The following is a 288,358-nucleotide window of genomic DNA, read 5'->3' as shown; positions in this document are numbered from 1 at the left end:
ACTTACATATAACAGCTGGCCAACAATCAGGGGAGACGAGGGACTAACTGGCTTCCTTTTTGTTTCTGTTTCTTTAGTAACCACCATTATCTCATATTTCATTGCTAAAGTAACCTGATTCAGAGAAGTCTCTTTCTATGCAGATGTTTAATAGAGAATTTTCTAACTTTTAACTTATTGAATTGCATAGTGTTTTTTCTGTTTTCATCTCTCCTATATGCTTTCAGAAATTTATTCACTTCTTTTCTCAGAGAGGCTTTGTTTCCTAAGACTAAAGAGTTGTTTCTTTCTTCCTCCCCGGAGGATGTTCTAGAGCAGTGATATTTTCTGTCATCCTTTTATGTGTCTGGTGCATCAAATCTTTCCATCACTTTGTCATTGGATTTCTCACACAGTGTCTAAAGGTCAAAGTGTTGCCTTTTATAGATCTGATGCCTTTGTTCTGTATACTGTGTACTTTGCTTTCTTTTCAGCATTTGTACCTACACTGTGCTCTTTTGTTCTGAATGAGGGCCAGGACTTCATCTCTATTCTTCGTTCCCATGACTGGTATCTTTTCTTTTGTTGTAGGTGGCTAGTTCTTACCTTCTAGCTATACTTCTTTGACTTCCCCAAAGCAGCTCCCTTCCTCCATGAGCCATTCTGTACTCTCACTGAAATTGGTTTATAGGTCCCAAGACAACTTCTTCCATTTATCTTGCAGCAGATTTAAAGTTCAGAAAAATTATTTTCTGTTCTCAGTGTATGGAATCTTCACTTTTTCCTTATTTTGATCCCAAGTTGCATGTTTTTTTTTCTTGACCAAGAGATGAATTGCCATTTCTCTTATACTAAATAAGATTTACCATCACTTCTATCTATTATTCATCAGTTTCATATTTCACATTTTCGATTCCTCCTTATAACTTGAGGCTATTTCATGTACCCTGCTGTGGTTAACAGTTTCTAAGCATTTCACCTCTTCTTCTACCTTATAAAACTTCTTTTTGTATTTAGCACATCAGGCAGAATTCATTGTATCCTCCCATTCAAACAACCAGTAGTCACTTTGCTATTCACTATCATCTTGGCAGTGTAACTCTCTTTCTTCTTCTATTAACAGTGACATTATGTTTTACTGAAGGTAAATCTGCATAGGTATAAGTTTTCTCACACATAGTCTCCATGTTTTTAATGCATGTTTTGACCACTAAAGCATAAATGAATCACAATTTTAACATGGTCTGAGAACTCACATTTAATGATTATATTTTGTTGTTTCTTTTATTATTTATTTTTCTTTTGTCACAAATATCTGTTCTCTATATTATTTTTCTTCCTTTTCAGTATATTTTACTATTTATTTTTTCTTGTCATAAGTATCTGTTTTCTATATCATTTTTCTTCCTTTTTTAGTATATTCCCATTTTATTGAGATTATTTTTATCCAATTAATTTGTGCCATATGGATTCAACAACAAATATTCTAATTTATGCACAGTATTTTACTAAATGTTGAGATAAGAAAAAAATGAAATACATACTATTTGCCCTCAAGAAGGATCACAATCTAGTTTATTATTTATTTACTTATTTATTTGGCAGCATTGGGGTTTGAACTCAGGGCCTCATGCTTGGTAGGCCAGTGCTCTACACCTTGAGCCATCCCACCAGTCCCAAAGGATTCTAATCTGGAAGAGGAGAAATATGTTTATGCTAATCATTAAGTTCCAGTTTGATATGCACAGCAGTAAAAATATTAAGGGAACAGAAGAGGGAATAGTTTACTCTGAATTTACAAGGGATGTTTCACAGAGGCATACAACTCTGAGCAACACCGTTAGGGCACATAGTAGGTCATTGTACAGAGAGATTATTGACTGGTGAAATGTTATATGCAAAGTAGTGAGACACGGGCACAAGTTCTGGGGGGCTTACAAATAATTCAGCCTTGTTGAAGCACATTCTGGTGAGCAGAGTTGGGGGTGGAAAGGAATATTGGAGGAAATCATGAAACACCTTGCCTGGCGCTATGGTTAGAAATGTTGACTTTTTCTATAAGAGAGAAGAAAACATTAAAGAAGACTGAGCAAGGGGAACAAAAGACTTGGTCATTACAAAGATGAGTTTTGAAGATGGCAAGAGAGAAGGTAACAAGGCTAGTTATGAAGCTATTATCCAGGAAAGAAATGTGGAGGGGCGGAACAGTAGCAGCGACAGTCATGATGGAAAAGAGAAGGCTTGTTCCTGAGCACACGTAGACCTGAGCAAGAGAAAAGAGGCTGAGAGAATGAACACATTTCTGGCCTTGGGGATGATCTACCATTCAAGACAGCTGACCTTGTAGGAAGAGCAGTGCATTCTCCATGGCAACCTTATTTGTTCTTTGTACTGGAAATGCAGAGTTCTGTTCTTTTAGAAAGCCTGATCTTAAGCTTCCTGTTTCTCTAAGCCATTCCTTTGCAGTTTTGTACCTCAACACAGTATCTTCCATGTAAAAGACATGGGCTTCTATTCCACAGAGGCAGCTGGGAACAGTCCCAGGGATGTTGCAAGTGTTGAGTCTCAGAACTGCAGTAACTGCAAATCAGAGCATGCTTCCTATAGATACAGTCTCTTTACTGCAAATCAGAGCATGCTTCCTATAGATACAGTCTCTTTACACAGAGACTGATCCACAGAATCAAAAGATTGGTTACCTAAGATAAACCAATTTATTACATGTATGCCTCCAAAGCTAAACCAATGCTATTTTATATTAAACAACTTTGCTAACAATCTAGGTAAGTGATTGGTTCTGTGTTTCAGATATTCATACTATATAAGAGTAAGATAAATGTTAAACTAGAAATATTCCATGAAAAACAAACATGAATACTTAGGCATAAATTATATATTTTTCTCTATTTAAACCTCATAGATAGTATATTTAAAAGAATAGATACTAAGTATTGCATCTTTGAAGAGCCAGATAATATTCATATTTAGTTGGGATGCAATATTTGCTTACTCTCATAGCTCAATTGTCCCCTTCACTAAATCCCATGGATGGTATCTTTTCTACCTAATCATTGGAAGTACTTTTAGATTTTTTGTCACAAAGGATGCTTTGCACATTCTTTCAATGCATTCTAGAATCTTATTTTGGGGTTTTCTTTTCTCACCCTTGGCAGGCATTTCTCTCCTTTTTTTTCCTAATTTTCTCATCTCTCCTTCTATGTGTTCAAAACACTTAGCTGGGATGGAGCTCCTGTTATACAGTTGTCACCAGTGCACAGTGCATATCAGCTTTACCTCTCCTTATAATTATTATTTCCACCATTCACATATTCCTTAAGGAGTCATTTGTGCTAATGCTTCCCTAACAAGTGTTTACATTTCTGTCAATGAGCACAAAGTTCCTTTCCCCCAGTCAGACTCAAGAATATTTACTGTTCCTTCACTGTTCCCAGGAGTACCATCCTTGCTCACAGCACTTATCAGCAGCCTCACTTCCTCCACCTCATCCTTCACCCACCTCCTGCCCCACCACACACTTCTCTGTGGATTCCAGATGCACCTTTCCTTTCCCCCATATGCTTCATCTGTTCCCAGTGTGATCCAGATGCCTTCCATTTCCTTCCAAGGAAACACAGCTTCTTCATAAGCCATCCCTCCCGAGTCATCTTTCTGTCTTTTTGCCCAAGTCTATTGTATTTTTTCCTAATGTACCACAGGTGCATATGGCTCTTCTTCTTCCCAGCACAGATGTATGTTTTCACCTTCTGTTCTCCTATCATTGCTGTTTTGCGTGCCCCTGGCACACCTCACCCTCTCTGCTGCTGGGCTGTGTTATCTTTTCTCATTGCAACATCTATCAATACCACTTACTTTAGGAGAACAAAAGACATTTCTGTTTCTCCTAGGTCAGGGAAATTTGACTTTTTTTTAATGCACATAATTGAGTTTTACTTTTGGGTACTGTGTTTCTCATGACCTCCACACTTCAATAGGAATATGTAATGTTGCACTTTTCTTCTGAAACGTAGTCTGGGTCATCATTTTCTTTTTCATTCATATTCATTGTTGCATTAAGAAAACACTAGTTCAGAGTTTGTTGGAAGCAGGGCCTGGAGCTAAGTCTTATGCTTCTCAAAGCGAAGAAGACATAGGACTAGGTACAGTGGCTAATACCTTCAATCTTAGCTACTCAGGAGATAGAGATCAGGAGGATCAATGTTCAAGGGCAACTTGGTTAAAAAGTTAGCAATACTCCCATCTCAATCAATAAGCCAGAAGTGATCGTTCATGCCTGTGATCCCAGATATGTGAGAAACCTAAGGTAGGAGGATCACAGTCTCAGGCTGGCTTGGGCAAAAAGTGTGAGACCTTGCCTGAAAAATAACTGAAGCAAAAAAGCACTGGGGATATGGCTCAGGTAATAGAACACCTGCCTGGAAAGTGCAAGGTCCTGAGCTCAAATACCAATATTATAAAAAAAATGAAGATGACATAGAGAGTGTGCTGTTGCATACAGTATAATGCCACTTGTGTGTTTTTGGAGAAACGGAAAAATTTCTTATCTCACAATTCGCATCTATCAGAACACATAAGATAGAATGCTATACTATCCTTATCTCAACCAGCAAAAACCCTTGTTCCTTCCTATTATTGCTTATACTCTCTCTACAACAAAATTAGAAATAAGGGCAAAATAGTTTCTGCTGGGTATTGAGGGGGTGGGGGGGAGAGGGAGGGGGCGGAGTGGGTGGTAAGGGAGGGGGTGGGGGCAGGGGGGAGAAATGACCCAAGCCTTGTATGCACATATGAATAATAAAAGAAAAAAAAAGATAGAATGCTATAAATCTGTAATTTACTCATAGTAGGAAGTTATCATCATCATAAAGTAGCTATTCTAATTTTTTCTTGCAGAACTGAGTTTTCTCCCTTCCCCTGCACCACGATGATCTTGGCCAAATTCAACATGTTCAGCTGATAGTGTAACAATGCCATAGTGATGTCAAGACTCTCACCTTTGCTGGGTATATTTGTTTGGTCTTTTTGGGGTCTTGCTTACAGTTGTTCTTTAAATAATCAACATGCTTGCTTTTCATCCTCCTTGATGTGCCTTATACATTATTGTCTGCATTAAAATTATAAAATACAAATTATATCCATTAACTTTTCTCTCTCCCAGTCAAGTCTTCTACCAGTGATTCCATTCATATTAATTATTCCTGGGAGCATGACAACTTTTCTCCTCTGGAGCAGAAAATATCTCCCAACAGTTGCCATCATCGCTTTTAGTGGTTCAAGGGGAGCTTATTTTCTCCTTAAATAACATTTTTATGGAATCTGGCTCACATATCAGTTATTATCTGTTTATTTGGGTTTGAGCTAACTTAAACAATGAAATGGCTAATTTATCTTTATTCTACCAAGTGCTTAATTTTCCTTTGTTCTTCAGAGCATGAAACCTTCAGTCTTTTTCCATTTGAAGACTAAACTAGTACATTGTTCATCTTTAAGAATATACATTCTCCAAATATTTACTGAGCACACACTGTGTTCCAGGAAATCTTCCTAGCTTGATAATATAGAAATGAACAAAAATTATTACCTTCACAAAACTTGCATTGTAAACAAGGAGAGAGAAAATAAATTAATAAGCAAGGTACAGTTAATGATGTGGAGAGTTGTAAGTAAAATTCAGAAAAAAATAGTGATAGGAAATTTGTAGATGTGTATACTAGGTGTCCATGTGGAGTAAGGGAGAGATGTGGCAACGGAGATAAATATCTAAGAAGCCTCATTGAAAGGGAGAGTGGAGGGGTGCTCAGCCTTGTTGGTGTCTGAAGGAAGAAGCTCTGGGTGGGGGGAGGAAATAGGAACTCCCATGCCCTAATTTGGGAGTGTGAACTGATGTGATCAGGGAACATGGAGGAAGTCCACAAAGCACAGTCAGTGCGGAGGAGTGTGTTAGGAGGTGAGGGTGACAACAGGGAAGTTCATACCAAGGAAACCCTTGTAAGGCATTTCAAGTTTCACAAATCCATATTGTGAGGCCTTTCCCCAAATGCCATTGTCATTCCTCTTGGGTCTCAAAAGTATTCCCTCTTCTTTTTCTTTTTTTAACTTAATTTTATTTTTATGATCATATTATTGTTGTACTGGGGGTACATTGTGACATTTACAAAAGTGCTTACAAAATATTTTAGTTAAATTCATCCCCTCCATCATTTTCCTTTATCCCTTCCTGCCCCCATTGTTAGACTAGTTTTGACAGGTCTCATTTTTCCATATTCATACACGAATACATAATATTCACCCTCTTTCACCCTTTCCTTATATCCTTCCCCTTTCACTGGTACTAACCTCCACACAGGACCTGTTTTACTTTCCTAAACTTTGTTTTTGAGAAACGACATTTATGTTTGTTTAAGATAGCTCTACAGGGAGTTTCATTGTAACATTTCCATGCATATATGTATTATACCCCAAATTCATTAATTTCCTTCATTTTTCTCCTTTCTACCTTAGTCCCCTTCTAATGGTGATCACAAAAGGTTTAAATAGTCTATATTCATTCTTGTACAGAAAGTACATCAACCATATTCACCTTCTTCCTTCTTTTACCCTCCCCTCCTGAAAATTACCTCCCCTTAGCATGACTTGTTTTTCATTCTTATCCTTCATTATATAGGTGTCTGTTAGTTGTTCAGTGGGATTTTTTTGCATTAGTATTCTACCTGTTAATGCATTGTGCCTAAGTCAATGGAACCACCCCCCTTCACTGTACTTCCTCACCCTTTTACCCCATCCTGTGTTATTTAGTAGTTTTCTGTGTGTTTTGTTGGCTTGTTCTACATTATTATTTGCTATCTTTCTTTCCTCCTCCTTTGGTCTCCTTTACCAGTCTCATTTTTGTATACATGCTCTGTATATATTTCTATGTATATACAATATTGTTTGTATTTGTATTGAGCCTGTATTCCACATATGAGAGAACATGTGATTTTGGCCTTCTGATCCTGGTTAACTTCACTTAAGATGATGTTCTCCAGTTCAAACCATTTACCTGCAAATGACAAAATCTCATTATTCTTTATGGCTGACAGAATTCTGTTTTATATAAATACCACTATTCCTTAATCCATTAATCAGTTGTGGGGCATCTTGACTGTTTTCATAGCTTGGCTACTGTGAATAAAGCTGCAATAAACATGGATGTGCAGGTGTCATTATTGTAACTTAACTTACATTCCTTCAGGCATAGCTCTAGGAATGGTATTGCTGAATCATATGGAAGTTCTATTTTTAGTTTTTTGAGGAGCTTCCACACTGTTTTCCATAGTGGTTGTACTAATTTACATTCTCATTGCTGACTTTTCCCCAATGGTCTATGTCTGACTCCTTGATTTCCTTATTTTCCTTCCCTCTCACCTTTTTTTCTGTTTCCTTTTCTTTTTTCCCCATGATAGTCCTGTTTCTTTTTCACAATTTGTCCCAAAAAACATGGCCTCCTACCCTCATTTACAAACATCTTCTTCCAGCTGTTAAGAATGGGTCTTATGATCTCTGAGAACCCAGGATGTCAAGTTTTCCAGGACTCTGAGTCACTTGAGAACATGGACACTAATGTTTGCCATAGAATGACTGGAAGGAGGCTGTTCTCCCCATGTGCTTCAGAGCCGTGTGCCGATCACCAGCTCTTTCCTCTCTTCCTTAGCTCTTTTCCTGCTTTAGGCGCACAGCATACATCAGACTCTGTTTATCCATTTAAAAAATGTTGGCTTCTCCAGAGAAGTATACCTTTTGCTCACTTTCTCAGGAGAGAAAACTGTATCTGAAATTGCCAGAGGAGCTCATCTTTGCTTGCTCACTACCTTAGTGTAAACTTTGTTTCCCTCTGGTATTCCTTTCACCTCAGGGACACTACAAATTACACAGTTTGGCTCTACATCCTTGATCTTTCTTTTTTAAATTTCTTTTTCCCTTTATTGTTGTGCTGGGTGGGGGTACATGGTGATATTTACAAAGGTTCTTACATGTATCAAATATGTCATACTTGAATTCACTCCATCCACTGCTCCCCTTTATCCCTCCCTTCCCCTGACTCCTGAAATAGTTTCAGCAAGTATTGTTTTTGCACATACATACATGTGTACACATTTTTTGCACTGTATTTATGTCCCTACCCCTTTCCTCGCCATCTCCTCCTTCCCACTGGTACCAACCACCTTCCCTACACAGGACCTACTCCACTCTCCTGCTCTCCAATTTTGTAGAAGAAAAAAGATAAAAGATAAGAAAAACATGTTGCTTGTTTGAGATAAAGATAGCTAATGGGGAGTTTCCTTGTGATATTTCCATGTGTGTACGTATTATAACCCCAACTGGTTTATCACCTCTAATTTTCTTCATTCTACCTTACTCCCTTTCTTACAGGGTTTCAGCCAATTAAGATTTCTAAATTCATTCTTGTATAAAGAGTACAGTTGATGTTTATTTCTGTTATCTTAACAGAATCCAAGGTGAGTGAGGATTTCTGGATTTCTGGAGCTGGGAAGTAGTCTATGGAGTGTACTATTATTCAAAGCGTGCAGAAATAGTGCTTTCCTCTTTGCCTCCTTCACAAAAAGTTGGTTTTGCTGTCATTCTTCTCATGTGTATTTGCTTTTGGTGGTTTATTCCTTTATAGAAAAGGATTAGTGGTGTGTTAGGTGCCTTTCCCATCTTCCATTATCCCCAAATACTCAGAATTCTGCTTTCTCTGTGGATATTTTCTGGATAACCCCAGTACTTCACTATTTTGCTCTGCTCTGATCAGCTTTTTGTCTGATCAACATCAGTAGTGGGTGTTATATGACATTAACTCAATACTGTCTAGTACATAATACTTATATTTGTTTGTTTATATTTATATTTTATCATTTCTTCTGATAAAATATAGGGACAGAATCTACCTTCCTCTCTTTCTCTCTTTCTTGTACCTACTACAATACTTACAGCAGTGCTTTTCTAAAAGAAAACACTCAATAGTATGTTATTAAAATGTTCACATAGCAATCATTTTAACCAACTTTAAAATTCTTCCATGACTCCCCCTGTGCACTGGAAGTCACAATGTGTCATCTTTTTGCCCAGTTTAGCATCAGCTCTTTTCCCTTCCTTTCTTTTTTTTGGAGGGGTGGAGGTGATATTCATCATTATTGGCCCAGAAAATGAACTTTGTTCTCATTTCATTTTTCATGTATTTACTTTTCTTGACATGTTACCCAGGTAGTTGTTTGTCTTCATAACCAAATTAAGCCAATTAGTTTTTTCAATAACTTTCCTTTCTCTAAGTTACCTTTTCCTACTGTTACACAAACTCAAAGACAGATTTTGTAACTTATTCTCATATACATTTAATAATTATTCAACCTGAACCACAATGGTTATTATTTAATAGCACTGCTCATGTCTAATACAAAAGTTATACAGATTTCTTGGTAACAATTTAAAAAATATCACCCCCTAAAATATTCTGAAATACATATAATTCCTAGTGTGTGTGTGTGTGTGTGTGTGTGTGTGTGGTATAGTTCTGTTCATAAATATATAAGATTTGTATTGTTTTCTATTTATTTTTTCATGAAATAATTGTCTTCTACAATGTCATTTTACTACATTGTCCATTATGTTACTGAGGTAATGTTTACTTATTGGATTATTTAGAAATATGTATACATATATGATAAAATAAGGAAAACTGTAAGCAAATGCTCATCATGAGCACTGTTGATATTTTCAGCTATGAAATATGTTGTGAGATACGTTTCAAAGCATCATGCATTTCCAATTATTTCATTTTAGTATCTGAACAATAGTTTAAAAAAATCACTCCATATACATAAGATAAATTGGCAAATATTAGCTTTCAGTGTTTTCTCTTACAGTCCCTGAAATTAGCCTCATTAAAGAAATTTTGTTTTACATATTTTGATTTTTCACTCAAGATAAATTCCTATCATGAATTGAATTTGGTGTTATGATGTGGTTTTCAAATTGTCATCCAGAAGCAACTTATCCATTTGCATGCACTCAGTGGTACTTGTGAGAGTCCATTTGAAAGTGTTTTTCATGATTTTTAAAAGTTTTTCCAAATTAACAGTTATTACAGGCTATCATATTATTTTGTAAGATTATATTTCCTGAAATAAAAATGTAGTTGAGATTTTAAAAAGGGTTTTAAGCTGTTTGTGTTCTTTCTTTAGTGAATTTCCTGCTCACATTGATTCAAGTATTTTATCTTATTTATTTTGGAGAGATGTCTCTACATTAAAATTGACAATATTTTGTCATATACATCATAAAAGTTTTACTAGTGGGCTATAAATTTTGCTTTTGTATTTATTTCCTCATGATGATTTTTGAAATACAAACATTTTATTTAGTCATTTTATAGAATATTTTTGCACATATGACCAGGAACGGAGTTCTATATCTGAAAGCAGAGAGTCACTATACTGTCTTTTAATTATAATTTTTTATACTAAAATATTCACCACATTTTGCAATGAGTGAATTGGGTATTTGATGTGAGATAGAGAAAGTTCTATTTTTCCCCACATGGTCAAAATTGTATTTTTACTATCTTCACAGATCTGAAGTTTATTTTGTAGATATGCTTATAAGTACAATATACTTCTTTCAAGTTTATGCAGCTTTACTGCTTTTTTCATTTTTTTTTTTGCTTATTTAATTCAACTTTCTCCTATCCAAGATTCACATATTTTATGCTTTTTCTATCTTTTTTTTTTTTTTTTGGTGCTGGAAATCAAACCCAGGGCCCTGCATGTGCTAGACAAGCCCTCTGCCATTGAACTACACCCTCAACCCTATTTTTGGCATTTGTTCAGAGAAATGTTCTATTTCCTGTCAGCCCTTTGCCTTTTGATCCTTGTTACAGAGAGGTATTGTTCCTGACTGAACTTTGAATATATCTTGATTTTTCCAACCTGGTAATGTGTGAGGATTTCTTCATTTCATATGACTTTGTTCATTTCAGCCTACCCGTAAATGTCAAAAGATTATTTTTTTTAAATTAATTTTGCTCCAGCTGCATCACCTTCCAACTTCCCTTATAACTTTGAAACATTATTTCAGCTTCTGTGAATCTCAAATTTTTGCTTTGCTTTTACCTTGGCTATTTTGCTTTCCTCTGCCTATGCTGTGGTGTCACTTCACTGTCCTGGTGTTTAAGATACCTCCCCTTTCTAGGATCCTCATGCAGGGTTAAGGTCATTCTTTGCTCATGTTAGATATCTGATGATCTCTTCCTTGATTCCATAGGAATAATCATTTCTTTGACATGCATGTCATAGTAACTTAATTCTCATTTTGGGTAGTATGCCTGCTATAATGTTGTCAGTAGTTGATTTATTCCCTTCCTATCTTGTTTATTTTGTTAATCTTTTACTTTGATGCTCCTCAACCTTATTTCAAATCCCCTTTATGTATCTCAGTTGCTTTCCTTTACTTCAGCTTCTACCCTGCATATGTCAGTAATATTCTTATTTCTTTGTCCTGGGTAGCTTACCAGATTTAAAACACTTACCTTTTGTCTTTCTTCCGGTGAGTTTCCTTTTATTATTTATACTCTTAAGATGTATGAATGTTTTTTTTTTTGGTACCATTCTCCTTATTTCCAACCTTATTTATCAGTAAGTAATGTGTTTCTGTCTTTACTTTCTTGATTTTTTATTTCTTACTTTTAATTTGTTTTATGAACACGCATTTCACTCTTCAATTTTCTTTTCATTCCATGTCTCTTGCCACGATCTGAGGACCATTATGTTGTTCTGCAGTCTTCACTTGTTGCTTTACCAGAGTTAAATAATCTTTACTTTTAACAAACATGATTTACTTCCTCTTTGAGAACTTCAGTAAACACTGTTTTTATATTTAGTTTTTAAAGTGGTGGTTTGCTCTTCTTTTGGTACTCTATAACCTTTTATTTTGATTCAATTTTAGTTTCATGGATCTGTTATCCTTTGCTTTCTTCTTTTCTCTTTTAAGTATTTGAAATGCCTTCAGATAGGTTCTGAATATATTATTACTCCTTAGATACTAAATTCTCTTGGCAAATTAAAAAGATCATTTATTCCACAAATATTTTCAGAAAATTTATTATTGATTGATATACCAAACAGTAAGAGGGATACACAGAAACTGTTGGGTAAAGATCAGTCTGGATTAGATCAGACAAAAAATTGGAGGAACTAAGATTTAATCAATGAAGTAAGCTTTAAAGGATTGGTAGTCTTTGGATTGTTTAAGAAGGTGAGAAAAAGCCAAGCACCATGATCTTTCTCTTCTGGTTTAAACAGAACAATTTAGTTTGGGCACAATTCAAACCAATGAGCATCAAAGACAGTCATACTCTCTAGCAGTCACTAGCATATCACATTGCATTTGTTTCTATATTGAGAAAAAAAAAAAAGGAAAAGGGACTGAAAATGGCCCCAATCCTTCAAAAGAGGAGAACCCCTATGGAGGACTTCAGCAAGACATCCCAAAATGCTTAGAAAGCTACATCTTCCCTTCTATTATCATCATTCACCATAACTGTTTTTGTCACCATGTCTTCACTTTTATCTATTATGTTCAACTCACCACCACTCCATGGTTCTCCAATGGTTCGAGTTCACTAAAATGGTGTGCAGCAGAGCAAAGAGTTACATATATATTTGAATGTATTCCCCAAAAGTTATATGTTGAAGACACAATCCCCTAAATTATATGCTGATATCATTTGGAGGTGGGATCTGCGTGAGGTAAGTAGGATAAGATGAGAGCCTGAGAGTGGGGTGCTATGTTGGCATGGATGACTTTAAAGGAAGAGGACGAAAGGGCTGACTTGTCCAGTCACATGGTACAGTCTGCCATGTGATCATACAGCAGGATGGAAATCACCAGCCATGACACATAATCTTGCACTCACCACACTCCAGAACCATGAATTACCCTTTATGTGGAGTTCAGTTATAGCAACACAAAACATGAAAATACTCGTACAGAAGCAAATAACTGAACTTCTCATTTTGAGGGGGGTATAAGTAAAACTGAAGTGATAAAATATATGATGCAACTCTAAAGTTGTATGAACTCAGGAAATATAAAAGTAAGTGATAGTGGAATTAGTAGAGAAAATTGTTATGTAGGTACAAAAATATACATGGAACAAACTCACATGTAAAAATGTTTGTAATAATGGAACACCTCTAGGAACTCGAGGAAAGAATTTCAGGAAAAGAGGATAATGCAGCATCAGTAATATCATAAAACATAATGTCTGAGAAGGGAGAGGATATAAGGATATGCACTGAAAGTTGTTGAAAAAGGGGGTGTGCGGGATAAGGGAGAGTAATGGAAGGGGTATGGACCAAAATAACTTATACCTACAGTGGGGAAAAATGGAGAAACCCCTTTTAACATGAACTTAAACATTAATATGAAAGACAAGACTGTAAAATAGGTACAGTAGGTATGCGTGTGGGGTACTAGTAGGAGGGAAGAGGGTGAACAAAGGAGATGAGGTGAGTGTATGTGGTTAATGGACTTCATATGTTTATATGCGATAGGGCAAAGAAACCTCTTACAAATGCTTTAAGTGGGGTGGGGAAGGGGTAGAGTAGAGAGAGGATGGGGGAGATCCAACCAACATACAATATAAGACTAACTGGAACTGTCATTATCCATCCCCCCTGTATAATGAACACATCCTATTAAAAAATTTTATAATAAAAATATATATACATGGACCTTGAGAGGTACAGATAAGTAGATGAGACTAGGAAAATATCTAAGGATAGCTCTCTGTGGATAAATAATCTAAAGGTGATTATTTGTGTTAGCTAATGAAATCAGTGACTAATATTATACACATATCTGTTCACTTTTTAATTTAGCTATCAAATATTGAGTATGCACCACATGACAGATTGAAGGCTTTTAAGCACTGACATACAGTGGTAAACAAGACAGCTAATATCTTTGCACAAATGGAGAGTAGGTTTTCTGGCTAGAGTCAGTCAATAAAGGAATCAAAAGGTAAACAAAGGAGTTGATATTAAATAATGTAAGTGCTGTGAAGAAATTAGCATGATGTGACACAGGGCTGAGGAAGGAAGTCAATTAGCTTGGGTAGTCAAGAGTTGCATGTAAGTGATGAGGCAAAGTCAGTTTCATGATGGTCTGGAGGACAACATATTCCAAACATGGCAGAACCACGAAGACAGAGCTCAGGGAAGTCATGAGCTTGTCTTTATTCTAAGAATGGACAAAAGGCTCATGGGTGAGATGAGAGTAGTAGGAATTCCCAGAGGAAGAGGTGAGCAAGCCATGCAGAGTTTCTCTGGCTATGATACAGTGCTTACTAATCATTGGATATGATACTTTGTGATCAATTGTTTTGCATGTTTTTTGTAAGCATGTTCTTCTTATTATCATCCTATTTGAGATTTATATAACTTCTTAAATATGAGTCTGGGTATCTTTTATCATTATATACAAATTTTTAGGTAGGTTTTTTTGAATACTGCTTCTGTCCACTTAAATATTTTCTCTCATTCAGAACTATTATTACATGTATGTTAGATTTAGTCATCCTATGTACCTGTGTCTTAAGCACTTTTCTGGATTTTTCCACCTTCTTATTTCTGTGCTTTAACCTATTTGTATGAAAATTTTAGTTTAGTTTTTTCTCCTTTTATTTTATCATTTTTACATTTACTTACATGTGTATAGATTGTGTGTGCCACCTCCCCCTTACCCCCCACCCCCCCAACCAAATCCTATATCCTTTCTGCTAATTTATTGACTGTTTTTTCAGTTGTATGATTTTTTTTCCTTTATTGTTGTGCTAGGTGTGGGTACATTGTGGCATTCACAGGTTCTTACAATGTATCAAATATATCATTTGTGAATTCATCCCCTCTACTATTGTCCTTTGTCCTCTTCTGCTCTGATTCCTGGAGTAGTTTCAACAAGTATTGGTTTTGCATTTACTTACATGATTTGACTATTTTTGTTATAGCTTATAATTCTCCAGTAAACTTTAATCCTTCCACATTTTATAGACCATATCGAATAACTTCTTAAAATCTGTCTTCCTAAACATATTATGTAGTTATATTAAGCTCCAAGTCTGTTAACTTCAGTATCTGTGAGTCTATGTATATTTTTGGTTTATTTTCCCAAGTTGGAGTTACTTAGCCCACTTGTGGGTATGTTTGTAATTTTTTATTGAATGGTGGACATGGTGTGTTGACAGTTTTTTTGTTTTGTTATCCTTGTCAGTTTTGTATAGAGCAAAATTCTACTTGACACTTTCAGATTTGGCAGATTTTGGGACATCAGAAGACATTCCCTTGGAATGGATGTTGACACTTTATGATGGGCACCCAAAGAAAATTTTTGCCAGCTACTCATCCAACAAGGGTCTAATATCCAGAATCTACAGGGAACTCAAAAAACTCAGTCCCCAAAGAATCAACACGGAAGAGGTACAAATGGCCAGTAAATACATGAAAAAGTGCTCAGCCCCCACGCCTCCCCCGCGGCGCGCCCGGCCGCTCCCCCGCTTCGCCCCCGTTGCCCCTCCTTGTCCCCTCTCCTTCCCTCCCCTCTCCCCTCCCATCTCCCCTGCTCTCGGTTTCCTCCCCCATCCCCTTGACTTTCCCCTCCCAGCCCTCGCCCTCAGCGCGGCCCCCGCCATGACGGAGGCGGTGCCGGTGCCGTTGCTGCTGCTGCCGTGGCAGGGGGGGAGTCGGGTTCCCAGAAAGTAGCTTGATGAGTGTCCAAAGTAGCAGTGGAAGTTTGGAGGGGCCGCCGTCTTGGTCCCAGCTCTCCACGTCTCCACCCCGGGGCTCGGCGGCGGTGGCGGCCAGGTCCCTGCTGAATCACACGCCGCCATCCGGGAGGCCCAGGGAAGGTGCAATGGATGAGCTTCATGGTCTGGATCCAAGAAGGCAAGAGTTACTGGAAGCCAGGTTTACAGGAGTTGCAAGTGGTAGCACTGGGAGCACTGGTAGTTGCAGCGTTGGAGTTAAAGCCTCAACAAATAACGAAAGTTCTAATCACAGTTTTGGAAGCTTGGGATCTTTGAGTGACAAAGAATCAGAGACACCAGAGAAGAAACAATCTGAATCATCCAGGGGAAGAAAAAGAAAAGCAGAAAACCACAATGAAAGTAGTCAGGGAAAACGTACTGGGGGACGTGGCCACAAAATTAGCGACTATTTTGAATACCAAGGTGGAAATGGCTCAAGTCCAGTAAGAGGCATACCTCCTGCAATTCGTTCTCCTCAAAACTCACATTCACATTCCACTCCTTCCTCATCTGTTCCACCGAATAGCCCTTCTCCTACTGCATTAGCTTTTGGGGACCACCTTGTTGTACAACCAAAGCAGTTATCCTTTAAAATTACTCAGACTGATCTCACAATGCTGAAATTAGCAGCATTAGTAATAAAAACCAGGACCTGGAAAAGAAGGAAGATCGTGTAGATGGTTTGCTCAGGGCTAACTGTGATCTTAGACGGCAAATAGATGATCAACAAAAATTACTTGAAAAGTACAAAGAACGATTAAATAAGTGCATATCAGTGAGCAAGAAACTTCTTGTTGAAAAGAGTACGCAAGAAAAACTGTCAAGCAGAGAGAAGAGTATGCAAGATAGATTGCGCCTTGGGCACTTTACAACAGTTAGACATGGCGCTTCATTTACTGAACAATGGACAGATGGCTTTGCATTTCAGAATCTTGTGAAGCAACAAGAATGGGTGAATCAGCAAAGGGAAGATATTGAAAGACAAAGGAAACTTCTAGCCAAATGCAAACCTCCCACAGCTAATAACTCTCAGGCACCTTCTACCAATTCTGAACCAAAACAAAGAAAAAGCTGTCAATGGGGCAGAAAATGATCCCTTTGTTAGACCAAATTTACCACAACTGTTGACTTTGGCAGAATATCATGAACAGGAAGAAATTTTCAAACTTAGATTAGGACATCTCAAAAAGGAAGAGGCAGAAATCCAAGCAGAACTTGAACATTTGGAAAGAGTCAGAAATCTTCACATACGTGAGCTCAAAAGAATAAATAATGATGATAATTCACAGTTCAAAGATCACCCAACATTAAATGAGAGATATTTATTACTTCTTCTTCTTGGAAGAGGTGGCTTTAGTGAAGTGTATAAGGCTTTTGATCTGTATGAACAAAGATACGCTGCTGTGAAGATCCATCAGCTTAATAAAAGCTGGAGAGATGAGAAAAAAGAAAACTACCACAAGCATGCCTTCCGGGAGTATAGCATACACAAAGAACTGGATCACCCCAGAATAGTTAAACTCTATGATTATTTTTCCTTGGATACAGATACTTTTTGTACAGTGTTAGAATACTGTGAAGGCAATGACCTGGATTTCTATCTGAAGCAACACAAATTAATGTCAGAGAAAGAAGCTAGGTCTATTGTAATGCAGATTGTAAATGCACTAAGATATCTCAATGAGATCAAACCTCCTATTATACATTATGATCTTAAACCAGGAAACATCCTTCTGGTAGATGGAACAGCATATGGAGAAATCAAAATCACTGATTTTGGTCTGTCCAAGATTATGGATGATGATAGTTATGGTGTAGACGGAATGGATCTAACTTCCTAAGGGACAGGCACTTACTGGTATTTACCTCCTGAGTGTTTTGTAGTTGGAAAAGAGCCACCAAAAATTTCCAACAAGGTTGATGTGTGGTCAGTTGGAGTCATCTTCTTTCAGTGTCTTTATGGTAGAAAGCCATTTGGTCACAATCATTCTCAACAAGATATTCTTCAAGAAAATACAATATTAAAAGCCACAGAAGTCCAGTTCCCTGTAAAACCAGTTGTAAGCAGTGAAGCCAAGGCCTTTATAAGACGTTGTTTGGCATATCGAAAAGAAGATCAATTTGATGTGCACCAATTGGCAAATGAACCATACCTTCTCCCACACATGAGAAGATCAAATTCTTCAGGAAACTTACACATGGCTGGGCTGGCAGCATCCCCCACCCCCCCTTCTTCAAGCATAATTTCTTACTGACGTTCCTCCAAGATTGGCATGATGTCTTTGAATTGCTTCCAGATGCACACTTGAGTTTGAGAGCCTTTGAGTGTTTTGTTTTCTTTTTTTACGCAGGACATGGTTGAGAACTGTTTGTGAACTGAACTTCCACGTTTTTGTATGAGAGTGGATCATGGACAGTGAATAAGTGCACACTTCTCACGCTAACCTTGAGCAGTGAAGGATGACTGCCTATTGCACAAAAACAGGAATACCATGTTAAGATAGAAGAAAAATGGGGAAGTTTTGTTTATTTAGGGGAACACTAAATAACGTTTATAATACTTAAATATATTGATTGTTACTAGAGAGTTCTAATATGAAGGGTAGTTTTTCATTATTTAAAAACACATGGAAAAAATATGAAACATATTTCTAACACAAGAACTACAGTGCCTGGATACATCTTCAGCATTCGGCAGTTAATCTGCTAAAACCAAAGTAAGAACTGAATGACAGTGCCCGTTGTTTTTATAATAATAGAATGTGAGAGTTAAGAGTTTTTGGACAAAGTTAGGCTTTGTCATTTGCCTATTCTGGCTTTTACCAAGTTGTACCTCGAAATCACTTGTCTGTTTTTTTCACTGGTTCTATTAAAGGAAGAGCTGTTATTCTTAGATACTTTACACCTTTGACAAAAAGAGCTGCTTGTTTTGAAATCAGTTGAATTCACTCAGTTGTTATATCCAGTGCTTTCAACATGCTAGAATTGTTAACAGGTATTTTTGTTTTGCTACCAGGCCTTGTTCACTGAAAAAAGAGAGATAGTATGTAACCAAAAGCAGACCTATGCTGCAGGATAATGATAAATTCCCTTCTAGCTCTACTGTAAATTGTTGTACAGATGTTATATTTCAATTACTAAGTTTCAGCAGCTTATTCTTGTACAAATGTTTAAAAATATGGCTTTTCTAATTGGATATTGTATTTTTTTAAGTCTTCTTGAAGGCGCTTTAATTGCTGCTAAATGATGTAGCTTCTTTGCTAAAAAAAAAAAAAAAATAGAATGACCTCCGTGAAGGTGCAAGTTAACTGTACATCATACAGAGATTAAAAGCAGGCATTTGTTAACAATCAAGTAATGTAAAAGTGATCCATGTTGGGATCACATGTTGGGCATATTGAGTTCTTTGAATCAGTTCCTGGGTTCTAGGGCTGTGGAGTACATAGATACTAGATTTATAAATTGTTAATGGTTATTCTACATTTCTAGAATGTTCTTATCATAGTGGGATGATGGTCCCATACGTAAGTTTCTTGTGGTTTGTACAGATTTGTTAAAATGTGAACATTTTCTAACTGGCTTGTATGGTAGAAACCAATGTTTTTTCAGGATGTTGTATTTCATTCCTGTAAAGATTTTTTTTCTTGCAGGGGGGAGAAATGAACCAAGCCTTGTATGCACATATGAATAATAAAAGAAAAATGAAAAAAAAAAGATTTTTTTCTTTATTGTCACATTCATAATGCTGATACTTACATGTGTAAGTTGTCCATGTTGCAGAAAACAGAGGCTATACCTACCACAGATTCCCGTTAATATTGTACAGTGAAAACTATGGCTCTTATTTCTGATGTTGCAAGCCATTTTGTTTTTTCATTGTACATAGACACATCGTCTCTTTAAGATGCTGCTGAAATTGTAGAGAATGTAGCCAAAAACCGTAATAAACAATGACAGTTAAAATGTAAAAAAAAAAAAAAAAAAGAAGTGCTCAAATTCCTTGGTTATAAAAGAGATGCAAATCAAAACAACACTTAGACTTCATCTCACCCAGTTAGAATGGCCAGAATCAAGGGTAATAACAACAACAAATGCTGGTGAGGATGTGGCAAAACAGGAATCCCTATACACTGCTGGTGGGAATGCAAATTAGTACAACCACTATGGAGATTCCTCAAAAAACTAGAGATAGAATGACCATTTGATCCAGTGATACCATTCCTGGGCATCTACCCAAAAGAACATAAAACAGATACAGTAGAGACACCTATACACCGATGTTCATCACAGCACTATTCACAATAGCTAAGCTCTGGAAACAACCCAGATGCCCTACAACTGATGAATGGATCATGAAATTGTGGCATATATACACAATTTCTAAAAGAAAATACTGAGGCAAATGGGGGAGAAGCAATAATCAATTAAATAGTGGCTCAGGTTTCCTGAACTTCAGATGGATCGTAAGATCAAAGGAGCTCACCAAGTATGAGATCAACTTAATGAATATTGGCCCATATTTAATACTTTAGAGTTTCAGATTTTAAGAGAAAAATGTGAAAATCACTGAGGATAAAGAAAGTATGTAATCAACAAAAGAATAATAATCACATGGTTGTAGACTTCTCCACAATATTAAGGGTTTGAAAACTGCAGCAGCAGCTACAGAATTTTTTGGGCAATATTTAAACCCGAAGTCTTTATAAACAAGTTTCATACAGGTAAGAAATGCACAAAAATAGACAATGCAATACATAATGCAAAAGAAGTCCCATTAAACAGTGAAGTCATTAAAAGGTAATGTCCAAGAAACTGCTTTGAACTGGGGTTTTGAAACATATTACTTAAATATTCAACTTGAAAATGTATAAAAAATATAAATTGTTACCTGATTAATTCCTAAGATATTTGAAAGACAAGTTAGGAAGAACAAAGGAAGAAAGAGGGGGAGGAATAAATCAGCTAAATTTTAAACCTTCCATTAGTAGGTAGATAAATAATGGACTAGAATTATTAACCATAATAGACTTTCTCGTCTTCTCCATCCTTCACATGAGCACATTACCTTCCTCACCAGGTTTCACCCTGCTCTATTTAACTGTCAAACTATTTTCTGTGTTTTGATGACATGTGAAGGAAAAGTACACAGAGAAGAACACGGCCAGAAATATGGAAATGAGAGAGCCAGGAGTGGTTAAAAGTTGTTCTCTTTTCAGAGACGTAGTTAGATGAATTTAAGTTTTTCCCCTCTTGGGGTTTGTGTTGATGAGTAAGAAGCTCTGGAGAATGAGGGAGATTAGAAAACTGGAGAGTTAAGTTTTCCTTAACTCCTTTCCAGGATGTGTTCTTGGGGTTTATGCACTTGAACCTCTACATCCTTTTAAAGATGAAAACAGAAGATGGAATTCTTTTTTAAACACTCAGCTGAGTCTTAAAACACAGGTAACATTCTGATAAACTTTGCTTTCATGAAGCCATGCAAAGAATGAGTGTGAGTCTACTCTTCAGAATAAACCTGAGGACTTGTCTACTATTATGGACTGAAAAAGCAACATTCAGTTGAAATTTAGAATAAAGTCATTGCTTTGGTGTTGACAGTTTTAGAATCTTCAGATAGCACTCTTCTCTTCTGGAAAGGATTTGACTTATTTGTCAGGCACATGGAAAACATTCAGCTCACATCAGTCAAGCCAAGGCCCTCGTGAGCTTGCCTTTTTCTTAGGATCTTCGGTGCTCGGGATCTTACCTGAATGTCTAGTGTATCTACATTGGCTCCTCTTCATTAGTGCTTTTGGACTTCATATCCCAAACTGGAAAGTTTCTACTTTTTCTCAATTGGTCTCTTAAAGTTGTTTTCTGCTTGATTTCTTGTAAACCACTCTTGTATATGTGCTATTTAAGAAATGATAAATGTGTCTTGAGGCCATTTCACAGTGATTGTTGGTTTCATTTATTTGTGATTCTCTTTCTCCAACAGTTTAAATTCTCAAATTCTCTCCTTTATAGCCCTCTATTAATCTTTTTCCATCAGGTCAGTGATATGGTTTCACATTGTAGATATATACTTTTTGGTATGTCCATATGGCCAGCACTTCAAAGTAACAAGTGCTTGAAAGGATAAAATCTGTGGGGAAATCTGACTTATCTCTATGAATTTTACTTTTCTTGGCAATTTGGACTATCTTTTGATATTCTTTGATGTCTTCAAACAGCTGTTTTTAATTTTTAGTTTTGGTGCTGGTTTAGTATGATAGGGTATATCCCATCATAACTGGAAGCAGAATAATCTTTCTCTTTTAAAATAATCCAAAAAAATTTTTTTTAAAATCCATTATCTACACTAGTGAAGAGTTTTATATATTTGGTATTAGATCCTGAAAGTACTTTAGTTACAGATACATATTTTTGTGACCAAGGGAGGAGCTTATAACAGTGAATACTCTAAGAAGAGGAGAAGATCTGTCCTAATGACAAGTCCAGCTTTCCCTTTGGACTGAGAAGAAAGTCATGGGGGCAATCATTTTATTTATATACCAGCCATAATATATTGACAGATGTTTAAGGTAATTATTTGAGCAGATGGTTGTGCATTAAACTTGTTATTTAATGACAGGGAATAATCATATGTATCCATTTTCAAATTTTTATTTCACTGGATAGGATGATGTAAAAAGCAGATTGTCCAATATAATACTGGACACCTGGCACTCCCAGAAAGAAACAGCATAGAAAATGGCCTGGGGTAGGAGCACCTTTGAGATTTATAGCACCCAGAGAAATCCTGTATGACTGAGGAACAGATACTGAAAGAAGATGCAGGATCAGTGAATACAGCTCCAGGCTTTGGAAACCAATGTGAAGAGGTTGGACTTTGACATAAAGCCAATGGGAGGCCATTTAAAAATATTTTAAAGAAGATATAAATTTTAAAAAGATTACTGTGTTTCTATATGATAAATGTATTAGAAGAAAGAATAAAAGGAGATAATTTAGGAGGCTGTAATAGTTGTGTGGTGTATAATGACATTAGCATAGAGAGTGAAAAATGACTTATTCAAAACCTCTTCAGGAGGCATAAAGGACTTGGTCATTGACAGTGGGATGAGCAAGGTGGATGACAGCCATGTTGTAGCCTGGGCCACAAAGGTTGGCAAGGTACAAGACAGTACAGTAAGAGCAAGTTTTGAAGAGACAACTAAGATTTCAACATATTTTGGACAACTCTGAGATATTCAAGTGAGTATGTTCAGCAATTCGATATATATTTTGGTGGTTAGTAGAAAGATCTGAACTATGGGTAGACATATAGACTCATCATCATGTAGATGCTACCTGAAGCATATATAGGAGTGTTTTGGAGCAGATATCAAAGACATGAGACAATGTAGGGGACTCAGCTACCATGGCATGAATCAACTTCATGAGTAAAAAGCAGAGAATAGTAAGGTGGTGGCAAGACTGCAGCATAATGGAGACTGAGGGTGGAGAGCCTCAGGATGAAATGTGTCCTGTTTCCAAATATGAACTCTGTTAGGAATTTTGAACAGTGTGAGATTTTTACCTTATTCAAAAGTTAACAAGTTTGAAGACCACAATTTCAAGAGTTCTGACAGAAGTCTTGGGACTCGTGAAGCACAGCCGGAGAACTGTGATAGTTTGTGGCTGAGTAGGTCCATGTGACACAGGAGTGGCGAAGAGTGGGCCTGTGAGTTTTCATCACAACTTTGGTTCTCAGAACTCAGGAAACCCCAATCGTTGTTGGTAGTCTTCAACCAAAGTTGTTCAGTTTCCTAGGAAGGAGACACTATCTTCATTATACTGAGCATCAAATGTCTTCTTTCTTGAAGGAGTCTCTATGGTCTCTATGTTCCAAGACGATATCATTTACAAAAATCCCTGAAAAGATATTCCAGAAGAAAAGGTTATCAGTGTCTCTGTTCTCATGATGTACACAAATGCAAAGAACTGCTTCTCAACAAAGAGAGGAATAAAAAGGATTGTAAGCCAAGCTAACATTTATCTGGCATATATTTTGTGCTAAGTACAATTTTTCTAATTTACTAGTAAAAGCAACTTTACTACGTAAGTTCCTTTATCATCTTCATTTTCTACCACAAAATCAGATGCTAAAGGATTAACAAACTTGTCCATAGCCACATAGCTAGCAAGTGTGAAATCTTGCTTTGAACTCAGGCACTCTGACTTTGAAGCCCTACCATGTCCTATGTCATTGTTCAAGCAAAAGGGATGTAATGTTTTCAGTGGCTGCAGCAATAGTGCTCCTGGAGCCCTCTTTGAAAGTCATTTTAGTGAGTAAGAGGGGCAGAATCCAGACAGGAGTAAACTGAAAAATTACTGGGAGGAGTATAACAGCGGTAGTGAGCATAAAGAACTCATTGAAGACATGATTATAAAGAGATGATAGGAACAAAAGATTCAAGAAAGGACTTAAAAAATATTCAGAGAGATTTTTGCCTGCTTCTGTGTGAGGAAGTGCCAAAAGAAAAAAGAAAAAAAGAAATAACATGGGGAGAAGGCAGGAGAGAACAGTTGACAGTATTACAAGAAGAGTGCACACACACGTGTGGACCTGCAGGGGGTGAGTGGCTCCTGTTTGATGGCTTGGCTGTGATCTTGGGGTGGAAGGTGAGATCCCCTGCTGAGATTAAAGTGCTGGTGACTGAAGAGAGAGAGTGGCAAGACATTTAATGCTAGTTCCCTTAGCAGAACTCAGGTACTGTTCTACTGATTTGTGAGGAGAAAAATAGGGAAAGTAAGGACACTGGAGAAAAGTGTGGTTGATGGGATGGGTCATAAAATCTAAGCTGGATAGGAAAAGAAATGGAGACAGTGGGAAGCAGGTTGGCAAGAAGAAAGAAACGGCATGGGCTGTTGATTTAGAATCCTGATAAGATGAACATTGGGTGGTAAGGTAATTGTGCCAGCAAATTCAAGTACCAGTCTTGGACAGTTCTGGTCCATGGATAGTACTGGTAGTCCAGTACTGTTCTCTTGTACTAAACACATACAACACACACACACACACACACACACACACACACACACACACACACACACACAAATACCCCTAAACATGCCAGATACCAGACACTCCTTCCCGGCAGGGCTGTTCCCACACATCTTCTTCCATTTGAATATTCTCCCAATTGTGATCAAATACTAAAATCAGGGTACTCAAACTCTCTCAATTCATGGCATCTTTAATGACTTAGTAATTTTGTTTTGCTGTGCTTATAGTTGTTAATACATATTTATGGTAGAGAGAGACAGAGAAAGAGAGGGAGAGAAAAAACATTCTCATTCTCTTTCTGCCATTTAAAAAGGTAATCTACTTAACACTGAGAAAGCAGTAATATTTTATATTTCTTTCTCAAAAATCATTATTACATATTAGTAGAGTATGTGCATCTGTCGGGTATTATATAACTTCTCAAATTTCAGCATTGGATTAACCTTTGCCCTCCCTCATTTTCCATTCCACGTTGATTTTTGCATGCCAATTACTTTTTATCAAGAAACCACAGAAAAACTCTGCTGCACAAAAATACTACATCATCAAGAGAATATACTAAGAGCTAATGTTAAAGCCATGAACTACCCTGAGGAAGCAGTTTGCATGATATCTGAGATTGCTCTGTTTTCCTAGCAATTTAAAAATATCCCATAATTCTGCAGTTTCTTTGTTGCAGTGGCCTAGGGTGTTTTGATACATTGATTGGGAACAAAGGTACTTAAAACAGGAAGGCATGATGGTGCATATCTGTAATCCCACCTGCTTCAGTGGCAGAGATTGAGAGGATCATGTTTGATGTCAATGCAGGCAACTAGTTAGTGAGACCCTCACCTCAATAAACAATCTAGGTGTGGTAGTGCATGCCTGTAATTCTAGTAGGCAGGAGGCATAAGTAGGAAGATTGAGGTCTGAAACATGAGACTCTATCCAAGAAATAACCAAAGCAAAAAGGGCTGGGAGTATGGCTCAAATGGTAGAGCATCTGCTTAGCAAGTGAGAGCCCCTGAGTTTAAGACCCAGTATTACCAAAGAAAAAGAGAATACAACAAAAAAGAAAATAGTGCTATAAAAATTTATTCTTTCATTAAAAATTGTACTGATTGTTATGTTCTAGGCATAATAATTGTTAAGTCAATGCAAGCTAAGAGTCTACAATCCTTTTCTTAGACTTCACTGTAATCTAATAATTTCTGCATTAAACATTTAAGTGTAAAGGGTGGACTGTGTATGTTGAATTAGTAGATACATTTGAAAGTAAGATTAAAAATACAAAGAAAGGGAATCCTCCCTCATCCAATACTAGCACTGTAAGAAATGTGGAAGTGCCCCACAGAAGGCCTCTTCATGTTAGGGGCAGTCATGCATCAGATGTTGAGGTTATTGACTGTTTAAGGAGCCTGAGAATGCACTAAGTCAAACTGACCTGTTTTGCACAGGCTTGTGTCCTCTGACAGCTCATGCACAAAAGCCTGGGTCACTTGGTTAGATTTGGATGGTTCTGAGTGGTGTTGCTTCCCCAGATCTCCCTACAGGACAGGCTTAGAACTCTACTGAACCATATCATAGTTTTCTCTCATCATTCTGCCCCTGTTTGCTCACAGACTTTGATGTCAAGAATGCCCTCCAATGGAATTGGAGAACATCATTCTGAGTGAGGTTAGCCTGGCCTAAAAGACCAAAAATCGTATGTTCTCCCTCATATGTGGACATTAGATCAAGGGCAAACACAACAAGGGGATTGGACTTTGATCACATGATAAAAGTGAGAGCACACAAGGGAGGGGTGAGGATAGGTAAGACACCTAAAAAACTAGATAGCATTTGTTGCCCTTCACGCAGAGAAACTAAAGCAGATACCTTAAAAGCAACTGAGGCCAATAGGAGAAGGGGACCAGGAACTAGAGAAAAGGTTAGATCAAAAAGAATTAACCTAGAAGATAACACACATGCACAGGAAATTAATGTGAGTCAATGCCCTGTATAGCTATCCTTATCTCAACTAGCAAAAACCCTTGGTCCTTCCTTTTATTGCTTATACTCTCTCTTCAACAAAATTAGAGATAAGGGCAAAATAGTTTCTGCTGGGTAGCAAGGGGGTGGGGGGGCAAAGGGGGGGGGAGAGGGGAGAAATGACCCAAACGTTGTATGCACATATGAATAAAATAAAAATTAAAAAAAAGAATGCCCTCCAATAAATTTGTTGCACACATTTCCATTTTAGGGTGGTGTCAGTGAACTTAATCTGCAAGTTCTTATGATCATATGAAATGTCTTTTAATCAGATGCCATTTTCCTTATAGGTATACTCTGTGAAGCTGTTATGAATTTATTTATTTGATTTGCACTATTCAATTAATAAGTCATGATATATTAAGCAAAAGTCTTAGGACGTTTAAGTTAAACTATGTCTTATTTCCCCATTAATTTTCCAAAAATTCTTGACAAATAGTGTGTGTGTGTGAGAAAGAAAGAGAGAGAGAGAAAGAGAGAGAGAGAGAGAGAGAGGGAGAGAGAAGAGAGAGAGAGAGAGAGAGAGAGAGAGAGACAGAGACTCCCAATTCAAATTAACACATAGATTCTAAAATAAGGGAAGATTTTATGGACATGTAAACAATTACACATTTAGTATCTATACTCTTTTAGTATTGTAAAATAATAAGTCAAAAGTTCCAAGTGTTTCTAGTGAACAAATAATGTTCAACATATTTTGTTAGATGCAAACATAACACACATTAATAACAGCATAAGAGGTTACTCCCCCATGTCCAGTGACATGAAACCGTGATCTAAATTTTTGTAACTCATTCTTCTTACAAGTTGAATAAATATAAATTCAGGAATTTTTGTACGTTGAATATTCAAATGTTAAACAGACAAGAGTATGGCAATGTATTGGCCTCCACAGCCTCTGACACAGTGTAGAAAGGGTCTGACATGAAGCCTGGCAATGTTTTATACCAAGGAGAAAGGCAGAGGGCTGAAGCCCAGTAATCAGAACCCAGTGATTCTGGGCTGGGGAACATCAGTAGCCAGGGAGCATCCTTGGGTCATTTTGTGATCAGGTCTAAGCTCATGGATCTCAGTGAGTTTGTGTTCCTCTGCAAGTTTGGAACTTTGAGATAGGTACATACTATGAGCAGAAAGATAAGAGTGCTCTAGATTCACAAAACATTATTAAGCCACATCTTGGCTGTTTAGAGTTTAAAGCTATTGTGCAAAAGAATAAATAAGTTGCTTGGTTCATTCTTTCATGTGTCAGTTTTTAAAAGAAATTTTGGCAATGCAACTCTTAATTTAATCTGTATTTGGGTCAATTGTAGAATGACCATACACAAGATAAGAATTGAGAGATGACCATTATAAAACCTTTAAATCCATAAGTCATTTTTGCCAAGAGATGGTGCTCATGTATCTGTTAAGACTATTTAGGGAGATGTGAAGAGGGGAAAAAATTCTCACTAAATCTGAACACAGGAGAGCAAAGAGTGTGGAATAAAAACAATGTGCTTGTATTTTAATATATTGCACTTGAAATGTAAACAACTTCATTTAAAAAATGCTTTCTCACAAGAGTTAACACACCAAATTAAAACACTTGTAAAAGAAATGTAGGATTCAGCAACCATTTCATTATCTTCTCTTCCAACAACAAAGCTGGAATGCATGTCTGAGAATGACAAGAAGAAAACAGGAAAATAATCAAAGGCACATCTTACGTGCTCCTTTAAAGCTCAGGATTTCATTATTTTGACATGCAAAGATTAAGATTGGGCTTCCTGCACCTGCCTAAAATGTATCATTTGGCATCTGCACTATCCATTATTGAACATCTACTGTATACTATACTCTGATAGTTTTTTTTCCCCGCTGTGCTTGGGGTAAAGCCTAGGGCCTTGTGCATGCTAAACAGGTACTCAGCCCTTATTTTTGGACATAGGGTCTCCCTATATAGCCCAGACTAACCTCAAACTCATTCTCCTCCTACCCCTACCTTCCAAGTGCTGGGATTACAGGTATGTGCTAACACACCTTGACAAGTATTCAGGATTTTACTTAACTCTTACCACAGCTTTAGGAAGTGGGTAATTCTCTCATCAAATCCATCTTATAGAGGAAGAAGTAGAGCTAGTTCAGTGATAGCAAACATTTGCAGCCATATTTGATTCCAAACAATTCTAAACTTCGGGGTCTTAGCCACTGTGCTGTAAGTATTTTGTTTAAAATTTGAGTCTCAGGCTTGTACCAAATATGATATATGTAATTACTCTTGTATGTGGTTAGTTATTTTTCATGAACACATTTGAAAATGGTAGGTACATGTTTAAGAGCCCTGCATCTTTGGACAGGGTGCCAGTGACTCTATCCACTAAGAGTGTTGTCTTGGGAAAGTTTTTCACCTTGAAAACAGGGCTAATAGAGTAGACAGTAGGACTTACTTCAACAACTGTTCTGTGGTGCAGAAATAGTAGACAGGTAGTGTTTATATCCAGTAACATTTGGAATACAGGAATAATTATTTTCAAACAAAATCTAACAAAATGTGCCTTCATTCTATAGGTACACTAAATGATCAGTGAGAAAAGTCCTATGTAGAAAATCACTAAGGCAAACATTCATCCTTTGGGTAATATTGGAGGCTGTATTTCTGGTATGTTCAGCTCCAAAATATTCATTAAGTATATAGCCTTAGAATTATCCATATAAAGATGATTTTAAGTTGCAAAATAATTCTTTACTAAGAGACTCATAAAATGAAACATTTTGAAGTTACAATTTGTTTTACTGCACTCATAATGTGATACATCTGATATTTTTTGTAAATTATATATATAGAGAGATGAAAGTTAAAGCTGTTATTTCAAATCATCAAATCCTAGTACTTTTATTACCAAATCAAGATTATGTCAAACTATGTGGTATTAATTATTTTGCATATTTCTTTTACCCATAACATTCTAGATTAGTTTATCTCTTGGGAAATCCTGTGATAGATCTGGATAATATCAAAATCTTACTGAACTTGAAGAATTATCCTGGAAATTATGAGTATGCAATGAACTTGTTAAGTGAGGGCTACATGCACAATTAAGGTAAGCAGGTTTCTCTATACATTTTTCATTTCAACTAATATTATATTTAATTTAAACTCACATATGTATTTCAAGATACCTAATTGCAGTTATGTCCACTGTATTTTAGACTATAATTCTCTGGTATAATTTAAATTTGAATGTTCCCCAAAGTCATCATACAAATGTATGTTTTAAAACTCCTTAGTCCCTTGATGAATTTATTTTAACACATCACCTCCTGAATTTCATTACATGGATTAGTCTTTAAAAATGGAGAACAGCTGGCCTGTGCCTGCTGTATAACATCTCCCATGCTTTTCTCCGGGCTAAATAACCCCAATTCCCTTAGCCTCTCATCCTAAATCCTATTTTCTAACATTTAAATCACTCTGCTGATCAACCTGGCCCTCTTCAAATTTACTCACCTCTCTGTTATGCTAAGCAGTCATAATTCATTAGCCAGTTTTCAATCAGTAATAAAGCAGCTGCCACTCACTCTGCTCCCTGTTGTATAGGAAATAGCCCACGCAGAACAGCTACTGACACACACAAATGGACTGTTTTTCTAACTATTCTTTGGACCCACATATTTGTTTATAATCTTTTATTTAATTTACGGAGCATGCACTCTGTGCCAAGTCTACTTCATTCTTTCATCCCACTTTTGTGTGTCTCTGCAGTGCTCCTGGCTGGTGCTACTGATGCAGGGATGAACATGGACCTGTCTACCTGGTGCTTATCTCCTACAATGGTAGGCATATAGTAAGTGAGTAGAAATAAATGGTAAATTTTATGAAAGGATAAAGTAAATGTGAGTAGAAAAACAAAGTGCTAACAAACAAAGAATGTTTAGGCATAGGGCAATAAGATAGTTAAGCTCAGTTGTATCTTTATTGGTTGAGAGATCATTATCTCAATCTATAATAATATCATACCAATGCTGATAAAAGTTAGTATTTATTGAGTGTTTACTAGGTAATCATGCATTACACCAGGCAGTATATATATTATCTCATTTAACCATTGCACAAATTTTGCAACAAAGTTAATATTTCTAGTCCTGTTTTCCTAATACAACGACTGAGGCTTAAAAAGTTTGTTATCTTTCTAAAGTCATTCATTGACTAAGTAGAAAGGCCTGAAGCAAAATCAGATCTTTATACCTCTTTCTCTTAATTTCTTAACTCCCATATGGTGAATTAGGATAACACTGTATATTCATAATATAAATATATATAAAATACATACATTTAGTTGTTCCAGTCATGCAAATATTGCAGTATTCTCTGAGAAAGGTCAATAATCTGGTGTTCTGTCAAATTAATATTCTAAAATACTGGTGTGACATATATTTTGGAGATAGCTAAAGGGTGTTAGGATCGGAGTAGGAAAGCAATTTCTCTGTTTTTGAGAAACAAGTTCTGTAAAATAAAAGCTATTGTTTTAGGACAAAGCTTTCACGTCACAGAAGGACATTTGATGACTATCTTTCATTACACAAGTGTTTATTTGGGGGTCTCCTCCCATAACCTCACTTCAAATAGCTTTACAAAATACTTCTTCCAATCTTGTTAGTATTCTCCTTGAGATGACTAAACAAGACTTTCTTGCTCAGGAATTGTATCAGCTCAATATTGTTTTGTTTACTTTTTAATAACAGCAGTTGACATGAGTAATTTGATTGGCTATTCTTTTCCTTAATCCAGCTGTTTCAGGAACCAGTGTTGAGCTTCAATATAAGGGCAGGAACAAAGATTTAGCATCTCGAATCTGATAAGATTTCTATCTACTCAAGGCATATGAATTTCCCAAGATAGACTCCAATGCTTTAGAGAGTTGGGAAAGAACATGGAGAAAATCCATGTTTTAGTGTCTAGGTTGCTGAAGTTCTACTTAAACAATATGTGCACTAAAAGCAATGCTTTTCACAAGTGTGGTTTAACTGAATGATCTAGCTAATTTCTTCACAACCTCAGTATGTTTGGCAGAAGGCTTTTGTGAAGAAATAGGTTGTAAAGGACAACTGTAAGGTAGTCTCCCCATTGGCCATTGATGACTGTATTTAATCATGGAAAATGGCAAGAGTAACTTCAAGGCTAGGTCTGTCATAATCCCTGCCTCCTGTTGTTTCCCATCAGAAAGCACTGACTTTACTTACCTTTCACTTGTATCTCTCTTGCCTATTAACTGCCTTTACTGAAAGCATCGCCTTGTTCATGCCATCCCTTCTGCCATCTCTCTTATTTCTCTTCCCCATCCACTCTTGCCTCCCACCTCCTCATTCACACACTTCCACCCTCAGCTGCAGAGATTTGAGGAAAAGAAACAGTGATACTTCTATTTTGCATAAAAGTCTTTCATTGAAAACCTGCCCCACTCTTTCTCTGCAACTATTTCTGTTCCTACTCTTGCTCCTTTTCCCAACAGTGATGTCCATCTTTGGGCATTTTGCATTCTTAGATTGGGCTTGGGTTGTTTAGTATTAGTGGCCCTCTTCTGGCTAAATTTATCCTATTCTGCTCTCTTTCTTTAGGAGATAGAGCCAGACTCATTATGTTGAAATAATGTTTTCAGCTTAAAAGTTCTCGACTAGAACCTTGAGCTCTTGAAGGAAAAGATGCTGTATAAATCCAATGAGGAATTAATGCATAAATAATAAGAGGCTGGTCAATGCTAAATATAGTGAGAAGACTTTATTTTTGCTGCTATGTAAGAAATACTATAAATTATAAATTTTCAAAAGGGTGGCAGTCTTACTAAAAGAAGATTATCAGATGTTTTCCCTCTTTCCTGAGGATAAAAAACAAATGGGTTTAAATTGTAGAAGAATACAGCTTGTATATCTAAGACTATTATATTTACCTAGATCTGGTCAGTGTGCCAGGATCATTAAACATGGATTGGTGATGCTGGGTGTGGTGGTAGGTAATTTTAATCCTAGCACTCTGGAGACTAAGGCAAGAGGCATGAATTGGAGACCAGTCTGGGTTACACAGTGAGACTTCTTTATGTGTTGCATGGCCCTATATGTGGGAGAAAGACCAATATTTGAACTGAGAGTTCTTTTCCTGACTTAAGAGATATAGACATTGTACTATATACACACGCTTGTGGATCAGAAAAAAAAGTTTATTCTAAGCTCCATTTAAGTTTATGAGCTTGGGCAACTTATTTATCCTCACGGAAACCTTATCTTTCTCAGCTTGAATTTGGGTATGTGAACTCCTACCTGTTATGATTATTAAGCAACTTAAAAGACAATATAGGGTAAAGTGTGTGGCATAGTGACATAGAACAATCAATTCTCAATAACTGTAAGTTAAGTCAAGGCTGTTGTCTCATAGTTCAATGTCTCTTTATCTGGAATAAGTTACCAAGAACAGCTACTGCCTTTCCTACTCCTCATTTTTTTTTTACCAGAAATGAGTATCATATTCCACATTAGGTACTCTAAACAAAGCTGAGGAATGCAGAGCCTGATAAGAGGGTGGGGCAAACATATAAAAGAATGTCTTCAATGACAGATTCATAAAGTAGTGTACTAATTTGCCATCCTGAAGAACTAATAGACCAAGGCATAGTAGAGTAAGTGCATGTACTGTTAGTTTTGGAACTACAGCTCCTTAAAATCTTTTCTCTGTGCTTTAAATAAAGTTTAGCTATCAGTAAGATTTCCCAAGGGCACTTGCCATCATCTTCCATATTTTTATGTTATTTTAGGGTTTCTAGGTTCCCCTTTTTTTTGGTAGAAAATGTGTTGTAGCTGGGTGCTAATGGCTCATGTTTATAATCCTAGCTACTTGGGGGGCTGAGATTGGGAGAATCAAGTTTCCAATTCAGGCAAATAGTTCTATAGACCCTATCTCCAAAATAATCAGAGCAAAATGGAATGGAGGTGTGGCTCAAGTGGTAGAGTACCTGCTTTGCCAGAGCAAAGCCCTGAGTTCAAACCTCAGTCCCACTGAAAAAAGAAAGAAATAAAGAAAGAAAAAAGAAAAGAAAACGTGTTTTATTTATAGGCAAACAATTTCTGATTTGGCATTTCCCTATATTTCCCCTTAAAAACATTCAAAATAAAGAAACAAAAAGGCTGGAATACACTAAGACAAAAGAATGACAAAGAGATTAACAAAAGAAGTCAACTTTCTAGAAACTGAAAAGCAGATGAAGCAAGATGACTGATTCAACAGACAGGAAATATCTACATTTCTGCTGTAGTGGTTGGGTAAACCAGAAACAAGTGAATGCCTGAGGTGTAAAACTATAGAAAGGCTCTGAAATTTGAGTAACCATTTACCTGAGTAAGCAAGGGTAAAAGTTTGGGCTGTAACTGGCATTGGTGGTATGTTTTAAAACTTTCTATATCCCCTTCCCAATTTCAATTGACTCTGTCTTCCCACTGGAAGAAGAATTGAATTTTGCTTTCTGTAGAGATAAGGTTGACTAGGGATATTCAGGTGTGTGTGTGTGTGTGTGTGTGTGTGTGTGTGTGTGTGTGTGTGTGCTATTAAAAGCAGAAGGTTTAGTAAGAGTTTACTCACATGAAAAAAAACACTTCACCCTACACCATCCTATTGCTTCTTTCCTCCCATTCTTTGCATGTGGATAGTTCATCTTATTGGTATCCTTGTTCCTGCCTTACCTCACTCCCCAATCCAAGAAGATTTTAAAGATTCCATCATTAAATAATCAGCTCAAGATAATACTGAGGGCTCTTCCAGAATCATATTAGAGTGATTTCAATGTTGCCTGCATTTAGAATCTCCTGGAGGAGATTTTAAGTGTTCTGAAACATGTGTCTCACCTTACAGTAATCGAGTCAAAACTTATGGGGAATTGAATAAACTTTCTGCACAATAACTTTCTGGCAATAATGTGCATCTATTTTGTGATTTATTACTTTACTATAGAGGTTAAAATCACAGTTAAAGGACCAGATGAATCTTGGCTTGCCATTTATGGTATTTGAATTCTGTGCATTCTCTTCTGTGCATTCTTGAGCAAGTCATTTCCTTTTTCTGAGCATCCATTCTTCATTTCTATATGAGGCTACAAATAATAATGTGTACATTATTATTTATTGGGCACAAAATTCAGATACTGTATACATTGCTTGGTGCATAGTAAGGATGCTGATTATTCAATCCCATCTAAAAATCAGGTTCTGGGGCTTTTCCATGCAGCTTTGGTGATCTGCCATTCTGGGAAGTGATCCATTCTCTTCATTTTCATTTGTTCAGTTGTTCATTTTGTGAAGGGAAATGTTGATATGCTGCTCAGACAGTCTTAGGATAACTTATAGTTTGCTAATGATGGAGGGAACTCTCCAGCTTCTACTGGAAGATCAGGTCCTCAGCTGTTTGTTCCAAAGGTCTTGTCCAGTTTCCACTCAGATGCCTGGTGTTGAATGTGGAAATCATTCTGCAATTCTGAAGCTCACCATCCTTCTTAGTTTGTTGTATCCTCATCTGGACCTCTTCTCTCTGTGCTCCTGGGATTACACACTACACCCACAGTCTCACTTTTTCCCACCTGGAGTAGAAAAAAACAATTTGAAGCTATCTTTACCCTGTCTATTCTCTTCTCAATCTATTGTGTGGGAAAATCCAATCACTTCTCCTCACCACCTTTCTTTTTTTTTTTCTCTGCAGTCTATTAAAAAAACAAACAGCAGCAACAATAACAACAAACTTCTGTTATTTCTTTCTCTTTATAATCTTAACATAAATCTAAATTCTTCTGGAAACAGGTAGATGGAAATGTTAGCATAATAATTACTGTTTCAGAAGAACATTTCTCATGCTGTACACTCAAACTGGTTATGATTATAGATTTTGTTTACTATAAATTCCTGCCTTTGCTCCAAATCCCCACCAGAACATAATCTAGGCAGTGACTATACCTTAAACATTTTTGTTCTACTAGTTTTTTTTTTTAACCTTAGACACTGTGCCTGGCACTGTTTTGTGAATGAAGATATTTCCAAATACTATAAAAGTCATTTGGAAAAAGAGGATACCCCATTGTTCTTTTTTTTTTTTTTTTTTTTTATTTTTAAATTTTTATTCTGAGTTTATTTGTTATTATTGTTGTACTGGAGTACATTGTGACATTTACAAAAGTTATTATAATATATCATAGTTGAATTCACTCCCTCAACCATTCTCCTTTATCCTCCCTCCCCCCATTCTTGGAATAGTTTCAACAGGTCTCATTTTTTCATTTTTTGGAGTTTAAGTCCTGCCAATTCAGAGACTTGGCAAATGCTCCTGACTTTTTTTTTTTTTTTTTTTTTCATTCTTTTTTTTTTTTTATTCATATGTGCATACAAGGCTTGGTTCATTTCTCCCCCCTGCCCCCACCCCCTCCCTTACCACCCACTCCACCCCCTCCCACTCCCCCCCCTCAATACCCAGCAGAAAGTATTTTGCCCTTATCTCTAATTTTGTTGTAGAGAGAGTATAAGCAATAATAGGAAGGAACAAGGGGTTTTGCTGGTTGAGATAAGGACAGCTATACAGGGCATTGACTCACATTGATTTCCTGTGCGTGGCTGTTACCTTCTAGGTTAATTCTTTTTGATCTAACCTTTTCTCTAGTTCCTGGTCCCCTTTTCCTATTGGCCTCAGTTGCTTTAAGGTATCTGCTTTAGTTTCTCTGCATTAAGGGCAACAAATGCTAGCTAGTTTTTTAGGTGTCTTACCTAAAAAAAATTATTTTGTTCATGTCTATATTATCATAAAAATAAATTTAAAGGTGCAAGTTTGGCAATATCAATTTTTTTAAATTAACGCAATGATTTTGATATAATGATTTTCTTTCAACTTAAAAATTTGGCTACAGAAGTTCTTAGACTTGATATTGAGACTTCAGATTATGAAGTCTGATAACATGCATGTGGAGTTGTATGCTAAGACAGAGCATCTTTAGTGAGACTCTGAGCCACCCAGAGATCTCGTTAAAGTGCAGGTTCTCCTCCAGTGGGCCTGAGAGTCTGCATCCCCAGGAAGCTGCCAGATTACGCTGATCCTACCATATTATGCACCGTATTTTGAAGAAGGCTATAGACTTTAAAAAGAAATGCCTAATGGAATATGGAAATAATGAAATGGATTACAAATTATAGAATATGCTGCCAGCATAGAAAAATAAAAATCATAATGGCAAGTAAATAACACTTTATATCTTTCAATAACATTTCCTGGCACTGTATGTAAATAATCACAATGGGCTGCAAGATAACTTTATTCCTTGATGATTGCTGAAATGCTGGATGGTAGTTTTTTAATTTCTTCAGGTGTTATCGCAAAGCTTTCACAACTTGCTTGTTTTCTAGCATAATTATTGGCAATCTGTATTTTTGATTGCCATGGAAATTCTACTTTATTACAAATGACAATTATTTAATTATAATGAAGAAACATCAAGTTCTGAAGAATCTGGCATTTGCCTAAATTATGACTCATTTACAGTTAAACTACCATATGTAGACTTATTTTTAATTCTAGTAATGAGAAATGCTAACATCTCTAGTTTTACAAGATTAAATTTTTACTTCTAGAGAAAAATTTCGTCATCGATTAGTTCCTCTTAGGAAAATTCAAACTATCCAAAATCAGGCACAAAGTCTTATTAGTCAATGTTTTCAAAGTTCTCTGCAAACAACAAATGGTTTTGAACATGGTCTATCACGATTTTTATTTGTAATATGCAGCAGTGAAAATCACAATGTGTTAGACGATAGAGTAGCATTTCGTATGTATTACAAAACATCTGAGTGTTTTGCTGCTTAAAATCTGAATTGATTTCATAGGAATTAAGAAAACTTAATCAGCTTAAATGCCTCATAGAAATTGTTCAAGCGATCATGAAGCAAATGTCTCCTCTGATGTAAAAAGATAATTTCCAATGATGTTTAATGAATTGAAGAAAAAGTATGTTGCTTTTTCCAGAAAGGATACTGCTAAATGTCTAGGCTTCCAGGCTTGTACTCTCCCTCAGCACTTCCCACGTCTGTTCCCCTGCACTAACTTCTGTCTCAGGAAGGCAGCAGCAGGCTTGCTTGATTCTACATGTGTACTTGCCACTTGAGCGCATGTATGAGTGCAGACACACAGTTACTGTCAAAGACTACAAACAAAATTAAATTTGGGTTAGAAAATGCAAGGCTTTAAAAGAGTTACATTCATTGCTTCAAGTTCTAGGAATTTACATTTTTGCTAAGTAGTTTTGTTTGGAATTTTGGCTAGTTTTTAAGCATTTATTGATCTTTCTTTCTTTGTATTTTATTTTTTGTGGTGCTGAGAATTGAACTCAGGACCTTGACAGACAAGTGTTCTCACAGTCTCACCAAGTTTGCCCAGCCTGGCCTTTAACTGCAATCTTCCTACCTTGATCTCCTGAGTAGCTGGGATTACAGATGTGCACCATGACTAGAGATTTTTCTTTCTTTCTCTTTATTATTGCCTTATATTTTAAACCTCAGGTTCTCAATATCCACATGTAGTCTTCACTCCTGTGAAGGACTTTTCTCATTCAGAATAGACTTTAGAGACTTGAGGTTGAAGGACAATAATTTTTTCTTTGTTAATTCTTAGAAAGCCAAAACGCAAGTCATAATGTCATGTAATTTACTTTTCAGAACATCCTCTTAGCTTTCACTTCAAAGTCTACTTGTTTAGGAGTACTTTTAATGACTTCAATTTCCTGGCTTTGAAGTGCAAGTACAAAAGTGGCAGATTTGAGGAATGTTTGGAGTGAGCAATATCCTAAGAACAGGCCCACTGAATATAAGAAAAGAAAGGTGTAACTCATAATACAGACAGTGAAATAAAGGCAAAAGTAATTGTACAAAAATTCAAGAAATCATGACCCCTCCTTTCAATAAACCGCTAAAACACCTTTTTGATAACCTTTGTAAATACTCAAAGACAGGTACAATAAAGTTCCATATATGCTGATTAAGAAGACACTATGATTATAATTTAGAAATAAAAAATATTTCTAATTGTTTCAAGTATCAGGGAAATGTTTTCACCTGGAACAAATTGTCTTCCAAAAGTCAGACTACTAAAATGGTCCTGTGCTACTATGACTAAAGCTTGGGAGACCTATAGTTATGTGACACAGTCCTCGGAGTACCCTTAGTCAGGTGGGGCATGTGCAGAATAATAGTGTGACAAATGCTACCATAAATACACACAAATATGGCTTTAACACTGAGAAAAGAATGATTGAGCTAGTTGAAGGAATGGAAACATTATTAAAAAGTGTCTTGAAGGAAAGAATAGATACAAGTAAAAGAACATAAATATAAAACATAAAGTTTAATAAAGCTTTATATAAATTTCCCTCATTGAATTAATTTTTTCTTATTCATCACCTCAGGGAGAATTAAGACTATTGCAGCAGACGGAAGGAGAACAGTGATTATCTTATAAATTGTTGTTCATACACACATCCATCCATATAGTAATCTAGCAATATGTCTATCCATGCATTCCTCCAACCATTGACCCACCTATGAACTTGTTATTATGTGCCTACAATCACATGCAGGTAGATTCACACACATTGCTGAGATGGGGAGCTGGGAGAGAGATCTATGAGGGTATATTTCTGGAAAAGACAGAACATGTCCAAAATGATGGACTAACCTATAGGCAAAAGGTGAAGAGGTATGTACTCAATTAGAACAGACCGCAAATTTTCACCTGAACTCACTCCATTGTCCTTCTCCAAATAGTATCAAACCAGTACCTATAAGTTATCAACCATGCAAGCTGAGCAATGTTTATGACATTATTTTGCCACCATGAAAATCCATCTTGGTCATTCTTCTGAAGCATATTTTCCCTATTGTATCCTGAGACTTTGCCAAATTCCAAATGAAATCCCTTCTTTGAAGGATCCAGACCACTAACTAAGGCCACTAATTAGGAACTAGGCTCCCATCAACCTAGAAGTGTGGATGGCAGTCTAAATGGAAAAGAACCCTTCACCTGTATTTGAAATGAAGATTTTTCTTCAATTGAGATCATAAAAAATGCAGAACTCCACTTAATAGATTCTAATTATTCTTTAAAACTTAAAAATATTTGGATATCTTCAGTGCTCCCTCCATCACCTTTAGAGAATGTGACCTCTGGGCTCCCATAGTACTTTTTATATGCTCTTATTAAAATTTGATTATATTGTAAAATAACTATTTATAACAAGATCATGTATTACTTGACTTTAGATTCTCAGCACCTAGCCCAGAACTGGGCATCAGTAAACTTTAAATACATCATTGTGGAATCACTAAAGGCATGTAATTAGGATAAGTTGTACAAAGGAAGGATGGAGTAAACAGCCCAGTACTGACACAGAGCTGCACTAGTGGGCATTTGCTGGAAAGGAGATTCTGAGTAGGACAACAACAGGAAATAATGTCAGAGAACAATCAAGGGCCAGGACATGAAAGTACATTAAACTTCTTTCTTAAATGAGTTATAAAATGTTTTTAGCTATCAAGTGACTTGAATATGTTGACCATTTAAGAAAATAACTGGCAGCACTACAAATGATGTGTCCAAGAGGGATGAATCTGAGACTGAGTGATGCACAGAGGCTGTACTAAAGCAGTGCAAGCAGGAATGGATAAGAAACTCTACAAAGTACAGTTAGCAGCAAAGATGTGATGAGTCTGACCTGACCCATCCGTGGAATTGAATCCTCAGTAGAGCTATTGTTGTGGTAAGGAAAATATCAAAACATCACAGAAGTATGTAAGTGGGATGTGGCATACATTTGGAAATATGGTAAACCCTCTAGTGCTGTCATGGACCTTTCACTAGCCAAATACTGCACAATACATATAACCTTCAAATCTGAGCTCTTCTTCTTGGTGGATTCTTTTTTAAAAATTCCATGTGGCCTGCAATAACCATAACTCTTCTGGTGTAATTCTGGTTGTAATTAAGGAAACCATCAGACAGTTGAGTCTACTTACTTGCATCATTAAACTTGTGTTTTACACTTGCATTGTATACTGCATGTTTAATAGATGAAGTGAAAGCAAAGAGAACTTAACCTTGGTCTTAGTGGATAGTCTCAGTCTGTGGCTGGCTGCTGAGCTCACTGGTAATTACACAGAAATGGTGCAGATGATAGAAGACTTGATAATAGCTCTCATATTCCTGGTATAAATGACTTGTAGCTCTCTCAGTTAGAATAAAGTGGGAGTGTAGGAAAAGAAACAGTTTATTGAGATATTAATGAGTTCTGCTTTGGATGTGTTAATAGTGATGAACTCTGGGGTAGCTAGAAGAAAACCTTCAGTTTAAAACCCTGATTAGTGGAGAGTGCTGAAAGTTCCAATCAGACAGTTTTGTTTGTTTCTGTGCATGGGAGCTCATCTGAGTATAAGTTTAAATTCTTATTCATTTCAAAAATGCTTTCTATCTTTCTCTCTTTGTCCCATTTTTATCGAGATTCAAATTAAGCTGGGTGGCATATTGTCATTACAGTTCTGATCAGACCTTAAATTTGCTGACAGAGACTTTCTCCCAGGATGCATAAGAGACAGGGATAGTTGTAGTCGAAAATACATCTGCTTGCAGAAAACTGAAACTAGATCCATGTTTATCACCCCTTACTAGTATCAACTCAGAATGGATCAAGGGCCTTAACATCAAACACAAATCTCAAAGTTAGTACAGGAAAGAGCAGAGACTGTTCTGGAAGCAGGTACAGGCAGGTATAGGTGCTGGGGTTCTTCCTCAATAGAAACCCAGCAGTTCAGCAACTAAGAGAAAGGATGGACAAATGGGACTTCATAAAATTGAACAGCTTCTGTACAACAAAAAAAATGGTCTCTAAACTGAAGAGGCCACCCACAGAGTGGGAGAAAATATTTTCTAGCTATACATCAGACAAAGGACTCATAACCAGAATATACAGAGAGCCCAAAAAACTAAACTCCTTCAAAATCAATGAACCAATAAAGAAATGGGCAACTGAACTAAATAGAACTTTTCCAAAAGAAGAAATTCGAATTGCCAAAAAACACATGAAAAAATGCTCACCATCTCTGGCCATAAAGGAAATACAAATCAAAACCACACAAAGATTCCACCTCAACCCTGTTAGAATAGCTATCATCAAAAACACCAACAACAACAATTGTTAGCGAGGATGTGGGGAAAAGGAATCCTTGTACACTGCTGGTGGGAATGCAAGCTAGTGCAAACACTCTGGAAAACAATATGGAGGCTTCTTAAAAAACTAACCATAGATCTGCCATACGATCCAGCAATCCCACTCCTGGGGATATACCCACAAGAATGCAACACAGGTTACTCCAGAGGCACCTGCACACACCCATGTTTACTGCAGTCTAGTCACAATAGCCAAGTTATGGAAACAGCCAAGATGCCCCACTACTGGTGAATGGATTAGGAAATATGGTATTTATACACAATGGAATTTTACTCAGCTATGAAGAAGAATGAAATCTTATCACTTGCAAGTAAATGGATGGAACTGGAGAACATTATCTTAAGCGAAGTTAGCCAGGATCAGAAAGCCAAAAATCGTGTTTTCCCTCATATACAGATTTTAGATCTAAAACAAAAGCAGTAATTATTATTAGACATGGATCACACACATACAGGAGGACTAAGAAAAGGTAGGAAACCCAAAACTTGAACGTGTTAGATGTGCCCACTGCAGAGGAGCTAAATATAGTAACTTTAAAATGACAAAGATCAATATGGGAAGGTGACTGGGAAGTAGTGAAGAGGTCTGGTAGAGATGAATCAATTCGGGCTGTAATACACATGTGCATGGAAGCAACGCTAGGACTCTCTCTGTGTAGCTATCCTTATCTCAACTAGCAAAAACGCTATGTCTTTCTTATTATTGCTTATGTCTTCTCTTCAACAAAATTGGAGAAGAAGGCAGAACAGGTTCTGCTTGAAAGGAAGAAGGGTGAGAGGGAAGGTGGGAGAGAGGGCAGGGGGGAGGAATGGCCCAAACAATGTATGCACATATGAATAAATGAATAAAGAAACAACTGAAGGGAAACCTGAGATAATAATTGAGGTCTAGATACTAATGTGCTAGCTTAGAAGGTTGTTTGTACCAGGTTGTCTCTAATGCAGTGTGGGATGAAGAATTTTTAATGGAAGGCTGCATAAGCATCTTTCTCTCTAGATCTGAAGAAGAGTTGTTATTCCTGCCTGAAATCTGCTGTTACAGTTGTGTTGCTAAGGAAGATATTTTCAAGTCTTTTCATACTGGAATAAATAAAGACATATGATTTGTTTTTCTTATTTGGACCTTGGCTCTCATGCCTCACCCAAAGATAGTAGGAAACTGATGCAGCAGCTGGTCAGAGCCCATGATAGAATAGTGCTTCTTAAGTCATTTGCAGCATACACTCAAGCAACCTATACTTGGCAAAGAACCAGAGCTTCTGATGTTTGACTCACTGAGCCTGCAATGTGGGTGCTGGTTTCCATGTTGCTAGATTACAGGTGGTTTAACTCTAGCGCTTACAATAAAAATCATTCTCTCTAAAACAAGTGGGTGCTGTTAATTAGAGGTTTGTTATTGTATCTAAAATTAGGGAGAGTAGACTCTTTGGTTGGTTACTAAAGACAGACAACAACTGATTTTATCTAGCTCCTAAAAGGCATAAGAGGTATGAGTTATATAGTCAATGGTAAAAGTATTTTCCCTTTCATAATCTGTTCTTGATGAGCAGATGTTCTGGGAAAACTGAAGACAGAATTTAAACAAGAGATAAAACATTATTTAGAGACCGCTGAGCTCTTGTCCATACTTTAAAATATTTATGTGTCTCTACCACCCACAATCATATCTAACAAATAGTATATGCTCAGTAAATCTTAGCTATTCCAAATTAAACATACCATACCTTTTAATTTGTTTGTATATCCAATTGGTCCCTAAAATTTTTATTAGGCACTAAATTGGCACCTGCATGCTTTTACTTAAAGTAGACATTGTGTGTAAACACTTTTTGAATTTGACTGATATGTAGGAGTCAAAGAAAAAAAACTCTTATTGGACAATTTAAGAAATACACTCTCAGATCTATAAAGACACTGTGATTAACAGAATAAATGTTTATGTTCCGTTATTACAGAAATGAGTAATAAATAAAATAGAAATATTAGCTTACATGGGAAGCGATAATGGAGAAAATCAAGATGAATGGAATTGGGGAGAAAGGGACTATTATACCATTTTAAACATAGTCAGTAGCACACATGCACAGGAAATCAATGAGAGTCAACTCCTTGTATAGCTATTCTCCTCTCAACTAGTAAAAACCCTTGTTCCTTCCTATTATTGCTTATACTCTCTCTACAACAAAATTAGAGATAAGGGCAAAATAGTTTCTGCCAGGTAGTGAGGGGATAAGGGGTGTAGTGAGGGGAGGGGGGGTGGGTAAGGGAGGGGGTGAGGGGAGGGGGGAGAAATGACCCAAACATTATATGCACATTTGAATAAAAATAAATAAATTAAAAAATAAATATAAATAAACATAGTCATCAGGGAAGCCCATACTGAGAAAACGGCATTTGAATCAAGGTTGTTTAAGAATCTAAAAGAAGCCAAGTCCCCCAGGTCAAGGCGACAGCAAGTGTAATGTTCATGAGACAAGACCTGGCCTTTTGAATTCCATGAGTAGCCAGTATAGTCAGGAGTGAAGAAGGAGATGGATAGTGGAAGATGAAATGGGAGCTGGTAATTTGGACGCATGCAAGATGCAGAGCGGCAAGGTCCCTCTGGGCCATTCCAAATGCTTTAAAGATACTGGTTTCTCCTTTTAGTGGCTTGGGAGCTTCTGGCCAGAGAATGTGGAGGTTGAGGAAGAATACCATATAACAGACATTTTAATAATGCCATTGTGGCTGCTGTGTTGACAATAGTCTGAAGAGACACCAGGCAGAGGCAGAAAAACTAATCAAGAAACTACTATAACCATCCTGGCAAAAGACATTCATTCTCTTGAAGAAGGCTGGAGGCAGTGGAAGTGGTGATGGATTTTGATGGTAGAGCTGTTTGCTAGGGGATTAGAGGTAAACTATAAGTAAAAAAGAAAGTAATAAGTGCCAGTTTCATGGCCTGGGTAACTAAAAAAAGTGAACAAAATAAATAGCAATCAAGTGCAATGCTGCTCCATAACAGTGATTTCTCATAATTGGCTGATCATCTTTTCTTTTCTTTATTGTTGCTGGTGTGGGTACATTATGGTATTTGCAAAGGTTCTCAGAATGTATTGACTATATCATACTTGAATTCACCCCTTCTACCACTCTCTTTTATCCTCCTCTCCCCCTATGCATGGAACAGCTTCAGCATGTACCATTTTGCATTTACATGCATGTGTACACATTTTTTGCACTGTATTCACTCTCCTACCCCCATTCCTCCCCATCTTCCCCTTCCCACTGGTGCCAACCCTTCCTCTGTGGGCAGGACCTCTCCTGCTCTCCTGTTCTTGGATTTTGCAGAAGAGAAAAGATAAAAAGAAAAAAATATGACATTTTTGCTAGTTTGAGATAAAAATAGCTTACACAGGGAGTTTCCTTGTGACATTTTCATGTATATGTGTATTATAACCCCAGTTGGTTTACCTCATCTAATTATCTAGATTCTTTCTTAGTCCCTTTCTTATGGTGGTTTCAGCGGGTTAAGATTTCTATATTTATTCTTGTATAGAGAGTATATTACTCATATTCAAGTCTTAGTTTCCTTCTTTTACCCTTCCCCTCCCATGCATGACCTCCCCTTAGTGTACCAGTGTTTCATAATATTGCTGTGTTTGTATTGGGTCTACATTCCACATATGAAAGAGAACATGTGATTTTTTGCCTTCTGAGTCTGGCTAACTTCACTTAAGATGACATTCTCCAGTTTCAAGCATTTACCTGTAAATGACAGAATTTCATTCTTCTTTGAGCAAAATTCCACTGTATATAAATACCACATTTTCTTAATCCATTAGTCAGTAGTGGGGCATCTTTGTTGTTTCCATAACTTGGCTATTGTGAATAGTGCTGCAATAAACATGGGTGTGCAGGTGTCTCTGGAGTAACCTGACTCACATTCCTTCAGGAATATCCCTAGGAGTGGTGTTGCTGGATCATATGGCAGATCTATTTTTAGTTTTTAAAGGAGCCTCCATACTGTTTTTCATAGTGGTTGTACTAGCTTACATTTCCACTAGCTGTTGACTCATTATCTTCTGTGAGCAAAACAATTTTTTTTCTACATTCTTGCAGTGGAAGGCAAGGGTGTGTCACACCAATATGGACTCCCAGAACTTATAAAGGTAGCCATGTATTTTGAGGTTAATTTCTCAAAAAATAAGAAAACTTTTCACATATTTTTGATTTCATATAATAAGAAACTTTGTTGGTTACTAACTTTAGTTACATATTATACCCTGTAATATTATACATATAGTTCTTTTAGGCCTATGTAACAGAATATTTTATTGCTTTAAGTTCAACAATCAATTATTTTATACTTGCTTATTAATTTTATATTTCCAAACATATCCTCAGTATTGTTTTTGTGATTTGTTGTTTGTATGAAACCTCACTTTTCTTTTTTAAAAGAGCCAGTGGAGAGATAGTATCAAAAAAAAATGAAGTATGTTGAGATAGTGCAAAAGACATAGAGAACAAAGAACAAACAAACAACAAAAGACTCAGCATTCCATGTGAGAATGTATTCAGAGCTTAGAAAATTTTCTCATTACCTAAAAATTTGACAATGTAATTATCTCCAAAGAGAGTTTAGATGTGTAGTTTTTTTTCCCTTTCATTATCTATATAAAATACTATCCTGGATAAATGCCAGGACAAATGGCAGACTGAAGAGGTACTAGCAATCAAAAGACAACTAATTGACTAATGCACTGAAGAGCTTTTGTAATGAAAATATTCCATGCCTGGTGACTGTTGTGAAGCAAATTTAGATTTATTTTAATTCTTAAAAGACTATACATATCATTGCTATGTAAGTGTTGACTATGGTTAAATCATGGGATTCAAACTTTATGAACCTGAATCTGTTTTGTTCTAAAAAATGAAAAAGAATCTCCATTAGACTTCTTGTAAATCAAAGCTATAGCTTGTAATGGAAGATAAACATAAATTCAACCTCTTCAGAAAGGGAAACAGTGATGTATTTTTAAAGGTGTGAAAGCATGTATTGCAGTCTGGGAGAAGCTGAACCATAAACAGATTCTATCTTCCTTAAAATACTGGCCTAATATTTCTTAGAATGGAATTTTAAGTAGCAATAAAATAAACCATGAAAGGTCCATAAACTACAAAGCACAGGTCACAGAACTGTGAACCCCATTCATATGACTTATGCAAGGAAACTTTCTTACAATTTGTCTCTACAACATGAATTCCTTAATTTTCCCTACTTAACATATTTTACTGCTACAAGTACCTAAAAGTTATCAATTAATTTATTTTACGGTCTTTTAGAAGACTGTTCGAGATCCAGTGGGAATATTTATGATGCTCCTGTTGTTGCTGCAGAGACCAGACAGCATTTTGTTTGTTTGTTTTGTTTTCAGCATGTTGAAAATTAGCTGTTTTATGGTTCCCACACTTAACAAGGAATTACTCAGTCTATTTTAGTTATTAATGATCTTTATCTGTTGATGCCAACACAACAGATGGAAAAATGTCAATTGCTATTTTGGATTATTTCACTTGATATGCCTTATTGTTTCAATGTCCAGTACATCTCTTAAAGGTCATTTTTCAAGCATTCACTGATAAACTCTGTGTCTTCTTTAGCCTCTAGAGCATGTGTTAATTTTTAATATATCTTGGACCCTTTTGCCATTCTCCTAAAGGCAATAAATTCTTTTTCAGTATGTTTTTAAATGTGTAAGATAAAACATGTAAGATTAGGTAGAACTTGCTTTTGCCATTAGAATTGAGGGGGGAAGATCTCAATAGACAAAAAGCCTTTATTTCTGCTTCTAGGTTTATGTTCTGAGCTGAGAATAACCAATCCTGATACTAGTTTTGTGCAAGTTCAAGAGGAGATTTTAGTGTTTCTATGTATACTTAGGAATGGAAAAATGGTGGGGAATGTCAACAAGAGTTTAATTTTTATTTGTGAGATAATCACTTGAATTCTTTTAAAAAAATTTTTTCCCTTTATTGTGCTGGATGGGGGTACGTTGTGGCATTTACACAGTTTCTTACAATGTATCAAATATATCATAAATGAATTCACCTCTTCTACCATTCTCCTTTATCCCCCCCTTTCAGTCTACTTAAACTCTTTTTTTTTTTTTTTAAATTTGCAACCCTTATCAACATCTTGATTGCAACCTTGTAAGATGCAGGGAATCAGAAACAACTAGAGAGCTTGATCTTGAATTCATAACCCCCCCAAAACTGTGTGATTATAAATGTGTGCGTGTGTGGAGTTTCACTACCAAGTTTTGGGGCATTTTTTTTTTTTATCACAGTGTATTAGTTGAACAAAGGGGTTTCTTTTTTTTTTTCTTTTATTATTCATATGTGCATACAGGCTTGGGTCATTTCTACCCCTGCCTCCACTCCCTCCCTTACCACCCACTCCGCCCCCTCCCTCTCCCCCCCACCCTCTCAATGCCCAGCAGAAACTATTTTGCCCTTATTTCTACTTTTGTTGTAGAGAGAGTATAAGCTATAATAGGAAGGAACAAGGGTTTTTGCTGGTTGAGATAAGGATAGCTATACAGGGAGTTGACTTGCATTGATTTCCTGTGCGTGTGTGTTACCTTCTAGGTTAATTCTTTTTGATCTCACCTTTTCTCTAGTTCCTGGTCCCCTTTTCCTATTGGCCTCAGTTGCTTTTAAGGTATCTGCTTTAGTTTCTCTGCATTAAGGGCAACAAGTACTAGCTAGTTTTTTAGGTGTCTTTATCTATCCTCACCCCTCCCTTGTGTGCTCTCGCTTTTATCATGTGCTCAAAGTCCAATCCCATTGTTGTGTTTGCCCTTAATCTAATGTTTACATATGAGGGAGAACATACGATTTTTGGTCTTTTGGGCCAGGCTAACCTCACTCAGAATGATGTTCTCCAATTCCATCCATTCACCAGCGATGATAACATTTCATTCTTCTTCATGGCTGCATAAAATTCCATTGTGTATAGGTTCCACATTTTCTTAATCCATTCATCAGTGGTGGGGCATCTTGGTTGTTTCCATAACTTGGCTATTGTGAATAGTGCCGCAATAAACATGGGTGTGGAGGTGCCTCTGGAGTAACCTGTGTCACAGTCTTTTGGGTATATCCCCAAGAGTGGTATTGCTGGATCAAATGGTAGATCAATGTCTAGCTTTTTAAGTAGCTTTCAAATTTTTTTCCAGAGTGGTTGTACTAGTTTACATTCCCACCAACAGTGTAAGAGGGTTCCTTTTTCCCCGCATCCTCGCCAACACCTGTTGTTGGTGGTGTTGCTGATGATGGCTATTCTAACAGGGGTGAGGTGGAATCTTAGTGTGGTTTTAATTTGCATTTCCTTTATTGCTAGAGATGGTGAGCATTTTTTCATGTGTTTTTTGGCCATTTGAATTTCTCCTTTTCAGAAAGTTCTGTTTAGTTCACTTGCCTATTTCTTTATTGGTTCATTAGTTTTGGGAGAACTTAGTTTTTTAAGTTCCCTGTATATTCTGGTTATCAGTCCTTTGTCTGATGTATAGTTGGCAAATATTTTCTCCCACTCTGTGGGTGTTCTCTTCAGTTTAGAGACCATTTCCTTTGATGAACAGAAGCTTTTTAGTTTTATGAGGTCCCATTTATCTATGCTATCTCTTAGTTGCTGTGCTGCTGGGGTTTCATTGAGAAAGTTCTTACCTATACGTACTAACTCCAGAGTATTTCCTACTCTTTCCTGTATCAACTTAAGAGTTTGTGGTCTGATATTAAGATCCTTGATCCATTTTGAGTTAATCTTGGTATAGGGTGATATACATGGATCTAGTTTCAGTTTTTTGCAGACTGCTAACCAGTTTTCCCAACAGTTTTTGTTGAAGAGGCTGCTATTTCTCCATCGTATATTTTTAGCTCATTTGTCAAAGACATGTTGTTTATAGTTTTGTGGCTTCATATCTGGGTCCTCTATTCTGTTCCACTGGTCTTCATGTCTGTTTTTGTGCCAGTACCATGCTGTTTTTATTGTTATTGCTTTGTAATATAGTTTGAAGTCAGGTATTGTGATACCTCCAGCATTGTTCTTTTGACTGAGTATTGCCTTGGCTATTTGTGGCTTCCTGTGTTTCCATATAAATTTCACAGTAGATTTTTCAATCTCTTTAATGAATGTCATTGGAATTTTGATGGGAATTGCATTAAACATGTAGATTACTTTAGGGAGTATCGACATTTTTACTATGTTGATTCTACCAATCCATGAGCATGGGAGATCTCTCCACTTTCTATAGTTTTCCTCAGTCTCTTTCTTCAGAAGTGTATAGTTTTCCTTGTAGAGGTCTTTCACATCTTTTGTTAGGTTTACACCTAGGTATTTGATTTTTTTGAGGCTATTGTAAATGGAATTATTTTCATGTATTCTTTTTCAGTTTGCTCATTTTTAGTGTATAGAAATGCTAATGATTTTTCATGTTGATTTTATATCCTGCTACCTTGCTATAGCTATTGATGTGTAGAAGCTTCTGAGTAGAGTTTTTTTGGTCTTTAAGGTATAGGATCATGTCATCTGCAAATAGGGATATTTTGACAGTTTCTTTACCTATTTGTATTCCTTTTATTCCTTCTTCTTGCCTAATTGCTCTGGATAGGAATTCCAGTACTATGTTGAATAGGAGTGGAGATAGTGGGCATCCTTGTCTGGTTCATGATTTTAGAAGGAATGGTTTCAGTTTTTCTCCATTAAGTATAATGCTGGCTGTAGGTTTGTCATATATAGCTTTTATAATGTTGAGGTACTTTCCTTCTATTCCTAGTTTTCTTAGAACTTTTATCATGAAATGGTGTTGGATCTTATCAAAGGCTTTTTCTGCATCTATTGAGATGATCAAGTGGTTTTTGTCTTTGCTTCTGTTAATGTGGTTTAGTACATTTATTGATTTTCGTATGTTGAACCACCTCTGCATCCCTGGGATGAAGCCTACTTGGTCGTGGTGAATAATCTTTTTGATATGTTGTTGTATTTGGTTTGCCATTATCTTGTTGAGGATTTTTGCGTCAATGTGCATTAAGGAGATTGGCCTATAGTTCTCCTTTTTGGAGGTGTCTTTGCCTGGGTTTGGGATAAGTGTAATACTGGCTTCATAAAATGTGTTTGGCAGTTTTCCTTCCCTTTCTATTTCATGGAACAGTTTAAGGAGGGTTGGTATCAGTTCTTCTTTAAAGGTCTGATAGAATTCAGCAGAGAATCCATCAGGTCCTGGACTTTTCTTTTTGGAGAGACTCTTGATTGCTGCTTCAATTTCATTTTGTGTTATAGGTCTACTCCGGTGATTAATGTCCTCTTGGTTCAGTTTTGGATGATCATATGTATCTAGAAATCTGTCCATTTCATTAAAATTTTCAAATTTATTTGAATAAAGGTTCTCAAAGTAGTCTCTGATGATTTCCTGGACTTCCATGGTGTTTGTTGTTATCTCCCCTTTTGCATTCCTGATTCTACTAATTTGGATTTTTTCTCTCCTCATTTTAGTCAGGTTTGCCAGGGTTCTCAATCTTGTTTATTTTTTCAAAGAACCAACTTTTTGTTTCATTAATTCTTTGTATGGTTTTTTTGGTTTCTATTTCATTGATTTCAGCTCTTATTTTTATTATTTCTCTCCTTCTATTTGTTTTGGGATTTGCTTGTTCTTGTTTTTCTAGGAGTTTGAGATGTATCATTAGGTCATTGATTTGGGATCTTTCAGTCTTTTTAATATATGCACTCATGGCTATAAACTTTCCTCTCAGGACTGCCTTAGTCCCATAGGTTCTGGTAGATTGTGTTTTCATTTTCATTGACTTCTAGGAACTTTTTAATTTCCTCTTTTATTGCATCGATGATCCATTCTTCATTAAGTAATGAGTTATTTAGTTTCCAGCTGTTTGCATGTTTTTTGTCTTTACTTTTGTTGTTGAGTTCTACTTTTACTGCATTGTGGTCAGATAGCATGCACGGTATTATTTCTATTTTCTTATATTTGCTGAGGCTTGCTTTGTGCCCTAGGATACGATCTATTTTGGAGAAGGTTCCATGGGCTGCTGAGAAGAATGTATATTGTGTAGAGGTTGGATGAAATGTTCTGTAGACATCTATTAGGTCCATTTGATCTATTGCATATTTTAGATCTTGGATTTCTTTATTGATTTTTTGTTTGGATGACCTATCTATTAATGATAATGGGGTGTTAAAGTCTCCCACAACCACTGTGTTGGCGTTTATATATGCTTTTAGGTCTTTCAGGGTATGTTTGATGAAATTGGGTGCATTGACATTGGGTGCATACAGGTTGATGATTATTATTTCCTTTTGGTCTATTTCCCCTTTTATTAGTATGGAATGTCCTTCTTTATCTCATTTGATCAATGTAGGTTTGAAGTCTTCTTTGTCAGAGATAATATTGCTACTCCTGCATGTGTTCTGGGCCATTAGCTTGGTAAATCTTCTTCCAGCCTTTCATCCTTAGCCTCTGCTTATTTCTGTCGGTGAGATGGGTCTCTTGTAAGCAACAAATTGTTGGATCTTCCTTTTTAATCCATTTCATTAAGCGGTGCCTTTTGATGGGTGAATTAAGTCCATTAACATTAAGCGTTAGTACTGATAGGTATGTGGTGATTCCTGTCATTTAGTTGTCTTAGTTGTTTGAAGATTTGATTGTGTGTATCTAAGTTGAGGTTACTCTCTACTTTCTTGCTTTTTCTTTTCCTGTGGTTTGGTGCTGCCTGTCTTTTCATGGTTAAGTTGGGTTTCACTTTCTGTGTGCAGAATCCCTTGAAGAATCCTTTGTAGTTCTGGCTTTGTGGTCACATATTGTTTTAGTTTCTGCTTATCATGGAAGACTTTTATTGCTCCATCTATTTTGAATGATAGTTTTGCTGGGTAGAGTATCCTGGGGTTGAAGTTATTTTCATTCAGTGCCCGGAAGATCTCACCCCACGCTCTTCTTGTTTTAATGTTTCTGTTGAGAAGTCTGCTGTGATTTTGATGGGTTTACCTTTGTATGTTACTTGTTTTTTCTCTCTTACAGCCTTCAATATTCTTTCCTTAGTTTCTGAACTTGTTGTTTTAACGATGATATGTCGTGGGGTAGTTCTATTTTGATCTGGTCTGTTTGGTGTCCTGGAGGCCTTTTGCATCTGTATGGGAATATCTTTCTCTAGATTTGGGAAATTTTCCATTATTATTTTGTTGAATATATTACGCATTCCCTTCGCTTGCACCTCTTCTCCTTCTTCGATGCCCATGATTCTCAAGTTTGGTCTTTTGATGGAGTCAGTGAGTTCTTGCATTTTCTTTTCACAGGTCTTGAGTTGTTTAATTAATAGTTCTTCAGTTTTTCCTTTAATTACCATTTCATCTTCAAGTTCTGAGATTCTGTCTTCTGTTTGTTCTATTCTGCTGGATTGGCCTTCCGTTTTGTTTTGCAGTTCTGTTTCGTTCTTTTTTCTGAGGTTTTCCATATCCTGGCTGCTTTCCTCTTTTATGTTGTTATTTTTGTCCTGAGTTCATTTATCTGTTTATTCATCGTGTTCTCTCTTTCACTTTGGTGTTTATACAGTGCTTCTATGGTTTCCTTTATTTCTTCTTTTGTTTTTTCAAATTCTCTATTTTTGTTGTCTTGGAATTTCTTGAGTGTCTCCTGTACATTTTGGTTGACCCTATCCAGCATCATCTCTATAAAATTCTCATTGAGTACCTGTAGTATGTCTTCTTTTAAATTATTCTTGTGGGCTTCATTGGGTCCTTTGGCATAGTTTATCTTCATTTTGTTGGAGTCTGGATCTGAGTTTCTGTTTTCTTCATTCCCCTCTGGTTCCTGTACTAATTTTTTGCTGTGGGGAAACTGGTTTCCCTGTTTTTTCTGTCTTCCTGTCATTGTCTTTGGTGTTGTTACTGTCCCTGTACTGTGTGCAATTAAGTATTTTCTAGCTTGTAATAGTAACAATGGTAATATTTAGAATGGAAGGGTGAGCTGAGATGGAAAGCAAGAAGTTAAAGAAATGGGAAAAACAAATACACAGACTGGAGGGAGAAAACAACAAGGTGTCAAACAAGAAGATTTCAAAGGTATAAACAGGGAGCTTTCGTGTACTAATTGACAGTAAGCTGAACAGACATTAAAGAGACAGAGAGAGGATTGAAAATCAAAAATAAAAAAAAAGGTAAGAATAAAAATAAAAAATAAGTAAATGAAAGAAAAATCTATTTATAAAAATGTATTAAAATAAAATGAATAAATAGAAAATTTAAAAAAACCAAAAAACCAAAAAACCTCCAAGTTCAAATGCAGTTAAGTCTCAGTCTCCAATCCTGGAGATGGTGCCTCAGATGTTCTGTAGTTTTCTCATCAAAGGGGATGCATAAAGAAGAACAAAACTACACACACATGCACAAAAATGACCCCACCAAGTGTCCCAAATTCAAATGCAATACAATTTCAGTAAGTTTTTCAGCTTGCAGGTGTAATTCAGTTGTTCTCTCATCAAAGGTAGGGAGACAAAGAAAAAAAAAAAAAGAGTCTGGGGACAGTTCTAAGAATGGTTTCTGCAACTGTGGCTTGCCTGCCAGCTGTTTTCAGCCTGCTGTTGCTGGAGGCGTTATTTATGCTGATCTCTGGGGTGAGCTTAGCACTCACCTGGACCTGCAGGCTTTGTTGCTCAGATTTCTCCTGTGCGTGAGCCTCTGCTACAAGCTTTCCCCTTTCCAAGCACTGGGAATAGTGACACTGCACCTGCGTTGTCAGGCCTGCATGTTTATTTACAGTTCATGTGGGAGGTGGGTCTTTTCCCCTCTCCTGTGGAGTTTTCCTCCCACCGCCACTTTTACAAGCTTTGCCGCTCCTGGTTACTGGATGGTGCTGCTGCTCCTGCCAGCCGCCATATTTGTTTACAGCTCATGTGGGTCTTCCCTCCTCTCCTGTGGAGTTTTCCTCCATCCGCCACTCTCACCAGCTTTCCTGCTCCTGGCTGCTGGGCGTGCACCCCCGCTTCCACCAGAGGCTCTCCAGCCCGCCCGACTTGTTTATTTACAGTCCCAGGAAGGATTCCCTTCCCCCAATCTTCGGCACTTAGTGTGCCCCACCCTCTTTCCTGCGTGTCTTTATTGTTCTTATTGCTTATTACTCAGTTTCTCTTTTTTCCTGGGTTGGGGGCCGTTCTGTCCAGGGGCTATGCTGCTCTGGCCCAGGCTTGTCTGTGGGAGTACCACGGTTCCGTGAAGCTCACCTGGTCTGCGTCTTTCCAAGCCGTCTGGGTGCCAGCGACTGGCGGCCTGGGGGCCCTCCTTCTTTCTCCATTTAACATGACGTGGAGATTCTCTGCACCAGCAGGAGGTGTGGAGAGGTCAAAGTTATGCCTTTTCTCAGTGATTATGCCTGCAAAGTGTGTCTCCGGCGTCTCTCCAAGATTTCACTATAGGAGGCTCGCTTTCTGCTTCCTCCCTCTAGCTGCCATCTTGGAATTCCTACTTAAACTCTTGAAGACAAAACATGTTGCCTCCTGCATCTTTGCTAACTTTTTTATCCACCCATTGGAAGTTTTTTCACACAGTCTAATGCCCCAAAATTTATTTTACAAGTACTAACACTGGGGAAAGTGGATGTTTTATCTTCCTACTCTATACATGCTCAGGATCTTCAGTTGCTAAGTCAGTTTAATCATTGGTGCTTGAAACAGTATTATTTCTGGGGCTATACAACATTTGAATCTATTCAATTCATGACTATCCAGAATGGAGTGCTATTGTCAGTGTATATAGCATTATGTATTTATGCTACCAACATTGAAAATACTCCAAGCTTGTTGTTCTCCTCTTTTGAAATGAGATATGTACATTAACCTTTAATTTGGTTCCTTTCCTGGACTTTATTTTTTGATTCTCTCCACAACCTTCTCATTTTGGTATGGATCTTTCATCCTCTTTACATGAACTCCCAAATGGTGCTAACAGAGTTTTAGAGTCTAATCATCCTCTTATTAACTATGATATCCCTTAAGTACTAACCTAAGCTATCTCTGGTCTCATTTTCTAATGAATAAGAGGTTACAAAAGTTCTTGTACACCATCACATAGAAATTACAAACAGAAGTTGTAAATCTGGTTACATGATATAACACTCATCAAATAAAAAGTCCAACCAAAATTTTATTCCTTATAATTTTTGTTTTTGGAAAAATAATCAGGGAAAAATTTTTAAAAATGAATAGTTCTCACTGATTTGTTCTCTGTACAAATCATTTTTCAAGGAAAAAGCAAGTTTGATTGTACATCCTGGAGGCTAGATCACTCATTCAGACATTTGCTGGCTTCTGTCTCAGTTATACTGGCACATCACAATACAGATGGGCAAAATAATGATGACAGATGGTCATGAGAACAAACACGCCAACACTCCAGCCTGCACAGCACATTTGAATAGCTAATAAAAATTTTCTTTTTTGCTCAAGAACCTCCATGTGACAATGTTGGACAATAGCCTGTATGTTTGAGTTGACCTAGCCCAGTAAAGTTAAAAACAATACTAAATTATAAAATATGGACATACAAATATAATAATCTACATCTTCTAGGCAGATAATAGCTTCAGGATAATCTTAAATAATTGAAGAGTCATTCAATGAGGCCACAAATGCAACAATTATAACTTCCATTTGATGAAGATTTTCAAGTTGTGCCTAAGTGATTCCATGGTCTAGATTTATGTTTTGTCAACTAGATCAAAGAGAAGCAGATATAAGGCTGAATCCCACTGTGAGAAACAATGGAAAAGATGATGATTTATTATTTTTTCCCTCTGGGTTATCTATCAGGAATCAAAAGAAATTTTTATAATACACACACCCATGGATCATTGCTGGGATTTACATATTATTTATATAGATGATTCCATTATGAAAGTTGTCTTCATTTTTTAGTGAACTTGTGTTTCCAGTATAATTAAACAGACAAAATCTGAAAAATCGAAACACAGAACATAAGTGCAGATAGTTGAAAAAAACATTGCTTTGGTTTAAAAAAAATCAATCAAAAGAATCTTAAAAAAATTAACTTGCAAAACATGTGTTCCATGACAATGGATAACTTAGCTCTAGGTAAAAATGATTATTGTTTTTCTGAAGATGGAGAATTGTAACATTTGCTGTTCTTTTAACCATAAATGAATTTTTATGCCTGCCTGATTTTGTAATCAGATGCTGTCAGGATTCTATTTGCATGTACCATCATTTGCAAAAGCAGAAACACATTCAGGGCATCAAAGTTGATAATACATAAAGCATAGGCCCTTGCTGCTTTACTGAAACTTTGTTATTTAAGTGCAATACTGAGTAAGATGAATTGTGCTACTCAAAAGTTAGGTTAGTTCACGCACAATTGGGCAACTTTCAATTATAGAATTCTTGAGGCTTCCCTTGAATAGGACTAGTTATTAACATTGGCCTCATGCTGAGATAAAACTACATTTTATAATCTTAAAATACTCACAGTGTATAAAGCACCACTGCTGTTAAAGCTTTTCCAGTTTCCCACTGCTTGGTTCTCACTTTGTCAGTAACATGAGAAATCTAGTCTTTGTAAATGCTCAGTTTACAGCATTAGGAGAATATAGAAGAAATGCCAGCTTTTTACATGGGTAGTGCATATTTAATTTACTCCCCATCATTATCATTCCCATGCTTCCAAAATGCGAGTGTCTTTTATTAGGATAAAGCTTGCTATTATTTTTGTGCAAGAAGACTCATTTCTTCCTAAGAGATGGGAAGAGAGATAAAGAAAGCTTAAATGATCATAATGGAGATTTAGGGAAGCAATTGTAAATAGAAGAACTACTCTTGAGCTGCTTCTCTGACTCAAAAATTGATCATCTATCAATTCAATAACAAGAATTCATTAGTGTTACTGTGAGCTAAAATGTGATGTAAAGTTACTGTTCCTCAAATGGGAAATCTCTATCCTTTGTTTTCATTTGCTCAAAAATAAAGGGAAGCAGAGAATAAGCCTGCCATGTAGAATGAAGGCATACAAAAATTAGGCAAGATAAAAGCACTTTTAGGTTTTCACACTTTCTTGGTTATGCCACAAGAAAATGTTCCTTTATTTCTAATAAAGCATTTTTAATTCTGTAGGACTCAAGGAATAGTCATTTGTAAGTGTGTGTTTTGAAGGTGAACATCAGGTTGAACATTAGAAAGATAAGGGGATCTTTCATTACTACAAAGTGATTCAGAGACAAGGTGAAGTAAAGGAAACACATCATAGATGGAAACTGCATGCACATAACCAAGGGCTCCACAACCACATTAACTGAGGCCTTTTGTATTAAGGAAGCATTGAAAAAAGAGATTTTTTAGAAAGCAGGTAGAACTTGGAGATCAGATGCCTCTAATTGTTACTAAATCCAGGAGATAAGGAATCAGGGAGTTGGAATTTACTGGGATTTCCATGACCTGTGTGGGAGAGAATGAGCTTATTAGAATGTGCTTAAAGCACTGACCCCAGATTTCATTTGGGGTGGTTTTTTTTTTTTTTTTGCATTCCATTTGATATTTTAGATTCCCATGGGCAAGTTAAAAGAAAGTACAAAGAAAGATAGAAAGATGGAAGCTTTGAGATAAAGTTTTAGATCAATAGTCAAATGTTCCTACCTCTATCTCAAGTTCAAATGTCATGTTTTTCATTTTCCCTTTTTTCTCCTATAAAATCAGAGAACAGGAAGCCAGAACAAGTCCTGCCCAGGGAGGAGGGCTGGCACAAGTGGCAGGGGCAGGTGTTGGGGAAAGGGGTAGGAGGTGAACACAGTGCAATAGAATGTGTACATGTAAATAAATGCAGAAATGATACTAGCCGAAACTACTCCCGGAACTGGAGGAGGGGAAGATGAAGGAGAATGGTTGAGGAGGTGAATTCATGTATGATACATTTTATATGTTGTAGGAACCTGTGTAAATGCCACAATGTACCCCCACCCATCACAACAATAAAGGAAAAAAATAGTCAAATGTACATTATCTTGCTAAAAAAAGGAAAAGCCAATACATGACAATTTTCCCTTAAAATTTGCAATGCTACATTCTTTTGAAGAAAGAATATTGGGTTTTATTTGCTAGCTTCACTAACACCATACTTTGGCCTGGATTATAATATGCATAAAGCTTTTGATTTTCTTTTATTTTTTCATATAGCTTCACACTAGGAAATAGAACAGAACAGGACAAAGAATGATTCTGCTAAGTGTAGGATAATATATTTCATTATAAAACTTTAAAGACTGTCATTTTTGCTTTATAAATAAGTCTTTGAGGTATTAGTTTGGTGAGAAACTGAAACTGAGTCAACTAAGCTCCTAGCATAATAAATAAATAGGAACTTAGACCAATCATGAATGTAAAATGGAACCACTCACCAAAGCCTAATTTGGGACTGAAGATATGCTTTGCTGTAAACTTGGTAGATTCTAAGGTTGTGAAATGTCACCACATTTCCCACAGTCCAGAGGAAGAATATTTTTTGTTTGACATAGTTTTATTCCTTTTGTCCCAACAGGACACTAGGGACCATGCTGTTGGAAAGAATGATCAGTTGAATATCATCTTCTCAGAAAGGATGGTAAATTTGTTATGCTGCTGGTATTAACTTGAAAAAATAAGATCTATTCTCTCTTTCTCTCTCTCTCTCTCTCTCTCTCTCTCTATCTATATCTGTTTTGAAACTATTTCCATTCAGCTCCTCTCTACTGTTAAATACAACCAGCAGAAATTTTTAGAGGCTGCAGTTTTCATTTTAGTACTGCTATCTGGTTCCTTTTTATATTTTTAATTTATCTTTTCAGATTTCCCATCTTTTCATTTACTATGGTTATAACATTTTCTTTTCTTATTCTTATTTTTTTGAAACAAGTTCTTATTATTTAGCCCATATTAGCCTCTAACTCATGATCCTACTACCTATGGCTCTTGAGTACTGGGATTACAGGTGGGACCCACCATACACTGCAGAGCTGTAACACCACTGGCTAGAGATATAAAAACTGCTTCAAATTCTTTGTACTAATAACAATGTCTGGTTCTTCTCAGTGTTGGTCTAAATTTATCATGATTTCTCTTTAAAATGAATAAAATATTCCTGGTTTATATCATGAATATGATTACTGGGAGGTTGTGGAGGCCCTGAAATCTGTTATATTCCTCTGAGGATTCTTGATTTTTGTTTTAGTGAGCATTTGATATTGTTGGATTTAAACAGCTAAATTTGGCAGTCAAAATCAAGTACAGGTCTCTTATCCTGGAGGATCCAAGATGGCGACTAGGGTGCAGAAACAGAAAGCATGAGCTCTGTGATTCCAAAACCTTTCTGAGGTGCTGGAGCCACACTTGGAGGAAATAAAGTACCAAGGAGAATCAAAACTTCAACACCCTGAACTCCTAGCCTGTAGAAAGCTTTTCCACACCACATTACACTGAGAAAAAGGGTGGGCTGCTGCTGCTGCCACCGTTGCCACAGCCACTGCCAGCTCCAAACTTCCTGGGAGACATTCAGCAGACTGAACAGGACAAATGGTGGACTACAGAACTGATCTCCTGAACCTGAGGACAGCAGGCAAACTTAAACTGCCACACCTCACTGAGGAAGGAGCTGACCAAGTAGCTACTGCTGAAAGACAGGAGGAAAAAAAACACTACCTACAAGCCAACCACCTGGCAAGACTACAACAGAGCTTCTGCTTAAATACCAACACCAATACTGGATGCTGGAAGAGTAATACCAGAACTTAAACTAAGACTGAAATTCTATTGTTCCTGAACCTGGAGTTCTTTTTGTTTGTTTGTTTTGTTTCTTGTCTGTTTGTTAATCTCTCCCTGTTGATTTCTTTGGGGTTTGTTTTTGTTGTTAGTTTTATTATTGTGGGTTTTCTTTTTTTCTTTTTACTCCTAATATCTTTTTTTCTTTTCTCTTTCTATACTATTAACTTAACACAATCATCCTCTCATCCCTACTCTTACTCCCTTCACTCTCCATCCTTCTCTTGTGCTAAAAGATATTGCTCCCCTCTCCAACAGCTCATTCTTCCCCCTCTCAGGCACTCTCTTCCCCCAGCCCTCACCTTCCCCTCCCACTCTCCACTAACCTGTCAGCAGGCTACCCCTCCTTCCTTCACACTCATCACCCACTGAACAACCTACTATACCAACTTCATGGAATCCCAAACTCCTGCAGTCCCTAATACAAACACCTTCTTCTATAACCGAAATACACCCCAAAACACACAAGGACCACAAAAATAGCAGCCCCCATACTGCTTCCCCAACTCACCCACCCCACTTCTCATCTCCACCTTTACTGCCACCCTATCCAATTCTACAAATTTCTATAGCTAGCATTACAAACATTAATCCCCCAACTCCCACTGCTTATAGATATTAAGGGGATCTTTTATATAACACATAAACTACTGGTTGGGTATTAAACCTGTGAATTAGTCAATACTAAATTACACCCAGACCAGGGACAGAAATAGTACATACACATTTAGCTAAAAACCCAAGACAGCCACAAAACAAAAATTAAATCAAAGGAAAGAAAGCATGTGACTGAAACCACCAACTAGCATATCAAGAACATAGTTGCACAGAACCAAGTGGAGCAATGGGAAGAAGAAAAAGGGTTGGAAAACATTCTCCCCCCCAAAAAAATAATTTACACAGGATTCAGAGGGAAAAGAAGAAAATAGATACCCAGCTCTGGACTCCAACAAAACAAGGCTAATGACATCAAGGAACCAACAATGTCCACAAGAACAACCTCAAAGAAGAAATGCTGCAAGTAATCACTGAAAATTTAATGGTGATGATACTAGACATGGTTAACCAAAATGTACAAGAGGCACTCAAGAAATTTCAAGATACCAAAAATAAAGACTAGGAAAAGACACAGAAACAAATAAATGAACTCATAAGAACCCTAAATAAACACCAAAGTGAAACAGACAACACTATATAAACAGAGAGATAAATGAATTAAAGATGAAAATAGACAATATTAAAGAGGAAGTGACCTATGATATGGGAAACCTCAAAAAAAAGAATGAAACAGAAACATAAAACACAGTGGAAGGCCACTTCAGCAGACTAGAATAAGCAGAAGACATAATCTCAGAACTTGAAGATAAAATGGAAATTAAAGGAAAAACTGAAGAGCTATTAGTCAAACAACTCAAGTCCTATGAAAGGAATATGCAAGAACTCACCAACTCCATCAAAAGACCAAATCTGAAATTCATGAGCATTGAAGAATGAGAAGAGGTCCAAGCAAAAGGGATACATAATATATTCAATAAAGTAACAGAAAAATTCCCAAGTCTAGAGAAAATTTTACCTATTCAGGTACAGGAAGCCACCAGGACACCAAACAGACTTGACCAAAATAGAACTTCTCCATGACATATTATCAGTAAAACAACAAGCACAGAGAACAGAGAAAGAATATTGAAGGCTGTAGGAGAGAAAACACAAATAACATACAAAGGTAAACCCATGAAAATCACAGCAGATTTCTCAACAGAAACCTTAAAAGCAAGAAGGGCATGGAGCAAGGTATTCCGGGCACTGAATGAAAATTAACTTCACCATAGGATGTTCTATCCAGAAAAACTATCATTCTAAATAGATGGAGCAATAAAAGTCTTCCATGATAAGCAGAAACTAAAACAATATATGACCACCAAACCACCACTACAAAAGATTCTTCAAGGAATTCTGCACATAAAAAATAAAAGCAAACAAAACCATGAGAGGACAGGCAGTACCAAACCACAGGAGAAGAAAACACAAGGAATCAGAGAGTAACATTGATTCAGCTGCACACAATCAAACCCTTAAACAACAAAAATGACTAAATGACAGGAATCACCACATACCTATCAATACTAACACTGAATGTTAATGAACTTAATTCCCCATCAAAAGCCACCATTTGGCAAACTGGATAAAAAAGGAAGATCCAACAATCTGTTGTTTACAGGAGACCCATCTTATTGACAGAAACAAGTACTGCCTTAGGATGAAAGGCTAGATGAAGATTTATCAAGCCAGTGGCCCTGAAAACAGGCAGGAGTAGCAATACTTATCTCAGACAAAGTAGACTTCAAACTTACATTGATCAGACAAGATAAAGAAGGACATTCCATACATTCCATACTAATAAAAGGGGAAATACAGAAAAAGGAAATAATAATTATCAACCTATATGCACCCAAAGTCAGGGCACTCAATTTCATCAAACATACTCTGAAGGACCTAAAAGCATATAGTAACTCCAACACAGTGGTAGTGGGAGAATTTAATACCCCCCGATTACCAATAGATAGGTCATCCAAACAAAAATCGGTAAAGAAATTCTAGAACTAAATCACATCATAGATCAAATGGACCTAGTTGATGCCTACAGAATATTTCATCCAACTTCTGCACAATACACATTCTTCTCAGTAGCCCATAGAACCTTCTCCAAAATTGATCATATCTTAGGGCACAAAGCAAGCCTCAGCAAATAGAAGAAAACAGAAAAAATCCCATGCATTCCATCTGACCACAATGCATTAAGACTAGAACTCAACAACAAAAACAGCAGCAGAAAGTATGCAAACAACTGGAAGCTGAACAACACTGCTCAATGATCAGTGGGTCATTGATGAAATAAAAGAGGAAATTAAAACATTCCTGAAAGTTAACGAAAATGAAAACACGACCTACTGGAACCTATGGGACACAGCAAAGGCAGTCTTAAGAGGAAAGTTTATAGCCATGAGTAGATATATTAAAAGGACAGAAAGATCTCAAATCAATGACCTAATGTTACATCTCAAACTCTTAGAAAAACAAGAACAAGCAAAACCCAAAACAAGCAGAAAGAGAGAAATAATAAAAATAAGGGCCAAAATTAATGAAATAGAAACAAACAAACAAACAAACAAAAAAACCATACAAAGAACCAACAAAGCAAAAGCCTAGTTCTTTGAAAAATAAACAAGATTGACACACCCCTGGCAAATCTGACTAAAATGAGGAGAGAAAAAAACCCAAATCAGTAAAATCAGAAATGCAAAAGGTCAGATAACAACAAATACCATGGAAACCCAGGGAATCATCAGAGACTATTTTGATAACCTATATTCCAATAAATTTGAAAATCTTGAAGAAATGGACAAATTTCTAGATACTTATGACCATCCAAAATTTAACCAAGAGGATATTAACCACATGAATAGATCTATAACACAAAATGAAATTGAAACAGCAATTGTCTCTTGGAAAAGGAAATTGCAGGACCTGATAGATTCTCTGCTGAATTCTATCAGACCTTTGGAGAAGAACTAATACCAACTCTCCTTAAACTTTTCCATGAAATAGAAAGAGAAGGAACACTGCCTAACTCATTCATGAAGCCAGTATTACATTCATTCCAAAACCAGATAAAGACACCTCCAAAAAGGAGAACTATAGGTCAATCTCTTTAATGAACATTGATGCAAAAATCCTCAATAAAATAATGCCAAACTGAATCCAACAACATATCAGAAAGCTTATTCACCACGACCAAGTTGACTTCATCCCAGAGATGTAGGAGTGGTTCAAAATATGCAAATTCATAAGTGTAATATAGCACATTAATCCTCACTCCTACTCAACATAGTCTCAGAATTCCTATCCAGAGCAATACAGCAAGAAGAAGAAATAAAAAGAATACAAATAGGCAAAGAAACTGTTAAAATATCCCTATTTGCAGATGACATGATCCTATAACTTAAAGACCTAAAAAACTCTACCCAAAAACTCCTTGGCACCATAAACAACTTCAGTAAGGTGGCAGGAAACAAAATCAACTTACAAAAATCATTTGCTTTTCTATACACTAACAATGAGCATATTGAGAAAGAATATATGGAAACAATTTCCTTTACAATAGCCTCAAAAAAATCAAATACCTAGGAGTAAATTTAACAAAGGATGTGAATGACTTCTACAAGTAGAACTACAAACCCCTGAAGAAAGAGATCAAGGAAGACTTCAGAAGGTGGAAAAATCTCCCGTGCTAATGGATTGGTAGAATCAACATAGTAAAAACGGCTATAGTACCAAAAGCAATCTACATGTTTAATGCAGTTCCCATGAAAATCCCAAGACATTCATCATAAAGATTGAAAAATCCACCCCAAAGTTCATTTAGAAACACAAGAGACCACAAATAGCCAAGGCAATACTCAGCAAAAAAAGCAATGCTGGAGGTATCACAATACCTGACTTCAAATTATATTACAAAGCCATAGCAATAAAAACAGTATGGTACTGGCACAAAAATAGATATGAAGACCAGTGGAACAAAATAGAAGATCGAGATATGAATCCACACAATTATACCCACCTCATTTTTGAGAAAGGTGTCAAAAACATACGATGGAGAAAAGATAGCCTCTTCAACAAATGTTGCTGGAAAAAGTGGTTATCTGCCTGCATAAAACTGAATCTAGATCCATGTTTATCACTCTGCACTAGTATCAACTCAAAATGGATTAAACACCTTAATATCAGACCTGAAACTCTGAAGTTAGTACAGGAAAGAGCAGGGAATACTCTGGAAGCATTAGGTATAGGCAAAGACTTCCTCAATAGAACCCCAGCAGCCCAACAACTGAGAGAAAGGATGGACAAATGGAACTTCATAAAACTAGAAAGCTTCTGCACAACAAAAGAAATGGTCTCTAAACTGAAGAGACCACCCACAGATTGGGAGAAAATTTTTGCTAGCTATATATCAGACAAAGGACTGATAACCAGAATACATAGAGAGGTCAAAAAACTAAACTCCCCCAAAATCAATGAACCAATAAATTAATGGGCAACCGAACTAAATAGAACTTTTTCAAAAGAAGAAATTCAAATGGCCAAAATATACATGAAAAAATGCTCACCGTCTCTGGCCATAAAAGAAATACAAAGCAAAACCACACTAAGATTCCACCTCACCACCAACAACTGGTGTTGGTGAGGATGTGGGGAAAAAGAAACCCTCATACACTTCTGGTGGGAATGCAAGCTAGTGTAACCACTCTAGAAAATATGGAGGCTTCTTAAAAAACTAAACATACATCTACCATATGATCCAGCAATCCCACTTCTAGGGATATACCCAATGAATGTGACTCAGGTTACCCCAGAGACACCTACACACCCATGTTTATTGCAGCGCTATTCACAAGCCAAGTTATGGAAACAGCCAAGATGCTCCACTACTGGTGAATGGATTAAGAAAATGTATTTATACATGAATGAATTTTACTCAGCCATGAAGAAGAATGAAATCTTATCATTTCCAAGTAAATGGATGGAATTGGAGAATGTCATCTTATGTGAAGTTAGCCAGGCTCAGGAGACCAAAAATTGTATGTTCTCCCTCATATGCAGACTTTAGATCTAAAACAAATGCAGTAATATTATTAGAGTTGGGTCACATGCTAAGGGGAGAACACATACAGGAGGAATAGGGAAAGGTAGGAAACCCAAAACTTGAAAGTATTTGATGTGCCCACTAGAAGAGCTAATACAGTAACCTTGAAATGACAGAGGTCAGTATGGGAAGGTGACTGGGAAGTAGTGAAGAGATCTGGTAGAGATGAATCAATTCGGGTTGTAATATACTTGTGTATGGAAGCAATGACAGGAATATCTCTGTATAGCTATCCTTTATCTCAACTAGCAAAAATGCTATGTCTTTCTTATTATTGCTTAAGTATTCTTCAACAAAATTGGAAAAGAAGGCAGAACATGTTCTGCCTGCAAGCGAGGGGGTTGGGGGGAGAGGAAGGGGCTGAGGGCAAGGGGGAGAAATGGCCCAAACAATGTATGCACAAATGAATAAATGAATAAAGACAAAAAACCAGAAACATACACACACACACACACACACACAGAGAGAGACACAAAAGCATTTGTAAACAGGTCCTGCCCTGGGGGAGGATGTTAGTATTAGTTGGAGGGGGAGATGGCAGAGAAAGGAGGAGAGGGTGAATATGGTGCAAAAATGTGCACACATGTATGTAAATGCAAAAATGATACCTGTTGAAACTGTTCAAGAATCAGGAGAGGAGGGATAAAAGAGAGCAGAGGAAAGGGTGAATTCAAGTATGATATATTTGATACATTGTATGAACTTTTGTAAGTGCCACAAGGTACCCCCACCCAGCACAATAAAAGAAAATTAAAAAAAAATCTTTTATCCTTAACTGGTCTGCTTTGAATTTACATATACATGTAGTTCTTATGGTCAGTCAAAGATACTGGAAAATTTTGTAAGCATAGTTTTGGATGTCTCCCTCTTGAGTCTCTGAGCTAAGATGCCCTCAGACTTTTAAGTGATGATGGTCAACTGTATTCCATTATCTAGTTCTTAAAGACAGAAAGTGAAGATTTGCTGTGTTAGAGAGCTGCAGTTTGAATGCTTGTCTCATCCGAACACAAATGTAAGTTTAATTGCTATGGACGGTATGAGAAAGAGAGAATTTTAAGAGCTGACTATGTCACAAGGGTTCCCCCTTCATGAATGGACTAACACCATTTTTGTGGGAATGGGTTCACCTCTATTGTGTGTTCTCTCTCTCTCTCTCTTTGTCTCCCTCCCTCTCTTCCATCTTTTGCCCTTCTGTCATGTCCTTGCTGATGATGTTCCCTTGATCGTAGACTTTCTGACCTCCAGAATTGTGAACCATTATAAACTACCTAGTCCACGATATTCTGTTATGGTAGCACAAAAATGAACTAAGATTAGTTCATTTAGCTGCCCTGTTTGGTATGAACTACCTTCATCCCTCAGGTTATAATTCTAACTTTCATAAACAATCTTTATTGACAACTCCACATAGAGCCTACAAACCATAGCTAATGAGTTCATTTAGAATACTGAATTTGTAGGAACCATGATTTTTCAAAGGAACAGTAGTAAAATATAAAAATGCAACTCAGATAGTTGTGTAAACTCATGAGAAGTCTAATATGGGTTGATTTAATTTGAATAGTGAATTTAAAAATGACTCATGGAATAACTTGCTAATAGTTAAATATTGGCCAATATCCAGCAGTATTACTGAATGATGATAAAAGCAAAAAAAATGGATAGGTAACTACAAGAATAATTTCTCCTACCTCTCAATTCTGAAAGCAAGATTTAAAACTTAGATTCGATGAGATATTCCCCTTTGTTTTTAGCTGTATGCCATCATTTGTACCTGGAAGTGCCTAGCAACAACACTGATCTTGATTTGAATTCTAGGTGTTGAAAAATCTAGGTGTTGAAAAAATCTAAGTGTTGAAAAAATCTCTGACCCTCAGTTTCCTCAAGAGCAAAGTGAACACCAGCCTTTACTTGGCAGCTTTTTAAAATAATTGGGCCTAATATATAGTGACTACTATGGTGCTTGTCAATCACCAATTATTTGTGTACTTACTGCTGGCTCTGGATAGGGGTTAATACAAGAATAGTTTAGGTACTCTACTGAACAAATGAATGAAAGTGTTTCAGATTTTATATCATACTCAATATGTTCTGTATCTTCAGAAGTGGACAATTTCTTTTCTAAATTTCTTTCTTTTTTATTGTTGTGCTGGTTGGAGTTCATAGTGGCATTTACATAAGTTTTTATAATATATAAAATATATCATACTTGAATTCACTCCCTCCACCATTCTCCTTTATCTACCCCTCCCCCATTCCTGGAATAATTTCAACAGGTATAATTTTTTCCGATGACATATATGTGTATGCAGAATTTGCACTATTTTCACCCCCCTTATTCTTTCCCCACATTCTGCCCCCTCCCACTGATACTCCCCACACAGACAGGACCTTTTCTACCCTCCCATTCTCCAATTTTGTAAAAGAAAAGAGTGACATTTTTGTTTGTTTAAAGGAGTTTCCTTGGGACATTTATATGTATATATGTATTATAACCCAAATTGCTTCATGTCCTCTATTTTTCTTCTTTCTACCTTTGTCCCCTTCTTATGGTGGTTTCAACAGGTTTAAAAATTCTGTATTCATTCTTGTGTAGAGCGTACATCGACCATGTTCACCTTCTTAACTTCCTTCTTTTACCTTCCTCCACAGTATGTGACCTCTCCTTAGTGTGACCTGCTTTTCATAATATTGCTGTATTTATATTAGATCTATATTCCACATATGAGTAAAAACATGTGGGTTTTGACATTCTGAACCTGATTAACTTCACTTAAGATGATGTTCTCCAGTTCTATTCATTTACCTGCAAATGACAATATTTTATTCTTTTTTGTGGCAGAATAGAATTCCATTGTGTATAAATACCACATTTTCTTAATCCATTCATAGGTAGTGGGGCATCTTGGCTGTTTCCATGGCTTAGCTATTGTGAATAGTGCTGCAAAAACATGGGTGTGCAGGTGCCTTTATTGTAACTTGAATTACATTCCTTCAGGTATAGCTGTAAGAGTGAAATTGCTGGATCATATGGCAGTTCTATTTTTAGTTTTTTAGGGAGCCTCAATTAAAAGTAGTATTTCTTTGGCATCTATCCTCAGTTCAGATTTATGTCTCCAGTTTCAGGTATTAGTAATTTTTTTCTTAGTAACATGTGGTAGCTCTTAAAACTCCCTGACCAATATGAACTACAAATTAGCATCTTAGTGATATAAATTAATATTTAGTTTAATTTAGTTATGTGTAATTCTAAAAATAAAATTTAAATACAGCAACAGATTTTTCATCAGTGAAAAGATATCATTTCTTCATGTAATATTTGTCTTTTTCTGCACTAACATTCTTTGAACAGATTTATTGAAGTATAATCAATACTCCAAACCCTTCGGGTCTTTAATATATGCACTGCAATTGGATCACACTAGTGTAGACATCCTGAACTGTCACTGAGAATCAAGGTAACATCATCAATGAGAATCAAGGTAACATCATCACTGAGAATCAAGTTAACATCATCATCACTGAGAATCAAGTTAACATCATTACTTCTAAAACTTTCCTTGTGCTTCTTTGTTTTTTCTAAAACAAAAAAGTGAGAACCCTGAGCAGGGGTCTACCTTTAGGTGCACAATGCAGTGTTATAAAAACACAGTATTTAACTCAGTTGGGGAGCTGATGTTTGTTGGGTAGTACTGGAACTTTTTGTCGGTTGAACAACGTCTCCCCATTTCCCCCACCCACAGCTTTTGGAAACTACCTATCTAGCTAGTCTTTGCTTCTATGAAATAAAGGCATAGGACCTGATACTGCTAAACTTAGAATAAAACACACAGGGAAAGCTGTTTCACACTGATATTTTTAGTTATTTCTTAATGTGACACTAAAATCATGGTATCAAATCAGAAATGGACAAGTAGAACTACATGAAAACTAAAAACTTCTGCACGGCAATGAAAACCATCCACAAAAGGAAAGGAAAAACCTATGGAATAAGATAAAATATTTAGGTAACATATATATGGTAAGTAGATAACACCCACAACATATAAGAAATTTCTACAACTCAATAGCAAAAAAGTAAATAACCTGATTTAATCAATGGACAAACTACTTGAATGGACATTTCTTCCAAGAAAACATAAAAATGGCTAACAGTTATACAAAAAGTTGGTTAATATCACCAATCATCCAAGAAATGTAAGTAAGAACTACAATGAGATATAACTTCATGCCAGTTAGGCTGGTTAACGTCCAAATGCTGGCAAGGGTGTGGGAGAATTGAAATCCTAATATATTGTTGGTGCAGCCACTATGGAAAATAATGCAGTTGTTTCCTCAAAAAATTAAAATTGAGCTGCTATATACCATACTCAGCAATCTCACTTCTAAGTATATATCCAAAAGAATTTAAATCAGGATCTTGAAAAGATATTTTAACTCTTGCATTTGTTGCAACATTATTCAAAACAGATAAGATATGGAAAAAATCCTAAAATGTTAACAAAAAGATGAATGGCTAAAGAAAATATAGTTTATTTATGTAGTGCAATATATGTAATAAATCCTGCTATTTGAATGAACCTGTTTACTATGCTAAGTGAAATAATCTAGCTGCAGAAGAACAAATGCTGCAAGATTTCACTCATATGGAAGTGGTATTACTTTTTCTATGTTTCAGCAATATACCAACATCAAAAATTGATTTCAGAGAGGGTGGGGGCACGGGGGAGAAATGACCCAAGCATTGTATGTACATATGAATAATAAGACAATAAAAAAAGATTTCACTATAATGTCTAACTTCATATTTGATTTTATAAATATAGATATCAAATATAACCATTCTATAGAGTTCCAATTAACCAACACATTCTTTAGCACTTTCCAAAACACTTTATTAATATACTCGTATTTTCTTTTATGCTAAGAGAAGCATTTTGCAGAAACCTGTGGGATATATTCCCACTGCTAGCCCTGAATAATACTATATAATTAGCCCAGAGGCAGACATTTCATAAATATGTCTAATTGAGACCTTTCTACTTGAACTGTTTATTTTATATTCTGTTATACTTACAAAAATATGCAGTTTCCAAAACAGGAGGCTGGGATTGATTACAAAAGTTTGACATTTTTACTTCTTTTACTAAGGTTTTGAGAAGTTGGCCCATTTGATTTTAAAGCATATAGTCAGGAAGTTTAAAATGGACACTAGATTTTTTTTTCTGTGAAAATGTGTAGTGTATGTGGGAAGATATGCCCTGTCTCATCAGTCAACATTCTTTTAGACAGAATGCTTGTTTCTCCCTGGGTGACACATGTGGCAATTATCTGGAGGAATTCAATCTGGAAGCAATAAGAACTGCTTCCAGTTCTTATTTATGAGCTTGATTGTCTGACAGACCATTCCTAAATCTGTAGCAAGTAGTCTGTAACTGTCAACCTTACCTCTATGAGACGAACAATTTTGATAAACACTGTAACTGAAGCTTCAGAAGTAGCCCAAATGTAGGAAACACAAATGGTCTTGATATATTTTTAAAATTATACTTCGTGATCAAGGTACGTTTGAAACACAAATACTTACATGAGGATGGTGGTGATTGAAACTGGTTTATGGCCCTAAAATTGTACTTTGTTTTCCTCTTTGAAAACACTCATATCCCACAGTAATAACTGTTTGCACTCAGAATAGATATTTCATCTTAGATTGTCAAGCTGCAATCATCATTCTGAATGGTGAGTTAGTAAGTATTATATCTACTTCTTAAGTGTTACATGACAGCCACTGCAGAAGGCCAAGGCAATCAATTGAAAGATAAGTGGAATCAGTCCAAATGGATGCCCACTGGCCACATAGCAAATTGAAATTATTATACTGACTTCTGTTTTGTAGATTTGACTAGAGTGACTTCAGATTTGAGGTTTAGATTTTAGCTTGTGACCATATGCATGCAAAGTTCTGAGAATTCTGCTGTTGCCATATAATAAAGTTGTATGAAGTGATGGGCACACGGACCACTCTGTTTGCACTGTGATATATCAGTAAAGTCCAGGTAACTTTTTAAATATAGCATCAGACTATCCATAGAATGCCTATTATTATTTATGTGGACATGCTGTTGATATTTAAATGGTTATAGAATATCATTTCATTATATTATTTCAATAGGCTAAAAGTGAAGAAATATTGTTTTCACATTTCACTTGTATAATGTTTATATAAGTCTGTGCCATGCACAATTTGAAATATTGCAGAAATTCTAACTTCTGAAAGTCAGGATACCACCTGAAAAGGATATTTTGGATAAAGAAAGAATAAAATCATTCCTGATGCTGGTAGCTCACGCCTATAGTCCTAGCTATTAAAGAGGCAGAATCAGGAGGATCATGGTTTGAAGCCAGCCCCTGGGCAAATAGTTCATGAGACCCTATCCTGAAAAACACCCAATGCAAAAAAGGGCTGGTGGAGTGGCTCAAGTGATAGAACTCCTGGCTAGCAAGCATGAGACTCTGGGTTCAAACTCCAGAAGCACCAAAAAAAATTAAAAATGGAATAAAATCATGCAGAATATAAGTTTCCTAAGAAAGACATCTAGATTAGCTATGTGTGTTAAAGCAGTTAAGGAGAAGAAAAGAAATAAATTGAAGAGTCAAGGATGAAGGTAAAGTAGCATAATTTGTCTTGCATTATTAAGCTCTTTGTATGTATACTCTGATTTAATCTTTAATAAAATCCTTGATAGAAGCTGTGTCATTTCCAGTTCACAAAATAGCCACATGAATCTCAAGGAGATTAAGTGTATAATCCAAATTCACATGACTAGAAAGTGGCAAAGCAAGGATTTGGACCTGCTGACAAAGTCTAGAATTGTTCCATCCCACTTCACCCAGTATAAAAACCACATACACATAACTTCATCAGCAGAGGCAAACTCCTCAAGAATTAAATTTATCAAGGGATTTATCTCATGAATCTTTATGTAAGCTATGATGGATAGAAAAGTGGACAGTGCCTTTGGCTAATCTTTTATAAAGACTATTATGTAGCAGTTGAAATGAATGATTCTTATATCTAATCCTTATAAATTCAGTTACATTAAATTATTAAGTCAAGATACATCTTCTGCTGGAGGGCTGAGTATAGGAAAAGGAACATGAGGGAAATAAGAAAAGAAGAGAAATTATTGGTCATTTGATCAAGGAAGCACTGGGGATAATGCACAACTAATCTGATTGTTGATGGATGAATGAGGTATGGGTACTTAAGGTTTCAGATAGCTGGAAAATTGAAGAAAATTAATAAACAAATATGAAGTACTAAGAAAATGTCAATCTTAGTATATAAGATCTTAATTTTTACAACTTTACAACTCAGAGGTATTGATAAGTGGATACAAGAGAGAAGGAATTAATTATTAGAATACGGAAATATAAATAACTGATGGGAAATCACAAGAAGCAAGAGCTGATGGTGGAAGGCAATTCTAATAACTGACATTTATATTTTGCTCCTAGTATTCTAAACATGGTAGATAAAACTTCTTATACAACCCCTTGAGGGGACTATTATTATCACCACTGATGTATATTTTTAAAAAAACTAAGTCTCAGAGAAATTAAGTAAACTGCTCAATCAAAAAGGTATTAGCATAAGCCTCTATAAATTTTATAAATCTTGTGCAGATTTGCTTATATGCATTTTCTGGGAAAAGTGTGTAGCTTTCGTCAGTTTTTCAAAGTGGTTCATATGAAAAAAGATAAGAACCACTATGTGGATTCAAAGAGGACATTGTTGCAGAAAGGCATGATAGTGGGTCAGAGGTGGAATCCACAAGAGGGAAGCTGCTGTGCAGCCCGGCTACCTGGTAGTGTCTGTAGGTTGCACATAGTGGAGGACTGAGAAAGTAAGTAAATTTATTAAAGGCGATGGAAGATTGGCTTCTCACTGTTGGAAAAAGAAATTACAAATATGAAAGAGTAAAAGCTAGAATGAATCCTGTGGTGTTGCAGTGGAATTGGTGGCATACGATTTTCAAAATGTAGAGATAGATAAAAAGTACACACTTTTATCTAGATATACACATACACACACATATATAATTGTTACTCACTCCAATAGCAATGAACATATCTGAGGTAAAGAAAAGCATGTAATCCTAGCTATTTGATACTTGAGAGGCAGAAATAAGAGGATCATAGTCCATGGCCAGCTTGGGTAAAAGTTGGTGAGATCTTATCTAAAAAACAACCTGAGTGTGGTAGTGGGGCGTGCCTAAAACTTGTCTAAAGTCCCATAGCCAGCATTGTGCAAAGTCAAGATTGAGTCCACATGTCAGACTCCATGTACCATAGCCTGGACTACTCTGCTATAGGATCTAAAACTTGTAGTCAATGAATAGAAAATGTCAGAATAATTTTTACCTACTAAAAACAGATCATTTTTTCTGAAGCCTCTAGTAGAACAATGCATTTTGATGTTAAATTTGATTCTTTTTAGTAATGCCCCAGATCCACCACTTACAAATATTTTCTTAGATTAGTTCTTATTTCCATTACTTTTCAAAACACAAAATTCACAGTTTTTGTAATTTAAACAAATTCAGGTATTTGCATACATGAATCTAGAAGTAAAAAGTAAGTCATTGCTAAATTTGCAGAAAATATAAAAATCTAGGCAGTGTGATCATTGATTTATATAAATTATCTCAAGTGATTGCTCTAACAACATTTTGAATTTGTGTCTGTAATTCATGTCTGTTACTATTGGCATTTTATTGATGGTGAATCTCAGAGTACTGGTAAGTAATTTGTTCCAATAATTTATTTAAGAAGGCTCTATATTTTGCCACTGATTACTGTGGACTCATGTATTTATCACAGGATTGTAGATATGTGGTGATATGACTCAGATTTCCTGGATATCCATGAAGAAGAGATCAAGCTGAAATACATGTTTTTCAAAAACAAAGCCTTTTGTGGGAAGTGAGTGAATGCCCCCTTTGCAGTCTGTTTCACCTGGATAGAGGGAATTTTGTGATGTTTTAGATAACTGTTTCAAGGAACTGAAGGATAGTTCGACATGAAAGCACACAGCAACTTTTGCTCTCAGACTTATCTTTTCTTTCTAGACATTGTGTCACACTGTCTAAAAAAGAGGTGTTTTATCAAACAGACATAGGCCTAGAGCTAATGTGCTCTACACACCTGTCACTGACATAGGGACTAGTCAATTGGCAGAAATGTTAGTGAACTAAAAACAAGGCTTAGAAAGGCTTTCAAGAGATCTAGTCTCACTGCACTTGCTGAGAAAGGTGTAGAAGTATAAGCCCCAAATGACTCGACTCAAATCCCTGTAGAGATTTGAGCCAGCGGCAGTTAGAAATACAAAGTCGAAGCAATGGAACACAGCACAGACACAAGACAAATGATAGCATGAAGCAAACATGAGATAAAAATATATCATTAAATTCCCAGTGAGGGGGAAATGGAGTGGCTAAAGTTTAATCAACAAGCATTTCGTCGGACATTGTTGAATAGATACTGAATGGGGCAACCAGTTGAGACTGTAGATTTTATATAACATATTTACCTTAAATGATTACATGTTTTTCATTTTATTGGGGCCTTGATGAGGTTGGGTGGGTGAAAGAGTTGAAAGCATATCTGTGGGTAGAAAATGAAAAAAAGTTTGTGACATCTACATTATCAAAACAGGTTATATAAAAAAGATGCAATAGTTCAGAATTGATTACTATTAGGAAAAATATTAAAATACCTTTCACTTTTATAATTTAGGATGATTATAAAGTGTTTTTCAATTAAAGACTAATTAATTTTGCTTTTTTGATTGACAATAATTGTACTTTTTATGAGGTGTAATGTAATGTTTTGATTTTGATGCTTGCATACATTGGGTAATGATGAAATCAGGGCAGTTCACATGTCCATTGCTCAGACATTTATCATTTCTTTATGAGTCCATTCAAAATCCTCCTTTCTTGTTGTTTTAAGATTTATAATGTATTAATTTTATTTGCCCTTCTGTGCCATGGTACAGACAAACTTATTCTTATCTACCCGTAACATTATCTCATTCACGTGTGGAATCTAAAAACATGGATCCCATAGAAGTTGAAGGTAGTATTTTGGTTACAAGAGATGGGAGATCAGAAAAGAGGGTGGACGGGAAAGTTGGTCAAAGATTTTATTTTTAGTATAGTTTTAGGTTCACAGAAAAATTGGGAAGAAAGTTCAGCAGTTTCACATATACGTTCTTCTCCCTCACATGCACAACCTGCTCCCTTGCTAACACCCCCTCAGAGTGGTGCATTTGTTATAACTGATGAACCTACACTGATACAATATCATCACCCAAAGTCCTTAGTCTTCATTAGGATGTAGGCTTGCATTGAGCATTCTGTCAGTTTGCATGTGTGTGGAATGACATGTACCCACCACTATAGTATCATACAGAGTATTTTCAATGACATAAAAAACCACTCTGTTCCTTGTATTCATTTCCTATACCTGATACTTTCTGTATCTATAGTTTTGCTTTTTGTAGAACGTCATGTCGTTGGAATCATACAGTACATAGCCTTTCAGATTGGCTTCCTTCTCTTAGTTATAAGCATTTACATTTCCTTTATTTCTTTATGTGGCTTGATAGCTCATTTCTAATTAGCACTGAAGAGTATTGCAGTGTTTGAAGGGACCACAGTTTATTTATCTATTTACATACTGAAGGATATCTTGATTGCTTCCAAGTTTGGGCAGTTATGATGGATAAAGCTATGTTCCAGAAAAACCAGTTCCCAGAGTCTGAGAACCAAATGCAAGATGCCACGAAACTCAAGAAAAGAGAGACAAATCCAGGATTGCACAGAGCAATTTATTTGGGACATATAGTACAGAATTATGGTCCTGTGTGGTGTCAAGGCCTCTTGGATGCCAAATAGGTCAAGACAGAGGTAATTTTATCTAAGCCTGAATGCATCTGATTTATCTGAAGCTAATATTAAAGAGGCCAATCACAAAGCTCCACACTAATAATTCTGTCTATTTATAGTATGCTGGGAACTTACAGAGGGAAAACCAAGGAACATTACTCAGGGGCAGTCATGACAGCTATGGGTAAAGATGGCTACAGTCATGTGCAGCTGAATCAATGCAAGATGGCATAGCACATCTTTGCAGAGGTTTTGTGTGTGTGAATTTTCCGCTTTTTTTTTCTTTTGAGTAAATAGCAAGAGTGCAATAGCGTGATCATATGGCATAAGCGTGTTTAGTGTTCTAAGAAACGGCCAGGCTGTTTTGCATTTTACTTTACCACCAGCAATAAATGAGTGCTTCCTTTGCTTCATATTCTTGCTAGTACTTGGTAATGTTACTGTCCTGGATTTTGTCCATTCTAATAGGCATAGTGTCTTGGCAATTGTTCAATGCATATTTGATGAGAATGTATACATTCTATTGTAGGATGAAGTAGTGCATTGATTTCAGTTATATCCAGTTGATTGGTAGTATTATTGAGTTTGGCTATGTTTTTACTCATGTTTTTCCCACTAAATCTGTACATTTCTGATAGTGTCAAAACATCCAGCTATAATAATCACTTCATTTATTTCTCTTTGTTCTTCTATGAGTGTTTGTCTCATTCAGTTTTATGCTCTGTTGTTAGAGGCATGCATATTAAGGATTCCGTGTCTTCTTTCTTGGAAAACTGACGTTTTTATCAATATCTAATGCCCTTCTGCACTCCTGATAACTTCTGGGTTTGAATCTGCTCTGTCTGAAATTATATGGCTACTCCTATTTTATTTTGATTAGTATTAGCATGGTTTATTTTTCTCTGTTCATTTACATATTTTAAATCCACATGTCTTTATATTTTAAATGGATTTCTTGCAGACACCTTATAGTTGAGTCTTGTTTTATTTACCGATAGTCTCTAGTCTCTTTCAATTGATATATTTAGACCATTAGTTCAAAGTGATTATCGACATAATTTGATTAATATATCCCATATATCATTTGTGTTTTCTATTTGTGGCCCTCATTGTATTTATTTTTGTCTTCCATTCTTTTTCTGCCTCTCATTGTTTTAATTGAGAATTTATGTGATGCCAATTTCTCTTTCTTAACATATAAGTTATATATTTTAGAAAGTTTTAAAAAATTGTTTCCCTAGAGTTTGTCATAAACATTTATGAGTAATCCATGTTCACTTTCAAATAATATGTACTACTTTAAGGTAGTGTCAGTATCTTATAATATCCTAAATTTATTTTTAAAAAATCCTAATTCTTCCGTTCTAACCCTTGCATCACCGCTGACCTTCATTTCACTTAAGCTGCATGATCAAACACATTGTTACTATTGTTATTTTAAACTATGATCTGCAGCATCAATAACTTACATGAAAAATAAGTTTTTTACACCACCAACAACAGGTGTTGGTGAGGATGTGGGCAAAAAAGGAACCCTTGTACATTGCTGGTGGGAATGCAAGCTAGTGCAACCGCTCTGGAAAAAAAATTTGGAGGCTTCTTTAAAATCTAAACATAGATCTGCCATATGATCCAGCAATCCCACTCCTGGGGAAATACCTAAAGGAATGCAACACAGGTTACTCCAAAGGCACCTGCACACCCATGCTTATGCAGCACTATTCACAATAGCCAAGTTATGGAAAGAACCAAGATGCCCCACTACTGATGAATGGATTAAGAAAATGTGGTATTTATACACAATGCAATTTTACTCAGCCATGAAGAAGAATGAAATCTTATCATTCACAAATTAATGGATGGACTGGAGAATATCATTCTGAGAGAGGTTAGCCAGGCTCAGAAGACCAAAAATCATATGTTCTCCCTCATATGAAAACTTAAATCTAGGGCAAATACAGCAATGTAGTTGGACTTGGGTCACATGATAAGGGGAGAGCACACATGGGAGGTATGGGGATAGCAAAGAAACCCAAAACATGAAAGTATTTGATGTCCCCACTGCAGAGGAACTAGTACAGAAACCTTAAGTATTTCTTCTGTTCCTTTGTTTTTCCTTCTCTTTCTACTATTCACATCATGTGTATCTAACACCTTTTGCAATTTTCCCACAGTCCTTGGATAATGTGGGCTTTTTTTCCCTTTTTCATTTTTTGCTCTTTTTGCTTTTGGGATATCTATTCTTTCTTGATGTCTACTTTTTCCATTAGATACCTTAACATATCAGTCATATTTGTTTTAAATTCCTAGTCTTAAAGTTCCAATATCCCTGCCATGTTTGTATCTGATGCTTGGTCTCTCTCTAAATTAGTTCTTTTGTATATTATGCTTTGTAATTTTTTCTTGATAGCCAGGAATAGGTAAGAGAAACTGCTGTAAATAAGGCTTTGGACATGTGATAACTTGTGGAGGGTGGGGAAGCATTTTTTTTTAATAAGGTTTCAACCTTTTAGAAAATGTATGTCTCTGGGCTGTGAACTTCACAAGTGCTTTTTAATAACAAAGTCCTCCCCCATTCCTTAGGTGGAAGCTGGAGTTGAATATTTACCTTTTCCCTTGTGGAACACTAGAACTGATTTTCCCTTTGCCTAAGTCAGAAAAGTTCTGATAAAATCCCTGCTGGTTAGATTCTGGTTATGTAATTTCTCTTGAAGGTAACTCTTATTAAGAACAGAATGCTCTCATGTATGTCACAGTGATTTCTTTTCCTCTTACTGCTGCAAGCACCGGGGCTGCAGTGGGGGGGTGCATTTTCTCAGATATTTATTGTGAGAACCTAACTGAGCATCTACAAGTGAAACCTCCTGGAATATTTAACCCTTAGGCATGTTCATGGTAAGCTTGTAGAATTGTGTCTATTACAGTTTGGGTTTTCCTGTCCTAGCCTTGATCTCTGTTCTGGTAAGCCATGATTCCCTGTTTTCTGCTGTTCACCCCTCCAGTCATGATTGCAGAGGTTCACTGTGTCCTCAGTCCTCTTACAGATTCAAGAAGGACTGTTGATTTATCAATCTGTTCAGTTTTTTTTATTAAGACCCTCTTTACTTCTCAAGGATTTTTAAAATAAAAACTTTTCCAGGCACAGGACACTGATACTATCTGAACTCATATGGCTGCTTATCTTGGCCATACCACACCAAAATTATTGCTGCTTATTTCTTCTGTTTCTCCTATAAATATCTTAGTCTTTAAAGTCAGCAATAGCTTATTAGAAACCCATGTTTTACTTATTCTTATGATTTGGGCAAGAAAGTAATGTCTCCAGAATTTAATTTTTTCTCAGAGAGACAAAATAAAAATTTCTACATTTGAAGCTTATTTTGAGGTTAATTATTAATATATTAGTAGTATTACTTAATATTAGACAAGATGATTGTAATTTAGCCCATAATTTTGCTCCTGTTAGATTAAAAGAACATAAACTATACAATTCTACAATGAATTGCTAAAAATTAATTTAAACATGCATTTAGACTAAAAATGACAATGTTAATTCTATTTTCATTAATACATTTTAAAGGTATTTAATAAGAATATTTATTGTTTTGGATAAAATGTCATATAACATAGATCTCAACTACTTTAATATAGATAAATTATATAAAACACATAAACTATAGGCATCAGCATACATAGTTGCAAATCTGGCTCTAACCAGGGTTTTCTCTCTTTATTATGAACAACTGTAAAAGACTCCATGGAATATAATTTAAAATTAGATGTGTCCATATTTTGAGTCCATGCATATGGAAACTCCAGTTAAGTAAGCTCCCTCCATATATTCATATCCTTGAAAACATAAACCTGTAAGGAAAATTATATGGTATGTTCTTCACTGAAATGTTAAAAGATGCTTTTACTCTCTATTCAGTCAGATTGATATAAATTTCAATAACAGAACTAAAATATAACATGGTAAAGTTTCCAATGAGCTGAAAGGATATTAGGTCAATAGAATATTGGTATTTATAGGTAAAACAAATTAGAGAGTCATTGAGTCTATATTTAAATAGTATATACTGAATGGATTCACATTAGTTAAACAAGAAAAAATAATAATAATTTTGTGCCCCCATTCTCTCTTTCTTCCTTCCTTCCTTACTTCTTTCCTTCCTTCCTTCCTTCTTTCCTCCCTCCCTCAATCTCTCCCTTCCTTCCTTTCTTCCTTCCAAAAAAGTTAAAAATCTTTCTTCTTACTGTTGCCATTGACGTTTATTTTTGAAAGGCATCACACTGTCCCTATGCAATTTATAAAATAACAGTAGTAGCAAAAGTACTTACCAACATAATATACTACTTACCTAGGATAAGATGGATCATTGCCTGTATCTCAGGAGCTCCTAGTGTCTTTTCTAATCATATTCTCATTTTCTCCTTTTCTTATACCATTTCTAACTACATACATATCCACAAATAACATAATGACTAATTTTAAAAATGGCATAAAAAATACAAACCAAGTTGGGAAATGGAATGATAATATTGTGACTGTCAAAAGAGTATCCTGGAGAAGATAAACTGAACATAGACTCTGGATATGATTTCTTCTTTGAAAATATAAGATACATTCTGGGGAAGTCAGTAGGCGTGGACACAAAAAAGCCCCTGAAAAACAAAAGAACTGGAAAAACTGGGATTTCTCACAGGCCTGGAATTTGGGCTAGATGCTAGAATTCTAAAAGTAATATGGAGTCTTCTGCTTCTAAGCTCCAATAGTCTACCCCTGCTCTTATGTAGATCAAAATGGAATTGTGTGAAGGAGAAAGAAAGGGAGAAATAAGTTCCAAGGTAAGTGAACTGAAGCTATGAATTTCAGCCAAGCATTTTGTTTTGAGGTGAAAAAGATGGGGCACATGATGTTAATGTAGACTCATCTGATTCATTTAAAAAACATTTTTACTAACATATATTAGTTGTTCTGGGGGATTTAATTTCCTATATATGCTTCCAATGTACTTTGGTTAGATTCACCCCTTCCATCATTCTCCCTCATCCCTCCTCTCTCTTCTTAAAACAACTTCAACAAGTTTCGTTGTTCTATTTTCATACAAGTATATAAAGTACATTAACAATATTCATTCTTTTTCACACTCTCTATTCAACATCCCCCTTCCCACTAGTATCCAACCTCAAACAGTGTCGATTTTACTTTCCTATCCTTCATTTAAAATGTATATTCATGCTCAGAGGGGTTTTGCTGGGGTAGTTGACACATGAATATTTTGTAGTTTAATCATATTAGCCCTCTCTATCAATCTCTCTTCCCCTATCCCCTTGCCACCAATATACAACAGCTTTCAATACACGTCTTTATGCCATTTCTACTCAGTGAGGCAATGTATTTCAGTATTATTTGGTCTCTATCATTTTATCATTTTCTCTCTCAGTTTCTCACACAGTCCCATAATTACAAATACATTATATATATATATATATATATATATATATAAACAAACATATATAAATATTTTTTCTTTTAGATCAAGCTTCAACATATGAAAGAAAACATGTGAACTTTGTCTTTCTGAACCTGACTTACTTGGCTTAACAGGATGATCTCCACTTCTAACCTGCAAATAATATAATTTCACTTTTCTTTATGGTTGAATATATATATATATATATATATATATATATATATATATATCACATTTTCTTTTTTTCCTTTATTGTTGTCCTGGGTGGGGGTACACTGTGTAATTTACACATATTTTTACAATGTCTCAATATATCATACTTGAATTCCACATCGTACATTTTCTTAATCCATTCATCAGCTGTAGGACATCTGGGCTGTTCCCACAGGTTGAATAGTGCTGCAGTAAACATGGGCATGCAAGTGTCCCTGTTGTACAGCCCTTCAGGTAGATGCCCAGGGGTGATATCATTGGATCCTATGACTGTTCTATTTTTAGTTCTTTAAGGAATCTCTATACTTCTTTCCATAATGGTCACACTAATTTACATTCCCACCAACAATTTATGAGCATTCCTTTTTCTGTATCTTTGCCAGAATTTTATTCTTGTTTGTATTCTTGAGGATAGTTGTTCTGACTGGAGTGAGGTAAAATCACAATGTCATTTTTATTTTCATTTCCTTTGTGGCAAGGGATGTTGAGCATTTCTCCATGTATTTATTGGCCATTTGTCTTCTTTTGACAATTCAGTTCAGTACATTTTCCCACTTATTCACTGGTTTCTAATTCTTTGTGAGCCTAGGTTTTTGAGCTCTATGTATGTTCTGGTTATTAATCCCTTGTCAGATGTATAGTGGCATTGGTTTTCTCCCATTCTGTAGGCTGTCTCTTACATCTAGTGACTGTTCCTTTGGCTGTGCAGAAACTTTTTAGCTTGATGTAGTCCTGTTTGTCATATTTGCTGAACTATTTGAGTTCTATTCAGGAAGTTATTGCCTATGCCTACATGTTTCAGAGTTTTCCCTATTTTTTCCTGTAGCAGTTTCAATGTTTCAGATCTTGGTTTAAGATCAATGATTCTCTTTGAATCATTAGTACAGGGTGAGAGATAACCAGTTTTCCCCAAATAATTATTGAAGATGCTGTTTTTAGTCCAGGGTTGTTTTGGACTTCTTTGGCAAAGTGCTGATTTATTTTTTGGTCTTCTGTTTTGTTCCATTAACCTTAATGTCTGGTTTTGTGCAATGCTGTTTTTATTGCTATGGCTCTGTAGTATGGTTTGAAGTCAGGTATTGTGACAACTCCAGCTTTGATCTTTTTGCTCAAGATTTCTTTGTCTAGTCAAGGTCTTTTGTGTTTTTGTATGAGTTTTAGAGTTGTTTTTTCTATATCTGTGAAGAATGTCATTGGAATTTTACTGGGGATTGCATTGAACATATACCTTGCTTTTAGCAGTATCGCCAGTTTCACAGTATTGATTCTGCCAAGCTTGAGAGGTCTTTTCATTTTCTGATACCTTCATTGATCTCTTTCTTTAGTGATTTATACTTTCCTTATAGAAGTCTTTCACTTTCTTTGTTAAATTTATTCCTAAGAATTTTTGAAGCTATTGTAACTGTAATTATTTTCCTAATTTCTTTCTTAGTCTGTTCACTTTGATGTAGAGAAAGGGTACTGGTTTTTGTGTATTGATATTGTATCCTGCTACTTTACTGAAAGTGTTTATAAGATCTGAGATTGTATTGGTGGAGGTTTTAAAGGTCTTTCAGGTATGAGTATTTCATCTGAAAAAAATGGATAATTTGACTTTTCTGCCTCTATTTGAGTCCCTTTTTCTCCTACTTCAGTTATCAGGCTAGGAGTTCCAATGTTAATTGAAGAAGGGTGGGGAGAGTGGACCCTCTTGTCTTGTCCTTGACTTTAGAGGAAATGGCTTTGATTTTTCCCCATTAAGAATTATGGTGAGTATAGGTTTGCCATATATACTCTTTATTGTATATATTCCTTCTATGCTTAGTTTCTTCTGAAGTTTTATCATAAATGGATGCTGAACATTGACAAGGACTTTTTCCTCATCACTTGAGATGATCATGTGATTTACGTTCTTGAATCTGCTCACATGTTGTATTACATTTATTGATTTGCATATTTGAATCACCCTTGCATCCTTAGGATGAAACCAATTTGTTCAGGATATATGTTCTTTTTGATGTTTGTTTAATTTGATTTGCAAATATTTTGAGAATTTTTTGCATCTATATTCATTAAAGAGAGTGGTGTATCATTCTCTTTTTTTGTTGTGTCCTTGTCTGGTTTTGGAATGATTATAAAAGTGGCTTCATAGAATGAGTTTGGTAGCATTTCTACCCTATTTTATGGAAAAGTTTTAGGAGTATTTGTGTTAGTTCTTCCATAAATGTCTTAAAGAGTTTGGCAGTGAATTCATCAGGTCCTGGGCTCCTTCAATCTCCTTGCTTATTATGAGTCTATTTAGGTGGTTTACATCCTCTTGGTTCAATTTTGTTAGGTTAAATGCATCAAGAAATTTATCTATTGCTTCCAAATTTTCCAGTTTATTTGAATATAGGTTTTCAAATTATTCTATCATGATCCTCTGGATTTCATTGACATTGGTTGGGATATTCCTTTTTTTTAATCTCTAATTTTATTAATTTGTGTTTTTTCCTTACTTCTTTTGGTCAGTTTGGCTAAGGGTCTATCAATCTTATTTATTTTTTCAAAGAACCAATTTTTTGTCCCATTGATTTTATAATTTTTTTATCTCTATTTCATTGATTTCTGACCTAATTTTATTATTCCTTTCCATCTGCTTATTTTGGGTTTAGTTTGTTTTTATTTTTCTAAGAGCTTAACGTATATCAATAAGCTATTTATTTGTCTCTCTGTCTCTCTTTTTCTCTCTTTTATTTTTTTAATATAGGCACTCAAAGCTATAAACTTTCCTTTCAGCATGGCCTTTAATGTATCTCAAGGTACCAGTAGATTATGTTTTCATTTTCATTAGATTCTTGAAACTTTTTGATTTCTCCTCTTATTTCCTCAATGTGTTGTCAGTTTCCATGTGTTTGAATATTTTTTATAATTTCTTTTGTTGTTGTTCTAGTTTGACTCTATTATGATCTGAGAGAATGAGAAGAACGTGGATTGTGCAGCTGCTGGATGACATTCCTGTAGCTATCTATTAAGTCCATTTGCTCTATCGTGTCAATGAATTCTGAAGTTTCTTTGGTGATTTTTTTTTTTTTTTTTTTTTTTTTGGTGAGAATAGAGTATTGAAGCCTCCCAATGTTACTGTGTTGGAATCTATGTGTGCTATGGGTGCACTGACATTTGGGGGATACATACTAAGAATTATTATTTCCTCTTGATGGATTGTTTACTTTATTAATATGAAGTGCTCTTCATTGTTTCTCTAATTTTGGTCTGAAATCTGCTTTATAGTACTCCTTGTTTTGGGGTTCATTTACTTATATTTTTTCACTCTTTCACCCTAAGCCAATGTTTGTTCTTGTCAGTGAAAGGCATTTCTTATAAGCAACAGATGGTTGGGTCTTGATTTTTAGTCAAACTTATCATTATATACCTTGCTGGGGAATTGAGAACATTAGTATTCAGTGCTAATATTGAAGTGTATGTAGTATTTTCAGACGTTTCATTAGCTTTTCCTGATGTCTACTTTTCTCCCATTCCTTTATTACTTCTCTGCTTTGCTAGTGGGGTTTGTACTTTCTTGCATCTTTCTTACTGTGTCTATATTTTTCATCTCTGTGTAGGATTTATTTAAGTATTTTTTGCAGTGCCGGTTTGGTGGTCATGAATTCATTTAGTATCTGTTTATTGTAGAAGGTTTTTAATTCTCCTTTAATTGTGAAGGATGGTTTTGTTGTGTAGACTAGTCAAGGTTCACAGTTATTTTCTTTTGGGGCTTGAAATATAGAATTCCTATCCCCTTTGCATTTAAAGATTATGTTGAGAAATCTCCTGTTATTCTGATAGATTTGCCATTATGCATGACTTTTTGCTTCTTTTTTGTATTTCTCAATATTGTTTTGTATATTTTGTGTTTTAATTATACTAAGTCTGGGAGTGTTTCTTTTTTTGATCCTGCTGTTTGGTGTTTTGAAAACCTCCTGTATCTGGATGTCCTTCCTTTTCTCAAGATTGGGGAAATTTTCTGCCTTATGATGTTGAGTAATTATTTATGCCTTTAGTTTGTATCTTTTTTCCTTCTTTTATACCTATGATTCATGGCTTTGGTCTTTTGATGGTATTCCAGCAGTCTTGTATATTCCATTCATGGTTTTTGTTTTAGTATTGTTTTCAATGTCTTTGACTAATTGATCTAATTACTCTATTTTATCTTCAAGCCTTGATACTTCTTTCAAATTGCTCCATTCGCAGCAAGACTTTTGGTTGGACTTTTTATTTGGGATATTGAGGTCTTCATTTCCAAGATTTCAATTTAATTTTTTTTTAGAACTTCTATACCTTTGTTGAATTCATTTTTCATGACTTGCATTACCTTTATTTCACTCAGCTGTTTATCTGAATTCTCTTTGAGTTCAATTAGTTACTTGTATCATCTTTGTGTGCATTCAGCTGCTTATACATTGTCTCTTTGATTTTGTTGATAATTCTTGTCATTGTTATTTTGAATTCATCATTTGAAATTTCTTTGTCTTCACTATTGTTTAAGTTCCTTATCACATGTGGAGTTGTTGGCCTTTGAAGGAGAGTTGTTGCCTTGTTGTTTCTGTTTCTACATTAAGATTTATGCATCTGGGTTTGTTCTTGGTTGGAGGTTCCAATCCCTGTGTCTCTTTAGCTGGAGATTTCTCAAAGATTATTTAGGACTATGAAGTGACTGAGTCATGGTGTATTTTCTTATCACTAGACTGGAAGGATTGTGGCTCAGTAGTCAAACATTTATCTTCAGGTCTCAAGAGACCTTGATTAGAGAGAGAGAGAGAGACCTTAATGACAAGACCTTATGTGAGGTAGGTGAGTCTCAGCAAAAAAAAGAAAAAAAAAGTGTGCCTGTCAGAAGCTTAAAATAAGAGGATTATGTTCCAGACTGACTGGGGCAAAAAGTAAGATTATTTCTCCAAAATAACCAGAGCAAAAAGAGATGGAGCTCAAGTGTAGAGAACCTGCCTCATAAGTGTGAAGTGTTGAGTTCAAAGCCCAGTACAGACAAAAAATTTGAAAATTGTGCCCTGTATATGGTAAGTGCTCTGGTAGTGTGTCTAATGCATTTATGTTGACATCTAAAGTGGGGACTGTATGTAGCTTAATCTTTTGAGATGCTCTTAGGTATGGGTATGGACAGTACCTGGAGGTTCATTTACTCTGAAAGGAGATGGCATGAAAATGGGCTGAGGTGTAGGCTGGGCATCTGACTCCAGAACAGTCACAACTTTGACAGGCAAATAATTCATATACAGGATCACAACCTAATTTCAGATGGTCTACAGAACCAATAAGAGTCAAGGGAAGGCATCAAAAAAGATGAATGGGTATATCTTGACTTTTCTAAAAGAAAAAAAGGACACAGTTACATTGGCCTGAGGTGAATCTAGAGGATAAGACAGAAGTCTCTGCTGTTAAAGGCTGCTAGACACAGGTGAAAACAACACTAGAGGGGAACTGAGAAAGTTAAGTAACTATGTATATATTAAATATTTAACACTGAGTGCCAAAGCCCATTAGGTTCTCATAACTTTGGATTCATAGTCATCTAGTATCCAGGCAAGAAGAAAAAATCTTTTTCTTGGGTAATATAACCAGACTAAGATTAAAGACTTAAATATATTGACATTGATCATTAACATACATTCACACACACCTGGTCAGAATATTCTATAACAAAATTGTATGGAGTGTAGCCCCACATACAAATTCATTGCTTTCTTTTAGCTTTTTCTACTCTTAATAAAAGACAACAAAATATGATCCACATAAATTATATTAAATTATATGATCACATAAATTATAAATTATAGAAGAATCCAAACAAACAAGTAAATGTAAAACATACTTCATCTTAGATAAAAGGCATTGTCTTCAAAAGAAAGAATACTAGGATTAATAAAGTCAGTGAAATAAGAGATGATCATTTATTCATGGTATAAGATGAAATAATACAAAGGAAGGAATATTAAGAGAATAAGAAAACTGTTTTGCAATTTAAAATAATCATTATAGAATTAAAATTTCTGACAGTTAAGAAGTAAAGTTGAGGAAATACCTCAGAGAAAAAGCAAAAAGACAAAAAGATATAAGAAAAAGGAGAAGGATTAAAATTAACCCTGGGATTCAGGAAAGACAGAAGGATAACCTGAGGAAGATTTTATCAGAGCAATAATTTGAGAAAATTCCATAGAATTGTCCAACACAATGAATGAAAATAGATGTACATATTGTGAGTTTTCTGAATATTGGGAGTAAAGAGTCTAAAGATTATAGAAAGACTAAAAAAACCCACATAGATCATATATAAAGTATCAAGAATCAGGATGATTCCAATTATGGCATCAAAGTAAAAAATGTAACTTTTAAATTATAAAAGTTTTAAAATGTGAAGAAAATTATACATATAATAAATAGCCAATGGTCACTTTCAAATAGGCATAGTCTTTTAAAGTGTATCTCCTTTTATTACATACCAATCAAAGATGTTCTCCACCAGAACTAGAACAGAAACCAGGAAATCAGACATGGACCACAGAGCATGGAGATCCAAAACAAGAAAAACCCAGTGGATTTCCTAGAAGGATAAATAAAGAGAGACCTGAACTGCCATGCAGACTTCAATGATATATGGTAATGGGTAGTAGACCCAGGTTAGAATACTGTGATTCAAGAAAAGTTTAAGGGGAACAGTGTGAGACTGGTGAGTTGGCCCAAACGCCAGGAGCCTACAATGGAGATTGCATTCAGATCTCCAAGTCTACCTCTCTCACCCTCCACCCTCTGTTATCCACCCCACTCACACACCCCCATCCTAATTTGTTTTGAATGTCTTAGGTTTTTTTTTTTTATTTGTTTGTTTGTACTGGGTTTTTTTTTGTACACCTGAGTTGGGTAATTTTTTACTCTTTCCCACTTTTTTTTACTTCTGTTCCCCCCTACCCTCCTTTCTCTGCAGTCATCACATGTCTTTCAGTATTCAATAAGTCATATCTTCTTCTTCCCTTATCACCATTCCCCATTATATTTTACACCTGTCTACAACTAGAACTGCTGTTTACTTTGTATTGTTCCTATCTCTGTATACCCATCATAATACTTTCTTTGAGGGGTTGTTTTTATTTGTCCGTCTGCTCAGTTTTCTCTACTTCCTTCTCTCTTCAATGCATTATTGACACCTACTATTTAGCTTAGCTACAACCCCTTTGTGACCTTATGAAAACATACACCTTATATTATTCATTAGAGTTTCCCCCATCTCCTTCTCATTACCGCCCTTATTGCCTTGGGTCTTCCTAGATCATAGAGATTCATCTTTGTTCTTCAGTAACGCTAAAGATACAACATTAGCATTGATTGGTCTTCTTCAGGTATTGCTGTAATCTTAAGGCTGTGGTTTATCAACTGTGATAGCTTATACAACTAAGCATCCTCTTGTTGTGTGGAGTAGGGGGTAGCACTCAGCATCTTGAGATCTGAAGCTGAATATTTGAAACCCAAAGGTAACAATTTTTAGTAAGATTTGCCCTCATCTCCTCTCACACAAAACCTTAGGAAAGGAGGGCATTAAGGAAAATACTGCACAACAGTTACACATCTGCAAATTATATTTGTTGTATTAGAGAGAGATGAGAAATTACTCAGAATGGTGTCACTTCATACACTCCATAAGGGGAAAGATATTTGAGGTAGAGAATGTGATTAAGTTTTAAACGTACACTAGGGAGAAAGTGGATTGATAAAATTCCCTTATAGTTGATAAGAGGTGATCTTTGAGGAAAAATACATGGCTGAATAATCAAGGACCTCTCTAGCAGAGGGAAAGGGTAGTACAGCAGGCTTATCTGGCTCATATAAGATATTTCACAATGAAAGGGAATATAAACTCACATTTAAAAAAAAGCAGGTGTTGGCTGGTGGGAATGCAAATTAGTGCAGTCACTCTGGAAAAAAATTTGGAAGCTTAAATATCTAAACAGAGATCTGCCATATGATCCAGCAATCCCACTCCTGGGGATATACACAAAGGAATGTGACACAGGTTACTCCAGAGGCACCTGCACACCCAGGTTTATTGCAGCGCTATTCACAATAGCCAAGTTGTGGAAACAACCAAGATGTCCCACTAGTGACAAATGGATTAAGAAAATGTGGTATTTATACACCATGAGATTTTACTCAGCCATGAAGAAGAATGAAATCTTATCATTCACAAGTAAATGGATGGAACTGGAGAACATCATTCTGAGTGAGGTTAACCTGGCTCAGAAGACCAAAAATCATATGTTCTCCCTCATATGCAGACTTTAGATCTAGGGCAAATACAGACTTTAGATCTAGGGTCACATGATAAGGGGAGAGCACACATGGGAGGTATGGGGATAGCAAAGAAACCCAAAACATGATAGTATTTGATATCCCCACTGCAGAGGAACTAATATAGAAACCTTAAAGCAACAGAGGTCAATATGAGAAGGGGATCAGGAACTAGTGAAAAGGTCAGTTAGAGATGAATCAACTTAGGATGTAACACATTTGTACATGGAAACGTTAGGAGTCTCTCTGTATAGCTGTCCTTATCTCAACTAGCAAAAACGCTTTGTCTTTCTTATTATTGTTTATACTGTCTCTTCAATAAAATTAGAGAAAAGAGCAGAACAGGTTCTGCCTAGAAGTGAGGGGGTGAGAAGGGGAGAGTGTGGTGGTGGGGGGCAGGGGGAAAAATGACCCAAACAATGTATGCACATATGAATAAAAGAATTTTAAGAAAGAAAACTTTCCAGCTGTTCACATATGCAGAAATATTATGTGTCAATTAAGAATATTAAAAAGGATCAAGTACAAGAAATTTTAAAGAGCAGGTGTTGAACATTGGCTGTATAAATTCAAGTGTGTTCCTTTCACAAAGATTTTTTAAACCTGAGACACAATTACTTAGAAAAATAAATTTGATACTAAATTCTCGGCAGCTGCAAATCTAATTGTTCTACTTTAGTAATTTTCTTATTATTTCTCTTCAGTTTTATTTACATCTTTTTCCCTTTAAACACTTGTGTACTTAAAGAGGCATGTTGATATAACTAGCCACATCAGAAACAGGAGGAAAAGGTCAAATATTCCTATTGGCTTTACATTGGAATGTTAGCTTGCCTGATTTCCCTTGCTGTTTAATAAAGTACCAATTTAGAAGGCTAATGAGAACATTTATGATTTGTGCTTGACATTATTATGCTAAACTTGACTATTTAATTATCAAATTAATTTTATGGTTATAACCACAGTATTGCACAATGTTTATGTTGTAAACATTTGGGAACTTTTAAATATAAAAATGCTTAATATTCCTAAACTGTTCCAGTGGGTAAGTAGCTATCAAAATTAAAAGGTCTAAGAAGCTTGCCAACAGCTATAAAATAAAGATATACCTTGATATAGCACAACAATTTGTACAGCACAATTACCTTTCTAATATCATTTGCCCTTGGACCTTAGTTGTGCTTTACATATTTGATGCACCTGAAAACTCAGTATTGCCTTAACAGCAGCTGGCTTGGTCACAAGGCGGTAACAGTAGCATTTCATGGTAATTATGGTGAGGACAGCTTTCATGAAAGGTTATTGCCTCAAGTTAGCAAACCCCCCAAAGACTTATTAATAGTCAGAATTTGCAATCCTATTATTAAAGAAGAAAAACACACTCAGGCACCCAAACCCGAACCAAATAATAACAAAATGCTATTTTGCTGAGCATTCAGTGGACAAATCTATATAATTATGCCAAGAAAACAATTCTTCTTGATAAAAATGAGGAAGAGATTTTTAAAAGCATCTAAATTTTATTTTTCAGCTTTCCTTTATTTGTTGTTAGAAAAACAATGATACCAGATAAATTTCAGTTGCCCCAAACAAGAATATAAATAAGGATGTAAGCCTTTGTGGAGCATATGCTGTTCAGTGTATGCTGTGACCTCATAAGCTATATACGTCTTCTGGTGGAAACCCTAAGACTCATGAAGATAACGGGGAGCAGGTGGACTGGCTCTGCTTCCATGAAATTGAGACCATAGACATTTCTCAGGAAGTCCTGTCTGCTCCTTTGGGTCAGAAATCCTCATCCTGGGGTTGAAGTTCATCACAGAGCTGAGCTTTTAGGGCTATTACCATTGCTGTCTGAAGGTTTTTTTTTTTTAATTTTATGTTCTATATTTTGTGCAATCTAAGATGGAAGCCACTAGCCAAAGGGAGCTGTTTAAATTTAAATTAAACAAAATTAAGAGTTCAGATCCTTGATTGTACTTATATTACAAGTACATTACAAATTATATTGCAAACAATCAGTAGCCAGTAGCCACATTTCATTGGTGGCTACTATATTAGACAGCACAAATATATATTATTTCTACCATCTTAGAAACTTCCTTTGAGCAGGCTGCTTCAAACATTAAAATAATAAAAAATATTCTAATAAATTCTTCAGCCTGTGTACAGAATCTTATGAAAATGAAATTCTAGAATCATATGGGGGTCTTTTTACTATGGGTCCATATAAATATAGTAAAAATAAGAAAAATAAATGATAAGGATAAATATTTGGAAAAATAAATAAAAACAATATTGTTTTAATAAAATATTAGGTTATACTGAATTAATTCTTTGGAAAATCAAACTCAGAAATTTGAAAACGCAAAGGAGAAAGTAAAATTTGTTTTTATTGCCTCTGTGTATTTGTTGCTTAATGTCCACAAAATTTCAGTTGTGCAATATGGATAAATTTCAGAGATCTGCTACAAGCATAACACTTACAGTTAGTAACACAGTATTGTGATAGGCAAAATTTATTAAAAGGGTAGGTCTCAATTTAAGTGTTTTAAACATGCACACACACACACACACACACAAAACCTATACATGAACATAGGCTAATTTTTGGAGGTGATGGATATATTCAGCAGCTTAACTATGATATGTCCAAACTCATCAAAATGTATATGATAAATATCTGTACTACTTTGTACAGCAATTATAACATGAGAAAGCATTTAAAATGCATTCATTAAAAAAACCTTTCCAAAGGTCTACAAGCTTGCTCACAAATATTGAGTTACATTAGACAGTTTTTAGAAGTCAAAATTAAAATGGTTTTTAAAATATAAAAAGTATTATTGTGTTTGGATTTTATTGTTGCTTGAGGTGATGGTAAAAAACCAATAGGAAGATAGATGAGATGAATATAAAAAAACTTTTGTAGATTTTTTTATTGTTTTACTTTAAGAACTAGACAGTGCTAAATAATAAACAGTATCTTTGTGACCTGAATAAATTAATGGTCCTTCCAAGGTACAAACTATCAATGACTAATTAAACCTGACAACAACCTAGCCCACACCTGCAATTTACAGTAACTATGTCCATCCTTCCCTGTAGGCTTTTCCAGATAATTTGTAATAAAATCCAACTAAATACTGTTTAAACACACACTATTTATAATAAGTCTTTTACATTATAATGTAATACAAACATAAATGAGATTCTTTCCTTTAAATATTATGTAACAGAATATTTAAATAACAATGCATAGTGTCTGGAATAATGTTAAATGTAATTTTTAGTCAAAGAAGTGAAATTAAAAGAAATCTATTTTCCAATAATAGGACTGATTTCACAGGAGGGATGTAAGTTAGAAGAGCACATATTTGTTTAATGAAAATGGGTATATAGCATAGAAAAAAGAACAGTATTATTTTATTTTTTAAGGTAACTTTTAAAATATTTTATTTATTTATTTATTATTATTTTTATTGTTTTATTATTCATATGTGCATATAACGCTTGGGTCATTTCTCCCCCCTGCCCCCACCCCCTCTCTTACCACCCACTCCACCCCCTCCCTCTCCCCCCCACCCCCTCGATACCTGGCAGAAACTATTTTGCCCTTATCTCTAGTTTTGTTGTAGAGAGAGTATAAGCAATAATAGGGAGGAACAAGGGTTTTTGCTGGTTGAGATAAGGATAACTATACAGGGAGTTGACTCACATTAATTTCCTGTGCATGTGTGTTACCTTCTAGGTTAATTCTTTTTGATCTCACCTTTTCTCTAGTTCCTGGTCCCCTTTTCCTATTGGCCTCAGTTGCTTTTAAGGTATCTGCTTTAGTTTCTTTGTGTTAAGGGCAACGAATGCTAGCTAATTTTTTAGGTGTCTTACCTATCCTCACCCCTCCCTTGTGTGCTCTCACTTTTATCAAAGTCCAATCCCACTGTTGTGTTTGCCCTTGATCTAATGTCCACATATGAGGGAGAACATACGATTTTTGGTCTTTGGGGCCAGGCTAACCTCACTCAGAATGATGTTCTCCAATTCCATCCATTTACCAGCGAATGATAACATTTCGTTGTTCTTCTTCATGGCTGCATAAAATTCCATTGTGTATAGATACCACATTTTCTTAATCCAGTCATCAGTGGTGGGGCATCTTGGCAAACAGCATTATTTTAAATGTGTTTGGCCACCTTCCCATAAGATTATCCTGTAAATTTGTTTCCATTATCTTGTACATCCTATGGGAGACATGGGATGTCTTTCAGGACATAATTTCAATAGGAAATACTGGACAAAATAGTAATTGGATATTTTATAGTACCAGGAATCAATCACTATTGCCAAAGGCTGTAGAGGAGGAGGTTGTACAAGGATCCTTTGGAGATGATCTTTGGTCCTTAGCCCAGCCATAATCACCTCCAACATGATGACCTCTGGAATTGTATTAGCATGCACTTCTGCATTAGTCACCAATGCCCATGCCTTTAGGCAAAAGTGGGCAACACAGTAACCACAAGAGCCCAACTGAAATAGAAGTTAATTCAGAGAACAAACAGCAGATACTTGCAGTTAGTTGAGAGACTAAATTACAGCACATTCCCTAAGAACTCTTAGAATTATGTGTAGGATGTAAAAAAATTCAATCATGGATAATTTCAACCGATGTGAACAGAGAAACGAAGTCATATATACCTTCATGGGCTGAATGTCTATGTCCCAATAAAATTCCTTTGCTGAAATCTTAGTCCCCTGTGAAATGGTGCTTAAAAGTGGAACCTTTAGGAGGTAATTAGGATTAAATTAGGTTATCAGGCTAGAACACCCATAATGGGATTTGTATCTTTATAGAGATAAAGGGACAAGAGCCTTTTCTTTCTTTGCTGTGAGAATATAATGAGAAGATTCCTATATGTGAACCAAAAAAGTGTGCTGTCATTAGACACCAACCAGATCAAGTTTTCAGCCCCAGACCTGAAAGAAATAAATGCTATTTAAGCCACCCAGTCACTGGTATTATGTTATTGCAATCCAAACTAAGACAGTCCCCATCACTCACCATCAATGATGTCAATTCATAATCAAGCTTGTTTTACTTTTGCCTACATCTGTTTTCCCCCACCCACTGGAGTGCTTCTATGCAAATTTTAGATCATTTCAAGGAAACAGGATTTCCTCCTCAGTGAACTGGGACAGATAATTATTGTTCTTTGACTATTGTTAAAAGACTATATTTCATAACCATGTTAGAAGTCACAATAAAGTGTATTAAGGGGCTTCTTAGAGGTAAGGACAGGGAATCTTGGAACAGATAATCTATAGCTGACAGCAAACTAAGGAAGAACCCTAGGGACCCTATCTATACTTAATCGTGAAGGACAACTATGAGTTATCCAAAAGAAAAAGAGAATGGCATTTCATGAAATGTTAAATCATTAACACAAAGCATCAAACATTGATACAATTCAATTCTTGACTTATGCACTTATATACTAGGGTTCAAAGATAGGCCCAAATTTTTTCAGTAGAATAAATTTGAGTAAAGCACATGGGGATGTGGATTTAAAATAACAGGGTGCATTGAAGACACTACCAGCTCTTCAGTAATATTAGACATATCTATGGTGGTGATGGTGGTTGTGGTGGCTATAGTTGCAGTAATTTCCCAGTAGGATAATAGATCTGTAGTGAAAACATGTTGAGCTGTCTTTCCAAAATGAGATATAAATTGATGTTGTTTGATCCCCCCACTACACAAAACAAAGAAGCCAACAAACAATAAGGACTTTGTGATCCTCTTTGGATTTAAAAGTCATTACATGACACAGTCTTCATATGAGTCTAGTCTACATTTTAGATATTCCATAAAGGTTCTCTTCATATTTCTCAGAACAAAAAATGGTTCTGCATCAGATAAATGCTACAATATCTGCTACTTGGACCTTATGACCCAGAAATTCCAAGTTCTGATGGTAGATGTTATATCACAAAATCTAATACTAAAATAATAACCTAAACCCCTAGGGAATTGCAGGAAGGCTATATCCTCTCCTGACAATCAATTTTATTCGTGGAAAATCAGCTCTGGGTTTGCTACTGAAGCATAACGTGACTGTGCACCCACAATTGCCCATTATGAACTGAATATTATCTGGTCTACCCACCCATAAAATTGAAAGTGCATAGCACCATTCTGCCATAAAGTAGAAATGGTATGTAAAAGGCAGGGACTGAGGAAGATCAGAGGAATGAGTAAATGACATTGATGGATGTCTCAGACTGCCACAGTGTCTGCTCTCTCTGCTACTTCTTTCTTATCCCATGCCTTTGGTCACATGGAGAGTTATCTATAACTAAATGAAGAAGAAATGTCTCAGGACTGATTCATGGATAAATCTGCACAATATACTGACTCTAGAAGTGGATGGCACCTCACTCAGAAGAATTCCCAAAAACAGTAATGGAGAGAAATCATCCTAGTGGGAAGAAATTTCTTTAGTATAGTCAGTATTATATAAAATGGTTTCACTGCCCTAAAATATCTTCTGTACTTTAGCTAGTCAACCATCATCTCCACTTCCCAGACTCCTCAAGCACCCACATATATTTTTGCCATTTTCATACTCTTCGTTTTCCAGAAGACCATACAGCTGTGATCATACATGATATAGTTGGGTTCTTAAGCACTTATAACTGGCTTCATAATTCATTTCTCTTTTTAAAATTGTGGTACAATATACATGACATAAAATTTACCATCATGATGGTACACAAGTTAGAGGCGTTAAGTACGTCCACATTTTGTTGCAACTGTCACCACTATTATCTCCAGAATTCTTTTCATCTGGAAAAACTTGAAATTCTGTATCCATGAAACAATAACTCCTTCATTTACCCTTACCTGAGGAAAAAAATCATTGAAACAGGAGTTGATTTTCTGAAAAGAGAAACAAAATTGACATGCTTTAGTTAGACTATGAAGAAAAAAGAGAAGACTCCAATAAATAAATCAGAAATTAAAAAAAAATGTTTCAAATGATACCACAAAAATACAATGAGATGAGAAGAAAGCACTGTGAACATCTATACACCAACATATTGGATATCTTGGAAGAAATGAATTAAATGCAAGGCATATAAAACCTGCCAAGACTGAATAATAAATGACATAAAATCTGTTTAAAAAAATTTTTAAATATTTTATTTTGTGTCAGGGAGTACAGATATAAAACAGTGATTTCAGAGATTTCAAAAATTTACTCAAAAATATCAATAAGAAACACATTTTATATCATGACATATATATATATATATGTGTGTCCGTGTACATCTAATCAAAACAAAATTTTCATAAAACAATTACATGTGATACACTGCAGTATTTTAATTCTGTATTTTATGGTAATTTTGGTTGTAGTTTATCAAGTTGATTTTACTAAATGGGCTTAAAATTCCTATATTTAAATGATAATAAAGAGGACAAAATTATGAATGATGATATTTTTCTGAATTTTTAATTTTTTATATTATTTTTTAACATGAACCAGCATTTATTTCTGTTTTTATAAACTTGGATTTTATAAATTTTACTAGGAATATTTGATTTTCCTTTTCTTTACAGAATTTCCTTGAAAGACCAATCATGAGTAAGGAGATAAAAGCAATACATTACTAAAAGTTTATCCTCAAAGAATATCTCAAGACTGATTCCTCCACTATCAAATTCTATCTAATATTTTAAGAACTACTAACATGTCTTCATAAACTCTTCCAGCAATTTGTAGAGGAAAAGATACTTTCAACCTCATTCTATGAGGCCTGAATTATCTCAATACTAAAGATAGACAAAAGCACTGTAAGAAAATAAAATTATAGGAGAATATACATAACGGCCATAGAAGCAAAATTTCTCAACAAGATACTAGCAAACTGAATATGAGAGTCCACTGAATGGGTCATTTACCATGATCCAATAGAATTTACCCTGAGATGCAGGATGGATAAAAAAGAAAATAAGTCAATAAATGTGATATGCATTCATAGAATGAAGGAGGAAAATAAACATGATCATTACACTAGAGGCAGAAACAGTATATAATAAATTCCACATACCTTTATTATGAAAAAAAACTCAATGAATTAAGTATAGAGGAATGTACCTCAACGTAATAAAGGCCACAAGGTCAGATGTGGTGGATCCTGTCTATAATCCAAGCTACGTATGAGTGAGATAACAAGAGAATTGAAATTTGAGGCCATTCTGGGCAAAAACTAAGCTGTGTGTGATTCATGCACACTTGTCATCCCAGATATGTGGGAGGAATAGGTAGGACTGAAGTCCAAAGCTGGCTCTAGAAGAAATGTGAGGCCCTATCAAAAAAATTAACTAAAGCAAAAATAGGCTAGGGCATGGCTCAGGTGATAGAGCACCTGCCTAACCTGCAAATCCCTGTATTGAAAGAAACTCACAGCTATCTTCATACTCAATGTTGAAAAGTTAAATGTTTTTTCTCTAACTGAAGAGGATTCTCTCTCTCTCCCTCTCTCTCTCTCATTTATTTAATTGTATTGAACATAGTACCAAAAATGTGCTTTTTAGTATAATACTTGATGTTCTAGCCAGAGATTTGGCAAACAGAAGAAAATCATTCAAATTGGAAAAGAAGTCACAAATTGCCTCTGCAGACACGATCAATTATATAGAAAATTATACCCACCAAAATTCTGCCAAGACTAATAAAGTTATGAAAGTTGTTAGTCACAAAATTAACAGAAGTGTTTCTATTCATTAAGAATAAATGGGCAAAAATAATAATAAAGTAGAATAAAAAAGGCAGTTTACAGTGGATTGATTTTAAGAAAGATGCAAAAAATACAAGGTGGGAAAGGAATGTTGCTTCAATAAATGATGTGAGGAAAAATGCAGTTCACTTAAAAGAATGAAATTAGACTCTAATCTTACAGCATATGCAAAAGCCAAATCAAAATGCTTAAAGAAGATGCAAATAAACACCTGAAAGAAATTAAGGAGAATTCAAATAAACAACTGAATAGAATCATGAAGACAATACAGAATATAAAGCAGGAGTTTAATAAAGATATTAGAAATACTTGAAAAAATCAAATAGGAATATTATAAATGAAAAGCTCAGTAATCAAAACAAAAAACTAAATTGGAAGCCTCACTAATACAGTGGAACAAATTGGAAATTGAGTATAAGTGATTGGAGATAAAGTACAGGAATTAGATCACTTAGACAAAAACAAAGAAAAAATATAAAGAAAATGTAAATGGAATATGCAAGAACTCTGGGAAAACATCAAAAGATCAAATTTAGGAATCATGCATACAGGAGATGAGAAACAATATAAAGCATATTCAATAAAATAACAGGAGAAAACTTCGCCAATATTGAAGATGAGTGGGTCTTACAAGTACAGAAGTCTTTCAAAACACAAGCAGGCAAAAATAAAAAAGAAACATCCCAACTTTTATTATTTCTCTCCTGCTGCTTGTTTTATAATAAGGGCTGAAATCAACGAACTAGAAACCAAAAAATCATACAAAGAATCAATGAACCAAAAACTGGTTCTTTGAAAAAATAAACAAGATTGACAAACCCCTGTCAAATCTGACTAAAATAAGGAGGAAAAGACCCAAATTAGTAAAAATCTGAAAAAAAAGGGGGCAATAACAACAAACACCAAGGAAATCCAGGGAATCATCAGGGACTACTTTGGTAACCTATGTTCAAAAAAATTGGAAAATCTAGAACAAATGGACAAATTTCTAGATACATATAACTATCCAAAATTGAACCAAGCAGAAATTATTAATCACCTAAGCAGATCTATAACACATAATGAAATTGAAGCAGTGATAAAGAGTCTCCCAAAAAAGACCCAGGACCTGATGGATTCTCTGCTGAATTCTTCCAGACCTTTAAAGAAGAACTGATACCAACCCTCCTTAAACTGTTCCATGTAACAGAAAGGGAAGGAAAACTGCCAAATTCATTCTATGAAGCCAGTATTACACTCATCCTCAAAATGGACAAGGACACAACAAAAAAAGACAATTATAGGCCAATCTTTTTAATGAACACAGATGCAAAATCCTCAATAAAATAAGTGCAAACCAAATTCAACAACATATCAAAAAGATCGTATGTCATGACCATGTCGGCTTCATCCCAGGGATGCAGGGATGGTTCAACATATGCAAATCATTAAATGTAATACAGCATATTAATAGAAACAAGGACAAAAACTACTTGATCATCTCAATAGATTCAGAAAAAGCCTTGAATAACATTCAACACCTTGTTGTGATAAAAGAAACTCTGCAAGAAAGGAGGACCTGGAATGATATAATCCATCCCTGAAAAAATGTCAACCTAGATTAGTGGTGTCCAGAAACACTATCCTTCATAATTGAAGGAGAAATAAAAACCTCCCATGATAAACAAATTTAAAGGAATTTATAGGAACACTAGAGAAGATTCTTAAAGGAATCCTATACACAGAAGGGGAAGAAAAATGCATCTAGAAAAATATAAGTAAAAAATAAATCCCACCTGATGAGGAGACTAACAAATGAGGATTAGAGAAGAAGCAAATATCACAAAACAACTAAATGACAGGAAATACTACACAGCTTTCAATATTAACACCGACTGTTAATGGTCTCATTTCTCTCATCAAAAGACATAGACTAGAGAATTGGATTAAAGACAAGACATTGCCATTTTTTCTGCATAGTAGAAATGCATTGCACTGACAAAGAAAAACCTTGGCTTAGGGAGAAAGGATAGAAAAAGAAGAGGAGATAGAGAGCAGAAAGAGGAGGAGGAGGAGAGAGAGAGAGAGAGAGAGAGAGAGAGAGAGAGAGAGAGAGAGAGAGGAGAGACAGAGCACATTCACATATTTTGCAGTACTGGGTTTGAACCCAGGACCTTGCACTTGCAAGGTGAGTGCTCTACCACTTGAGCTATGCTCCCAGACATACATTTAAATCACTTTCACAGTTATGATAACTCTATCTTATTGTTGGTTGCTAATCATTTACTGTGATCAATTTATAAATAAAATTTTATTTTATGCACTTATAAGAAAAAGCAGTACATGTGTGGTTCAGTACTAGCTGCAGTTTGAGGCATCCACTCGGTGTCTTAGAACATATTCTCTTTTGGATAAGTAGAAATTACTGTATTACAAACTTGGTAGGTCATGCATTTCTAGGAATTTGTCCATTTCATCTATGTTATCTGATTTATTTGTATAAAATTGTTCTAAGTATTGTTTTTTATGCCTGTAAAAACGATAGTAATGTTCCCCTTTTCATTTCTTATTTTGGTAATTTTAACTCTCTGTGTCTCTCTTACACATACATTTTTGTTAATCTATCAAAGTTTTGTCTGTTTTGTTAATTTTTTTCCTTCTAGAAAAGGTGTTTTGTATTTTTTCAATTGTTAAAATTTATTAAGACTTACTTTGTAGCTTAATTCATAATCTATCTCAAAGTCATCATGTGTGCTTGAGAAAAATGTGTATGATGCTCTTGATAGATGGAATGTTGGAATGCTCTAACATTATATTTTTCGGGACCAATTGGTCTATAGTATACTTTAAATTTTTTATGTCTTTATTGATTGGTTTTACTATCCATTACTGAAAGTGTGATATTGAAGTAACTTGCTAATTTTATTTTTGTTATTCTATCTATCCTATCAATTGTAGGAATTCTCCATGACACATCTCAGGTTGTAGTTGTGTCCTTTTGGCTTGAGTTACGGCCTTGCAGTAGAGGAAATAGCTTTTATTTTAATTTTTATTAGCATAACTTAATTGTACAAAGAGGTTTCATTGTGATACTTACATGCATGAACATAGGAGCTACAAGGAAGTAGCTCCTACTTCACAGTGGTGGCCTTAGTCACATCTTAATGGCAGAAGACTATGGTTATAGTTCAGTATTTGTGTCTGTTTCTCTCTTTTAACCTGCCTAGTTGTTTTTCATTGCTACATGGACTATACTTGGGATTAACATGCTTTTTTTGAGAGTAATCTGATATGTCTTTATTGTAACTTTTAAATACGTTTTATTTTAAATATGTTACACTAATGTGACTTTAACCTGTATAATTTGATTTTTTTAAAAATTTCCTGCTGAACTCTGTATGATCATTTTTCATTTTCTCCTTTCGTCTTTTACTCTCTTTTCAAAATGCTTTATTTTTATTTCTCTCTCTCTCTCAATATCTTTTTGGTGGTTTAGATTTATCTTTTTGTAGTATTCTTGAGAAATTTCTTTTGTAATATTTGTTATTCAACTTGTTTTGTTTAGGTTTATTTTTTCATTTTTAAAATTTCTAATTTTTTTCTGTCTGATTGTTATTTTTATTTTTATTGCTTGCCTTAATGCCAAAGGCTTTCATCTTGCTTATTTATTTTTAATTTTTTTTTTGGTTCTGAGTATTGAATTTAGGACTTTGAACATGCTAGGTAAACACTCTACCACTGAGTTATACCCCCAGACCTAAAGGCTTTATTTTAAAACAAACCAGCAAGCAAATAAATCCACATCATTGTAGCCTCATGCCATATATGGATACCATATAATTTCCCTAGAGGATCATACTTTCAGAGACATAGTCACATCTGGCCTTTTAGAAGTTGATCCTTCTTGACTGATTTGTAAGTAGAGAGGAAAAATGTAGTGGAAACAAAAAGGCTGAAGTAAGTTGTAATAAATGTTTAAAACAACCTTACAATCTTCTTTTCCCAAAACATCACCTCAGTTTCATTTTGAATGTCTGCAATCTCCTGTCAGACCACATATTCTTTTTCCCCGGTTTTCCCAACTTCTGGCTTCTCTTCCTGAAAATGCAAGTAACTGGGAGCAAATGACTTTGTCCACAGGGTGGGCTGAATCATCTGGAGAGCAGCCCCATCTTGTCAAAACTGCTGCCTGCTAGGAGATTTCCTGACAGCTGTGACTTTGATGTGTAAAAGAATAGGCTGCTTGTTCTTGTTTTTCTAGGAGTTTGAGATGTATCATTAGGTCATTGATTTGGGATCTTTCAATCTTTTTAATATATGCACTCATGGCTATAAACTTTCCTCTCAAGACTGCCTTAGCTGTGTCCCATAGGTTCCGGTAGGTTGTGTTTTCATTTTCATTGACTTCTAGGAACTTTTTAATTTCCTCTTTTATTGCATCGATGATCCATTCTTCATTAAGTAATGAGTTATTTAGTTTCCAGCTGTTTGCATGTTTTTTGTCTTTACTTTTGTTGTTGAGTTCTACTTTTACTGCATTGTGGTCAGATAGTATGCACGGTATTATTTCTATTTTCTTATATTTGCTGAGGCTTGCTTCGTGCCCTAGGATATGATCTATTTTGGAGAAGGTTCCATGGGCTGCTGAGAAGAATGTATATTGTGTAGAGGTTGGATGAAATGTTCTGTAGACATCTACTAGGTCCACTTGATCTATTGCATATTTTAGATCTTGGATTTCTTTATTGAGTTTTTGTTTGGATGACCTATCTATTGATGATAATGGGGTGTTAAAGTCTCCCACAACCACTGTGTTGGCATTTATATATGCTTTTAGGTCTTTTAGGGTATGTTTGATGAAATTGGGTGCGTTGACATTGGGTGCGTACAGATTGATGATTATTATTTCCTTTTGGTCTATTTCCCCTTTTATTAGTATGGAATGTCCTTCTTTATCTCGTTTGATCAATGTAGGTTTGAAGTCTACTTTGTCAGAGATAAGTATTGCTACTCCTGCTTGTTTTCGGGGGCCATTGGCTTGGTAAATCTTCTTCCAGCCTTTCATCCTAAGCATATGCTTATTTCTGTCGGTGAGATGAGTCTCCTGTAAGCAACAAATTGTTGGATCTTCTTTTTTAATCCATTTTGTCAAATGGTGTCTTTTGATGGGTGAATTAAGCAAATCCCAAAACAAATAGAAGGAGAGAAATAATAAAAATAAGAGCTGAAATCAACGAAATAGAAACCAAAAAAACCATACAAAGAATTAATGAAACAAAAAGTTGGTTCTTTGAAAAAATAAACAAGATCGATAGACCCCTGGCAAACCTGACTAAAATGAGGAGAGAAAAAACCCAAATTAGTAGAATCAGGAATGCAAAAGGGGAGATAACAACAAACACCATGGAAGTCCAGGAAATCATCAGAGACTACTTTGAGAACCTATATTCAAATAAATTTGAAAATCTAAAAGAAATGGACAGATTTCTAGATACATATGAGCATCCAAAATTGAACCAAGAGGAAATTAATCACCTGAATAGACCTATAACACAAAATGAAATTGAAGCAGCAATCAAGAGTCTCCCCAAAAAGAAAAGTCCAGGACCTGATGGATTCTCTGCTGAATTCTATCAGACCTTTAAAGAAGAACTGATACCAACCCTCCTTAAACTGTTCCATGAAATAGAAAGGGAAGGAAAACTGCCAAACACATTTTATGAAGCCAGTATTACACTTATCCCAAAACCAGGCAAAGACACCTCCAAAAACGAGAACTATAGGCCAATCTCCTTAATGAACATTGATGCAAAAATCCTCAACAAAATAATGGCAAATCGAATTCAGCAACACATCAAAAAGATTATCCACCACGACCAGGTAGGCTTCATCCCAGGGATGCAGGGGTGGTTCAACATACGAAAATCAATAAACGTAATAAACCACATTAACAGAAGCAAAGACAAAAACCACTTGATCATCTCAATAGATGCAGAAAAAGCCTTTGATAAGATCCAACATCATTTCATGATAAAAGCTCTAAGAAAACTAGGAATAGAAGGAAAGTTCCTCAACATTATAAAAGCTATATATGAGAAACCTACAGCCAGCATTATACTTAACGGAGAAAAACTGAAACCGTTCCCTCTAAAATCAGGAACCAGACAAGGGTGCCCACTATCTCCACTCCTATTCAACATAGTACTGGAATTCCTAGCCAGAGCAATTAGGCAAGAAGAAGGAATAAAAGGAATACAAATAGGTAAAGAAACTGTCAAAATATCCCTATTTGCAGACTTCATGATCCTATACCTTAAAGACCCAAAAAACTGTACTCAGAAGCTTCTAGACATCATCAATAGCTATAGCAAGGTAGCAGGATATAAAATCAACATAGAAAAATCATTAGCATTTCTATACACTAACAATGAGCAAATGGAAAAAGAATGTATGAAAACAATTCCATTTACAATAGCCTCAAAAAAAATCAAATACCTAGGTGTAAACCTAACAAAAGATGTGAAAGACCTCTACAAGGAAAACTATACACTTCTGAAGAAAGAGATTGAGGAAGACTATAGAAAGTGGAGAGATCTCCCATGCTCATGGATTGGTAGAATCAACATAGTAAAAATGTCGATACTCCCCAAAGTAATCTACATGTTTAATGCAATTCCCATCAAAATTCCAATGACATTCATTAAAGAGATTGAAAAATCTACTGTGAAATTTATATGGAAACACAAGAGGCCACGAATAGCCAAGGCAATACTCAGTCAAAAGACCAATGCAGGAGGTATCACAATACCTGACTTCAAACTATATTACAAAGCAATAACAATAAAAACAGCATGGTACTGGCACAAAAACAGACATGAAGACCAGTGGAACAGAATAGAGGATCCAGATATGAAGCCACAGAACTATGAGCAACTTATCTTTGACAAAGGAGCTAAAAATATATGATGGAGAAATAGCAGCCTCTTCAACAAAAACTGCTGGGAAAACTGGTTAGCAGTCTGCAAAAAACTGAAACTAGATCCATGTATATCACCCTATACCAAGATTAACTCAAAATGGATCAAGGATCTTAATATCAGACCCCAAACTCTTAAGTTGATACAAGAAAGAGTAGGAAATACTCTGGAGTTAGTAGGTATAGGTAAGAACTTTCTCAATGAAACCCCAGCAGCACAGCAACTAAGAGATAGCATAGATAAATGGGACCTCATAAAACTAAAAAGCTTCTGTTCATCAAAAGAAATGGTCTCTAAACTGAAGAGAACACCCACAGAGTGGGAGAAAATATTTGCCAATTATACATCAGACAAAGGACTGATAACCAGAATATACAGGGAACTTAAAAAACTAAATTCTCCCAAAACTAATGAACCAATAAAGAAATGGGCACGTGAACTAAACAGAACTTTCTCAAAAGAAGAAATTCAAATGGCCAGAAAACACATGAAAAAATGCTCACCATCTCTAGCAATAAAGGAAATGCAAATTAAAACCACACTAAGATTCCACCTCACCCCTGTTAGAATAGCCATCATCAGCAACACCACCAACAACAGGTGTTGGCGAGGATGCGGGGAAAAAGGAACCCTCTTACACTGTTGGTGGGAATGTAGACTAGTACAACCACTCTGGAAAAAAATATGGAGGCTACTTAAAAAGCTGGACATCGATCTACCATTTGATCCAGCAATACCACTCTTGGGGATATACCCAAAAGACTGTTACTCCAGAGGCACCTGCACATCCATGTTTATTGCGACACTATTCACAATAGCCAAGTTATGGAAACAGCCAAGATGTCCCAGCACTGACGAATGGATTAAGAAAATGTGGTATCTATACACAATGGAATTTTATGCAGCCATGAAGAACGAAATGTTATCATTCGCTGGTAAATGGATGGAATTGGAGAACATCATTCTGAGTGAGGTTAGCCTGGCTTAAAAGACCAAAAATCATATGTTCTCCCTCATATGTGGACATTAGATCAAGGGCAAACACAACAAGGGGATTGGACTATGAGCACATGATAAAAGCGAGAGCACACAAGGGAGGGGTGAGGATAGTTAAGACACCTAAAAAACTAGCTAGCATTTGTTGCCCTTAATGCAGAGAAACTAAAGCAGATACCTTAAAGCAACTGAGGCCAATAGGAAAAGGGGACCAGGAACTAGAGAAAAGGTTAGATCAAAAAGAATTAACCTAGAAGGTAACACCCACGCACAGGAAATCAATGTGAGTCAATGCCCTGTATAGCTATCCTTATCTCAACCAGCAAAACCCCTTGTTCCTTCCTATTATTGCTTATACTCTCTCTACAACAAAATTAGAGATAAGGGCAAAATAGTTTCTGCTGGGTATTGAGGGGGGGAGCGGGAGGGGGTGGAGTGGGTGGTAAGGGAGGGGGTGGGGGCAGGGGGGAGAAATGAACCAAGCCTTGTATGCACATATGAATAATAAAAGAAAAATGAAAAAAAAAAAAAAAAAAGAATAGGCTGCATTGTCACATGGAGGGTCTGATAGACTCCGAAGTCCAGGTTTGCAGAGGAGGTCGGGTGAGGCAGGATATCTACAGTAGCTAAGAACTTTTGTGGAAATTTTTTTAACCCTTGCATTTTTATGGACCATCAACCTGAATGTAATTGCAGAGGGCCTGTCAGAAAATTCTGCCAGTAAATACTGGGGCACCCAGTAATGACATGGTTTTCCACTGTAGGAGACATTTTCTGCATCTCATGAAAAAGTCCATCATGCTTTGTGCCCCTGTGCCTTTGTATCACTTCATGACGGCAAACTTGGTGGCCATAAAGTGGTAAAACCCTTGAGGTTCCAGCCATAGTTTTGAGGAATGTTCTTACCTTTGCTGTGGTAAATGTTTCCTTTTTCAGCTCCTTAAACTACCTGACAAAACAACCCTGTCCCCAGCTTTCGAGTTGGGTGGTTTAGATAGAAATTAGCCCACAGTTGATTTGGCTGAGATAGGCTAATACCTCCTCAATAGAAGTCTCTCTTCCTTCTCCATGTTCAATAGTCCTGTGGTATTGAAACGTCCCTGCAGAGTCTGCATGAGGGATTGGATTTAAGACAGCGTCTAGCTTGTTTTTGTATATATGTTTATCTTGGATCTATCTTCCATGTATGAGAGAAAACATGTGGCTTTTGTGTTTCTGATCCTGGCTAACTTCACTTAACATAATGTCCTCTAATTGCATCCATTTACCTTCAAACCACATATCATTATTCCTTGTGGCTGAGTAATACTCCATGTGTATATATACCACAATTTCTTTTTTTTTTTTTCAGTGCTGGGGACCGAACTCAGGGCCTTGCACTTGCCAGGCAAGCGCTCTTCCACTGAGCTAAATCCCCAACCCCTACCGCAATTTCTTGATCCATTTATCAGTCGTAGGGCATCTGGGTTGTTTACAAGGCTTGGCTATTGTGAATAGTGCTATGATATACAAACTCAGATCTAGAACATGTTTGTAACAGTGGAAGTACTGTATGGAACTTGGGGAAAGAGGGAAAGGAAAATAAAATGACAGAGCATCATTAATATGGCATAACATAATATGTGCAAGTAGAGGATATAAGGATGTATTTTGAAAGCTGTTGAAAAATGGGGGTGGTTGATAAAGGTGTAAGGGAGAGTAATGGAAGGGGTTGAATGGACCAAAGTAAAGTATACCCACAGTGGGTATACATTGAGACACCCCTCTGAACATCAATTTAAATATAATAATGAAAACCAGGACTGTGAAATAGGTACAGTGTGTGTGTGTGTGTGTGTGTGTGTGTGTGTGTGTGTGAGGGTACTAGTGAGAGGCGGGAGCGTGAGATTAAGGTGATAGTATATGGTAGATGGGCTTCATATACCTATACGAAATAGATCTAAGAAATCTTTTGTAATTGCTTTAAGTAGGGTGGGGAGGGGGTTGAGGGGGAGAGATGATGGGGGCAATGTAAATAATGTACAATATAAGTCTAATTGGAATTGTTGCTACAAATCCCCCCTGAATAATAAATATATCCCCCCTGAATAATAAATATAATTTATTATATATAATAAATATAATTTTTATATCCTAATAAAAATTTCTTATTAAAAAAAGACACAGTGTTAAGAAGGGCTTCTGTAGTGAAGGTGAGGTTGATTTTGGCAGCTTTGTGACCATGCTCACAATGTACAGTTACTAACCTGGTAAGGTCATGAGCAACATTCACACACTAAGAAATTCCTATGGTAATCATATGGTCAAACATTTCCTAAATGTTGTGTTATAATTCTATTGTTACAACTCCCCTCCCTGCTGCCTCATTCTCACTTTCCATACCCATGAAATTGAATTGGTATGGAGAAATGCCTGTGCCTACAAATCTCCATGGTTATTTCTTATTTTTGAGCAAGACTATTTTTGAAAGAATAGGGTATATCTGTGTGTGTTTCTGTTATGTGTGGGGGAGTTCTAAGGCCATTTATTTCCTTCATATTTTATCTAATTTAATTTTTAAACTGGTACATAAAGACTGCACATCTTAATGAGGCAAGATAGGATATTTTAATACATGTATACATTGTGTAATGTTTAATTCAGGTTAAACATATTTATTTCCTCAAACATTTATCATTTATTTATGGTAAAAAATTCTATCTTCTAGCTTTTTGAAATGTATGATATTATTGTTATTTATGGTCATCCTACTGTACAATAGCACAGCAGAACTACCTGTATCCAACTATAATTTAATACCCATTGATCAACATTTCTCGATGCAGAAGGTAATTTCAAATGTAGAATTTGAGCTGGGTGCCGGTGACTTACACCTGTAATCCTAGCTACTCAGGAGGCAGAGATCAGGAGGATTGCAGTTCAAAGCCAGCCCTAGCAAATAGTTTGAGAATCCTATCTCAGAAAAAAAAAATCACAAAAAAGAGCTGGTGGAGTGGCTCAAGGTGTAGGACCTGAGTTAAAACCCCAGTACTACAAAAAAAGAAAAAGAAAAATGTAGTATTTGGCTAGAAAAAATTCTGAATCAAGTCAGAAAATCTGTATACCTTTTTTTCCAAGGTAAGTCTAATTTTGGTTTTGATATCCATGGGGTCTTCACGACTAACAACAGTACTCAATAAACTTTATTTTGTTACCAGTTGGTCTGCTTAATTAATCAATCTTATTTGTTCTGATGCTTCTGTCTCACCAAGATATTTCATGCTAGCAATTTTCTTCTTCAACTTTACTTTTGTTGTTTTCCTGTTGTATGACATTGAATTTTTCTCAGGGTAATTTTCTTTTCTGTCATTGACCACCTCCACATTTCTAGTTTTTTTAAACTAGGATACTAATCAAAGGATTGATGGATAGGATTTTTAAGACTGTCATGATTTAAGTGCATGGTTATAATGTTCTGGCTGTTAGAAAGTATCTTTCAAAGCACAGACGTCAGAGTATTTACTGAAGTTTTTGCTTGAAGTTTTGCTCCATTAAAGAGAACATTTTTCTTCTATTTCTTAATTTTCATATTATTTTACGAAAGGAAAACAACAAAAAAATTCTTGCCTGGCACTTTTAATTGAAAGTCCTTATATATTTTGATATATTGTAAGAATCTTTGTAAAAGCTATAATGTACCCCCATCCAGCACAATGATTAAAAAAAATAAAAATAAGAAGCACTGAAAAAAGAAAGTCCTAATTTAAAGAACTGTCCACCTCAATTCTCATTGTCCTGTCCTGTTCTGAGAGATAGGTAAGAGATACAGACTGATGTCATTAAAATATTACATGGAATTAAATCCTGGTTCCTATTTTTCATATTTTCTGTGCCTTACATACTTTCATTCAATATGTTAGTAAAAATCCTTTAATACATAGAGTGGATATAATAAAATGCTAAAAGTCCTGGAAGGTATTTTTTACCACAGGTGGCATCTTCTGCTTGTCAGGTATTGTTTGTGCATCTAGTGCGTCTTCTATGAAAGCTCCCTGTTTGGGAAGTCAAAGATCATTTTCTCAGGGTCTCAGGAGAGTCAATGAATGAAGTCTTTCTAGCCTGCAGGAGTTCCTTAGAGCCCTCAGCTGAGGTTTCCTTTGGATCAGTAGTTTGAACAAAGTACTGCTTGTAGGCTTCACATAAGCTTTAAATAACTTCCCAAGTGCATTGGAAACTTTTATGAAATCAGATCTCTACCACTTCTGCTTGGAAATGGACTTCAGAATATCTTTATTCAGGAGAGGCTAGATTATGCTTAAGTCTTAACTTCTCTGTTTCTCCTTCAGTTTTGGAATCGCTCACTAATTAACTTGGTTACACACACAGCATAGTACGGGACTATGGTTTTTCAGTATGTTTTTTATAGAAAATTCATATATTATTTTACTATGGCTAAGGAATAAAAAACAAAAAGTAAAAGGAAGGTAAATAATCTGACTAATAATTAATTTATTTGTTTCCAGCTCCCTCTCTGGTTCCTTAGTTTCTTAATGGTTTCTTAATAGAGGACAGAATTTTCCATTCCCTTTTAATGAGGAACCACCTCCATAGTCCTGCATTCTTCTGTAAAAATCCTTATTTTCTTTGTAATATTGATGTAGAGACTGTCTTCCTTCTTTATGAGCAGCAAAAAGAGGTTGCCTATCCTACTGAGACTATCACTTAACCACACCCTGTATATTGTCACAAGTGCCCCATCTATACAAGGTATAGGCAGCAAAGTAAAAGAGAGTATAATTTCAATACTCTATTTTTGTAGGAGGAAACACATCAGCACTTGTTGCATGCTTCTTCTGTGTAAGATGCATTATCTCACTTGATACACATAAGACTGACATGTGAAATGGCTGTTAGTATTATAGCCATTTGATAGACAAGGACACTAAAGCTTAAGGAGGCTCTCTATACAACTTACCTAACATCACACAGTCAAATTTGACTTCTTGCAGCATATTCCCAATTTCCTGTTTAGGGCTGGCTCCATCTCTCTGCATTTCTTTCAATGTTTCTGCTGGTCTGGGAAGACATCAATGAGTAGTTGTGAAGCAGTGACATGGTTTACCAGAAAAATGCTCCTTAACCATTAGGAGCTGGGAGGCCTAGGGCTGTATTGTGTGGGAGACTGGTGAGTTTAGTGCCAGGAATGGCAGGCAAATACCAGCAGCTTTTCTACCTGTGTGGAACCCTGAAAGAAGTATGTTCTTCAGGGAAAAGATGGCAGAAAACTTGAATTGGTTAGAAAAGACTTTTAATAAATTACTGAAGCACTCCAAATCTCCAAATTTTCACATAACTTACATTTTTAGTAGTTAATTTTAACAAGGTTAAATAATAATTTTCAGATTGACAAACATTTGGGTACACATAAAAATGTGAGTTTAGGTTGAGCTATGCCTTTCATTTTATTAGTACTTAGAGATGAATAATTTATGCTTGTCTCTACTGGTGTCTTAACAGGTTATTCTGAGAGAGTTGGAGAGCTTAAGTAAGATTGATTAAATGAAGAAATTAAGATACTTACAAAAAAGCAGAGAATGATTAAGCTATATTCACAAGCAGTATCTATGTTTTTAACTGATCAGATAAGTAAACCCAGGAAAGCACTCAAATTGTTTTCTGTAATATATTTTTATTACAAGGAGAGTTGAAGTATTCTAAATAGGACATGTCAGTTTTTAACAAAGCTTTTCTGAAAAGCATCTCTGAAATTATCACCAGTCTTTGCAAGTTTGGGTTCAGATAGAGTCAGCTGTGATGAAAATAAATTGATACACTGAAAAGAACTAGCATGATAATTTATATTCAGCAGAAGCTCAAATACTAATTCAGAGAAAAGAATTCAAAATGAAATGTATCCTGGAGTTTAAAACTTTAATTACCCTGACTATTGCATTTCTTAGCAAGCTAAACTTTGCTTTGTATCTATGCTATGAAAGCAGTATTCTTGTAGAGTTTTATGGCAGTCTTTTTTTCATTAACGTCTATAGATTTTGCAAGTTTTTCGGAGGGGGCTTAAGATGAAATATTTGTTCAGTATCTTCTGTGTTCCAGTCACTGTGCTACACTCACTTCATAGGCTCATTTTAGTTCTTATGACAACTGAAATTCTAACAGCAGAGGGAGTTCTGAATCTCGCAGGGGAGCCGAGGACATTTTTGACAGGATGCAGACTGGAGTTAGCCCCTGCAGTCCTTGTGATATGCAGACGTGCAGCCTGTGTGCCTGGCCTGACTATGCTTTTTTATTTATTTATTTATTATTTTTTCTTCTATTTATATATGCATACTTTTGGGTCATTTCTCCCCCCTTCCCCTCGCACCATCCCTTACCCCCCACCCCCTCCCTCTTCCCCCCTACCCCCTCACTACCAGGCAGAAACTATTTTGCCCTTATCTCTAATTTTGTTGAAGAGAGAGTATAAGCAATAATAGGAAGGACCAAGGGTTTTTGCTAGTTGAGATAAGGATAGCTATACAGGGAGTTGACTTACATTGCTTTCCGTACATGTGTGTTACCTTCTAAGTTAATTCTTCTTGAACTAACCTTTTCTCTAGTTCCTGGTTCCCTTCTCCTATTGTCCTCTGTCACTTTAAAGTATCTGCATTAGTTTCTCTGTGTGGAGGGCAGCAAATGCTATCTAGTTTTTGGGTGTCTTACCTATCCTCATACCTCCCAAGTGTGCTCTCGCTTTATCATGTGATCGAAGTCCAATCCCCTTGTTGTGTTTGCCCTTGATCTAATGTCTGCATATGAGGGAGAACATATGATTTTTGGTCTTTTGAGCCAGGCTAACCTCACTCAGAATTATGTTCTTCAGTTCCATCCATTTACTTGCGAATGATAAGATTTCATTCTTCTTCATGGCAGAGTAAAATTCCATTGTGTATAAATACCACATTTTCTTAATCCATTCATCAGTAGTGGGGCATCTTGGCTGTTCCCATAACTTGGCTATTGTGAATAGTGCTGCAATAAACATGGGTGTGCAGGTGCCTCTGGAGTAACCTGTGTCGCATTCCTTTGGGTATATCCCCAAGAGTGGGATTGCTGGATCGTATGGCAGATCTATGTTTAGATTTTTAAGAAGCCTCCAAATTTTTTTCCAGAGTGATTGTACTAGTTTACATTCCCACCAGCAGTGTAAAAGTGTTCCTTTTTCCCCCCATCCTTGCCAACACCTGTTGTTAGTGGTGGTGCTAATCATGGCTATTCAAGCAGGGGTGAGGTGGAATCTTAGTGTGGTTTTGATTTACATTTTCTTTATTGCTAGATTTACAAGTGTTTAAGAATAAGAATATTCAAATTTTCAGAGAGGTTTGCTCAAAGTAGTAATTTTTCCTAAAAAAGCACATTTGTCTCTAATTCCAGATTCTCAATTCTTTTATTCAGTGATTTCATGCATTTCAAATCTTATTAGAAAATAGTAAAGTCATGTAATGTATCAAGAAATAAAAAAACATGTTTCATGTGAATATTTTCATTATATTTACTTACTTTTCCTTAAATACTACTGATATGCATTTTTCATTCTTGTTGTCATGGAGTTTCACAATCCTATTGTTTGTACATCTTGTTAATTTCTTCATTTTACAAAATATTTTAAATGTCCTTGCTTGATAACACACCATAGAAAGTTATAGCCAGAAAGAAAAATAAAATATGTCACCATATAGCTTTTAACTATCATAATCTTTAACTTTCTTGTCAAAGAAATCTTTGTCTTCTTTTGTGTAAATGTTTAATTGCTCAGGATAATCTGATTTATGTTGACAGGAAGAGGGAAAATATAGTGTATCCTGAATATGACTTTCTTTAGTAAATGTTCTGCTAGAAGCACTCATGGTTGCTGAATTGTCCAAGCAATTGAAATACATCTGGGAGCCAGCGTGGACCCTGATTACAAATAACAAACCAGGCTTTATTAATCTTTTAAAGAGCTACACAAATGTTCTTTTTCTCTCAGCTTCTTGGAAGCAAAGCAGCATAATGGGTAGATCAATGGAGTTAACAACAAAGAAAAGAACACCATTATTTGATTTTTAAAGTTATAGTCCATTCTTATTATCTTAATCTTCCTAGCTACTAAGCAACATAATGCTATTTTTGCTTCTAAATTATATTGCATTTCTTGAGGCTAAAAATGAATATTTACATCTTTAAGATGAATAGTTATATATTTAACTATATTTGTGAGGTGTTTTCACTAATTTTATTATATTAAAATTTCAAAGATTTATAAATGATACAGAGAGTTGTTTACCAAAGTGTACAAAGATTCAGTTATATCAGATGAATATATTCTGGAGATCTAATGTACAGCATGGGGACTATAGTTAACAATGTTGCATTATTTACTTGAGATTTGGTAAGAAAGTTTGCCATAGGTATTCTCATCACAAATATATAATAAAAACAAGCAAGAAATCGTAAATATGTGAAGTGATGGATATGTTAACGACCTGGGTTGTGGTCATCATACAGATGTATATCAAAGAATCACAGTGTGTGCAGTAAATTTGTAAAATTTAATTGTCAAGTATATATCAATAGAACTAGAAAAATATTCAAAAGTGACAGTGATGACCAGATGATTATGTAGATAGAGATAAAATTATAGGATGTTAAAATCCAAGTTTAAGCAAATGCTTAAAATGCAAACAAGAAGTCAATATATCAGAACACATACTCAGAAAGAATCTAAAAGTTAAACTTGCATATAATTTAAGAATCAGCAAAGTTTTTAGCTTTAATGAAAAGAATGGACTAAAGAGACCTCTAGCAAACAAGGGACAGAGGAGAGAAAAAAGTAAAATTGGCAGGAAAGAAAGAAACTTAAAGAAATCAATTAAAAAGATGATAGATGCAAGAAGTAGAGAGCATATATAAAGTGAGCTGATAAATAATATACCTTTCAGTTACTCATCATATAAACCATATACATGGCTGTATTTTGAACAACTATGCATTCTATGCAACAAATAGTGTTCTTCACTATTATTTAAATATTTAATTAAGCATTACTGTGAAGTTTAATTGATTTTATCTCTTTTGCTGGGTATTGCTTTGTTATACATTATCTCTTTAATTGTTATTATATATGCATATCCAGTTAATGATCCCTTTTGTTCAGTATTATAGCTAATTGTTATATACATATGTGTTAATTATTTTTGTATCCCTATTAGAGGTTCTGTGTTACAGACATATTTTTTATATGAAGTGTCTTCTGAATGGTTCATGTGGTGAAGGCTTGGTCTCTAGCTGATAGTGCTACTGAATGGTGATTGAATCCTAAGAGTGCTTACTTCAATAATGGAATATGAGAGGTGGTTCTTGGTTGGAGGAAGTAGGTCGCTGGAAATATGTCTTTAAAGGGTATATCTTTTGGCATCTCTCTCTCTCTCTCTCTTCCCCTCCTCTTTCTCTCTGCCCTGAGGTCAGTAGCCCCCTGCTCTATCAGGCCCTCTTTGTCATTATGTTCTGACTTCAAACCCACAGCAATGGATCTAGACAACCATGGACTGAAACCTCTGAAAACAAATCCAAACAAATCCTTCCTCCTTTTAAGTTGCTCATATCAGGTATTTTTTCATAGTGATGAAAGTCTGACTCACAGAGAAAATTAGTACCTAGAAATGGGGCATTGCTGTGACTAACTTGATCATTTGGTTTAGAATGTTTTGGAAATAGTTTGTAGAAGAAAATTGGAAAACCTTACAGCTAGCTAGAGAAGCTGTAGAATGCTACAAGCAGAGCTTAATGGGTGACTCTGGTGAGAGTGTAGAAGACCAGAATATTGATAGGAATGTGAACATTAAATATTGTGCTCATGAAATTTCAGAAGGAAATGAGGACTTTGTTGGGAATTAATTTAGAGGGCATTCATGTTACATCCTCTATATCAAAAATATAGAACTTGTCTGTATTTTGTCTTTACCTAAGACATTGTGTGAGTCTGAGTTTAAAGGTGGAAGAAAATACAGTGCCGCCCATGATGCATGGGTATTGATAGCATCTTTTAACTGTTTTTAGTCAGGTCTACAGTTAGAATGAGGAGAAAAAACAGAGTAGAAAAATTTGAGAAACTTGTAGTTGGTTAGAAATACCCCTGTAAAGTTGAGACTAAGGAAGGCATGGTTTCTTTTTTTTTTATTGTTTTATTATTCATATGTGCATACAAGGCTGGGTCATTTCTCCCCCCTGCCCCCACCCCCTCCCTTACCACCCACTCTGCCCCCTCCCTCTCCTCCCCACCCCCTCAATAGAAGGCATGGTTTCTGAAAAGATTTTGTCTATTAAAAAGAAGCCATTACTTTTCTCCAGGACAGTAGGAAAGTTGTCTTGAGTAAATTTCAGGAATCAGAAACATCTACACAGGCATTGTGGTATAAAAGTAAACTCACTTAAAAAACTTTGATTTGAGAAGAAAGCATCAGGCTGCCCTGCTTGCACAAGACTTCTTGGGATATTGCTTCCTCGGGATTCATTTCACCATGTCCCACAGACCAGGAAATTAGAGGGTACTGCATCATTGGTCAAAGGCATGTTAGCTACTACTTGAACTGGCAGCAGACCTTAGCATTGTCCATGTGATGTTGGTTTTGCAGGTTTGAAGAATAACAGTGTCTTGGAGCATTTCACCCAGATTTTAAAGAAAGCCTGGAAGACCAGACAATATGGCACAAGGTCAAATTCCCTACAGGAAACCCCTGAGTGGGCATTGTGTAAAGCTGGGAGAATGAGGCTAAAGATGCAGTGGAGATCCCAGGAAGTCAGAGATACCAGAAACATGAAATGTCTTCTAAGGAAAACAAAAGACAGTGAGCAAAGCCAGTCTAATAGAAGGTAATCGAGGTTGCAGCCAGTAGGGCCATAGAGGGTGTTGTCCAAGCCCTTTGCAGTTCACTTCATGCCACCACTGCCCCAGGTGCTGGACACTGAGCTATCAGAATTAATGTTTGCTCTCCCTGCTATTCTCCTAATTCTGACATTTGATATGGGAAAACTCCCCTACCACTGTATGTTGGAAGTATATCACTTCCTCTTTTATTTTACAGAGACTCACAGCTTGGAGCTTTCTTGAGTCTCAGAGAAGACTGGACTTGGATTTTTGAGCAATGCTTGAACTTATTATGACTTTGGGTACTGTTAGGGATGAATGAATGCATTTTACATCTCTGAAATATTATGGTTTAGACATGAAATGTCTCCTTAAAAGTCTCATATGTTGAAGGCGTGGTCCCCAGCTGATAACAGTAACTGAGAAGTGATTAGATCAGGAGGAACTTCACTGTGGAATATAAGGATGTAGTGCCTTTTTGAGACAATACTTCTCAAAAGTATTTTGGGGATGTGTTTCTGAAGAGCATTTCTTGCCCTGGCCCCTTCCTGTCTCTCTGTCTCTCTCTTCTCTCTTTTTCTTTCCGATTCTCTTTTGCCAAGCATTGAGGAGCCATCTTTTCCATCATGCCCTCTCTGCCATGTTGTTCTCCCTCATCTCAGGCCCAGAGCAATGAAGAGAGTGCTGACCATGGACTTAAACATTTGAAACTGTAAGCCAAAGTAAGTACTTCCTCCCTTGAGATGTTTTTCTCAGCTATTTTGTCACAGTGACAAAAACCTGAGTAACACAAGAAGAAATCAGAAATATTAAGATTTTGGTATGTTCATTATTTGCTATCTATGAAAATGAGTATTTGTGAAGTTAAGTAGGTAAGTTTGTAATTAGTGGCCATCTCAATCTTTCCCTTTGAATGTGCTTTCACTACCAAACTATTTTCACTCTATATGCCCACCTCTATTTTATACCCTTCTTTTTGTATTTCATAGATTCTGAGATGCTTTCTTAAATTAGTTTATCTTCTTTGATATTGTGATGTATTTTACCACGTCTAGGAGCTTCTAGTTATGGCAGTCAATGTTGTGGCTTGAGCTCTCACCATATGTGTGAATTTGGTTGTTATTTCTAATTAGATCATGGCTTCTTCTCAGTGTTTCTATCCACAAACCATATTAGAATCACTTAAAGAAGATCATAAAGCTCATGTTATCACACAAGATTATGTGTCACTTTCTGGTCTGATCAAGAATTTGACAGTATAGAAACTTGGAAAGCTTATTAAAAGTTCCATTGCAATTTATTTGATAGTATTGTGTGAAAACCACAGTCACAGATGCCTTTATTGCTGAAAAATTATTCAGAGGAATTTGGCTTTGAAAGTACACAAATGTTAGAAACATTGTAATAAGTACATTTGCTACTATTTTCCTTTTTAGATTTGCAGAAGAGCTATGCAAGGAAACATATTATGCCTCTTATGCTGAGTTAAAAGAATATTAATTCTAGAAAGGTAATTAGCAGAATTTTAAATTTGTTAGTGGTACATTATCTAGCAGTGTATCTTACAACTAATAGTATCTAGAACTTAATGTAGTAAATACATCTCCCACCCTTGGGTTCCAATCCCAATCTATATGATTCAGAATTTTATTTTCTCTCCTATTAAGGAGCACTTTTTTCCTAGACTCTATTTTCCTGGGCCTTACTCTCTGCAGATAGCACATAACATCATAAGAAGTAATGGTTTCCTGTACTAAGAAACCAACATGATCCATTTCCATTTTATCTATGATATTTGGATCTCAGAAGTTCAAGACAGTGGTTCTAATGATGTCTGTCTTAGATGCCATGATAAACTCATGCTTATATCAACAGTTGTCACTAATACCTGTCCTCAGGTTCTTCCCATGTGCCCTCATCTGGTCTCAGCGAGGGACACTCATTATTACTTGAAAAATATAGTGTAGCATTATGTTTGAATAGTAAGACATGTATAAAGTGGAAAATACATAAATGTAGCAGAAATGGTAGACATTTTATAATCTCACAGACATGGCAACTACATATAACATTTTCTTATATTTCTTTCTTCTTAGTTATTATAATTGCAATTTTATTTATATATCATGTTATTTCATGTAACCAATAATTAGCCATGCTATGAAATTGTATACATTATTTTAATGTCTATATAATATTCAATCAAGTACACAGACTTTATGCCTCTATAACTATAAATTAGGGTTTATAGTTTGTAGATCTTCAGTAAATACCTTTGAACACACAGTTTTGCTTCCATGCATAATCTCAGGTATTTCCTTAGAATAAATATAGATTCAGAATTCATTATCAAAGAGGATGATTTTCTTATTTTATGGCTTTGCCAACAAACTCTCTTAAGAGCTTTATAGAAGTTTGCACTCTTAACATTAATGTACAAGTAATCATGGTTATATTTTTCATCAAAGGTGAAAAAATAATTGGCTTAATATTTCCCTTTAAGATTCTTTGATTTTGTTCAACAATATCAATAAAAATCCAATGCAAACAAACAAAGAAACAAGCAAAAAATGCAAGCAAGCAACCAAAACAAAACAGAACCTACAGAGCATATAAAAACTCAAGGATATTTGCACATGATTTAAAGAAGTCCAAAGGAGAACAAAGCCAGGGGTATATTTTTGACCATTTTTGGCTAGGTATTTTGACATCCTTAAGTATGAAGGTGATTTAAAATGAACAAGAATCTCCCTAGATAGCATCAGCAATGTATGTTTACATTTCTGCTCAAATTATATAATATAGAGCTCATATAAAGCTTCCTGTGTTAGAATACTTTTGCTTAAACAATCTTATAGATGTACAATTTCTCCAAGTTTGCTTTGAGAACTGGATCTTCATGGGGATATTTATAATTTCATTATGTTTGCCAAATATTTTCACAGAATCACTTATAGCCCTGGAGATGCTTCACTGCTTATAAGGTATAAGGACCTGTCACCTGCACCTGCTTTCTATTCTGAGCACTTTGTGTCCCACATGCTGTGGCAATATGACATACTAAATATTGTTACTTTAGATGCAAGGAAGATCTTTGCAATTGAGGCAGACCATGTATGCTGCAAAACTTTCTCTAAGCTATTAACTATCCTCTCCATCTCACAGTTTAGTAGTTTCATTTTTTTGTCTCTTAATTTCCCACTCTCATTGGTTCCATTGACAAAAATCCTAATCTAGTTTGTGTTCTATAAGGAACTACACCAATTAATCTCCTCAAAAGAGGTCATAATTGTTTTAAATGTGTATTTCAATAATCTACTTGTTTCCCAAAATCTTTCTATTATCTTCCCATACTTTAGGCATGTTAATTCATTTATAGAAAATTTCATATATATTGGAATGACCAACTTCTAAATAAGCATTTTAAAGTGCAAATCCACCTAGGTATGCAAGCACTGCCAACAACACATTGTACTGCCACCACTATGTGCACTCTTTTTCTCTTTTTATTTTTTGTTTACTGAACCAGAATAGCGTCCAGTTCAAGAAAGTTCTAAAAATTGATACAGAGGGCTACAAGTCCTCAGGTGCCTAGGGAGTCCTAGATTGTGGAGAAAGGGAATATTTGCTGCCTGCTGACCTGAGTTCCTCAGGTACCAGAGAAAGGTGCCTATAATCCATTCAGGTGAACTTGCTCCTTTCAGTCATGGGAAATATTGCATAGTCTGGCTCAAGTTGCAGGCATCTCATTACAGCTCTCTGGCTTAATAAACTGAACAAAATCTCACTCCATCCTGGTAGTGCAGGGGAACAATGATATGTGGCTCAGCCAGTGTGCTTCTCTGACAGAATTAGTCAGACAGCACGTTAGTTAAGACTGAGACCAGCAATTTGGGAATAATCACACATTCAACCACCCCCAAGAAGCCTAGTAACAAGCTAAAAGTTGCTGCCTTCCCAGAGAAGAGCTTTTGGTCAAATATCCTGAGCTATAGCTCCCAGACTTGCTTGGCAGGAAAGGCTGGCTATGGCCCTCTACTCAGCCACCCATTACCACCTCAGAGAATCTAGCCAAAGAAACTAAACCTAACTGTCCCCCTTAAGAGGAGCCTGTAGCTAAACCAGGAGCCCTCCAAAATAGCCCAGTTTGGGAGGCTCCCCCCCACAATTGCCACTCATCCCATCATATTTATTCTAAGGAGGCACAGGTACCCAGAGGAAGCCCTTGTCTAAAGGGATGCAGGCTTTCATGGCCCGAGAGGGACAGCACCTAGAGGGGACATCACAGAACTTCAGACTAAAACCTAAAGACTAGAAATTGGAGGGAGAATATCCATTGTACTCATTGAACACAGAGGAAACCTACTCCTCTCCACAACAAGGAAGAAATCTGGACTTAAATTTTTTATGTTATCTTTTCATTTTCAATTTTGAAGTTTCAATTTGTCTATGTTTTTCTTCCACATTTTCTTCTTCTTCCTTTTTCCTCATCTTCTTTTCCTTCTACCCTTTCCCTATCTCTTCCTTATAAATTACTCAATAAGTGGTTTATTCTACCAACTTCTTATATTACTCTTATCCTTTGCATCCTTCTGCAATCTCTGACAACTGCACCCCCTCCATCATGACTAAACTGTGCACGTTAAGGGTAGTTTATTACCATGTAGGTCCCTGAAACTCAAACCTCATCTTCCCCTCCCCCACCATCTTCCTTTTGTCTTATCTCCCCTCCCTTTTTGCCCCATTATTTTTACTATCTATGTTTTAATCTCTATGCAAACAACTTTTATTTCTCCAACACTACTTTTGTTTATAGACAACACAGAGAAGGGTTTTGTATTTCACATAAATAACTGGTTTGGCATTAAATTTATGAATTTGCTACGGTTAACTTATACCCCAAGTTCAGTAAACAGAAATGATATAACAATCTAACCAACAATCATCCTGGCCAGAAATAGAAATTAAATCAAGGGAAAATTTTCAGGTAAATAAAATTCCTAGATGACTACTTGATAACACATGAGCAAATCTCAAAATAGAATCATAAGAAATAGAAGAAAGCAAGAGAATATGACTCCTCAAAAGATCAACAACCACATAATAAAGGATCTGATAGACAGTAAATGAGATGAAACCTCAGTTTCTGAGTTCATAAGAATAATGATATGAATATTTGAAGAGTATAAAGAGGACATATAAAAATATGTCAATGAGTTAGTAGAGAATATATATAAAAATTTCACAGACACAGAAACAACTAAATTAACTCAAAGAAGATACAAAGATCAAAATAAAATCAAGAAAGTCACAACAAAGAAACAAATGAAGTAAAGAGGATAATATAAGAAGTGAAGGAGGAACTTAATAAAGATACAGAAAATTAAAAAAAAGAAAAGAAAACCCTGGTAAAAGAGCTCCCTAATCAAATAAGAAATACATTTGAAAGCCACTCAAGCAGTCTAGAGTAAGTGGAAGACAGAAGTTCAGGATCTGAAGACAAAATAGCTAAAAGGGAAAACAAAACAGATGAATACATAGAGAAAAGAATGAAGAATTATGAAGGGAATATGCAAGAACTCTGTAAAAGGCCAAACCTATGAATCATGGGCATTGAAGAAAAGAAGAGCCGCAAGCCAAAGCATAAGAAGCATATTCACAAAATAATAGAGGAAAACTTCTCAAAACTTGAGAAAGAGATGCTAGGTTAAGGACACCTCCAGTGTACCAAACAAATGTCCCCATCATAGAACCTCTCCACAGCATATTATAATTAAACAATAAGCACAGAGAACAAGGAAAAAATATTGAAGGCCATAAGAGAGAATGAACAAATAACCTATAAATGTAAATCCACCTAAAGAATAGCAGATTTCTTAACAGAAACCTTAAAAACAAGAAGGGCATAGAATGAGGTATTTCAAGCACTGAAAGAAAACAATTTAAAACCTAGAATACTCTCCTCAGCAAAGCTATCATTCATAATTGAAGGAGAAATAAAAACTGTTCAGGATAAGCAAAAACTAAAACAATATATGATCACTAAACAAGGACTTCAGAAGATACTCAAAGGAATCTTAACGTGCAGAGAATAAACACAGCCATGAAAGGATGGAATGACTAAATCTCAGGAGATAATCAGATAAGCAATTGTAGAGTAGCAAAGAATGAACTACACACACACACACCCCAAAAGCAACAAAATGGCAGGAATTACCACATACATCTCAATATGAACACAGAATAATAATGACCTCAATTCCCCCATCAAAAGACATAGATTGGCAAGTGGATTAAAATGGAAGACTTGATAATTTGTTTACAAGAACTCCATATAACTGACAGAAATGAACATTAGTTTAGGGTAAAAGGCTGGAAAAGATTTTCCAAGCAGGAGATTCCAAGATGGCGGCTAGAGGTAGGAAGCAGAAAGCGACCCTCCTATAGTGAAATCTTGGAGAGACGCTGGAGACAAACTTTGCAGGCATAATCACTGAGAAAAGGCATAACTTTGACCCCTCCACATCTCCAGCCGGTGCAGAGAATCTCCACTTCACATTAAAGGGAGAAACGAGGAGGGCCGCCTGGGCCGCCAGTGGCCGGTGCCCATACGGCTTGGGAAGACGCGGACCAGGTGAGCTTCACGGTACCGCGGTACCCCCACAGACAAGCCTGGGCCAGAGCAGCATAGCCCCCTGGACAGACTGACCTCCACCCAGGGGAAAAAAAAAAGAGAAACTGAGTAATAAGCAATAAGAACAGTTAAGACACTCTGGAAAGAGGGTGGGGCACCCTGAGCGCTGAAGATTGGGGGAAGGGAACCCTTCCCGGGACTGTAAATAAACAAGCCAGGCAAGCAGGAGAGGCTCTGGTGGGAGCGGGGTGCACACCCAGCAACCAGGAGCAGGGAAGCTTGTGAGAGGAGAGAAGACCCACTTCCCACGTGAACTGTAAACAAACATGGCGGCCGGCAGGAGCAGCAGCACTGCCCAATAAGCAGGAGCAGGAAAGCTTGTGAAAGTGGCAGTGGGAGGTAAACTTCAGAGGAGAGGGGGAAGGCCCACCTCCCACAAGCACTGTAAATAAACAGGCAGGCCTGAAAACGCGGGGGCAGGGTCACCTTTCCCAGTGCTTGGAAAGGGGAAAGCCTGTAGCAGAGGCTCCCGCACAGGAGAACTCTGAGCAAACAAAGCCTGTGGGACCAGGTGAGTGCTAGCTCACCCCAGAGATCTGCATAAATAACACTGCCAGCTACAGGCTGAGAGCAGCAGGCAGGCAAGCCACAGTTGCAGATACCACTCTCAGAACTGTCTCCAGATGCTTTTTTTTCTTTTTCTCCCTACCTTTGATGAGAGAACAACCGAATTACACCTGCAAGCCGAAAAACTTACTGAAACTGAATTGCTTTTCAACTTGGGACACTTGGTGGGGCTTTTTGTGTGTGTGTGTGTGTGTGTGTGTGTGTGTGTAGATTTTTTCTACTTTATGCATCCCCTTTGAAGAGAAAACTACAGAACAACATCTGAGGCACCAACTCCAGGACTGGAGATTGAGACGGACACCCAAATTATTAAGACTGAAACTGCATTGCATATAAACTTGGAAGTTTTTTGGTTTTTTTTTTAATTTTCTATTTTCCATTTTATTTTAATTCAATTATATATATAGATATTTCTTTCATTTACTTATTTTTTATTTTTTTATCTTTGATTTTCAATCCTCTCTCTGTCTCTCTAATGTCTGTTCAGCTTACTGTTGATTAGTACACTAACACTCCCTGTTTATACCTTTGAAACTCTCTTGTCTGATACCTTGTTCTGCTTTCTCCCTCTTGTCTATATATTTGTTTTCCCCTTTTCTTTAACTTCTTGCTTTCCATCTCAGCTCACCCTTCCATTCTAAATATTACCACTGTTATTATTACAAGCTAGAAAATACTTAATTGACACAGTACAGGGACAGTAACAACACCAACAACAATGACGGGAAGACAGAAAAAACAGGGAAACCAGTTTCCCAACAGCAAAAAATTAGTACAAGAACCAGAGGGGAATGAAGAGAACAGAAACTCAGATCCAGACTCAAACAAAATGAAGATAAACTATGCCAAAGGACCCAATGAAGCCCACAAGAATAATTTAAAAGAAGACATACTACAGGTACTCAATGAGAATTTTATAGAGATGATACTGGATAGGGTCAACCAAAAAATGTACAGGAGACACTCAAGAAATTCCAAGACAACAAAAATAGAGAATTTGAAAAAGCAAAAGAAGAAATAAAGGAAACCATAGAAGCACTGTATAAACATTAAAGTGAAAGAGAGAACACAATGAATTAATGGATAAATGAACTCAGGACAAAAATAGACAACATTAAAGAAGAAAATTGCCAGGATATGGAAAACCTCAGAAAAAAGAACGAAACAGAACTGCAAAACAAAACGGAAGGCCAATCCAGCAGAATAGAACAAACAAAAGACAGAATCTCAGAACTTGAAGATGAAATGGTAATTAAAGGAAAAACCAAAGAACTATTAATTAAACAACTCAAGACCTGTGAAAAGAAAATGCAAGAACTCACTGACTCCATCAAAAGACCAAACTTGAGAATCATGGGCATCGAAGAAGGAGAAGAGGTGCAAGCGAAGGGAATGCATAATATATTCAACAAAATAATAACGGAAAATTTCCCAAATCTAGAGAAAGATATTCCCATACAGATGCAAGAGGCCTCCAGGACACCAAACAGACCAGATCAAAATAGAACTACCCCATGACATATCATCATTAAAACAACAAGTTCAGAAACTAAGGAAAGAATATTGAAGGCTGTAAGAGAGAAAAAACAAGTAACATACAAAGGTAAACACATCAAAATCACAGCAGACTTCTCAACAGAAACATTAAAAGCAAGAAGAGCGTGGGGTGAGATCTTCCGGGCACTGAATGAAAATAACTTCAACCCCAGGATACTCTACCCAGCAAAGTTATCATTCAAAATAGATGGAGCAATAAAAGTCTTCCATGATAAGCAGAAACTAAAACAATATGTGACCACAAAGCCACCATTACAAAAGATTCTGCAAGGGATCCTGCACACAGAAAGTGACACCCAACTTAACCATGAAAAGGCAGGTAGCACCAAACCACAGGATAAGAAAAAGCAAGAGAGTAGAGAGTAACATCAAGTTAGGTACACACAATCAAACCTTCAAACAACTAAGACAACTAAATGGCAGGAATCACCCCATACCTATCAGTACTAACGCTTAATGTTAATGGACTTAATTCACCCATCAAAAGACACCGTTTGACAAAATGGATTAAAAAAGAATATTCAACAATTTGTTGCTTACAGGAGACTCATCTCACCGACAGAAATAAGCATATGCTTAGGATGAAAGGCTGGAAGAAGATTTACCAAGCCAATGGCCCCTGAAAACAGGCAGGAGTAGCAATACTTATCTCTGACAAAGTAGACTTCAAACCTACATTGATCAAACGAGATAAAGAAGGACATTCCATATTAATAAAAAGGGAAATAGACCAAAAGGAAATAATAATCAATCTGTATGCACCCAATGTCAACACACCCAATTTCATCAAACATACCCTGAAAGACCTAAAAGCATATATAAACGCCAACACAGTGGTTGTGGGAGACTTTAACACTCCTTTATCATCAATAGATAGGTCATCCAAACAAAAAATCAATAAAGAAATCCAAGATCTAAAATATGCAAAGATCAAATGGACCTAGTAGATGTCTACAGAACATTTCATCCAACTTCTACACAATATACATTCTTCTCAGCAGCCCATGGAACCTTCTCCAAAATAGATCGTATCCTAGGGCACAAAGCAAGCCTCAGCAAATATAAGAAAATAGAAATAATACCGTGTATGCTATCTGACCACAATGCAGTAAAAGTAGAACTCAACAACAAAAGTAAAGACAAAAAACATGCAAACAGCCGGAAACTAAATAACTCATTACTTAATGAAGAATGGATCATCGATGCAATAAAAGAGGAAATTAAAAAATTCCTGGAAGTCAATGAAAATGAAAACACAACCTACTGGAACCTATGGGACACAGCTAAGGCAGTCCTGAGAGGAAAGTTTATAGCCATGAGTGCATATATTAAAAAGACTGAAAGATCCCAAATCAATGACCTAACGATACATCTCAAACTCCTAGAAAAATAAGAACAAGCAAATCCCAAAACAAACAGAAGGAGAGAAATAATAAAAATAAGAGCTGAAATCAATGAAATAGAAACCAAAAAAACCATACAAAGAATTAATGAAACAAAAAGTTGGTTCTTTGAAAAAATAAACAAGATCGATAGACCCCTGGCATACCTGACTAAAATGAGGAGAGAAAAAACCCAAATTAGTAGAATTAGGAATGCAAAAGGGGAGATAACAACAAACACCATGGAAGTCCAGGAAATCATCAGAGACTACTTTGAGAACCTATATTCAAATAAATTTGAAAATCTTAAAGAAATGGACAGATTTCTAGATACATATGAGCATCCAAAACTGAACCAAGAGGAAATTAATCACCTGAATAGACCTATAACACAAAATGAAATTGAAGCAGCAATCAAGAGTCTCCCCAAAAAGAAAAGTCCAGGACCTGATGGATTCTCTGCTGGATTCTATCAGACCTTTAAAGGAGAACTGATACCAAACCTCCTTCAACTGTTCCACGAAATAGAAAGGGAAGGATAACTGCCTAACACATTTTATGAAGCCAGGATTACACTTATCCCAAAACCAGGCAAAGATACCTCCAAAAAGGAGAACTACAGGCCAATCTCCTTAATGAACATTGATGCAAAAATCCTCAACAAAATAATGGCAAACCGAACTCAGCAACACACCAAAAAGATTATTCACCACGACCAAGTAGGTTTCATCCCAGGGATGCGGGGTGGTTCAACATATGAAAATCAATAAATGTACTAAACCACGTTAACAGAAGCAAAGACAAAAACCACTTGATCATCTCAATAGATGCAGAAAAAGCCTTTGATAAGATCCAACACCATTTCATGATAAAAGCTCTAAGAAAACTAGGAATAGAAGGAAAGTTCCTCAACATTATAAAAGCTATATATGACAAACCTACAGCCAGCATTATACTTAACGGAGAAAAACTGAAACCATTCCCTCTAAAATCAGGAACCAGACAAGGATGCCCACTATCTCCACTCCTATTCAACATAGTACTGGAATTCCTAGCCAGAGCAATTAGGCAAGAAGAAGGAATAAAAGGAATACAAATAGGTAAAGAAACTGTCAAAATATCCCTATTTGCAGACTTCATGATCCTATACCTTAAAGACCCAAAAAACTCTACTCAGAAGCTTCTGGACATCATCAATAGCTATAGCAAGGTAGCAGGATATAAAATCAACATAGAAAAATCATTAGCATTTCTATACACTAACAATGAGCAAACGGAAAAAGAATGTATGAAAACAATTCCATTTACAATAGCCTCAAAAAAAATCAAATACCTAGATGTAAACCTAACAAAAGATATGAAAGACCTCTACAAGGAAAACTATACACTTCTGAAGAAAGAGATTGAGGAAGACTATAGAAAGTGGAGAGATCTCCCATGCTCATGGATTAGTAGAATCAACAAGTAAAAATGTCGATATTCCCAAAAGTAATCTACATGTTTAATGCAATTCCCATCAAAATTCCAATGACATTCATTAAAGAGATTGAAAAATCTACTGTGAAATTTATATGGAAACACAAGAGGCCACGAATAGCCAAGGCAATACTCAGTCAAAAGAACAAGGCAGGAGGTATCACAATATGTGACTTCAAACTATATTACAAAGCAACAACAATAAAAACAGCATGGTACTGGCACAAAAACAGACATGAAGACCAGTGGAACAGAATAGAGGACCCAGATATGAAGCCACACAACTATAAGCAACTTATCTTTGACAAAGGAGCTAAAAATATACGATGGAGAAATAGCAGCCTCTTCAACAAAAACTGCTGGGAAAACTGGTTAGCAGTCTGCAAAAAGCTGAAACTAGATCCATGTATATCACCCTATACCAAGATTAACTCAAAATGGATCAAGGATCTTAATATCAGACCCCAAACTCTTAAGTTGATACAAGAAAGAGTAGGAAATACTCTGGAGTTAGTAGGTATAGGTAAGAACTTTCTCAATGAAACCCCAGCAGCACAGCAACTAAGAGATAGCATAGATAAATGGGACCTCATAAAACTAAAAAGCTTCTGTTCATCAAAAGAAATGGTCTCTAAACTGAAGAGAACACCCACAGAGTGGGAGAAAATATTTGCCAACTATATATCAAAGGACTGATAACCAGAATATACAGAGAACTTAAAAAACTGAATTCTCCCAAAACTAATGAACCAATAAAGACATGGGCACGTGAACTAAACAGAACTTTTTCAAAAGAAGAAATTCAAATGGCCAGAAAACACATGAAAAAATGCTCACCATCTCTAGCAATAAAGGAAATGCAAATTAAAACCATGCTAAGATTCCACCTCACCCCTGTTAGAATAGCCATCATCAGCAACACCACCACCAACAGGTGTTGGCGAGGATGCGGGGAAAAAGGAACCCTCTTACATTGTTGGTGGGAATGTAGACTAGTACAACCACTCTGGAAAAAAATTTGGAGGCTACTTAAAAAGCTGGACATCGATCTACCATTTGATCCAGCAATACCACTCTTGGGGATATACCCAAAGACTGTTACTCCAGAGGCACCTGCACATCCATGTTTATTGCGGCACTATTCACAATAGCCAAGTTATGGAAACAGCCAAGATGCCCCACCACTGACGAATGGATTAAGAAAATGTGGTATCTATACACAATGGAATTTTATGCAGCCATGAAGAACGAAATGTTATCATTCGCTGGTAAATGAATGGAATTGGAGAACATCATTCTGAGTGAGGTTAGCCTGGCCCAAAAGACCAAAAATCGTATGTTCTCCCTCATATGTGGACATTAGATCAAGGGCAAACACAACAAGGGGATTGGACTTTGATCACATGATAAAGCCAGAGCACACAAGGAAGGGGTGAGGATAGGTAAGACACCTAAAAAACTAGATAGCATTTGTGCCCTTAACACAGAGAAACTAAAGCAGATACCTTAAAGCAACTGAGGCCAATAGGAAAAGGGGAACAGGTACTAGAGAAAAGGTGAGATCAAAAAGAATTAATCTAGAAGGTTACACCCATGTACAGGAAATCAATGTGAGTCAATGCCCTGTATAGCTATCCTTATCTCAACCAGCAAAAACCCTTGTTCCTTCTTATTATTGCTTATACTCTCTCTACAACAAAATTAGAAATAAGGGCAAAATAGTTTCTGCTGGGTATTGGGGGGGAGAGGGAGGGGGCGGAGTGGGTGGTAAGGGAGGGGGTGGGGGCAGGGGGGAGAAATGAACCAAGCCTTGTATGCACATATGAATAATAAAAGAAAAATGAAAAAAAAAAGATTTTCCAAGCAAATGGCCCCTGTAAGTAGGATGGGAGAGTTATACTTAGATAAAGTAGATATCAAACCTAAATTAAGAGAGACAAAGGTCACTTCATGCTAATAAAAACTGCATCAAGAAGAAATAACAATTATTAGCTTATGTATTCCCAGTATCACTACATAGAATGTCATTAAACATCACTGTTGGAATTAAAACAGAGGTGGACAATAGCAAAATGGTAGTGGGAAACTTTCATACTCCATTGTTATCAACAGACAGGTCATCCAGAAAAAAAAATCAACAAACACATCAGAATTAAAGGACAGCTTAGAACAACTGAACTTAATAGATATCTATAGAGTATTTTATCCATCAGCAGCAAATACACATTATTCCCAGCAGCTCATGAAACCTTCTCTAAAATAGATCATATTTTAGGACAGAAAGAACATATAAGAAAATTGAAATAACCCCCTGCATACTGTCTGAACACAACAGAAAAAAAAGCTTGAACTCAACAAAAGAAACAGCAGAAACTAGTACAGGAAAGAGTAGGAAATATGCTGGAACATATAGGCATAGGCAATAACTTCCTAAATAGAACTCCAGTGGCTCAGCAACGAAGAGAAAGGATTGAGATATAGGACTACATGAAACTAAAAGCCTTCTGTACTCACTGAAGAGGGAGACCACAGAATGGGAGCAAATCTTTGCCAGATATACATCTGACAAGGGATTAATAGTCAGAATGTGCAAAAACTATATATATATATATATATATATATATATATATATATATATATATAACTAAACTCTCAAAATATTAATGACCCAATTAAGAAATGTACAAATTAACTGAATAGAGATTTTTCAAAGGAGAAGTATAAATGGCCAAAAAACACATTATGAAATGCTCAACATACCTGGCCATAAAGGAAACGCAAATCAAAACCATGTTAAGATTCCACCTCACTCCTGTTAGAATGACTATCATCAAGAACACAAACAACAAAAAATGCTGGCAAAGGGATAAAGGAACCCTCAAACACTCTTGGTGGTAATGTAAGTTAGTATAACCACTATGGAAGACAGTATGGAATCCCTTCAAAAAAATTAGAACTATCATATAATTCAACAAACCACTCTTAGGGATATATCCAAAAGAATGTAAGTCAGGTTACAATAAAGACACCTGCACACCCATGTTTATTGCAGCATTATTCACAAAAGGCAAGCAATGGAAACAGCCCTTGCACTATGCAACTGAGGAATGGATTAAGAAAATGTGGTATTCATATACAATGGTATTCAGCCATAAAGAAAAGTGAAATTTGGTCATTTGCAGGTAAATGGATGGAACTGGAGAACATTATTTTAAGTGAAGTTAACTGGGTTCAGAAAGACAAAGTCTAATGTTTTCACCCATATGTGGAAGTTAGAATCAAAGCAAATACAAACATTATCATATTTGCATATAAATACATATAGAAAAAGTGGAACTATTAGAGAAAACTAAGGGAGGAGGAAAAGAAGAAAAGAATTTAGAGAACAAGTAATAGTAAAATACATTGCCTCTCTGAATAAGGCACATGAAACATACTGAAAACTACTGAACAATAAAGTGTAGGATGAAAAGGAGGAGAAGAGCAGTGGAGAGGGTTATTTGATAAAAACTCTAACAGTAATAGGAATAGAAGGAATGTATATCAACATTGTAAAGGCTATATAGGACAAATCCATAGCCAATATCATACTTAATGGAGAAAAACTGAAACCATTACTCCTGAGGTCAGAAATAAGATGGGGGTGCCCACTCTCCCTGCTCTTATTCAACATAGTCTAGGAAATCCTAGCTATAGCAATAAGACAACAAGAAATAAAAGTAGGTAAGGAAGATGTCAAACTATCTCTATTCACAGATGACATGACTTTATACCTAAAACACAAAACCTCCACCAAAAAACTCTGAGGCACTATAAACAGCTACAGCAAAGAAGCAGGATACAAAATCAATTTACAAAATCAGTACCCATTTAATACACCAACAATGAACAGATTGAGAAAGATTACTGGAAACCAATTCCACTTACAATAGCCTCAGGAAAAAAAAATCAAATACCTAGGAATAAACTTAACAAAGGATGTGAATGACCTCAAAAAGGAAAACTATGAACCACTGAAGAAAGAAATCAAAGAAGACTACAGAAGATGTAAAGATCTCCCATGCTCATGGATTGGCAGAATCAACATAGTAAAAATGGCTATACTACCAAAAGCAATCTACATGTTCAACACAATTTCCATCAAAATCCCAATGACATTCATCACAGAAATTGAAAAATCTACCCTAAAGTTCATTTGGAAACAAAAGACCCTGAACAGCCAAGGCTATTAACACTGACCAAAAAGATCAATGCTGGAGGTATCACAATACCCGACTTCAAACTATATTACAGAGCCATAGCAATAAATGTAGCATGGTACTGGCACAAAAACAGATATGAAGACCAGTGGAACAGAATAGAGAGCCCAGATATGATCCACACAACTACACCCACTTAATTTTTGACAAAGTCTCCAAAATCATACGATGGAGAAAAAAACAGCCTCTTCAACAAATGTTGTTGGGAAAACTGGATATGTGCATGCAGAAAACTGAAACCAGATCCATGTTTTTCACCCTTCAAAAGTATCAACTCAAAGGGGATTAAGAATCTTAATATCAGAAACCTTGCAGCTAGAACAGGAAAGAGCAGGGAATACTGTGAAAGCAATAGCAAGGGCAAGGACTTCCTCAGTATAGCTCAAGTGGCTCAGCAACTAAGAGGAAAAATGGACAAATGGGACTATATGAAACTGAAAAGCTTCAGCACAAAAGAAACAGTCTTTAAATTGAAGAGGCCACCCACAGAAAGGGAGAAAATCTGCTAGTTATATATCAGACAAAGGACTGATAACCAGAGTATACAGAGAGCTCAAAAAACTAAACTCCTTCCAAATCAATGAACCAATAAAGAAATGAACAAATGAACTGAACAGAACCTTTTCAAGGGAAAAAGTCCAAATGGCCAAAAAACATGAAAATATGCTCACCTTCCCTGGCCATAAAGGAACTGCAAATCAAAACCACACTAAGATTCCACCTCACTCCTGTTAGAATTGCTACCATCAATAACAATTGATGAACGCCAATAACAACAAATGTTGGTGAGGATGTGGAGAAAAAGGAATCCTCACACATTGCTTGTGGGAATGTAAGCTAGTACAACCATTACGGAAAACAATATGAAGGCTTCTTAAAAAACTAAAAATAGATCTGCCATATGATCCAGCAACACCACTTCTAGGGATGTACCTGAAGGAGTGTGAGTCAGCTTACAACAAAGGAAGCTGCACACTATTTAATGCAGCACTATTCACAATAGCTAAACTAAGGAAACAGCCAAGATGCCCCACTACTGACGAATGGATAAAGAAAATGTAGCATTTATACACAATGGAATTTTACTCAGTCACAAAGAAGAATGAAATTTTTGTCATTCACCAGTAAATGGATGGAACTGGAGGACATTATCTTAAGTGAAGTCACTCGAAAGGGCAAAAGCCACGTGTTCTCCCTCATATGCTGATTTTAGAACTAAAACACATGCAGGAATATTATGGGATGCAGGTCACACTAAGGGGAGACTGTGCATGGGAGGGATAGGGCAAGGGAAGGAAACTAAACACTTGAGTGTGGTTGATATGACAACTGTACAGGAATAAATACAGAAATCTGAAACTGTCTGGGGCCACCATGGGAAGTGGACTATGGAGGAGGGAAGAGGATTAGAAGTGCTGAACCAATTGGGGTCATAATACATATATGTGTGGAAACAACACAAGGAATCTCCCTGTCTATCTCCTTTTTCTTAAACTAGTAAAAATGTTGTGTTTCTCTTTTTACCTTTTATATTTTTTTCTACAAAATCAGATAATGGGAAGGTGGAATAGGTTCTACCTAGGGGGGTTGGTACAGGTGGAAGGGGGGATGTGGTGGGGAAATGGGTAGGAGGATCAATATGGTGCAAAGAATGTGTACATATATATAAATGCAAAATGATATCTGTTGAAACTGTTTCAGGAATTGGGGGTGGGATGAAGGACAGAGGTGGAGGGGGTGAGTTAAAGTATGATATATTTGATACATTGTAAGAATCTTTGTGAATGCCACAATATATCCCCACCCAGCACAACAATAAAGGAAAAATAAATGAATAAAATTTTTTTCAGGTAAAATGCCAAGGCAAAATTCCCACTTAATAATAAGTAGACATTTAAAACAATGATGGACAGGAATACAAAACAGGTCGTGTTATGGGAAGGCCACTAGTGCGGGGGGTGGGGAGAGAAAATAAAGGGGGTAAAGCAGAGCAAATATTGTTGATGCATTTTTCTATACATTACGAATGTGGAACATTGAAACTGTTGAAATTATTTTAAGAAGGGGGAATGGGTACAAGGGAGAATAATGGATCGAATGAACAAAACTGGGATATAACATTTGTATGTATGGAAAGTCACAATAAAACACCCTGTATAACTATCATATACTAATAAAAATGTTTAAAAATTGAATTTGTAAGAATAGTGTTTTAATGCTTTTTTTCTATCCAGTATTTCCTTTCTGCTTATAAAACATGGAGAAATCCTCCTTCAATACTGGTATATTTACTAATTTCCATGCTCCCTGCAACAATTTATCACAAAAATTTATGACAGAACATATTTCTATTCTGGTATCACTAATATTACATGTCACATGTAATCTGACTTGTGTTCACCCTTACCAAACTATTCATCTTGACCTCACTACTGATTCTGTACTTGGAGAAAAGATTTGCTTCAGTCTCTTCTTTAAATTGATTTAATTGGTAAGCACCAATTTTTTCTTCGTTCATCTCCTTGCACTTTGTGATTTTATCACTCTGGAATCCAAGACCATACATAATTCTTCTAATGGTTAATCACTCTACTTCTGCCTTATAAAGCCTAAGGTAAAACTACACTGATCTGGCTAATGCAATAGCCTGAACAAAATCAGTGTTTTCACTCATATGTGTATATCCTAAATGGTGTCTTAGAATGGTCTCTTAATTCATTTATTTATTTAGTATGACCAACATAATTTTGCTCTCTCAAGACTCTCCATCAACTTATCCTTTAGGAGTTTTTCTATGTGGTTTCTTCTGAAACTTATTTTTTTGTTTTAGAAAGCAATTGCAATATTACCCAGGTAATCAAATTCTTTCAAAAATATTAAGTATCACCAAATGGATAAGTTTTTTGAAACTCCAGGCATATATTTTCAACTGTCTATTGAACATCACCAGTTAAACATGCATCTGTTCTTCAAATTCATGTCCCAAACCAAGTCTATCATTTTTCCTTTCCCTACTTCATCTTGATCTTGCTTATATTTTTCTATTGATTCATTGCATTACTATCTGTTCGGTTTCTTAAACTAAGGAACTGAATATATTCTTTATTCATCCTGGATGCTCAACATCACATTAAGCACTAAATTTCCTCTTTATTTCTCCTATACTGATTCACTAAGACTGTCATCATTTCTCCAAAGAAAACTTATACTCATATCCTCTGACTTAGATCACTAATTCCACACAAATCATCCTCAAAATTGTATTAAAATTATCTTCTAGAGAGCAAAATCTGATCATACATAGCTATTGAAAATATTATGAAATTCCTCAACTTGATAACAAAGATTCTTTGGGGTCTAGACTGGGCCAATCTCTAGAAATTCAGGTCTTTCAAATTAAATCTGTGCTCCAAACATAATTTCCAAACAGCACATTACTTCCCATACATCTGAGACATTCCCTGTCACTCATGCTCATGGTCTAACACTGACTGCAGTGCTCATTTCCCTGTTTGCCTGAGTTCTTGAAACTTCCATCCAACACTTCTTCTCAGAATCTTTTATGAGCTCTTTCTTTACATATACATCCCTCCGATGTTGTCCTATGGCATCCTTATCATGTAACATTATGACTGTTCAATTCATTCACACACAGAAGTCTTTATAAGTGCTACAGATAAGAGAGTATGTCAATTCATTTCTATATTCCTATAAACTAATAAATTGCCTCATGAGTTGCTTTTATGTTCCCTGAGGGTTTTTTTTTTTTTTTTTTACCACTTATAATATTGTAAGGACTTCAGTACTGCAACTAGTTAGGGCAATGTTGGTTAATGTTCTTCATTGGAGTGCAGAAAATAAAATCATAATCTCAACTATCTGTCACTTTGAAAGACAGCATTTTTTCTAATAAAACAAGCAAGAAAGATTTATACTAATTAAAAACCTGTCAAATGGAATTTTATCATTTTCAGGTAAGTGATTTGAACTGGAGAACATTGTCTTAAGTGAAGTTAGCCAGGGTCAGAAGGTCAGAAGCTGCATATTTTCTCTCACATGCAGAATGTAGACCTAATACAAAAGCAGCAATTTAATGAAAAACAGGACATACCAAGAGGAGGTCACACACGAGAGGGGGAGGGTAAAATAAGGAAGTTAAGGTGAATATGGTTGATATTCTCTCTATACAAAAATGAATATAGAAATTTTAAACTGGTTGAAACAACCATAAGAAAGGGACTAATGTAGAAAAAAGAATAATAGGGGAAATGAACCAAAGAGGGCTGTAATACATACATATAAGTGCCACATGAAAATTCCCTGGTAGCTGCCTTAAACAAGCAAAAATGTCATTTCTTTTTCCTTTCTTTTTGCAAAATTGGGGAACAGGAGGGCAGAATAGGCTCTGCCTAGGGGTGTTGTTACCAGTGGGAGGTGGGAGGAGGTGGGGAAAGGGTATAAGAGGGTGAATATGGTGCAAATACTGTGTACACATGAATGTAAATGGAAAAAAAATATCTGTTGAAACTATTTCTCCAATGAGGGGATAAAGGGGAAAGGTAGAGGGGGTGAATTCAAGTAAGATTGATATGTTGTAAGAACCTTGGTAAATGCTACAATGTACTACCACCCTATACAATAAAAAATTAATTATCAAAGCTTAAAAAACACACTATCCACATAAATAGAGAGAGTCTCAGTTGGTGAGCCTCAGCAAGAGCCACCCAGCACATATTTAAAGAAAAAGTAATCATTCACAACTGTTTTATAGGAAAGCTTACCTTTTACTACAATGATTTCCATATGCTTCTATAGCCTTCAAACCAGGGCCATTTTATTATGTTTTTATTATAAAAACATGTCCCTACCAGGAAAAAAGCAAGATGGATGGTCTATACCAAACAAGCATTAAAATAATCTCAAATGTATTTCTATAATGTTTGTAATTTCTTAGAATTTAGGCATCATAGTAATAGCTAATGCATCTAGTAATTTTTAAATCACCCATCCTAGTTCCTGAGACTCAAACTCTATAAATTTTATTAATCCCTCTCTTCAGTAAGAGATAAAAAACATCAAGTATTTTGATCTTCAAAATTGCAAGTGTTCTATGGGAAAGTGACCGGGAAGTAGTGAAGAGGTCTGGTTGAGATGAACTAATTCAGGTTGTAATACACATGTGCATGGAAGCAATGCTAGGAATCTCTCTGTATAGCTATCTTTATCTCAAGCTAGCAAAAATGCTATGCCTTTCTTATTATCTCTTATGTTTTCTCTTCAACAAAATTGGACAAGATGGCAGAACAGGTTCTGCTTGGAAGTGAGGGGGATGGGGAGAGGGAGGCAGGGGGCAGAGGGGATAGATCACCCAAACAATGTATATACATATGAATAAACAATAAAGAAAATTGCAAGTACAAAGTCATAATCCTCCAAGGCAGCATGTAGGATTAGAATATGGTATTTTGAGTCATGTGCTTACTTCAGTGTTCTTTTTGAGAGTATCCTTTTCCTTTTCCAAAGCAATGAAACTTACTGAGACTCCTTAGACTAACAAATGTAGTTTGATTTCTCATATTATACATAAGATACCATGAGACTTTGGATGCTTCAATAAGTACATCCAATCATAGATTTTTCTTTTATAAAATAGGAATAAGCATATTGACTCAGTAACAGACTCTGGTGGTTTTTGGCTTGCTAAACCTCTACCCATACTTCCTTAGAAAACTCTGATATTACTCAGATATCTATCTATCATCCACAAAGCCATATATCTCAAGTAAAAAAATTAACTGACCCTTAAAACAGATGTAATTGTAATCCCATTTCCTTTTCAAATAATTGTTTCAGGAATAGCAAATAAGACTATGAACTCCTATTACATTTTTTCAAATTTTCTCAGAAATTCTTATGATTATCTCACTGCTATACATTCCTTGGGTAGGTAAGGGAATAGAAATAATTTGTTAGTATTTATTCTTCTTTCAATTCGTTCTTAACCTTAAAGATGCTAAAATCTGAGATTTGTTTTGAATTACAATGATTTTCTAAACTTCTTGGTTTGTCCCCATTCCATAATGGGGAAAGCATATCTGATTTGAATTTCTGCTGGGTCTGCTAATATGGTATCATAGGTAAGCCTATCAGTGGAATAAGTGTTGATAGGGATGAGGATTTGTCTAGGGATTACAGGTGGTTTTGTGTTTTCATAAATTTTATTAAAAAGCAAGAAAAAAAAACCCCACAAGAATGATGCTTTTCTTGCTAATCTCATGTGTGTGTGTTTTATGTGTGTATGTGCACATACACTCTCATTCTCCATGAATCAAATTTCAGTGTATTATGACTCTTTCATGAGGACATATATACTGTAAATGAAGCAATGGGAAATTAGCTTTCTCTAAATGCTGAGGAATGTCCTTTGACCATGAGCTATGGAAGCAAGGGATTTAATTTGTACAATCACATTTTGGAATTATCATATTCTGGTCTTTAGTTAGCTTACTCTTTGACATTTTCTCTAAATAAACCCTGTATCAGTGTTCCAGGTAAACTGGATGTTCCAGGCAATGGATAATTTTCATTATCTCCCAAATATACATCCTTGGCCTCTTTTAACCTAACCCATCCTTCCCAATCTTTAAAGACTACCTTTTACTGCTCCATTCGCATCAATTTTATGAGTACTTTTTATGAAGCTTGTCATTGAGGAAGATATCAGGAAAACTTTGAGGTAAAAGTCTTGCCCCAAGCCTTGCTACCTAAGATATGAATTTATATAGCTCTGTCAGAGTGAATTAGAATGAGTCTGCTGAGGGTTCAGCAAGGAATTCACTGAAATAGAACATTAGCTAAAGAAAAGGAAAGGAATTGACAAATGGGACTATATGACATTAAAAAAACTTCTACACAACAAAAGAAATGATTTCTAAATTAAAGAGACCACCCACAGAATGGGAAAAATCTTTGCCAGATATTTATCAGAAAAGGGATTGATAACCAGAATATAACAGGAGCTTAAAAAACTAAACTCCCAAAAAATCAATGACCCAGTGAAGAAATGAGCAAATGAACTGAACAGAGTCTTTTCAAAGGAAGATGTCCAAATGGCTAAAAAACACATGAAAAATGCTCACCATCTCTGGCCACAAAGGAAATGCAAGTCAAAACCACTTTAAGCTTCCACCTCACTCCTGTCAAAATAGCTATCATCAAAAACACCAATAACAACAAATGTTGGCGAGGATGTGGGGAAAAAGGAACCCTCATTCACTGCTGGTGGGAATGTAAACTAGTACAACCACATGGAAAACAGTATAGAGGATCTTCAAAAACTAAAAATAGAACTGCCATATGATTCAATAATATCATTACTAGGGATATACCTGAAGGAATGTGAGTCAGGTTACAAGAGAGGCACCTGCACAACCGTGTTTATTGCAGCACTGTTCACGATAACCAATCTGTGTAAATAGCAAAGATGCCCCATTACTGACAAATGGATTAAGAAAATATATTAATATACAATGGAATTTTACTCAGCCACAAAGAATGAAATTCTGTCACTTGCAGGTAAATGTATGGAACTGAAGAACATCATCTTAAGTGAAGTTAGCCAGGCTCAAAAGGCCAAATGTTCTCTCTCATATGTGGTATATAGACCTAATGCAAATACAGCAATATTATGAAAAACTGGTCACATTAAGGGGAGGTCACACATGGGAGGGGTAGGGTAAAAGAAGGAAACTAAGAAGATGAATATAATTATTATACTCTCTATACAAGAAAGAATACAGAATTCTTAAAGCACTGAAACCACCATATGAAAGGAACTTAAGGTAGAATGAAGAATAGAGGAGATGAACCAGTTGGGGTTATGATACATATATACATGGAAATATCACAAGGAAACTCCCTGTGTTGCTTCCTTTATCTCAAACAAGCAAAAATGTTGTGTTTTCTGTTTTTCTTCTACAAAATCAGTGAACAGGAGGGTGGAACGGATCCTATCCAAGGGTGGAGGTTGGTACCAGTAGGAGGGGAGAGGTGGTGGGGAAAGACGGTAGGAGGGTGGAATTCAGTACAAAAAAATGTGTATGCATGTATGCATATGCAAAAATGATACCTGTTGAAACAATTCCAGTAATGGGTGATAAAGGAGAGTGGTGGAGGTGGTGAATTTAAGTATGATGTGTTTGATACATTTTAAGAACCTTTGTAAATACCACAATGCATCCCCACCCAGCATAACAATTTAAAAATGAGGTTTAAAAAAAAAGGAGTTTTTTTTAGGATGGAAACCAGAGCTTAGAAGATGACTATAACTAGCAGTTCATGAGGCAAGGGATTTTTCTAAAAGAGTGAAAAGACAATACTGAAAAGGAAAAGGATAGAGGCAGAGATGGGGGTAGGGGGAGAGAGAGACGGAGAGAGAGAGACAGAGAGAGAAGAAGAAGAAGGAGGAGGAGGACGAGAAGGAGGAGGAGGATGAGGAGGAGGAGGAAAAGAGATTGTACCCACTAATAAGACTTTCTAACAACCTAGAATTTGATCTGTGAAGTTATATGTAGTTAATGTATTAATGTGCTCAAGGTCACTTAAAGTAGTATATATATACTTTCAATTGCTGAAAAATTATGTTATTAATTATCACATAAAACACTAAATGTCTTCAATATATTTTTATCATTAAATAGTTTATGTAGCATTTTCATAAATAAAACACTGCAAAAATTATTACTATTTTTGCTCCAATTAATTAAGACACTAAGGCTTTAAGATACAAAATAAAAATACATCAAGAGAAAAAAGATGACACTCATGTACATTTCAGTGGTACAAAGTTTTCTAAATGCTGATTCTCAGGTAATGAATTGATCTTGCCGTGAAGTACTTTAGTTTGCAGGCCTCCTCTGACTTGCACACACGTTTCACAGCACTGTTTGAGAGAACATATTTTGAGCCAGAACTTTCCCTATGTTGCAGTTTTACTTACATAACCACACAGTTAATGCTAGAGAAAAAGACAGTTAATGTCTTACAGCATGTGATTATTTAGAATTCATATTAAAGTATTCATTTTTATCACTTTTTTGGCATATCCAAATACTATGAATATGACATATTTAGGGGTGGAATGGTATTAGGTAGATGTATAAAGTGACAAAAACCAATTAAATGCCTTCTTAAATTTATGGAAGTCTAATTTGTATGATAGTACATTGTGGGTTACAGTTTTCAAAGACCAAATTTTAATTATAAGAAGGGAATCTGATTAAGAAAGGATGAATCTTGTTATAGTTAGCAAGGATAGTAAATAGCTTCTTATCCTGTGAGCATTAATAGAGAGTGTCCACAACAACACGACACTTCATCCGTCAGCTTATAATGAGCCTGTAAGGTTCTCACCCTGTCTAAAAGCTTGCAGCAATTTTATATTATCTCAAATTTGCTACATTTCTACACAAATGATTCTGTAATTGCTGCATACATTTACATTTTAAGTTTAACATCAACCGAAACAAGTTCTAAACACCATTGATATTCAGGGTGACATCTTATGCACATCTAGTCAACAAAATACTTCTTGAGGCTTAGAATATTACTCATCCATTTATTTTTATAAATTTATTATCTCAAACAGTAATTGGGCCAAGCTATTTAATCTTTGCTTCTAAAAGTTTTTCATTCCTACAGAAGTCCATATTCTAACAAAATAGTTAATTCAGGGTAACTAACTGTGCTGATATATACCTTCAAGATAGTCACTATTTAACAAAAAGCAAATTTTAGCTGTCTGAAGGAGACTGAGATACTGTATTTAGCTAAATAATAATGCACTTTATTTATAAAAATATGCACAAGTTCCTTTCTCACAGTGTGTATGTGTGTATGTAATTGGTTCATACTAATAAGAACGTGTTCTTATCCTAGGATGTTTGCTGTATATCTGATGGGATCTAAATTTATAGTGGGATAGTTTATGCAACAATTTGTTTTCATCATTTACATTTTCTGTGCTAATTGTGTATGTTTTTTCTTCCAGTGTTTAAGGCACTGAACATATAAGATATTGATATTGGTACACACACTGTTTGCAACTATTGACATAGCTTAAGGGTGAAATAAAAGAAATTCCATTGAATCTATTTTTATTTTAATTATTCTTTCTTTTTGGAATATACAAAGTCTTACCTTTTAGAGCCAACTTTCTTAGAAGTCATCTTTGCCTCCTGCCCAATTCTAAACCTACTCTACTGAGCCTTTTAAGTAGTCCCTATAAAATGTCTGCCCCAGGTGGTCATTGATTGTAGTTCCTAATCTCAAGGGTTCACTCTTCAGTTCTTAATCTATTTGAGTAGCATTTTTTAAGTCTGTTTTTTTTATTCCTTCCTTGCTCTCTTTGTTTTTTGACACTTCTCTCTTTAGGGTTCTTCAAATTGCTTCATCTTGAGCAGATCTGTTGGTTAATCTGTATTGATTATGGAGCTCCAGGAGCTCCAGGGACCTGGGCTGTTGGCGTACTTTTCTGATACCCTCCCCAGAAATCTCAGCTGCTTCCATGTCTTTAGTTACCATGCATAAGCAAAGAACTGACAATTTTCTTATTGGCAAAGAAAGACTTGACTTTTCATGAACAATAAAGAAGCGCCCCTATTTCAGTGTTTTAAATCAATAAAGATGTATTTCTCTAAGATTAGGTTGTGAGACAGCTACATTTATAATCACTCACAGGGAATGGTGAACTACAAAATTGTCTTTTATAGCATCTTTGCAGAAGTGACATTCATTGATATTTATCACATTGTGTTGCCATGGCCCTGCCTTATAACATGAGAGCAGAAAAATGTAATCCTATAAAGGCAGAGTATTTGTGAACAGCTCTAATGTCATAACTCCCTCTACCTGCAGCTCAGATCTTGTATGTTCCCTTTTTTTTCTCTTACAAACCTATAATTATATTCCTATATGAATGTGACACATATGTCTAAAATAGGAATTCTGTCTTGGCCAGGGTGAATTAATCCTTTCTCTTCTGTTGTAAGCGGACTGGAGAATTTTTAAAGGAACCAGAGAGACCACTTGGAAGTTGACTGTAGCAGTCTGGAAAAGAAGTAATATATTTAGCACATATCATCATATGTGCTATCATTATAATGCAAACGTGCTAAAATTGACATTTATATCTGGGCATATGAACTTCACGTGGGCAGAATTTTGGTATCCTTGAGGTATAGAATATTATTTCATGGATAAAAGTTTCTTAATACATATTTGCTGAATGAGTTAATATTATAAAGATAATCAAAATAATGGAAAATAAAATTATCGATATCTTCAGTATATCTTAATAATATGTCATTGTTTTCATATAAAATTAACCATTATACTAAACAGAATTTCGAAGAGCTGTTGGTTTAATTTTCAGAGACTGAAAATTTTAAGAAATCCTTAAGATTTACCTAGGAAATGACCATTGGATAGCCTCAGAAGTTTTCTACTTTTGTTCCAGAAGGAATTGTAAATATGACAAGTACACAGCTTAAATATACAAAAACTTTGCAATATCCTCACATGGCTCAAGTGCATTTTTAGTACATCTAGAAACTCATGGGTTTTTAACCAGCTTTTTAATCCTACCTTTTCTCTTTTCTTTCTTTCTCTCTTCTACTCTTCCTCTGTCTGTCTCCTACCCCTCTTTCCCTTCTTAGCAATTCACTGCAAGACATTTCTCTCAAAATATTTCCAATGACTATTTATTTGCATGAGTTTAGTTAGTGCTTATTGGACTGCAATAAAATAAAAACATCAGAATCAATAGGATAGTCTTTTTAAAGATTAGTGGGAAAAAATAAATAGGAATTTAGCAGAAAAAATCAAATTAGCAAGAAAAGAATATCAGAATGGTTAGTGATATGAATTCATTGGTTTGAGAAAAGCCTGAACTCACATACAGGATGTGTCATTGTAATGCTTCCTGCAGGAAGAGAGTTTGTGTATGGATTATTAAATTTTTGACAGTTGCTTGTTTCCATATAAGTACTAAAAACTATTTGATGACTTAAATTTAGAGATCAGAAGAGTGATAAGAAGGTTTGACCTGATTTGATTTTAATTTTTTATAATTTTATTTCATTAGGATATATTTGGTGTACAGGGGGGATTCATTGTGACAATTCCAAATAGTCTTATATTGTGCATTGATTAAATCACCACCACCATCTCTCCCCCTTGACTTTCTCCACTCCCCACTTCAAGAAATTGCAAAAGTCTTCATTGTTATATTTCATATAGATATATGAAGTCCATCAACCATGTTCCTTCACCTTAAACTCCTTCGTTCACCTTCCCCCTCCCACCAGCACCCCCCATACTGTACCAATTTTACAGTCCTATCTTTCATTATTAATTTATTTTTTATTATATCATTTTTACATTTACTTACATCTGTATACATTATTTGGGCCACATTCCCCCTCCCCCTGCCTCTGGGAAGAATCTGTTTCACCCTCTTGTTCTCCAGTTTTGTTGAAGAAAAAACATAAAAGATAATAAGAAAAATGTGACATTTTTGCTAGTTTGAGATAAGGATAGTTATACAGGGAGATTCCTTGTGTTGTTTCCATGCACATGTGTATTACAACCCAAATTGGTTCATCTCTACCAGTCCTCTTCACTACTTGCTACTCCCCTTCCCATAGTGGCCTCTGCCAGTTTAAGATTATTATATTCATTCCTTATACAGTCAGCACATCAACCACATTCAAGTTTTTGGTCTTCTTCCCTTTCCCTATCCCTCCTGTGTGCAGTCTCCCCTTAGTGTGTGACCCATGTCCAATAATATTACTGCATTTGTTTTAGGTCTGTAATCCGCATATGAGGGAAGACGTGCGATTTTTGGTCTTCTGAGCCTTACTAACTTCGATTAAGGTGATGTTCTCCAGTTCCATCCATTTACTTGCAAATGACAAAATTTCATTCTTGTTTGTGGCTAAATAAAATTTCATTGTATATAAGTAAAATATTTTCTTAATCCATTTGTCAGTATTGGGCATCTTGGCTGTTTCTACAACTTGGCTATTGTGAATAGTGCTGCAATAAACATGGGTGTGGAGGTGCCTTTTATAGTAACCAGAGTTGCATTCCTTCAGGTATATCCCTAGGAGTGGTATGGCTGGATCATATGGCAGATTGAATTTTAGTTTTTTAAGAAACCTTCATATCGTTTTCTATGTTGGTTGTACTAGCTTACATTCCCACCAGCAGTGTATGAGGGTTCCTTTTTCCCCACATCCTTGCCAACATTTGTTGTTCTTTGTGCTCTTGATGGGAGCATTTCTAACAGGAGTGAGGTCAAATCTTAGTGTGGTTTTGATTTGCATTTCCTCTATGGCCAGGGATGTTGAGCATTTTTTCATGCTTTTTTTTTTTTTAGCTATTTGGGTTTCTTCCTTTGAAAAAGGTCTGTTTAGTTCAGTTGCCCATTTCTTTATTGGGTCATTGATTTTTTGGGAGTTTAGATTTTTTTTTTTATTTTTCTTTTATTATTCATATGTGCATACAAGGCTTGGTTCATTTCTCCCCCCTGCCCCCACCCCCTCCCTTACCACCTACTCCGCCCCCTTCCTCTCCCTCCCCCAATACCCAGCAGAAACTATTTTGCCCTTATTTCTAATTTTGTTGTAGAGAGAGTATAAGCAATAATGGGAAGGAACAAGGGTTTTTGCTGGTTGAGATAAGGATAGCTATACAGGGCATTGACTCACATTGATTTCCTGTGTGTGGGTGTTACCTTCTAGGTTAATTCTTTTTGATCTAACCTTTTCTCTAGTACTTGTTCCCCTTTTCCTATTGGCCTCAGTTGCTTTAAGGTATCTGCTTTAGTTTCTCTGTGTTAAGGGCAACAAATGCTAGCTGGTTTTTTAGGTGTCTTACCTATCCTCACCCCTTCCTTGTGTGCTCTCGCTTTTATCATGTGCTCATAATCCAATTCCCTTGTTGTGTTTGCCCTTGATCTAATGTCCACATATGAGGGAGAACATACGATTTTTTGGAGAACATCATTCTGGGTGAGGTTAGCCTGGCCCAAAAGACCAAAAATCGTATGTTCTCCCTCATATGTGGGAGTTTAGATTTTTGAGCTCCATGTGTATTCTGGTTATCAGTCCCATGTCTGATGTATAGCTAGCAAAGATTTTTCTCCCATTCTGTGTGTGGCCTCTTCAATTTAGAGAGATTTCATTTGTTGTGGAGAAAATTTTTAATTTCTAACTCAATGTTCAAAGGTGTTTTGTGATGTATCCCAACTATGATTATACTTTATTTTGGTCCATTGAACCCCTTCCATTACTCTCTCTTACCCCTCCCTTTCCACCCCTAGTTTTCAACAGCTTTCAATACATATATCTTCTACCTTCACAGATGTTATGTTTTACTATGTTGTCAATACATTGTCTTTCTCTTTTCCTTTCCCTCCTTTCTTGAGTTATATAAAGTAGTTCCCTATTACAAACATGTTCTACATATGAGTTTGTATATGATCATGCTTGTTTTTGTGTATATGTTTATCTTTTGAATCTGTCTTCCACACATGAGAGAAAACATGTGGCCTTTGTCTTTCTAAACTTGGCTTCTTTCACTTAACATAAGATCCTCCGATTGTATCCATTTACCTTCAAATCACATGATGTCATCCTTCCTTATTGCTGAGTAAAACTCTGTTGTATATATGTACCACATTTTCTTGATCCATTCATCAGTTGTAGGGCATCTGAGTTGTTTCCATAGCTTGACTATTATGAATAGTGCTGTGATAAACATTAAAGTGGAAGTATCTCTGTTGCATCGTGACTTGGTTCCTTTGGATATATGCCCAGGAATACTGTCACTGGATCAAATGGCAGCTTTATCTTTAGCTTTTTGAGGAATCTCCATACTACTTTTCCTAATAGTTGTACTAATTTGCATTCTCACCAGCATTTTTTCTTGTTTTTGCCCATTAATATGTAGTGATATACAATTGCTTATTGTTTTAAATTTCTAGGTGTTGTAGCATCACTAGCCTGTATCAAAAATAGGTTTTAAGTAGGAAATACATCTTTATTTTAGTTGGCATGATCTTAATATCTTTTTGCTTACGGTCTTAATTCATTTTTTCCATCCCGCTGTTTTTCAGAAATTGATTGTTAGTCTTTGCCGTTAGTTTTCTATAAAGCAGGCCTCTATTTAAAAAAAATAAAAATCAGAAAAACTATTTGAACTGCAAGCCCGATGATGTATTCTTTCTTCAGAAGGAATTGCAAAAGATAAAGTGTCCAAATCATTACCCGGTGCTTGCAGACATAATTGGAAGTACATACCTTTTCAGCATAAGAATTATCTTATACATTGTGGGTTTTGTTTCTTAATCAAAGAAAAACCTTAACACAATCAGAGTAATTATCATATTTTCTGACTATTTCTTCAAAGAACAAGTCACTTAAGAACCTAATTTATTAGGATGGTATGTCTGTATAAGTAACCAAGAATATAAAGTCTACTTAGAATAGCAACTCTCCCATTCTCTGACTTTTGCTCTATAAAATAAGTGTTTAAGTAACTTGATTATTAATTTGAGATTTCTCAGAATATTCTTAGGAACTAAATTGAAGATTATATATGTAAATAAATGTGATTTTCAAAATATTTAATAATTTCTCTAAGTATGAAAGAAATACACTTGCTTGGTAAGTACAGAAGAATCTGAAGAAATGCATCACCTGTGACCCCAGAAACCACAGGCAGCCCAAATTTTTCATTCTAAATATTCATCTCTGCATATATAAATAGACATAACCATATTGATTAAACAATCTTTTATGCTGGATTTTTACTTAGTAATTTTCACATGAGCTCTGGTTATTCAACATCTCTTAGAACATAGTTTTAATGACCAAAACATCATTTTAATTGTCTTGCCCTGGCTTATTTTACCTTTTCCATTGTCAGACACTTTATTTCTATTTTTTCATTTTAATTTTATATGTATTTCTAATACAATAGTTTTATATACATGGCTTTTGACCTTCTATATTAGGTAAGACTCATTCTTTTGTTCACAAGGAACAATAAGTGAACTCAAGCTGGCTTCAGTTAAAACAAAACAAAATTTAAAAAATATTGCTAGAAGGACAGTTGATAGTTCAATAAGTTGTAGCATTCAAATAATTGTTCAGCAGGAAGAGCACAAAGATTCTAAAACACTTGTAGCTAATGACTCAAAAAAACCCCGAATTAACTCCTCAGGATTTTGTACTGAGCAAGTTCTATTACCGTTCCTTTTCTCTCCTTCTTTTGCTTCTCTTGGGTACATGGGATACAGATGCTGAAGCTGCCTTTCTCTTAATATGTTTAATCAATGGTAAGAAACTTACATTACTCTGTCTTTAGACACAGAAATCCCATGAGGATGCTCTTTGACTCTACATGGGTCTATTCATCTTATACTTAAATACTAAGGTCATTATGACAAAGGTGATTTACATATACATATATATTACAGCATTTACACACACACACACACACACACACACACACACACACACACAGTAGTCCCAGAAAAGTTCAGAAGATATAATGTTACATATTTTGATCATTCCAAAATTTTATGATGTAGAAATGTTGGATAGGTGCATTTTTTAATGAATGTAATTGGAAGAATGTGATCTTGTTTGATAATCACAATATTGATGTCAATAGCTGACATTAACTGTATTACACTGTGTTCTAGGCATTGTTCTGTGCTCTAATATGTATATCTTTTCATTTTCATAATGTGAAGTTGGTATTCATATCTGTTACCACAGTTCTGACATCTAAGAGGCTCTGAAAATTGAAGACTGTTTTCATTTGTTTGATGACTAAATTTATTTGATGGAGAAAATCTAAGATGAATTGCTTTGTTGTTAATCATAGCCTACAACAAAATCCACTCAGTATAATATTACAAATGTTTAGCTGAAAAATATTGTCCTTTTTTGGGCACTGCTATAACCGTGAGGCAATATATGGAGTATGAAGTGATTTACTTTACTAAAATAAGTACTGATCACAAGAGTTTTAGAAAAGAGATTTTTATGCACATTAACAAATAAAGAAATTGAGGTGCAAAGTGCTCCAGAAAATTATGTAACAAGGGTCACACAGCTAGTGTCAGCAGAGTTAGCACTGAAGCCCAATCTTAAGAGTGAAAAGTCATTTTGTTGACTAGACAAAATGACAAATCTTAATTTTCAAATGATACATGTATAGATATTAGCGAATAAATGCTGTAGAAATGGTGTAATTAAGGGGAACATGCTTTTGTCTGGGTGTCATTAAATAGCAGTTCTAACCCAAGTTCTATTACTAAATACCAGTGTGACTTCAGGCATGTCTTCTCAATTATGTCTGTCCTAAATTCTTATTCATATAATGATGATCATAATACCTGCCTTAAAAAAAATCTTGTCAGACTACAATGCAATAATAGTAGAGGAAGTACTTGGAAACTAATTATTGCTATGCTTATGTAAGACATTATTATAACAGTTTCATAATATAAAGGGATATTTTCACTCATTTGGATTTAAAAGGACATAAGAAACATATCAAACTTAAAGTACTCAAGAAGAAGCATTTCCCAAATTTGTTTGATAGAACCCAAATCTGAAATACTCCAGTTGGAAGGAATGTCATGCTCTAAGAAAGTTGGGGAAAGATGCATGTTTTTCTCCCTCCTAAAGATTCACAGTTCTCATACAGATAACTGTTGCAGTAATCTCAGGATAGCTAGGTCTATTAAGCTACTTTCCCCAAGTTTCATTTTTTTTTAATTTTTATTTTATTCATATGTGCTTACAATGTTTGGGTCATTTCTCCCCCCTTCTCCTCGCCCCCTCCCTTACCCCCCCTTATCCCTCTCTACCCTGCAGAAACTATTTTGCCCTTATCTCTAATTTTGTTGAAGACAGAGTATAAGCAATAATAGGAAGTGCCAAAGGTTTTTACTAGTTGAGATAAGGATACCTATACAGGAAGTTGACTTGTATTGATTTCCTGTGCATGTGTGTTACCTTCTAAGTTAATTCTTCTTGAACTAACCTTTTCCCCAAGTTTCATTAAGGCCTTTGAAAAACCTTTGAAATCATTTTGTTAAATAAAACTTAAGAAATTTACACAAGCTAATGAGTATTTTTAAAGCCCCAAATTTTCATTTTTGCTAAATTACATTTTATCTTTACATGGGAAATTATTTTATTAATACCAACAATTATGTTTTATTTCCTTCTACCAAAAGTGTGCCCATCAGAGGCCACTATGGTTGAAGAGGTCTGGTAGAGATGAACCAATTTGGGTTATAATACACATATGCATGGAAACAATACAACAAATCTCCAAGTATAGCTATCTTCATCTCAAACTAGTAAAAACATTATGTTTTTCTTTTTTATCGTTTACATTTCTTCTTCAACAAAATTGGAGAAAAAGAGGGTGGAATAGATTTTGCATGGAGGTGCGGGAGGGGGATGAGAAGAGAGGAAGTGACCCAACTAATGTATACACATGTAAGAAAATGTAAAAATGATAAAATAAAATTTTTTAAAAGTGAGCCTATAAAACATTATTTGCATTTTCACCAAACTTATCCCATGAAGATACATACTGATACTATAGTTATTCATTAGATTTCATTCGTATTGATTTGTACAACATACACACACACACACACATACCTCAACTTGGTTCTTATCCGTCTAATTTTTTTTACACATGGTAAAAATGAATACAAAGTTATTAGGTATATTTCTCTTATAATAATTGTGTGATGTTTAATTTCATTTGTACATTTGACTGGGCCACATGGTTCCCAGATATTTGGTCAAACATTCTTTTGGATGTCTTAGGCAAGGTATTGCCAGATGTGATTAACCTTTGAATCCTTTGAATTAGTAAACAGAGTAAAGCAGATTTCCCTCTCTAATGTCTGAAGGCCTTAGCAATGATTTGAAGGACTGAACAGAACAAAAGGCTGCGTAAGAGGGAAATTTACCTTTACCTAGACCGTTCTGACCTTCTAACCCTAGCTGAAACATTGGCACATCCTGGATCTCAAGCTTGACAGATATTAACTGGAATGACATCATTGACTGTCCTGGGTCACCAGTGTGCTAAGTGAAGATCCTGATGTTTGTTGACCTCCAGAATCATGTGACTGAATTTTTTGTAATATTTTTCTAGCCCTTTCCTTCACTGCTTTTCCCTCCCTCCTTCCCTTCTCTCTCTCTCTGTCTCTCCCCCACCCCATCTTACTATTTCCATTTTTTGAGAGAAACCTGACTAACAGAACCTTAAGGGTGAGTTTTCTGAATTAGTCTGAGGTTTCTGGCATTGACTCTTTATGTGATTATACTTAAGACACTGGTGGCTTTCTTGGTATATTTCAAGTAGTAGAAAGAACTGATAGCCCATGGGATATATTGTAGAAATGAAAATGATCAACATGAGGACAAAAGAAGTCTATTTACTCAGGGTCAGCCACCATCACCAGCATTTACCAATGACTCAAAATAGAGGTGTGGGAAAACTTCATGGTGAAAGACAAAGAAAGCTACAGATATGTTCTGATGGGAGATTGCTGCATGGGAAAGTTGGAGGTAGGCCAGCTAGTATATATGTATCTTACGAGATTGGTTGGAGGGCACATATTTGGTTTTTTTTGGATGATCTTAACTCTAAATTGGAGAACAAATATGACAAGTTATACTTATTTTCCAAGTCTTGACCTTTCTGGGCTAATTGATGCAGAGGTTGATTTCCTGAACTGGTTGATTCAGAGGTTTGGGGTTAGATTCTATTGTGCTATATGATCTGTCCATTTGTATATTCAGACTCTCAGTGTGCAAGAATTATAGCATCATAGCAAAAAAGTTTTAAAAGATTGTAAAGTAAAATTGCATATCATTACACTAAGGAGAAAGATTTTCATGGTTGCTTCTGGCCATGGTTTGTCAAAAGTATGTCATTAGTCAGTCAGGTAACTGGATGAGAATATGGATGCACAGGTAAAATATGTTGGTGGTGTGTAAGTGCAGGAAGAGTTCTGAAAATTTCATACTACAGATTTAGGTAAGAAATGAAAAGTTCATACAAATTCTGCTTCCTGTGAGGAGATGCATGGGCTCTTCTGGTGCATGTTACCAGAATATACCTTATTCCAATCTAACTTTAATTATGGCAGCATCAGCAAATTCCACACCGACTCTCCAATTTAGCAGATTTTGCTGGCTGGCTTCAGTCAGTTTATCTCAGCAGTTGGTCTACTAATTCACATTAGCCTATGTGGAAGAGAAAATTGCACTTAAGTAGAAGACTGATGTGCTTGCATGATAAATGCTCACATGCAAAATTCCTCATATCAGAAATATGAAAAAGGTAAGGGGCAGGAACACTGGTTACCCATTTTTGCTTTGAATTATCATTTGCATCATTCACTTTCAAACATTAATGGACTCTTTTTGTTCTTGCTCAAATGTATATGTGCCATATATTATCTAGGAAGAACATACACTTGACATGGTTCTACAAAAATGATGTATATGTTATTGTGAAGTAGAGCACTTATTTTCTACAAATCATCAAGAGAAAAATTAATTTTCTCCTTTAGTAATAAGTTGCTTTGCTAAAATAAAAGTGTTGGGTTTTTTGCAGTCTTTTATAGGCATTGGCTAATGCAATTATATATAGAATATGTACATTCTAAATAAAATACTTAAGTATTGTTTTTGCATCTTTCTTTTATGTGCTTGCTTTGAATAAAACATTATTATTTATGTCTTCAGTTCTTCTGGCAAGTCTTTTAGAGTTTCTGTTCTGTAGGCCCTTAAGTTGCAAATGATACATGACCTTGCTTTGCAAACTGAGGTGCCCAGGAGCCAAGAATGCATAAGTCCTGAGGGACCCAATGAGTCACATATGAGACTTTTGACATTCTTAAGAGTTATTTAGGTTTCTGTGGAGGAGGAGCATGTTCTTCTTATAAATCAATTTGTTCGCATTTTCAAGAGGACTCACTTAGGATCTCTGATCAGCACTCTTAGAGAAACACCCAGGAAAGTTTCTCTAGTGAAGAAAGAGGCCTAACGGTGTCATGCATTTCACCACATGTGCTGTAACATGTTTCATAGGCAAAATGAGGTGCTAGCTCAAACAACTCAAAGTTGCCTCCTTTGCCAGCTATTAACTGGATAAAGGATTAATATCCAAAATATATAAAGAGTTCCAAAAATTAAACACCAAAAGAACAAACAATCCAGTTAGTAAGTGGGAAAATTAATTGAATAGACAGTTCTTAAAAGAAGAAATATAAAAAAGCCAATAAACACATGGAGAAACATCAAACTTAATTTTCACTATAGAAATCTTATTTATTCTTAGGACTGAAGATCCACTATCTTAGAGAAACATTCACTAAAGTGAATAGTAAGGGAAAATATTTATACTCATTGTGTATGGTTGCTTGAGGCTGGTCCAGTTTAGAAAAATATGTTTAATAATCAATATCTGTTTTTTAAGCATTAAACTCATATCTGACTCTTTATTACTAAGATATGTCATTACTTCATTTTGCCTTTTTCATATGATCTTTTTAACATGAAGAAAATAATGAATTTAACTTGATGTTGCATATTATGATTAATACATTGATCATAAAAAGCCAATTGTATCTATTTATGAGAGCAAGTTCCCACGATTGTTTCCAAATTTTTGTAAGTTGGTCTAAGAAGATTAAACCTCAAATCAGTTTTTGCAAACAACTCACAAAAACAGTCTTTATAAATAACTCAGTTGACTGGAGAAAATATATATTAAGTGAGATAATATCAGTAAATGATAAGATGTGTAATGGAGACTCCTGGCTAAGCAGACACAGCAATCATTCTTCCATTTTGCCTGTTGAACCTGGAAAAAACTCATGGTGCATGCCTTCTGAAAATCTATTTGCCAGTCATTTTGACACTGTATTTTGTAAATGACTGTGTTTTTGTTCTCTTTACAAACGTAATCACAACAAATGATTAGATTACTAAAATGGCTGGGTGTCATTGTCCATACTTTCATTCAGCTCTTAGATAAAGATTTCTAGTATTCAGCTGTTAAGACAGTCTGTGGACAATGAATTCCTTCAAAGTCTCTTTCAACAGGTGCATCTTTTTGATGCTCCGTTTTTAAACCTGAAACAAATTTTGCTATAGCTACCATGCAAGATGTCATTAATTTGTCACTATTTAGCTAATTGGTAGTGGAAAAAACATAATTTGTTATGTCATTTTAACTTGGATTTCTTAGATTAAACATGATAAAGACACCTTTTTTCCTTCTTTATATTAGTAATGACTGCACACTTTCTCCTTTTCAGTTGTCTTTTGGAAAATCTATATTTAATTGATTTGCAAGAACCATTTGCCAATATTTTTCTAAATTATTTGCCTTAAATTTTTTTATATTAGTTAAGTGTTTTATCTTATAGAAACTCACTTTCCTCTATGATAATATAGTTACTGACAACATAGGCTATGGAGTCACATACATGTGAGTTTAGTCCCTGCTCTAACTAATTTCATACTGGGACTTTTGGCAAGGTATTTAACTTCTTTGAGTCTCATTTCCCCCTTTGATAAAAGTAAAATAAGAAGAGTTCTCATCTCATAGGGTGGCATTGTCCACTCAACATGGTATCATGCATAGAACCTTCAGGATCTCCTTGAAATAATGTTTTATTCTCTTTGATATCAGACAAACATTTTATATCAGATAACATTAAGGATTTTACGTTTTTTAAAATGAATCATTTAATCAATTTCAAATCAATTTGACATTTGTTATGTTATTATAAACTGAGGCCTTAGCCTAACTTTTTGCTTCCACCAAATATTTAAATCAATTATTCCAACCAAATGAAACAATTTGGACATTTCCCACTTATTTGATGTCACTATGGTGATATACTAACATTATAGTTATGCCCATATCTGTATACTTGGGTCTGTTTCTGTGTTTTTTCTCTCCCATCAATATCTTTCTTTTTACACTATTGAAACTGTTTTTCAGCAATTATAAATTGCCCATTGTTTTTCACTTAAATGTTTTCCTATCAATTTTCACAACTATAGTCTTTTAAATTAGCTAATAAATATTAGAACTGTCTTGTGAAGTCCACTTGATGTTTTGACATAAACTGAAATTGTATTTAGTATCTAAACTGTTCCATTATTATTTTTTATATTGAAAATCAGATTTGAAATTAGGAATTGTCTCAAATTTAAAGTTACTTTTTGTCTTGCAGTAGTGTTTTCTATAGTTATATATATAAGTAAGTTTCTTTCTGTCAATACTCATTAAAAAGAGTACTTTGTGTTGATTTCTCTGTCTTTCATTTTATGTGCTTTTAGGTTTAGTATCAAGAATTTGCAAATTTATAAAATGATTTTGAAAACTCACTATCTCTGCATCTCTGAAATAGTTTTTTTTTAAATTATTCCTTTATCCACATGTGCATACGTTGTTTGGGTCATCTCTCCCCCCTCCCTCCCTTCCCCACCCTATCCCCCCTCCCCCCTCCCTCCCTTCCCCACCCTATCCCCGCTCCCCCCTCCCTTCCGGGCAGAACCTGTTCTGCTCTTATCTCTAATTTTGTTGAAGAGAAGACATAAGCATAATAAGGAAGACAAAGCATTTTTACTAGTTGAGTTAAGGCTAGCTATACAGAAATATTCCTAGCATTGCTTTCGTGTACATATGTGTTACAACCTGTGTTGGTTCATCTCTAACTGATCTTTACACTGGTTCCTGATCCCCTTCTCCTGTTAACCTCTGTTGCTTTAAGGTTTCTGTATTAGTTCCTCTGGAGTGGGGACATCAAATGCTTTCAGGTTTTGGGTTTTCTGGAGTAGTTTTAAAGTACAAAAACTATTCTATGTTAAAAATTATACATGTCTGGCCAAGTATGGTAGCCCTTATCTGTAATCATAGCAGCTTGGGAGTTGGAGATTGGGAGAATCATGGTTCAAACCAGACAAGACAAAAAGTTAGTGAGCATCCACTTCAAGCAACAAGAAGGACATGATATCATGCACCTGTAATTCCAGCTACTTGGGATGCATAGGTAGGAGGATCTTGGTGTGAGCCTAACCCTGGGCAAAAATGTGAGACCTTATCTGAAAAAGTAGTTAAACAAAAAAAAAGGCCTGGCTGTATAGCTCAAGTGGTATAGCACCTGCCTCCAAGTGTGAATCCCTGTGTTCAAACTCCCCAAAATAAATAAAAACACAAAACTTTGAAACTGTTGAAGGAAATCATTAAAAAAGGAATCCTTATTGGTGTTGCTAAGGAATAGGAGCTAAGGCGGAGAGATAATTTTAAAGGGAAAGAAAGGAGACAATATGAGTGTTGTCTTACTCAACTTTATGTGGTAGTATAAGAATGAGTTCCATAGATTTCTGTTTCACTTTTATTGCACCAAATAAGAACCCATGATCTTCCTCCCAAGTGTGTTCCATAGGCTGGCTGCATGGTGACTGTTAGCCTTCAAGTTTCAGAGGGGACCCAGCCCCTTGTTGCTCTATGCTTATGTTACTACACCCAGTATATGGACCAGTTACTTCTTTTTCCTTCAATAAGATTTGCATAATCAGCTTAGTTGTTTTTATAGATCTTTATTCCTGAAGAGCAAAATTTATGCAAATGCTGAGAATATTGGGAATGAGATACCTTGGATGAGACATTTAAGTGAAATTCCGCAATGAATATCTCCTTATTATAATGAATTATATGGTGCAGAGTACTGAATAACAGGACAGGAAATTTTAATTAACTAAGACAAGTGGAGGAGACTAATCTATGTATAAGAAAATTTCAGACTTGATATGTTGATGTGAAATGAAAAAAAAGTTACTATATGGGGACTTCTTTCAACCCCAAAGTCCTAACTTTTTTAGAGCGCTGAGATTGAACCCAGGGCCTCATGGACACCATGAATGTTTTCTACCACTTAGATATACTGCAAGCCTCTATTTTTTAGAATTCTACATACCTTAGCGGCAGATCAGTAAATTCTATAAAGACTATTTTTCATTAACAGCAATATGATGTTAGAGATGAGAACTATAGATAATATTTACATTTTGGTTATGATTTCAGATTGTATCAAACTTTTTAAAAAGCATTTTCTTTAGTGTTTTCCCTTTCAATTGTGAAGTATCTTCTCCTGCCAAAAGAAAAAAAGAAAGCCCATGAAAATATTCTAAGTGAGGGGAGCAAATGTCAGTCTGGAGTTCCATGAAGAACAATATGGGGCAGCCCTCAGGCCATAGAAAATTTCATGCACTGGAATCACTGATAGATTTGGGTCCAGTTTGAGAATGGCATTAGCTTGTCTGGAAATGGTAACCTAAATGGATCAAGGACAGTTTGCTGCTGCTGTTGATAAGTAATAAATAGTACCTTTCTTAATTCTGGTTATCTGGGGAACAGTGCCACTTAGAGAAGTGGAAAATGAAATTGAAATGTAAAATGAGTTTGACTTCAGTCTCTGCTTTATTTACCCTAGCAATTTAAAAGCATCACCTTTTAGTCTTTTAAGGCTCAAGTCCCTCCAGATTCCTTCTTTCTTTGTGTGTTCAGGGATAGGGTGGTATTTGTGCGATGAATTATTTTAAATGTATATTGGCATGACTGGAAGAGACTTAAGAGAGAAGCTCTTAGAAAAGAAAGGAGAGAGACAGAGCTGCTATTCTTTCTTTCCACGAATGCTGAGATGTGGCATGCAGTGTTTGGCTCACTGTTGGCAGAGAATTCATCCCTGCCAATGATGAATTCTCTAGGACAACAACAGGATTTGTCAGTGGCAGCTTCTTGACAAGTTGAAGTGGGAAAGGTGCAAGGAGATGGATGAGATCACACTGCAGCACAGGCCTAACAGTCTCTGCAGAGGCATGAGAAGTGACATGACAGCCGAGTGAGCAACCAGGCATGTCACAGGCAACACGCAATTCTCCTCAGGCAGATAGGGTACAGAGGACTAGAAGAAGCTCCACAACTAAAACTAATTTTTAAAATGTCTTATTTGAGCACTCATAGCAATTAGGGCACATACAGTCCAGCACAGTAAATGCCACATAAAATTTTAAATTATACAAGTATAAGGTTCATATTTGGAGATGGGAAATGAAATGGAATAGAAGGAAAGGAAAACTGCTTTTCAAGAATGTTGTTACTGGCAGAGTGAACTGTGTACTCCTAGTACACATAGTGAGTGAATGTGACTTGCTGCTATCTTCTCAGGGAGATAGCTGCTATCTTCTCTGGGATGATCTCCATGGGGAGATCATCTCAATCTTTCTGCTCTTATTGTGTTCTTTAAGTTCAAAGACATCCACTTTCTTTTAACAACATCCCTGTCAAAAGCATGCCAACAAATTTAAATAAAGGAGGCTAAGAAAATAAAGTAACTAATGTGCAATAATATTCTTTAATTTAATCACTCTTATAAGTTATTTTCAAGGGAAATTTTGCCTAGGTATGATTTTTCATTTTATGCTGTGACTTTAGAATATTACATTTTTTTTTAGAATATTACCTTTAGATGAGTATTGTGGTAAACATAGGTACTTCATAGGGAAAGACAAAGAAATCTTTTAAGGCATCTACAATTTGTGGGTAACTTTCAAATGAATTTGCCATCCTTCAAAAGAAAACAATAGGCACACATATATATTTGCATACTAACTATCATCTGAAAGTAGTAAGCATTTGATAATAACCCTCATTGAAAGTGCTTTCAGATCCTTACATGGCTATTGTATACAGAGCAAAATTGTCACTCAAGATTTTTACTTTACACAATAATGGATGTTTTAGATAATATCACTTATTATTTCACATGGTATGAATTGAAGCTGGACTGAGGAATGGTTACAAAATGGCCCATTGAGGTGAGGCAAAAAATTAGAATAAATATTTTTTTAGTAAAGAGGAAACTGATTTTCATTAATTTTGACTGTAAATCAATAATTGTGATTTATGTTAAACAAAAATATTTTCTATATATTATATGGATAACTGAGGAAATACTAGGAGGCCATAGAAACTTAATGTATAAGTACTTGATATTATTATTGTTGTTGATTTTAAATTATAAATCTTACCCTTGGGGTATAATAAGTATTTTCTGCTGTGATATATCAGATTTGGATAATGAATATTTCATGCCTGTTGTCTTAACTCAATATTGATTTTAAAGATCTGAATTTTTTATTAATTAACACTGTCAGGCTAAAAAGATTATACTACTTACTGCAAAAACCCACCCTTCTGAAAGAACCAAAACCAAACAAAACAAAGGAAAACAAAAAATATTTGAAGATAGCTATTTAAACAGTTCTGATAGTGTTCTTTTCAGGTACTGTCCTTTTGTCCAGAATCTCTTACATCCATTTAGGTAGAAATGTTTATTAGTACAATAGAATCATTAGTAACTTTCAATTTTCAGAAACATTGGTTTTGGCATCAATTTTACTGCTGTTGACCACAAAAGTGCCTATTTAAAAAGTGTACTTGCTCTTGTTTGTTTGCTAAGTGAAATGCAATACCCTTATTTCTTCTTATAGTGAAGTAAGACCATGGTTTGAAAGTGACGGTAACAATTCTTATAAAAACCCAGTGCATTCTAAAGCACCTTCATTCATCCATTCAAGTGTTATTTAAATAGAAGGGCTAAATATACTTGTCTTTTGTTCTCAGTGGAAAATGATTTAACTTCCAGGAGATAATCTGGTTGCAAGCCTCATAGTGTTGGGTTGAAAAGTTAATTACTAGGAGAATATTGAACTTAACGTCATAATAAAGATTCTTGTCTGTAACTTAAGAGGGAGGCTAACTTTTAAAATCCCCACAGTAAGTCTTTTTAAGTAGCTCCTTCTTTTTTGTTTTTCCCTCCTGCCTCTCCCTATCTGCCTCTGAGAGAAGGTAGGATTTTTGGGTATACTTCACTACTGGCCTTAGGGACCTTACTTGTATAGCTCCTGGAGTCTCAGATAAAATTAAATTTTACCATTAAAAAAAAATCACAGTTATAATTAGAATTTCATGCTAGTTATGATGGAAGGTATCAAAGCAGGTCAGTGGAGAGGGTATATTTGAGTCTGGAAGAGGAATTTGCAAATTGCTTACTTTCCTTTATAGGAAAAAAAGGACTTAATTTCAATATCATGAGGAGGTTTAGAAACAGTTAGGACAAATAGAATTTTCTAAGGTATAAAAGGACCTTAGGAATGACCTAATCCAATTTCTTCCTAATTAAAAAAAATCATAATTAAAGAAGATTCAAATTCTAATTACAGTATTATTGTAAATAAGACTATGAAATTCTAAATGTATTTATGAAATAGAGTTTTATATGTGAATAAAAGCATTATCCAAAGGATAGCTGTTATGGAAATTTCTAAGGTGGGAGAACAAAGAAAAACAAAACCTCTCCAAAAATGGAATAAGCATTCAAAACTTGCAAATAGATTTTAATATCAGGTCATAAAAGCCTTGGAAAAAGTCAGTGAGTAACGTTGACAAGAAAATAAAAAGGAGTTCAGGAATTCATTTTATGAGGATAAGAATGAACAAAATCAAATTTTGACACAAAGAAAGGACAGTGCAGAAATAAAGTAATTGGAGTTGTGCACGGAAAAGTTACCCAGGAGATATAAACAGATCTAAGGATAAAAATCAACTGTACAGATCTTAATAACTTATTGTCAATGAAAGTAGAGTCCCAAAAGAGAGACTGGAAAGTTGAACAATTCATTGGCTGGCAAGAGAAGAAAATAAAATGTGAAAACAGCTAGATAGGGACTTAGATGTTATTTTAAAGTTAATGCACTGTGAAAAGGAGCAGAGAAATGAGCATACCCAGCATTGGTATAATAAAGTTCAGAAAAGTTTGTAAGAAAATTTAATGCCTCTTTTTCATATTCTATACACAGAGGAAACAATCTGCCAAGAAATCCATATAGACGGTTCAAAACAGACCTTTAAAAGTCATTAGCCAGAAGAGGAAACAATATATAATTGTTCCAGGCTCATTCTTGAAGTGGGAGAAGAAAAAAAAAAAAAAAACGGGACAACTCAGAAACATTACAATGGGACCCTTTATAAATGCTGCTGGGCCCACAGGCAATGCTTTTTTTTGAAACACATTGAGTTTCTCTTTCTATGAATCATTTTTATATTTCAAAGGGTCATAGTTGATTAGCTCCCTCTTCTATCTTCTTGTAAGTCTTGACTTTTTCTGCTTCTATTTCCCACCACCTCAGCCCACACTGCCAGAGGATCATTTTATTTCTCTGACCTTTTTCCTTGTTGAGAAAATTGAGAGCATCAGGCTTGAATTTTCTTTAGGTCTTTGCAAACCATTAGAGACTTAGTAGTACCCATTCAGACTTACCTCCAACTCTCCAGGTTTGGTTGATAGGGTGCTTCCTGCTTTAAATTCCACAGCTCCATCTTAGCCCTTAGTAAGGAAGGGGTTTAGGAAGACCTAGATGACCCCCTCAGCCTGAGTAAACTTCTAGAATGACTTCCTCCCTTTAGATCAGACCCTCCTTTTCTTAGAATATTTTCTTCCTCTGTCTTTTTGAGATATAAACTTTTTAAAAAACTACTTGGAAGCAGTTATTCCTTTGAAAGGTAATCTTCCAGAAAGTTAGTGACTGTATTTCCAAATTTCTATGGGAGAATAGGAGCCTAACTTTGACAGGTGACTTGCTCCAAGTTGTAAAACAATCTCCTTCATGAAAACAGTTTTGAGTAAAACCTATGTTCAGTTGGCCTAGAATTTTCCCGCCCTAGATTTCCAAATTTCTCTAGCTCTTTGTTAGTGGGCAGAACTCAGATTTGGGTTCTTGACCGCATCTCCAACAGCAGTAGCATTGAGTAAAGTCTTTCTTTCCTGTTTAACTCTGTTCAGTGCAGTTTTTCCTTTGACGAGATTGTTTCAACTTTTTCCAATAATTTATCCCTTTTACTATTTGCTGGTCCATCTCCTCAACTATAACAATGCCTATAGCTATAACTCGCCCCTTGACATGGCTCTAAGTCCTCAAAAGCCAACATTTTTTTCCTCTTATCCAAATCTATTGAAATACGAGTACCTATTCACTTGTTCCATTTAATTCTCTCACCTTTCATTTACTTCTAAAATTACTACACTATCTTTCTTCCGCTGTAACTTTTCTAGCTGATATTACTTATGAACTAAGGACCATGCATCTAATAAAAGTATGGTCTTTACCTGAACTCCTATGCAGTATTGTCCTGGTGACTACTTCCTTGAAATGCTTTTGTTTTTTGGCTTTTTGACAACATGCTAAACCCCTTACTGGCTTCCTTTCTCTTAGCACATTGTTTCTGGATCTGCTTTGTTATATTCTGGTTACAAATTCTTCTATTCTATAGATATCATATTAGTGTTCTTAATCTTTTTCTTTTCACTTTCCATTCACTCTGAGAAAGAGTTTATCTACATCAAAAAAAATGCCGATAGCACAGGCACCTGTTCTGACTTCCAAAGTCAAGTATCCAACCTCTTGGTGGCCATCGCCATCTGATTGTTAAGTAGACTCCTCAGAAACAATGTATTCATCAGTTGAATTTACCTTCCCTCCCTCAGGTACCTTTCTTCCTTTACATTCTACCTTTGAAGATGGCACAGGTTGACCTGGTCTTCCAAGTTCATTTTCTGAGGACCCCTCCCTTACCCTGCACATCTAAATAACCACTATATCTTGTCTCTAAGAACCTTCTCAAAAACAATCCTTTTCTTTCCATCCATAGTGCCACTTATTAGGTAAGAAAGTAAGATTTTGTGTAATCTATCTATAATAGAAATTAGCATCTATTCCGGTTGTTTTTCCCTCTTAGTCTCAGTCTTTTTTCTCTACTCTTACAACGAAGTGATCACTTTATTCATGTGTATATCTGCTCTTCAATTTCACCCCATTTCAATAATTTCAATGGCAAACTTTTTAGTAAACAGTGGGTAACAGACTTGTGGTCTAGAATCTGTTTTTCTCCTACATTTTATGAGCAGTCCTTCTTTTTACTGTGGTTTAGCAATATTGAACTTCAACTCAGTTTTTTCTTCACACATTGCCTCAAAATTCTCCATTGCTTGTTAAGACTCAGTTCAGATATTATTGAGACTGGGAAGTTTATTCCAAGATATACTTTCTCATACTTGATGACTATTTTCTTAGTATCTGACATAGGTAGGACATCAATAACATTGAATTAAAATTAATATAACTATGAAATTTTAAAAAGCAGTCTACTTGAAAAAAATCACAGTTCTTTTAAACTACTAAAATACTAATTGGGAAAAATGTGAGGAAAGAAAATGAAAAATAAAATATTAGGGTGACTTTATACAGATTTTTTCTTTGTAAATTGGGAAGATAAATGATGTAGCTGAGTTTGACAGGGACCCTTTTGAAATCCTTTTTATGTTGAAAAAAACAGTTATAGAATAATCATACATCCAAATTCTGCCAGAATGCATGCATGCATTCTGTATCTTATTTCTTTGGTATTTCTAAATGGTCACACAAGTTCTTTAATTCCAACTAAACTAACTTAATACAGAACTAGAGAGGTTCTCTCTCTCTCTCTTTCTCTATCTCTCTCTCACACACACATACACACACACACACACACACACACACACTCTGAAGCACAGATCAAGGAATTTATACTATGTATTTTCTCACATACATTTTTTATTTTTGCAGTAAAACTTCCAGATTACTTCAGTTTGTATATTTTAGGATCAGTTTTGGGATCAGTCAGGTTTTCCCTGGCAAGAGAATAGAAAATGGCAAGGTAGTGATTTTTATACTGCTTAGATCATGTCATGGGTTGACAGATGCTAATTAATGGAACTGAAAGCTGTAGTTATGGTGATTTATACACAGTTTGGTAACAGTGCATAAAAATATACCCTTTAATAATATTTACTGAATATTTACCATGCATCAGATTCTCTTATAAGCACCTTGCATGAATTTTTTTCTCTTTTTTATTGTTATGTTGGGTGAGGGTACATTGTGGCATCTATATAAGTTCTTATATAAAATATATCGTACTTGAATTCACCATTCTCCTTTATCCCCCCTTCCTTCCCTTCCTGGAACAGTTCCAACAGATATCATTTTTGCATGAATTAATGCACCTATTCTTCACACACTCTTAGAGGGTATTATTCTTTTTCTTTGCAATCAAAGAAATAAAAAAAATAGAAAGTTTCAGTAACTTGGTTAAGGTCACAGAAGTAACAGTAGCAAGTAGAGTCACATACTTTAAAACTTGAACTCAATTACATATCATGTGTGGCACCCCTTTACCTGTACCTCTTATATTCAAATGTGAGTAATATACTTTCTGTAAATAATTCCTTTGAATTTGAGGAACTCAAAGGGTTTGTCATGATTTAATATTTGTTTTCTTTCATAATACTTATTCCAGTCCTCTGTTCTCATCTTATTTCCCAATTATTTCTCCAGTTGTACTTTTCTTCTGTCAGCACTGGGGTTTGAACTCGTTTTTGTAACTGGAATACTCAGATGCAAATGAAAAGAAACAAAAGTTTCTGCATTTCTTTTCTCTGCATAACTATTCTTGATATTTCAATAGTTGCAAATCTTTTTCTAAAAGTTCAATGGCATCTTCTAATGTTCCATGTGGCAACTCTTTAGAAGCCCTTTTGTGAAGGAGTAGATAAGGTAGTAATTCTCTTTGGAGGAAATGCTTGTTTAGATAAAGAACTTGCCAAATTCACACTATTAAGTCATTACCCTGAGCTGGGAATGGAATGGAGGCCTCAACAAAATCACTGATTGATTTCTGACAGCTTACATATGTTATGGCTTTACCTGTGCCACACACCATGCAAATGCCTTTGTGTGCACTGTGCCAAAGAAAAATCCCAGCAACTGCAGGTTGCTGCTGATTTCATTTCCATTTTCTATATCAGGAACAAGTCAGAGAGATTGAAGAGTGTCATTAGTTTCAGGAGCTAAAACATTTTTTTCAAGCTGATAAGTGGAGTAGCCAGGAATTCTGTTTACTAGGTTTGTTTATGGTTTTGACTGGAGCCATTTTAGACATTGCCAACAATCAACTTTTCTTTTAGTATTATATTATCTGTTGGTTTTCCAGAATAAAAACTATGAATTCACAACAAAAAGCATGTGGAATGTCACATAAAGAGCAGTGGAAACAAATGACTTATTTACAAGCATTTTATAAAAATTTTCCATGAAATGTTAGGCTCCTAAATATACATACAAATGCATTTGTACACACACACACACACTGTTTCAAAACTTTACCACAGAAACTAAGAAAATCATTACTAGGGTAAACAGATGTTATAACCAAAGAACTTAGAATGTAATTTTTAGTTGTAGAAGAAACAGCATAATCTGTGATTAGAAGATCTGTGTGTGTGTGTGTGTGTGTGTGTGTGTGTGTGTGTATGTGTGTGTAGACCATTCTAACATAGAAGAAAATTAAGGACAGTAAAGTGAGAAGGTCAGGGGAAGCAGGTATATTCTTGTTGCTGTCATGGGAAGAGATGATAAGTGAGTAGCTGGCACGAAGCCCAGAACCTGTAGGTTGATGCTTTTAGCATTATTTCATGGCAAGCCTAAAATGCTGACATGAATGAGAGGTCTCCAACAGGTATGGAAGATACAGACAACTCAATAAGTGTGGCCAATGTGTTTCTGTGATCATTTGCACTACAGCAGGGTAACGTGAAAGCATAAGGACAGAAGGAAAATCAAGTTTCTATTTGCTATAATGAACTTGAGGGTGATGATTAGTTTACCATTTTTTTTTTAATTTCCCTAAATTTTTCTCGTCCCTGTAGGATAGTGTTCTTCACTCCATATTATGATTTCAGAACTCTTGTGACTTTCTCTATAGACAGATTATATTTTCATTGCCTCCTCAGATCAACTTTCATGTTTACTTTTCACTGTGGTACCCAGTAATTTTACTTTCTCCCCAGGTGTTGGCTTATGTTTGGATAAACTCTATCATCTCTACTTAGCTATTTTGAGTCCTGGCTTGTCTGTTATTTGATAATGTATGACAATACACTATATGAATTGATATATTTTGCCTTGTGCATAGCCTATTTGCATTTTAACGGGAGGTTTTTGCATGTCTTATTCCATTAAACAAATTTATAACCCTATCTTTATAAGGAAGAAAACATTTAGGAACATGTTCCTTCAAATTATATTTGTTCATCCTTCTTCTCCCTGAGAAACTTCTGCATATATTAATGAATCTAATATTTTTAGGGATTAAATTATTATACTCTAAGTACTCATTTAACAAATATGTATTTTATGTATATTATGGATCAAGTATTAAGCTTAGCAGAATAGCAAAGATGAAAAAGTAAGCCCTATACTCAGGGACCTCAAGACAAACAAGGAAGACTGGCACACAATCAAAATATTATTGATTTATTCTTAAGTATTATTTTGAAATTACTATAAACAAGATAGTTTCCCTAAATTTTGAGGGGGATATTTTCCTAATGTATACAAATCCAACTGAATTTTGTATGTTTGTTTTGTTGTATCTAACTAAATTTAATTTTCAAAAATCTATTTTTTTGGTAGAGTGTTTAGGTTTATGTACATATTTTTTCAAATTATGTGTCTGATAAAGGCCTAGTATTTAAAATACATAGGGAACACAATAATAATAAATAAATAAATTTAAAAGGGCCAAATACCTGTAATATATATCTCCAGAGACAATTTAATTTAGCTATCTTTTATTTCAGTTTCTTCCCTGATTACACTGGTTAGGACTTCCAAAACTTAGTTGAATAAAAGTGTCAAGAGTGGGCATCCTTGTCTTGTTCCTGAATCTAGAAGAATTTTGTTGAATGCCTTTTCTGTATCTTTTGAGAGACTCTATGGCTTGGATCCTTCATTCTGTTAATGTGATGTATCATATTAGTTGATTTGCAGAGGTTCAACAGTCTTTGTGTCAAAGGGGCAAATCCCACTTACTGTGGAGTATGAGTCTTTTAATATTATTCTGTTTCATTCAGGTTACTAGCTTTTGTTGAAGAGTTTTATATCTATTCATTACAAATATTGGCCCAAAATTTTCTCTTTTTTATTGTATCTTTAGGTGAGTTTGGTATGAGAGTATTTATGGCTTTACAAAATGAGTTAAAGTGGTCTCTCCTTATCAAGTTTTAAGAAAAGTTTAAGAAGGATTGACATAAATTCTTCCTTTAATGTTTGGTAGAATTCACTAGCAAAGCTATTTGTTCTGGGCTTTTCTTTGTTGGATGTTTTTGCTCATTTCCCCAATCTTTTTATTCTTAGTTTCCTATTATCTTTCCAGGATCTAGTACATTCATTTCTGTTCTTTATTATTTCCTTCCTTCTGCTGCTTCAGGCTTAAGTTTGTTCCTTTGTTTTTTTCCTCTAATTCCTTGAGATGTGAAGCTAGACGTTTCTTTGTGATTTTTCTTTTGTCTTAATGTAGGCAATTATTGCTATTAACATTTCTCTTTGAACTGCTTTTGCTTCATTCTATAACCATAGAATATTAATTCAAGAAATTAATATAATAATATGTAAGTAAATTCAAAGATATCTCATGTTTACAGATTTAAATAATACTATTAAAATGCCTATACTATTCAAAGTGACCTACAGATTCAGATTCAGTACAATCTCTATCAAAATTCAAATGGGATTTTTTTCATGGAAAAATTTGTAGGGAACAACATAGTGCTCTGAATAGCCAAGCAATATCATGAAAAAAAACAATAATGCTAGAGGCATTAGACTCCATGATTTCAACACATAATTCAAACTTGTATTTATCAATACAGTATGGTAGTGGCATAAAAGTAAACAAAAGAACAGAATAGAAGCCCAGAAATATATCCACACATACATGGTCAACTAATCTTTATAAAGACACCAGGAATACACATTGGGGAAGATAGTCTCTGTGGGTGTGGGGAAAACTGGATATCCACATGTAACAGAATGAAATTCAACCTTTATGCAATGTAATAAATATGGATTAAATTGAATGGATTAAAAAACTTCAGTATGAGATCTGAAACCATAAAACTCCTAGAAGAAAGCATGCAGAAAAAGTTCTTTTACATTGATCTTGGCAATGGTTTTCTGGATAATATATCAACAGTACCATTCACAAAATCAACAATAAACAAGTGCTGTTACATCAAACAAAAACATCTCTGCACAGCAAAAGAAATGATCAACATAGTAAAAATGCAACCTACAGAATGAAAGAAAAATTTTCAAGCTAAATAGCCAATAAAGGGCTAGTATTCAAAACACATAGGGAACACAATAGTAATAAATAAATAATAAATAAATAATTTTAAAGTGCAAAATACCCAAAAAAGACAGTGCTCAAAGGAATACACATATATAGCCAGTGGGTAAATGAAAAGAATGTCAGCATTGCTAGTCATTAGGGAAATGCAAATCAAAATCCAAATGAAATATCACCTCAAACTTTCTAAGATGGCTATTATTAAAACACAACATGATTATATCCAAAGGTATAGGGAAAGGGTACCCTTATACACTGTTAGTGGGAATGTCTATTAACACAGCCATTATGGAAAACAGTACAGAAGTTCTTCAAAAAATAAATAGAAGTAACATGTAACCAGCAATTCTACTTCTATGTATGTCCCCCAAGAAGAAATGAAATTAGTATCTTCAAGCTAATATATATACATTCCACACATATTATTCACAATAGCAATGAAAGAATGGCTAAAAGAAAAATTCATGAATTAAAAATAACATATTTCAACTTAGAATAATGGATAAAAAGGTCAACAGTTCTTTATGTATTTTTTGGTTATAGCATAATGGCTCATGCACACAAATAACATGCTTTCTTCTCTGTCTGAGTTTTTCTACCTTCTATAAAATTCATTATCTTAGAGATAATGAAGGAATGAAGTCTGGGAAGTCAAGGATTTAAACAAAGAGTTGTAGATTGGTGTTACTTCCCCTTTTTTCTTTTTACAATTTTTATTAGCATAAATTAATTGTAAAAAGGTGTTTCATTGAGATACCTACAACATGCATATGATGTTTTTGATCAAATTCATTCCATCTATACTCCTATTACTTAACCAATCTCTCTCATTCCTCCCTCCTATTTTAAACAGTTTTTGGTGGATTTCATTGTGTACTTTCATATACACAAATAATGTATTTCTATAATATTTACTTTCATAACCCTCTCCCTATTCCCCCTCACTTCCTCTCATCTTACTGTGAGTTTTTGCCTATATAGACCCTGCTTTAAAAATCAATTCTCTATATAAATTGTATATATGTATATATATTATATTTACGAACCATAAAAATTAACAACTCATTTTTCTTGGTTTAAAGGATACTACTGAATAGGACACTAGAGATATCAACTGAAGGAAACTGGGCAGTCAGGTGGGTTTCTTAGCAATTGTTGACCTAAGTAATCAAATTTCATATGTAGCATCTATCCTAAGCTCTACTTTCTAGGCCTATGTCATGCAACTAATAGCAATGTGGTCTTGATCAGGGCAGTTCAGTTCTAGAGAGTTTATGCTCCTCTTTAATAAAATGAAGAACACATATGCATATGTGAAACATTGCACTATCCTGTCCAAAAAACCTAGGAGTCCATTAATGAGAGACCTGTGATAGATTTTCTTCTAAATCTCTTTGTAAGGCCAACATTTTAAATTCTAAAATTATTTTTGTAGACAAAAACTCTACTACTTGAGCCATTCCCAAGCCCTCTTGTTTCTATTATTTTAATTTTTTTTTAGAAGTGGAGTCTCATTAACTTTGCCCAAGTGGAGCTTGCACATGTGATCATCCTGCTTCATCCTCCCAAGTAGATGAGATTGTCCACATGTACCACTAGACCCTGCTTAAAATTTTCATTAATATTTTATTTTAAAATGCATGTTTGCACATTTCTTATTATAATTAATATATCATATTATGATTATATAAGCTTTCATAATATGTTATTGCAATTACAAATTGTTTCCTTTAATAAACTACATATTAAAATTTGTTCACCTGGATCTTAAATATTACTTTACCATTAGTACTTACACAAAAATCTTCCCACAATAGATTTTTCCCATATTTTTGAAGTCAAAGTACTTTAGAAATGTTGCATTGATATTAAGAAGAAAAAAAGAAAAAAACTGAATACTCAATTGCTGTCTTCATATATTAGAGCTACAGAAATAATATAAAATATGAGTCTTTATCCTTAATGGGTCTTTATACTTTCTTTCAAATTAATAATTTATTATAAACCATTATTTATTGACATAAATTTGAGACTGCTTGAACTTTAGTCAAATGCTGTTTATTTAAATAATTTAATAATTTAAATAATAATTAATAATAATTAAATAATTTAATTTAATAATTAAAACTTGCTTTTTCAGATATTTGATATTATAAACAAAACTGAGATGAGCATGTATATGAATGAGTTGTATTTTCAGGTTCATTGGAAAATAATTGTTTCTGAATACATTTGTTAAATATATTAATGAATGATTAAAACTAGTTCTCTCTTGTTTGGGAAGACTTAATGAATTTAAATCATATTGGAACCATTTAATAAAAATCTCTGATATTAGCTTCTGATAATATTTACTTAGATTTTCATGGCAAGGTATTTATTGCACATCACAGGAACCAGGAAAACCATAAAAAGAGTTATTTGATTGCAATTTCTTTGATCATATTCCCCATTTCATCAAAAGGCAAGATTCAAGAAAAAAAGGTTAATGTATATTTTTAAAAGAATGTGTTTCCTAGACAGTCTTTAGATTATTATAATAACATAATAGCAAGAAAAGAGTTAAAGGGTATTCATTCCATGAAGCCACAGTAATGGTGAAGCCAATAATGTTAGCCTCAAAATTCGAGAAAAAGGTTGTTTCTTGACACATTAGTGCTTTGGATTAGTGTTTAAAGTAATTTTTAAATTATTCAAATAAAATGTTATTTATTATGTATGTGATGAATAACTGCTACGCTTTCCCAAAATTGCTCATTTACTCATTCAAATGTATTTAACAAACACCTGCAATGTTAAAATATGTTAGACTCTCATCTCTTCCTGCTCACTACATTATTATCAACTGAAAAATTTAGCATTAAAGCTATTTTTATTCGGGAAAAGCAAACATAAAATTATTATGCTTGATAGCAATTTTACATTAAACAGAAATTAATGTTACAGTGCAAGTTAATCTCATCAATATCATGTTCACATGTTTATTGCTTCTTAGATTTTCAAAATAAATTTTCATTTTGATATTTATAGGGTACTAGGAGAAATTATCCTCAAAATTGCATTATCCATAGTGGTCAGCATCAAGATAAAATAATTCTTTTGGAAAGAGAAGACCATTCAGAAAAGCAGATGGCCCTTTACTCTAGCCTGACTCACTCTAAGCCAACTTATAGTGAGCTGCCAATCCAGCATCTTAAAAATAAAACAAAATAGGGAACATGAAAAATAAACACTTTGGGTGTTTCTGGACATGTGATTTCATGTGAAATGAAATCATGTGATAAGTTTTTTTTAAAGTGTTTTTGCATCAAAAAGAATTTTAAAATAGATTATATTAGTACTCCTAGAAGTGATCACATTTTAAAATGATATTGGACATTTCAATAGCTCTGCAGATAAAATGGCATCGACAAGTCTCCATTTAATGATGCCCACACAAAAGAGCAGGTTCCAACTTCAGAAGATAAAAGCTGAGAGTGGAGATGATTGAAGTTAAAACATTTTGAAGGATGTGTACACAGTAACTTCAGATCTGTTTCTTTGATCTCTAATTACAGGAATAAAGGTTATCTTTCACACTTGAAAGTGATTATAAACATATGAAAATCTTTTCCCAGAAAGGTGATGTTGTTGAGAAATACAGATTCAAGAATAGTTCAGATAAATTAATTGATGGCTGATGCATGTCAGCTTGTCAAAGGAAGTTAGAGGTCTTCAGTGTAACATTTTGGGAGACCACTTACTGGAAAGCTTAAATGATTGATCTGGTCCACGATGACATTTTTTTTCTCATATTTTCTCACTTTTACTGGTAATAGAGACATTTAGTATTTCTTGTCAATTTGTTCCACTAATTGAATAGCTGAAAATTATTTGTTACATTGCCAGAAAACATAGCCCTAGTTTTTTCCCTTCTAAATCAGTCTTTAAAGGACAGTGGAAGACCCAGTGGGTTGCAGTAACAAGTGTCTTATTTCTTAGAGTTAATGTGAGGTAAGTAGCCTCTGCAATGTGTCACTGTTTTGGAGGGAGGTGACACCTTCTCTAGGTTAGTCAGAATGTGACAAGTTGTCCTCATGGAAGATGCCCAAACATGCTGAGTCATTGCTAAGGACCATTTTGTTTTTCTCTTCAGCTTAAACTTTGACCTCAGTATTTTACTCTTGTATTTCAAGATGTTCATAGACTCAGAATTTATACTTTCTAACATATCACTTTTTGTATATAATTTCTAACTCTAGTAATAGTATTTTGATATATGAAGTTATGTATGTACTTATAACTGGTAAATTTTCTAATGGAAATTCTGTTTTACAGAATGGAATCAATATATCATCATGCCTTTTCTTTCCATTTAAATATTAACTTCCTCTAGAGAGGAAATACCTCCTACAGGTCTATTCCTGCCTTATAAGAGTTGTTCTTGAGGGAATATTGACTGTATCAGGAAATAATGTCATATTCCCACCTGAAATCTACATTTTGTAGTGCCTTACTTCCACGCTTGACCAGGCCACTCATGATTTCTGGATATTATTGTCCTTGTCTTTAAAATGGCAGTTTTAAATTATATGCTCTCCAAAGTTGCTTTCTCCTCTAAAATTTTATGACTTTGTTATTCTAAGAAAAACTCAAAGTATTTATATTACATTGTGACCAGGAAGGATAACCCTGGGTAAAAGAGAGTCAGTGAATACAGAAGATCTGGATTGATTTAGAATGAAAATGTATCATTGCATGACATAAAGTTAATGTACTTACAAAAGGTTGTTATGCTTATACTGTTGCCCAAGAAGAGGAAATTAATTGAAGAATTTCTCGGGGAATAGGTCTTTGAAAACCTTAATAAGAATAATATAAAACTTTTGTCTCACAAGATTGATAAATTCAGGGTGGAATTGTCATTTTGTCATTTTGATTTTGGTTTTAGCTATAATATATTAATCTATAGTTATATCAATTGATCATATATTTATTAATTTAATTCAGTGTGGAGATAATTTGAGGTCTTTTTCACTTTAACACTTATAGATGATTTAAATTAAATGCCACAGCATAAATATTTACCATGTGACAAATGTAGTTGATGGATGAGTAGTGACTGTGGTACAGTTTAAAGAAAGTGGCTTAGAATTAGAAGACTGGTCATACCCAGGTTCTATCAGATAATGGTTGCATTAATTATGGAATGTTAAGTAACTATTTGGGTCTCCATCTCCTGTCTATTACATGATGATAAAAATGCCTATTTTATAGTGTTATTCTGAGAAGTAAGTGATAAGTAAAAAAAAAGCTTAGCTAAATGCTTAGCATGTGGTAAACACATGATAATCATTAGTTGGAAAAGAGTCAAGAAAAGAAGTAAGTTCTTTACAACTAGCATTTGCAAACAAGATTTTAAGTCAGTTAAGATTGGATTTTCATGGCATTTCTTCTTTGTTTTTGTGTATGCTACAATGGTAGTATCTTTCTTCAGGCAAAATGGGGTAGTAAAGAAGTTAGGAGAACTTCTTATCATGATGTCCATATTTCTGTGAAATGAAGAAGGCTCTGGGACTCAGGTAGAAGTTACACACTATTTTTCTTGAAAATGTTCAGGAAGAATAGCCCTTTTTCCCTCAGTGTAGTAGGAAACAAAGATGTATTAATGACTAATAGCTAACATTTGTCAAGAATTTTTGCATATACCAGATACTAGGCCAAACTGTGAATATGTCTTATCTCTTAAAGCTTCACAATAACCTTAGGAGTCATGAATGATCAGTATACCTATTACAATGATGAAGATACTTGGGCTTAGAGATGTTAAATAAGAACTCACAAAACTAGAAAAGGAGTGGAACCAGGAAGTGAATGCAAATAATCTAATACTGGAGCCTAAACACTTAATGCTTTTATATGGTGATAATTTGGTGATTGGCAATGGCCAATTTTAGTGTTGTCATGACAAGGACAAAGGGTGTGAAGATTAAGCATTATTCCTGAGTGTTTCTGTGAGATTGTTTCCAAATGAGATTAGCATTTGAACTCATGGACTCAGCAAAGTAGACACCTCTCTGTGGTGTAAGTGGTCATCATCTAGTCTATTGAGAGCCTGAGTAGAACAAAAAGGTGGAAGATAGAGGAATTTACCCCTTAAGCTTCCTACCTGCCATGTTGAGATGAGGTATTGGTCTCCCCCCTGCCTATATGGAGCATCAAGTTGCTAAATTCTTAAGACCTTAAGTCTCCAGTGTGCAGAGGGCAGATTGTGGGGCTTCTCACCATCAATGATTATGTGAGTCAATTCCCCATAGTAAACAACTTCGTATATATCATATATAATTGGTTCTACTTCTCTGGGGAGAACCCTGGTACTCCTTGGTATCATTAGCTCCTTGGCATCACTGATACCTAGAATTTTATTTTTCTATTGCTGTGTCTCTAATCTATGAAAACTTAGTCAAATTAAATAACTATTCCATGCCTGACTTCCTAATCTATAAGAATAAATAATTCAGATCTAGAGATGTGGCTCAAGAGGCAGAGGGCTTGCTTTGCAAATCGGAAGCACTGAGTTCATAACCCAGTCCCACCCCCTACCCCTGTTGTGGCAATATAGTCAGAGGAGAAGCCAAGCGACACTCAGAGGAGTGGAGAACTCAGATTTTAATTTTTTACGCTAGCGGGCCCAGACGTGTACCTGTGTCTGAGCCCTGAACAAAGGATTCACAGGCTATTTTTTTTTTTCATTTTTCTTTTATTATTCATATGTGCATACAAGGCTTGGTTCATTTCTCCCCCCTGCCCCCACCCCCTCCCTTACCACCCACTCCACCCCCTCCCGCTCCCCCCCTCAATACCCCGCAGAAACTATTTTGCCCTTATCTCTAATTTTCACAGGCTATTTAAAAGGCAGTTCTGGGCATCAGGTTACAAGGAATGTGCTCTCCCATAAAGTAGGGCTAGTAGTGGGTTAGAGACCTAAGGTTTAGATAAGAACAGCAGGGGAGGCCTGCTTTGGAAAGTTTATTTACAAGTGGAGACAAAGAAAGGCAGGAATGGGTACTTATCTCTGCATGGTGCCTTTCATCTTGGTCCTGAACTTTTGCATGGCTCTAATGGGCAATTCCTCACAGCTCTGTCCGAGGTTACAGCTTTTAATTGACAGTTTACCATGTTTTACAACCCTGTTTCAAGGCTATCTTCCTCTTCACCCCCAAAAAGAATAATTATACCTATTGTATAGGATTCTTTCACTACTTCAAAAATAAAGAAAATGAATATAAAATGTTTATCCATTTATCTGGTGTGTAGACTGTAATATTAGAGACTATCACCTGAGGACCTAGACACATTTGCCTGACTTTCAAAATGAGCAGGGATAAGAGAAAACCGAGTGAGGAAAAAGACAAGTAAACTGCTTACTGTCATGGTCATTTTTCACATCATTGGAGCAAATGGTTACTTACCAGTGTAGTTGATTATGTCTCTATTCAAAACTGTAACTTTGAGGATAGAAAGAGAGAAGTTGATAGTACTTAGCAAATAGATACCTGATGCAAACAAACTTCTTAACTACCCAGAAGGGCATAAACCCTTTGGGACATGTATAGGGAAGCCAGCCAAACCTGCACAAATGAAAAAAAGAAATATGCCCTGTGTTAAGACAAAAATATTTTTATAGCCACATTTAGCCAAGGGTTTCTAACTAATCGTGAAATGTTATTATAAAAATTGAGGTCATTACATCTATGTGGTGTCTGCAGTTTTAAGTATAACACTATATAAAGTAAAAGATAGTATAATCTCTGGCCACTTTTCATTATGTCCCTCTCATATGTATTGCTAATTGATATGGCTGTGAAGTAGCCTATGTAACTGTCAAGATTCTGAGCTCCAGAATGGGCAAAACTTGATAAGGAAAATCTCTAATTATGTTTGATTAGAAAATATTCTTACTATGCATATCACATTTGTACCAAGTTATTACAGAAATAGCACAATTTAGTTTCGAAACTTGAAGTTATATGAGTTTCTTAGGACTATTTTTGGCCTTTTGTGGATGGACACAATTTACTGTGTTCATTTTCTGTATTCAGTTCTCAACCTAAACCCCAAACACACCTATTATTCACAACAATCAGTGATCTTAATGTTTGAGGAAAGCTAACTGTGACAAGATTCTGTGTCTTGAGTCTGATTTAAGGATTTTATAGCCTGCTGAAACAAAAGAATTCATGGCTGTAACATAAAAATAATAACTTCTTAAAAAAATACATGATCTCTGGTTTGGCTATTAGAATCTAATGAATTATACTTACAGCCTATCATGAGTTACCAGTTAAAATAAGTGGTATTCTTGCATTTTGTGTTTTATGCTTCTTAAAAATATCAGTGGTTTGGGGCATTTTCACAAATGGAATATTGTGATGGTTAATTTTACACAATAATTTGACTGGGCCACAGGATGCCCAGATATATGGTTAAATATTAGTTTTGCACATGTTTCTAAGGATTTTTTTTTTTACATTTTTTTACTGTTATTTTATTGTTGTACTGGGGGTACATTGTGACATTTATAAAAGTTCTTACAATATATCATAGTTTAATTCATCCCCTTCATTATTCTCCTTTATCTCCCCTTCTTCCATTCTTAGAATAGTTTCAACAATTCTCATTGTTCCACTTTTATTTCCACCATAGTCACCCTCCCACACCCTTTCTTTGTATCCTCCCTCCTTCCACTGGTACCAATGCCCAGACAGGACCTGTTTTACCTTCCTGTTCTCCATTTTTGATGTTTCAAAAAGAGATTAACATTTAAATTATTGGACTGAGTAAAGCAGATTTTCCTCCCAAGGTGGTAAAGAAGGTACACAAATGATTAGGGCCTAAAAAGAACAAAAAGGTGTAATAAAGCTGATGTTGTTCTCTGCCTGACTGTTTGAGCAGAGACACTGATTTTTTACTATGTTTGGCATTCTTGGTTTTCAGGCCTCCATAGTCAAACTGGAATCTACACCATTAACACTGCAGATCTCAGGCCTTTGACCTTCACCACAGCTTTCTTTGGTCCCCAGATCAAAAATAGCAGATAATGGGACTGTTTTAGCCTTCACATTTGCATTAGCCAGGCTGTTAATGATGTCTTTTTCTAAGTCTCTTTCTAGAAGGTATATATGTGTAATTTTAAATATATTTACATATATATATATATGAGTTAAGCACACTTAATTTAAATCTATAGCTATGTTTGAAACATTGACAATCTAATTTTTTCATCTTACAAAGTTAATGTTTTTAAGGGTCTAAAATTACTTTATAGGATAAGACAATATATCACAAAATAAAATTTTCTTCCATACTACTTTACATAGACTGCTTATTAATTTAAGTGGTCTACTTCCAAATTCCTCTGCGTTAGTAAAGTTTTATGATTTAGTTAATATAAGATTTTATATTGAAGATTATCTAATAGGTCTTCCAAAAACTAGTCTCTGTACCAGATATCAAAATGAGTGTAACTGTGATCAACCAGTGACACCAATGACATAATTACTGAACCTAAGGGATACTTATCTTACCTAGTCTTCTATTCTTTCTTACTTTGGCTTCTCAAATCCCACTTATATCTGTACTTTCTTTTCTTCCCTACTGTCCTAGCTCTGGTTCAGGCCCTCAGTTTTTATTTTTACTTTTATAATAACCCCCCTTTTGTTCATCCTAGCTATAATTTATCTTCCTTACTAACTAGCCCTTCTGTGCTTCTAGAATAATCTTTCTATTCACATCTATATTGATAAGTCATCTCTGCTTCTTGTTCTTTTTTTTTCTTTTATTCATATGTACACACAATGTTTGGGTCATTTCTCCCCCCTTCCCTCTGCCCCCTCCCTCCCCCCACCCCATCATCCCCCCTCCTACCCCCTCGCTACCAGGCAGAAACTATTTTGCCCTTATCTCTGATTTTGTTGAAGAGAGAGTATAAGCAATAATAGGAAGGACCAAGGTTTTTTGCTAGTTGAGGTAAGGATAACTCTACAGGGAGTTGACTTGCATTGCTTTCCTGTACATGTGTGTTACCTTCTAAATTAATTTTTCTCAAACTAACCTTTTCTTTAGTTCCTGGTACCCTTCTCCTATTGGCCTCTGTTGCTTTAAAGTATCTGCTTTATATAAAGTGAATTTTAAAATGTTCTCATGAATTAAATTTCAGAGAAAAATTGTAGAAATTCCCATTATAAGAAAGAGGGATTTGTTTTTTGAAGAAAGGAAAAATTATGAATCTCTAATATTTGATAATATACATATACTGAATAAAAAAAGACAGAAGTTGTTCATTTTCAGGAGTGAAACTAGGGGTGACATCTGAAACTAAGTGAAGAGAGATTTAATATTTACTAGGTTCTTCCCCTTAAGTAAAATGTAGACAAATCAAATACTCATCTATTACAAAGAACATTTTTCTTTATTAGCACGCAGGCCATTAATTAGGGAGATACTAACTTCAAGATAGAAGTTAATTAACTGTGAGATCAATACCAAATGCTGATTTCACTTTTACATCTCTTTAACGGCAGTTAATAACGAAGTTGCATCTTTGAGTAAAACTTACTTGACTAGAAACTCAAAGTGAATAGTTCCTGAGGCTTTCACAGAAAAGAAAAGATGAATGAGTTGGTTAAAATTGGTTGCACGCTAATGACTAAGTAAAACTAAGATTATATAATAGGACAGGTTGAGTTACATAATTATTGCATTCTTTACAAGTTCGTCACAAATAACGTCCATTATTTCATCAAAGTGTTTATATGTAGATGGACTTGCAATCAAATTTATTCTCATGTCATGGTGAGGATTCCTCCATTTAATGTAAACAATTTAAGTTGCTTAAGGAGATTCTTTTCCCTCAGTGGAAGAAGAGTTTGACTCAACTTTGAGGCCACATTAAAGATAAGTTTGGATATATTTGTGTGCTACTTTTTAATCTGCTAGGTAAAAAATTTAACTAACAGACCTTTGTTCTAAACACGGATATAGCTGGAGAATATCTGTTCATTGTCATCATCCAATACCAGTGTCCAAAGTGTCTATTAAAGAATATTAATGTCACAGGCCAAACATTAGCCATTCTGAAACTGAGCATGAAATTGAAGTGCAGAATGTGCTTAAAATCATTCACTTTCCTTATTTCTCTCTCTGAACCAAGGACTTGTCATTCTTCCCCTAAGGCACAGTATCTGTGTTTTCATAATGACTTTTCTTTGTTCCAAGATAATTGCTTGAGAATGCTCTGATACATTTTGCATTTTTATGGCCCTCCTGATAGAGACCTGAGTTAATACAGGAAAAACACTTAGAACACTGTCTGCCACATGATAAGCAATACCTGTTTGCTATTGTTATTATAATTATAATAATGTCTACTATGATTTTAAATTTTTTTCTGACTAGTACATAACAGCTGAGATAAGACAAGTTAGATAAAATAGGATGCGTGGAGATTGGACAATGATAGTAAACACTAAAATTTAAGCAACTATAAGGGATTCTGAAAAGATGGTGAGTACATCAGGTTTGCTAATTCCAGAATAACAACTCCTATAAAAGTAGAGCATAAAGTTCACAAAAACCATAGCCCCACAGACATTATTTATAAGAAACATCTGCAAAAGCCTGGAAAAACATCAATAAAAAGATTGGAGCCATTGTGAAATAGTAAATATTTACCCAGAAAACTCAGTTATAATAGTGCTTTGATGAAGATAGCATATATATAAAGACTATTTTTTTCTAACAAGGTAGTGTAACTTGGGAGAAATAGTGAATGTTTTTAAAAAGTCAAAGGGGCTTGCAACTTGACTTGATACTAAACAAAGACAATGATGAAATCGAATCTCTATTTGTAAACCATTGTGAATCAAGTTGTATAGGAAATCAGTGCCATTGGTTGAAAAAACAGTCAAACCAAAATCACAAAACTTTTTATGAAACAGAAAATTCAAGTTTACCTTTGAAGGAGGGATATTAAAGTAGGAATGGTTGCATGTATTCTTTTATCAAAAAGCTAAGTAACTCCTTCAATTAATAGTTCAATAAGTATTTATCAAAACCAACAATGTACCATGCACAATTATGGATATTGGGCACAGTGACTTGCAAAACAAAATAAGCAAACAAAAAGAAAATAACCTGGAATGTATAGTTAAATAGGAAATGTGATCATTAACCAAATAACCTTGTCAATGTCACATTGCCTCTGTGATAAATGGAGAAATATGTGGTGCTCAGTGAATAAATATTAAGAGGATCACATCTAGTCTGGTGGAAAACTAATGGATTATCTGAGAGAAATGCAGCATTTGGACTAACATTTGATTGGAAAATAGAGTTTAAACATGTATTAGCTTGCAGGAGAAGGAAAGGGTAGCAGAGAAGGGTGCTTGAAGGCAGCAGGGGGAAAGACTCCCAAGAAGTCCTGAATGACCAAGTAGGAGAGTATATTCCAGGACTCAAAAGAAATCCAGTATGTCTGGTGGATGCAAAGTAAAGAAAGAGTGGGATAGAAGTAAAAGACAGGACTTAGAGAGGTAACTGTGTAATTTATTGTCTAAAGCAGATCACTTTTGAGAGTGAAAGAGAGGTACTACAAATGATTATACTCAAACAACAGGTGGCAACTGGAGCTCTGAGGCCCCCTAATTATAGGCTGTGTTAAGAATGGGTCTTTATGCAGTGAGTGATGGGATTGTTTGAAGGATTTAAGCAGAGGTTTATATTTTGGCTGCTGCATTGTGGAGAGTGGATTATAATGAGGCAGTCATGTAAGTGGGGAGACTACAAATTAACTTGCTTATTTCCCACCAATAGACTGAAAGGCAGTTTCTGTTGCTGTTGTTTTTTGTTTGTTAGGTTTTTATAGTCCTCCTGTTGTATATAGAGAACTTGGCCTAAAACTAAACTGAGATTTTTTTTCCTCTCAATGATTAGAGTCTGAGAAGTGCTGTCTATTTTCCATGCTCGTATCTAGGGATAAAGTTAGAACAAACAAAAGATTCAGAACAACCATGGCATAATGTACATAATGTATTTATCTGCTTTCTCTCTCTCTATGTGTATATATATATATATATATATATATATATATAGAGAGAGAGAGAGAGAGAGAGAAAGAATGCATGTATAGAGAGAATGTACCTACCCATATATGTAGATATATGTGGAGTGCAAATTATTTCCTATATTATTTATAACACATATTACATATATATTATGTGTGTATTATAACAAATTGTACAAAATCATTAAAGATTCTAGTGAATGAACTAAGCTTCCTTTAGAAAGGAGTAGGCTATTCTATAAGAATATCTTGTAAAATATTGTCTGTCTTAAGATGAAATTAGCCTTTCTTATTTTTCCATAGGAAAACATACTCATCAAAGAAATAAATAGGACCAAGCATGATGACTCACACATATAATCTAAGCTATACAATAGGTGGAGTTGGAGGATTGTAGTTCAGGTCAGCCTAGGCAGGAGAAGTTAGTGAGCCCTATCTCAAAAAGCAAGCTGGGTCTGTCATCCCAGCTGCAAAGGTGATGAAGGTAGGAGAATGTGTCAGAGCCAAACCAGAAAAATGAGAAACTGCCTGAAAGATAAACTAATGCTGAAAGGGCTGGGAGTGTAGCTACAGTGGTAAAAACAGTCATATAGCAAGTGTAAGGTCTTCAATTCAAACCCGACTACTGTCAATAGATAAATAAATAAATCAACAGAAGTACAGAAGATACTTAAATGTAGACACCATAAGAATACTGCATCTTTTTAAACTAGCTAAAACCTACCTGTACACAAACATTTGTATCCTGCCTTTTAAAAAGCTCAGTATTACACATTAAGTCTGACAGATTTAGTGATGTACAGGATTCATTATTAAATGTGAATTCCAGATGATTAACAACATTTTCTCATGCAAAGATGTCATAAGTATTGTATGTGACATGCTTTTCCTTAACAAAATGTTTCTTATCTGGAATTAAAATTTAACTGGACATTCTATATTTTTTCTGGTAATGTTAATAAATATTATATGTCTTTGTTTAATGTAATCTTCATAAAATTTTATAATCAACATTATATTAAACATTTTTGGTGCAGAAAAATATCTTATTTTAAAAGAATAGATCTTAGAATAGATTTCCAGAGTTAACTTCTTAATAAGATTAAATATAGGCATATCTTTCTAAATTAATTATATAGAAATGTTACAAGCAATAGTTTCCTTTTTATGTATTTATTTAGTTAGGTCCAGGGTTGAATATGTACCACCATTGTCTAGCCTGCAATTTTTTTCTTTAAACTGTAGATGATATTGACTATACTAGAGAATTACGTGATGACAGTCTATTTCCGTCTAAAGTTTTTCTTGAAGCAGAAATAAGTAAGGGAGATTTGGAGATGTATTGCATGTACATCTCTCTAAGTTCTCTTAATTTTACTCTTGTGCTCAAATTTTCAGCAACCAACCTGTTAAAAATATTATCTGAGTCTTATTTTCCTTCTTCATTTCCCCTTTATCACCTCTAAGTTATGCCTTACATTTTGTGTTCTGCACTTACATAGTATCTATTCAATAAGTGCATACCATTCAGTGTCTTTGGGAATTTCAAATGTTGATTTTCACCCTTATCAGATGAGTGATTATAGTCAAGCTACTTGCCTTCTCTGAGGTTCAGTTCCTTTATCTATGATACTTACAATAACAGGGTTTTAGTCATGGCAAAATGAAAACATTTTGGAGACAACTTAACATTTCAGACTCATAGTACATGCTCAATATTTTCCTGAGAACACAGATGTAGGCATAAAGACTAACTGACCTTGGCAATGATTTCTAAGAAGCATTGTTTATCTCCTTTGTGCATGCAAACCTGCTTTGTAATCATCAGTGGGGGGTGACCTAAATGGATTGAGATTCATTCTAAATATAGTTCTTATTATGGACTGAACAGCAGAAAAATGAATGGATAATGAGTAGACTTAGGTTTGGAATGGTAGACATAGGCAATTACATCCACCATGAGCACTGTTCAGCTGAGGAACGCATGCTTAGATGGAGTGTGGCTTCATGTTGGGTGAATAAATAATCTGTGGTGGTAGTGAAGGACATGGCTCTGTGAACCAGAGGTTTGCAGTTGCTTATTCTCTTAGGGATTTCGGGATGTTCTAGTACTCTGCCAATTGTACCTAAATGGATGTTTATGTGTAGCAAGATTAATATAACTAAAAACAAAGAAGCATTTTCTCCATCTTTTCTATGTTTTTGAAGAGTAGTAAATTTTCTTACATGCCTTTCATCATTTACATAATATCTGGGGAGGGTTTCTCTGCTCTTTCTTCTACCAGTTTTCTCTCTTGCTCATCATGCCCTCAATACACATGGTGCAGTGTGCCACCAAGACTGATGCTTAGAAGAATTTTATGAGAATATGATTTTTGGGTTGAAAGAATAATTTCCAGATTGTGCCTAAGTAGAAAGCATCTCCCCCATAAGTAAGCGGTCAAATATATGAAGCTATCAATTACTTCCATGATTACAATAACAACTTGGGATTTTGTTGTTTGATCCCTTTACACCACTGTCGTAGAGGCCTTATTCTCATTTCTCCCCTCACACTTCCATCTCTTAATTATAAATCAATACAAAGTTCCTCCAAGAATTTTAATACCAATTAGCATTAATGAAGTTTTTCATCAGAAAATGAAATCTATTATGACATGTGTTTTCTACAGCCATAAAGATGCAGATATAAATGAAAAATTACAGTGCAGTAGTTCATTTAAGGCAAGGACCTGCAACGTTGATTTGTCGGCTCTTTTACATGCATTTTTGTTAATGTTGAAAGTGTTTAGCATTTAAAATGCTTAGCTTTTAAAATTATTTAAGTCGTTTTTGATCAGTGTTCTAAGGTATAAGTTCCACATAGAAAATTAAACGAACCAGATGCTCCTCAATTATTTAGCCTCTCCACTGATGGCTCAGTTTCTCCTTTGTACCACATGCACTTCTACATCTGATACTACTCTGGTTTCTTAGGATGATTTGCCTGCATTTCCACATACTTCTGCTGAATTCACTGCTATTCCAGGACTGTGTCACTTGGTGGCACCGTCACCTTATTTACATGTCTCCTTCTTTTTATCTCTCTCCTTCAATATAATTTCATGGTAATCAAAAGCTGAGGTCTGGACGCAGGTGATCGTGTTTGGACTCCAGGCTCTCTAACTTTCTAACAATAGGTGAATTAGATAACTTTGCTTTATTAAAATGAAGATCACACTAGTAACTACTTGAGAGGGTGTTTTGAAATTTTTTAAATACCTACAAGGGTAGCAAACAGGAAACTACTAAAATTTGTCCCTTATTTCTATTAGCATATTCAGGTTATTATAATAGAACTTGGACATACAAACAAAAGTAATTCCCAGTGAAGCAGAGAAGAACAAACAAGAAAGGCTAGTGATCGTGGTGCTGATAGGGGTAAGAACAAGCACCTGGGAACACAATTAATTCAAAGCAGACTCATGTCAGGCTAATAATAATTTCCAATCATTTATCAAAAACCTTATAAGAATGAATATCTCAATTTGTTCTTCACAAATATTACCTAATGTATCCTGCATTATGTATAGCTGCATGATGTAAATATTTAATAGTTTCCAGATAAGAAAACTCAGTGTGATAGATGTTAATAATTTGCTCAAGGTACCACATTCTGTAACTGGAAGACTGTAGATTTAAATCCAGGTAGGTTTTGTTTCAAAGTTCTTTGTACCATGTACACACTACTCTGCTATCTGACTGTGTTTTCTACCAAAGCAGTTACTATTAAAATTTTAACACCTGCTGCTCAGTATTGCTCCTATATTTTGGAAGGGATTGACTTGCTTGTGACATCTAATAAGAAAATCATAAACATGTCTGTAGATTGAGCCTCTTCTTATTTTCTAGGGTGAGTGCTGAGCCAACAGCGCTGCCAGGTCCTCACTTAGCTTCTTACAATTTCTGCCACATCCTCCTCCTCTCTGACAGTTGCATCAGCATTTCTGCTGCTGTTTGTGCTGATAAAACCAGCAGAACATGCACCAGGAGAAATCACTTGGTGACATGTTCACTGGGGATTCTTTCTCAGAGGAAGTTCAGGCTGAGGAGAGTATTCTGCAGAGTGCTCCACTAATCAAGGAACAAACTTGATCATTCAAATGTGGCTTTGGAGATGTGGGGACAAATTTTTTTCCCTTGAAATGTGTGAAGCAAACATATATTCCCAAGAATTTGTTACTAAGAGGAGTGGATTTAAATTACAGTGGAAATATTAGGTAACAAAGCTGTTTTTTTTTAGAGTTGGATCTGAAGACACATCTCCATAATCCTTCAAAATTGTAAGCACTTGTTAATTACCTTTCAATTTCTTCTCTAATGTAAAATTTTGTTCAAATTTTTTCTTTACTGTTTTTGAAAACAAAAGTCCAAGATGAGGATTCTGCATACTATGATTGCAAATGTTCAAGAAGCTCTGTCTTCATGCTTACAGTAACATTAAAATTTATGTACACACACTCATATTCCCACTTTCATACCCAGACCCCACAAAAGCAAACACATGCACACACACATACACACACACACACACCCCACATCTTCATACTCTTCAAACACAAATGTACAAGTATTTGACTCTTCCACCAATAAAAAAACGTGAAAATAGGAGGACAGGGACAATGGACCTGAGTGGATAAGGGTGAAATTTACTGAAGCTGAAATTCTACTGCAGAAACTTCAGTACAAGCTTGGTGCTTTTGATGTTAGTGCATTTAAATTCAATTCCTAGAATGACCTCATATTTGAAACGGTCAAATATTTTTTAGTGTGATTATGCTTCTGATGTTTTCCTGAGATCAGGTTTTGATAACAAACTGTACGCACTGAGCACCTAGGGCTAAATGGAAAATAAGACTAAGGCAAAGAGAGGAAACTGGTGCTTCAAACAAACTCAGATTAAAACTAATTTGCCCTGAGATCAATGCTAGTGCAAGCCTGCAGACACCACTGAGAGCTGCCCATAGGAAGAAACAAAAGGTTACACAGAGAATATTGTAGCTAAAAGGTACATTTTCCTACTTACATCAATGTGATACTTAAAAGGTTATTGTGGTTATAAAACTGAAAGTTATTGGTTACTACTAAATTAAATAGATCAAAGCAATCTTTAATCCCATATCCTAAATTCTTCAATCTAATCTGTCTTAATTCTTTTGATCTTTAATAGTAAATGTGTATTACTTTGTATTTCAATTTGTTTAGTTAAGAAAATGTTTTAAAATTTGGGTAGAAATAGTTGATGAAGAAATGCTAAAATGTTATGGGGAAGTTAAAAACAGAAGGCTATAATTAATGTAGACAGGCAGCTTTAAAATTTAGTGTGTAGTAGAAAGGTACAATACCACAGTGTCTTATGAGTAGATTACTTAATCTGACATGTATGAAGCTTAATATTATCCTTAAGGAGTACCTCATAGTGCTTGTTTTCCCTGGTAACAAATCCCACCCTCTGTCCCTGAGCTTTTAGGGTCTCTTTCCCTTTAGTGGTTTAAATTTTATCTAAGAAACAGTGAAATAGAGATGTATCTTTGAAGGTCCATTAACTTTAAACTTACTTCCTTTATCCATCTGATAAGGTAACATCTATTAACCTAGAGAGCATTCCTGGAAGGATTATTTGTTCAGTCATAATTTGGGCTGTTGAAATGGCTTATAGGAGAGAAAGACCAAGTTTAGTTTACTTGTTTAACTTCGTTTGCAGTGTATGTGATGATAACTCAAGACAAAGATATAAAGAGGGAATATTTACAGTTTAAAATGGAAATATTTAGTTTAAAATGACACCAAGCTAATGGTTCTTAGATTATTTGATTGGTTCATTCATTAACTAATTTTTACAACAAGCAAATATTTATTTAGTGTGATTTTTAATTTTGATCGTCAACTTGAAAGAATTATAAGATGCCTAGGACTATACTACCAAAAATAATCTACATGTTCAATGCAATTCCTATTAAAATCCCAATGACATTCTTCACAGAGATAGAAAAATCAATCCTAAAATACACATGGAAACACAAAAGACCTCAATTAGCCTGACCAATTCTGAGCAAAAACCTCAATGCTGTAGGTACAAAATACTAATTTCAAACTATACTACAGAGCCATAACAATAAAAAAATAGTATTGGCACAAAAACCAATGAAGATCTGTGGATTAGACTAGAAGACCCATATATAAATCCATGCAGATACAGTCAACTGATCTTTGACAAAGGAGCCCAAAATACAATGAAAAAAAGATAGCATCTTCAACAAATGTTGCTGGGAAACTGGATATCCAGCTTTAGAAGACTGAAATTAGTTCCCTGTCTCTCACCTTATGCCAATATCAACCCAAAGTATGCCAAAGACCTTAATATAAGGCCCAAAACTTTGAAACAATTATAAGAAATAGTAAGAAAAACACTGGTACATATAAGTATAGGGAAAAACTTCCTAAAAAATTAGTACAACACTTATGGAAAACAGTATGGAGATTCCTCAAAAAGCTAAAAATAGAACTGCCATATCATCCACTGATACCTCTCCTGGGCTTATCCAAAGGAATATGAGTCAGGATCTAAAAAAGAGACATACGCTAATGTTTATTGCAACTATTCACAATAGCCAAGTTATGGAAACAACCCATATCAGACGCCCTACAACTGATGAATAGATCAAGAAAATGTGATATAGCTAAACCTGTATTTATATCTACATCTTTATCTATATCTATCTATCTATCTATCTATCTATCTATCTATCTATCTATCCATCTATCTATCTAAATGAATGAAATGGAGTTTTACTCAGCCCTAAAAGACAATGACACCATGTGGTTTGAAGGTAAATGGATGCAATTGTAGGACATCATGTTAAGTGAAGTGAGCCAGGTTCAGAAAGACAAAGGCAGCATGTTTTCTCTCATATGTGGAAGATAGATCCAAAAGTTAAACATATACACAAAAGCAAACATGATCATACATAAACTTACATGTAGAACATGTTTGTAATAGTGGAATTATTCAATGGAACTCATGGAAGGAGGAAAAGGAAATGAAATGAAGAGCATCAACAATGTTGTAAAACATAACGTCTGTGAAAGTAGAGAATATAACGATATGTATTGAAAGCTGTTGAAAAGTGGAGGGTGGAGGGAAAGGGTAAGGGTAAGGGAAAATAATGGCAGGGATTGAATGGACCAAAGTAAAGTATAGCCACAGCAGGGATACATAGAGAAACCCCTTGAACATTGGCTTAGAAATTAATGATGAAAGACAAGATTGTAAAATAGGTACAGTTTGTGTGTGGGGGGGTGTAACTTGTGGGAGAGGCGAGGGTGAATGAAGGAGATGATGGTGAAGAGATATGGTTGATGGAATTCATATACTTATATGAAATAGAGAAATGAAATCTCTTGCAGTTGCTTTAAGTGGGGTGGGAAGGTGGTAGAGGGGAGAAGAAATGGTGGGGTTGATCTGACCAAAGTATAATATAAGTCTATTTGGAATTGTCACAATGAATCCCCCTTGTATAACAAATATATCCTAATAAATTTTTCTGAAAAATTAAATTAAAGGTATATAAAACCAAACCAAACAAAAAATTAAAAGATCCCTAGGATGTTAGTAAAGCATACCTCTGGGTGTGTCTGTGCTAGACTTTACAGATAGGACTCACTAAGGAGGGATGGCCCAGCCTGAATTTGGGGGCACCATTCCACAGGCTGGGGCCTAGATGAAATGAAAGGAAGAAGAAGAAAGTTTGCCTGGGGATTCACTTTCTTTCTCTACTTCCTGGCTGCCATGAATTGAATATCTCTGCCCCAACATACCCTTCCACCATGATGTTCTGCTTTACCGAAGGTCCGGAAACAATGCAGTCAGCTAAGAGTAGACTAAAACCTCTGAAACTGTGAGCCAAATAAATCCCTCCTCCCCTTAGGTGTTTCCTCAGGTGTTTTATCATAGAAATGAAAAGTCTGACTTATACATATCCTGTGCTGGGTTCTGTTCTAGATTTGGTGGTAGAGCTAAATGAGACAGAGAGAGGAAGTTTCTACTTAATGAATCTTCTGTTAGAAGGGAGACAGACAATAAACCACCAAACTCTCAAATTCCAATTAAAATACATGAAGCCAGAGAAAAAGTAAATGCAAAGCTCACAACATAAAACATTAACACTGCAGGGTAGCCAGTTTCAGAAGAAATTTTATTAACTTTAAGTACATTAGAAGAAGAGAAAAAGATTTTTAATTTCTACGCTTTACCTCAGGAAATAGCAAGCTTAACTGCCTGTAAAAGGTAGTTAATTCATTTCTAGACTCTCTCACACTGTTTGACCAAACAGTGATCTGTGTAGTCACTTTCTCATGGTCTAGGTTTTTCTACACAAGCCAACTTCCACTCAATGACTGTCATTTATCTGACAGTAATGGACATGCAGAATGAATGTACCAAAGTATTTCATCAATGAGTAGGAAATGTGAAATGTAAAAAAGGTACAAAACCATGTGTTAACAAACTTTTAATTTTGAATGCGATGAAGACAACAAAAATGTGCAAATACAGTTATGTGTCGCTTAACAATGGAGACACATTCTAAGAAATGCATTGTTAGATGATTTCATCATTGTGTGAACATCACACAGTGTACATATACAAAGATGGCCAAGACTTCAGTTAACAATATAATCTTATGGAATCACTGTTGTATATGTAGTCTATACTTAATTGAAGCACCATTATGGCATATGGGTCTGTGTTCCAGTATTTTCTTTTTCTTCTAGCGAAGGAAAACTCCTTTGTGTCACTACTAGCACTCACTTTGTGTGTTGATTTGGAAAATAGATATTAAGAATTGGAGAAGACAGGTATATGGGATTTCAGGTTTGTATGTATCAAAAAAGATAGAAAGTGACTTAAATTATATTTCTCTCTCATCTTACAACTCAAACGTACCTGCTTCAGAGATGATAAAGTGCTGTCATCCTTAAGATAAGACATCAATCTCAGGCTCTTTGGTGGTTGCTACTATACATATCATCTTCCAGTCAGCAGGAAACAAAAGGGGTCAGAAGGGTATAAGAAAACTTATTTTTAGAGGCTTATCTACTTCATCATTATCTCTGCTCACTCTTTTCATGCCCCATTGGTTAAAACTTTGCCACATGTCCACATAAAGCTGAAAATAAAGTTCGCAATTGGGATCTTTAGCTGTCAGGCTAACCAATTCTTAGGAGTTCTATTATTTTTTTTAAAAAGTAGTGAATACATATGCAACTAGCATGTATACCTTAATGCATACCTGTGGGTAGCCCCTTATCCACTTGCACCCCTTTCTCTATGTAATACTATGTAATCACAACTGTGGGTGGCAATCAGGGCCACATCCAGGTATTGGCTTGAGGGTAAAGTACCAGATCTCTGAATCTGGTCTCTGGTTCTCTACGTTAACTCAGTATGCAGCTCATGTTATTTTAATGCCCTGTAAACTAATAGAGATATTATTTGCTCCTCCCCACATATGTTAAACAATAATGGGAAAAGGATAGGATAACTTCAATTAATACTGTCATCCACAAAATAGAATAGAGGGAAATACAGAGCAATAATTTGCCCATAGCAATAATCAAATCCTGCTGAGCAAATGTTGGCAGTGCAAAATGTCCTTGGTTAGCTCTTGTTCTGGTCTCTAGAGGAATTCTTTGTCCATTTTCATCTCTCATTCTTTTTCCAATGTTTTTAATGACCACGTTCGAAGTGTTCGTTTGAATATGTGCCCTCCTGAGGCCTGTACAGCTTGTGCAGTTGGGGCATAAGAGTTGCTTTAGGAGTCAAGCAATTACAGGCTTTCCAGACAAGTTGTACTTTCCTTGGCAATGAAAATCCTTCAGTAACTTAGTACTTTTAATTTGCTTTATATTTTATTTCCATGTGAAAGGTGTTTTCAGTGCAAATTGTGCCTAGATATAGTTCTTGAACTTGAAGTCTCTCACTTTTTTACTGGTTCCTGTATTCAGCTTCACCCTTTCTTCAGCACCTTAATGTAGTTTCCTTTGTCCATGTGAAAACCTAGGCCTGATCTATTGTAGCTTGTTGACATTAGTCAACTTCCTAAGTTATCATAACTAATTTCTAGCACACAGTTGTCTATGTCCTCCCCATCCATTGCTAAGCCACTGCTATATGTTTTAGGGTTTTGTAATAACAGCAATAGACTATCTCCAGCAACAACTTATAGAGATAATTTAATCCTTTACAACAAAAGGCCTTAAATATAACTGTTTAATTAAGATAGGTTGTCTTTTTTTCTCTCAAATAGTCCAGAGGTAGATAATTCAGCACTCTTAGAGAAATGTTTCATCTTTAACATGAAATTTCCATTTCAGGACTGAGTTAGTAATGTTCCTTTTACTAAATACCTAAGATAATACACTTATAAAGAGAAAAGATTTACTTTATCTCATGGTTGGGAGGTTTCAGTCTACAATCTATTGGCTTCTTCACTTTGGACGTGTGGCAAGAGCACATCTTGGGACAAAACTGTTTAATCATCAGCCAGGACATAAAGAAACAAGAAGGAAGTTTATATCCCACAATCTCCTCTGTAGGAACACCTCCAGTGATCTAAAAACTTGTCACTAGGTACACCACCTTCCAATAGTACTATCATTTGAACTAAACATTTAACACATAAATCTTTGAGAGTCATTCAAGATCCAAACAACAGGAAAGTTCAGTGTGTTTGAGCCAGCTCTCTTTAGCTCCTAGATAAGAGGAAGAAGGAGAGGGAAAGGGGATGATGGACACATTTCTTTTTGGGAACATGACTAAGAAAAATCTTCTCCCATTCAATTGGTTAGAACTGAATTTAACCAATGACCCTGCTGAGTTACCAAGAGCATGTAAAATTCAGTCCTTAAGAGAGTAGTGATGTGGCAATTAATATATGGGCATTTTATTATCAAAACAAGCTTGGAATTGGAGTTGATAAAAATCTGGAGCACAACCAGACTTCATAAAGAACAACTGACTTACCATGAATCAAAATTATACTAAATCATTAACAATTCTATCTCTGTTAGGAGAATTTTGTATGATTTTCCTTTTAATCTATGACTTATGTAGAATTTATATACTTATTTGTTGTGTTGTCTTTCTACTTTTCATATGTTTTTCAATGATCAGCTATTATTTTCATAATCTAAAACCATTTGAATATTGAATAAACTAAAATCCCAAATTGTGAGAGGTAATGAAAATTTTCTAAAGATTTGATGCATATACTAAACCTTCAAAAAAAAAAAAAACTCTGGAGGAGCACAGAATTGGAACATTTAGGAAGGAAAAAGAACAATTTTTGACAATGATAAAATTTTTCTTGGGAAATGGGACAGATTAAAGAGTTGATGTGAGAGAAAGAGGGGGAGAGAAAGAGACAGAGACATCAAGCATCAGTAACATAATTTACACTAAAGTCTTGAAGCAGGGCAATCAGGGAAGGGAGTATTTCTTGTTTCATATATAAGTAATTTAAATATTATTATTTCACATTAAGTAACTACATTGCTGTCACTGTATTAAGACATACTTTAATTATTTCCAGAAATCACAACAAAAGAGTATAATTCCAGCTCAGCCATGCTCCATGAAAATAATTATACCAGGAAATTTGTGTAAAATGATAATGGACTAGGTTCTCAATTTGGAATTGCTTAAAAATATGTCAAGTTATATTAACAACACAAAGAAAAAAATTGACAGGTTAACAGAAAAATATGCTGAGAATTTAAAGCCCTGAAAAGTAATATTGATATTTATACTAGAGTGTTATTAAAACAAATGTCAAGTAATTCTAGATCTTACAGAATGATACTTGGACACTCTCAGATGTTTATTTCTTTCTCTATAGATGCATCAATATTAATTCCCTCCAAAAACCAATAGTAATTAAAAACAAAACATTTATAGCCTTGCTGTTTTAAATGCTGGTGATTAGCAATGGAAATTTGTTCAATGTTAAACAATTAGAGCAAAGATGAATATTGAACAGATGCTGGGAGCTAGGACCCAGGCAGTGGGTAGAATGAATTCCATGTGGACCTCAGGGAAGCACTGTCAATCTCATCAAACACATAGACACAATTTCTGTCGTGCTGGCTTCATGCACTTGAAATCCTTTTACCCACAGTCTGTTTTCTGTCCTTTTTTAAGATTCAAGTAGCTAAGAAAAAAATAACATAATGGTATTAACTTGGGTGAAGCATTTTTTTCTTGCATCACTTATCTGTGGATAGAAGGCAAGGGTCACTAGCACAGATGAGCCTTCTGTATAGGAGCTTTCCAGAGAAAGGGGATTGCTGAGAATCAAGCATGTGATTATGTGTCAGCTCAGCTATATAAGGAAAAAGATGCTAATATTTATGTCTGTGAGTTAAATTTCCTTTCAGAGGGACTTGCAAAAGGAATTATCAGCAACTGATAAACACTATAAGTAAGAGCATTTCTAGCAATCCATTTTTCTGAACTTTGTCCTCTGCTATTGCATGTACATCATACACACAAAGAGAAGACCTCATCCAATTACTTTATTTGTTAACTTTTTCTGATGGTTGGGAACAAAAGACAGTAAAGAAAGAGAGAGAAGAATAATTATAATTTAGATACTGTCATATTCAGTCAACACAGAATTACTTTTAATGAATAAAATAAAATCACTAAAATAGGGATTTTATTGCAACATGATTCCCATTTCATAAGTCAGAATGAGAAAGTTCTCATCTGTATAAGCCAGTTATAACATTTTAGAATGTCACTTATGAAATAGAAAATTTCCATTTATATAAAATCTTTATATCCTGCTGAAGAAACTTGAAAATGTCAATTTCATGCAGTACATTTGGGGAAAATCTGTCTAGGGCATAACACCTTACCTGTCACATAGCCATTATAACCGATCTGTGTAAATAGTGACTTAAACTTTGAGGAGGTGTATTGTCTGTTAAGACAGGAAATGCCTAAGCATATGGTCAGATTCACTGAATCAGAGGTCCCCTGAGGTGGGTGACATTCCCATGGTAGGTATTGACTGAGGGCTCTGCGAAATTACATTTCAGGTAAGATGATTTTTAAAAGTAAACTTGAAATAATGTGGCAGGCTTACACATAGTTTTTATGAACTGTTTCCTTTTCTGCCACATACTCTGGTCAGAAGAGAGCATTCTGCATTAAACATAATAACCTCATTATTATTTGTAGAAGGAATAGTAAGCGGAAAACAATGGAAAAGGAAAAATTAGAAGGGATTGTTCTTGAATAATGTGCTGTCTGCCAATGAAAATGTGATGGTACATGATGTGAGAGGCAGGGATTCAGGGAGGATGAGGAGCATCTCATAAGAATAGCTTCTTTGTTTACTTATTTTGTGTGATATATAAATATATATGGCCATGCAAATTTTAAAAAGTTTAAGGATTGGGTCATCATATCCAGTGGAAGGTAACGTTTCTCTGCTGTGCTTTTCTCTTGAAGGGAAGGATCAACATCTGGATAGTATTTCTTCAATGCTGACAATGTTCCCCCTATCTGGACTTAACTGGGAATAGAAGGAAGAACATCTGGATAGCAGAGCTTCAATGCTGACAACATTCCCCTTACCTGGACTTAATTGGAAAGGGTAGTAAACTTGATCAATGAAAGTAGGAATGCTACGTTCATATGTGTTTTTGAAGTATGCATATGGATGTACATATGAGAAGCATTTCTAAGGAGTCCTATAAAAGTCATAGAGAGTTTTTGTAGTCCTGGGGGTAGAAATCAGAGTCTTGAACATGCTGTACCACAAAGCTATATCCTTATCTTACTAAGTTGCCCTGGTTGGCCTCAAACTGGAGATTCTTCTGCCTTAGCCTTCTAAGTAGCTGGGATTATAGATGTGTGTCACCATTCCCAACTCCTATAGACTTTCATTTACATAACTTGAATATTCTGACAAGCTCTAACTTTATATTTGCTAACTAATTAGATATGTTATTTTTAATTTTCATTTTACATTTGTGTACATTTCCTTGATACTGTGTTAGAGAACTGAATACTCTGCTCTTTGAAAAAATTAAAAGAAAATACTCTTGTTGAAATATATACTGTACTTCTTTGCCCAAACTAAATTAATATAGGTTTCAAGATAATGAAATTGCTATTGGAATCCAAAGAAAAGCTTTCTTTAGCCTCTAAGAAAAGCTGCTGGTAGAGATTAAAGTGGCCTCCACATCATCCCAGAGCTAGCACAGATAGATAAAGCATCTCACTCGGATCTGTCTGACTCTAAATCTTATCACCAAAGTGGAGCATTCATTATAGCAAGCAGAGCTTCTTATCCTGTTGTATTTAGGATTCTATCCCAGCACTCATTACAGTGTGTGGCCCTCAATAAGCACTTACAAAATGAGAGAAGGAACAAGTAAATAGACTAAATGTTGATTTTACTCTTAGGTAAACTGATTGAAACAAAACGACAAATGTATAAGCTGCTTTACAAATGACCATACAGCGAGGTTTGATTGATGCATGGGGAAATTTGGATGGTAAGTAGAGGATAAAAAGGCAACATTCCCACTTCCTGGGCAGTTTTAAAATCATGAGAGCTGGAGCATCTGTTATCCTAATCCTGTGAGGAGTCTCTATCAGGATTCCTCTACTCCAAGTTTCACAATCATCACTTCTTTGAAGAATGGAGGATTTAACCAGTTTCTCTTCTACATTTTGGAAAAGCAGTACGTAGTCACTCTTACTTTGATGTTCACAAAGTACGCCTACTAATAGGTTCCTCACACGTATCCTCAAATTTATGTATTCACTTTTAGTGTGCCAAGTACTGTGTTTGGCCCTGGTGATATAAAGACCATGAATAGTTACTCAGGGTTTTCACAGACTAGAACTGACTGAAGTATATTGTGCATATCAGTTGCATATCCTCATTTCAGAAATAGTTTGGCTTCTCAATTCTGATTAATAAATGACCATCAATAACAGCATTTAAGAATGTGTATATGTGTGTGTTTAGAAAAAGAGAGAAAGGAAATATTTTAACTATGTAGAAGAGTAGGTTGGAGGCTAAATTATAAATGCCTTTGGACACTTAGTTTAGGTTTTATGCATTTGATAACTGAGAAGGAATGAATGCTTTAAAGATAGGAAAAGCCTTGCTTAAATTTGACACTCCAACATTGGATCTGGGATGGTGGTGTAGCTCAGGGTAGAATGTATGCCTCTCATCACCACAAAAAGTAAAAATAAACAAATAAACAAATAATATTAACATGGCAGATACTAGGAGTTTGGGAAGAGGGTGGAACCTTGTTGGAAGTACCAAGTCAGTAACTCCTTAAATAAACCAGATGGAGAGATAAAAGTGTATTCTAAGGAAGAATCAGCAGAACTAAAAAGAAAAATGAGTTAATTGGGTCTCTAGCTATTTTACTGTTTTGCTATGTGGAAAATGATACTCTGAAAAGGAACTAAAATAGGAATTTTCACATTCTTTCAAAAAGTCCAAGTTTGAACAAATATTTTCAGAGAACAGCAGATGTATATATGTGTATATATATATATATATATGCACATTTATTTGCCTGTCATTTACCTTTCTAATTATGTATCCACATATCATTATTTATATATTTGTGTGTGTATCTGAAATGTAAAAATGGCTTGATCTATAAAGCAGAGCAGTCGGCTATGTGGTGTAATATATGGAGGGGAATAATGAGGCAGGACCTAGGATCAATAAGAAAGAACACATGATCTATTTACAGTGTTTACCATATTGACAGAGTAAGAGAAAATGTCTTTTTGTTTTCCATCCTTGATAGAGATGCCAGCCTCCCTTTGGATAACTGATATCTCCCTGGGAGATTATATAATGACTCCAATAGGCCCTGTTTCTTTCACCTTGGTGTCGTTCCCAAGATCCTGACCTGCTTATTTGTTTCTCCATGTACGCTCATGATATTTGTAAATCTCTATTCTTGAATCTCTATTCAAGCCATCTGGTACCACAGTCTCTTACCTACATTAGTTACTGCATATCCATTTTTTAAGGGCAATAGCATTTTCCTTAAAAACCAATCTAGTGATAGATAATCTGACCATCAACACATATAACTACAAACTATCCACTAGCTACTTGCATCCATTTTGAACACCTTGAACAAATATTTCATTTTCTCATTAGAACACTTTGCAATTTGCATTAGTCAGCTTTCTGTCACTGTGATAAAATACTTGAGTAAAAAACTTAAAAGAGGAAAGATTTATCTTTACTCATATTGCAGTGGTTTCAATCCATGGTCCTTGTTTCCATTGTTTTGGGACCTGTGTTGAGGCAGAGCTGGTGGAAAGAGTGTGGTGTGGTGAGCAGATCTGCTCAGCTCATGATGGTTGGTTAGGAAAGGAGAAAGAAGGAGAGGGAGAAAGAGAGAGAGAGAGAGAGAATGAATCTGGGGGACATTTCAGATCCAAACCATAATACTATTCTATGTGCATTCTACTCACTTTCACCAATCAAAAATGAGAATTGAGTATGTTCTTTGGCACATTGTATAAAAATTCCTATAAGCATTTGCAGCTGAAGCCATCTCACTAGTTGCCTATCCCGTCACATTGATAGTGTCAAATACTTTGATCCATAATTTCTATTTTTATGAAATTGGTTATATCCTGTAAAATCTGAGATCCATGAATAACTTTATGGGGGAAACAAGTATTAACAGCTATTGAACAGCTCGTGCCCTAATGTTTAACCAAATATGATGTTTTATTAGGATCTGCATCTTTATAGCTTCTTTTTAACAGCAGTAATAAACTCTTTCAAAGCAATATGCTACAAGGGATCAAAGAGCTATGGTCAATTAGAGTTGTTCCTTATTAACCATAGTCAGAAAAGAAGTAATAAATAAAGTGTGTTGATATGTCCTTTAACAGACTGAGAGTGCAATGTGTCGCTATGATATGTAACTTTAAACCAAATTAAAAGACCTATGTAGCACTGAAGCTCAGTAACCTAGGGCAGTGGACCTGCTAAGGGATCATGTCACAGTTTCTGATATCAACGCCACCTATGGGTTCTTCTTAAGTATCAAGAAATCAAAGGCAAAAGGCAACACCAACAGAGTCCTAAAATGAAGCCAGTTTACACCATAAATTTCAGCTTGAACAAAGAAGCAGCAGTTTTCAAGCAGCTGTTATATATTAGATTATTTCAGGTTATCAAATGCAACAAGGGCAGAAAGGGATTTAAACTGTGATTCACAGAAAAACAGCCCCTTAACATGTGGCATGGCATGAAACCAGAACAGCACACTGAGGATATTTGTCATATTTGCCCTTAATGGGTAGAGTCAATCTCTTTGTGGAACTCAAAACACAGCGTTAATTGCCCCTCCATTTTTTTCTTCATCAGGTTCAAACAGCCACCATCTTTTGACAGGTTGTACTCTTCCATGACATGAAGAGTACAGTCCGTGCACTGCACCTAGGGACTCTTGCCTTCTATCTTACCATTTGTCTGTCTACTTAGCATTCTATCTTTCTGACAACATACCTGGGAACTAGTCAATTTTATCATGATTTATAGTAAAAGGACAGAGTGCTGGATAAATTAAGTAAGCTTCTCAAGGATGTACTGTAATGAGTGATCAGGCTCCTTTTCCTTCTCTACCCCTTGTTCTCTGATAAACCAAGTTGATCACCTTTTATTGTGAATCACATCGGTGACTCCATCATTTTCTATTGCCTCTCCCTTCTCATCTGCCTGTAGATCTGAACATGATGGGGTTTGATTTGATGAACACAAAAGTCAACTTCACTTGTGGATTCCTAGGAGGTTTTCTTTCCATGAAATGTCAACTGTTAGCAAGGGAGTAGAACCAATACGTCTCAACTCACTTTAACAAAGTAAGAATTTTCAGAAGTCTGTGTGGCTTAGGTCCTTTTTCATATTATAATATTATTTCTGATTTCCTCTTAATTCAGTCATTCTACTTCCATTAGAAGTAAAGGAAACATTCATCAAGAAAGACAGAATGGTAAAAATACTTGCTCTATTTCAGTTCTTATCTCTATCTTGCAAGCTCTTCTGATTTTCATTATTCATTAGTTTGCTCTACAAAATCTTCCCAGATTGACATAGATATTAAATTGTTTGTCTTGAATTTATTAGAACGACAAGGACCTAACATTTATATAACTCAGGTATGAGCTCAGGTATGATGAAGTATGCAAATTCCTTTATTTTACATTAATCAAGAAAGGAAGTTATAAAAATATTTTAATACTGGGAGGAATACAAAATACCTTCCCATAACCCATTTCATAGACTTACCCATGAGATGAGAATGGTTCTGACTAGCAGATCTAGTTAGATTACTTTCATAATCTTTTAATAAAAGTCTCACCTGGTCTTACTTGTCAATATCCCACAGTATGGAATAAATTTCAACATGAGTTTTGTATGGAATAAATTTCAACAAGAGTTTTATTGTGGAAATTCAGATCATAGTACTGTGTTTAAAAAATAAAAAAAAAACTACTTGTTTGCTTAGGAAGGAAGCAGATAAAAGAAATTATCTTTTGAAATGTAAATGTTAGAATATCATAGCGGTATTTCCAGAGTGTCAGTGCAGAACATTAAATTATAAACTGATAGTATTAGGAAGTCCTCTTAGTATGTTGTAATATAACCCCATAACATATAACATTAGGAATTTTAGGTCTTTCAAAGTTGAAGGTAACAATGAGCAAGGTTCAGACGTTAATTGTAGAGGGGATGAAAATATCATCTAGGTCTCTGAATTATTTGATTGATGACACAAGTCTTTTGCTGGTACCTCAATTACACTAAAAGAAAAAATAGAAATAAACTTCAAAGCAAAATAAATGGAGTAAAATATGTTAGGAGCAGAATTAAGAATAACTGCATTTTATCTTAATAAATAAGACCCCATATGAGTTTCTATTGTGGTCACTTTTGTTAGACTATTTGTTTTGAATACAATTATTAATTTTGAGTATCTTATCTATACCAGAAACATGTAGAAAAATCCTCTATTTTGATACACAATTGCTTTTAATTGCTACCTAACTACAATGTGAAATTTCTCATGGAAGATCAGTTAATTAGGTTAACATAATGGAATAGTTTGGTTTGATAACTTCAGATTCTTTGCGATTTTTTAAGAAAAAAAATTTGGTGAGGACGACTTAATGTCAAAATCTTCTTGAAACCACAACCATATTTCTTTTCTTACAATATTTGTGTAGATCCAATAACTGTGTTATAAACATTTTTGAACTGAGGCATGACAAGATCTTATTATTATTACCTATTAACATTCTTGTCATATTTAATGCTTCACCTGGGAGTTGGCTTTTAGTCAGAGTTTACTCTGATGTGTGTCTATCTTTCAACCTTGATGCAAAATTAATGACTTCTTATTACTTCAGTCATAAACGAATCTCCAAAAGACAGAAGGGATTTTTTTGTAATCCTGTTAAGAATCTCTATTGAGGAAGGTAAAACTGTGCAGTTTGTTCTATTGAGTTTAATGGTTTAAAATATTTTTAATAGCAAGTGACATTTTCCCCTTTAATATTCTTACAGTACTAGTCTAAGCATGATATTGTATATAACTGATGTGTCTTTATTTGTAGTTTAATGTCTCCGTCTCAAGAAAACATTTTATAAAGACTTTTATCCTCACAGCTACAAACATCCAAGGAGGAAACCCTTGCTCAGTACGATATATAATATACTTATGTGTTTATTTTTGTTTCTCATAGAATACTTCATAACTTTTGATAAAGGGCTGGGCAGGGTAGTTCACATCTGTACTCCCAGATACTCAAAAGCAGTGATCAAGAAGTTTGACACCAGCCCCGGTAAAAAGTTTGAGACCCTATCTTGAAAACAGGCTTGGTGTGGTGAATGGCAGGCTGGCTTGGGAAAAAAAATCAAGGCCTCATGGAAAAACAACTAAAGCAAAAAAGTTTGGGTTTGTGGTTCAAGTAGTAAAAGGCCTGCCTAGCAAATGTGAAACCCTGAGTTCAAACCCCAGTAACCACCAAAAGAGAAAAGAAATCTGAAAACTTTTCATAAGATGGGTTTATCCTGTTTAAGAGTTATACTTTTCTTAAGAGCTCTGATAATATAATTATACAAATAGGTATATAATTTGCACAGTCATGACATACACCACTCTATTTGATGTTTGAAAATTATATTTCACAACCTTTACTTTGCCTTGAGTACAATTTTTGCTTTGTATCTTTTTAAACCTTAAATTATTTATAATAATTGTACTGTTTTTTCTTTTCATAATTTTCATCATCTATAATTTACTTTAGTTCACAAATACAGATATATTGACAGGAAGAGGATAGTTAGTATACCCTCATATTCTTTCACCTTACAGAATCTTCTCTGAATGATAATCCTTCAGTGTCCTCATCCCAACTGGTTTTCCATTCATTGCCAATCCTAATCTGCTTTCCACTGGCTGAAGTTTTGCAGGGATTTATGACAATAAAGTTATGTTTCTGCCCAAACCAGGTATCTGGCATGATTGTAAGGGTAGGAATTATAACAGATGAGGAAATGCCCTTATCTTTGAAAAGCTTAAAATTCTTTGTGTCTATATTTGTAATAAAGGAAACTACTGTCCTCCTCCACCCTCCACTACAGATTTTTCTTTTTTTTTTTCTTTATTCATTTATTCACATGTGCATACATTGTTTGGGCCATTTCTCCTCCCTGCCCCCCACCCTCTCCCTCTCTTCCCCACCCCCCTCGCTTCCAGGCAGAACCTGTTCTGCCCTCTTCTCCAGTTTTGTTGAAGAGAAGACATAAGCAATAATAAGAAAGAAAGCATTTTTGCTAGTTGAGACAAGGATAGTTACACAGAGAGATTCCTACCATTGCTTCCATGCACAAGTGTATTACAACCCAAATTGATTCATCTCTACCTGATCTCTTCACTACCTTCCAATCACCTTCCCATATTGACCTCTGTCACTTTAAGGTTACTATATTAGCTCCTCTACAGTGGGCACTTTCAAGTTTTGGGTTTCCTTCCTTTCCCTGTTCCTCCTACATGTGTCCTCCTTTTAGCATGTGACCCAAGTCTATTAATATTATTGCTTTTGTTTTAGATCTAAAGTCTATATATGAGAGAGAACATACGATTTTTGGCTTTCTGATGCTGGTTAACTTCGCTTAAGATGATGTTCTCCATTTCCAACCATTTATTGCAAATGATAAGATTTCATTCTTCTTCATGGGTGAATAAAATTCCATTGTGTGTAAGCAGCACATTTTCTTTTTTTTATTGTTTTATTATTCATATGTGCATACGAGGCTTGGGTCATTTCTCCCCCCTGCCCCACCCCGTCCCTTAGCACCCACTCCGCCCCTCCCTCTCCCCCCACCCCCTCAATACCCGACAGAAACTATTTTGCACTTAACTCTAATTTTGTTGTAGAGAGAGTATAAGCAATAATAGGAAGGAACAAGGGTTTTTGCTGGTTGAGATAAAGGATAGCTATACAGGGAGTTGACTCGCATTGATTTCCTGTGCGTGTGTGTTACCTTCTAGGTTAATTCTTTTTGATCTAACCTTTTCTCTAGTTCCTAGACCCCTTTTCCTATTGGCCTCAGTTGCTTTTAAGGTATCTGCTTTAGTTTCTCTGCATTAAGGTCAACAAGTGCTAGCTAGTTTTTTAGGTGTCTTACCTATCCTCACCCCTCCCTTGTGTGCTAAAGCTTTTATCATGTGCTCAAAGTCCAAACCCCTTGTTGTGTTTGCCCTTGATCTAATGTCCACATATGAGGGAGAACATACAATTTTTGGTCTTTTAGGCCAGGCTAACCTCACTCAGAATGATGTTCTCCAATTCCATCCATTTACCAGTGAATGATAAAATTTGGTTCTTCTTCATGGCTGCATAAAATTCCATTGTTTACCACATTTTCTTAATCCATTCGTCAGTGTTTGGCTGTTTCCAAAACTTGGCTATTGTGAATAGTGGTGCAATAAACATGGGTGTGGAGGTGCCTCTGGAGTAACCTGTGTCACAGTCTTTTGGGTATATCCCCAAGAGTGGTATTGCTGGATCAAATGGTAGATCAATGTTTAGCTTTTTGAGTAGCCTCCAAATTTTTTTCCAGAGTAGTTGTACTAGTTTACATTCCCACCAACAGTGTAAGAGGGTTCCTTTTTCCCCGCATCCTCACCAACACCTGTTGTTTGTGGTGTTGCTAATGATGGCTATTCTAACAGGGGTGAGGTGGAATCTTAGTGTGGTTTTAATTTGCATTTCCTTTATTGCTAGAGACGGTGAGCATTTTTTCATGTGTTTTTTGGCCATTTGAATTTCTTCTTTTCAGAAAGTTCTGTTTAGTTCACTTGCCCATTTCTTTATTGGTTCATTAGTTTTGGGGGAATTTAGTTTTTTAAGTTCCCTATATATTCTGGTTATCAGTCCTTTTTCTGATGTGTAGCTGGCAAATATTTTCTCCCACTCTGTGGGTGTTCTCTTCAGTTTAGAGACCATTTCTTTTGATGAACAGAAGCTTTTTAGTTTTATGAGGTCCCATTTATCTATGCTATCCCTTAGTTGCTGTGCTGCTGGGGTTTTGTTGAGAAAGTTCTTACCTATATCTACTAACTCCAGAGTATTTCCTACTCTTTCCTGTATCAGCTTTAGAGTTTGTGGTCTGATATTAAGATCCTTGATCCATTTTGAATTAATATTGGTATAGGATGATATACATGGATATCAGTTTTTTGCAGACTGCTAACAAGTTTTCCCAGCAGTTTTTGTTGAAGAGGCTGCTATTTCTCCATCGTATATTTTTAGCTCCTTTGTCAAAGACAAGTTGGTTATAGTTGTCTGGCTTCATATCTGGGTCCTCTATTCTGTTCCACTGGTCTTCATGTCTGTTTTTGTGCCAGTACCATGCCGTTTTTATCATTATTGCTTTGTAATATAGTTTGAAGTCTGGTATCTTGATACCTCCAGCATTGTTCTTTTGACTGAGTATTGCCTTGGCTATTCGTGGCCTCTTGTGTTTCCATATAAATTTCGTGGTAGATTTTTCAATCTCTTTAATGAATGTCATTGGAATTTTGATGGGAATTGCATTAAACATGTAGATTACTTTTGGGAGTATAGACATATTTACTATGTTGATTCTATCAATCCATGAGCATGGGAGATCTGTCCACTTTTATAGTCTTCCACAATCTCTTTTTTCAGATGTTTATACTTTTCCTTGTAGAAATCATTCACATCTTTTGTTAGGTTTACACCTAGGTATTTGATTTTTTTTGAGGCTATTGTAAATGGAATTGTTTTCATACATTCTTTTTCAGTTTGCTCATTATTAGTGTATAGAAATGCTATTGATTTTTCTATGTTGATTTTATATCCTGCTACCTTGCTATAGCTATTGATGATGTCTAGAAGCTTCTGAGTAGAGTTTTTTGGGTCTTTAAGGTATAACATCATGTCATCTGCAAATAGGCATATTTTGACAGTTTCTTTACCTATTAGTATTCCTTTTATTCCTTCTTATTGCCTAATTGCTCTGGCTAGGAATTCCAGTACTATGTTGAATAGGAGTGGAGATAGTGGGCATCCTTGCTTGGTTCTGGATTTTAGAAGGAATGGTTTCACTTTTTCTCCATTAAGTATAATGCTGGCTGTAGGTTTGTCATATATAGCTTTTATAATGTTGAGGTACTTTCCTTCTATTCCTAGTTTTCTTAGAGCTTTTATCATGAAATGGTGTTGGATCTTATCAAAGGCTTTTTCTGCATCTATTGAGATGATCAAGTGGATTATGTCTTTGCTTCTGTTAATGTAGTTTATTATGTTTATTGATTTTTATTTGTTGAACCACCCCTGCATTCCTGGGATGAAGCCTACTTGGTCATGCTGAATAATCTTTTTGATGTGTTGTTGAATTCGGTTTACCATTATTTTGTTGAGGATTTTTGCATCAATATTCATTAAGGGGATTGGCCTGTGGTTCTCATTTTTGGAGGTGTCTTTGCCTGATTTTGGGATAAGTGTAATACTGGCTTCATAATATGTGTTTGGCAGTTTTCCTTCCCTTTCTATTTCGTGGAACAGTTGAAGGAGGTTTGGTATCAGTTCTTCTTTAAAGGTCTGATAGAATTCAGCAGAGAATCCATCAGGTCCTGGACTTTTCTTTTTGGGGAGACTCTTGATTGCTACTTCAATTTCATTTTGTGTTATAGATCTATTCAGGTGATTAATTTCCTCTTGTTTCAGTTTTGGATGATCATATGTATCTAGAAACCTGTCCATTTCTTTAAGATTTTCAAATTTATTTGAATATAGGTTCTTGAAGTAGTCTCTGATGATTTCCTGGACTTCCATGGTGTTTGTTGTTATCTCCTCTTTTGCATTCCTGATTCTACTAATTTGGGTTTTTTCTCTCCTCACTTTAGTCAGGTTTGCCAGGGGTCTATCGATCTTGTTTATTTTTTCAAAGAACCAACTTTTTGTTTCATTAATTCTTTGTATGTTTTTTTTGGTTTCTATTTCATTGATTTCTGCTCTTATTTTAATTATTTCTCTCCTTCTATTTGTTTTGGGATTTGCTTGTTCTTGTTTTTCTAGGAGTTTGAGATGTATCATTAGCTCATTGATTTGGGAATCTTTCAGTCTTTTTAATATATGCACTCATGGCTATAAACTTTCCCTCAGGACTGCCTTTGCTGTGTCCCATAGGTTCCGGTAGGTTGTGTTTTCATTTTCATTGACTTCCAGAAACTTTTTAATTTCCTCTTTTATTTCATTGATGATCCATTGTTCATTAAGTAATGAGTTATTTAGTTTCTAGCTGTTTGCATGTTTTTTGTCTTTACTTTTGTTGTTGAGTTCTACTTTTACTGCATTGTGATCAGATAGTATGCACGGTATAATTTCCATTTTCTTATATTTGCTGAGGCTTGCTTTGTGCCCTAGGATATGATCTATTTTGGAGAAGGTTCCATGGGCTGCTGAGAAGAATGTATATTGTGTAGAAGTTGGATGAAATGTTCTGTAGACATCAAGTAGGTCCGTTTGATCTATTGTATATTTCAGATCTTGGATTTCTTTATTGATTTTTTGTTTGGATGACCTATCTATTGATGATAAAGGAGTGTTAAAGTCTCCCACAACCACTGTGTTGGCATTAATATATGCTTTTAGGTCTTTCAGGGTATGTTTGATGAAATTGGGTGCGTTGACATTGGGTGCATACAAGTTGATGATTATTATTTCCTTTTGGTCTATTTCCCCCTTTATTAGTATGGAATGTCCTTCTTTATCTCGTTTGATCAATGTAGGTTTGAAGTCTACTTTGTCAGAGATAAGTATTGCTACTCCTGCCCATTTTTGGGGGCCATTGGCTTGGTAAATCTTCTTCCAGCCTTTCATGCTTAGCCTATGCTTATTTCTGTCAGTGAGATGGGTCTTCTGTAAGCAACAAATTGTTGGATCTTTTTAATCCATTTCGTCAAGTGGTGCCTTTTGATGGGTGAATTAAGTCCGTTAATATTAAGTGTTAGTACTGATAGGTATGTGGTGATTCCTGTCATTTAGTTGTCTTAGATGTTTGAAGGTTTGATTGTGTGTACCTAAGTTGAGGTTACTATCTACTTTCTTGCTTTTTCTTTTCCTTGGTTTGGTGCTGCCTGTCTTTTCATGGTTAAATTGGGTTTCACTTTCTGTGTGCAGAATCCCTTGAAGAATCTTTTGTAGTGGTGGCTTTGTGGTCACACATTGTTTTAGTTTCTGCTTATCATGGAAGACTTTTATTGCTCCATCTATTTTGAATGATAGTTTTGCTGGGTAGTGTATCCTGGGGTTGAAGTTATTTTCATTCAGTTCCCGGAAGGTCTCACCCCACGCTTTTCTTGCTTTTATTGTTTCTGTTGAGAAGTCTGCTGTGATTTTGATGGGTTTACCTTTGTATGTTACTTGTTTTTTCTCTCTTACAGCCTTCAATATTCTTTCCTTAGTTTCTGAACTTGTTGTCTTAATGATGATATGTCGTGGGGTAGTTCTATTTTGATCTGGTCTGTTTGGTGTCCTGGATGCCTCTTGCATCTGTATGGGAATATCTTTCGCTAGATTTGGGAAATTTTCCATTATTATTTTGTTGAATATATTACGCATTCCCTTCGCTTGCACCTCTTCTCCTTCTTCGATGCCCATGATTCTCAAGTTTGGTCTTTTGATGGAGTCGTTGAGTTCTTGCATTTTCTTTTGACAGGTCATGAGTTGTTTAATTAATAGTTCTTTGGCTTTTCCTTTAATTACCATTTTATCTTCAAGTTCTGAGATTCTGTCTTCTGTTTGTTCTATTCTGCTGGATTGGCCTTCCATTTTGTTTTGCAGTTCTGTTTCATTCTTTTTTCTGAGGTTTTCCGTATCCTGGCTGGTTTCCTCTTTTATGTTGTCTATTTTTGTCCTGAGTTCATTTATCTGTTTATTCATCATGTTTTCTGTTTCACTTTGGAGTTTATACAGTGCTTCTATGGTTTCCTTTATTTCTTCTTTTGCTTTTCAAATTCTCTATTTTTGTTGTCTTGGAATTTCTTGAGTGTCTCCTGTACATTTTGGTTGACCCTATCCAGCATCATCTCTATAAAATTCTCATTGAGTACCTGTAGTATGTCTTCTTTTAAATTATTCTTGTGGGCTTCATTGGGTCCTTTGGCATAGTTTATCTTCATTTTGTTTGAGTCTGGATCTGAGTATCTGTTTTCTTCATTCCCCTCTGGTTCCTGTACTAATTTTTTGCTGTGGGGAAACTGGTTTCCCTGTTTTTTCTGTCTTCCCATCATTGTCTTTGGTGTTGTTACTGTCCCTGTACTGTGTGTAATTAAGTATTTTCTAGCTTGTAATAATAGTACTAGTGATATTTAGAATGGAAGGGTGAGAGGAGATGGAAAGCAAAGAAGTTAAAGAAAAAGGGAAAAAAAATAAAGAGGCAAGTAGGAAAAAAAAACAAAGACTCAAACAAAAAAAGTTTCAAAGATATAAACAGGGAGCGTTAGAATACTAATTGACAGTAAGCTGAACAGACAGAGAGACAGAGAGAGGATTGAAAATAAAAAAGAAAAAGAAAAAAAGATAAGAATAAAAGTAACAAATAAGTAAATGAAAGAAATATATATATAAATAAAATAAAACAAAATGAAAAATAGAAAATAAAAAAAACCCCTCCAAGTTCAAATGCAATGAAGTTTCAGTCTTAATAATTTTGGTGTCCATCTCAGCCTCCAATCCTGGAGATGGTTCCTCAGATGTTGTTCTTTAGTTGTCTCATCAAAGGGGATGCATAAAGTAGAACAAAACTGTACACACACACACAAAAAAAACCCCACAAAGTTTCCCAAGTTCAAATGCAATACAGTTTTAGTAAGTTTTTCAGCATTCAGGTGTAGTTCAGTTGTTTTCTCATCAAAGGTAGGGAGAGAGAAAAGAAAAGTCTGGAGACAGTTCTGTGAATGGGTATTTGCGGCTGTGGCTTGCCTGCCTGCTGCTGTCAGCCTGCTGTTGCTGGAGGCATTATTTATGCAGATCTCAGGGGTGAGCTTAACACTCACCTAGACCCACAGGCTTTGTTTACTCAGAGTTCCCCTGTGCATGAGCCACTGCTGCAAGCTTTCCCCTTTCCAAGCACACTGGGGGAGGTGACACTGTACCTGCTTTCTCTGGCCTGTGTGTTTATTTACAGCTCACCTGGGAAGTGGGTCTTCCCCACTCTCCTGTGGAGTTTTCCTCCCACTGCTGCTTTTACAAGCTTTCCTGCTCCTGATTGCTGGCCAGTGCTGCTGCTCCTGCCATCCGCAGCTCAGGGCACCCCACCCTCTTTGCAACGTGTCTTTATTGTTCTTATTGCTTATTACTCAGTTTCTCTTTTTTCCCTGGGTGGAGGTCGGTCTGTCCAGGGGGCTATGCTGATCTATCCCAGGGTTGTCTGTGGGAGTACCGTGTACCTCTTAGCTCATCTTGTCCTTGTTTTCATGAGCCATCTGGGCATGGGCGACTGGCGGCCCAGGGGCCCTCCTGGTTTCTCCATTTAACGTGAAGTGGAGATTCTCTGCGCCAGGTGGAGGTGTGGAGGGGTCAAAGTTTTGCCTCTTCTCTGTGGTTTTGCCTGCATTGTGTGTCTCCAGTGTTTCTCCAAGATTTCACTATGGGAGGCTCGCTTTCTGCTTCCTCCCTCTAGCTGCCATCTTGGAATTCTCTCAGCAGCACATTTTCTTAATCCATTCGTCAGTAGTAGGGCATCTTGGCTGTTTCCATAACTTGGCTATTGTGAATAGCACTGCAATAAACATGGTGTGCAGGTGCCTCTGGAGTAACCTGAGTCTCATTCCTTTGGGTATATCCCTAGGAGTGGGATTGCTGGATCATATGGCAGATCTATATTTAGTTTTCTAAGAAACCTCTATATTGTTTTCCAGAGTGGTGACACTATCTTGTATTCCCACCAACAGTGTATGAGGGTTCCTTTTTCCCCATATACTCTTCAACATTTGTTGTGAAATTTACCTAACCCTTAGGTGATGAGAACAGTCAGTTTAGGAGAATCCTGAGTCATTTGATAGTATGTTTTCATTCTTGGAAAGGATTGATCTTTGGACAGATGTGTTATCTCAGTTATACCATGGCATTAGGTTTAATGGTCAATATTTGATAGTGTCAGCAAATCGTGCCAATATCAACAAAGACACTCTTGTACTACCAATTATCTGTGAGAAAATTCACATTGAGACTTTTCTTCTGGTCTAGGCAGTGGCCCTTAGTGTTTTCTCATAGCAAAACCCTCCCAGCATTTTTCTTCTCAATCACTGACCTGGACACAACTTGGGCCTCAGAACCCCTAAGGCAGCATCTGCAGTGGTTGGGGTTTCTGGTTTCCAAGGATGAAAGCCTCTTGTTCTGTTCTCCTATTCTCCTTCTGTAGGTTCTTCTCTAATTCTAGTTTCCATTACTAAATTTTATAATAGAAAACAAGAATTCCAGTGATACATACTTTTAAGAAATATCTGATCAATATTGTCATTAAAATGTATGTAGGATTGTCAATCAATAATTTACTCCAATAAAAAAATTTTGATTTTGGGAGGGATTACTTCCTTAAAGATATTTCTATAGCACTTTTAAATCTCACTGATTATTCTGTGAGACAGTTTTGTTTATGTATGCCTTTTGGTATTTTATAGGATATACCACAAAGACATTCTATAACTTATAGGTGACTTAAGCTAGCATCTCCTATGTGTCAAAGCACTTTGGTAGGTATTGGGATATAGTAGCCCACAACTTAGACATAGTTGTTGCATTCAGCATATCTATGTTCAAATTGACTTACTAGTTACTAGTTGTGATACTATAGGATGAATTACTTAACCAGTAGGAGCCTCAGGTTTTTTTTTTTTAAAGGTAAATAATTATCCTGGTATCTGCTCTATCAAACTCACAGGTTTTTTGATGAATCACAAGTTAACATATAAAGTTAACATTATAAGTCTAATATTATCACAGTGTTCATATTTTCTTTTTAAATTGCAGTAACACACTTTCTTAGAAAATGCTAAGAAATTCAATACAAAAGAAAGTAAAACCATAACTGCTTAAAGTTGAAACAGAATAGATCTACTTATTTGTCAAAATATAGCTCAGATGTCATTGCTATAAAATACTTACTATTGCGAATGTTACATTTTTACCATAACTAATTAGGAATGTTGCTTTGGAATTGAATGGACTAAGTCCCAAGAAAAAATTTAGGCCTTCCTTACCTAGAAAATTCAGAAGAAATGCTAAAATTATTAACAAATGTACCAATTCAGATTTTGTTGAAGGAAACTATAAAATGGATTAAAGAAATTAAAACAATCTACTAAGTATCTCAAAATTTATGCTCACCCTGGTTTCTGTTACAGGAAATGATGAGCTTTCATTGTTTTCCCCCCATCCTTTGTGAAGGAATGACAACATGTAAGGCAGAGCTGTTCCCTTACAGTTATCATTGACCCAGGAAAGAGACTAGATAAACATCAAACACAGTTGATGAAGATAACTTTAAATAATTACCTCACTAGGGTGTTTGAATCAGTTAATTATGGGATTTTTCTCCTAAGTAAACTTTACATATTAAAATACCTAGTTTGATCACAAAGGAATTTAAAAGTAACTTGTATGAAAGGGGCAAATGATGATAATTTGGAAATGTAAATCAAATTGAAAAGACAGATAGGCTTCATAAATTTGAGAGTATTTTCAGGCTCTTTTATTTCTTCTTCTTATAAATAGCATTCCATTTGTATCCAAGGGCATTTTTATTCATCTTGTGTGGGTGGCATAATTATACAGAATACTTGAAGTAAAGAAAAATGTTTATGTAAGTGTAAGATTACAGTCAGAACTTGATGTTACCTGTAGTCAGGGTCTGATGAATACATTTGTCTTAAATGTCAAAAAATAGTATACAATGTTCTATTTCTAAAAATAGGACCAAATAAACTAAAATAATTAGTTTATAATTAAGGACATAGATACTCCCATTCTTTGTCTTCTTAGTGGGTGGCTAATTCAGGTGACATTTTAAAAGTCTTGAAAAACTAAGTTTTGAAGGTTGCCTCCTCTCTCCCTTTGGGATTGTGAAATAAATAGGTGCTGTCTATGAAGAATATTGAGAAAGAAATAATGTCTTTCTTCAGCCTTCACTTTTGTCTTTAATACCCATTAGTTTTCACATGCTCTGTGCTAGCTCCCTTTCTCTGATGATGAAAATACATTCCCCTCTCTGGAGAAATACCTTAGTTTTCATTTCCCAGAACTCGTCTGAAATTTCCTTTAAACTCCTGATGAAGAAAATGATCAATATTCACTGTGTATACATTATATTGCCTGCTACTATGGTAGCCAGAATAAAAAGACTCAAAAATTATAGAAATGTTTTATCTTCCAAAAATTATTTGGGAAAGGAATCTCATCTTGCACTTGTCTGAACTAGTATTTAGTTAATGTATATTGATTTGATCTGACATGAGAGTGAGATGTAAGAATATATGAATTCCAGGTAGGATTCTGAGTTTTAGAATGAGAATTTTTGCATTAGAAATTATCAATAACATAATATATGCCTATTTGTTAAATATATATATACACACATACATGGTCAGAGAATATCTTATTAGGGAAGTAAAAAATGGGAAAAATTTCAGTTGCAGATATATGTACAATCATTGATAATTTTGGTAAATTTTCTAATTTTTATGCATAGATCAGAACCATTAGGCATGGGCATTCTAGGGTACTAAGTCCCTAGTGTGGGCTGAGGTGTTGTTCAGTCATTGTGAAAGAAGGTGCTATTGTAGGGTTGCCTAGGGATAGGAAGGAAATATGTAAAGTTGGTATAATAGACTCTTCAGCGGTTGGTGAATTTTAAGAAGGTTGAGGTATTGAGGGGGAAATGGAGGTGAAGAGGGGGAAAAGAAGGGGATAGCTGGAAAGAGATGAGAAAGAAAAATTTGGGTAGAGAAGGGAAAGTTGGGCAATAGAGGAATGAGCAAGTTAGTGCTAAGACAGAATGGACAAGGGAGTTATGTAATAGTAAGATGGAAGAAAAAAATGAAGAAAATAAAAGTTAAAATTTAAAAATAAAGTAAAAATAAATAATAAAATTTTAAAATAGAATAAAAGTAAAGTAAAATAGAAATATATATGTATATATATAGGTACATACACATATGTATATATGTATATATTTTTGCTGCCACAAAAATCTGGAGTAATTGTTTGAAATTGTGCAAGTCAAGGTCCCAGGGTCCATCAACTATCTGCCATCTTGATTTTTACATCTCCCCATTTATTTTTGCCTTTAATTTTTTCATTAATATTTTATGTTTTTTTGTGAGAAAGTCTTTTATTTCCTTAGTTGTGTTTATTATGTTCTTTTTAAAGCTATAATAAATGGCATTGTGTTGATTTCACTTTTGGATATTTCATTATTAGTATGAAGTGATATCAACATGTTGATTTTGAATTGTGCAAATTTACTGAATTCATTTATTGATTCTAAACTTTTCTGATGGATTATTAAGAATTTATACATATATCTATATATTATGCATATTTCTATATAATATATTATAAATAGATTATGTATATAAGTTCATGCCTTACAACATAAAATCACACTTTTGTTTTCCAATTTGTATGCTACCCATTTTTTCCCGATTAATTTCTCTGACTAGACTTTCAGTACCACATTAAACAGAGGTGATGTGAATGTGCAGCATTGTCTTATTCCTGGATTTATAAGAAAATCAATTTTTCATAATTTGGTATAATGTTAGCTGTGTGTTTGTGATACATGGCCTCTGTTATGTTGAAATATACTTCTTTTAGACTTAGATGCTGAGTTTTTTGTCATGAAAAGTACTAAATTTTGTCAAATACATTCTTTTTCATCAATTGAGTTGATCTTATGCTTTTTGTTCTTCATTCTTTTAAAGTGATGTATCAGATTTATTTATCTGCATATGTTGAACCGTCTTTGCCCTCCCATGAAGAAGGACTTTTAGATGATAAAACAGAGAGTTCAGAAATATAAACCCATGCATTTAGGGTCAACTGATCTATAAAGTGGTTGAACTTTTGTAAATACTACAATGTACTCCCCACCCGATACAACAATAAATGTTTTTTAAAAAAGAACAGTGCCATGAATATACAAGGGGCAAAGGACAGGCTCTTCAAGAAATAGTGCTAGAATCCTCATACAGTGCTGATAGGAACATAAGCTAGTACAGCCACTGTGGAAAACAGTATAGAAGCTCCTTGAAAAACTGAAAACAGTTATGTCATACAATCCAGTAATACCACCCCTAGGGATATACCTGAGGAATTGTGAGTCAGATTACAACAAAAGCCCATGTATACCCATGTTTATTACAGCACTATTCATAATAGCTAAGCTAGGGAAACAACCTAGATGCTCCACTACTGATGAATGAATTAAGAAAATGTGATATTTGTATACAATGGAAATTTACTCAGCCAAAAAGAATGAAATTTTGTCATTTGCAGGGAAATGGATGGAACTGGAGAACATCATCTTAAGTAAACTCAGTGAGGCTTAGAAGGCCAAAAGCCTCTTTTTCTCTCTGGTTTGTGGAATACAGACCTAACATAAATGTATCAATATTATGAAACACTGGTCACACTAAGGGGAGGTCACACATGAGATGGGTAGGGAAACTAAGAACTTGAATAGGGTTCATATATTCACTATACAAGAATGAATATAGAAATCCTAAACTGACTGAAACTACCATAAGAAAGAGATTAAGGTAGAGTAAAGAAAATTAGAGGAGATAAACCAGTTGGGGTTATAATGCATACATATATGGAAATGTCATGGGGAAACTCCCTGGGTAGCTGTCTTTATCTCAAGATAAAATGTCATTTTATCTTTTCTCTTTTTTCTTGTACAAATCAGAGAGCAGGAGGATGGAACAAGTTTGGGGGTTGGGGAGAAATATTGGGGTGGGGCATAGTAGGGTGAACATGGTTCAATAAAATGTGTACTCATGAAAGTAAAAAAAAAGAAATAGAATCAAAAATACTGCATAACCACATGAATAAAAATGAGCTCTCATCTTACACCATACACATAATCATTTTAAAATAGATTGAAGACAAATTTAACACTTGAAGTTGTCAAACTCCTACAAAAAAGTTTCCTGAAGGAGGTCTTGGGAACTACCTCCTGGATAAGACACCAAAAGCACGGACAACTAAAACAAATAGACAAGTGTGTTGTCATCAAACTAAAAACTTTCACACAGCGAAGGAAAGAATCAACGAAGTAAGAAGACATCTTACGGATTTAAAACGCAAGTAAATAGATGGAACTGGAGAACATCATCTTGAGCCAGGCTCAGAAGACCAAAAATCCTATGTTCTCCCTCATATGATGACTTTAGATCTAGGGCAATGTTGTTGGACTTGGGTCACACGCTAAAGGGAGAGCACATAAGGGAGAAATGGGGATAGGTAGGAAACCCCAAACTTGAAAGTGTTTGATGTCCCCACTGCAGAGGAGCTAATACCATTACCTTAAAGTGACAGAGGTCAATATGGGAAGGTGACCGGGAAGTAGTGAAGAGGTCTGGTAGAGATTAATCAATTCGGATTGTAATACACTTGCTTATGGAAGCAATGCTAGGAATCTCTCTGTATAGCTATCCTTATCTTAACTAGCAAAAGCGCCATGTCTTTGCTTATGTCTTCTCTTCAGCAAAATTGGAGAAAAGGGAAGAACAGGTTCTGCCTGGAAGCAAGGGAGGGGGGAAGGGAAGGGGTGGGGTGCATGGGGGAGAAATGGCCCCCACGTATGCACATATAAATAAATGGCTAAAGAAAAAAAAAGAATTATAAGAGCTGGGAGCAGTGGCTTATGCATATAAAAAAACACTTATAGACTTAAAAATCTATCTGGTAAGAAGTTAATATCCCTTATAAGTAATACTTTCCTATAACTCAATACCAAAAACACACTCACACAAGAAATAGATTTAAAAAGTAAGCATTGGACTTAAATAGACATTTTTCCAACAAAGACATACAAATGGGCACTGGGTATATGAAATGATTCTATCATTAATCATAAAAGAAATGCAAAAATATCACAATGAAATGTCATATTACACCTATTGTTAAAAGAAAACAAGTGCTAGTGAGAAAATGGGGTAATTATAACCATTGTATACTATTGGTGCTAATGTAAACAAGTATAGTCACTATTGTAGATAGAAAAGATGTTCCTCAAAAATTAAAAATAGAACTACTATGACTCAGAAACTCCTTATCTATATCTGCATATCTAGCTAATCTATCTATTATCTATCTATGTGTCTATTATTTGTCTCTCTATCCATAATCTATCATGTTCATATATACATTTATATATATTAATTCAAATCATTATTTTGAAAGGATTCTGCATTATTTTGTTTACTGCAACACAATAAATAATAACCACTATATAGAAACAACCAAAGCATTCATCAGTGAATGAAGGATAAACAAAATGTGCTGTTTTTACACAATGAAATGTTTTTTAGCTTTTAAAAAGAAGAAAATACATTTTGTGATAGCATGGATGAAACTGGAAGGTAGTGTGCTAAATGAACTAAGGTAGTTACAGAAGAACAAATTCTTCCAACAGGGCATGCTTTCTCTTATAGGAGGTTTCTAAAATAGCCAAATTTATAGAAGCAGAGAGTAGAATGGTGCCAAGACTGGGATGAAGTGTCAATGGGAGTTGTTGCATGTGTAAAGTTTCAGTTATTAAAGAGTACATTCTAAAGATATGCTCTACATGATAGTACCTATAGTTAACAATAAAACACTGCATTATTAAAATTTTTAAGATAGGTCTTTTGTTAAATGATCTTAAAATAAAAAAATCGAAAATGTCCAAAGGACACAGGCAACTTTTGGAGGCAATGAATATATTTATTACTTTGATTGTGTTGATGGTATCATGTGTGTGTGAAATGTCCAAACTTATCAACTTGTGTACATGAAACATGTACAGTTTTCTTTGCATGTTATTATTCCTTAAAAGCAATTTGAGTACTATGATTTAGCTTCTGTCTCTGTTTGGCCAGGCAGTATCCCACTGTTTTTTCTGTGCCTCTATGCTTTAATGTTCTTGAGGCACATGTATTTAGTACTTTAGCTGTTTTTACGTAACCTAGCTTTTCATAGCAGACACAAAACAGTTCTTACTCCAAGACTGGGACTCACAGCAGGCTTGGCTCTATATTGTCATATATCTTATTAATTTTAACATTGCACCAACACCTTCCATAATTCTTAGACTTTTTGTCTGTTTTTTTTCTTTTTGGTGATACTGGGGTTTGAACTCAGTGCCTTGTGCTTGCTAGGCAGGCACTCTTCCTTTGAGCCATTCCACCAGCCCTCTTAGACTTTTTTTTAAACTGATGAATCCATATGTTCTTCTTGCAGGGATAAATTAAAGACAAAGATCTATAGGAAGTTAGATTGAATAATACTTTCTCATTCAAATCCAGTTAAAACTTAATGTTCAAAGTCTTTACAAGTTATACAGAAACAGAGTTTCACACTTGAAAATTTAAGACTGCAATGCATTCTAACCTTTCAGGACCTTGCATTCATTTTAAATCACAAGATACAGGAATTATTAGAGTTTGATGTGCAAGTGATGGTGTGCTTAATATGTTATATGAGTGTGGTGCCCTCTAATGCTCCCTGGATCAACATAAAAACAAAAAAGTTGTATCTCATTGGAGCTGTTGAAACACAGAAATTTTAATAAAGAAGAATTACAGTGTAATAAAATTCATCATTATATGAGGAATTGGGATAGCACTAAATGTCTTTGGAAACTCATATTATTCTTCTGCTGTTCCTGTTTCTTTTCCTTTCTGTTCTATGATTGTAATGGATTCTTTAGTTATTTCTTAAGGGTAACATCCAAACTACCCTCAAATCCCCTTTCCTTTGAAACTATTCCAAGAATAAATTTTAAGATTAATTTTTTTCTTTCTAGTAGGACACCTACACATTCTACTTAAATTTTACATTGTATAGAATTTAGAAATGCTTCTTTCTTTTGCTCTAACCTTCCTCCTTTCTCCATATACTCTGTAGCAGATGCTGGCAGATGTTGCCAGTGCCCTGCCTAAAGCCATTTGGCACTTAGTGCCATTGTGCATGGAAATGGTATTTCTAACTGCTAGAATCTGCGGCTCTGTTTGAGGATGCTTTCTGACCCCAGGAACCTGCTATTTCCAAGTCACACTAAAAATGCCAAGGCATTTCTGCCACCTAGGAGCAGCACTTAACAAATGACCATTGAGTATTTATCTTTGTTTGTTTTTACTTCATAGTAATCTTTCTGTCTCATTTTTCTTCTCCCCTCCTGGAATTTCCTGGGGTTACCTGTGAATAACCTCTCTATATGTAAATCATCTAAATTCTTGGAATAAGATTGGTTTCTGGGGGAGCTCAAATGACCTACCTTCCTCTTTCCTCAAACCATATTAGCATGGATGAAGTATCAATGCTTAACTTAGTGCTACTGAATTTATCTTTAACTTTATTGAATAATTAGCAAATTGACAGATATATAAAATCATATGTAGTTTATGGGAAAATTTAATAGAAAATAAGTTCACTAATTGTCTAACTTATTTAAATGTGTAGATTAGGATAGGAGTAGCATCTTTTAGTGAAAAGACTGTAACAGATAATGTTTACTGTGTTCTGACAAAGATACATGTTTCATATGTACTGATTCCTCACAACATCCTTACGAGAACTTTTATTATCAGCAGAATTTTTCAAGGAAGAAACAGAGGAACAAGAGGTTAAATAACTTGCTGAAGGTCAGAATGTGTAAGTATTGGAGAAGGGCTGATAACCATATGATCCGCCTCAGAGATCTACTGTCCGAAACACCATGCCTCAGTGATAAGCAGAGCTTTTTTTCCATTCAGGGGATAAAGATGAACTCTACATCCTTTGGGCTTTTCTGCAGATATTCTTCAACACTAAACAAAAGTGAGTCTGAGAGAACACCCTTTTTTTCATACACAATATGGTTGAAAAGTAAACCATGTTATCTATGAACTGAACCCTTCTGCCTGTTTGCAAAGGCATAAGGTCCTGGGAAACTGATGTCAGTATTAGGATTTTTCAGGCTTCTGCTATATTTACCTCTTTCTTGAGAATAAGATCTTGGCTTGAAAACATTACCTCTATGGCTCTGACTTTATCATTCTGTACATCCAGGATTATTAACAAATGTGATTTTTTTCCTGTCAGTACCAGGATTTAAATTCAGAGCCTCATGTTTGTTAGGCAGACACACTACCACTTGAGCCACTCTGCAAGCCCTCATCCAGGATTATTCATCTTCTAAAAATTATACACACAACTTTTGCCCTCTGCTTCTTACCCAAAACTTAAATGATCGTTATGTATTCATGGATGCCTATAGTAATACTTTAGCTTAAAATCATGGACTTAAAAGCAAACATGATCATTCCCCTAAAATTTCTCCATTAAACCTTTTATAGATATGAGATTCTCTCCCTTTGCAGTACAGTATCATTTATAAGATAATGATCTTTAAACACAGCTAATTCACTAAATTTACTCTACTAGTTACTACACAGGTAAGCCCTCAAATGAAAAGAAATCATGGCAAACTAGGATCAAAATGATCACTTTTGATAATATATAAAACCATACAGAAGAGAAAATAACATTGAATGAAGGTAGAATCCATGAGATTTTCCTTGTTTCAGAAGCATTGCAAAGAAATAAAAGGTATCTTTTGATGTGGTCTTGAGGGTCAGAGTAAGAACTTAGAATTTTTCTTAAAGTGAGATGAGAAGCCACTGAAGGAACAAGAGAAAAGCCTGGTGTGGTTTTAATTGCTTTTTGATAGAATAAATCTGGGTGCTAGATTTGTAGTAGAATACAGGGATCAAGAACAGAGGCAGAAGGTAAACTGGGAGATTTACAATAATCCACATGAAAGATAAAGTGCAGCAGAAGAATGAGAGGACGTTGGCTTCTGGACTCATTTTGTAGTTAGATCTGGCAGAATTTGTAGACAGTGGATACTTGGAGTTAAGGATGACACCAAGGTTGGGGCCTGGGCTAACTGGGAAGGTAGAGTTGCTATGACTAGAGATAATGAAAGCTCTCCTTAGGAGTTAGTTTGGGGGTTGATAGACATGCTCAGGTTAGGTTTTTTTTTTTTTTTTTTTAATCTCAAGTGCTTTCTATAAAACACTGATTAAAATCTGGGAACTTATTCTCAAAATACCCATGAATGAGTTCTTGCATATTGTATGACTTAAAATCCAAACTCTTTTCTCTTGTGTCAAAAATTTTTGAATGGAAATTCTAAGCTGTCCAGTAAACTATTTTATGAGATTTTGGGGGGGAGGTGAAAATGAGTCAACTCAATGTGAAAATTGTATACCTCTCTTTTTCTATAGACTTCTGCAAAAACAACAACAATAACTACAGCAAAGTTATTTTTATATTAATTCCCTTGACTGGCATTTATTCTACATCCATCATTTGATCTAAAATCAATACTCATTTCTCTAGTCACTGGCTCAGAGATGCTATTCATTAATTTTTAACAGATGAAATCTAACTTGTTCTCGTTACAGATGGATGAATGTAGGCTTACATTTCTGGGTTTCTTTTTTCCCTCCTTTCTCTCATAGAGAGCCATTCTGGCAACTTTAAAAAGAAAATGGGCCAAATGAAACTTAAGCTTCTCATTTTGGCATGCTTAAAACCCAGCATGTAAATATGGCCCCTGAGAGAAGCAAAGACAAGCTTACAAACAGATGTTTTCACAAGTAAACCATTGATTTTTAACCTTGAGGAGATAATAAAGCAATGTCAACTTCTCTTTATCAGCAAGAGAGTGAAGTCATATATCACCCCCAGGGGTTTACGATGCTTATAAATGAATAGTGGTGACAATGTCAGTGTGACATCTTTGATACTGTAAACCCTTAGATCTCTTTGAGATTGGAATCTCATCCTGAGAGACTTAACTAGAAGCAGTGTATTTATAACGCTTTCTTACAGCTACAGATACTAATATATTTTTCTATATATCTTCTATCCCTTTCAGACTGGGATTCGCCAAAGCAACTCTTCTAGCTTTCAGATTACAGTGCTCATTGCAAACTTTCCCATACATACTTAAGTTGGTATGGATTTATAAAAATAGATTCTTGCTTTTGGCAAGCATATTGTATTTTAAAAAGTGTCAGGATGTTCTGAGAAACAAACAAAAATCAATAATAAAGTTAAGTCACCTCTAATCTCACACAAGTGGAAACCACTTTTTTTGTGGCATATTCTTGTCTGCTGAGGTCTTAGCATGTGTTCCCATCGTGAAAAAATGCTCATTTGATATGCACTTTATAAAATCTCTTTCAGTTTAGATTATGCTGTTTGCATCTTTCTACATAAAATATGTTATTTTTATGAGCTCATTTTTTTGTGGTTGCATAGGATTCCATTGTATGAGTAAATTATATTTGACCAGGTCTATTGTTAGCCAATTAGATTTATTCTAGTTTTTATCTATTTTAAATAATGTTGTACTGCGTATTCTTATTATTATTATGGGTTTTATTGCTTTTGGCTAAATTCCATAAAGTATAACTGCAACACACACATAAGAAAGTGCCCCTTATTTCAAATGTACAGCTTAAGGGATGTCTACCAAGTGAGTACAACTTTACTACTAGGGCATGGGTCAAAACAAGGGGCACTACTCCACTCCCAGGAGCCATTATTCCCTTTTCCTCTGATTACTCACTCATTCCAAGGAAACCACTATCCTTCATCTGACATTGTAGATAAGTTTTGTCTGCTTTTGATCTTTTGAAAAAGAGTTATACTTTATATTCTCTTCTACAACTGTCAGATAATTTTTTCAAGATAGAGCAGCTTTTGCTGACAATTAAAAGTATCAAGATGCTGACTTTGCATCTAACAGTACAAGTGAGACTTTATTCTGTGGTTCAGTTATTTGTGTTAGAATGTATCTATGAAATTGCAATCAACTTCAACATTATTTGATAAAAATAATGTACTTCTTTCATGATATCATCATCAATCTACTGTTTTTTTTTCTGTGTATTAGTATGAATCTGGTCTTTATATATGAGGTAAGCCAATGACTCTCAAAAAAGAGGAGGAAATCTGGCAGGAGGGGAGACGGGTGTTCATGGAAGTAGACAGAGATGTAGGAAAAAATAATCAAGTTGCAGATATTTGGAGATAGCGAATTGAATTGTATGTAAAGATGATTATAATCAGTTTAAGGGATTTCTAGAAAATTTATTTCAAATTAAAGAATTTGAAGCATGGTATAAACACAAATAAAATGCATCAAGGCTCAACATATTGTCCAAATTCCACTAGCAGACAGACCACATATGGGATGATTGAATTATTATTTTATTGTCAAACTGTTGAAAGTGTTCTGCTGATAAGAAAAGTTAAAGACCTGCTAAGTTGGTATGTGTGTCATGGATGAGTGACCCATCTGAGTGTGCATTTATAGATATTGTTCTGGTATAATTGCTAATTTAACATTTTCGTCCTCAACAATGTTTGATGTTATATGTCACCCTAGCCATAGACAGTGTAGGTGACCCTCCCAGTTACAGGGAAGGCTCTTTTGATGGAAATCACAGTGAGTGCAAACCCCCCAAAAGAGGTTTAAGCACAAACAAAGGCTGCTTGCTAGCTACTGCTGTTGATTTATTTCTCTTGGCATATAGCAAAGTCTGCAGTATTTCCTCAAGTTAAGGCAAGGGCTCATAAGGAAGGAAACAGAGTTCACCAAGACACATAAGCTAGCTGATGCTCAGTAAAATCATTTCTGGGTTGCTTTCTCAGCTCTGATGGGAGCTTAACCACTGCCAGTGTTATTTTGGCAGCTCTATTCAACAAAGCTGCTCACATGCCAATTTATTTAAAAGCTTGAGGAAAAAAAATAGTCCATTTCCCTCTCTCCACCACATACTCGCACTTCTGGGATTCTGAAATATCTTACTGAGCACTTTATTCAATCTAAATTTAAATAGAACTTTTCACCACTTCCCAAGAGAGAAACAACAATGAACTAGATGAGAATGAGATAAACTAGAAGAAGGTAATGCCCCATATCATTTGGCTAATCTATTCTTGTTTATTAATTTATTACATGGAACAGTAAGTTTAATGGCTTTAACTTTGAAGTGGAAAAGAAGCCCCTGAAGTATACTTTCAAAAAGTGCAATAATGACTTTAGGAAGATCTAGGACAAGGATTGCATTTAATGTTTTAAGTTATTTTTCAAGGCCAGCTTTAACCTTACGCTCCAGATTTATCATTTTACCTCAGCCAAAATAAACTACCACCATAAGAAACCATGTATTATTAAAATCAGAACAGTTTCCTATATTTATTAGTTTAGTCATAAAATTGCTATTAGAAATAGCATACAGATGAGTTTGAAATCCATAAAATCATTGAAACATAACATGACATTTACTACCTGTGGTACATAATTATACTCACATACTCTTCAATACATTTATTTCTGTCACTGAGTCATTATTTTCAGCAAGTTATACTGCATTTTCAGAAGTAGAATTTTATTTTTTTCATTCCTTTCATACTTTCAAGTTTGAAAAGATGTAATTTCAGGAATGATTCTTTGGAGAACAAATGTCTTCATAGGGTACACATCTTTTTTTACTATTTTTGACTTTTTTTTTTTTTAGTAATTTTACTTCTTTTGTCTTTCTTTATGCTATGAAATCTAACCAACAGTGGTTATAGGTGTATTAATGTATTGATACTTTGCTAATATACATTAACTTTTGTTATAAGCTTTAAAGTCTCATATAATGAAACCATGCTTGAAATATGACATGTATGATTTATATGTGCCTTTTTGCATGTTTTTTGTCCTTTTATTTGCCTATGGACATACTACATATTGACATTAACAAATTCAAAGTTTTGTGTTTCTTAAGTGCACAGAGTATATACAATGATGCTGTTTGTTTAAATATATTTTAATAAAACTACCCATTGATACAGGGTAAAAGTGAACACGTAAGCTAGTGAGTGAGCTTAGTCAGTCACTCAATACTCAAATCCCCCAAAACTTGATTTTCCTCTCCTGAGAAACTATATACTCTATAGGGAAGATTGTATACTGAAATTTGGAAATTCGAGGAATTCTTAAAACTCACATACAATGAAAAATTCATTGCATTTTCTAGCTTCAAGATGCCTGCTTGTTTTGCCTGAGGAAAAGTGTAAATCTGAGTGTAGTTGCCACACATACACTTGAGGGAAGAAAACATTTACAGAGAAACTTGCAAGTCAGTGCAGGTGATTACTGGATAATTTATATTGCAACATGTTACTTTTCTCCATGTATGAAAAGCCAGATCATATTTGAATATGAAATAGCTTAACTTCTCAACACTTCTTACTAATGTCTATGCATTCAAATTATAGGGCACAAATTTTTATAAAGGAAAGTAACCTATAGCAAAACCTTGGGTAAATGACATGTAGGAGTTTCTTAGGGACCTCTGTACACACAATAGCAGTTGTAGCCCAGAGAATTTCTTCAGTTAGCATGTTTCACATATCGCAGAGAATTGTTTCAGGCTGTCCACTTTTATTTGTAATATATTTTATTTGAATCATGACAGGATCAGATTCTAAAGTACCAATTGTTGTGAAGACTTAATTTTTACTTTAGAAAACTGATAGAATGCACAAAAGGTTGATAAGAAGAGAAAGTATCATAGACAGTATGATGTTATGGAGAAACTGGTGCCATCTTGGAGACCTATACGTCAGGGCTCTGGTGGCCTTTCTCCTGCCACCTGGGAGGGCAACTACACAGACATTTTCCAGGAAGAGTGATGCTTGATTTAACCAATGATACCTGATTTACTCACCTCTATGATATATACATATATATATATATATATATATATGTATGGTTAGATATAATTTAATTGAAAAATAATAATTATATAGATTTATGGGGTGCACTATGATATTTCAATCTATGCACATGGTATGTTATGACCAGATCAAGGTAATTGGCACATCCATCACCTCAAATATGTACTATTTCTTTTTGTTGGAAACATTCAAAATACTCTCTATTAGCTATTCTGGAATATACAAATTGTTGTGAGTGATGGTCAACTGTGGTATAGAACATTAAAAGTTATTCCTCCTACAGAATTCCAGCTCTGTGCCTATGGTTAACCATCCTCCCTCCATCATCCCTAACCCTATCAAGGCTTGAGTAATCACAATTATTCTCTAATCTATGAGAAAAAAAATTTAGTGTACCTTTTGAAAAGCTCAGAGTATAGGTTTGGCTTTCCAGACAGAAAACTGATAAAATAAAATAGCTGTATTTATTCAATGTGAGACTAAATTAAATCAACTTGAACTTTACAAGACAAGACAAGACGGAGGGTGAGAGGCAGACCCCATGACTGGCATTTTCTTATCAAGCCACATTGCACAGGTAACTATTATTCTAGGCCAGGCCAACTGTTGTCAGCTTCCTTTTGAAGATATTTTCATTTTGTTTGCTGCATAATATATTTTCAGTCCCTGCTTTTGGCAATATTGACTTTCAAACGTTGGACACTTCTCTTGTTTGACACTGAATGGTAACCTTCCTGAATCACTTGAAGAACTGTGACTCTGCTAACATTTTCAGAATCCCATCTGCATGGATTATACAAACTATTCTTTGAAATGGATAACACAACAAGAATTTTGCATATCAGAAATATAACCACACAACAATAAAATATTAATAATCACAGGTAAGAAAAGTAGAGATCTGGTTTCATGGAAATATTTTCAAGAAATGTGGCAAAGATTTTATAGCTTCAACATTTAATAATCTCCTATAAGCCAATAAGAAAAATACTAAAATTCAAAAAGGTGATCACCAAGCATGAGCACTTATTAAAACTTCAATATATATAAAGTAATTGCTATTATATAAATATAAAGATTAAACATTGCTTTAAATTTTACATACCTGTTCATGTATACTATAGTATGTACTATCAGGGTAATTGACATGTTTATCACTTCAAAAATATTATAGTATACATATGTATATGTAACTTAAAGCTAATATAATATTTATTTATGCTATAATTTTTACAGCATATAGTATATATTACATATTGTATGTGTACGCATGTGTAGTTTTAAATGATAATAGTATTGCATATAGGAAATTTGTAGCAATAAAGAAGGTACCTACTACTACAGTACTGATAACAAAATGAATTCACAAACTCATGATGTAGCATTTGCATTTGAGTGGATGATTGCAGATGATATTTTTCTTTCTATGCTTTTTTGATGAATATTATTTTTTCCTTTCACAATAAAGGTATCTTTTAATTAATAATATAAAAGTTTTCTATGCCAAAAAGCCTAGTTGTACTTAGTAAATATTTAGTCATTTTCCTGCACTATAGAATAGAAAAGTGTAAAAAAAGAATAAAATTATGTCAATATATCATCATATAATGAGATAAAAATTATTGTTGTATAATGAAATACATATGTATCTTTATTAAAACAGATGAGATGAGCTCATTTATAATGGTTTTAATTCTTGCTTTTCTATTACTAAATAATTTTTATTATGACATCTAATTCCTAGCTTCTTCTCTAGAATATATGAATTGATTGTGCTTCTGTATTTATAGAAAGTAACTGTCTCTATTTTTTTCACTTCTATTTCTTATACTTATTGAGCCCCATATCAAGGAAAGGTTTTTCTTGTATATGGATTTTATAAAATGCAATGATGAAAACTGAGAAGATGAATTTAGCAATACAGATAAAAATTGTGCCATCAAAAGGTAAGAGTTGGTGTGTACCAGTAAGAGGGGAAAGGGTACAAGGAAAGGGTAAAGGAGGATGAATATGGTGGACATACTATGTATTCATGTGTGAAGAAAGAAGAATGAAACCTACTGAAATTGTTCTATAGACAGGGAAAAGAGGGATAAAGGAGAAAGAGAGGTTGATGATATATTGTAAGCACTATGTAAATACCACAATTTCCCCCCTGTACAAATCTAATACGCTAATAAAAATAAACATGTCTGTCTGCTAACCCTAAAAACAAAGATAAGAACTGAAATGTCAAGAATATCTAAGAATGCCATTAGAAATGCAGGAAAATGAAAAGTGAAACCTGTTTGGACTGCCCTATTTCATACATTCATTTCATTTGAAAAAAGCTGATGATAATTAAGATTGTAGTATGCTGAAGTTTCTTCAGGGTATATGTACGTGTTAGTGTGCTTCCTAGTTTTTAATTTATATACTAAATATTTGAGTAGATACAGCTTTTAGCTAAGATTAATAATTTGACTAATTACTTAAAGGAACTTAATGAATATCTTTTTGCCCTACCCAAATTAAAGTTTGAAATATTCCTTATTGCACTTGAACACTGCAAGTGTACATATCCAAATAAAATACTGGATTAGAAGTCTAAATGATTTGCTCTTATTGAAAGGGCTGTCATCCAACGCAATGGTATGGGCTCCAGTATTAAGCTGTAATAATTGTCTCTTGAAACATTAGGAGTCTTTGATCTTCTATGTATGTCCTTGATTAGAATGAAAGTAAAAGTCTGACTCTGACCCTTCCTTCAGTATATTTACTGATAAAGTGAAATGAGCACTTCCATAGGGGTCAACAAAGATTTATGGAATTCTTACTATGTGTTACACACTGGGATTCTACCATGAATAAACTTGCTTCCCACCTAGAGAAGGTTAGGCAGACAATTTCAGCTGAGATGTTCTATACAGGAGTGTTTTCAGTGCAGCTCAAGAGCCCTGCCTGACAGATGAAAGCAACTTTCCCCACTCAGACGTTGTACCAGAGGTCAAAAGGGACCCGTCTCCACCTAAAGAGAATGATGTAGGGATGTTCTCTGCCTGGTTCATGCAGACTGAATTTCAGAACTGATTGAAGTACCTTTTTGATATGCCATCTTTCTGATTAAAGGCTTTACTCCAGATGATATGAGAGGGCACAAACTGAGTTTCTTATCTTCTTTAGAGACTCTTTATCTTTTCCAGAGATTAAGTGAGAGTTGTCATGTAACTGTCACTGTAAGTTTCTGAAGGGATTTCAAAATTCTTGCTATCTGTAAAAGTGTAACTGGTACAGTCATGAGTATATACATAAGCCCAAAGATTCTCTCTTTCTCCATTCTCTCATTTTGCAAAGGTGGCAAAAGTGATCTTGAGGTCTGTAATTATTGTTGATACAAGATGAATATTTTCTTACTTCAGATTACATCATTTTCTAAACTTTCAAATACGACAATAACTTATTATCCCCAACAGAGCAAGAGATTTCTAATCAAATGCTGTTGGTGATCCATTACAGTTTAAAGTCAATCCTGAAATAATATCTACCACAATGATCTGTTGTTCCATGCCATCTAGAAATATGGTTCAACTAAATCCTTTTATTTTTAATCAATTGAAATTTTACTCTGAGGAAGGGAAAAGATTTTTCATTGCACACAAAGCATGTGCAGCAAAACAAAAATGCTTTTAGACAAGACTCACAGGGTTATTTCTCATTATTTTTGGCATCTCTTTTCATTGAAACAGGTCACAAGCATATCTACAGTTGATCAGTTGACAGATCAGCAGTTCTATTAAGATGAAAACTAACCTTGGAAATGTTTAGAAGGAATAGGGTGTCCTTTGATTTATTATGCCATTTTATGCTTGTGCCATTATTTCCCTTTCAGCTATTCAAGCTATGTAAAGTGGAAACATCTAGCATTTTTAATAAAGTGCTTCATTCAGACCAAATATTAACCGGAAGCATTTTAGAAGTCTTCTGATTAAAGTAAATGAAATAAAGATCATCCAGTTCTGTTCAATAATGGAGAGTGAGGCATAATGAACAGAATACAGCTGCAGTTTTGTGATGACAAACTATGCTGTCATTTCTCTTTAGCCAGCTGAGTTCTGGGTGTTTTTCTCAGAATTATAAGGATGTTTGCTTTTGTGGAGGTAGCAATGCATACTAGTTACCTTGCATCTTGATAAAAGTTATTGAGGTATGTATGGTTCATTTCATTTCTATGATTAGGTAAATTTATTTTGAGAATTTTTTTCTTTTTTGTCTAAAGTTAAAGTTAATACCTATTTTATATAATTTAAGCATTGCATCTTAGAAGTTAAATATTCAGATTTCCTTAAATTTCAAAATATTCTTATCGATATTTTTCTTTATTGAATCTTTGGAATCCCATAACCTACGTTCTTCACCACAGTCTTGTACAGTCTCTAAATGACTATGCATAAAGTTTTTCAGAGTTGATGTTTTAATAAACTATAAAATTTAAGGGAAAAGCTTTAGAGTGGGGAGAAATAGAAGGTAAAAGGATAAACTGCTAATATTTGACACACTTTGACACAAAATAATTTTAAAATTGCAACAATTCTCTATTAAACTAACATGTTTGTTGTCTTTTTTTCTTTTGGAGTGGGGGACAAGGTCCCACCAAGTAGCACAGGATGTCCTTAGAACTCACAGTGTAGCCCAGTGTGGTCTCAAACTCCTGATCCTCCTGTCTTGGCTTCCCAAATTCTGGGATTATAGTCATGGGCCACAAGACATAGCTGAGAGGTTCCACTTCTGATTAATCCTGATATTTAACTATATTCTAAATTGAAATAGATTTGACTTATAAAAATAATAGCACTTCAGAAATGTTTTGTAATACTAAAACTGGATCTCTATTAGTATCTACCCTATAACTAATACATTAAATGAGGTATTGTAATAAAGTGGTTGTTTCAAAATTTAATAGCTTATTTAAAATGAAATTTTATTTCATTTAATGGATAGTTTTAAGAATTATTAAAAAATATTATTGGTCAGATGTATAGAGAAGGAGCAAGTGACAATTGTACAGCTCCATTTTAAAAGAAAGGAAAACTTCAGAAGACCAGAGAGTTTTCTTGAACTGAATGAAAGTGGTTAACCTCGGAAACAATACCACTGGGAGACTGTGGCAAACATATGGAGATACCATAATGAACAATAAATAAGAAAAATCCTAAATTTGTACTTTTATCACATCTGAGGATGCAATAAACTAAAAATTAAACTTACTGATTTGTTTACTCAGTCATCGCCCAAATGCTTATGAAATCCCTGCTGTGTTTCTTGGTCCTGTTCCAGACTCTGGAGAGGCATAGTGGGCAACAAAGGCAAAACAGGCCTTCTTGAGCTTTCCTGTGGCTAGGACACCAGAGAAAGAAACTTCAGCAGAAATGGATACAGTGTTACCGAGTACCAGGGTGCTGAGAAAATGTTTAATAATGTGAGCCCCTGGCAGTGGCAAGCCTGTGGGTTCTGCCAAACTATGAAGTTATGCCTACACTTAACCAAATGGAATGGACTTTAATTGCAATTAAGCTAGTAGAGGATAAAGCATATTGTTTGAATTCTTAGTTGTGTTTTGGACTATTAATATATTGTACTTCACTTGGGATATTGTGATTTACATATTTAGAAGGAATGTAGTAAATAATATCTCACGTAAATACAAATGGTTTCAGGGTTTTTATTCCCTGAGATTGGAAGATTTTATGCTGACATTAGTGACAATGTTATTAAAACTGAATTCATTCTTTCACCAGAAGACAGCACATAAAGAGATAGGGTCAAAGTACTAAATGAAAATAGAGCATGTAGAGTGTGCAATGAATCTCAAACATTTATTAAAGCTCAAGGTTTATTTATCATATTAGAAATTATAAAAATAGTGATCATGTATGAAGCATTGTAAGTTTCAGTAAATGGAAATATCTCTAAGAGTTCTAGGATATTTTGATCAAGAAATATCTATTAGTTTGATTTGAAGTGGTCAAAATTTACAATATCATGAGCATAATCCAAAATCAGAGTTTTTTTCACCAATAGATGACAAACTGCCTCTGTGCTCTGCACAAAATGAAGCTGGAAAAGTAAACAACATTCTGTGAGACTTGTGACTGAAATTAACTTCTGTTAAAATAAATAGAAATAGTGCTTGACAAGACAGAGTGACCATTCCACTATTCCTTCTAATACATCTATGTTCATGTCATCTGTCTATCTTCATCATTTCTCTCCAGAGTGGAGATAGCCAGCTAGTTGTCATCTAACTGTATTTATAATTTATATCTACATCTATATTATAAACAAAACACTTTTAAAACTATATATGTGCTTATTCATTTTATAATTAGCTATATGTATATATATGTTTATTGATATATCAAATGTCATAACATTTTATTCTTTTGCTTCATACATTTTATTTTTCACAGCAAAAATGGGAGCAATATGTAATTTGACTTTCACATAACTGAAATTAGTAATTAACTTTCCTACTTGCATTTATTTTAATTAGCATTTCTCAAAAATCAGTAAGATAATATAGCTTATTTTTAGGAGGCAATTTCAGATTCAGAATGGAAAAAAGCTACAGCCAAATGAAAGGTGTAAGAAAGAAATTCATTATTATTTAAAATGTTAAATATTGCTAAAAATTTTCAGAATTCTACAGTAAGAGAACACTAAATATAGGAATTCTTTCCTTCCTCTCTTTTTAATTTTTGTGGTATTGATGTTTGAACTCAGAGCCTCTTGCTTGCTAGGCAGGTGCTTTACCACTATAACCACACACTCAGCCCCCAAATTCTCATTGATTGTATATGTGTTGCAAACAAAAAATTTGGAAAAATAATTTAAAGATCACCTGTTATTAGATAAATCCTTAAATGTATACTTGTGAAAGAAATATGGAATAATTTAAGCATTACTTCCTCATTTATGCAGTAGTTGATAGTCTGCCACAGTTCTCATTATTTGGCTTTTTAAACTTACTCCTCTCCCTTTTTTAAAAATACCACTCTATCATGGCACTTTTCCTCTGAAAGAGAACTCATTCAAAACAAGAAGAGTTGTCAGAGAATGTCACATGTTGAAAAATGCAGTGACAAATTAGAAAGGACTGAGTCACTTAGAAAGTGACTTGCAGACAGCCAGGGTAGCAGGCACCAAACTGAGGAAAAGTATGGTTGGTCAAGCAGCTGAGCGTGGCACATTACGTGATAAAATGGCCAGGAGAAGTGTTTGCATTGTAGTAGGCAAATTGTTTACATTCAGAGGCTTGATGTTGGCCTTCAAATTAAGTGTGTTAATTTTGTCAGATACTTTGGTTTTATGAATTTATTGCTGCTTAATTTCGACATAATGTTATTTATAATGGTCTTGAACTTTACCTCAAATTTCTAATAGCGCTGAAGATAGATATATGAATTTAGTACAATTTAAGGAATGTATTGTTGCATTTTATAGAGAACAATCAATGAAATTGTGAAAAATCAATTGTCTGTAAAATTTGAACTTGTGAAAATAGAGCCACAAAAGAAATTCACTCAAATTAAATTGTTTTAAAATTTTTTTAATGTTTTAAAATATGGTAGTATGATGGACTGGGGCATACATAGCTCAAGTGATGGAGTGCTTTCTCGCACAGCAAACTGTGCCTGCTCAAATATGTTTGTGTCCTTTATTGGAATGTAATCTAAATTCATATAAACCATCCTATCCTTCCCACTTTCCCATTAATTCCATGATACATAGCCTTAGATATTTTTCACATACTTAGGAAAGGATGTAATTATACATATGTCCTTCATTGAATGAAAAGAACCTCAATTCCATTGGAATAGGGAGATCTCATAGCAGAATTAGCTCCAAATGCCTCATTTACTCAACTCTCAAATATGAATATATTCTCCAGTTCAACTCTCAAAGATGAGAAGATTATATTTCTCCAGGTGTAAATATATTCCTTCCATATGTGCCTCAGGTAACAGTCATAAGGACTGTTGAAACTGTCTTTTCAATTTTATTCTGTATAAAGAGACCATCTCTATCATTCCTGTTTGTTGCATTTGATCAAAAATTTCACATATTCATCTTGATAACCAGGTCCACAGGCTTTTGAGCCACATAGTCAGAAAAGGTCCTGGTACCAATTTTTCTCTGGTAGTCGCTATGACAGCACACCTGATAAAGATTTCTTTTGCCTTACAATTTCAGAGGTTTCATCCATGGTCACTGGGCTGCAGGTTTCTAGGGCTGTGTTGAGGCAGTACATTATGGTGGAAGGGCATGCCAGAGGCAAGCTGCTTCAGCTCATGACAGCCAGATAGCAAAGAGAGAGAACTTGTTCCTATCTAACTTGTGTTTTGAGACCTTTTATCCAACTCCCTTTATATTCCTCCCTCGCCATCCTTCCTTGCATTTAGTAATCACTAGTCTACATTCATGTTGACTTTTTTAACTTCTGCATATGAAAAAGAACATGCAGCAATTGCCTTTCTGTGTCTGACTAATATGTCCTCTCATTACATCCATTATCCTACAAATGAAAAAATTCCAATTAATATTTTTATGGCTGAATTTTCCTCTCTCTCTCTCCCTCTTTCTCTCTCTCTTTTCACTCTGCAGTTTCTTCATTCATTCATTAATGGGCAACTAAGATTTTTAAAAAATAAACATTCTAAAAAGGATCAGATGACACCTCATTGTGGCTTTGATTTGCATTTCCCTGATGGCTAACAATATTTAGCATTTTTCATTTATTTGGGGGCCATTTGTTTTTCTTCTTTTTGAAACGTCTATTCGTGTCATTTGCCCATTTAAATTGGATTATTTGGGGTTATTCTCATCGAGTTTGTTGAATTCCTTGTACTAGATATTATTCCCTTGTCAGATGAACAGTTGGTAAATAATTTTCCCATTCTGTAGGCTGTCTCTTGACTTTGTTGATTCTTCCCTTTGCTGTGCAGAATCTTCTTAATTTGATATAATCCCACTTGTCTTTTTGTTCCCTCTGATTTTAGGGTATTATCCAGAAAAAGAATTACCTATGTCAATATTTTTAAATTTGTGCCCTATGTTTTATTTGAGTAGTTTCAGAGTTTCAAGTCTTACCTTTAAGTCTTAGATCTCTTTCCAATTGGTTTTTGTATAAAGTGAGAAATAGAAGTCAAAATTTAATCTTTTGCATATGGATATCCTCTTTCCCCAGCACCATTTATTGAAAAGGTGTCCATTCTCTAATGTATTTTTGGCACCTTTATCAAGAATCAGTTGGCTGCAGATGGGTGGATTTATTTCTGGGACTCTATTTTCTTACATTGTTCTATGCATCTATTTTGGTTGTACAAGCTCTGTGTGATATCTTGAAATCAGGTATTGTAATGTTCTTTAGCTATGTTGTTATTATTCATTGAGATCTTGCGAATAATGTTTATTTTATTTAATTTACTGCCTTAGCAACAGTGCCTATGCATTTAGAATTGTTATATCTTCATGTTGAGTTGATCCCATCATTGTTACATAGTGACCTTCTTTATCTCTTTTTTTGTTTTTTGACTCTTGTTACATTTCTTCCCTCAAAGTATATTGTCTAATATAAATATAGTTACTCCTGCTTGATTTTTGGTTTTCATTTTCATGAAATGTCCTTTTCCATCCTTCCAGTCTCAGTATGTATGTACCTTTGCTGGTGAAATGAGTTTCATGTTGTTGAAAGTCACAGTTTTTGTTAAAATTGAATGTGGCCATATTAAGGTATAGCTTTTATGTTTGGAAATGAGATTGCCTTTCCTTCTGTGAGATTTAAGTCAGTCTGGAAAATCTAGACAGTTGTGCTCTAGGCTTCAGCTTTATTTTTTGCTGTAATTATCTTTGTGTACCTCAAGCTTAAATGCATCTGTTGTCTTGTGTTTAGGCTGAGGCTGGTTTGTCATAGGGTTTTGCTAAATGTTGGCTTCATCTTCAGGTTTGGGTCTTCCCTTTCCACTGCACCTTACAAAGACACACTGTCCACATTTCTTTTTCCAACATTTCTTGGCATTCAACATTTTTAAATATTGTGGTAAGAACAGAAGAGAGCAGGCATTCTTGTTTGTCTGATTGTACCTGCCTCTTAGGGAGACAGTTTACCTTGATCTCAGAGGTATCCTTCTCTCAGAATCTCTTTTTATCTTCAGTTTTAGTTTGGGGACCAGCACACATCCTTGCCCTGTCCCTGAGCAGAGATTATTTTCTATTCCCTTCATCCATTTGCAATGTGTTTTACCAGTACTCTGAAAGTGATAGTATTTGTTGTCATTCTCCCCAGAGTTTGTGGCTTTTGTTCTATAGGGGAGAGAGGGATGAAGAATCTATTTGAAGTTTCATGTCTTTCCATGGCTGGTATTTATGTCCCATGAGCTTTTGACAATAGGTACAATTCTTTGAACCTTCCCTGATGCATTTGTGAGCACTTTTCCAACCCTGGAGAAGACTACACAAATGGGAACATTTCCCCTTATATGTTAAGTCCCTACACAGATTTCATATTGTTTTGACAGCTCATACTCAGCCTTTGCCAATCTTTAACAATTTTTGTGAATGCTTTTGGATATGTCCAGTTAAGTTAGTCTCAGTTAAGAAAGTGCCTTCCCCTACCTCTGGCAGGGACATATTTTTGTTTTTCCTTAATTTGGGAATTTTTTTTTATCTTCAATGGATTCAAAAAAAGTTGTGAATTTTCAGATTTTCTGGTGTTTCTTATATGTCTAAAAATAATACTCTTTTGAGTATTCTATATCCCAATTAGAAACTTGAAGTACACCTATTTCCTTCTGAATTTTTACCCACAAATAGCTTTCTGAATTCTTCTGTAAGGATTAAATTTAGTAATCATTTGTTCATTTAACAAATTTTTACTGAACATTTTCTATATGTGAGGTACTATTTCACAGCAAAAGTGAATATAATAGAGAAATATCCATAGGATCTAGTAACTCACAAGACATAGGAAGAACAAAATAAACATAATGATAATAACATCTACATAAATTGTGTGGTATTTTAAAAGTTGTTAAATGCTATTGGAAAAGAGGAGAGTAAGGGGAATAAGTATTGTGATTGCAGCAAGATTTTTTTCTTTTAATAAAGTGGTCAAGAAAAGTCTCTTTGAGATGGTAGACTTTGAATAAAGACTTAAAGAAGAGGGAGTTCACCCTGCGGCTATTTGGGGTGCAGACTCATCATTTCCCAGTGAAATAGCTAGAATAAAAGGTCTTGAGACAGGGATAGGCTTGACATTTGTGAAAGAACAAGGAGCCCAGTATGGCTGCAGTAGAGTGAGGAAAGTGCAGAGTGTTGCAACATGACATCACAAAGGTGGGAGGACGGATCTGTAGGTTCTGATGATAATATCTTCTGCTTTTATTCAGATGGAAATATGTAGGCTTAGAATGGTGTTGAGTAGAGGAACAACATGATCTGACTTTCATTTGTAAAAGTATCGCTCCAGTCACTATGTTGGGAATAGTCTGGGGTATTGAGCATTAATGGCTTAATCAAATTGTCATGCCATTTAATAAGGGTGACCTTTAAAGAAGATTTCTCCTTTGAGTACAATTCAGAGTTCTTTCTCCCTTCCAGTAAAATTATATTTAATTGTCAAAATGAAGCATGACTTTATTCTACAATTAATGGGACTTAAAATGCTAAACTGCAAATTATAATGGCTTAAAATTTGAAAAATATTCTGATGTATTTCATGTAATCAACTTTTTGTGATAGCTCTGTCTTTGTCACATATATTTGAAATGTCTGAAAGCAACATATACTAAATTTTTAATATTGCCAACTGTCTTACATTTCTTTAACTTCTATTTCCTTTATTTCTCATTCAACAAGATAGTTAATTTTCTGTAGTTTAAAGAAAAAAAGAGCAACAGACATAACTTTCAAAACTAAGTGGTCTGCCCCCATTTTCCCACTCCAGCTCTCAAATTTGAATCATTGTGTATAAAATTGACTATCACTTCAATTTTCCTTGAAGGATTTGCATAGTTTGTTTCTGTGGTGGTAAAGTTATCAGAGAGCTATACTCAGTATGCTTATTATAGGAATTGACTAAAAGTTACAGGTACTAAAGTTTTGAAAATAATACCCATAAATAGTATGTATGTGCTCCTGCTAGTACTTTTTAATGTTTCCAATGGCACTATTTTTAAAGAAAATTTCATCTTAATATAATAACTAATCATAATTTTTACATAGTCAAAGAGCAAATTCAATTCATGTTGAATCCATATGAATGTATGTTTTTCTGATTACCTATCACTTTTTTCTCCAAATAAAATTCAAAATTCCATTATGTTAGTCATCTTACTTCTAAATACCAAGTAACAAAATAGTACCTAGAATAACAGGATCTCCATCTTGTTATTATTATTGAATGACTAAATTTTGAAAGCATTATATTCTTTTTGTCTACTATTTATACAACTGTTTTCTTGTTCTCTACTTAGATAATTTGCAAGTCTCTCTCATTTCATGAGAAACTTGGGGGGCATTCTCAATTCATTCTGTTCCCTTAATCACTACATCTTGATTTTTTTTTTAAGTGCTAAGAATTGATTTAGGGCCTCATGTTTGCAAGGCAAGTGCTCTACTGCTTGAGCCACTCCCAGAATGCTTTTCTTTTTCTGTTTTTTTTTTTTTAGGTGGAATCTCCTGGTAACTGTCTGAGCTGACCTCAGACCTCTATCCTCCTAGCTTTGCCTCCCAGTAGTTATAACCATAGGTATGTGCTACCATGCTCAGCATGTTTTTGAAAGAGGGTTTCACTAACTTTTGCTTGGGCTGAACTCCAACTGAGATCCTCCTGTCTCCACCTCATCTTGATTTATATCTCTACCACTGCCACCTCCGTTGAAGATATCCTTTCCTGTCCTGATGATGACAATACCCTTTTGAAACATCTCCCACTGCTGCACTGATTCAATCTCCACTCTGTACAGTCTAAGAGATCACTAAAATTCAGGTCTATCTTCTGTTTCCTCTTAAGAATCATTTAGGTAGTTATCCATTGTTTTACAATGAGGCAAACACTACACAGTACAGTAGCGTCTGATCGTCTCATGACATGTTTTTTTTAATTTTAATTTTATTGTTTTTACATTTACTTACATGTGTATACATTGTTTGAGCCAACTCCTTCACTTCTGCTTCCTGGTCATGACATATTTTGTTTCAGTTTCTATCTTCCAGTCTGTGGCACTTGCAACTGTCCTTAGGATGCACAAAGATTGTCCCTATTTGATGCCTTCTTTCTGTTCCTAGAGTGATCCCATACTTCCTTTATTCTGTCTTTAATACCCTCCCCTCAGCCTCTCTTTATGAATTCACTTCTTAGATCTTACTTTACACTACTCGTTTTTATTTGTGTGTGGCATTTTTTGGTTTTGTTTCACTTTATAAACCATTGGTGTTTTTCCTCTACTCATTCTCAGAGTACTATGCACTTTTCTTTACCAAACTTTAATTACTGCATTTTATCATATACCTCACTCCAATAGAGTATAAATACTGTGAGCTTATCACCTTTTTCTTCTCTGTTCATTGATTTAGTCCAAGGTCTTAGAACAGTTTGGGATACAATATGCTATCAATAAATATTTGCCAAATTAATTAAAAGATGAATCGCAAAACATCTTTTGGAATAAAACTACATTTTTAATCAAGTAAACTATGAACAATTTAAACTCTACTTATCATTTAATGATCAGTTTCAACATAATTTTAATATTATGCATTTCTGCTCATACATAAAAATTTGGACTATGTTTTTGAAGAATTGCTTTTCATATTTTAAAAATGCTTTATAGAATTAATATTATAATAGAAAAACTGATATTATTTTAAAAAGGAATTTGAACTAATCTTGAGTTAAATTAGGTTTTCTTTAAGAAAAAAATGTGGAACAACATACCCCCAGCAGCATCCAATTTGTCATTAGGAAATATGACTCCTTACATAAAAGAATAATTTCTAAGTAACTTTATGATCATTTTATACATTTTTTTGGTTTTAAAATATTTAAAAGTGTATTTTTCTCAGTATTTGATATTTGAGAATTAGTTTAGTTATTGAAAATTATTAGGATTTCTGTTCTACTTATAACTTAAGTCACTAAGGCAAAAGTGTGTGGATGGTAGCAAAGAAAGCTGAATAGACAAAACATTGGAGACAGTAAAGACAAATAAGCATTAATTATGTGATTAAGAAAAATTTAATAGCTATTCACTTGTCAAACCATTATGTTTAAATGTGTGTACCATAAACAGGATTTATGGTACAAATTTATATTTTCTTTTCTTAAGATGCCACTGGTGTTTGTAACATGGAACAGGTTTCTAAATTCTAATATCATTAATATGTGCTGAGTATTGCTCTTTTATCTGACACTGTTCATCACATTCTAATTAATCATCAAGGAAGAAAACAACTTTTCTTTTCAGATATGAATCAATAATTCTTGGGAAAATTAAATCATCTTTCAGAAACATTTCATTCCTTAGTGTTAATAATTCAGTGCAGATAGATAACAGCCAGATCATATTATATAATTTTCTTTAACATTCTCCATCTTATATATGGAAATTTCATTCTGCATTTAAAATATGCTTTTTTCCTGAAAGTCATTTGCAGTATTGTGATAAGTAGCAAAGGTCATTCACAAACTATAATGCACACTTCAGTTGAAACTGGTAAATGTTAAAAAGGACATGTTTGTAGAGGCAAAGCTGAGTGGATGGGTCAATGTGAACAAGAAGAGAAATGTAGGGTATTTTCATCCATTTAGCAGTATGTGACCTCATTTTAAACTCTACCTCTTCACTATCATACTTAATAACATAACAATGGCCCAATTTTCTAGGTTAATTTGCAATTCATTCATGTACTCATCCCAGTACATAAACAGAAAAATGATGCTGTATTCTGAATATTTGTGTCTTCTTTGGCAAATTCATATGTTGAAATGCTAACTCCTTTTTTTCTTCCCATCAAAGTTATCCTTTATTATTGAAGCAGAGACAAAGAGCATGCATGATAGACAAAAAATAAATCCATGAACAAAAGGTACTTAAATGTAACTCCTATCTTGATAGTACTAAGAAGCAGGAATTTAGGGAGGTGATTAGATCATGAAGACAGAGACTTCATGAATAGATTAGGATTCTTATAAGTCCAAAGAGGGTTTTTTTCTTTTTTCCTCTTCCATTGGTATGAACCAGGAAACATGTCCTCACTAGATACTGAGTCTACCTTGATCTTGGACTTCTGGGTCTACAGAACTGTGAGAAATACATTTCTGTTGTTTACATGGTGTGTGGTGTTTTGTTATAGACGACTAAACTGTCTAAAACAAACAGAAAGGAAAAAAAAAAGGCCTATTTGTATTTATTAACTTTTGATCCATAATCTCCTTTTGGTAAGTAGTAGTTGGGATGGGCAGTTGAAAATTTGTACAACATTTGCTGATACTTTATGTGACACCATAGCCTGAGTTATCCAGTAATTAGCAAGGGACCATCCAACTTAATACCCACCAACCATTGCCACCCTTGACCAGAGGACAGTAGAGGAGGCATGAAGAGATTGTTTTTTACCAGAGAAATTCAAGGACACCTGCTTCTATTCATATGTTTAATAGAGACAATAGTCTTTGTTGTTATTATTGGTATTATTTTAAAAATCCTCAGTGACATTTTAAGGGTTTGATTCCATTTATATAGATATTGGCCTTATAAACATCTGTGAAAACTAGGTAATGTTAACATTTTCTTCTCAACCTAAATGCCTTAAAAATCATATCCATTGCCAAATGAAATCTCAGATTTCCTATTTCTACCCTCTTTGAAAATTCTCTTCTGCCTTTCCAAGCAACAAAATTTTAAGTAAAATTATTCTTCAGATTCTTTTTAACATTTTGGAGTTGACAGGTTAGTAAGTGCTAAGAAGTCATACAGGAACATTAATCACCCGCCATAATCTCAGTGATCTATAATGTCCTACTTCAGGACAGCATATGGAAGCATGCTCTTAATAAAAATAGCAGAAGAACTTTTGTAAATGTCTCAGTGTACCCTCATAAGACAATAAATTTGAAAAAAATAGAATTATTCAAAATTTTTATATGGGCTTAGATGTATAAGACATGAAAAAATCAACTTGTAACATTTTATGCTAATGTAATTATGTGTATTAAAGATGCTCTGGTATCAGAACCTCTTCCTGAAGAAAGAATTAAGAGGTTCTTGGCACAGAGACTTTATTGAGTAAATAAAAATAGAAGGACTGTCTAAGGAAAGCCATCTTAAATCACTGCCAGAAAGAACTGATAGATTCTTTTTTGACTTCTTTTAAATTATTTTATCAGCATACATTAATAGTACAAGGAAGTTTTATTGTGATAATGTCATAGATGCCTACAGTGTACCTTGAACAAGTTCACCTGTGCTGTTATAGTCCCTTACATCCCTCCTTAATCTGCCCTTTTCTCAAAGTGTTGGTGGATTTCATTACACTATCTTCATCTCTCTCTCTCTCACATATATATATATATATATATATATATGAGATGATATATATACATCATCTCTCTCTCATGTATATATATACATGGCCATTTTTATAGCAGCACTATTCACAACAAAGCTATGGAATGAGCCTAGGTATTCAACAACTGATGAATGGATAAAGAATATGTGATGTATATACTCCATGGAGTATTATTCGCTATAAAAATGAATAAAATTGTGTCAGTGAGGAAAATGGGTGGAAATGGAGGGCATCATTTTGAGTGAGATAAAGCATACTCATAAAGCCAAATATCACGTTTTCACTCATGTGTGGAATGTAGACATAAAATGGTGTTGGTGGTGACATTGTTATTATTATTATTAGTAGTAGTGTTAATGTGATGAGTACAAATGGGGAACTGTTGGGAGAAATTAGCAGGAGTGGGGACAGAAGAGAGGGCACTGGGGATAAAGAGGATACATTTTTTAACTTTTTCTTAGCACCAGTTTTAAAGCAAGGTTTGTGTCCTAGGTAAAACAGAATCTGATAGGCCAGGAGGCCCAGCTGTTGTGATAGAGATTTCTGTAAAATTGAGAGATACCAAATTGGATCTAAACCTGGCATAATTAATAGAGTATTATTTAAATAATAATACTCTATTATGCATGTTCACTGCATTTTCTTTCTGCTGTTTGGTTGATGAACATCTAGGCTGATTCCATAGTTTGGCTGTTGTAAATAGTGCTGCTACAAACATGGATATGCAGGTATCTCTATTGTATGCTGATTTACGTTTTCAACGTTAGAATATAAGGGCTCCTTTTGCATATAAGGTTCCCGCCCCCTTATACTCACCAACATTTGTTGTTTTCTGTTTTCATAATGGTAGCCATTCTGACTGGAGTGAGATGGAATCTCACTGTCATTTTGATTTCCATCTCCTTTATGGCTAAGGGCATTGAATATTTCTTCATTTATTGGCCTTTTATATTTCTTTTGAGAATTATTTGTATAATTAATTTGCCCATTTATTGATTTTTTTTGTTCTTTTTGTGTTTAATTTTTGAGCTCTTTAAATATTGTGGATATTAATACTATATCCAATGAATACCTGACAAAAGATTTTTCTTCCATTCTGTAGGATGTCTCTTATTTCTGGTGATTGTTTTCTTTACTGCAGAAGCTTTTCAATTTGAGGCAATCCCATTTATCTATCCTTCTACTTTCTGAGCAATAGGAGTCCTATTTAGGAAGCCATTTCTTATGTTTACATCTTCTAATGTTTCTCTATAGTAGTTTTGAAGTTTTAGGTATTGCATTAAGGTCTGTAATCCATTTTGAGTTGATTTTTGTACAGGGTGAGAGATTGGGATCTAGTTTCATTCTTCTACTGTGGACTGTCTTTTTTCTAGTGTATGTTTTGATCATCTTTGTTGGAAATCAGATGGCTGTAGAAAATAAATCAGCAAAATAATTCCATTCACAATAGCCTCAAAATATTGAGTAGCTAGAAATAAACATAACTATGGAGGTGAAAAACCTCTACAATAAAAACTATGAAACATTGAGTAAAAAAATTGAAGAAGACACAAGAGGATGGAAAGACCTCCCATGTTCATGGATTAATAGCATTAATATTATAAAAAAAGACTATATTATCAAAAGCAATCTACAGATTCAATATAATCTCCATCAAATATCTAATGTCATTTTTCAAAGAAACAGAACTCATATGGAAAGATAAAAGACCCCAAATAGCTAATGCAATCCTGAGTAAAAAGTACAATACTGGAGATAGCACAAATCTCACTTCTAATTGTATTACAAAGCCATAGTGACAAAAACCAGCTCTAGTTCTTGAAGCAGAACTATCCAGCAGAGTTCAACCTCCATCAGACAAATCCTGTCTCATCTGAAGATTTGCAAAGTACAAAGCTACAGTTTTCTCGTGATTTGTAACTCAGCAGTAAATTATCCACATAACAAGCAATAACAATGAGTCCCTAAGTGAGCTTTAGCTGGCCTACTTTCTTTTGTCTCCCCATTATCTGCTGCAGTGTCAGATGAAAGTCTTGTTCATGAATCCTATTTCAGCCTCCTCTGTTTTACATCTGTATCTTCTGCAAGCCACTACATGGAAGGGAGCACAATTCCACAAAAATAAACAGAAATGTGCAGCACAAATGCATCAAAGTCTATATTCAGAATAAGAATCATAAATTCTAAAAGGCACAATTTCTGCAAAGATAAATCTCTCATTAAGAACAGAACCAGCCAAGCATGGTTGCTAGCACCTATAGTCTCAGCTACTCAGGTGGCAGAGACCAAGAGGATTGCAGTTTGAGACCAGCCTAGGCCAAAAGTTAGTGAGAACCCCTCATTTCAACAAGTAAGCTGGATTCAGAAATCTGTAATCCCAGTTGTGTGGGAAGCATAACTAGAAGGATGATGGTCCAGGTGGCCCTGGGCAAAACATGAGACCGTACTTCAAGAAAATATGGTGTATAAACACAATGGAATTTTATTCACCATAAAGAAGAGTGAAATCTTGTTGTTTGCAGGTAAGTGGATGGAATTGGAGATCATCATGTTAAGTGAAGTCAACAAAGCTTAGAAAGCAAATACTGTGTGTTTTCTCTCACATGTGGAATACAGACCCAATACAAATACAGCAATATTATGAAAAACAGGTCATGCTAAAGGGAGAGGAAGGGTAAAAGAAGGAAGTTAAGCAGGTGAATATGGTTGGTGTGCTTCCTATACAAGAATGAATGTAGAATTTTAAACCTGTTGAAGTCACCATATGATCTGGATCTGAAAAGTAGATATATTTCTAGTTCAAGAGGAATCAAAAGTAGGGGGGAGTATCATGGTCAATGGCTTTTATGATGAGGGGTAGAATGTGAGATAGGTAAGGGACATGAGACAGAGGTGCTCTTGAAGACGGCGGTTCTGGGACAGATATAATAAAGAAAGAATACTTGCCCAGATATAAGACTTACAAGACATACAATGAGAAAAACTGCTATGCCTAAATAATTCAGGGGGATTACATATGTAGAAGTCTGTAAATGATGGGTTGCAGAATTTATCTGTGTTTTTATTTTCTAAGCAGCTAATTAAAATCACAAGAAGCTGAGTGTGGTGGCTCACATTTGTAATTCTAATAACTCAGGAGGTGGAGATAAGAGTGTCACTGAATGAGATCAGCCTGGGCAAAAGCTTATAAGATCCTATCTCAAAAAGAAGGTAGGCATAGTGGAATTTGTCTATAATCTCTGCTAAGTGGGAGGCCAAAGTGGGAGGATCACAGTACAAAACTGGATCCCGGGCACAAACGTGAGACTGAAAAATAAGCTAAAACTCAAAGGGCTCAAGAGATAGAGGGCCTGCCTATCAAGCACAGGACTCTGAGTTCAAACTGAAGAGACTGGAAGCATGCAGCTAGCTTGGTCCTGAGCGTAGGAAGGTGCAATGATTTATTCTAATGTCATCATGGTATTGTAATTTACAGTAGTGTAAAACAAAGAGTAATAGGACTTCATGACTAATCAACTATGTAGGAAAAAGAACTCCCCAGTGCTGAGAAATGTGGACAACGCAATGAAACTGAACCTTACAAGAAGACAGTACTAAGGTAGAGGAGAAAATAGAGAGGATGAACCCATTCAGGTTATAATACATATATGGAAATGTCACAATGAAACACCCTGTATAAATATCTTAAACAAACAAAAATGTCTTTTTTTTGTCTTCAAAACCAGAAAAAGGAAGGTAAAACAGGTCCTTTTTGGGGGTTGGTACCAATTGGAGGGTGAAATATAAGGAAAGGGTATAGGAGGGTGAACATGTTAGAAGTATTATGTACTCATGTACAAAAGTGGAAAAACAAGACCTGTTGAAACTATTCCAGGACTGGGGGGAGTGAGGATTAAGGAAAGGATGGTGAATTCAACTATGATATATTTTAAGAACTTTTGTAAATGTCACAATGTACCCCCAGTACAACAATAATATGATAATAAAAAAATTAATTAAAAAAGAGCTATAAAAGGCACAGAAACAGATTCTCCAAAGAAGCACCAGAAGGAAAAATAAGCCCTGCTAGCCCATTTTGGAATTCTGACCTCTAAAACTGTAAAATTATACATTTGTGTTATTTCAAGCTACCAAGTTTGTATTAACTTGGTACAGCACAGAAGGGACTAATATGACTGTATTTCAATATAACATTTTCTTGAAAAATTTTTCTTAAGTGAGATAGACACAAACTATGTCCTTTAATCTCAAATTTGATGCTTAACAAAATAATAAGCTAAGCTATATCTAGGATGTATTATTTACAGACCTTTTGACTACCAATGTAGAACTGCAAGAGACTTTTTTAAAAGCAAAAAGAAAAGAAAAGAAAAATAATTAAAATAATAAGGGTTGAGATGTGGTTCAAGTGATAGAACATCTGCCTAAGATACATGAGGCCCTGAGTTGAAACCACAGAACTGTAGAAAACAGCAAACAAATGTAAAACAAGTACTAGCCATACCATGGTAAATGCATGCCTCACAAAATACTTGACTCCTATGACTACAATATTTGGTTTCATGTTATTGGTTTCTTCTTAGTTTTCCTTTCTAAATAGAGAATATATGTTTGCCTTATATGTGAGTGAAGTTTTCATTAGAGAAATTTTCCAAGGTAAAGAAAAAGATAATTCAAGTCCTCACTACTAAAAAATCCCCAGGCATTTCTTATTTTGAAATCTCTTCTGGAGATACCATTCAGATAATATGATACACTGGGAAATTAAAAATATGAGGCAAGAGAGGCCCATTGTATGTGTATATGAAGTTATATAGTCTACCTTCCCCACTTGATATATTATGAACACTTACATTTCATGAAACACAATATTAATTTGTGCATAAAATAATCAATTCAATATGCCAACTCTTAGTTTTTCTTTTCTTTACATTAAAGCAGCTTACAGCTCTTTCCCGTTATAAGTTGCAAGTGAATATTCATTGCATACATTTTTTTATCGTACATTTTAATCTAATTACTTCATGATAAATCTTAGAATTTGAGTTACTTGGTCAAATCATTAAAATGACTTTAGTGTTATTGATTTTTTGTTTTTTTAAAAAAAATTAGATACTTTTAATAACATTCTCAGAATTCTCTTTTAATAATTCTCAAAATTATATCAACTAACTCAAAATGTGTAGTGAATATTCAAGTTTCCTCCACCCACTGACATTTATGCAAGATATAATATGCATAGAAAAAAGTTACTGATCATTCAGCACATATGCATCTGTTAAAATAAAATCCTTGTGCAGGCAGGGACTATTCTTTCCCCAGGATATCCCACCACCCATGATAATACCTGAAAAGACATTGCTTCATAAATATTTACTTAATGAACAACAACAACAAATCCCCACAAAATTATGACTTATAGGCTAAGTTTTATTTTCAACATTGTACGATGTCTAATTAATTCTCATTGATTTGACTATTGCTTATCTGAAATAAGTATACATGTTGACCTGCCTTCCTCTGAGGCTATGAAAATCTCCCCATAGTATTTCAGTAAGATTCAAAGGGACGCAAAGACCTTTTGGAGTAAAATATACCAAACACCAGTTTGGAAGTCTGAAGTTTCAAAATCAGGTAGAACATTGTAGATCCATCCTAATCTTAAAATGAACATCTATGGTAATCTTTGGTGAATCCACAAAACAATCAAATTTTGGGAACATGTGCAATTCTAAGAGCTGGTGGGACATATAGTTGATGGGGTTTTGTTTGAAAGGGTGTAGTAGATCCCTTTCAACTACATTTTTGTGGATTTTTTTTTCATTTCTTCAGTACATCCATCCTTTTTCTGAATTGTTATATAGTCTTCACCCTATATTTTAATGCCTGTGAATTTCTCTATACATGTTTTTATCTGTTTCCCTAGGAAATTTAAGGGCCCAGAAACCTGTTAAAGTCACTTCCAGTATCTACAACTCTACCTTTCCACTACTAGGAATATACGTAGAGCATTGCAATTTGGAAGTAATCACTAGATTATACATTGAAATTGATTTTTAAATTAATCTTGATTTATGCTATTTAAAAAATTCATTTAACAGGCTAAATGAAATCTTTTTGTTAAAAGTAAATAGAAAACTAGTAACTAGAATATAATAGAATATTGGAATTGCTCTGAACAGATAAGTGAGTGTCTCACTGCTTACTGTGGATATAAGAAGAATTGAAGGTGGTAGTACCTCATGTTTTCATTTCAAACAGGACTTTCTAAATGAAGTCCAAGCCAATGTCAGCATTTAAAATGTAGTGAAAACACTGGTAACACAGACTATTTGAAAATCTGTGCTGATGCAAGAGAAAATTTGCCAAAGGGCATTGTAGGCTTAAAATATTGCAGAGAGAGACTGAGTTTTGAAAGAAATAAATACACAAGAAATAAAGACACAAGAAACCTATAAATATCTTTTTATTTTGGTGGAGGGCTAGTAGTTCTTAATCTCATATTCGGTTAACAGATGAAAAACAAGGTTTACTCCCAGAGAATACATGAATACTTAGTTTACATAATGCACAAATGCCTTCTGAGAAAAAAGAAAGGCTCGTATGTAAGTTATATATTGCCATGATAATGCTGCTTAATAATCAGAAAACCTTGGTGGCACTTAATTTAGCATGCATTTCTCAAGACTCTGAAGAAGCTAATCTTAGCTGGACCCTGTGGGTTCAACAGAAGCTGTCATCCTCTTGTGGAAGTACAGGACTAGCAGGCAGCACTTTCTCATGGAGATGGCAGCATTCCAAATAAAAATGCAGAAGCACACAAGGGCTCCTGAAACCTAACGGCAGAACTGGCAAGCCATACTTCTCTATATCCAATTGGCCAAAGCATTTTATGATTAAATTCAGATTGCAAGAGTGGATAAATAGACTCTACCTCTTTACTACTTTAACTGGAAAATCCATTGCCAAAATGGATTTCAGAGGGGTGAAAAATTGGGGCTATTCATGCAGTGTACCACAGCTCATATCTTTCTTAATCTTCAGATATCCAGGTACTCAACCACTGGCCTAAAGTCTCAGACATCCATGTTGAATATATGATAGATAGATAAAAGCAGCATGGCTCTGTGTTTTAAATTTTACTCCCTGAAATGATGCATTATAAAAGTTTATTTAACACATCAAGATCCTCCTTTATCTCTCAGAAGCAAGAGAAACAATTGTTTTCTTTCTCTTCTGTTCTTCAATCTGTCATCCATACTTATTTTTATCACAAACTAAAAATAAACATCTTAAGAAAATCAACTTGATAATTTAAAAATGACTTAAACATTTTTAAAGAAAATATAATTGTTTTATATATAATTCTTTTTATATAAAAGAAAAGGAAAACAAAAAATGAACTGAGGAAGATTAGGGAAAAAATAGGAAAAATTTGAAGCAGCATAAACAATGCAGCTAGTTATATAACCAGTGTCAGTCAATGGGCAAACTGTAAGCACTTAGTTTCTCTAATTTTAAATTTTGTTCTCTAATTTCTGGAAACTCATTTTCCTTATTGAAGGACTGCACTAGATGATAGCAGTTTTCAGTTTCTAGAATAAATGGATCCTCAGTTGATGGTTAAAATATATTCTTAGTTAGTGCCCATAGCTCAAGCCTGTAATCCTAACCACTCAGGAGGCAGAGATCAGGAGGACCTTTATTTGAAGACAGTCACAGGCAAATAGTTTGCATAGACCCTATCTCAAAAAAAGAAAAAATAGTGACAAAAAAGGGCTGTTGGAGTGGCTCAAGAGGTAAAGGTGACTACCTAGCAAGTGTGAGATTCTAAGTTCAAACCCAGTGCTGCCAAAAAAAATAAATAAATAAAATGTTTTCTTTTTGTTATCTTGTGGTTTAGTGCTTGGGGTGGTCATTGTTAGTAATTTGGATTATTTTATGAATAGCTATGACTGTCTCTGTTCTGAAATAGTGAAGGCCAGAAAATATACTGCAAACACTTTAATCTGATTTGTTAAGTTTTTTTGCCAGCAGGTCCCTAACTAATATTCCCAGTGTCCTGTTACTGACCCCTGCTTTCCTACACCATGACTCTCTTCAACGAGAATCAAGGAATCTCATCTTTCTCTCTCCTAAAGTGAGATAATCACTCAATACCACTACTTCGGCTTTATTTATGGAGCTCCACTACTTTCATACAAATTTAATTTTTCCTCAGAACTGTCTTTAGCACATTGTGACTATCTTTTAATCACATTATACAGTGATATAATCATATATATTATTGATATTTTTCTTTATATACTGAGAGCACATGATCAATGCTGGACTTTTTAAATTAATAATCAAGCAATGTATAAGATGACAACTAGATCCTGAGAGACTTATCGATGAGATTTGCATAAATTAGACAAATAACAGTAAATAGAAATTTTTGTGTTTTATAGAAAACTATGCACTCTTTAGGGCACACTGTACTGGAGTATCTGATTATGGTCCTGCTTGCTTTATACCTTACAGGAATTATGACTTTAACTTTCTTTAAATTTATTCCTTGGCAGTAGAACTTGATGAGTAGTTCAATTTCTCTGCATTGAATCTGTGATTATTATCCTTAAATAACCATTACTGCACTTGAATACCGCAAGACTTAACATTAAGAGTATCAGTGCTAGCATAATTCTTTTAATAAAGAGCACTATTTTCATTGAGTCTTTGTAAAGGATTGCTGCCATGAACGTAGAAAAGAAACCATGTTTTATGAGAGAAGGTTTTACTCTAGGGTAGGAGAATTTGAATTTGTGTTTTTTTTGAAAGAATATAATCATATCTTCTTTTGTCAAATCTGCTAATTATTTAACTAGACACTTGAAATAATCCAAATCTGATGACATTTTAAAGTTGTTATTATAGAGATGACAGAAAATAGAAATTACAAAGCATCTGCAGCTTCTATACATTCTGTTTCAAGTTTCCTTATCTGAATGTCAGATACTGAATATTTTCCTGGTTATTTTTCTTTTTCTTTATTATTACCTAATTTGTTTATTTGTGGCATGGTTTATAAGAATTTTTCCCTTGGATGTTTTGGACAAATAACTTTTTTTGTTGGCTGTACTAAGGTTTGAACTCAGGGCCTTATGCTTGCTAGGCAGGTGCTCTATCACTTGAGCCACTTCATCTGGCCTGACAAATAACATTTTATTTATAAAAGGCCATAGCCATACTTCTATTACTATGTTTCTAATAGTTGTATAGATTCTAAATTTTAAGTGGAAAGTAAGCAGACCTAGTAAATGCAAAATGAATAATAAAATAAGAGGAGTCATACAACTTAATTGCAGGTGTTAATATAAAACAGTGTTGTCTTGGCAAAAGAATAAATACAGAATGATTCACAGAACAGAATGGACAGCATAGAAATCAAGCCATACAGCTACAGTCTACTCAAATTAACAACTTTGCAAGGCAATTCAGTAGCAGTAGCATACTCTTCTATGAGACTGATGCACTGCCTACTGCACTAAGGAGGCAACTGTATCTTTCATTTTTTTGGTGACACTGGGATTTGAACTCAGGCCATCACGTTTCCTAAGCAGGTGCTCTTACCACTTGAGCTACTCCACCATCCCCTAGAACAATCTTTTAAACAAATGATCTAGATATTGTATATTAATAAATGAAAACAAGCAAACACCCTTAAACACAGACTTCCTACCTTTCACTAAAACTAATTTAAAATGGATCATAAACATAAGTGTAAAATTCAGTAAAATAAAGTATCTAGAAGAAAACACGACAAACATACCATGATCTTGGGTTTGGTGACAAGTGTTTAGATGAAATTTCAAAGGTGCAGTCCATGGAAAAATCAACAGTAATTGAACTTATTACAATTAAGAAATTGGGGGAAATGTTAGTAAAACACATACCCGATAACAGACTTTAATCCAAGTGAAAAAAGAACTTTTAATTTCCATAATATTTATGGAACAACTCAATTTAACAATGGGCAAAAGATCTGAACAGACACTTCACCATGAAAGATATACAGGTACAAATAAGCATATGAAAATATAAATTTTTTTACTATTTATGTACTGGGAGTACATTGTGACATTTACAATAGTTCTTACACTATATCGTAGTTGAATTCACCCCCACCATCATTCTTCTTTATGCCCCTTCCCCCTGTCCTTGGAACAGATCTCATTGTTTCCATTTGCATCTGTACACAATATTTGCACTATATTCACCCTCCTACATCCTCCTCCCTTCCACTGGTACCAGCCTCCAGATAGGACCTGTTCTGCCCTCTTGTTCTCTGTTTTTGTAAGGAAAAAAAATGACAATTTTATTTGTTTAATATAGCTATACAAGGAATTTCTTTGTGACATTTCCATTTATATATGTATTATAATCCAAATTGGTTCATCTCCTCTGCTTTTTCTCCTTTCTACCTTAGCCCTCCCTCTTATTGTGATTTCAGCTGGTTTAAAAATTCTATGTTCATTCTTGTATAGGAAGTACATCAACCACATTCTCCTTCTTAACTTCCTTCTTTTACCCTCCCTCTCTCATATGTGACCTCCCCTTAGCATGACCTATTTTTTATGAAAATGCAAATTAAAACACCAATTAGATATCATTACACACCTTTCAGAAGGCTAATATCTAAACAAACATGTACTCCAGCAAGCACATTACTAGGAGTTTATACATCTGATTGGAAAACCTATGTAACTTCAAAACTTGCATGTGAACATTTACATAGTTTTATCCATAATCACGAAAACCTAGATGCAACAAACATATTCTTCAGTAGGTGACTAGACACTGGAATCTATATTCACGTAAGTAAATAATTGAATTGAACAAATGAGTAAATGAAAGGGGAGAACAAATGAATCTTTCATGCAAAAGAATTGCAAATAATTTACATGAACCCTCCCTCCCCTCTCAAGTAGCTGAAATAAACTCCCCACTACAGAATTGTTGACTGGACATTCTGACTTCCTTACAAAGAGCACATCGTGGTAAAGGGGAATGAAGGAAATCTTTGGAGCAGAAAAACTGATAAATACCAGTCAGGTAATCAAGGTTAATATTGACAGTGGTAAGTCATATTAATCATATGTACCCTCAATACAGTGAGATGAGAAATGCACTTTCCCTTGTAGTTTTCTTCCTCAAACTCAATTTAATCATGAGAAAAATATTATAAAAAGCCAAAATGAGGGTCATAGTATAAAATAACAATGTACCACAAAAATATCAAGGTTATGAAAAGTTTTATAAACTATCACAATTAAAAAGAGTGTAAGGAGATGTGTTAAGTGAAAGTAATATGGTATCTCGAAAGGATCCCGGAAGAAAAGAACGGGTAAAATTTAAAATCAGAATAAAGTCTGTACTTTTCTTAATAATAATCTGTCAACATTAGATCATTAATTATGAACAAATGTTCTATACCAATGTAAGAAGTTGCTAACAGTAGAAACTGAATGTGGTATATGTGAGCACTCTACTATCTTCTCAGTGTTTTTGTAAAATAACTCTTCTAAAATTAAAAAGTTATTTTTTATCCTTTTTTTGGGGGGGTGATACTGGGGCTCGAACTCAGGGCCTCATCCTTGCAACACAGGCAGTCTACCACTTGAGCCACTCCGCGAATCCAAAATGTTTACTTTTTAAAGTATACTATAATTCTGTAGTCATATAACTGCAGAAAAATGTGCATTTTATTGACTATAAGCTGCAGAAAACAAGTGGCATAGAATGTATATAACAATGTATACAGAGATAGCCTAATATTTTTGTCATCACTAAATTTCAAATATAAGTGCTTTTTAAAAATTTTGTAAGTACTTATTAAGAGCTATTTGAAATATTTAAAAAGTTCTTATATCTCATTAATTTTATATTTCAGTAGCTTCTTAAATATTTAAAAATACATGTAATATGTAATACATTATAATTTGGGCCTGTGTAGAGATGAAAGCTGAAATTTTTTCAGTTACTTGTTATGGAATCAGTTTTGACATCATGTGTGCACAGCAAACAAAGGAGCAAAAGACTTGTGACTTTTGTGAATGGTCTAAGCCAAGATGTAATTTTATCCATATGTTTCCCACAAATGGTTCATCAATTATTGATTAGGCTTAATGAGTATGCTAATAAGCAGAACTCAAGTGGCTTCCCTAACCCTTCTGTACTTTCCAGGTTCTCATAAATTTTTGAAACGGTAACTGCTGGAAACAGATTATGGATTGGTGCCAAGAAGCCATAATGCAGACCACATATGGTGTTCAAGGGCTGATGTTTGTCCTTTCAGGAGAGTATCAAAAATGTACTTTGTGTGACATTTGTTCTCAGAGGTAAATTAATTTGTAAAGTTTTCTCGTATGTGTTTCTCACACATCCTGCTCATGTTTGCAGGAGATAGTAAAATACTGATTTTGCTCATCTTGAAGATTAAGTTATGAAGGATCAACTTTGAGTCATATTATTTTTAGAGAGTCATAGTGACCTACATTTCAAACTGAAACTTGGGTTGATCGGTTTTGCTTTAAGAATTTTTGCTATTACAAAGGAAAAGAATTTTTGCTATTACAAAAGTCCTGAAACTAATTTCTGGAAACTGATTCATTTATCTCCATTTTCTAAATGACACATGTTGGGTAATCTAGCTTATAAAATATATCAACGCATTTTGACTATTACTTCATCAGAAGGAAAAAAATACACTTTCCTTCTTGGTAGAACATTGGCAGACAGAAAGATGAACAGCGTACGACTAAAATGTGATTTCTAAATGAGACAATGAGCTACAAACATATATAGATATGTTTACATATCTATATATCCAATTGTGTATAACATGATTTTGAAATAATATGAATACAAAGCCATTAAAAGAGTTATTTGAAATTTGCTTCAGATATTTAAAATTTGTATCCTAGTTAACCAAATTTTCTGAATGGATAGTACAATTATGATTTGTTAAAATGACATCACATACAATGAAAAATTCTCATTCAACATTTTAGGTGTTATTGTTGCTTTGCAAATGGTATCTTCCTATTATAACTTCAATTCTTTTTTAGAATTTCTTTACACAAACATATTCAGAAAACTAACAAAAAGGCATAATTATCCTAAACCACATTATTTTAAGCATCTAGATAGGGCAGCATCATATAAGTATCCCTGCTTAATATTCCCTTTACAAGCCATATAAAGAAAGCAGCTTGGTAACATAGAATTTTAGTGAGTGTTGAAATAAACATGATTATTTCATGTTTTGTTATTTTGCTCTTCTTTCATAACTATGATAGTTATTATTTCTGGGTCCTTGTGCATCAAAACCCTAGTTTATTTTAGATAACTTTAACAGTACTCATGCTTGCATTTTGAACAAATGAAAAAATACGAAATTATTTAAATTATTTCCTGAAGTCTAAACTGTCATCTTGAAAAGAAAACATGAAAAAATAAACATATTTTAATTGTGGTTACTCAAGGGTAATAGTTTAGAATGATTTTCAAAAGGTGTTTTACTCAAGGTTTTTTCCTAATGAAGAGATAAGTAGTTCATAAAACCACTAAAGCAAGTTGTTTATCCAGGTTCTTTGTCCCTTTGTCAATGCAGCTTACAGCTATATAATATTCATAGCCTTTACTAACTTATCCTGGTGTTAATTCTTCTTTTTACTCCTTTCTTTTGTTGAATAAACAAATACAATAATTCTTTTCAAAAAATTGCAGTCACCCAAAAGATATCATTTTCCTCAAAATTGTATTCCATGTAGTAATTTAATGCCAGCAGGTAAGACTCCTAAAGAAAGAGATTTTACAATTAAATTGTAACATAATTGAACTTGTGAGTCAGTGCTAGCTTACTCTTAGCTTCAAATGCAGTTTGTGATATATGATGTTCTTTCCAGGTCGATTTATTTCTGTAAGTTATCAATTTCGGATTGAAAGTATTTTACTTTCAAAAACATTAATTCTTTCACACTCAGAAAAAAATCATACTTTACCAGAAAACCATAAATAATCATAGAAATAAATAGGATCCTAATTTACATTTAACCTTTGTTTTAAATGATTAATGGATGTTATTTGTGTAAACCATTTCTACAATGCAGCATGAAATGAAATTTAAATTGCAGATTTTACAGTGGTGTATTTTAACTAGCGACCCTATCCCCAAGAAGAAAAATAAAAGAAAAGCAATTACATTTGTAATAAAGATGCTAATGCATTTCTTGTTTTAAAGTTATTTAAGTTGCAATTGTTTAAGAAACTTATTTCTAATAAACTCAAGAAAAGATGCTCTGGTAAAACTGTGCTTGTGGTTTCTTTTCCACTCATCAAATTTCCTTCTCTGGGGCCACCTGCGGGGAAGATCAGCAAGTAGTCTGGTATTTGTTAGGCCTCTGGGCAGCCAGACCGAGAGGGTGGGTTCTGGGTCCTGGCTGTGGAGGGTCTTGTATTGGGTCAGACTGCTCAGGTGCAGCGACAGGAACTGTAAGAAGAACTGAGTCCATAGAGATCTGTAAGTCTCTCAGTGAAAAGGCTGACACCGGCCCTCTTAAGTACACCAAGCTGCTGGGTCTCCAAGCATCCAAAGAGGAGCTAAAGAAGAGACCTCTTTCCCTTACTTCAAAGGTGGCCCTAGGCTAGTGGTGTAATCACAGATTGAAAGTTGGTCAATCGCTTCAAACCAGGCACACAGCAGAGAATGCTTTTCCTAACTTCACTCAAAGGTCTACTGAAACTCACAAATTAAGATTCTAATCTGAAACAACAGGTAGTCAAATAACAGGGGACCTAACAGGAGACAAGAGAAATGGAATATAGGGATTCAACCTGTCAATGAAGGAGAGCATTGAGGTAATGATGTAACAGCATTTCTAAAAACTGAGACAAAATGAAAGAATGCTCACTGCATTGTTGGTGGCTTACAATATAGATACATAGTTATATTTTTATAGTAGATATTTATATACTAGATAATTGAATACGAGAGAGAGAGAGACAGAGAGAGAGAGAGAGAGAGAGAGAGAGAGAGAGAGAGCTTGACCCATCCTGTAATCATAATCCAATAACACTCAGAAAAAATAAGATTGGAAATTTATCCTAAAATGAAATTTTACACCAGTGGGAGGAGCGTGAGCATAAGGAAAGGGTGAATTAAGTGAATGTGATGGATGTATTTTGTATTAATATATGAAAATAAATGAATGAAGCCTATTTAGGTTGTTCTAAGAAGGGAGAAGGGGGAGGATGGAGAAAGATGGAGAGGGTAGCTCTAACTAGGATGTATTATAAGCACATGTGTTGATGTCACAATGTATCCCCCTGTGCAACTATTGTATGCTAATAAAATAAATTTACATAAGTAAATAAAATTAAATTTTATTTAGAAATTAAGAAATAATTCCTAGGGAAAAAACTAAAATTATATAATCTTTGAATAAAATGTATGTATAAACTCTGTGAGACATAGGAAGGTCTGTTCACAGATGAAGAAAAGCATCTAAAGTTACATATTCCTATTATTAAGAAATTTCTTGGACTAGGGGCATAGCTCAGGGGTTGAATGCTTGTCTAGAATGCACACAGTCCTAGTTTTGATTCCTACAACTGTGAAAAACAAATTTTTAGTGTTCATGTTAAAAATTTTAACCCATGTGCCTTTTAAGAAAAAGAACAAAATAGCTTAGAGAAATAAGGAAAAGTAAGTTAATAAATATACAAGCTGAAGTGAATAAAGTAGAAATTTGAGAACAGGAAGACTATGTGAATCCAAAACTACATGCTGGTTTAATAGTTAAATAATTTTTATCCTGGCATGAAAAAATAGCAAAGACACACATGATTAAGAATGATAAATAATGTTATAATCATAGTCACAAATATAGTCATAGATATAAAATACATTGACTAAATACTAATTGCGATTCTATGAATCTGAATTATAATAATTATAGTAATTATTATAGTATTATAATTATATTATCATATATTTTTGTGTCATATAATTATATTGTAATTATAGTATTGTAATAATCAGAGTACTACTCAAAAAAGTTGTTCTGGGTTTGATATTACACATCTATAATCCCAGTTTCTGCAGAAGGCATAGGAAGGAAGGTCTTGGTCCAAGGCCAGCTGACCCTGGGCAAAAACTCAAGGCCCTCTCTGAAAAATAACTAAAGCATAAAGGGCTGGAGGCATGGCTCAAGTGGCAGAGCACCTGCCTAACATGTGGGAGGCCCTGAGTATAATCCCTAGTACCGCCAAATAAAACATTTGTTTAGTGGGTTGAGCAGTTTGGAAAAGTTAAAAGTTATATCATAAAACTGATAAACTATTATATAAAAAATAAATCATTTGATTTTAAATGTTTACTTATTAAGGACACATTCCTGTCTTAAACACATTGGTTGTTACATCTACATATCACTAATAGTTTACTGAGGCTGAATTAAAATATTAAACTAGATTGGCTTTAGTTTCTCTGGCAACTGCCATATTTACTGAACCATTACTAAGCTGTTTGGTATAAGATAAGCATTAAATAACTCTTTGCTGCATAATTCTTTTCCCAAGTAAATGGTTTATGCACCCCTCTTATGTTCCCTGCAGACACTTCTATTGTGTACCTGCATCACAGGAAGATAGAATTGTCTTAAAATTTTAGCTCTAGAGATTAAAAAAGTGCAAAATATGAAAAAAAAAAAAAACCCAAAGGACTTCTGGTTGATATGTGATAATATAAGGCTTCTACTTGGAATCTTATCATTGACTGTACTTACAGAACAATTCATCTCCCAATCTTTGAAACTTTAAAAATCTTACTACGGATCTTACTAACAGGTGCTATTTTAAACTGAAGTTTTCTAGAGTTTTTCAAATGTCCCAGCTGGTTGTACTGTCAAACTAATTATATGAATGTTGAATGATTCTTCTTTCATTATTTTAGAAGCAATAGGATTTGGAGATCTGTCTATCCATTTTTAATTTACTACCTCTAGACTCAATTGAAATATTAGATGACATGATTTATTTTAAAAGCAATAAAAGAAAGCCTTGCCACAAGTTCTGTTTGTAGATTATTTTCCTTTGGAGTCACAGAATTTTTCATGAGTTCAACATTGTATTTAGAAATAATTTTTATGCAGCCAAGAAGATCCCCTGGCTAGTTGTAGCCTGTGATTAGGGCAAGTTTGAATAGATTTAAGCCTACATTGTATAAAATCCCATCTTCACTTTGAGAAGGGAATCATCCCTACCTCAGGAAAGAAGTCCATTTGTTCATAAAACCTCCAGTGACAAAGGCTTTTATCTTATTGGAGATGGAGTGGACAGTCTTAATGTTGCAGTTCATTGACCCTGGCAATGCCAGTGCATTTTTAGGGAAGCAGAGGTGCAAACTGTAACATGGCCTCAGACTGGAGGCAGATCCACGTTGTGACTTTTCTGAATAGACACATTCAGAATTTGATGAAACATCTCCAATTGTATTATGGACAAGTTCCTGAATTCTCTGTGACAGAGACTTCAGTTGAGAAATTTACTGTCCCACTAATGACAGAGTACTTCTTAGGTATTATGATCTCTTAGGAGGAAGAGATGCTATAAAGGGGCTGTTTTATATTAGCCACTATCACAGTGAAGTAGCTACAAAATTGCTTACCATGCACATGGTTTTTTTATCTCTGTACTGATGTGTATGTGTTTTTCCTATTATCCTAGCTGATTTTCAACCCTTTTTGTTCTTCCTAAACCTCTTATTTTTCTTTACAAAGTCTGAAGACACTACCTCCAATTCTCTATGTTCTCCTCCTCCCAACACACACACACACACACACACACACACACACACACTGCTCCTAATTGGTTAAACACAACATTAGATCAAAATAATTCTGTACAAATTTCTATCATAACAATAATACTGGTAAAGTTATTGCAAGTATACTTGCCTTTATACTGATTACTACATTGACCCAAAATTTGAGAAACAGGGCATCATTTTATCTACATGAACTTAACATTTTTAAAGTTTAGTTCTTGGGACACTCAAGAAAGTTTGTAAGTGTATACTTAGAAATATAAGGAGAAGAATTGATTAGATATCTATCTGCTCTCACTTCTACCCTTTGATAAGGAGAGAGAGATTCTCTATAACTATAAAGGAATTAATGGCAGACAAATGAGCAATACAATATAAGTAGCATGTATTAATGTGTCTGACAGGGAGAAAGAGAATAAAAAAGGAAATAAAAATATTTCAAAGTCTAATAGGGGACTTATGAATATGATAAATACTCTCTTTAAAACCTTTAAAATATCTAGAATTGCAGGATAAATTATAGAATATAGATAGATAGAAAGGTAGATAGTTAGGTTCAAAATGAGAAAGAAACCTGTGGGTGCCAAAAATAGAGAGAAAAGGAATTTAACAAAACAAATGGAAAACATTGAACTTGAATGTGACCTAGGCATTGTACAAATATTCAGTTTTAACATCCATAAGGAGAAAAGAAAAAAAAAAGCTTTGAGGCTAAGTAAGGCAGACTATTGGGGCTGAGATAAATATACAGATATGCTAGAAGGATTAAGATGCTCAACAAATTATGATATTAGTGGAATGGTGACTTAGAAAAAAAAACTCTTATGGCAAAAGTATCAACAAGGAAAACTGCAGGTCAGCTATGTATAGAAACTGGAAATAAGGGTCCTTTTCAATAACATGAAGCCCAATTTGGAATTCCAAGTAGAAACATTTAGAAAAGACTAGAGTTAGTTGATGGTGCATTATGACCCAGAGCATATAGGAAAAGCATATAGAACTCATTTTCAGGTAGATGCTTTCTACCCCAGTCACTCATGGTTTCTACTGTTTAAAATAAGTCATATATGAACTCAAACTGTAAATAAAGTAAAGGGAAGTAAATGAGCTTGTATGAAAGTCAGGAGTAGCAACAGGAGCATTATCAGATCCTCTAAGATTTCTATAAAGGCAAAATTTAAAAAATTTTTCTTTGTTTATAAAGGGGAAAGAGGCTACTGACTTCTTTTGGTTTTTCTTTAGTTTTACTTTTTTATTTTTAATTCAGGGTCTCTCTGTGCAGCCCAGGCTGGCCTTGAACTCAAGATCCTCCTTCCTTCACCTTCCACATGCCAGGATTATACACATGAACCCCATGCCCAGCTCTGACTTCTTTTGTCTCTTGGGCCTCCTTGAAAACCCCAAATTTTGGAGTGCAAATTATTCTCTTTGTGTACTAGAGATCTTCAGTTTACAATGAAGAGAGGTCCTCAAGGTAATGGATCATAACTCCATATACCTCCAAGAGTTAACCTAGGAGGCTATCACCATTTGTTTCTTGAGTACGGAAGAGAACTTGAGCCATCTTGTTGTTTGGGATATAAACAGTGCAAAATTTCATCATGAATTCATAGACTGTTAATACTACAGCACACATGTACTTAATGATAAAAGTGGATGAGGAAAAGAATGTGGAGTGAGGAAACAGAAAGGGTTCCCTTTATATTCACTGTTATCTGACTTAATTTCTTCTAATCTGCCTGACAAACTGGAGGTCAAGTGGCTCATAGATTCATAGAATCCCTGCAACTCTTCAGAATCTTGCTACCATCTTAAGGACTCTGATTTTTTAGCTAGAGTAGAAAATAGGCTATCCTAATCCTTGGGAAAGACAAGACTTGCATCAGGATAGAGAAAAATATAGGATGCTGGTATTAATTACTAAAAGGTAAAGTAGTCATATAAATGCCCCCCCCAAAAAAACATTTCAAAATATGGAATATTATCAGGGATAAAAATACATTATATTATAGCAAAAGGATGAATTCGCCAAAAAGAAACATTAATCCTTAATATGTATGCTTTTTACAACAGAATTATCTTCTGTATAGGAAGTCCAGGAAGTAAACTTTAGTAGAACTTCAAGAAAACATATTCAAATCCACTATTGCAGTTTGGGACAATTGGTAAACAAACATGAACAACTATATACTAATAATTTGGGAAGCTTAGATGAAATGTCACAATTCCTTAAAAATATAGACTACCAAAACTCATCCAAGAGCAAATAGATAATTTGAATGAGACTATATCTCTTAATGAAATTCCAAGAAAATTTAACAACTTTTCAAGAAGGAAATGGATTTATGTAGCAAGCTTTCTTGAGCTCTGTTACTACTGAACCTAACTGAGGGTGACTAGAGATGCAGAAAGGACAAATGATAGAAAACAGACAAGCATAAAGCTGGGGCCAGGTGTGCTGGGTGCTTGGATGGAGATGCACAGCAGCCTCATTGCTTCTTTTCTCTATTATTCTCTTCTTTTACTTCGCTTCTTTTCTCCTCTATTTTTGAAGGCTTTGCTTCTTTACTATTCTTTAAAACCTTGCTTCTTTTCTATTCTTTAAAGTCCCTTTCCTTAGACTCACTCTGTCCCAGGTTTTCTTTAATCTCTCTTAAAGTCTTGGCCCATGTTCTCTCTTAAAGTCTCAGTGCTCAGACTTGCAGACAAACAACAGCAGCACATCTAAAAACTACATTAGCATAACTCTTAAGGTCTTGGTCCGCAGACTTGCACTGTCCCATGTTTTCTTTAGTTTAGCTTTTCTAAAGCCTATGTATAAAGTTCTTGGTGCAGAAATCTGCTCTGGTGGAGATAGTCAGCAGCAGCATCAGCAGCAGCCAATCAAAAATTTCCATCAAAAAACCTCACCTCCTCCTTCAGTGAGTCTTTTATATCCAGTGGTAAACAATGAGATGGAGCAAAAGTTCTTGGGGAGGGGCACTGCCATTGAAACAAGAGAAACCTGTGTTTCTACTTCTCTGAATGTAAACAACTTAGGAAAAGCAGCTGTGCTGCATTTTGCACTTTTCTGCAGCTGGGGCTGTGCCAAACTCAGCCTGCCGATTATTGGACACAGCTGTGCTTATGTCAAGTTCTCACGGGCTTTTCATAATATGCTCCCCACAGATTTATTGGTGAATTCTACCCAACATTTAAGAAAAAAATTGACATCAATTCTATAAGCTCTCCTAGAAAGCAGAAGCAAACACTTTAGTTCTCCTTGTGGAAAGATAATATCATTTTTACGTCAAAATTATAAAAAAGGTATCTCAAGAAAGCAAAACTCCAACCCAATATCTCTTGTGAACATAAACTTAGTGACACTTACATTATCACCAAGAATAAAAACAGCCAGGTGCCTGTGGCTCATGTCTGTAATCCTAGCTATTCAGGAGGTGGAGATCAGGAGGATCACAGTTTGAAGCCAGCCTGGACAAAATAGTTCACAAGATCCTATCTTGGAAAACCCCATCCCAAAAATAGAGCTGGTAGAGTGGCTCAAGATGAAGGCCCTGAGCTTAAACCCCAGGACCACACACACACACACACACACACACACACACACACGATAAACAGAAAGAGAGAAAACAAAACAGAATAAGAAATACTTAGGTATATGTCAAAAGGAATATGTAAAGAATCCATAGTAAAGAACCTTTTAAAATTTGATATAAAAATCAAAGGTCATATAAATACATGAAGAGATATTCCATGCTCACTATTTAGAAATCTCACTATTGTTAAGATATCAGTTCTCACGAACTTTTTTCTAGAGACTAAAGATATCTCAACTGAAATCCCAGGATTTTATTTTGTAGATATCAATCATTAAACTTATTTTAAATTTTATATGGAAATCAGGTATGCAGAATAAAGAATATAATAATAAAGAACAGTCTGCCCAATTTCAAGATTTTCTTAAAGGCTAGAATTATCAAGACAGAATTTATGGGTGCAAACATAGATAGAACAATGGAACAGAATAGGAAATATAGAAATAGATCCACACAAATACGGTCAAATGATCTTTGATCTAGAAATAAAGACAATTTTCAATGGAAATGTTGTTTTACAAACAACAAAACAGAAATGATGCTGGAACAATTGGATGTCCATATATAAACAGAACATGAATCTATACACAGACTTGCACTTTTCATAAATATTAATTTTAAAAAATTAAAAATTATAAAACTTGTAGAAGATTCCACAGTCTAATACCTAGGTGATCTTAGGCTTGGTAATGTTTCCAGACACAACACCAAAAGCAAGATCCTTGAAAAATTTGGATCAGCTGCACATCATAAAAATTAAATTTTTTCTTCCCTGTGAAAAACATTGCTAAAAGAATAAGAAGGCAGACTACAAACTTGAAGGAAATATTTTCAAAGTATATGTATGATAAAAGATTTATATCCAAAATATTTGATAAACTCATAAACCTCAGCAATAAGAAAATAACCGCTAATTTTTAAAAATGCAAAAGATCTGAAATAACTTTTCACTAAAAAAGAAAAGACATAGAGAAGGTGAAAATCATGAGAAGAGATAGCATCCTGTATATTCAAATATATGATATTATATATGATCCTATATAGTCAAATAATGATGAGATGTCACTGCAAAGCTATTAAATGACTAAAATCTAAAAAGTCCTGAAAATACTATTTGCTGATGGGTTTGTGGAGCAATAGGGAATTAACTCATTAATAATGGGAACAAAAAATGGTACAGACACTACCATAATTGTCACATCTTTCAGTAGGTGAATGAATGGACAAATCGTGCTTCATCCACTAGAATGAAAGTTACTTGGCTTTCAAAGGAAAGAACTATCAAACTGAAAATATATGGAGAAATCTTGTATATATATTCCCAAGTGTAAGAATTCAGTCGAATAGTCTATAAACTTTATAGTTCCAACTATATGACATTTTACAAAAGAGAAAAATGTGGAAACAGTAAAAAGGTCCAAGGAGTTTGCAGGAAGGGGAGATATAAGGGATGCATGAAGGATTTTTAGGATGGTAAATCTATTCTTTAGAATATAGTAATGAATTGATACATGGCTTATGCATTTGCCAAAGTCCATAGAACTACGTAACACAAAGAATGAAATTTGAGGTAAACTATGGACTCTCATTAGTAATGATGTATTACTGTTGCTTCACTTTTTGTAGCAGACATAAACACTAATGCAAGATGGTAATAATAGCTTATACTGTATACAGAGGATTAGGAAATGGGAACTTTGTGTACTATATTTTATCTATTCCTTTTTTTCCTATAACTCTAAAATTAGTCTTTCAAAAATCTATGCATTTGAAAAACATGCCCTGAAGCTTATCATACATTTCTAATAGAAACCTAAAGCTATCATCTTGATTAATAATTAATATACTTTATTATAAAAGCCTTTGAATTTTTGTACTCAGCCTGGGAGAATGCCTAGGATGTCTAGTGTCACCACTCCTGTTCCTATTCCACATTTTATTGGAGGTCCAGGTGGTATAACATGACAAAACTATTACGTTTATATGTTTTTTAAAAACATATAAAAGTAAAATTTTACATTTAAAAGTAAAATTATTTATATTTGAAGAAAACATGGTTTTTATGTGGAAAAAAATCCCAAAGATTCTATCGAAAGTCAGAAATAACTAGTAAATTATCTTAAGAAAGTCAGTAGATACAAAAATCATGTTTCATCAAAAAAATTATGTGTTTGAGATCGTATTCTAATAATTCTTATTTGATTACCACAGGATGTATACATATATCAACAATCACATTGTACCCATAAATTTGTAAACTTACTATGTCTATTAAAAATAAAACAAAAAATTAATTGCATTTCTAGGCATGAAGCAAAGCAATGAGCAATTAAACATTGAAGCTAATCTTAAAAGTTGGATTTTTTAATAGCACCAAAAAGATGAATTTTATAGCTTTAAATACAACTGCATACATGTAAACTTTCTGTACTGAAAACTGAAAGACTGGTATAGTTTGGACCTGAAATAGTCCCCACAGCCCATGTCTTGAGGTCCTGGTTGCCAGTGTGAGACACTATGGGCAGGTCATGCAACCTTTGAGAAGTGGGGCTTGGTGGGAAGACGTTGTCTAACTTTCTGAGGACAGGCATTACAAGAGGATATTATTCACCAGTCTATTCCTCTGTCTCTTTGCTTTCCAGGTGAACTGGTTTTCCTTCTCCACAGTCTTCCACCATAAAGGGTTTCCTTACTCCAAGTCCACAAGCAATGGGGCCAAGTGACCATAGAGGAAACCTCTGAAATCGTGGTTCAAAATAAATCTTTCCTCCTTTGAAGTTGTATTTTGTCACAGCAACTGAAAGCTAAGACAAATACTAATAGGCCCATGTTCTTGAATGGGAAGAGTAAATATTAAGATACTATTGCCCACAATTGTGCAATAGATTTATCACAATTTTAGTGGTATTTATTAGAGAAATCATCAAGGTAATTCTAAAATTTGTATGGAAAATCACAGGAACTTGAGCAGCCAAACAATTTTAATACAAGTACAGAGTTTTCACACTACCTCACTTCAAGATTTCCAATAGCAATCAAGAATTTGATGTCAGTAAATACATATGTAGATCAATTTGAAGTCATGTAAATATGGTTTGTGAATTATGATGAAGATACAAAGGTGATTTTTCTTTTTGAGGTACTGGGGATTAAACCCAGGGCCTGTGTTTGCTAGACAGGCGTGCCACCAGTTATGCTATGTCCACAGCCCTTTTGTTTTTATTTTACTTTTGAGATAGGATATCACTAACTTTGCCTGGGCTACCTTTGAACTCATGATTTTTTTGTCTCTGCCTCCTGTGTAGCGGGATTACAGACATGAACCACCATACCTGGAAAGAATAGTCTTTTTGATGAAGAATGCTGGAAGAATTAGGCCTCCATATTTAAAAATATAAACTTAAAAACCTACCTACAGCATATAAAGATGTAAATGGATCATAAATATAAATGATAAACCTGAAGTTTTGCAATGTCTAGGTTACATATTAGAAGAAAAATCTTGCCATTGTAAGACAGGAAATATTTTCTTCTATAATACAAGAATAAATATAAAACTCATAAAGGAAAAAAATGATAAACGTGACTTTATCAATCTCAAAATCTTCTGATGTTTAAGTGACTTTGTTGAGAAATTTTAAAATGAGCTACAGATTGAGAATAAATAATTGCTAAATATATTTTTGATATAAGACTGTCTAGACTTCAAAACTCAGTAACAATAAGGAAAAAAAATAAGGAAATTTGAGCAAAAGATTTACACAGACTATTCACTCAAAGAAATAAACATTTAGCTAATAAAAGATAAAAAGAAACTCACCATCATTAGTCACTAGGTAAATTAATGCCCGTTATTTAGTACTGACAGAGTGCGCAAATGGCACACTGTGCATTGCTAGCATGATTAGAATAGCAGAGTCCTTTTATAAAACAGTTGCTATGTATTTTAAAGTTAAACATTCATCCTATCATGAAGAAATCTTAACCCTTGATATTTACACAGAGGAATGAAAATATGTTCACACAAGAATTTGTGTGGTAATATTTATACTGACTTTGTTCATTATTTACAAAACTGGCAACAGTTTAATGATTTTCAAGCAATAAATACTGATTACATAAATTACTTTGGTGAGTTTGTTTTAACTTATAAAACATAGTATATCCATTAAAATGGAGTACTACTCATCTATAAAAAGGAATTAACAAATACAAATAGAAGCAATTACAAGTATATATCCCAAACGCATTCAGCTGAGTCAAAGAAGTCATATTCAAATGGTTACATATCTGTGCTTCTATTTATATGACATTCTGGAAAAGGCAAAACAGGCATTTGTAAAGGTACATGAATAGAGCAACCAAACTCAAGTCACACATGTCCAAGAATTTGTGAGGGTAAGAGATTGAAGACAAAATGTTTATTTGTAATGTGGGGAATATTACTTGTTCTGATTTTGTCTATAGTTATAAAAAATTATATATTTGTCAGAATCTTACTGCATGTTTGTTACAACTCAAAAACCTGACATTAATAAAACTATGTTTTATTAATTTTACCTGTGGTATAGATTATTCTTTTATTGTATTTTTCTGTAGTAGTCTTTGAATTCTCATGTTTCAGAATTTTTTCTCAGTGAAAATACTTTTCAAAAGATGAAGAATAAAAATGAGAATGATGCAGGTGACTCTGGTTCCCTGCCCTGCAGACATCTCAGTGTCCACCTGCTTTCTGTTCTGTCTATCTTGGTTTTAAACACAAATGGGTATTCGAGGATGTGTCAATATTGTCCACCATTTTGGTCAGGCTTCCTTATTAGCCTCCCATGCCCTGCTACTTTGAGCAGTGAGTGGACACTGAGGTGTAGGGGATAGACATTGCTAGCTTTGATTCAGCTCCCTTTTACCTTCATTATTCTTTCTTTTGGTAGGTTTATGCGTGCTGTGAGTTCTGTCTGTATTATTAATTGAATTTTGCAACTAAAATGGGAGCAAGTGCTTTCCTGTTCTGAATTGGTTGTCCTAGAAATAATCACTAAGCATAAAATGTAAAAGTTTACTGTATGGTTACTTCCTGAAATCTTATAACCAGAAATGAAGTGCAGGTAAACCTTGCAGCTCTTCAAGGTATCATGAAACCCCTTTCATAATAACCTAATATTCCAGTTCATTCCTTATATCTTTTATAATTACAGAGTACACTGTGGATTCTCTTCAACTTAAGAAAATGAAATGGGTTTGATTCCACTAGAATTTTAATACTTTAGGAATCTTAGGTGCTTTCCCAGTTTGTTTAAATATGGAATTAATTGATGATAATAAGTAGCTTACTTTCTTTTCAATAAAGATAAGGAAAAATGGTTATATAAATTATTTCAGTGAATGTGTTTTAACTTAAACATGACTGCCAGAAAATCCTCTAATCACTTGCATGAGAATGTTTCATACTTCTCATGAAGATTTTTTTAATGTTTTCTTTCAATTCACTTATTTGCAATTTTCTATATCACATTACAGTTTGTTAGAAATGCACACTATTTTCTGCATTCTGTAATACATTTTGTAATAAGCTGAAACCAAAAGGTAAGTACCTTTGTATCTAATTCATCCAAAAACCAATTTACTTTTCTCAAAACTTTAATATAATTTGCAAAAAAGTATAATAAGGATGTTAAATATAAGAAAGAAATATTTTAGAATAATTTAGATAGTAAATAATAACTTTGGATCATATTTATTGAACATAAGCTGTATCCTAATAACACTGCTTAACATGAGTGCCAGAATGAGTTTTCTGCTTCTCCTACAGCTGCTTCAATCTAATACTATCAATTCCAGTTAGCATTTTTGTCTGGAACGTTGCTACTTGAAATGCTATTGTTATTGACTCTCTTCCTTGTCTTTGTAAAAATAAGAAGAGAATATATTTTTCTTTGGATTTTCAGAGAAAGATGACACAGTAGACTCCAATTTGCCCAAGATTTTTCAAATAAAGTTTAGTTCATAAGACAAATTTATTTGACTAATTCAAATAAACATCACAGCAATTTCCTCATAAAGTTTTATCCTTTCATGTTTGAAAATAAACAGATCAGTGTTGAATCTTGAATACAAATAGCTACCAAGCAAACCAAGCACACCACTACCGGTCTCTTTTTTCCCTCTCAAATAACCTCTTCATCCCTCTAAAAATGGCCACCAACACTATTTTTTCCAGTGTTTGGAATCTTACATAAATTAAATTAACAGAATGACCCCTTTTGTGTCTGGTTTCTTTCACTCAATATTATGTCTATTTTATTTCATGCTTGTGCACAGAGAAATTGTTCATTAATTTTTTCTTGTAGTCAGTATTCCATGGTCTGATTACTCTACAGTATATTCTGTATACAGCTCATGAACATTTGGGTTATCTTCAATTCAGCAATGTTTTGTATAATGATGTGTTCACTGTGGTATATATCTTTCTGTGCTTTTGTTCCCAGCATGTATCTAGGAGTAGTCTTATTGGATGAGGAATGGGTTATATATGTTTTCAAATTTGGCAAATACAAAAAATGTTTTTCAAAATAATTGTACAAAATTACTTTCCCACCAGGAAGATGTAAGAGATCAATTGTTTCTAGAATTTGAGATAATTACTGTTAACCCTTTTAATTTTCTTTATATGTCTGTGTTTGCTCCACTATTTCTCTATTATTAAAATATTGGTTTTTTTCTTATGACTTCCATGACTCAACACCTTTTCATATATTTGCTGGTTATCTGAAGATCTTCCTATTAGATTTCTTGTTCAAATTTTGTACATTTAAATTTTCTCATTTGTTTCTCTTTTTGTTGTTTTTTGGTGAGTGTTCTTTTTGTGTTTTGGTTATGAAATCTTTTGCATATGACTACAAATATTTTTCATACCATGTACACTGTCTGCTCATTCATTAAGTAAATAGAATTCTCAATTTACTGTGTGCTAATTTGTTAATCTTTTCTTTTTTGAAAGCTTGTTTGGAGGTTCTAGCAGGAGAGTGCAGCTACTCTTATACTGAAGTCTAAGAGCAGTCTTCTAGTGGGGATAGTAATCCTCTCCAACTTAGCACACAGTTTTGGGAGGGACATGTGGATCAGTGAGGGAGGAAGGGGACACCTGCCTAGCTAACCAGATCAGCTGAATCAACCCTGGCAATCAATGGGTGACAGATGTTGCAACGAGATCACCCCCATATCACCTTTTCTTTTGTGGCTAGTGCTTTCTGACTCCTGTTTAATAGATTTTCATTAGCACAAAGATGACCCAACTATTCTCCTATTTTATCTTAAAATGTAGAGGTTGGCAAAATTTTCTGTATTAAGACAGTAAAATTTCACCTTCGTGGGCCATATCATTTCTGTTTTACCTTTTCAAGGTTGACATTGTAACATAAAGCAGCCATAAAAATTACCCAATGAGCATGGTTATGTTTCATTTTATCTTTATTTAAAGAAAATGAACTTGAATTTAATATAATTTTAGGTATCATGAAATGCTATTCTTATTCTGCTATTTTTTTAACCCTAAAAATCCCTTTTTAGCTTACAGACCCAACTATAATAAGTGGCAAGCTAGTTTTTGCATGCAGGTCATAGTATGACAACCCTTTATTAATGCCTTAAATATTTCTCCTTTCACATTAATATTTATGAACTATTTGAAATAGAATTTTGTATTGATTTGGGGCAGAGTAGTTAAAAAAAACTTGGAAGAGGTATTTGTAGCCAATTGTCCTAGCAATGTTTACTGACAACTTGCCACTGATCTGCTCTACCCCCTTATTTAAAACCAGCCATTGATATATGTGCAGTTCTGTTTCTGGATTTGCTACTTTGTTTCATTGTTCTGTCTCCATACTTGCAATCAAACCACATTTTCTAAATTGTTTATTAAAAACCTGAACATTTAGTAATGCAATTTTTCCCTCTTTGCTATTGTTAATGATGGTTTTATTTATTCTTAGCATTACCATTTTCAAATGAACTTTAAAATTATCTATTTCTGAAAATTTGTTCTGCAGTTTTTAAAAGATTGTGCTAACTCTAAAGATCCACTTAGGAACTGAACTCTCAAACCTATGATTCTTATATGCATCTCTTATTGAGATGCTCTTCAGTTTTACTGATTGCATTTATTGTCAGTATAGACATTCAAGTTTTTTGCATGATTGATGCTTCAATAGTCAATGTTTATTGACACTTTTAGGAATGTTACAGTTTAAATTCATTTTACAAATGCTTTTGGCATATTGAATACATGTTGAATCATGCAGATGTATGGATATGTATGATTTCATAAATTTCCAGGTCTATGTGGTATATTGTCATGAGAAAGATACTATTTCTAAATCTTGTCAGTAGTTTACTTCAGATTTGTTTATATATATAGCAATGTCATTTGTAAATAACAGTTATATGTATTTATTTCTACTCCTTGACTCTTTTATGTTTTGTTTTGGTTACTGATTAAGATCTCTACTGTAATACTGGATTGAAAGCCCAAGGTATTCATCCTTGATCTCAGAGAAAAATTTTCAACAATTTACAATTACAATGTTCGGCAGATATTCTTAACCAGATAAAGGAAGTTAGCTTCTGTTCTTGTTTTGCTTAAATTTTCTATCATAAGAAATTTATGCTAAGTTTTACCAAATATTTTCTACATGTGTTAAAATGACTATTTTAGTTTTTACCTTTATTATGTTAATAGGGAGAATTGCAATGATTGGTTTCGAATATAATTATGACTGAATCCCTATAATAAGGCTGACTTGATTTTGTTGCATTTTTTTCTAACATCACTGAATTCATTTTACAAATATTTTGTTTAGGATCTTGGCATTTATATTCATAAAAGACATTGGTCTAGAACTTTTCTTTGCTGAGATTCCTTGGCAGGGTTTGCTACCAGTTTTTGCCAGTTTCATAAAAAGAAAGTGAGCTTCATTTTTATTCTCTGGATGAATGTTTGCAAAATTTGTGTTATTTGTTCCTCCAAAGTCTGGAAACATTTATCAGTAGATCCCTTGGGGTCTTTACTTTTCTCTGTGGGAAGAGTTTGAATCTAGACTTTGCTTTTTAGACAGGATTATTCTTTGATATAGGATATTCTTTGACATGGTCTTATACTTTCTATTGCTTCTTGTTTTAATTTCAGACAGCTGAGTCTTTGTATTTGCCCATTTCCTATAAAACTTCAAGTTCATGGTCAATATTGATTTCACTTTTATTTTCTTTTTCCATTTTATTTGGTTTTAATTTTCAGGGTTTTTTAAAAAATGCTTTGAATTGATTTCCTACATTTCTGTTTTTGAGTCTTTTTTTTCTTTTTAATATCTGCTTTTAATGCTATTGCCCTTTAAACATGTTGTATCTGAATTTCACAAAGCTTGGTATGTGTATTCATATCCTTTCTGTATTGTGCATATATTTTTGTGTGTTCCAATCTGTGTGTTTTCTGTGGAACCAAATTGTACTTTACTAATCCCAGTGAAGTGATATAGTAGTGAGACTTCCTAATAAAAGTGCCTAACTAAAAATTTGTGTATTTCAAGTCCTGAAATTCATTAAATGTAATGAATAAGATGGCTATGAATTACAGATCTATTTCAATATTATGAGTTACACTTGTGATTTATTGTCATCATGTTATAATAAAAGAGGAAAAATATAAGCTGTAATCCCAACATGAGGCAGAAATCAGGAGGAATCACAGTTTGAAGCTAGCCTGGGCAAAAAGTTCTCGAGACTCTATTTTGAAAAATCACATCACAAAAAAAGGACTGGTGGAGTGGCTCAATGTGTAGGTCCTGAGATCAAGTCCTGGTAGCACAAATAAAGGTGGGAAGAAAAGTAAAGCCTAAATATTTTATTAAGTTATATATTGAAGATGGCGGCTAGAGGGAGGAAGCAGAGAGTGTGCTTCCTAAAGTAAAATCTTGGAGAGATGCTGGAGATACACCTTACAGGAAAAACCACCAAGAAGAGGCAAAATTTGACTCCTCCACACTCCTAGGCCATGCATAGCAACCCCACTTCACGTTAAATGGAGAAATCAGGAGGGCTCCCATGCTGCCAGGCACCAGTGCCCAGACTGCTTGGAAAGATGTGGACCACAAGGTGAGCTAAGCAGCATGTGGTACTCCCACAGAAAACCCTGGGCCAGATCAGCATAGCCCCCTGGACAGACTGACCCCCACTCAGGGAAAAAAGAAAAAAAAAACTGAATAAGCAATAACAACAAAAAAGACACACAGCAAAGAGGGTGGGGTGCCCTGACCACTGAAGGGGGGGAGGAGAAATCCCTCACGGAACTGTAAATAAACAAGCCAGCCAGAGAAGGCAGGAGCAGCAGCACATGCCCAGCAACCAGGAGCAGGAAAGCTTGTAAAAGTGGCAGTGGGAGAAAAACTCCACAGGAGGGGGGGAAGTGTCACTTCCCATGTGAACACGCTGGCCTGAGAAAGCTGGTGCAGTGTCACCTCCCCCAGTGTGCTTGGAAAGGGGAAAACTTGTAGCAGTGGTGGTCGCACCCAGGAGAACTCTAAGTAAACAAAGCCTGAGGGGCCAGGTGAGTGTTAAGCTCACCCCTGAGATCTGCATAAATAAAGCCGCCAGCAACAGCAGGCTGACAGCAGTGGGCAGTTGAGCTGCAGCCTCAGATAGCGATTCACAGAACTGTCTCCAGACTCTTTTTTTTCTCTCTTCCTTTGATGAGACAACAACCAAACTACACCTGCATGCTGAAAAACTTACTGAAACTGTATTGCATTTGAACTTGGGACATTTTGTGGGTTTTTTGTTGCTGTTGCTTTGTATTGTTTTATTTGTTTTTTTTTTTCCCCTTTGATGAGACAACAGAACTATTTCTGAGACACCATCTCCAGGATTGGAGGATGAAGGACTAAAATCAAAATTATGAAGATTAAAACTGTATTGCATTTGAACTTAGGACACTTTGTGGTGTTTTTTGTTTTGTTTTCTTTTGTTTTATTTGGGTTTTTTTTCCCCTTTGATGAGACAACAGAACTATTTCTGAGATACCATCTCCAGGATTGGAGGATAAGGGACTAAAATCAAAATTATTAAGATTAAAACTGTATTGCATTTGAACTTGGGACACTTTGTGGTGTTTTTTGTATTGTTTTGTTTTGGTTTATTTGGTTTTTTCCCCTTTGATGAGACAATGACAGAACTGCTTCTGAAACACCATCTCCAGGATTGGAGGCTGAGGGACAAATACCGAAATTATTAAGACTGAAACTTTATTGCATTTGAACTCGGAGATTTTTTTTTCAATCCTCTCTTTTTCTCTCTAATGCCTGTTTAGTTTACTGTTGATTAGTACACCACCTCTCCCTGTTTATATCTTTGAAATTTTTGTTTGTTTGTTGTTTTTTTACTTGTTTGTTTATTTGTTTTTCCCTTATTCTTTAACTTCTTTGCTTTCCCTCTCCTCTCACCCTTTCATTCTAAATATCACCATTGTTATTAATACAAGCTAGAAAATACTTAACTGTACAAAATACAGTGACAATAGCAATACCCAGGGCAAATATGGGAAGACAGGAAAAACAGGGAAACCAGTTTCCCCACAGCAAAAAATAAGTACAGGAACCAGAGGGAAATGAAGAAAACATATACTCAGATCAAGAGTCCAACATAATGAAGATAAACTGCCAAGAATAACTTAAAAGAAGAAATCCTACAGGTAATCAATGAGAATTTTATAGAGATGATACTGGATATGGTCAACCAAAATGTACAGGAGACACTCAAGAAATTCCAAGACAACAAAAATAGAGAATTTGTAAAAGCAAAAGAAGAAATAAAGGAAATCATAGAAGCACTGTATAAACACCAAAGTGAAACAAAGAACATGATTAATAAAAACGTGAATGAACTCAGGATGAAAATAGACAACATTAAAGAGGAAACCAGCCAGGATATGGAAAACCTCAGAAAAAAGAAAGAAACAGAATTGCAAAACAAAATGGAAGGCCAATCCAGCAGAATAGAACAAACAGAAGACAGAAACTCAGAACTTGAAGATGAAATGGTAATTAAAGGAAAAACCGAAGAACTATTAATTAAACAACTCAAGACCTGTGAAAAGAAAATGCAAGAACTCACTGACTCTATCAAAAGACCAAACTTGAGAATCAGGGGCATTGAAGAAGGAGAAGAGGTACAAGCAAAGGGAATGTGTAATATATTCAACAAAATAATAACAGAAAATTTCCCAAATCTAGAGAAATCTGTTCCCATACAGATGCAAGAGGCCTCCAGAACACCAAACAGACCAGACCAAAATAGAACTACCCCATGACATATCATCATTAAAACAACAAATGCAGAAAACCGAGAAAGAATATTGAAGGCTGTAAGAGAGAAAAAAAAAGTAACATACAAAGGTAAACCCATCAAAATCACAGCAGACTTCTCAACAGAAACATTAAAAGCAAGAAGAGCTTGGGGTGAGATCTTCTGGGCACTGAATGAAAATAACTTCAGCCCTAAGATAATCTACCTAGCAAAACTATCATTCAAAATAGATGGAGCAATAAAAGTCTTCCATGATAAGCAGAAACTAAAACAATATGTGACCACAAAGCCACCACTACAAAAGATTCTTCAAGGGATTCTGCACACAGAAAGTGAAACCCAACATAACCATGAAAGGGCAGGCAGCACCAAACTACAGGAAAAGAAAAAGCAAGAAAGTAGAGAGTAACCTCAACTTAGGTACACACAATCAAACCTTCAAACAACTAAGACAACTAAATGACAGGAATCACCACATACCTATCAGTACTAATATTAATGTTAATGGACTTAATTCCACCATAAAAAGGCACCATTTGACGAACTGGATGAGAAAATAAGACCCAAGAATTTGATGCTTACAGGAGACCCATGTCACCGACAGAAATAGCATAGGCTTAGGATGAAAGGCTGGAAGATTTACCAAGCCAATGGCCCCCAAAAACAGGCAGGAGTAGCAATACTTACCTCTGACAAAGTAGACTTCAAACCTACATTGACCAAACGAGATAAAGAAGGACATTCCATAGTAATAAAAGGGAAAATAGACCAAAAGTAAATAACAATTATCAACCTATATGCACCCTATGTCAACGCACCAAAGTTCATCAAACATACTCCGAAAGACCTAAAAGCATATATTTACTCCAACACAGTGGTCATGGGAGACTTTAACATCCCATTATCATCAATAGATAGGTCATCCAAACAAAAAAATCAATAAAGGAATCCTAGATCTAAAATATACCATAGATCAAATGGACCTACTTGATGTCTACAGAACATTTCATCCATGTTCTACACAATATACATTCTTCTCAGCAGCCCACGGAACCTTCTTCAACATAGATCATATCTTAGGGCACAAAGCAAGCCTCAGCAAATATAAGAAAATAGAAATTATACCACGCATTCTATCTGATCACAATGCAATAAAACTGGAACTCAACAACAAAAGTAAAAACAAAAAACATGCAAACAGCTGGAAACTGAATAACTCATTGCTTAATGAGCAATGGGTCATTGATGAAATAAAAGAGGAAACTAAAAAGTTCCTGGAAGTCAATGAAAATGAAAACACTACCTACTGGAACTTGTGGGACACAGTAAAGGCAGTCCTGAGAGGAAAGTTCATAGCCATGAGTGCATACATTAAAAAGACTGAAAGATCCCAAATCAATGACCTAATGATACATCTCAAACTCCTAGAAAAACAAGAATAAGCAAATCCCAAAACAAACAGAAGGAGAGAAATAATAAAAATGAGAGTTGAAATCAATGAAATAGAAACCAAAAAACCATACAAAGAATTAATGAAACAAAAAGTTGGTTCTTTGAAAAAGTAAACAAGATCGACAGAACCCTGGCAAACCTGACTAAAATGAGGAGAGTAAAAACCCAAATTAGTAGAATCAGGAATGCAAAGGGGAGACAATAAACACCATCAAAGTCCAGGAACTCATTAGAGACTACTTCAAGAAACCATATTCAAATAAATTAAAAAATCTTAAAGAAATAGACAGATTTCTAGACACATATGATCATCCAAAACTGAACCAAGAGGATATTAATCACCTGAATAGATCTATAACACAAAATGAAATTAAAGCAGCAATCAAGAATCTCCCCAAAAAGAAAAGTCCAGGACCTGATGGATTCTGTGCTGAATTCTATCAGACCTTTAAAGAAGAACTGATACCTACCCTCCTTAAACGGTTCCACAAAATAGAAAGGGAAGGAAAACTGCCTAACACATATTATGAAGCCAGTATTATACTTATCCCCAAACCAGGCAAAGAAACTACCAAAAAGGAGAACAATAGGCCAATCTCCTTCATGAACGTTGATGCAAAAATCCTTAATAAAATAATGGCAAACTGAATTCAACAACACATCAAAAAGATCATTTACCACAACCAAGTAGGTTTCATCCCAGGAATGTAGGGGTGGTTCAACATATGAAAATCAATAAAAGTAATAAACCACATTAACAGAAGCAAAGACAAAAACCACTTGATCATCTCAATAGATGCAGAAAAAGCCTTTGATAAGATCCAACACCATTTCATGATAAATGCTCTAAGAAAACTAGGAATAGAAGGAAAGTACCTCACCATCATAAAAGCTATATAGGACAAACCTACAGCCAGCATTATACTTAAAGGAGAAAAACTGAAACCATTCCCTCTAAAATCAGGAACCAGGCAAGGATGCCCGCTATCTCCACTCCTACTCAACACAGTACTGGAATTCCTAGCCAGAGCAATTAGGCAAGAAGAAGGAATAAAAGGAATACAAATACATAAAGAAACTGTCAAAAATCCCTATTTGCAGATGATATGATCCTATACCTTAAAGACCCAAAAAACTCTACTCAAAAGCTCCTAGACACCATCAATAGCTAGAGCAAGGTAGTAGGATATAAAATCAACATAGAAAAATGATTAGCATTTCTATACACTAATAATGAACAAACTGAGAAAGAATGTGTGAAAACAATTCCATTTACAATAACCTCAAAAAAAATAAAATACCTAGGTGTAAACTTAACAAAGGATGTGAACAACCTCTACAAGGAAACTATAAACTTCTGAAGAAAGAGATTGAAGAAGACTGTAGAAAGTGGAGAGATGTCCCATGCTCATGGATTGGTAGACTCAACATAGTAAAAATGTCTATACTCCCAAAAACAATCTACATGTTTAATGCAATTCCCATCAAAATTCTAATGACATTCATCAAAGAGATTGAAAAATCTACCCTAAAATTCATTTGGAAACACAAGAGACCACGAATAGCCAAGGCAATACTCAGTCAAAAGAACAATGCTGGAGGTATCACAATACCTGACTTCAAACTATATTACAAAGCAATAACAATAAAAACAGCATGGTACTGGCACAAAAACAGACATGAAGACCAGTGGAACAGAATAGAGGACATGGATATGAAGCCACACAACTATAACCAACTTGTCTTTGACAAAAGTGCTAAAAATATACTATGGAGAAAAGACAACCTCTTCAACAAAAACTGCTGGGAAAACTGGTTAGCAGTCTGCAAAAAACTGAAACTAGATCCATGTATATCACCCTATACCAAGATTAACTCAAAATGGATCAAAGATCTTAATATCAGACCCTAAACTCTAAAGTTGGTACAGGAAAGAGTAGGAAATACTCTGGAGTTAGTAGGTATAGGCAAGAACTTTCTCAATGGAACCCCAGCAGCACAGCAACTAAGATATAGCATAGATAAATGAGACTTCATAAAATTAAAAAGCTTCTGCTCAACGAAAGAAATGGTCTCTAAACTGAAGAGAAACTCACATAGTGGGAGAAAATATTTGCTAGGTACACATCAGACAAAGGACTGATAACCAGAATATATAGGGAACTTAAAAAACTAAATTCTCCCCAAATTAATGAACCAATAAAGAAATGGGCAAGTGAACTAAACAGAACTTTCTCAAAGAAGAAATTCAAATGGCTAAAAACACATGAAAAAATGCTTATCATCTCTACCAATAAAGGAGATGCAAATTAAAAGCACACTAAGATTCCACCTCACCCCTATTAGAATAGCCATCATTAGCAACACCACCACCAATAGGTGTTGGCGAGGATGCAGGGAAAAAGGAACCCTCTTATACTGCTGGTGGGAATGTAGACTAGTACAACCACTCTGGAAAAAAATTTGGAGGCTACTTAAAAAGCTAAACATTGATCTACCATATGATCCAGCAATACCACTCTTGGGGATATACCCAAAAGACTGTGACACAGGTTACTCCAGAGGCACCTGCACACCCATGTTTATTGCAGAACTATTCACAATAGCCAAGTTATGGAAACAGCCAAAATGCCCCACTACTGACGAATGAATTAAGAAAATGTGGTATCTATACACAATGGAATTTTATGCAGCCATGAAGAAGAATGAAATGTTATCATGCGTTGGAAAATGGATGGAATTGGAGCACATCATTCTGAGTGAGGTTAGCCTGGCCAAAAATTGTATGTTCTCCCTCATATGCGGACATTAGATCAAGGGCAAACACAACAAGGGGATTGGACTTTGATCACATGATAAAGCAAGAGCACACAAGGGAGGTATGAGGATAGGTAAGACACCCGAAAACTAAGTAGCATTTGTTGCCCTCAATGCAGAGAAACTAAAGCAGATACCTTAAAAGCAACTGAGGCCAATAGGAGAAGGGACCAGGAACTAGAGAAAAGGTTAGATCAAAAAGAATTAACCAAGAAGGTAACACACATGCACAGGAAGTCAATGCGAGTCAACTTCCTGCATAGCTATCCTTATCTCAACCAGCAAAAACCCTTGTTCCTTCCTATTATTGCTTATACTCTCTCTTCAACAAAATTAGAGATAAGGGCAAAATAGTTTCTGCTGGGTATTGAGGGGGTTGGGGGAAGAGGGACGGGGCGGGGGTAAGGGTGGGGGTGGAGGAAGGGGGGAGAAATGACCCAAACAGTGTATGCACATATGAATAAAATAAAAATTAAAAAAAAAGTTGAATATTAAAGTGCACAAACCACATAATAGTATGAAGAAATACTACAAAAATCACACATTGGGTTTGTTTTCATGGAGAATAAAATGAAATATACAAATAATTATGATGTAGTACTTTACAGAAATCAGAGTATGTCTACAAATCGTTTTCCTATTTTTATTCTGACATATTTTTGAGTAACTTTTTTGTTTCAATATTTTGGTTGCTGATGCAGTTGTGCACACATTGACGTAACCAAGTGACTGGGCTTATGGGCCAGGGTTATATGAAACTCAGGTGCACCCTATGACTCAACAACTTAGATGAAGGCACTTTAAGTGACGTTCATAGAATATAATTAATTTTGCAGCTTTTGCACACAGAGTTACTTCAGTATAATCTACAACTGTTCTAAGTGTGAACAAGATGGGCAATCAGTGAAGTTTTTAATGCAGTACAGTGACTGTTTGGGTACAGCTGTTGAAATCTTAGTTTCAGTGTTTTGCATTCCTTTAGTGGAAATATAAAGGAGGGGGATCCAATGTATGTGAATTTATTTGACTCTTTAAAAATGTGTTTTTAGGTTTTTTAATTAGATATAGTTTTACATATTTAGGTTATTAGTGTGTTATACTTATAATATAAAATATATTGACACGAATAAAAGCATGCTATTTGAGAAGACAAATTTATATATACTTCATATATATAAGACATATAAGAGAAATAAAATATATCAAACAAAGGAATCACAAAATTCTTTGGTATTTTCTTTTAACAAATATACTTTCGTGAAACACTTGAAGATTAATGTTTATAACTTCTTTGAAACCTAAACTTATTAGAACATGCTTGTAATAGTGGAACTACACTATGGAACTTGGGGAAGGAAGGAAAGAAAAAGGAAATGGTAGAGCATCAACAATATCGTATGTGACAGTAGAAGATATAAGGATATACATTGAAAGCTGTTGAAAATGGGGGTTGGGAGGGAAGGGATAAGCGAAAGCAATGGAAGGGGTTGAAAGGATCACACCCCTTTGAACATCGACTTACAAATTAATAACAAAGACAGGGTTGTGAAATAGGTACAGTTGGGGAGAGGGGGATGGTGAATGAAGTAGATTAAGGTGAGGGAATATGGTTGATTGGCTTCATATACTTATACGAAATGGAACAATGAAACCTCTTGCAATTGCTGTAAGTGGGGTGGGAGGTGATTGAGGGAGAGAGAGAATGGGGGTGATCAAATCAATGTACAATATAAACCTATTCAGAATTGTCATAATGAATCCCCCTAATACAACATATATATCCTAATTTTAAAGAACAGAAATCTCGTTTTACAGAATTAGCATATAAATTTCAAAATTTACTTAGAGAAGTATTATGGCATGCATGGCACAAAATTCTGCATAATCTTTCTATAAGCTTCATTTAGCTTTTATACTATAAGTTTAATTATTGTTCTATTTTTCTAAATCCAGATTTTATTTATGTTTACAAAGTATGCATGAATCCTTGTGTAAGATGTATATTTTAACATACTTATTATACTTATAAAACACATTTCTTATCTAGTAGCCACTATATGGTAGACAGATTAATTCAGACTCTAGGTCTTTTTCCTCTGTATTTTTTAAATTGAAACTTAGGAAACAATCGGGTTCATGTAGAGTAATTTTATACTAACTAGACTGAAGTATGTTTCAATTTATACTCAGTTTTTCTGTTTCTGTGTAGCCATTACCATAGTTATGTGAAAGAGTTCTGTCCTAGTTCCTTTGTTCTGCTATAATAAAATGTCTGAGACTGAATAGTTTATGAAGGACAGACATCTGTTTTGTCACAGTCTGGAGGCCAGGAATTCTAAAGGCAAAGACCTCATTACTACATTTTTAACATGGCAGAAAGGGCAGACACTGTGTCCTCGCCATGCAGCAAGCCATAGAACAAAAGGACAAAGAGAATTCTCTTCTATACTTTCATAAGGTCACTAATTCCACTAAGAAGGGCTCCATCCTCACGACTTAATCACCTTCTAATGGTCTCACCTCTTAATACAATTGCACAAGAGATTGAGTTTCAACATGAATACTGGAAGGGACACAGCTTTCAAATCATAGCAGGTATTGCATGGATCAAAGCAGAGTGCATGAATTGGCTGCTTGCACCACCAGGCTAGGTCAGAATGTCTACCAGGCCAAGGGTGGAAGAGCCTGGAAGGATCTGAAAAACTTTCAACATCGTAATGGATTATGAATAAACCCTAGAGCCTTATTAGTGTTATTTTATATACCAGGAGCAGATTTCTCTTTATTTGTACTTTCAAGAGGATGAGTATTAAATAAGAAGGTAGAAGAATATTTAAGCACCAGATTCATGTGCCTTATTCTGGGATAGAGATAGTTATGCTATCTGACCACAGTTTGAAAATAATTATAAGAATAATTAACATCACTATTATTCTTCATCCAGCTTGGTACTTCTCTTGGTACCAGGTACTTTACATGTATTAATTGGGTTAGACACTAGCAAGTCTATGTTATAGATGCCATCAATACGTTTATTGAATAGATGAGCAAAATGGAACTTTTAGGAGTTGAATGACCTGTGTCAGTTTTTATTTACTGATCTGGTAATGCCTAGATGTTATATATGGACCTCAGTACTGTGAATTTCTTTGCCTAGGAAATTAAGTCACTAGAGAATTTAGGATCTTAGTTCTCCTACCTTTTTCTTTTGATCCTAATACACATAACTATAAATGCTTTAGGAGAAGAGTTATTCCAGACTCATGTCCTTTCCTATGACTTTAACAGTAAATCTCTAGTCTTATTTAATTTCCCCAGTGTCTCCTGTCCTATGCTTTGTACATTGTTGCTTCCCCTCAACCCACTCTTCTCTGTTTAACATTTTTGTTAAATGCTGTTACTGCTGTTTGCTTTTGATTCTACCACAAGCCTCTTGTACCTTCGCTTCCCAAACTGTCTTCCTATTGTCTACGTTGGAAAGAGAATGAGTGCAATCCAAAAATCAGGAAGAAAGAGACTTTTAAAATCAGATACATTGGTAAGATTAATAAAAAATTTTTTAAAGACCTGGGAGAAGAATATACTGAAAGTGGAGGAGAAAACAGGCAGAGACATATTTGAAGTTAAGGCATACTCGAATTTAAGATTCTAGAGCAAGAATAACTTTAGAGGGTAATAAAATCTAGAACATAGATTTAGGAATGAGTAGATGAATTGGGATTAGAATTTAGGGTATCAGTGTATTCTAAAAATAGATACAGACAAAATTTGAATATCAGTTAGTGCTTATATATTGAAGAAATCAAATGGACTAGATTTTAGATTTTCAAAAGAATGAGAACTCACCAAATGGTAGGTGGTGGCAATAAGAAGGAAAGATGATACATCCATCTGGTAAGCACTCAATGAAGAAATACCTATTCTGTTTTTCTGTATGTATGTTCATATACATTTGCCAAAACAAAATTAAAATTTGGTAGATATTTGGTGAAAATAGTGTTTGGCTACTAGCCCTCACTACAGATTTTGCTCACTAAAATATCCACGAATTTCCCTGGTCTTAAAATTTGTGGCATTCAGAGAAGGAGTAGAAATTAAAGACCACAAATCATATGCAGGAGTATTTGAACATTATAAATCAACATATTACCATTATCTGACCTCTATAGATTGTTCCCTGGCAACATTTGTGCTACTGAAAAGTTAAAGGAAAGATGGCCTGCTCTCCCCCAGGCAGCCCTGAGGCTGAAGAGAATACAGACCTGTTGCCACAGGCTGAAGAGAAGCCAGCCAAGCTCTCCTGGGGAGCAGGTCAGATAGGTTGCTTACCTGCCTCCGTCTCACTTCCCTTTGCTTGCTCTAGACTGTCCAGATTGTCTTCAAGTATAAGTACAAAGGGAAATACAGAAGGAATTACCTTGATCTGTGGACTCATTTGGCCTAGGCATCTATTTTGTGTGATTTTGGGGAATAAATAAAAGAAGGGAAAAGTCTCTATTTCCTGTGGCTTCTTTTATCACATGCTTAGTTTATCATGGCGTGGTATTGGGGGCAGAAAGAGGCAGAGGCACCAATTTAGATCCATAATTTCTCTTTTAAAACCTCCCCATAAACACTCATTCCTGAAATTCTAATAATTATTTTTATTGTCCCTAAAAGAGGCTTATGGTTGGAAATTCTACTGCCCTAATCTTAGGACGGTATTGTCTAAGAAGACCATGGGGTGAGGAGAAAGAATAAAAACTCACAGCAATATCTAGGCCAAAGCTAACCAGGAAAACAACATGTTTCAGAATGTCTGGTATACTTTAGATTATCCTGATAAGAGCCCTTAAGGGTTCTATGAGAAAACTATGGAAACTTCACAATTTTCTATTCAGCCAAAGTATTTTTTATAATATAAATATAAAATAAATACCTAATTTGTGTGTATTCCTATGGCAATGGAATGATAAAATACTACTTTTCTTCATTTCTAAAACTTTAATTTAAAAGTTACTGACACGGAAATTTAAAATCAATAAACATAAAGTTATAAAAGAAAGACTAGTCAAAGACAAGACTAGAAAGAACAACAATTTTGGGAAATTTTTGATTACCACAAAGCAAGTAGATAAGTGGTAATCGCATTAAGGATCAGACAGAAGATGAGTCATGAACAACTGTGGGGGCACAGAGAAACAGTTTG

At 35.0% G+C, this 288,358-nt stretch overlaps 1 long non-coding RNA gene and 1 pseudogene across 1 annotated transcript; one reads left to right on the top strand and one right to left on the bottom strand.

Moving 5' to 3' along the window:
• The first annotated feature begins 15,787 nt into the window (after positions 1 to 15,787).
• Positions 15,788 to 19,182, top strand: LOC109685132 (serine/threonine-protein kinase tousled-like 1 pseudogene; annotated as a pseudogene).
• A 57,090-nt stretch (positions 19,183 to 76,272) lies between these two features.
• LOC141414080 (uncharacterized) lies at positions 76,273 to 270,441 on the bottom strand. The gene is made up of 6 exons (XR_012439175.1): positions 270,374 to 270,441; positions 179,212 to 179,286; positions 113,337 to 113,437; positions 98,530 to 98,565; positions 89,789 to 89,889; positions 76,273 to 76,339 (listed from the first exon to the last, which is right to left on the bottom strand). It is a non-coding gene; the product is annotated as an uncharacterized lncRNA (long non-coding RNA).
• Positions 270,442 to 288,358: the final 17,917 nt, after the last annotated feature.

The sequence above is a fragment of the Castor canadensis genome, chromosome 11 (assembly GCF_047511655.1).
Source record: "Castor canadensis chromosome 11, mCasCan1.hap1v2, whole genome shotgun sequence".
Classification (NCBI taxonomy): Eukaryota; Metazoa; Chordata; class Mammalia; order Rodentia; family Castoridae; genus Castor; species Castor canadensis.
Note: the sequence above shows the minus strand (reverse complement) of the source record. Positions and strands in the feature narration are given on the sequence as shown.